Raw genomic sequence first — 288,358 nt, 5'->3', positions numbered from 1 at the left:
TCTGGAGCACTTGTATTGCAAATTCAAGAGGCTGTTCACTGGAGGTGCTGGGGGTCAAGCATGGATGGTGGTGGTGATGAGGCTCAGGTGTTAGTGGAGCAGGAGTGCTGCTTCTCCTCCTTTGACTGTTCTGAAATCACCAGCTGGTTGTGTTTTATGTATAGGTTAACCTATGATGTATCTGTAGTGCTAAGCAGAGGTCTGAACTCTAACATTCATTTGACGGAACTGTCTGGCATTACAAAATACAACAGAGATCATGATATTTTTCACTTTCTTTCACCAGTCTTGTTGCAACTGAACATTGTTCTTGTCTTTGGCAAATAAAAGTTCAATGGGGTCAAAGCTTCTTCTGTAAGATCTCACTGCTTACATGGATGTGCAAGTTCTTCCTCTCTAATAGAGTGAGTATACTTTAATTTGCTTTAAAAATATTGTATATACAGTATATTGGCAGAAATCTGTCTGCTATAAATACCAACTTAAATTCTCAGCCAGAATGGAGTCCCTGCACAAAGCATTCATATTCTGTCATAACAATGCTTCTGTTGAAACCATTCATGTGAGGAAATGATATCTGCGACAAAACTCACGTTTTTTATTACATGACCCAGATACCTGGGATTTAAACAGAATTCCTTTGGCAGTCACACAAAAGAGCCAGTAGGTACCTAGTACTAAACCAAACCTCAGTTTGCTTTTCCAGGAATTGCACTCCTGGTTTCTTCCCCACGTTTGGAAGAGAAACTGAAGTAGCTTGCCCAAAAATAGTGGTTCCACTAACTTTCCAGAATGTGGACGTTAATCTTATATTCATATATCCTGTTCAACAAGGGACCTTTACCATTGTGTAAGTAAGAGTACAATGTTTGGGTCTTCTCTAATGTATTTTCAAGGTATGGAAAAGTGTTATCCTGAAGTAAACCAAGTCATGTAATGAGAAGGAGCTTTCTATTTTCCTCTTTCTTTGGAGCTTAGACATAATGGCTTGCGAGTGCTGTTATTTTAATGTATGAATCAAAACCTTGCATAGGAGAAACATCAAAGGGCAGTATTTGATGGTAAGGAGCAAGGTATAGGAGGTAAGAAGTATCTAATTCTCAATAAAACTTTATACTTCTGACTAATTATGTATCATTATATAGCTTGCAAGTAATTCTATGACTGCTTATAACTGATAATACATTAGATGCTTTCCGAGCTCTTATCTCTTTAACAGTCTTGGTACTCTTGAAATGACCATTAGTCCTGTTAGGCCATGGGATGTGCAGGAACATTAACTAGATATCAGAAGAAAAAGCATTTTTCCTTTTTGGCATCCTGAGAGGATACATTCTCTCTGATTTTCAACAGAAAACCAGTCAGTTTTCACAGGAAGCCTAGAAACAGTGTCCTGGGTTCAGCAGCAGCAGTCAGTTTTTCTCCTTCTTAGTAGCTGGTGCAGCGCTGTGGTTTTGACTTTCGGCCTGAGGACAGTACTGATAAAGCCGATGTTTTCAGTTGCTGGTCAGAATGTTTACCCTGACCGAGGACTTTGTGAGTCTCATGCTCTGCCAGGGAGGAGGGGAAGCCGGGAGGAAGCAGAGACAGGACACCTGACCCAAACTAGCCAAAGAGGTATTCCATACCACAGCACGTCATGCTGGGGGATGTAACTGGGAGTTTCCTGAAAGGGCACCTCCTCTTCTCCGTCAGTCTCGTTTTCGGCAGGTGATATCGTATTCTCTTCCCTTGTTATTTCCCTTATCATTATTATTATTGGTGGTAGCAGTAGTGATTTGTGTTATACCTTAGTTACTGGACTGTTCTTATGTCAACCCGTGGGAGTTGCATTCTTTCGATTCTCCTCCCCGTCCCTCTGGGAGAAGTGGGGGGAGTAGAAACTGCGCAGCTGACCTGCTGACTGACTTAAACCATGACGAGACTGAGGGGTGACCTCATTAATGTTTATAAATATATAAAGGGTGGAGGATGGAGCCAGGCTCTTCTCGGTGGCAACCAATGGTAGGACGAGGGGTAATGGGCTCAAACTGGAACACAAGAGATTCCACTTAAACTTGAGAAGAAACTTCTTCTCGGTGAGGGTGACAGAACACTGGAACAGGCTGCCCAGGGGGGTTGTGGAGTCTCCTTCTCTGGAGACATTCAAAACTCTCCTGGACGCCTTCCTGCGTGACCTCATCTAGGTGTTCCTGCTACGGCAGGGGAGATTCGACTACATGATCTTTTGAGGTCCCTTCCAATTCCTGATGTTCTGTGATTCTGTGATTCTGTGAAACAGTAAGGGCAGAAGAAACCAGCATATCTAGGATAATCTAGCAGGTCTGCTATCGCAGTTTGCTAGGCTGGTCATTGGTCTGAGAAAATTCAGTTACCTGCTCCCACATCTGCTGAACCTTAGCAGTCTTCAATATCTTTATATTAAAAACTTCATAGGAGCCTATGGTACATAGTTTATAATAGCAACTGGCACCTGGAAACAATTATGTGGATTTAGCTGATGGAAGAATAATACCATGTTAAGATTATTCATGTTTTCAGTGATTTCCTCCTCCTGTGGTGTATTCTCTTAATCCAGGATTAAATTCTAATTGTGGCTAAGTCTTTGGAAAGCTCATTGATTTGAATGGAAGTTTTAGGAAGCCAACATATCTGAGACTTGAAGGGGAAGTTGAAGGGTGTGAATCTTACTACCTTGTAACTTCTTAATGTTTTGTGCAAGGCAAGCACAAATTAAATAAAAGGAATTAAGAGAGAATCCTTGAAGGCTCTGTTTTCAGACAAGGTGGTAAAGGCAATGAAATGAAAGCACAGTGCCTTGGGGTTTGCTCTCATTTATGCTGCCTGCACACAGTCCCTTATGAACAGGTTAAGATAAAAGTCTGTGTTGTTTTGCTAGTTTGGATGATGGAGCTAAGCATGGAAAGCAAAAGCATCATCAAAAAAGAAACCCATGCTTTTTTCAAAGCGGATAGAATCAATCTGTGCATAATTTGATACAGGACAAGAATAGAGGGAGTTAAGCAGGAGGCTTGCTTTGCACTGCAAGTTTTATATGGATGAACAAAAGTTCACTGAAGCCAAGGCAGCTCTACTTAGCTACTGCCTGATCTGTGCAACCTGTAGCCCCACAAATACAGTTATTGCTGTTGCTAGTTATACACCACAGGCTGTGTGCTAACATTGCAGTATTAAGGCATGTCAGGCTTGCTGTGCTTCAGATTGCAAAGCCTGAAACTTTGTTTTAGCTGGCTTAGCTGTGACAGTGATATTTTTTAATTATCAGATGACTGTTTCCTGATTTGCTTTACTTATTGGATTTTTATATATATATAATCCTGGGATATAACCACAATTGTACAGCTGGGAACAGCAAGTAGTTATTCTATGTAGAATGAAATATTTATGACACTGTCTTAAGGTTTCAGTGTAGGAGATTGTAGGCCTGCCCTGGGTGTGAAGGACCTGCCTGTGGCAACCCAGCGTGCTGGGGAGAGGACTGCAGACATGGGAGTATAAGAGAAGAGGGCAGTCAGTTCAGGGCTATGAACAGCTCAGCATTAAACAATTAAATGTCAAGCCAGGAGCAGGGCAAAACCAGCTTACAGGTAGAAGAGAAAAGAGAAAAGAACTATACAATATACCTAAGATATGTTTTACATAGGACATTCAGACATAATGTGGAGTTGCAGACCGAAAAAAAAGCAAGTTTTAAAGCATGAAAGAAAATGCACAACAATAGCCCCAGGTGGACCTTAGAAAGAAAAGGAAGAAATCAGCAGCTTCAACATCATGTTCCTCCTGGCAAAGAAGAGGGAGAAACCTCTACCACCTCCTCCCAGCCAAATCCTAGGGAAACTGATGACTCCCTGTAACCTTCCCCCTGAATGAAACCAACAATCCAGAGACTTTCAAGAGAAAGAGTGGAAAGGTAAGTATAATACCAGGGAGAAGGGTAGATGCCAGAAGTGTGTGTTTTATTGAATTATTTTTGACACTTTTTCCCATGCTGCTTGTTTTTGTTTTGTTTTTTTTTTATCTGTATAATTCTGTATTTTCGCAAGTTTGCAAGAGCTTGCTTAGTCCCTAGAATGCAACTTTGAGATTCTCCTGTCATTGAAGCCCTGCTGATACATGAAATGCTGTGGGGTTTTTTCTGCCTTTTCTACAGAGAGTGCTATCTTCACTTGAGTCAAAGTGACAGCTCATCTGCCTCTTATAGCATACATCAGAATTTGGTAAGCAGAAAAAGACCTTTTTTTTTTTTTGTCTTTTGAACCAACACCTAAGGAATTAATTTCACATCCTTTGTTCACAATAATTCATAATAAAATGCCCTTTTCTATTAGCAACCATCAGGCATGCTCCGTACCGAACATTTGACACTGTCCCGCATGACACCCTTGTCTCTAAATTGGAGAGACATCAATTTGATGGGTGGACCACTCGGTGGATAAAGAACTGGCTGGATGGCCGCACGCAAACAGTTGTGGTCAATGGCTCGATGTCCAGCTGGAGATCGGTAACGAGTGGTGTCCCTCAGGGATTGGTGTTGGGACTGGTCTTGTTCAACATCTTTGTCGGTGACATGGACAGTGGGATTGAGTGCGCCCTCAGCAAGTTTGCCGATGACACCAAGCTGTGTGGTTCGGTTGATACGCTGGAGGGAAGGGATGCCATCCAGAGGGACCTCGACACGCTTGTGAGGTGGGCTGATGCCAACCTTATGAAGTTTAACCATGCCAAGTGCAAGGTCCTACACCTGGGTTGGAGCAATCCGAGGCACAGCTACAGGTTGGGCAGAGAAGAGATTCAGAGCAGCCCTGCAGAGAAGGACTTGGGGGTGTTGGTCGATGAGAAAATGAACATGAGCCGGCTTCAGTGTGTACTCGCAGCCCAGAAAGCCAACCGTATCCTGGGCTGCATCAAGAGGAGCGTGACCAGCAGGTCGAAGGAGGTGATCCTGCCCCTCTACTCTGCTCTCGTGAGACCTCACTTGGAGTATTGTGTGCAGTTCTGGTGTCCTCAACATAAAAAGGACATGGAACTGTTGGAACAAGTCCAGAGGAGGACCACGAGGATGATCAGGGGACTAGAGCACCTCCCATATGGAGACAGGCTGAGAAAGTTGGGGCTGTTCAGCCTGGAGAAGAGAAGGCTGCGTGGAGACCTCAGAGCAGCCTTCCAGTATCTGAAGGGGGCCTATGAGGATGTTGCGGATGGACTATTCATTAGGAACTGTAGTGACAGGACAAGGGGTAACAGGTTTAAACTTAAACAGAGGAAGTTTAGATTGGATATAAGGAAGAAATTCTTTACTGTAAGGGTGGTGAGGCACTGGAATGGGTTGCCCAAGGAAATTGTGAATGCTCCATCCTTGGCAGTGTTCATGAACAGGTTGGACATAGCCTTGGGTGGCATGGTTTAGTGTGGGGTGTCCCTGGCCATGGCAGGGGGGTTGGAACTAGATGATCTTAAGGTCCTTTCCAACCCTAACTATTCTATGATTCTATATCTGACTGTGAAGGGTTGCTTGGAGTTTTGGGGTTTGATCCTGTTTGTAAGGATCGGTTTCCATGTTTCACGATATTTGCAATGCCCTTAAATTCTGTATGAGATTGCAGGCATATTATATGATGCAAGCCCATATTTGGGCAAAAATGATACTGTGGCTTGGATCCCCTTTCAGTTGGAGAGCACTGAAGTGCTGCTGCATCACAGGCAGTAAAATTGCCCCAGTGACAGTCAGCGACTGCTTTGAAGTAGGTTTGTCTGAATGTGCTGCTATAATGAGCTCACCAAGGATGACTGGAAGGCTTTTAAAGCAAAAAATACAAGTTTTGCTACAGCAGGAACTATGATAACGGGTTTGGTGTTTGTGTGGGCCTTTTTAAATTCAAAAAAAAACCAGTGCCACTCATGAAGACAGGTTGGAAATAAAAATGCTCAAATCTTGAACTCCCCTGTGAAACAGAGAGGATCCTGCCTTCCAGCCAAATTTCTACTCTTCCTTATTAGCTATTGAGAGTTCCTGGTCTCCTCTCTTCCCTTGGATACTGTCCTCTCAGAAGCAGGTCTTCCCACCCTTCACTGCTCTCTCTCATGAGCTGATTCAGCTGCCCAGAAGGTTTTAGTTTTCTTTAGCATCACCTAACCTACCCAGTTTAAGTTCAGGTCAGAACAGAGAGTTTAAATAATACAAAGCATCAGACACCTAACCTGCACAAGGAATTATCTTTGAATATGAAAATAGCATACATATGAAGCTGCAAAATAGTCTGTTTTCATACTGCCATCAACTTAAACACAGTGTTCCCTGAGAAATTGTTAATTTCAAGCTATATACTGCAGTAATAGGTGCTAACCAAACATTTTTTCTGACAGGTAATTTTCTAGATCTGACAGAAGCTACAGAACACAATCCCTCAGAGAAGCATTAGCTTTCAGGATTGATGAGAATGAGAGTAAGGTATGAAAGGGAGTAGGCTAAACTCCATTAAAATCATGGCAGAAGCATGGATTTTACAATATATTAATTACATGGTGTAATCATTTCTTTAACTGAAGTTGGCAAGTAACGTAACACGGGAGCTGAAATGCTGTTTAGATATTCAGCTAGAGAATGCATTGAGTCCATCTGTTTTTCTGCTAAAATGTCACAGCAAATGAACAGCCCAGGGTCAAACAGACACGATTTGAAACCTTAATGGTTGTGCACATTTCACATTATGATCACTCTTCAATTAAAATATTCCAGACGTGGTTTTCTGCTGTAAAATTGGAGGCTGCTTTATTACCACCAGGTGAACATTTGCAACGAAAGAGTTGATTCAGGTCTGCTTTCTTACAGGTGAACTATTCTAAGTGTTATGCACCTAGAATAGTCAATCTCACTCATCCATTGAATCATAGAATCATAGAATAGTTAGGGTTGGAAAGGACTTTAAGATCATCTAGTTCCAACCCCCTGCCATGGGCAGGGACACCCCTCATTAAACCATGTTCCTCAAGGCTCTGTCCAACCTGTTCATGAACACTGCCAGGGATGGAGCATTCACAACTTCCTTGGGCAACCCATTCCAGTGCCTCACCACCCTCACAGTTAACGAACATCCTCCTTATATCCAATCTAAACTTCCCCCATTTGTTTTAACCTATTACCCCTTGTCCTGTCACTACAGTCCCTGATGAATAGTCCCTACCCAGCATCCTCACAGGCCCCCTTCAGATACTGGAAGGCTGCTATGGGGTCTCCACACGGCCCGCTCTTCTCCAGGCTGACATGTTTTAAGCATTACTGACCTGATCTGTTTACAGGAGTTTTTTCTTTTAATTCAGTGAGTGTTAGGAAAGCCACTGTGCAAATCATTTGAACAAATCTATTTTCTTGGAAGCAGTGAACAAATATGTGATCTGATTTTGGAAAAAATCACCTGTTACTATTATGAAATGCATTTTCTGACTACCTCAATGAAATCTACAGGCATAACTGATCATTGCATGATTATTCTTTGCAAGACTAAGTGATGCCTTGTTGGATATTGACAGCTTTTTTATTATAGTGAATAGTCTAATGAAAAATGTGAAGTAGAAATGAAAATAATTAAAAAAGAGTGTATCTATTTAGAGATGTTCCTACTAATTTACTGTTGGATTTGCCTTGAAATCCCCATTCATATTTCTGCAAAATTTCACAAAATTTTATACCTTCCAGTGACAAAAATGTATTTTTATTCCACAAAATAGATTTCTGTTTGCCTATGGTTTATTGTAACCCATGCCTTCTGCAAGTTTTTCATTTTACCTCCTGTCGTGGTTTAAGCCCGTAAATTAGAACCACGCAGTCTACTTCCTTCCCACACCCTTTCTTCCCCCCGCTCCTGGAGGGACAGGGAGGAGAATCGAAAGAATGCAACTCCCACGGGTTGAGATAAGAACAGGTTAATAACTAAGGTATAACACAAATCACTGCTGCTACCACCAATAATAATAATGATAAAGGAAATAACAAGGGAAGAGAATACAACACCTCACCAAACGATACCTCGCCCCCCACCCAGCAGCGGGCTAGCCCTTCGGGGTAACTTTCAGTTGCCTCCTGGCTATGACGTGCTGTGGTATGGAATACCTCTTTGGCTAGTTTGGGTCAGGTGTCCTGTCTCTGCTTCCTCCCGGCTTCCCCTCCTCTCTGGCAGAGCATGAGACTCACAAAGTCCTCGGTCAGGGTAAACATTCTGACCAGCAACTGAAAACATCGGCTTTATCGGTATTATTCCCAGGCCGAAAGGCAAAAGCACAGCACTGCACCAGCTACTAAGAAGGAGAAAAACTGACTGCTGCAGCTGAACCCAGGACACCTCCTCTCTCTTTTGCCCCTTTCTTAATCCATGCATGACAGGTATCATGCAAAAATAGCACTGTGAGAACTTACACTAGCTTTCTGACAAAATCATTTCTTTGGCAACTGCCACATTCTCAGTTGTCCTCAGGAAAAGCAGGTCCTTGTTATAAACATAAATCATATGTTTCCCGTCACACACAAATGTTAATTCTTGGGATTTTTCTGTTATGATGTAATGGGAGCAGTTGGTAAACTGAGCTCTGATATAACTCTACTGTATCAGTTATCTCAGGCCAGGTAATGCTGCTGTGATACTTGCCTTGCTGTGCTGGTATATATGTCACTTTGAAAGTGTTTAGAGGGTTGGATAGGGATTAACAGGCTGCTGCACATTTTTAGCAGCCCAAATAGGAGCTACCTGCTGGCTTATATCCGCTCTAAATTGGCTTTGCCTGTAGCCTCAGAGACTATTTGTGGGTTTGCAGTGTTCATAAAATGGGCTTTATTAACCTGTTGTGTCATAACCTAGTCATTTCATCACTCACTTTAATCAGGTATGCTGACGTATTGGTGGCTTCGGAGGGTTTCTTCCTTTATTAACCTTCCAGTAACAGCTGCAATAAAGCCTCAAGTGCAGCCACAAGTATTAATTTCTTATATTCTCCTATACATAGCATAGAAGTTTCAGCTTCTGTTGAACTTGAAAATGTGGCTTACTGATGGTATTAAAATCCACATTCTACCTTGTGAGTGAGGTCAGATTTCAGCCAGCAAGATAGTGTGCAGAGTTGACCCTAGTCCACTTGTGCTGGCTGGCTTCTTCACAGGTCTATGGAGAGCAGTTCACAGAAGGACTGAAACACTCAGCTCAGATGGGCACTGGTGTGCATGAACATGGCTCACTCCAGCTCCCAGACCTGTGTGCCCTCTGCCTGACTCGGCATGGGATAGGATCATTGGCTGACATATGCCCTTATGGGCAGGTGTTGGGCACTACAGCAACTTATTTCCTGAAGCTGATGGGTCTCACGGCTCTGCTATACCTGGCGGGCAGGTTGCACTGGGGAGAAAATCACCCATGAGAGGTTAGGGCAAGCAGGGGGAGCAGACAGCAGGATCACTGGACCAGTCTCCCAAGGCGTGTTTGCACAGCTCGTGTCCCTTCTGTGGAGCCAACCTGTAGCTCCTACAGATTTAGGAAAGGGACACTTCAGGGTCCTTTCATGTCCAAATAATTTTTTCACTTGCCCTCCCACAGCTGTGTTGAACACAGTAATTTTTCCCTATCACCACAGTGGTTTAGTTTTCTTCTCCTTTTTATAAAACTGCCTGCAGCATATACTGCTCTATTCTTTCCAAAGCACTTCACAAAGATGATAGAGGCACTCAGGGATAACCTCTGTGGGCCAGTGAATTGGTCAACACCAAAGCGCCAAGAGACATGAAATGAAGTGACTGTACTCTGCAGAGGGAGCTTTTGTCTCATCTGGAAGCACAGTGACCTGTGGGAACATGAAACAAATCACAGGAGTTTGCAAAGTGTCTGTCCCTTATTGAAGGATGCCGCAGAAGGGAGTGGATTAAGGAGAAAACTGCAAGCAGGCCAAGATATTAGTCAGTGTAGTGTGTGAAGAAGGGGGTAGGGGAGAAATCATCAAAAGGGTTGCTTGACTAAGGAGAACATTTCACCTTGATTTGTTTTTTCTTTCCTTGATATCTGAAGTCTCTGTTTGTTTGTTTTCATCTCATTATTATTGCAATGCACAAAGCTTGGCAGAAGGCTTTCTCATTTAAATGGAAAGATGAAGTGTCCATGAAGCTGCAGTGTTTATATGAAAGAAACATGTACCTGGGAAAAGTCAAAAAAATTCAGGAGTTCAAGGCAAATTATATGATTTGTCTTTTATTGTAGCAAAAAGTAAATAATTATCGTTGTTACTTTATTATCATTTGAAGTGCTTGTGCCTAAAGGTCACATGTGTGTAAATCATGGTTTCCTTGAACGGCTTGCATGAAAAATACTCTTTGCTGCTTGTCTCTGTCCCTGCTTAATCAAAGCCATGAGCACTGGCATTTGTGTGACAACAGATGCCAAACTCAGAGTCTGAAGTCCAGACCTGTGCTAAATGAAATGGAGAAACTGCTTGTGCATAAAGGGGATGCTCTACCACCTCAGCACTGCCTGTGGTGTAGGAGACCAGCACTCCCTGTATCTGCCACAAGGTAAGTCCCAGGTTTCTCTGTCACAGTCTGTTAAGCAGTGTGGTTTAGGAGGCTTGTCAGGGTGAAACTCCAGCTGCCTGTAGACAGACATAGGAAGAGGTCTCTACAGAAAGTCAGCAAGAGGTGGGCTGTGGCTAGCGAGTGGGAAAATCAGGCCATTTGTCTGCTTAAATGGGATCTATGGAAGCTGCCAGCCCCATGCTGCAGACTTTAGGTTGGAGAAAGAGAGTGCAGTGTTCCAGTGACTGGTACAAGAGCAAGATAGTCAGGGACTAGTCAAGCCTAGCACCCTTGCAAGAGACTTCAGTGAAGTGAGTCCCTGCCCTCACCATTAGCTGGAAGGTTAATGTCTTTCACTACAATGAGGTTATTTCTCCTCCTTCTCGCTGTAAAAAATTGCTCTTCTCTTTCATTCTTGTCACATCACCTTTATTTCCCTGTCTCATGTAGAGGCTATCATAACAGACACAGGGAAAGCTTGATGGGAGGGGATCAATCTGCCTCAGGAGGGACAAAACCAGCCCAGTGGAGGTTCCCAGTGGGGTGCTTTGCTTCCTTCAGCTGGGTGCCACCACAGGGGCCGATTTGCTGCCCTGGGGTGGGAAAGTACAAGCTGGTTGGGCATAAAAAGGCATACAGGGACTTCAGCGCAGCCAAGAGTGTGTTGCTCACCAGGAATACTTTGCTGCCTCAGTTGAATTAATTCAGTCTCAAATGTTCTAATGATGACTACAACCTGATTGATGACAGAGGCCATATCTGAAATACAATCATGAATGCCTCTGCAAAAACTACAAATAGTCCAAACTGACTCACTTAAATCACATGTGATATGTCTCTTCAACAATAGGACGTCCCATTTTTTTAAACAGTATAGTTAAATCCAACTTTACCTGGAGCACGCTAGATTGGAGGGTGCTTAGCAGGCTAAAAATACAATTCAAAAAACTTACTTTATTTTCTTTCAAGCTGTAATGGAAATTACCTTCCCTTCTTTTTAAATTAGCAACTATCCTGCTGGTAAAGTAACTTCATAGCTGATTCCTTCTGCTACATTAAAGTCACTTTATCAGGCAGTGATCCCTCCCTGTGGGTTTTTACTGTGCCACTTTTTCTTTTTAGTTTTAGTTTTTTTTTAATCAGTGTAAGATTTTTCATTAATTTCATTTGAACTAAACCCCTACCGGTCTTCTGTGAAAACACAGACAAAAGTACTGCTTTTTGGCAATATATCAATATGCTTCCTGTTTGTGGGTGTGCCTGTGAGCCTGTAGTTTATGTGGCATCACCCTGTTTTAAAGCAAGTTTTCTTTTTGTCAGATACACGCTCATCATTAAAGTTTTCTGCATGTAGCAGTAATAAGGATATAAGGAAATCTGCTTCTTGGGATGGCCACAGATTCACAGACTGTATTAATAGATAGGATTAGTGAAGAGCAGGTCAGAAGGCTGCAAAGCTCCTGTCCCTTGAGATTTCCTTCTTTAAATCATTAGTCTCATTGAAGAGCTCTCTTCAATACGGGGAGCAGAAACTGAGGAAAAGGCTGGAACCATTTTGTTTCACCAGGACACACTGAAGAAAGGGCAATTTCTGGGTCACAATCTCCACTGAAAATGTCTGTCCAGTTGTCTTCACAGGCACCCTGGAGGAACAACAACGTCAGTTTTCTGAGCAGAGAGGCAGCTGTAACAGAGCAAGGAGAGACTATCATAGGTTTCTACCTACTGGCTTTAGGTATGTGCTCAGCTTGGGTGTGGAAGGAAGCTCCTAAGTAGAGTTTGGTGTCAAGTTCAAAGTGATTCATTTGGGTTTCATCCCTAATGGAACAGAATGTTAGAAAATGCAACTCGTCAGCTAACAGAAGACCACAGAGGTACAGCTTTCTTTTGCTAAAAGGAGATTAGTAACCAATGCAGAAATCTTGAGGAGAAAAAAAGAGTAGTCAAGCCTGTAAACTTTAATGTTCACTAAACTTAATATGTAGGAAGATTTTAAAACTACTTTATCAAAAGTATGTGATACTTCTGTGTCTTCTTGTGTCTTGGTAGCACGGAATTAATGTTCCGTGATTTCCAGTTTTGACTGCTGAAGGTTAGTTGGCATTCTACAATTACCTCCTGCAGAGACAGAAAGTATGGTTCTGTATTTTCAACTTCTTTTTTACTCTTTTCAGCTTCTTTTTTAACTATTTGTACTGCTCTCACTTTAACATTTGATGCACATAGAAATTAACTTCTTCAAACAGGATCTGTGAAAGATCCAAATACTAGAACATTATCCTGTGTTAGCAGCCACAATACTGTGTGTTTACTTAGGTCCTGCTACAAGGCAGCTATTGTAAGTGTATAATAAGGATTTGAAAATGGCACCCAATATGAACTCACTTTCATCCCAATGCAATTTTGATTTGTTTGTTTAGATATTGTCTATATGGGGCTGACTCATTGTAGGGTACAAGGAAGCTTTATGAAATTCCAAAGAATGCATGGTTGCTAGCTAATCAAAATTTCCAGCCATTTTTCCTCCCAGGAAAATACAAGAAAACGTAAGAATTATTAAATTTGTTCTTCTAAGGAGCATATATAAAAATATTTCTGTTTTTAAATGATTGCTCTAAACAGGTTTTTTCTAAGCTTATTACATATTTCAAGTAGCTTACTAGCTCTCAGTTTGTCCTTGAGAAAGGTCTATGTAAGTTACAATATGAAATGCTAAGTATTCTAATACGTTTACGTGAGACTCTTTTTACCTATAAGAACTAGTGAGGAAAAGGTTGTGTTTAGAATAAAAACAGAGATTCTAGTAGAAAAATATATGGCTTCTATCTTAGGAGACTTAATTAGAAGAGTGGCCATAAGATAAACCAGACTTGTTCCAATTTATCCCCAATCTGTTCACATCTGCGTATCCCTTCATGAATGGCTGGGAAATGGCTGCAGCATCAGCTAAAGAATTAATCAGTTGCACTTAAGACTAGAAGGAACATCTTAGGTCAGCAAGGCCAGTCGCCTGCTGTGACAATGTATAATCTCATTTACGAACCTATTATGCTCTGTCATATAACCAGCTAGGGTTTTTTGATGTTGCTACCACTTTTCTGATTAACAGCCTGTTCCTGATTTTGTTTCTCTGTTGAGCAGGACCCTTTACATATACACTTAGCTAAAGTGATCACATCAAATTTACACTGGTTTTGTCACTCCATTCATTTTTTTTCCCTTTTTTTTTTTTTTTTTTGCCTGCAGTTAACATCCTACAGCCAATTTGGTTTTCCGAAGGAGCAATCATACCCTGCAATCAACCTTTGCATTCCTATAGTAAGCAAGGGTTGCTGGTTTTTAGTTTGGTTGTTTAGGGGTTTTTTTAATTATAATTTATTTATATATGATTATACATATTTACTATACATATAATTTATTTAGCTCCTGCCATAATATTGATATCTTTTCCCCTGTCATCCCAGTCTATCACCTTTTACATTGTCTGTTATCACAGTATCACAGTATGTTAGAGATTGGAAGGGACCTCAAAAGATCATCTAGTCCAATCCCCCTGCCGTAGCAGGAACACCTAGATGAGGTTACATAGGAATGTGTCCAGGCGGGTTTTGAATGTCTCCAGAGAAGGAGACTCCACAACCCCCCTGGGCAGCCTGTTCCAGTGTTCTGTCACCCTCACTGAGAAGAAGTTTCTTCTCAAGTTTAAGTGGAACCTCTTGTGTTCCAGTTTGAGCCCATTACCCCTTGTCCTATCATAGTTTGCCACTGAGAAGAGCCTGACTCCATCCTCGTGACACTCCCCCTTTGTATATTTATATACACTAATAAGGTCCCCCCTCAGTCTCCTCTTCTCCAAACTATAGAGACCCAGCTCCCTCAGCCTTTCCTCATAAGGGAGATGCTCCACTCCCTTAATCATCTTAGTTGCCCTGCACTGGACTCTCTCCAGCAGGTCCCTGTCCTTCTTGAACTGAGGGGCCCAGAACTGGACACAATATTCCAGATGTGGTCTCACCAGGGCAGAGTAGAGGGGAAGGAGGACCTCTCTCGACCTACTGACCACCCCCCTTCTAATACACCCCAGGATGCCATTGGCCTTCTTGGCCACAAGGGCACAGTGTTGGCTCATGGTCATCCTGCCATCCACTAGGACCCCCAGGTCCCTCTTCCCTACACTGCTCTCTAACAGGTCGTTCCCCAACCTATACTGGAACCTGGGGTTGTTCCTGCCCAGATGCAGGACTCTACACTTTCCCTTGTTATATTTCATCAAGTTTCTCCCTGCCCAACTCTCCAGCCTGTCCAGGTCTCGCTGGATGGCAGCACAGCCTTCTGGCGTGTCAGCCACTCCTCCCAGCTTAGTGTCATCAGCAAACTTGCTGACAGTACACTCAATTCCCTCATCTAAATCATTGATGAATATATTAAATAATACTGGTCCCAGTACTGACCCTTGAGGCACTCCACTAGATACAGGCCTCCAACTAGACTCCGCCCCATAGACTACAACTCTCTGGCTTCTCTCCTTCAGCCAGTTTGCAATCCACCTCACTACCTGATCATCCAGGCCACACTTCCTCAATTTAGCTATGAGGATGCTGTGGGAGACTGTGTCAAATGCTTTGCTGAAGTCAAGGTAGACCACATCCACCGCTCTGCCATCATCCATCCACAATGTTATTTCCTCATAAAAGGCTAGGAGGTTGGTCAAGCATGACTTCCCCTTGGTAAAGCCATGTTGACTGCCCCTCATAACCCTCTTATCCTTGACATGCCTTAAGATGGCACCAAGGATAAGGTGTTCCATCACTTTCCCAGGGATGGAGGTGAGGCTGACCGGTCTATAGTTACCCGGGTCCTCCTTCTTGCCCTTTTTGAAGACTGGAGTGACATTTGCTTTCCTCCAGTCCTCAGGCACCTCTCCCGATTCCCAAGACTTGGTAAAGATGATGGAGAGTGGTCTAGCAATGACTTCCACCAGTTCCCTCAGCACCCGGGGGTGCATCCCATCTGGACCCATGGATTTATGGATGTCCAGATTGCTCAACCGGTCTCTAACCCATTCCTCATCGACTAAGGCAAACTGCTCCAGTGACCTGACTTCATCTGAGGTCTCAGGAGTACAGGGCTCTTCAGGACTGCCTCCGGCAGAGTAGACAGAGACAAAGAAGGCATTCAATAACTCTGCCATCTCTGTATCTTCTGTCACCAGGGCACCCATCCCGTTCACCAGTGGGCCAACCTTGCCTCTGGTGTTAGTTTTATCAGCCATGTATTTGAAAAAGCTCTTTCTGCTGTCCTTGACCCCTCTGGCCAGATTTAATTCTAAGGAGGCCTTAGCCATCCTAGCTGCCTTCCTACATCCTCTAGCAACAGCCTTATATTCCTCCCGAGTGGCCAGCCCCTCCTTCCATGACCTGTAAACTCTCCTCTTCCACTTGAGCATACCCAGTTATGTCCTGGACACTTTATTTTTTTTCAACTTATAAGCAGGGCTGAATGCTGCATCCAAGCAAGGTCTTGCCATCACCATTCACAGTATTTACACTTCCCCAGCTCTACTGATCCCTCTTAGTGTTGCCTCTTGTCGTGGTTTAAACCCAGCTGGTAACTCAGAACCATGCAGCTGCTTGCTCACTCCCCACCTTATTCATTCCCCCACTCCCGGAGGGATGAGGAGGAGAATCAAAAGAATGCAACTCCCACAGGTTGAGATAAGAACAGTCCAGTAACTAAGGTATAACACAAATCACTACTGCTACCACCAATAATAATAATGATAAGGGAAATAACAAGGGAAGAGAATACAACCACTCACTACTCGCCGGCTGATACCCAGCCCTATTGAAGCAGTGATGTAGCCCTTCCGGGTAACTGCCCCCAGTTTATATACCAGGCATGACGTGCTGTGGTATGGAATACCTCTTTGGCTAGTTTGGGTCAGGTGTCCTGCTTCTGCTTCCTTCCGTCTTCCCCTCCCCCCTGACAGAGCATGAGACTCAGAAAGTCCTTGGTCAGACAAAACATTACTGAGCAGCAACTAAAAACATCGGTGTTATCAGCGCTGTTGCCAGGCTGAAAGTCAAAAGCACAGCACTGCACCAGCTACTAAGAAGGAGAAAAATGACTGCTACTGCTAAACCCAGGACACCTCTGCATCACACTGGTAGTTCAATATCCTTCTATCAATTGACCAACAAAGGTGTTTGCTGCTTCCTAATGGTTCCACATCTGGCAAATACATTTTAAAGTACCTATGTGCCTGAGCTTTTAGGTTGTCTATTAGGCTTTGATTGTTACAGATCCTTCTGCCAAGCTTACAAGTGCTTGGCATGTCATAGCCGCTATTCTTGAAACTTATCTCTAGATGCAAGACTCAAGTTGCACTTCTTGTGCAGTATATGTAACCACTCCTCATGTCTTTTACTCCTCAAAGGTCTACTGCCGCACTTCTGCAAGCATCAACCATAACAATTTCCAGCTATTAGTTTTATGTACACCAATATCTCAGTCTATCTGGGGAGCAGAGATGTAGCAGAACAAAGTGCTCTGTTACACAGACAACCTTTTGCCCTGCTAGCAGCAGAGGCCAAAGGCCACTCCGTGTGTTACTTTCCCATACCTGCATTTCCTTAGGGATGTGGAAAGACAATCTGCATTTGCAGTATTTGATGGGTACTTCCTTACACAAAGTCCCAAAGATGTTCATATTTATTGCTTTTGGTTTTTTGTTGCCTTGGAAAACAGCTTCAGTGGTTGCACTTCTGACACTGCTGCATGTTTTCTTCTCTTTTGAATCTAAGTACACGAGTGCAGTTTTCTGCGAATTTCGCTGTGCATTTCCAGCACCAAAGGGATGTATGTGGTTGGTGTTAACACTTACCCAGAAGATGGGGCTCCTCTGAATCTCTTCACCTTCTCAGGATAAAGTCCAAGCAAATTTTTGGGTTTTGGCCAAGTCTTCTCACAGTCGCACATCTTGACAGTGGACATGAATATCCAAGAACCATGACCTTTGGCTGAGATGAGGCCTCTTTACATGTCCCGTTCTGGAAATTCTCATGTCACAGGTAGGGCAGATGTCCTATGTGACAAACAAGACACTGATGTATGTGGCATACAACATACTCCAGCCAGGCTATAACAGATCCAAACAGGAGGGTCCTCAGCATACTGTATGGAAACCTGAGCTCAAAGCCTGTGCTGGAATAGATATCACACGCTAATGTCACAAGCAAACCAGCATCAAAGTGCACAAGTGCATTTTCCAAATGCTGATGGATTTTGAAATCTCTGCAATACTTCTTGGCACACAACTCACCATTTCATTGTTCTCCTTGCTAATGCTTTGGCCAGGGGATCAGCAAAGTGGGGGAAAAATGCAGTGCCAATCCCAAAGCAGTGAGCATCATAGTGCTCTTAGAGGAGCTATCTGCAGATTGCAGCTGGTTCAGGTCAGCTGCCTCGGAATCCCCTTTCTGAAGGCAACGCTCTGTTTTCATCCTTCCCTTCCATGAGCTCAGAACTGTCTTTGATAGACAAGTGAGAGCTTCTCCTCCTGCTAGCATTTCATCTTTTTGCCTAAGCCCTGAGTGCCCTGGTACCATGGAAAATCCTTGTATAGTTTAAATTATTAGGTGTGACTTAAAAGTTCTGTCTACAGCTGCTAGCTAAGTCAAACATAGACCTAGGGGAAAAAGTTAAACATTTGTTCTTCATAATTATTAATTGGAATTCTCAAGTAAATCATTCCTTTCTGCATTTATATGCAATTTGTTCTGTGCTCATTTTCTTTATTTTCACAGTTAACTGGAACTGTTGGAGTGAATGCTTGGCATAAAAGGAAACTTTAAATCAGTAGGAGATAATTTATTAGAGAACAGATTTTGACTTTTTGTGAGTGCTTATATCAGCAAACAACACTAAGACTATTACTAATCCCATTAGAAAACTGGAAGAGACCACAAGACCCAAAAATGCTTTTAAATTGCACATTTTCGCATTGTAATAGTAAACTGTTATTTGACAAGTGACAGAATGAGTGTTATTTTGGGACATTGTTTGCCAGATAAATCTGAGAAGGTGGGAAAGGAAACAAACTAGTCACAAAACATTCATCTCCCCAAAATATTGCATTTTATCTCTCCACACTTTGTCAAGTCTAAAACATGATGACTCTTCTCCTTCTTGCCAAAATGGGCAATATGCCATGGATAAGATAATGTGTATGTATAACTAGCAGTGAAGACTAAAAATGGAGCAGGTTCACTTCACAGTTGCAGTAGTTAATGACAGCTTTGCAAATTCCCTAGATTTTATCCCTGCTTTAAATAAAGCTTTCTAGTCAGAAAATCATTTACAACAGGCCTCTTCAGATAGACATTAATGCTTGTGTGTAGGTAGTTAAATCAGTAATTCACTTCATTCATGCCTGCTCTATATATAGATGCTCAATCCAATTTCTGTCCTAGAGATAAAGTTCTTTGCTGAAGGGAAAGCATAGCTTGTCGTGTGACATTGAGCCTTCACCTTTTGCCCTCATTTATTGAGATTGTCCACTTAAAGGTCCCTGTATATTTTAAACTGCTGATGGTTGTGTCATAACACCCATTTTTCTAATTCATTCTTGCTAGGCTTTACAAGTAAAGGCCGTGCAACACTGTCTAATAAGAACAAGTCTAAGTACAAAGCATGATAACCTATCATCTTATCTGGGCACAGACGCAGTCATCTATTGGATGACTGGCTTGGAGCTATCAGTTCCCTTGTATCAAATTTAACTCTGCAAAACATAAATTGAATGTTAACAGCAAAGTTGCATGCATCCTTGGGTGCTCATTTTTTGTCCAAAGACCATCTCAGGTACATGAGAGAAAAATAGGGGAATGGATGCTCAGTCTGGATTGATTTGGCAGAAACCTTTGTAAAACTGTTGTACTCCCGCTTAGCTATTCCTAAAGTTAAACCATCTCTGTTCTCAGTCACTTCCATCAGAAAGATTTTTAATATCCCCGGACGCTCTTGCTGGCTACTTTGTCAGTGCTTTCTTTGCACAGGCTGGCAGACAGCATATAGGACTTTGATAGGGTTTTGGTTCCTGACTACCACCAGCTTGTTTGGCAGGCTTCCTGTGCCTCACCTAAAAAGCATGGATAACAACACCAGCTTCCTTTGTGGAGCACTTGCATCATCTGTTGGTTTAAATGCTTTATTAGGGGGTATTATTCTAGGACAAGGATTACTACTGAATTATATAAGGGCAATACAACTTTTTTAATATTGCTGTCCATCCTGTTCCTTCTACCTCCCTATGTCTGAAATGTGATACCAAGTACTTTTCTGTGGGTGTCAAAGGAGTAAGGTGATTCCTTAGATGTTCAATGTTTAGCATTTATCAACACTCATTTAATTGGTGGTTGGAGGGCTGGAGCACCTCTCCTGTGAAGACAAGCTGAGAGAGCTGGGCTTCTTCAGCCTGGAGAAGAGAAGGTTCAGGGGGTATCTTAGAGTAGCCTTTCAACACCTGATGAGGACCTATAAAAAATCTGGAGAGGGACTTTTTACAAGGGCATGTAGGGATAGGACAAGGGTGAATGGCTTTAAACTGAAAGAGAGGAGGTTTAGATTAGCTATTAGAAAAAGATTCTTCACTGTGAGGGTGGTGAGACACTGAACTTCTTGCCCAGAGAAGTGGTTGGTGCTCCATCCCTGGCAGTGCTGAAGGCCAGGATCGACAGGGCTTTGAGCAACCTGGCCTAGTGGAAGGTGTCCCTCCCCATGGCAGGGAGTTGGAACTGGATAACCTTTTAAGGTCCCTTCCAACCCACACCATTCTATGATTCTATGATACTGCCACTCCCATAGTAGCTATTCTCAGTCCTGTCCTGTGTTAAAAAACTTCAGTAATTATACATTATCTGTGTGTTTTGCCACTTCAGAAGGGCCAGCATCTCTTTATGAGCAGCCAATATCAGACAGTGTTACAGCTTATGAAGGAAATATGGTCATTCCTCTCTGAACCTTATGTCGGGTGAAAGTGTTCAGTTTCTTCCTATCTGATATATTTTCTCTCTCAGAGACATTTTGACCTCTGTTGGAACCTGTCCTTTCTCACCAGGATTGCCTTAGGATGCTGGGGTTAGATTTGGGGTTTGGGTTTTATTTTTTTGTTGTGTACTCTTGTAAATGAATATTGCTGGCAGCTTGCAAATAAGAATGAAACGAGGTCCCTCAGCTGTTTCTTTTCTACCTGCTGTTTCTTTGAGATGCCACCTGATGGTAGCAAGGCCTTACAGCACTTCAAAATCCAGAGGCTTCTCTCTGGGCTCTTGATCTGCCTCTGATCTACTCAGAGGCACATAACGCCTGCAAAGCAGTTGAAGAGATCCCTGCCCTCGCTGACAGCGTCAGAGCTATTGCTGGGCTTCCCCTGCACTGCATTTTCAAATTTTTCCCTGTTGTGATGTTAAGGTTTGGGGGAGGGAAGATGTTTGGTTCTTTCGGTCGGGCCACTGGTTTTGTTACTCTGCAGTTTACTGAGGATTGAGTTCCTTCAGGTTTCTTATCACAGTATTAGTATGGTTTTCTACCCAGACAGATCTGACATTTTAGGGACTGGATATGCCAGTGCCGGTTCTCCACCTGCTTTGGTTGAAAATATTGTGCCTACCTGCAGAAATCATACTTGCTCTGTAAACTTATCTCCCTCAATGCTTCTGTCATCCCCAACGTCAGTGTGTGAACATAGTTCCAAAAACTTTTCACGAATACTGTGTCTCTGTAGCCTCCATCTAAAAAATATATTGTGGGTTTACATGATGTTTTGCTTAATTTCTTCCTTAAGAAACTTTAAGTGAAAACTCCCTTACCCTCCAGGCTGGGGGAATTGGCTCTGGAAGTTCCCAGGAGGTGCAGGTGTCTTACACTGTAAGAGTAGCCCTCTTATCCAATACACTGTGTTGACAAAATTTTGCTATTTCCAAAGGAGATGCCATTTTATTTCGTCTGCCATTTTAAAAGCACAGTGTCTTCATATTGACAGGGAAAATACTTCCATGCCTACTGCCTTGAAAACTGTCTTACTTTACAGAAGATAGAGCTGACATACACAAGCAATGCAACCACCATGTTTGCACCGCGGACTACCTTAATGCATTCTCAAACCTGCCATCCTGCAGTTCCCTGCTCTGCTTATTTATAATACCTAGACTCAGACAGAAGTCAGAAACAATTCCTGACTTAAAGTGCACACAGCCATTCGAAACGAGACTTGATTAAGAAACATTGTCACCTAGTGGCCAGAATAAGTTGTATTTATTATTGTTGATCTTATCCTTATAACGAGATATATATAAAATATATGTATGTATTTCAATGTATCATTGCACCAGAGACTATTTCTGACTAATGCCATACACCAACACATCATCTCTTCCCAGTTCAAAAGCTCTTTAGCAAATTATGTTTCCTCCCCTCCCTTCCAAGGTGAGGCAGCCCAGCAGCAAACCACTGGGTTCTTGACATATGGGGTTGTTGATGCTTCCTGAAGTAAGACAGCTGCCCTCTTGCTACATCAAACCTATCAGCCATCTTTCATCTCGTGAATTCCTTTGAATGTCCAGAGATGCTGTGCAATGCCATCATGCTGCAGGCACTCAAAGGAGGTGGTGTTTTGCTCTGAATTACCAAGGTAAAGTGAGGCCACCTATGTCAGCAGTGGCAGATAAGAGACAATGGAGAGCCAGTGCTGCCCAACCTGCTGCCCCACTCCAGGAGCTGCCCTGGAACCATCTCCTTAAATGGCTAAACCGCATTTTCAATACTGAGCCTGATGCTTATGAGTGAACATTTTGTTGGAAGTCATTTGATTCTGCAAGTCTACATCATTCCAGAAAGTGGGATGCATACCACCAAGGTCTTGCACTGATGGGTGGGACAATAGCCATGCACATTTGGAAACTCTAGGTCTCTCCAACAAGAAATTGGCTGACTGTACCAGATTTACAGTTAGCTCCCTTTCATTTTCTTCGTGTAATTAGATATGTACATGTCAGACATCTCTCTTACTGGACAGTAAGAGAAAACACAACTTTCTTTAAAAACAAATAAGAACTTCAAAGCTTTCCAAAGGTCTGTTCTAAATGTCTTCTTTGTATAAACTGCCAGGTGTATAACTGAAAAATATTCCTATCAGCTTTGCTGCAAGGAGATCGTAGAGTGTTCTAAGAGAAGAAACTTAATTGTATTAAGCTGCACTTTCAGAGAGAGCGGTAAAGCAGCTATCTGGCTATGTGTATGAACTTTCCATGTTCCTTATCACATACAATGCATCTAAACAACTGCAGCTTTTTGCAGATTGTTTGTAGCCCCTGCTCTACTCTGCCCATCTTTCCTCCTTCCTTCTTTTCCCAGCTGTTATGTTTCATGAGTTTCATCTATCTAGTTAAGAAAAAACCCCACTTCTCTAGGCCCTTAAATGATGGATCTTTGACAAATGCAGCAGCAGCTCTTCATGTTTATTCTGGTTTTTACCAGATTTATTCACTCATTTCTGCTTCTGAAATGTGCCCAGCTACTTAAAAAGGCTTCATGCATAGGTTTTCCAATGGATAATCTGGTTTAATATGTTTCTAATGGAACAAAAAGAAGGGACATCACACGTTTACATATGGAATTGTTTCTCGCTTTATTTGCTTTTTGATTCATGGATTTCTTTTTTTTTTTTCCCCAGGTTGGCTGTCCTGGTTTGGAAATAGCATTGTGATTTTTGTTCTATATAAACAAAGACATCTTCTGCAGCCCACTGACTACCTCACATTTAACTTGGCAGTGTCAGATGCTAGTATCTCTGTGTTCGGTTATTCACGAGGAATAGTTGAAATCTTTAATGTCTTCAGAGATGATGGCTTCATTATCACATCGATATGGACTTGCCAGGTAAGACAGGATTACACTTAATTAGACAAAATAGGTGTAGCTATTTGTGTGTATATGCTGTATATATATGTATATGCTGCTTATTACCAGACACGTCCAAAAGATTGAAAGAAAGTACTAACTGACCTTCCAAAAGGACAGTATTCTTTTCTGTTGCACCCATAAATCCATGCATTTGATCCATGTTTGACCAATTTTCAGTGTTTTTTTCGTTATTTATTTGCAGTAGTTCCTATTAGTTTGGGAATTTACTTCATGACATAGCTCCCGCTCATGTTGGAAAGCTAAGGTGTAGGCTGTGTTTATTTTCAGCCCCTCTGAAGTCAACCTGGTTGTTTGCCCTTTAACATTTGACTTAAAGCAATGTAGACTCCTCCTTGACAAGGCATGTAGAGTAAAACTTCCATGCAGTATGTGGGTATACCTACATATTTTAGCATACACCATCTTGTACTAAATCAGTTGTCAGTCTTCAATCTTACCCCTAATCCTTGGTTTGTTTGTTACCTGTGGTAGGATGAGTGACTTAACTCTATTGCACAGTCATCTCTGAACTTGGAGGCAGCTTTTTGTTGGAGAACTCAGAAAATGTGATTGGTGTTAATTCTGAAACACACCTGCATAGTCAGAAGATAAATACATCCCATGGATAGATAGGCACAAGTCTGGCTCCCTGGTGCTTTCAGTAACAACCGCGAGAAAGATTATGATTATACTTCGTGTGTCTGGTTCACGAGGGGATCAAAATCTGAAAATGACAGGATAGCCTACAGCAGCAGCCTTACAGCTTTCTTCCATGGTGCCTCTGCCTGGGAATCCCTCTTTGGCTGACCAAGCTATTTAGCTTTGTTAAAATGATCTGGCTTTTTTTTTTTTTTTTAGATGTAGAGAGACTGTAATAGAAGTGTGCTTGAATTTAATGTGATGGAGGTGAGCTTAATCTTGCTGTGCTTGAGGTGCCTTTGCAAGGAGAGCAGTCAGTAATATTTTTGGGGTACCAGGTAGTTTGCTGGTCAGGGTGCATTAAGTAATCTTATTTGAATCTCCCAGTTTTAAACATAATTCATTTGTAAAATATGGACATCAAGAAAAGTTTTAAGGTACTGGGATCCAAATATTTTGTTCAAGACATTAATAATGCATTGGCTTTTCTAAAGATTCTGATTTGCAAAATGTTAAAGTTTCTCCTTTGGTAATCCTCTGTAAAAGTTAACATTTATCATTCAAACAGGAACCTGGAAAAGCCATTTTGTATTCTGAATTAATAGTTTGAACTGGTTGTGACTTGTTGAGTGGTTGAGCTGGTTGTGGCTTGTTGAGAGAAAATAATGTAGGATTCCTGTTTCCATCAAGATTTTGTTCAGTGCTGAAGTGGGAGGGATGTCTCAAAAGCATGTTTAAACCGTGACATCCATCTTCTTGATTATTAAGATTGACAGGGATTAAAGAAGCCAGGGATGAAAAAGTAACTTATGGAAGTAGAGTGGTTTGGGGTTTAGGAAGAATATTGTGCAGAAATAGTAGGAAGATTCTGTGCATAAAAAAGATGTGAATGTTTCTCTGTGTGTGTGGACAGCCAGCACAAAGGTCATTCTAAAAATGTTCAATGTTGAACAGCAGTAGGGTTTTGATCGCTTGGGTTTTAGCATTTATAAAATGTAACACATTTGTAATCCTACCAGAATGGGTCTCGCATCTGGAACATGAGTGAGGAGCATGGTGCCACATTTCTCTGAAGTCAGTGTCTCTTGTTCACCTCACCACACTGAAGCTCCTCTGCAAGTAGCTGGGGTGACAATCTGAGCTGTTGCACACACGAACACGGCTCTTTCCTTAGCATGACCCATGTGTTTCCCCTTACTCAGTTTGTTTTGCTGAGTCCAGAGGATGAACTTACTTGTCTTTCTGTCGTTGTCCATTTCACTACACATTTGCTCTTATTTGATCAGTCAGCTTCTGCTGTCAGGTATGCTTAGGGAGACTTTATTTTCCCAAGCTAGCCTGTCATTTCTGTTTATGAAGAAATTTCATGAGCTCACCTTACTTAATCCACCTAACTATTTTCCTTTTCTCTGACTCTGGCATCCTTTTGTACCCTCGGGTAATATTTTTCAAAATTAAGGTTCACCATTCTTGGCTGCCCCAGTTAGAGGCAGAGGGGAGAAAATAGGCAGAGACTACTTCTCTTTCAAAACAGCTTAGTCTGTGAAAACGCTCTGTAACAAAAGATGCATCTCCAGCTAAAAGGACCATCTCACAGCATATTTGATGAATAGCGTAGAATATGCGCTCCTGTTCTCCTCCTCTGAATGAAAGAAACACCACTATTCTTCCCCATGCCAAACATTATTTTTCTCTTTGGAGGTCTGACAGAGCTCTGCTCTCACGAATGAGGTCACGGGTAGATCTGTATACAAATGCTGCCCCTGCTGAATGCTGTGTACGGATTTAGTTTTCCAAAGGTGGCTTTTGGACTCTGCTTTCGCCTCTTGTTTATCCCTTCTCTGCTTTACCACTGTGTTTTAGTCCTGATCTGGACAGTCAGTCTCAACATATAATTGACCTATCAACATATAATTGATTTAACCTCTGGTAATATTATCAGTAAGTAAACTAGTTTATATGGTAAAGTTCAAGTTAGGGAATTCAAGCTAGTGACCAACTGCCATCTGTTCCCCTACTGACCATATTTCCAGTGAAAAGCTACCTCAGGATATATTTTTGTCCTTCTCATATGCTTTTTATTCTCATGTTCTGCTGAATTAGAATTTTCACTGAAACCTGCAAATAACATTATGTACAAATGTTCTTACATGTAGAGAAACATTCACACTCTGCAGGTAAACACCACAATTTCTTCTAAATCTTCTTAATCAACCAACAGAATGTTGGGTTGGAAAGGACCTTAGAGATCATCTAGTTTCAACCCCCCTGTCACAGGAAGGGATACCTTATACTAGACCAGGTTGCTCAAAGCCCTATCCAGCTTGGCTTTCATGTGGTAAATACAAAAGATACAGGCTTCAGGAAGGCTCTAAATATAGGGGAAGGATTATAACCTCTCTGATCCCCACAGGTGCATTGCAGTCATGTCAGAAACCCAAAGGTGGGCTGTGGGATGCCTTAGAATTTGAAATCTTTCATAATCCTGGTACTTCAGTTTAAGCTTTGTTGCACTAATTTACATTTTTTTCCTTTATTTTTTTTTTTTTTTGGTGGTTATTTTGACATTAATTTTACAAAGAAATAAGAATTTTAAAAATTATGAGGGCCAAGAATATTGACTGCTCTTATGTACTCTGTTGGTATAAGCTTCTTTCTTTTAAAAAAATTGCTTATTTCTGAACTGTTTCTTATCAATAAGATGTAAATCATCTGTGCTCAGCAGAGGAAGATGTAGTTAGTCTCCATGTCACGGTACCATCACAGACGTACCCACTGCCACTGACATGCTGACTGACGCCATTATCACAGATGCAGTCACCTCACTAACAGTGTGGGTATCCCCAGTCCATCTGGCCAGGCAGATGGTGACAGAGCATCCCCAGCCAGATTGAGCTCTGAACAAACAGCCTCAGGAGGAACAAAAAAAAACCCAACAATGTTCAGCTTCGAGGTATTAGTGAGCACCACAGTAGCCTGCCTGGCAGGATTCAGCCCACGTTACCTCTGCTCCTGCAGCCTGGCCTCACCATCCCACTAAAGGCCAGGCTGGAAGAACCTGCCTTCACCCTCTTTGGCTGAAGCTGCTTTGTGCTGTGCAGAATAATAGAGCCACCAAGGGGAGCAGAAGAGAGACTGAGAAATTACTGTCTCTCCGTGTGGTTTGGTTTGCTACACAGCAGTGGGAAAGCCTGATTTTGAATCCTCCAATGCTTAATGCTTTGATTCTTTATACAGCACTTCTATATTTCTGTCTGGCATATCCTGGACAGGAACAACTGGCAATGCAGTGATCAGCCGTAAGCCCCACACTGCATGCACGTATTGTTTTCCTGGTTATGCCTAACACATCTGTGCATGGTATGCTTGAGAGCACCAGATCTGCGGCAAATGTGCATCCTGAAAGGGCACGGAGTGGCCAAGAAGTCCAAAATTCCCTAGATGTGCCAGGCTTGGTGTGTGCTCATTGAGGAGTACATGACCCATGGAAATGTCTGGGATTTCTTGCACTTTAGCAGACTTTTCCAGATCATGGTGATGCAGCTGACCAAGTTGCCAGCTGAAATCCCAGATAAATGAGGACCTTTAAGAAAAGCTACGCCAGATGTGCAATAGCCCTGCTTTAACAATGCTGCTGTTGGTCAAGGAAGATTGCCCTCCTTCCAGTTGATGTCTGACCATTCATGTAGGGAGTTTCTCTTTGCCTCTGGCCCTGGTATTTGCTCTAAAGACAGTGGAGCATCCCCATATAATGAATAGTGTTGGGGCTTATGTTCCTAGGCAGGGGATGTGGATCTGAACACTTTTGATGGAGAAGAGCATATCCAGCTCTCCCACAGTGACTCTGCTTAATTTTCTAAAGGTCTTCCACAGGTAAGGGAAGGATATGGCTGTGACTACTAAGAAATGAGACTCTTTTGTGGCCTGGAATAAGGCATTAAAAACCAAAAGGGAGTTGAGATATGCCCCTCACCTTGTTCTGTTGGCTACTTTAGGAGCCTCATTTGCTCAGCCACTTTTCCATGTTTGATCTAGGAGCCAAACTTGGAGCCACAACTTTCCTTGCACCAGGAGAGAGACCTGCAAAACTGAGCAAGGTGGCCCTTACCCCCTTCTGTAGATTCAGTTTCCAGTCTCTGCTTCTCACTAGTACATAAAAAAATACAGCATTTTTTGATGTTATTAAATGTTTAGAGGTTTTGTTGTAACAAAATGTTCTGTAAATTGTCTGATAAATCAAAAACCCTAAAGGCATTTATGTTGTTTTATAAATAGAGTAGATTTGAAGGACATCAATTTCTGTCTATCTAATATAACTGGCAAACCCAAGCAATTGTTGGCTTAGCTAGAATGCTGACTCTTTTGACTCAGTTTGTGATTTTATGCATTTGGAAATGCCAAAACAGTGTCTAGGTATTACTGCCTGTACTACAGTATTCCCTCACATTCTGGGTGAGATGACTGACCAGTGGTAACTCATCAGTAAGTGTGAGCAAGTAATAAAAGCAATGTCAGATGGAAAGGACCAAAATGAAACCTCACAGGCTTCATTTCTTCTACCTTCCTGGTATTTGGGAGATTATTGAAGAAAATTGCAGACAGCATCGCTGCTGCCCAGTATCTGTGTGCAGCAGATAACCACCTATTCATGTTGCTCTGCCATCCATCCATTTTTTTTCTTCACCAAACCATTCTGCTTTCAACTCACTCGATATATAACAAGCACCCTTTCCGTCTATGTCTCACCTCCACCTCCGCCTCTCATTCTCCCCCAGCAGCCATCCTTGTGAGCAACCCCACTCACCACAGAGCTCCCACGCATAAAACCCAAGCAAATCCACAAGCTGTTCATCTTTAACCCTAGCAACATTCATTGACACAGATAGAGGTTTGGTCCCACTCTTCCTCCCTTGCAGCTAGCTAGGAGGAGATGTAGTGATGGTTACTGTAAGTGTCTTTGCCTGCATCTGGGAGTACTTGACTGTTCTTCCACTTTTTTCCTGCTCTCTCTCCCTGTTGGAACAGTTTGTGCAGACACACCTTGAGTTCACTAGTACTCAGATGCAGTAGAGCCAGAGCACATGCTACAGGAGTACCTTTGTCTTCAGCATGGCTTTCAGTGGCAGGCTAACTTTGGGCAGAGGTTACCAACCCAAAGACTAAGCTAGATCAAAGAAGCTAGCTCAGACTTGGCATGATGTAACAAGACTTGCGGTATCCCTGTGTCCAAGCATGTAGTTCTAACATTGAGGCTTTGCTGGAAGAAAACAGATTATTTTTTTTTTGTCTCAAATTGTAATAGTGCAGATACATCTACTTAGTTGAAAAATGCTTAGCTATCTACCTATAGGATGCCAAAAGAAATAAAATTGAATGTAACAACTGGGTGAACTAGTAGTTATTGACTATCCTAGCACAGTACTATGGTGTGATATTGCTGGGATTTTACTTATATATAGCTTATAATTTCTGACATTTCAGCAAGATGAAAATAACCCAAAGTCATACCATGGAACTGGCACTAAGAGCATTAACAGATAAAACAGGTGTTAAAGGTGCTGAAGAAAAGCTGTGCAATGTTAGCTTTGTTTTCAGCTCACTTTAGCATACTGATTCGCTGTGAAAGGTAGGATATGGAGACTGATCTATAAAACAAAATTAAATAAAAAGAGTGCCTGTGCTGTGCTGAAAAAATCTTCCTCTCCCAGATATGTTTTTCTGGGAAAAAATAATATATCTCGAATATGAACCCTAGGATGTATTCTCATTCTTGTTTCCTTGCGTAGCTGAGATTTGGATACTGAAAAAAGGTACAGAGATATTAATCTTCTCTATTTCTTTATTTCTGGTCCACCTTGTTATAATCTTGAAAAGCTCATTGCAGTAAAAGAGGTAAAAGAAACTCACATAGACATCTGCGAGCTAAATTTTAATGAGAACAATACTTTTTCTGCAGGGAAGGGAGGAAAAACCATGCCTTTGCACAAACAGAGTCATTAGCAACATAGAAGATCATTTCAGTGTAACTAATATGACTGAAGGGAAGTTATGCCGGTTTTCATTAGCAATGAATTCTCTCTCATTTTCCTGTAAATTATTATTTCTGCAGCCAATTGAGACAAATTAGGGAAATTGCGTATTTGGTACTTGAAAAACTATGAATGCTTAAACCATTCGTTTCCTTGTATAACAAGTCTGACTTAGCTCCTCCCATGCCACCCAAGCACTGCGTCAAACCACACACTGCTGCCTGGAAAAGGCATTCATTGCCTGATAGTGCTCCTGCAGAACCAGGAATTTCCAAAGACTAAGCTTTGATTCCTGCAGTAGCTTTTCCTCTAAGAGCACTTTGAAATATCCTTTTCTCGCTTCCTTATGTGGAAAGTAGTAGTCTTCCTCCATCTTCTGTGCTGATGTGTGTTTCTAAGAGATGAAAAGTTTTCTCTCAAAAAATGTTGTCAGTCACTTGCCTTCATAATTCAAGATCTTCTCACCACAAGGTTGAACAATTCATGTTCTACTGGCTCCTCCCTGTGTGCCACATCCTCTCACTGACTTTTAACCTAAATTTGATAGGAAACTTAAATATCACCCTGATAATATCTGTAAGTATCTTAAATACTCCTACCTCACATTTACTCATCTTCTATTTCACATATATTAAGTCAGTATTCTTCTAGTGTGTAGGAAGCAATTTGTGTCCTGACTCGGATCCTGTGCTTACTGAATGACAAGATGACTGTTGCTTGCAGTGTGCTGTACATGACATGATATCCAGGATTTCCACACCACTGTCCCTGCAGAAAGGACATTGCACTTAGTGACTTTCCAGATAGCTTTTTTAATACCAATAACTTCTATCTTTTACACTTCCTCCTGAGCTCTCGCTGGGTTACTAAGACTCCTTGGCAAAGTGTGAGCCTCTCCTGTTAGGAGCTGGGAGGTCCAGCTTACCGTACACAGTAGTGATGTGAAAGTCCTTACAGCTCATTCTCAGTTTAGGACTATAAAATATTTCTTGGGATTAATCAGTTATCTTCTGTTTCTCTGGGGATTTCGGTACAGGATACAAAGGAGCCATGAGGATCAGCCTAAGAGGAGATATACTAGTAGCCATGCAGTTTTTCTGGCTTTCAGGAACATAACATGTTCTTGTCTTGGCCCCTTAATGGCTGAGCTGTCACCAACCTGCTCTGCATTGTGCTTAGGAGCTTTGTGAGCAGAAGAATAAGTTCAGCAGTAGGCACTCAGCCAGCAGTTAGAGATGACCTTGTATTAACATGATAGTGGCTACGTAAGCAGATTCTTTCTTCCTGGGAAACAACACAGATGATTGTACTTTGGAGAACGTGGAGGGTCACTTGTAATCTCTAGGCTGTCCTGACAGAGCCTGTGAACAGCCTCTGCTTCCCCTGGGACATGCGTAAGCCTTCAGAAACATTTATGATGATATTTTGAAAAGGCAAAGATAGTAGTTCTTTAAAAAGCATGACTTTAATCTGGTGTTAATGGATCTCAGTTATTGGGGTAGGATCACCACACCCCACAGAGCCAAGCTTTGCTTTCTGTGGAAATGTAAATATGAGACAGGTGACTCATGAGGCTGCTTTCTTCTTTTGTCTGTCTGTTTGTTTATATTAATGGGGCTGCTAGCAATAAACAAGTAAGCTCTGAACTAACATCATCCAAATGGAGGGAAGTTTTGGCTCAGTTTGGCACACTGAAAAGTGTTTTACAAAGCATAGCATGAGTGTTTCCAGAGGGCAATGCTAGAGTTTCCCATCTAGTGCTTCTGAATTTCCCTGTGCAGTAATTTACAGAAAGGCAATGGCAATACAGCATTTAACCTGAAGATGGGAATCTTTCCACTGTGTCTGGATCATTGAGTGGTACAAGCTACATGGTTGGTTACTTCCTCCAGGTTCATTCTGCATGTGTGAGCTGGAGAGATCCAAAGCCTTCCACGGTCCCACAGTACCAACCCAGAGCTAGAGATCAGGTGCTCCCAAGCATGTGAAGGTGGGGTACTTGAAGTAAGGTTATAATCTAATGAGGCTATGTAAGGAAATTCTGAATGAAATTTCTATCTATTTGTTAAATTATGTGCACTTGGTGGAGTTGTTACATTCATAACCATGGTGATTGATAAGGGTATGTTCTACTATGTGTATAAATTGTGACCTGAGAGGGCTACAACTCTAATAGCTAAAAGTCAGCCCAAAGTAAGTATACATTGAATTCCATTCAATTCACCCAATATATAAACCTAAAATAACTGCAAGTAAACTTAAATAACTACAAGGAAACAAGTAAATTTTTCCTGGATTTCCTAACATTACTAAAGACAAAACCTGTATATATTAATAGCTGGCACTAAATGTATATTTAAATATATAGTTAGTATAATTACATATCTGCACATAATTGTATAGTGTAAACATTGCATTCATATTCTTCTTATCTTTAAAAATATATGCCATCAACAGAAAGGTTTAGTCACTTGGTGAATACAAAATAGTGAGTGTCTGATGCTCTCACTTAATGTTTTAAACTAATCCTGTAGCATATCGGTTCTCATTGTTTATTAGTAAATGAAGTGCCATCTGTCTCAGAGACCTATAATGGCTTGGGTTAATGTCATCACCTCTAAGAAGAGCTGCCCTTGAAGCCTGCTGAGACATCTTAAAAGGCAGAATGCAATCATAGCAGAGCAATGTCACATGAGCAAAATCTTAAGGAAAAATTTGAGTGCTTTAGGAACATTACTTCACTCTTTAAGTGTTGTGAAGACTGACTTTGATTACAAATCTTGGTAGTTCTTCCATTTAACAGAAGAGTTACTATAGTCTGACATATTATTGATATATTGGAGGATGGCAGAATTACGTTGTCATCAGATTTGAGTGCAATATTACTGCAAAATTTAAGAACTTGTTAAATTTTAAAACATACTCTATTCAAAGGCACCCACAAGTGTTTTTCCAAATGTATTTCTTAAAGACTGATTTAAGCAATCTTTCATGTCTTGAGGTTGAAGGAGGTTTATTGCTATTATCTATTTCCATTCTGATCTTGGACTAATCTGATCTGTATGCAAAGAAATATTCTGAGAGAATTTATTGTGATGAGTTTAAATAATCCCTGTTTAGAGTTTAGCTTTTTCTTTACATATACATTATCACATATTTTATAGAAGAGAAAAACAGGACGTTGTGGTTCCGAAGGGAAACAAAAGGACTTCAAGAAATTGTAACAGATGCACCAATTGGCCAGAGGAGGGAGCAATGCATCCTTTCTGGCTGGTGAGATCAATGCTTCAACCTGAATTGAAATGTAGTAGCTATTTTGGCAATGTGCTTTTGTGCCATTAAACCTTGATTAATCCAATAATAAGAACAATAGGTTATATTTTACTCTGTCTGCTTTAAATGAAGACAACCCTTATGTAGTCAATAGGGATGCATAAGTATTAAAGGTAGTAAAAATGGGGCACACCCAAGCTCATAGCTAAAAATTTGATAGTGTACTGGGGATTCCTGACTCTCCCTCTGTTGAAGCAAAGCTTAAGAAATGAATTTGCATGCAGTGGAAACTTTAGATATTGCGGGTTGTAAATAGTACACCAAGAACATTAGCGAGATTTAAAATCAGGCACAAGTACAAAGCAGAAAAAAACATCTCTTTTTCTTCAGTTGTATCTTAGCTTCCAGGCAACATAAAGATAATGAGCGAGTTCTGTGAGTATCTATATAGCCAAGGGAGTAATACTGGCATAGTGCTGACAGAAAAGCTTTTAAAACTGCTAATCTACTCCTGTTTCTTAATGGATAAAAGGAAAAGCTGGTGGATCAAAATTACCACACAACCAATTTTGTCTTTATGACAGAATTCACTATTGCCAATTAACACTGCTGATATTTGATTGTAATTAACAATAGGAAGGCCAAAATTACATTACACAAAAATGGAGGAAATACTATGCCTGTGGAAGGAAAGAGCTGGATGGAGGGGGGGGGGAGGGAGGGTAGGATAAAAGAAAAGGAAAACCAGAACCAGGAAGAGGAAGAGAATCAATCTTCCAAAGTAATTAAATGTTATCTACTATTCTAGTATTTCCTTGGCTGTCATTCCACATATCTTTAAAGAGGCAGAAGACTGAGAATGTATTTTTGTTACCTACACATATTAATATCTATGCCTATAGAAGTCAGAACTATGCTAAAGCAATTTTTTTTCTGTTGCAAACTACTTTGGGTTCCAAATAGTCACTTTGGTTGCTAGCTACAGTCACTGTTGTCTGTTCAGGAGCAGAAAAAGCAGCAGAGATCTTGCTTCTATATCCAGTAGGTGTATGCTTGAAGTAGGTTGGCTACAGCTAGAGTTAAGATCACTCATTTTCCTCTGAAGACATATGTCTAAGTGACACCAGTATAAATGTACTGCAGAATTGATAGACTTGCTGGGAAATGGCACATGCATAAGCAAGCTCAAGAGCTAACTCGTTGCTGTTAGAAGTTTGGCAGGGATGATACTGGTTTGAGGATCCTACTCCCAAAGCAGCACTAACCCTGTTGGATGCATTCTCATGTTTTAATGTTCCAGATGCCATGGCCTCTGCGTGGGCTGTTCTACAGCTTGAGAGCCACCTCATTTACCTCCTTTATTTATTTCATCCTAACACTCTTGTCATCCCCAGATCTCCCTCTCCTTGGCATTTCACCCCATCAGCTGTCCCTAAACCACTGAGCCTGTGCCTAGCACAGGGACAGGTAGCAAAGCTGTCCCCAGGAGACTGCTGCCACTTCATCCACTTGCTAACCACATGGCCCTGGTCAATCTCTGATGATAGCCCCACACTAGCAGAAGCAACAGTATGTTGATTTGCTGAAATGCTGTTATGAAATACTACATAAACAAGACATGGCACTGACAATGGCTTGGTCCTATGAACTACGTTGACTTAGGTAAAACTGCTTCTTCTTTTTTATTATTTCCTTTTCTTTAACAAGGTACCACTCCAAAGAAAACATTTTGGCTTGTTTTTCTTATGGTGGCAGAGTTTCATCTTAAATGGTAAAGGGCAAGAGTGTACTTTTAGACCCACTTTCCTCCGTTGTAAGTGTGCTCAAGGGCTGTTTGAACTAATCACAATATAATTATTCAATATATTATTCAATATAATTGTTCCTCAACAGGGAAGGGGGCTGGAAAAATAATGGTCACATCTGCAGGTGATACACCACCGAGTACGAGAAAAAATGTGGGTTTTGTAGGAGGGCTATGAGACACACTGAGAAGCTTGTCCTACTTCTTCAGTGTTCAGTCTCATAGCTCTTTAGACTTAATTTCAAAGTGTTCATTTGCATAATTGCTGAAATACTGCTTCCTTTCTAATCTAATCTAACTAATGCAATTGCTTAAGCTTATGCAGCCTGGCTTCTCAGTAGTCCTTGGCCTCACTGTTTTCCTCATCTATGAAACGTTGTTGTTAGAGCAAATGGAGAAGTGGCAGCTGTTTGCATCAATAAGGCTAATGAAATGCAAGTATTTCACCAATCTCCACAGCACGCAGCAGGCCAAGGTTAGCCAAGTGTAGCTTCTAGCAAGTAGCTGAGACATCCAAGGAAATCTTTTTTTCTGGTGTAAACATGGTTGCATTTATACCCAAAGCATGAGCTGGTTGCAAATAAGTGGAGCATGGGTGGGTGTAGGTTGCTGTAGTAGCAAGTCTTGCACAAATTTAAACTGTGGTCAGTCAGTAAAAGTTGACATTAAGAAGTGTATAGAGTCAATGTAAGAGCATTGGTAGCAAAAAAACAGCCACCAGTGAAAGAAATGATGAGGCAGCCCATTCCTAACCCTTCACCCAATTTAATTTATACAATCTGCCATGGTCTCAGCTTTAAGCCTGGATTAAAGCCCCAGATTCAGTGCTGGGATAAACTGAATTCTGTGGGAGTTGTGCCCATTCGCACAAACACAGAGGTTGTTCCTGTAGAATAATGATGTGCCTTTTTGCTGGTAATTTTACCACTTGAATGCCAAGTTACAGTCCAGATATGCTTGCTTAAGATTCCTGCTTCCCTCAGTGTAAAACTGGCACCTCCAAGTGCTCCTCTGCTCTGGCTGGTTTGATGTATCACATCACAAGCTTTCAAAAGAAATAAATGACTGCCTTCAGTGTTTTGCCTGGATCATTTCCCAGTCATATAGTGCTCCTTAGCAGATGGCTACACCATCTCCACTAGAGTCAGCAGCAATTTCCTTCCTATACCCATAAGTGAGGCTATCAGTGTTGTAACTATCCTGTGCGTCTATCACTGAGATACTGATGTCAGTGGAAGCCTACACAGCTGTATAGGTCTGCCTGTGTCAGTCAGAAGTGATGGGGACCAGGGATTAACATATAGAAGCCAAGCAATAGCACCAACATTGAGACTCAATCTATTGGAATGATTTACCTTTGGATGGTTTTATTTAGTTATTTAAAAAGCTTCTCTCACTCAGCCAAGGCCATTACCTCCTATGTTCTTTCCTGTGTGGTTTAGGTTTCATGGGTTCAGCTTGCATGTTTGTTTTGCCTACATGGGACAGCTGCATCCAGTACATTTTTGCCTGCTCAGGGCTTTTCTTGCTTTCAGTTCAACCTTTTTCTCCTTCACTTGGCAAGTCATTTCGGGGAAGCATATAGATGTAAGGATGCATTTGCTTGTTTATTTTATGTACATGTCAGAGCACTTATATAATTTTTGAACATTTACTTGCTCACTGATCCTATAGATGATAACAGCACCTGACATTTCATATTTTCCTGCTAGCTGGGTTTCTGAAAAACTTTCAAGAGCATTAACATGAAAATGACAGGAACAATCCCTGTAGTTCTTTTCATTTTCCACTCTCTGCAGTAAAGGAACATCCTGCACTGCTTTGTTTTTCAGATTGATGGCTTCCTGACACTTCTGTTTGGCCTTGCTAGCATTAATACCCTTACAGTAATCAGTGTGACTCGCTACATCAAGGGCTGCCATCCTGAGAAAGGTAAGGAATAACCTGCCAGAAGTAACTGGCAGGCCCAGTTCTGCTTTGTGCCTTGTGTAAATCTGTGTTTCTTTCAGTCACAAGCTATATCAAATACAAATTGCCTGCATTGGAAACCAGAACATAACACAGTCATTTATATTACAAATATGTCAGCATTGAATCTTTCAGAATCAACCCCAGAAAAAGCCGTATTACTACTACTACACTTTGGTCACCATGGGCTAAATCCACCCTTGTGATAGAGGAAACCACACATCCTGCTGACCCTCTGTAGTCTTCAAAATGCAACCTAAGTAACTTCTAAGTGATCATTGTCTGGATCTTACTGTAAGCAATTAATTTCATCTTCTATGAGATGATGTTTGGGAAGAAGTTTCCACTTGTTGATAAGATCCTTGGTTCGGGAAGGTGCTACACATACAAACATTTTCAGTCTTTAGGATGTTTTACCAGGATTTGTGCACAGTAGGCATCATGGCTTTAGATGGTGCTGGGATCTTTCAATCTGCACATCTTCCCTCCAGCTTCTGTAGCAATCTTCCATCCCCACATGCCACTAACCAGTATAACTTTACAGAAATGTTGAGGAATGAAGTGGTAAATGCTTCATCCTTGTCAGTGTTTAAGGCCAAGTTGGGCAGAGCCTTGGGCAATATGTTATAGTGTGAGGCATCCCTGCCCATGCCAAGGGGGTTGAAACTAGATGATCTTGAGGTCCTTTCCATTCATAACCATTCTATGATTCTATGATGCATAAGTATTTCACACATAAGCAAAGAAATGACCACAATGTATGGCAAGAGTAGGACAGATTAAATATTGTGTACCAAATGATATTCTAGCTTAACCTCAGCCTGCAACTCAATACCATGCAGCCATTTGCTCACAACACCCACCTCTCCTCTGGTAGGATGAGGAGAATCGGAAGAAGCCAAAACTTGTGGGTTGAGATTGAACAGTTTAATAATAATAATAGGAAACAGAGAGAAAGCAATAAACCCCAAGAAACACAAGTGATGCACCATACAATTGCTCAACCACACACTGATGCCCAGCCCATTCCTGAGCAATGATCGGTGGCTCCTGGCCAACTCCCACAGTTCATATGCGGAGCATAATGTTCTGTGGTATGGAATATCCCCTTTGCATTTGGGTCAGCTGTCCTGGCTGTGTCTCCTTCCAAATTCCTGTGCACCCCCAGATTACTCACTCACTGGTGGGGTGGGGTGAGAAACAGAAAAGGCCTTGAGTCTGTGTAAGCACTGCTCAACAATAATGAAAAGATCCCTTAGTTATCAACACTGTTTCTAGCACGAATCATAAACGTAGATTCATGCTAGCCACTATGAAGAGAATTAATTCCACCCCAGGCAAAACCAGCACAAATGGCTAATGTGGTCTGAGCATCTAGTATATTTTATCTTTTCAACAGGCAAAAGAAAATTCTCTGAATTTAGACCTAGCTTGTTTGTTTCTATGTAAAATTTGACGTACAACTGTTTCCTGCTTTTTACAAAATGGCAAAACATAAGTCTGACGTAGAATTTGCTAATTCTGCACTGCACAACAAGCATATTGTCTCATGCTTTAAAGCCATTCACTTCCAGTGTTCACAAATGGGCTTGAGAGCTAGCCTGACAGATGCCTTCAAATTTAAGCTTTCCTTATGAATATGCTTTATTTTAATTTTTTTTTTTTTTGTCTCATTTTTAAATGGCTGTATTTCCCTTATTAGCCGTTGGTATAGGAAAACATTTTGATTTCAGAGATATGTTTGCCTTTCTAAGTACTATTTTCTAACCAAACCATGCCATTGCAGGTCACTGCATCAGCAACAACAGCATGACGGTGTCTTTGGTTCTCATTTGGGTAGCAGCTTTCTTCTGGTCAGGAGCTCCATTACTTGGCTGGGGCAGTTACACAGGTAACAGGTATCTTTCAGTTGTAACTATTCGGCACCTATCCACTTAACTGGACAAAGGTTCTTACCTTTCTTTCTTGCTGTTCATGATAAACCAGACCAATTATCAGTGGAACTGAGAGAATCATTCATCATGCATGACGTATGTGCAGAGTGTTGCCTGCTTTGGTATCAGCTATAAAGAGATTTTTTTTTCTTCAAAGGTATTACCTGAAATACTTGGACCAAGTGCATATATTACCTGTGAAAAAAAGAGAGGCCAGAAATATTTGGCATGGTAAAGCAATGAGATAAAGGAAACTATCAAAAGACATCCTTCAAAAACTATCAAGATTAGGAAGCTAGAAAAGAACACAGGTTCCAGCAAGTTAAACTTGAAACTGTAGTGAGACAGGTCGGAAAGATCTGGTGGAACTACTTGTTAAAAATATGAAAATTATAACAAAACAGCAGAAGAAAAAGATGTCAGAAAGTCTGTCAGTCCAACAAGTGATTAGTGTGCAAGATAAGGCCATAGTAAAAAAGAAGGGGGGGAAGGAAAAATTTTGAATAGTGACCACTGTGGTAATTCAATGGCTAAGACATATTCCCACACCAGAAAATTTCTTCACAAGAAAAAGCTGGAGAAATTGCTTCACATTAAGTCTGAAAAAATTCAAGAAAACAAATATCTAGGAACAAATGGTAATGATACAGGAGTCCTAACAACTTAAATTTTGTGAATGAAATTGTCCAGTTTTTCAGTAGTTACATGCTTGGATCCTGCAGGCATCTGCATCCTTTGAGAAGTCATGAAATCTGTGAAGACTTATTAAAGCAGCTATATGAATATACCCTCTTATCAAACGTGAAGGTTTGAGGCATCTCAAGACTTAAAGTGTGGGTGTGAGAAAAGCATGCATTTCTGTGATTGATTGGCTAAATCATCAATCCTAACCAAACCAAAATGTTAGGAGGATATTAGGCTCAATGGATTTTTTGTTTGAAACCAAATCAATCTGTTTGTTAGATATTTATTATGTTCTTTATGTTACATATACGCTTTTGCACTATGGATATGTCAAACTTTGGGGTGTTGGACTGAACATTTTCTGTGCATCTTCTAGCAATCTGTGTTTTCTTTTTACATTAATCTCATTAGCTCTTCATTTGTTGAAGCATTTCAGGATTTCTGATATGCCTTTTTTGCCTTACACTACAGCCAAGGACTTCTTGTGCATCACTGCCTTATCAGGGTATCCAACTACTCCCATGGATCCTGTTTGTACTTTGTGTTCAATTCCTTGACAGTGGTCTTTAAGACCACTTCTAGCAACACTTTTTTCTACCAATCATAGCAGTTTCAGGTTCCTGGGCTGACACTAAACTCATTCCACAGAAGGCATCCATGGAGATGTGGGTGCTGAGCAATGGTAAGTCCAACAGCAGGCAGCGGGTGCAGGCAGACCAGGACCTCGCTGATATTTGGAAATGCCACTTGCCAGTATCCCTGCAGAGGGAGGAAACAGAGCTCCAAATTCTGGCTCATGGAAAATTTGCAGGATTTTCTCTTCATGTCCTCTGGAGGCTGTTTTCATTTTTCAGTCAAAAAGCTTTGGAAACCAGAAACCTGGAATTAAGCCAGATTTTACAGTTATCTTTTTTAATATTGAAGTCTACTGATGAAAAAAGCAAAGGAGACGAAAATCTATTTCTGTTACTGAGCACATCCAGACAGCAGCACCTAGAGCTTTTGGTGATAAAAATACCAAGCTCTTTTTGATGAGAATCATAAAAAAGATTTTAATCTTTGCTGCTTTAATTCATCCTGTCTAAACCTATCACCTGTGAAGAATTAAGGGATTCTTTAAGGTTGTGGGGTTTTTTTTTTGATTCAGAATTATCCCTGGGTGTCAGTGATTTCTCATATCTCCAGGACTTGTTAATACTCGACTTACATAATTTTGGTTCATGCTTCATTTATTTGTAATTTCATTTGCTGTGATAGCTGCCTGAAAAAAAACACCAAACAGTTTTTTCCACTTAAAAAGAAAAATTAAAAATTCACAACCTATAGAAAATCTCTGATGCTATTGAACTAAAGTTTTCTGTTAGGAGATATTTGCAAACACATTAGAGGATCTAAAGAAGCCATAAAAGTACTTAAGCAGAGACTGCACCTTATTCCTTCTTCCTTTCCCTGATGTACCTGATCAGCTAGTGTCCTTTTGTAAATCCCGTTAGCTGCAGATCCTCCAATATGCCCAATTTCTTTGCCAAAAGTCTGCAATTCCTTTGTAGTTGCAGAACTGTATGCTTCCCATTTGATAAAAGGTCTCATATCTTTCTAAGTATTCATATTTCATTTTCCCGTAATCTTTATCACTAGCTGTAGCAATTTGCTTTCATGGCTCTCACAGATTTCACTGCTTTTTTGTATCTATTAAAAGGCCTTCAATATGTTTGTTTCCTACATTGCTATGCAAGTAGTGATTTTTTACATTTGGCATATTGTGTCTTCCTAATTGCTTGTTATGCTATTACAGTGCTCATGTTAGGAAGTTACTATGTAGACAATTATGACAAGTAAGAGTAGATAACACACAAGTATATCAAACCTACTGAATTATTATCTTTTTTTTTTCTAGTTATGTATCACAATTTCCTATCCAGAAACAACAGTTTGTACATTATGTATTTACACTGGAATACTAAACTGGACAGAACAATAATAGGCATTAAAACTTCTTACAGTCTTGCTGGTCTTGAAAAATTGTTTATGTAGGAAATTATGTCACAGCACATCAAATCATACAGATCAATTCATTCTTTAGTGCTCAAAAGAAGAAAAATACAGTATTTGAACTGATAAATTAATCACTTGAAAGCAGATAAAAGTTCTGAAAATGCTAACCAACTTATTTTTTTCTTTCCAGATCGAATGTACGGCACATGTGAGATAGACTGGGCAAAAGCCAACTTCTCTACGATCTACAAGTCCTACATTATCTCCATTTTTATCTGCTGTTTTTTCCTACCTGTCACAGTCATGGTCTTCTCATATGTGTCAATTATCAATACTGTCAAGCTAAGCCATGCATTAACAGGACTGGGTGATCCTACAGACAGACAGAGGAGAGTAGAGCGGGACGTCACCAGGGTGAGTTTGGGTTTCATGTTGGGTGGGTCTTTTTTCAGTGAAATCTATCTCCCCAAAAACTGGTCGCAGAACAGGAAAGGGCAAAAAGCCAAAACGGCTGCGTTGCATTTCTCTATAATCTCTAGCAACAGAGTCTGAACTCAGTGAGGAATATGAGATTTGTTGAAAACTTCTGCCCTGTCACTTGGCTCATATTGGTGCTACATCATGTGAAAAATAATCTAAATATAATTGGAGTGTGTTGTTCAGCACAAAACAAAAATTTGTTTTGGCGTATGTTCTTTTCTGTCAGAAGTTCCAATACTTCTGAGCACACACAGAAGTTACAGTGGAGCTTTCAATTTACTCATCATTGACACTAGTCTACCCAAAACCTTCTGAATTCATATAAATAAGCAGGAGACTGTAATTATTTTCATTTCATTATATGACACATTGCTTAAGCACATCACCATGCCAAAATTTGATATACAGCTTTTAGGTCTGCCTGGCTCCATCAAATCCAACCTTTTGCTTGCCTGTATTCTGTTGTGAGCCATGCATTCAGGACAATCTGAACATTTCCCTTCCAGCCAAGTGTCCAAGCTACTATTCCCAGTGTATCACTTCCCCGATGTAGTCTTCCAGAACAGATTTAAGACAGTTTTTCTTCTGTTTTTTAGGTTTCTATTGTGATTTGCACAGCCTTCATTATTGCATGGTCACCATATGCTGTCATCTCTATATGGTCTGCCTATGGTCACCCTGTGCCCAATCTTACCAGCATCCTTGCCAGTTTGTTTGCTAAGTCTGCCAGCTTCTACAATCCCATTATCTACTTTGGAATGAGCTCCAAATTTCGGAGGGACATTTTCATCTTGTTCCATTGTGCCAAGGAAGTCAAGGACCCTGTGAAGCTCAAACGTTTCAAAAACCTCAAGCAGAAACAACAAGAGCCCTCTCAGAAGGAAGAGAAGTATGCAGGAGAAATGCACCTGGCACCAAGCCCTGATTCTGGGGTGGGAAGTCCAACCAACACCCCCCCTCCAGCAAACAGGGAGGTGGATATTGGTGTTTTCGATACACCATCTAATAACCCTGATATTGAATGTGATAGACTGTAAGTTTTGCAGCCACTTCACACACGCGTTCACTTTATGTTCAGGAAGACCCTCTTCAGATCCGTGCTAGAGTGATTTCCTAATTCCCAGTCTGTCTGTTTCTTGCGATAGTACTGATGACTCTACGACCCGAGCAAATCAGACAATAAAGTGATACTTTCCTTCTATGTAGGTACAAAATGCCACAAAGCACATTACAATGTGTTGCAGCATACTCAGTGCCAGAAACATTTGATTTTTTCAAGTGTGCAGGAAAAGGAAAAAAGGAAAACTGACTTGCAGAAATCAGGCATAAGCGAGCAAAAATAACTTAAATTGCTACCTAAATATGAAAATAACTATCTTGTTGGTCTGCAGTATTATTTCCATCTTCCCTGGCCTTCCCAGTGAGCATGGCCTGGCTGTAGCATTCAGAGTCAGGAAAGCTGGCCTTTAATTTTACTGATCTGCCTCCAAAGTGGTTGGTTTTTTACCAGACTATTAAGGTAGAGCAAGAGATGTTGTACAAGCAATGAAACCGAAAATCACACGAAGTTCCTAAGAGTACTGCCGAATTATGGCACCAGAGCTATTTACAAAATATAATCCAGCACTTCACTGCTACTTCTAAAGAAAGATTTTGTACCTGCCTGTGGGTAAAAAATGACTTTTAGGTAAATGTAACTAAGTGACAAGTAACAATACTGATTTAAATAGCTAAGATGTAGGCTTAAATCTGTAGCAAGTCTATCAGATGTTATAATAGCCAATTATTCCACCAAGTTTATTTTACAGAATCAAAGTTAGGAGTGAATCTTCACAATTCCCCATTTTGGAAATTAACTGCATACTCAAGAGTCTTCTGTAAAAATGTCTCTGCTTTAGCTGTGGAAATTGTGGATTCATTTAGTGCTGTTTGCAAGTTAAACAAGGGAAAAAAGAAGGAAAAAAAACCCACAAAAAGAAAAATAACAAACAAACCAACAACATTAGTTGCTAACCTCACTGCTATTTATGACTTCCTGGAATCTCCCTGTCTGAGTGTGCTAAAACATTGGGTTTTTTGCAAAAGTATGTTTTTCCAGATGTGTCTTTTGGGAAAGGTACAAAGAGTCCACCTTCATTTCCCCCATTACTCTATTTGTTTTAAGAAAATCACCTGTGTTTTGAAGTTAAAAACAAATAAACATTATAAGCAACAGTGGGGAACTGTTTTCTTTCTTGGCCACAGATTTGAACTACAAGAGTATTAATTTTTGTGGAAAATTTCAAGATATGGGTGCTATTTCATTACCATAAATAATTAAAAGCAAATAAGTAAACAGTTTTCTTTCAGATAAAAGTGCATGCTGTAGCTGCAGAAATTTATTAAATCCTGTCACAGATGGATGAAGCCAGGCTTGCCTAGCCAAAGCTAATGCCCAGTTTTGAAAGCTCCTATGTGTAGCACAAAATCTACCTTCGTAACCCTGCTGGACTGTGCCTTCTCACTGCAGAAAGTGCTTTGGTTTCCCTTCAAAGAAAGAGAAGTGACAGGCATCCCCATCATATATAGGTTCTCAGAAGTAACTTCAGGTGCAACAGAAACCTGTCCGTACAGCCTTGATAGCCATAGATGCAGGCTAGCTTTTAATCTGTTTTCACTAATTCACAGATAACTAGGGAGAATGCTTGCCCTGCTGCACTGTAGCAATGCTGTTGATCTGCAGGGTTCAGACTGTGACACAGAAAGATGTGGAAAGGGCAAGAGGGAAGGCAGAGCAACGAGGCCGTTTCTAAGAGTGTCCCCCTAAAAGTGCCAGCTGAAAACAGTTCACTTAGCATGCATAGTAAGGTTAGACTGGAGAAGACAAGGAGTTGGTAAAAATGACCTAAAATAGAAGCAGACCTGAGGAAAATATAAGAGGGGGAGAACCGGATAAACTGAGAACCAGATAAGCAAGAGAGCAAGGAGCCAGGAACCACGGGATACATACCTGCCGAAAGACAACTAGAAACAGCCGACACAGAAAAAGCCGTGACTGGACCATGACAGACCTCTCTTCTGCAAGGCATATGGCTACAGTCCTTTGTGGATATATGGCAACACCATGGGACTGCAGAACTGTAAAGCAGAGTATCTGGGTTTGCAGGTTACAAAGAGGACGGATGCCTTTGTAGGTACCAGCCTGTGCTCCTGGTTCAGTAACAGCAGGAGTACATTTGCCGCTCCACCTTGTGTGAAGGCACACAGCAGGCAGGCAGCATAGGCTTGCTAATAGGACCTGGTTATTCTATGAACTCTACAAGAGGCCTTTTACAATGTGTTTTGTATTGAATGGATTAGTGTCAGCACAAATGAGATCTCTTGACTTTTGCTAGTATCCAAATGGTCTCTTATCATGAAGTAAGAGAACAATATTTATGAAGATCTTTCTCCCATTGGCATAGAAATTCTGTCACATAGGCATCTTCCATCTCTCTTGCTCAGCCTTGGATATTATTGTGAGATTTCAATTGTTGGGGCTGGTTTCGTGTATGACACGCTAAAACTACATAGCATCATCTGGCAGAAGGCAGCAGGCCGGGCAATTTTACCATTTCCAAAGGATGCTTGCCAGCATTTGCTGACTTGTTCCAGCAGGATCTGAGATAGAGGTTAGCCCTCTTTTACCCTAGATGCAAGAAACCTATCCAAAGAAACCTTACTAGTGTTCATTATCCATTTCTGTATTCACAGCCCTGCTGGTATCATTAAAGCTCTCCAGAAAAAATGACATGCCTGAGTACAGTAGCTCTGCATAAAGCTTAAAGCCCTTAAGCCACCATTTAAAATACTCCATTAGCTATTCTACATATTCATTTCCAAACATTTCTTGACTGTTTTGATTAGCTATTGATTAGTACACTTAGCAGGTGTGTTCCTAATGGCTATGCAGTTCATGTATTTACAAATGTATAAAAATCTCATCAGCTCTTTTTTCTTATTATTGATATTATTCATAATTATTGACATATCAGTATTATACCATAATCACTGCAGTTATTAATACTCACATGTGCAACTTGGCCGTGCAGGTGAATTACTACCATCCCTGTCACTGAGACACCCTTTCACTTGGGCTAAGCAGTTTGAACAATCATGTTAACCCAGGATTACTTCTGTTTGATGTCCACATTTAAAAACAGCCACCTCTGGTTTGGGGGAAAGGCGAAGTTATAGTAATCAATTCATTAATTTATGCCAAGAAAACCTTTTGGTCCCACATTTCCCCTCCTGGCATATCTGCCAAGTTGAAAATTCTTTAGGGTGTCAGCACATTGAAATACATAATTTGACATTTCAAATAGTAACATGAATAACTTGAGTGTGTAGTTAGAGGGAGTGGGACAATTTCTGCAGTCCAGTCCCTGTTCTCAGTGCTATTATGCCTTTTTATCTTATGACTCATGTAAAAGTATTTCTTGGAGCAGAGACCAGAAAACAAGAAATCCTCCTCCACAACCCCTCAAGACAGTGATTTTATCACAGTGTGAACTACTCAGGCTTGCAACGCCTTGCAGGCTCTCTCTTCACCCCTATTCATTCTATTCACCCTTCATTTTTTGCTACACAGACTGGCAGGATAAGAACAGTGCAAAGTGTACACATCCAAGCAGGGCCTATGGTTTGGCATTTTCCTCAGGAGAGAGAGATGAAGAAAAATCCCTTCCCTCAGGTAAGGCTGAACCTTGTTCTCCTGCTTCCTTGGTGAATGCTCTCACCCCAAGCAATAATGAAAAATATGGGTAATGCTACCAGGTCTGTGTTTTCAACTGTCCTGGAGATAAGACAGCCTGGCCAGCCAGGCTCTCACACAATGCTGCGTGTGTCCCTCTGCCTACCTCTCAGACTGCTAAAGGCTTGGAGTCTGAACCTTCTCAGTACATCAACAAACACAAACAGTTTTTGCAAGCACTTTGGGAACTCTGCAGATCAAAGTGAACGTGCCTGCAGGGTCAAATGGGTCTTTATCTAGTATGTGGTCTGAAATGCCCAGTTCCTGTCTGCAGCAAAGCCTCCACAGTAGCTTGCCCCTAATCCTTTCATGTATTGATGATTTATGAATGTGGAAAGCTAGAATACTGTGCAATTGAGAAAAAGAACCAAAACCAAAACAAAATTAAACAAAAAAATAAAAATAATAAAAAAACCCCACCAAAACCCAAAACAAACCTCCAAGGTCCTCATGAATTAGGTGATTCCAGATGAAGCTGCCTAAAAATGAAAACAGGATCTTCTCCAGAAGAACAGAGTGAAGGTACTACTGGATACACATATACACAGATCATACAAGAAGCGTCCGAGTGCCTGGAAGACTCTCACAAAACTTCATGTACCCACATTCAGATTAAGACAAGTAGTTAAATGAATTGCACTGACTGCAGGAGAGAAAAGGAGCCTGTCATCTGGGCCTATGTTTCATCTGCAGCTTTGGGTACACAGATACGTATTTAATGCATACTTCCAAAAGTCCATTTTCTGGGTTGGAAATGATTTTTTTTAATAATCTGTCTATATTACAACAGCTCTTCATAAAAGAGAAGCAAGACTGCATCATTCTTGATGTGCAGAAGTACAGGAATAAATTTCAGGTTCAGAGGATGTCCAAATAGTACTCCATTAAGAACACAGAACAGTAAGAAAATTACTAAATGGAAATAATCTGAATAATCCGATTGCTAATACAAAAATCAGAGCCACAATGAAAGATAAAAATTAAAATTTTAAAAAAAAAACAAACCCAAACCAACTACCAGCTGTCTGTGCTGATAACCATCATCTTTGATGCTCATTGACTGAGACAAAAGCCCTCTGGGGATAACAAACACACAGCATTTGATTATGCAATAGGATGTAACCTAGTAAAATGGGAGTGGGTGAGGATCACTGCAATAAATGTCCTCCCTCATATTTGACAGCCTCCGGTAGCCCTTGCACACAAGGCAGCCTGATTGCTGGAAAGAACCACCACCAAGGCAAAGTGGGGATGATGCTGGAAAGTGCACATGTGGCTGGAGGCAAATCTGCTGGGGCTAGGACAAGTTCAGTGCAGACTGCCCAAGCAGGAGGCACCAGTGTGTGTCGTATCCCCTGCAACATCATAGAATCATAGAATAGTTTGTATTGGAAGGGACCTTCAAAACTCATCTAGTCCAATATTTGAAAAGGAAGTATGAAGTCAAGAATAATGCTTGGCAGCACAAAGCATGTCTTGGTGGTGACCTGGCAAAGCCTTACCATGCAAAGATAAATTTCAAATGAATTCATATCATATAATGTTCATACAGAGAAATGGGAAAAAGTGAACTCAGGGCATGCTTCATATCACTGGTAAACTGCTGTATAAAATGAACAAAACTAATTTTTCTGAAAACAAGCTAGTCAATCCCTTGGATAACATGTGGATATACATGGATTTAAAGTGAATGAAAGAATGGGCTTTGGCTCATCCTTCACTGATACTGTATTACCTGACAATCCATCTCTCAGCTTCCTTTTCTGAAAAGCATTCAAGTACAACAGTTATCATGTGTCCTATCAGAAAAAAAATGATCCTGGGCAAATGACCAGTTCAAGAATTGAAAAGTTTAATTCCAAACTCCAGAGATGACACCCATATCTCCCCACAGTTTGGAGGAGGTATTACCAGACCATTCCCCATCCTTGGAGCCATGGCAAGTGAAAACACTCACTTACAGAAAGCTGATACACCTTATTCTTTGAAAGATGCTATACACATTCTTAGAAAGACAGCACACCTTAAATGTGATGGCATGGAAAAGGAGTCCAAAGGAGAGAAGGTAGAGCTTTGTGAAAAGTCACTGATCATGGTCTGACTATGAAAGCACAACACCACCTTGGCAAGTCGAGGAAAACTCAGATCACAGTATCACAGTATCACAGTATGTTAGAGATTGGAAGGGACCTCAAAAGATCATCTAGTCCAATCCCCCTGCCAGAGCAGGAACACCTAGATAAGGTTACACAGGAATGTGTCCAGGCGGGTTTTGAATGTCTCCAGAGAAGGAGACTCCACAACCTCCCTGGGCAGCCTGTTCCAATGTTCTGTCACCCTCACTGAGAAGAAGTTTCTTCTCAAGTTTAAGTGGAACCTCTTGTGTTCCAGTTTATACCCATTACCCCTTGTCTTATCATTGTTTGCCATTGAGAAGAGCCTGGCTCCATCCTCATGACACTCCCCCTTTATATATTTATATACACTAATAAGGTCACCCCTCAGTCTCCTCTTCTCCAAACTATAGAGACCCAGCTCCCTCAGCCTTTCCTCATAAGGGAGATGCTCCACTCCCTTAATCATCTTAGTCGCCCTGCGCTGGACTCTCTCCAGCAGGTCCCTGTCCTTCTTGAACTGAGGGGCCCAGAACTGGACACAATATTCCAGATGCGGTCTCACCAGGGCAGAGTAGAGGGGAAGGAGGACCTCTCTCGACCTACTGACCACCCCCCTCCTAATACACCCCAGGATGCCATTGGCCATGCAACATATAAAAAGACAAAGAAAATGTGCTACCAGGACAGTAAAATTGCTGTGTTTTCCTCATATTCCACTTTTTCCCGGGATGACACAATCCGACAGATTCATGTTAGCATTTGCAAGGACCAGAGGTGTAGCACAGTATATTTGCCCTGGGGGTGCAGGTTAGATCTGTATCTGGACAGCTGTTGCCTACTAGGTGAGCTACAATACTGCTTGAACTGGCTGTCTTTTGTCTGGGAGACGTATGTCACTGCTAGACCTTGGCTAAAGTCACAAGAAGTTCTTCAGCATTTCAACTTCTGAAAGAAGTCAGAGCTTTAACAAGAGGTAGAGCACATGGGTTCAGAAAGTGTGGGAAAAGGTGACTCTCAAGGAGGCTGTGAGGAAAGACCAAGCTAGCACTAGGATAACTAGTCAGGTACGGCTGCAAATAAGGGAGCCGAAAACCTTAACATCACAACTTACAGCTGATAAGAGCAAGGTTTTATCAGCTTCTGGGCTGCAACAGTATTTAGCAGACTTGAGTCTTCCTCAAATTAGTTTAGACCTCCGGTTTTTTTATGCCCCGTTCACCGGCTCTGTGTAACGGCTGCTGGTGTCCACCCACATCCCTCTTGATTTACTGTGACCCTGAGGAGAAACAGCATCCTAGTTTCACATTTCCAATCTAACAAATCCTACATTTCAAGTTTCATGTTTGCATCGTGTTTTACTGCCACATCTCATATTATACCCAATACACAGTGTTGATAGGTGCTTTGGCAAGGGTAACGAAGAGCACAGCTAAAAGCCAGGGAGTTAGCACAGGTGAATACAACATCAAAACACTTCCTAATAAGAATTCTTACTGTGAAGCAGGCACAATTTTTCCCAATTGCTTTTCCTCATGCAACCTACTATTAATAAGGAGCATCACTATGGAATAGTGAAACCTGGGGAGTTCACAGAATGTTAGCTTTAATCTGTTCTGCCCATAAAGAGCCCTTTAAGCATTTACCACACTAGCAGCAAAAATTGGTCTAGCACACGCGTCAGAAAAGCCACTACCGAGAGCAATCTCTCTAAAGTCCTTCCCCAAAGTCAACATGCATTTGGGGGCATTCCCCCTTTATAACCATATGCATGATAAATTCTGTTAACAATTTTAGTTATATTGCCACAATCTATACCAGGGATGATACTTCTGGCCTCGTAAAATTATATTCTACAATTAAGACCCACTCAGTGAATCTGCTCAATAACCTAAAGTCTCTTCTCTGATGCCTCCATCTGCAAAATCTGGAATTATACTTCACCCAGCAAGTTCAGTTGCAGTTCAGTGGGCACAGTCAGGGCTAAGGATGCTCAACATACGGTGTCTCAGCTGTAGATTCCAAAGGCTTTTAATGAAGATGACATGCCTCAGCTGCCCCTAATCCTGAAGAATCTGACTGCTTTCTGAATAGCAGAACAAACCCAAAGCACTTCTGACATGAAAAAGTTAGGTTTATCTTATTTCTTAATATGGCATCTTGCACTGTAAGTAAAGTAAAAGTTAGCTGCAGTTTGGGCAGTGGCAGTCACTAGCAGTGTTGAAATTATTTTCTCTACTTTATCACAACAGCAGGTTTGCCTCCTCTGTTGGTCTCATGGATTTGCAGCATCTCACTGACCTACCTAATCTTCAAAGAACAGTAGTATCCTGCCATCCTAACCTATGACTGACCATAGGAAACCCCATTTTGAACGGACCATTTTTATTCCTTAGGATAAGGATGGGACAGCAAAGAAAATTTCTCCAGACTCCTCACAAGAAAATTAGCTCATCTCTATCTACAAATCCCTGTATTAGCCCAGGATACATACAGAGGACTAAAATACCAGATCATCAGGCAGCAAGGGGGCATACTCCCAGCCTCTGGCTGCTATTTAAGTGCTTCCTTGACACCTGGATAAATCTAACAAGGATTAAGTATGCCCAGCAGGGCCAGAAACTAGCCTGGTCTCTGCGGCTGTTATCCCCCTTCAGCACTGCTTTGACTGAAGGCACAACTATTTCAGGCTTTGTGAACCAGGCGTGGGTCAATTTGGCTTGCTCAGCAACAGGCTTAAAAAACAAATAATCCAATTAATGAAAGAAGCAGAGTATAGAAGTATCTGGAAAGGGTTGAGAAAGCCAGAAAGATCAGCCAGCACATCCCTGGTGGGATGTTTCCCTCCAAACAAGGATGCACAGAGGCTGCTTGTTAGTTTGGTGGGAACAGCAGCATGGCTGCTCTTTGAACACCGCAGTCTTTGGGACCATGACGTTCCACTGGGACTCAGGAAACCAAGGCAGGGGGACAAAGACCCATATGCCATGCAGACATGTTTTGCAGTTAAATAAACTCCAGAGACAAATGGTAACATTTGCAACTGCTGCCCACTTCCAATCCTACGGAAACATCTCAGCAAGGGCTTATATAAAATATCCCTCTCACCCACCAACCCAGCCTTCATTAGGCAACAACAATGAAATGTCAAAAGTGATTTAAGAGTATATCTTTAGCCCTGAAATAAGTGTTTGTGCTTATGCTGAGGGGAGGGGATAAAGGAGTGGGAAGAGGAAGATTGAGGAGTGTTCATAATTATTCACATTGCAGCCACAGAATATATGTGTAGAGCTATTCATTCAAAAAATTGTTACTGGTAATGGTGTTCAGCTGCAGAAATCCCTATATATCCTTTAGAGAGAGAAGCAACTCTTCTGCCTGCCTGGAGTGATGAAAATTCAGGGCCTTGGTCCTAATTCCTTGTACCACTGCTGCAGTCCTGATCCTTGCTGTGTAAAACCATACGATTAACAAGCCATGTGACTGCAACAAACCCTACCATTGATGATCTCTTTCAGAAAGGCTCATCACAAACATTTTCCCTTGCAAATGCAGGGCAAAATTCCCCCACCCCTGAGTAATGGCTTAGCTTTGGTGTTTATGGCCGTGCAGTTTTGGGACATGATTACATCTGTAAGATCAGCTGTTGAGGCAGGGAGGAAAGCCCAAAGTTTTCCCCAACAGGTATGTTTGCTCCTGCCAGACCCATGCAGCCAGGATCATGCCTGCATCCTCCTTACAGCTTATACCCACAAGTACTGAGGGAAGGAGAAACAGAGGGCATCAGAGGGCAAACGTCCCCTCTTCCTTCTGCACCATGCTCTTCCTTACATTTCCCTATATCCCTTAGAGCAGGAGCAGAAAAAGTCATACTTTTTTACCCTAGATATATGGGACAGAAATCATATTCCCTTGCAAGCAACAGCAACCTGATTAATTGTAACTCGCAAAGATTTCATCCACAGCACCTCAAGTTGAGGCCAAGCCACTGAACAAGTGAAATGTTTAGGGACAGGAAGACAACAAGGCCAAGTCCTCAGGCACTGCAGGATGGGGTTAGACCTTCTCATTGAAATCCTTGTGCTCTCTACACACTCTCCAACAACCATTTATGGCATAGAAACTCAAGAAACATGAACACGCCAGTTCTGCAATCCCACTGATGGTGCCCTCTGAGACTGCTCTTGGTCCAACCTGTTGACTTTCATTCTGTACCACAGTTGGTGGCAAAAGTGAAAAAGCACAAGTGCTAACATCTAGTTTCTAGGAACCATCTTTTTCATAGCAACTGACTGCATAGAGATTCACTTGCACTGTCACAGGGTCCTACAGATGAAACACCAAAGACATCACACAAAGTCTTCAAAAACTCTTCAGAAAGAATAAAATAGAGAAAGGTAAACGAAAGCCAGCATTTTCACTAGTTTCTTCAGCTCAAGAGGCTGTGAAGTTCTTGATCACCCATTTTCTGAATGCTGCTTGTTTGCATGCACCACTCTTGTAGAAAAGCAGAAGTGGTGATGGCAAAAGCTGGTGAGCAGAGAGCTGAACTCAGTTTTCCTTTTAACTCCATTTATCCATTGTCTTTCATTTCTTGGATCTCTTAGTGGGAATCCGCCTGATTTTATGCCCCTAGCTCTGAAACTGTCACAAAGTCCAGCCTTGGAAATGTGAAACCACCTAAATGGAGTTTACTCAAAACTTCCTATATCTAAGCAGAGATGTTTGGCAAACTGCATCCCTCACAGTAATACCAATCCCTTCCCTTTCTTCCTCATGTGAAAAGAAACAGAGCAACAGATCGAAAGCAAACAACTACTTACAAGCTTTACCATGCCACAAAGTGAGCTTCTGATGGCATCCTGTCAAGCATCTGAGCTCCTTTAAGTATTGATGCAAAGTGTCTATACAAACTCTCCCAATCCACAGCAAAGACAGCTCGATGGCTGAAAGCCGATGAGGAGGACATGGTAAGAGGGGAGCTCAGCAAACACAACGGGAGCTGAATGCAGAACCACTGTGTGAGATGTACCATGGGCCTCAACAGTCACTGTTTACAGCTCATTTGGGCTGGCAGCAGCAGCTCCACCACTCCACACCAGAGCAAACAGCGAAGGCAATCAGTGAGCTGTAACACACAGTAGTGTGTCATATTTAACATCACAGCTTAGTTACATTCTTTATTAGCTCACTCAGGAGGGGAATGCATCATTTTACATGGCTCTTCTGGCCTGACATCTTCTCTTACACTGGTGTGAACCAGGACCATCTCTCCTGTTCCCCCTGCAAGTACATTTTGCAAGCACAACACGCCAGACATAGAATCATAGAATAGTTAGGGCTTGAAAGGACCTCAAGATCATCTAGTTCCAACCCCCCTGCCATGGGCAGGGACACCTCACACTAAACCATGCCACCCAAGGCCTCATCCAACCTGGCCTTGAACACTGCCAGGGATGGAGCATTCACAACCTCCCTGGGCAACCCATTCCAGTGCCTCACCACCCTCTCAGTAAAGAATTTCTTCCTTATATCCAATCTAAACTTCACCTGTTGAAGTTTTAACTCGTTACCCCTTGTCCTGTCATTCAGGACATCATTCTCACTGATCATAAATGCCTTCCCTTTTGTGGTAAGGGACTTACAGAAACCACCACCAGCACTGAACAGCCTGAGATAGACTCCCCATGGAGAATTTAAAGCAGCTTTGGGCTGCTCTGCCTTGTTGAGCTGTCACTGGAGCCACAGAAACTGAACCAGGATCTGGACGCACCAAGGTATGGCTGTAGCTGTAAGTCACCAGAATGAATACAACAGCTACCTGGCTTAGCCTTTCCCTGACCTTAGTCATTCCTTAGTTTTCTGCCAGACCCATATTGGCACACCACAAAAAACAGTAGGATTTTGCAAACCAAAGTCCAGTAACCGACCTCATCACATGGCACAGCATTGCAGGGCAGTGGGTGAGCAGCAGGGAACGTTTCCATTTTGCCTGGTCCTGAGCAACTGCTTTCCCAGGATGTGCATCTTCACAGCATGTATCTGCAGAGCCCTGGATATTCCTGAGGGCTGTGCGAACCATGGGCTGGGAAACTCAGAACCTGTCTGCAGGCTTTGTTGTTGTCTTCTGACAGAAGATGCCAGTTTTCAAAGCTACTTGTTGAGCTGTTTGTAGAAGAACTCCCCTAATGCCATCTCAATCCAAAAGAAGCAGGGCTCTCCTACAACAGCTTACCTTACTCGGATTTGGGAAGGCAAGGGCTGGCTTAGGCCTGCTGGAGGTGGTAATCAGCAGCAATCAGCTGTGAAGGGTAATCATCTCTTATATGCCTTTGTGGAGCAAGCCCTGGGAGATAGGCTACTGGTCTTTCTACATATACATGTCTTCAGTAACCCAAGTACCTTTTCAAACTCAGTTCCAAAAGTGCTGTACTTTTCAGCTTTCTTTTCTGCAAAAGCTGCTTGCCTTTCTTTTCTTCTGATACTTCATAAGAGCATGTAATTTAACTTTCCTTCTCACAAAACTATTCTTCTCTTTCTTTCATTGTTTGCCTTTTGAAAGAGCTTTCAGAACCTTGGGTGAAAAGTGTCAATTATTTGGAAGCATTTACAGTATTTTCCATAGTATAAAACACCCTGCAAGCATAAAATGTAGAGGCTTTCCTCACAATTCTTATGGAGATTTAATGCTGACAATTATAACAATGCAAATGGTATTTCCAGCTTAACTGTGTTTGTGACTAAGCAATTCACTAGAAGTAATTTACTTAATTTGGGAATCAAAGCGCAGAGCTCATCTTGTAATATATGGTTGTGGCATTGGAGGCAAGAAACAGAGGATAGAGTTTATTCAGAGAGATTTATTTTTCTAATAAGATTTGAAGAGTTCTTTTTTTGCTTTTAAATGTAACAGGAAAGCAGTATTTCTTCTCAAGGCTTGATTTCAGAGAAGGATTTAAAATTGCATTGAATCTTCCTGTGGCCCTTAAAGGCATCATAGAGGATGGCTCTCCTTTGCTATTCTATTTCTACATTACTGAGTTTTTAGTTAATTGAATTGCTACAGCGTGGAGTAATATTTATGCATACTGTCTGTTTTCTGCTTTCTTTAAGTGGAAATGAATCATGAGAAATTACTGGCTTACAAAAAAGTGTAGACACAGGCTACTGCACTGCAAAAACTTGTGTCTACATCTTTTGTCCTCTAGGGTACACTTCATTGTTCTATACGGCTGGAAACGCTCCACACCACTTGATATTTGGATAAAATGGTGGAAATGAGAGGCAAAAAGGGTCATAGCAGCTCTTCAAAGCCTGCGCTCCCCAACCCACATTACAATAAAAGCTGAGGTACAAATATCCTGAGCAGAAGGAAGGGCTGTGAATTTCCTGCTTGAAGCCCTGCCCCACAGCCCCCACTGTGGCAGGGCTGTTGCCAGCTCAGCTGCCCTGGGATGACAACAGTGTTTCCAGTGTCAGGCTGGTCCACACACAGCACAGTAAATTTTTGAACATGTTTTAGTGGCTGACAGTAGTCTGGAGTTTCAATACCTTCACATGGCAATGAACAACTTGGTGGTAACTAGTTAAAGAAACACTGGAAACACCATCTCTCCAATCTGGCTGGAAGTGAGAGGAGCAGAGGGATGGGATAGGGATGGGGAGAAGGGCAAATGCTGACACTTCTAGTCCACTGGAGTCTGCATGGTTAAGGAAACCTTGCATCACTCCGCACTCTCATATCCACATCACAAGGCCCCTAGATGCATCCTCCAGCACTTTCCTTCTGCTCCATCCCTCCAGTGATACCCTGACTTTCTTCACCTACTTCCCCATTGCCTTTCCTTCTACAGCCTCCTGCACCAGGACCCTACAATCTTTCTCCATTCCTTCCCAACTAAATTCACCCTTGCTGAAATATAGGATGGACAGTCTCCACAAAGCAAACCAACCTCCAAGGAACGTGTTGCCAGCACCTGGATCCAAAGAGAGATCTATATGGGTGCAGCTCCTGTGTATTTCACCCCATGCTGAGATTCCCATTTGTACACAGGCACATGGACATGCAATGCCATTCTCCCCTCCACCAACAAGATCCCAGCTGGAAATTTTACCTCTCTGGAGGCAAATGGATCTCTACAAGAACAGTGGGCAGAGAGAACATAGAGGGGTAAGCCACTTGGCTGGGAGAGAGCTATGTAAGCCCTTACACAATGAGTCTGTGCACAGGGACACATGCAGAGAGGCTTTTCGTGAACCCTGGCAAATACCTTTGTGAAAGACATACCAGTAAAGAAAATCCATTAATCCACCCATTAAAAACACTGGCAGTTCTGGCCCCACTGCATGTTTGGACACTACTGCTTGCCAGAGCAGCACTCTAATTTCTGCATGTTGCCTCCAGAAATAACCTGCATTTTGAACAGCCTTCAGTGCCAAAAGCCAAAGCTAGAGAAGACAAGGATAAGGGCACCACAGAGGGGATGCATTCAGCTGCTGGGAGGCAGCCACGAGCTCTTTACTGTGAAGTGGCTTTTACTGGCATCATCTACTTGCTCTGACACCTGATGCCCTACAGAGCATAAACAGAAAACACATCAGCAAAATAGTCAGGAAGAACAGACAGAAGACTGTTACTGGGTTTATATTTTCCAGGCCTAATTTGCAGTGAATAGTTGAGCTTTACTGCCAAGGTAAGGGGTACTGGGATCCAGAGTGAGGCCTGGTATTCTTGGCAAACTGAATTAACTGTGGCAGTGATAGCACATGGCTTGCACTGGAAGTACGCAGATAGCACACTGAAAAAGCCATTTGTATTTTCTGAGGGCTGTGATCTTTAACTGCAAATTTCAGCTCTGAATCCGGCACTGCTGAAACTTTTGATCAACAAAGAGCAATCTCCTGAACAGATGACTTTACTTCTCATACAAGGAGCTTTATGCTGATGAATCAGATTTTATATGAGGTAGTAGAGCAATGAAATATATCCCATTTACCCTGGGAAGTCTCAATCCCCACCCACACTGGATTCAAGATGAACAAAACCCATATGCTGCACTTCCTACAGACCCAGTTCTGTTCAGTCACCATATATTTTTGTTTGCAATAACTGCAAATTCTGCCAAAAACAGTTCTTGAAATTGATTTCCGTATGGCAGCCTCTTGGTTTCTGATAGTGGACTGGTGAGATACAAACATCACAGTCCACCTTCATAATGTCACAGCTTTTAAAGCTGGTTACACCCCTTCAGATCCAAAGGCCTGTGGCCACAATCAGGGCAAACTCCTCCCGAGCAGCCACCCTTGGCATTTCCTGATCCCAAATGTGAAGAGGTTTGTTCCAGCCCCTGCATTTACTGTTCATTTTATTTATGTTTCAACACAGCATTTGAGGCAGCCTCTGTTCTAAACCTGGCTTTGGGAATATAGGGCATAGGAGGTACGTGTAGATTCAGCTACATGGCAAAAATAATGAAGATTATGTGATGCCCATGAGAGCTCCCTGTTGTATTTCAAGTACAAGTGTCTCCTCCATCTGTTTTTGTTTTTCCCACAGAGATACATACCTTGAAATAATTAAAGGAAAGCAATATCAGAATATCTTTCTGTTGCAATCCAAGATCTATAAGCAAACCCAGCTGACTTGCTCGTTCTAACTAGTATTTGTCTGCATGACTACAGCTAGCGCTAATGCACTGCACATTAAATCACTCTCAGAGTATACAAACACCCTTTACAGATAGTAGGTACTTCTGAGTTTCCTCAAATACCTCATTATATTCTCTTTCCAAGCCTGAGTTCACTTTTCTTTATGTCTTTTAATTATTATAGAGGCAGATGAGGTCAAAAGTTTCCAAAAGTGACAGCCCAGAACTTCAAAACACCAAACAATTCAAATACACAACAGTTAAAATGGTCGCTGTTTAACTGGAAAAACTCAAGCCTTCCATGCACCAGTTACAAAAAAGGATCCCTTTCCCATTTCCCACTATGAACCCTCATTTTTTGAGCCTGCCCAGCTGGGACAGAAGGCACTCAGGTAAACCCCATTCCCATGGCCTATGCTGCAGGAAATCCAGGTGACAGCATCTTATGAGCTCCTGCTTGAACATTGCCTCCTGGCAAACCTGAAAAGACTGCTTTTGTCACCTTTTGTCCCTCCCTTCCCTGTGGGGTGAACAAATGAACCAGGGACCTGGGTTTACTGACAGAGCCCAGCTTCTCTAGTCTCAGGAAACATGGCCATTGCCATCTTCTTTGAGAAACGCCCAGTGGTCAAATTTACACAGTGTAAGGTTTGTATCCATCCATTTAAGACAAGCATGCCAACATTATGCATTCATTTGGCCCATGAGGTCTCCTCATTCATAAAAAGTAAAAACAGATGCCTGGCTACCCAATTGCTCTAATTATTTAAAGAAGTTTCTGATGCTGGCAACAGCAACAGCATACATAATTCAGCCTCCGTACCTTTCTCAAACACAAGACAAACACATCAGTGTATTTTATATAAGCCTTCTAGGACATTGGTTATTTTATTTACCATCTATTTATTTATTTAGATGTAAGTGCTTTAAGCAGCTGAAGCCAAACAATATTAACTCCCTAGTTACCTTGACATCCCTACTATATTTTTAACTTTCTACTATGTTTTCCCATTGCCTTGTTTTCTTCATGTTTAAATGGGTTTCAAACACAGATTGCCTTATGCATGAGAATGTGTAAGTTAATGTTTTATTTCACAGAGTTTGAGAAATGTAGAAAAACTGCAGAATTTGAACTCCACTGCCTCTTGTTAGAAATTAAGGCTAACGTGCAACTTCATTGAGTAGAGTCAGCACTACTAGGCTGTGCATGTCATCTTGGGGTGTTATAACTTGGAGAAGATTCTGCTCTCTGATTCCTGTGGTAGTATTTGGTGGAAAAGGGTTGAGGGTAATTGTTCGAGAGCAGAAAACTTGTTCGTTTCTGTTTAAGCACTTGGATGTGATTAGAGGTGACATAGTTAGGTGTGATCTTGCAGAAATCATTTCATTTTTCTGTGCTTTCTGTTTTTATATGCAGAGTCAGGACTTTCTAGTACTGGCTGATTAAGCCTGCAGTGGTCAGCTGAGAAGATACATTCAGCAAATTTTGCATAATGATCAAAGGCCTGTTAGCTCAGCCCTGCATCACTTTGATTCCTTGTACATTTCCTACTTGTAACCTGGAAAGCAAATGATCTCTTGGAAGCAATTTATGGCCTTTAAAGATACCTGACTACCCTTTTACTCTCACTTAGATGTTGACTTACTATGTGAACCTACTACATAGTAAAACCTTCCTCTCTTCCTTTTTCTACAAAAGTTTGACTGTTCATGTAAATCACTGCAGAAAGGCCAGGTATCATCAAAATATTGTGGCCCAAGTCAGTAATGAACTTGAACTGAATTTGGACACCTGAGTGCAAAATTACATGTGTGTCTATGGTGCCCTAACAGTTGTATACAGTCATGCCATTGCCTGCCCTTAGCTCAGGGGCCATACCAGTTGGTGAATGTCAAACCCAACACATGAATTTATTTGCCATTTCCAAATAGGTGAGGTTTCCCCAATTTCATTTGCCTTTGCATCACTGCATGCAGAGGGAAGAAACATGGGGGATCTTACATTTTTGTCTTGATTGAAACATATAAGCCCAATAGTTTTATTAAAATATATTAAATAGTTATATTAAAAACAAAAACTTTGTTAAAAAAGCTGAAGTCAGATTTGTAATGAGGATTAGATTAAGTGTAGAGAGCTTCTGTTCAGTGAAGTCAGATTTGCAGCCGTTACCCAACATGGCCTTTACCCAGCTGTTACCCAAACCAATGTTTTTTGAACAAAAGCTGTGTAACTTGAAATTCTGCATGACAGATGATCTTAAAATGAAGATTTATTTAAGGGTCTGTGACTAAACTCCATCAGTGTGTGTCTGATCTTCCAGGTCTGCTGCTAACTGTGAAAACTCCTTTCTGAACCTTGGCTAGATTATCTCCTCTGTCTGCGCTGACATTGCTTACATATATCGTATCTCTCTCTTTCTGTTGTTTCATCTTCTAGAATGAAGGTAACATCTGAGTAGGTCATAACTCAATGCAGTCACTAAATTTTCCTCAAAAATGTAGAACCTTCTCAAACTCTCTTTGAAAGTTTTCTTTGAAAGTTACTTTGAAAGTATTTCAACTCTCTAGTCTTGTTCATTAGCTTCTTTGTTAAGATATCCAAGGGACAGGTTAGTGTTCTGTGTTCCTTTGTTTTCAGGCTTCATAGTACAGTAGAAATAAAGCTACTCTGCATGACATTGTTCCCACTTGGAAATTAATAGAACAGTGATTTTGCTAAATTTTACTGATAGGAATTACTGAGCTGCTGCAGCTATGGGAAAGAGAGGCTATAAAATGCATCAGCCTTACTTAGTAGGTATGTATGGATATGAGCATATCTGTCATGCATTAGTAAAGACTATATCCCTGAAATTTGTCACCTGTCCTTAATGTGCATTCATTCATGTAATAATATTATCAATGGATCCTGCTAAATCCTACTTTAACTAACAAGCAAATGAAAATTCAATACAGTAAAACTTAAAATCTACCACCACAAATAGTACTACCAGTTAACGTAAAACTAAGTGAAGGTTCCTGACTAGAAGTAGTGGTGGAAGACATGAACACACACAGATACACAGTATTTGTCCACCCCCTAGACAATAGTGTTCAATATCTATTGTCTTCAAACTAGTGGTTTCCTGACTGCAAAGTCACCTCTTTTGCAAACAGATCTTTCCCTGTGGCAAATTCCAGCACCAAAGTGAAGCCATACAACAGGGTTCACATCTTGCTCCTGCACTTTGTGTTTCTAGCTCTTGGGTGGCTGGAAATTGCTTCTGTCAGGAAAGAGCACAGCAGCAGCACTTGGAAATGTTGTGATAAAAAGAGACAGCCAGTGCCTTCCTCTGTGTTTTGTTTTTATACTCTTCAGCTCTCTATTACACACCATAAAGAGAGGCTAAATACCCTGGATAATGGCAAACCTAGATAGCTTTTCTTTTTCTGCCCACTCAGTGATTCTGTTCCACAGTTCCTGGGATGCTCATTTCCAGGGTGTCAGGATGCTCACGGGCAGTGATGCAGAAATGTGTCAACCCACTACCAGCGTCCTTGACCCAATGCCCCAGTTGGAGCCGGCCGGGCTGGAAGAGCTCAGGTGGGTGCAGCATGGACAAGGCTGCACCACTGTTGGGTTTCTAGAAGCAACACCACTGCCTTTGAGCTAAGTCCTGCCAGGTCCACGCTGGCTCTTTGCCCTTGATACAATTTACCCACGAATTAGATAATCGGTCCATGGAAAATGAGAAATGGATCTGTCAGCTGTTTCTTTTGCACCACTACAACCCTGCAGGAGCAACAGTCAAGCATACCCTCAGTGCAGGTGCTGTCACCGCTGCTTTGACACCTTGCTGACCACATTCCACATGCCAGCACGTACACCCCTCAAAGATGCAGGCACCAGAATCTGAACCTGAGGAGGAGTTTTTGCCTGTGCCAATTATCCTGATCATCCACTGCTTCTGACATCCCAGCTCCATCACTCAGCACTAGTCCAGTATTTGTATGCAATCCTATTGTGCGCTCTGTGGGCACAGCCTGAACTTTTGCCATCTGACCATGTCTTGGTTTGCCAGAATCTTGCTCTTCAGTACTCTCACACTGGTTTGAGATCAAGAAGCTTCATGGATAATCTGCTGACCTGAGACTTTAAAGCCATATACAGACAACTCAAGATGTACTCAGATGCCTGTGATTTCTGAAAATAATCTACTCAAGTGCAAAATAAGTGGCTGAATACCAGTGAAGGTCAGTACCCGACGTTTTTAGAGGATTTCTATCAGCACCTGCAGTGAAGGAGCTGTTGGGGGTACTTCAGCCTTCCACTAGCGCTGGGAAATGACACATAGCCACTTAGCTGCAAAACCCCAATATTTAGATGTTTGGTGCCAAGCACCTATGTACCTATGTATCTCTAAATGTACAGTCCTAAAGTGTCAGGTCTTTTGCCTGTGATTATCTGAATAAAACCTCCCAAAGCCCTATGAAAAGAATGATGATATTCTGAAAGTGTTAATTGAAATTAATATAACTTTTTTTTTTTTCTTTTTTCAAGAGAGCCTTTCTTTTTTGGAGAGCCTTTCTGTCAGTCCAGGGCATTCTGCCTCATGAGGGATTACCATGACAAACCTGAATTTCTGTATTAAGAGAATTATGAATTATGGATCATTACATCTTAGTAACACTAAGTTTCAGTAACACAAAAGAGTGGGCAGTTTTTTGTAAACATCTGATATTGTATTGTTTGTTTATATGCTGAGTTTCTCTAAGTACTGGAGTAGAGATTCACAAATAACAGCTTATCTTTCACTTAAACCCAGGTAATCATTTTCTCTTAAACCAAAGACATTTACAGGATTGTTAGATCAGAAGTAGCTGGGAACTGCATGTCTTTCTAATGTGTCTTTTGAAATCAATTTCTTATCTTTATACTAGATAATTTTTTTTCACCAGTAAGGACCTTCGATAAAACAGAGTATGTTCACTCATATACATGACCTATACACTTCTGAATACTTAGAAGGAATTGCAGTGATAATTTGCATTCCAGCACTCTCGAATATAATACCAGTACTTCTCATGATAATCTTGTAAATGCTGTGATCCTGATTATCTCAGTAAGATTAGGAGATCTGTGTACAGATACTTTAAAAGAAAATCAGTCCTTTTGTGTATCTCATCTTAATGACTGCCTCCTTAGAGGTCTCCGAGTGCATTTTATTAAATTCATGCACCCAACTTGATCAGGAAGAAGTCCATGCTAACCTCAAGTCATACTTCTGCCTCTCTGTGCTCAGACTCACAGACTTGCTGTCACTAATCCCCCAACTTCAGCGAAACTGTTGAGGGAATGCGATGCTATTCACGTGAGTAAAGGCATCGCAGCCTGTCTCTTCAAAAGCTAATTTTCCTTTAAAATTGGACTTGCACCTAACTAATCTGGTATTTGTAATCCTTAGAGCAGTGTATTTTACTCCTAGATATTAGTTGTAGTCCTTTTACTACAATGCTGAACTGCACAGAGAGACAAAAAATATCAGCCAAAACGTCAGCTGCGTAAAGCTTCACTTCCTAGAAGAGAAAAACTTGACAAATCTGACATGCTAGTGCAAAAGGAGCATAGAAATCCCTACCAAAAATATGTGGGAGGGAACATATATTTAAAATAGGACCGCCTAATTCGGCTGCTAAATCAATGTAAGGAGCTCTGTACGTCTGTGCGTGCAGGAGAGAGAGGGAGACACAGAGGGAGGGAGAGACAGAGGGAGAGAGGAGCAGAGGGAGGGAGGGAGGGAAAGCAATGTGCCTCTCACAGAGCTGGGAGCTTGATGGGAATGTTTGATTAGCTCCTCTCTGAAAGAGAAAAGGTGTCCAGGCCTCCCTCCGCTGCCTGCCTTTCCTTCTGTAGAATAATGTTAGCTGGAGTTTGGGGTACAGAGAGACTTGGAAAAAAAAGCACTTTCATACTGTGTGGAGAAAAGGAATAAAAAGTTGCACACCTCAAGCAAGGTAATTCTGATGTCATTTCTTTGCTATATTTATTTATGAGGGAGAGGGGGGAGTTGCTTTTTTGCCTGTTGATAAGTCAGATATTTTCACTGCTAAGTAACTGTAGGGATGTAATACTTTTTTTAGCATTCCAGCTGCGTGCATAGGATCAAAGACCTAAGAAGATGAAGACGTAGCTGTAGAATGAAACTGTACTTTAAGTTATACATACTTCATTACGCATTTGTAAAAGTATTAAACCCCTACTGTTGAAGTGGACACATATACTCACTGCACTGAACAGGGCTGAATTATTTGATGAAGAACAGTGTATATTAATCACAACTCAGTAGACATATATATGATTACTGTTCAAACAGTATGTAACAGGTAATGCAACTTGTTGCTAGGTGTAAAATGGTTTTGCTTTGAAGACTTCTTCTTTGTCTCTTTGATCAATAGGAAGGTGTGTGTTGTATCATTAATTAGCATTACCTGACACTGAGGACCACTAATCTCCAAGATATTGAATGGAAAACAGTATTATTGCAGTGATATATATTTATATGATGTAAACTCCCTTGCTAGATGGATAGATACTGATGTATAAATAGTACAGTAGCCTAGACACTATATATCCTTTTGTGCTGAGTGCTTCTCTTGCTAGTGGGGCTCCAAAAATGAATAGCATTGTCAAGCCTGCCACAGCCATTCAGCTCTCTGCAGAGAGATTAGAGTCTCTATGAGTCTCTATAAGTCTCTTCAAAATGCAATTTCTCTCAGACTAGTACTAACATGAACCAAATGCCCCAAGCAAACTTTCAACCCTAGTTAATATTTTGTTTCAAGAGTTACAGGAACTACGCCACATCCAGAGCAAAAAAAGAACTACAGATTATAGAAGCAGACCAGCCTTAGAGCGCACTTTTTTTCCTCTAACGTCTCCAAAATTTAACATGAAAAAACCCAAACCACACCACTCAAAAAAAGCAAGCACACACAGAGAAAAAGTAGTTTAGATGGCTTCTAAAATACATTTGATTGAAAACAGTGGACTTGTGTTTATAGCTTGTACTTTACTATATATATTCTAAAGCTAAAAACATCTTGCATTTGACTGCACTCAAATATCTATGTTTTTCTGTATCTTTAGTATCATGTTCTTCAGACTTTATTCAGTTTGTCACTTGAACGACAGTCATGGCTGTAAGACTGGTCTCTTTCAGAGATGCAAAGACAGCTCAAGCAAAAATAACTGCATTACACATGCACGCTTCGTTTTGAATATGAAATTAGTATCTTATTTTAAAGAAACTTTTTGCTTGCATATTTTACCTAATCCTTTGCGTTGCTATGGTTGTTCTCGCTGGGATGACAGGAAAGACTTGTCTCTTTAGTCTTATCTCAAGCCTTGACTGTCCTGCCGCTATAATTTAATATTGCTTTGTTTTTTCACCTGCAGTAAGAATGTTACGTCCTTAAGCTGTTCACTACATTATGCAAGACATTTCTTTCCCTAGAAGTGTTATTACACGACTTGCTTCTGGATGTTTGAACCAAATAGCTTTACTAGCTAAACCAGGTTTCCTTACATTTGGGGTGCAAAAAAGATACCCCACGTGGATTCTCTTGTGTCTAATAAGAATGAGATCTTACTGGTCTTTCCTTTAGTGGAGACATTAACAAAGTGCTCCTTCTTCACCCAGCTCCTTGCTACTTTCCCAGAAGAAATTAATTTTTACACTCTCTTTTGTCAACTTGATTGACTGGAATATTTCTAAAAGGGGACTGCCTGAGCCACCATGTGAACACAGAAGCTGGGAAATCAGGCTAAATACTTCATGTGAAGCAACAGAATTATTCAATATTTCTGGCTATTGCTTTATTGAAAGCAATACTAAAAATAAACCCGAAGACCACATAACAGTGGCATCAAAGACTCAACTGTACCTGGTCTGCCTGGATAATTTTTAACTTTTTATTTTCACCTCCAAGCCAGAAATGAAAGTCTAGACAGAAAATACTTCCCCATAGCTTTACATGCTAACCCAACGCTCAGAACAGGCATCTTCAAGTCTCTATTTTACAAGAAGTCTACTAAATATTTAATTTTGGGCACCTGGGTGAAATAAGCAATAGAAGAAATAGCTCAGTTTACTTTCTGCAGCTATTGCTGTACTCCTCCTCCAATGTCTTGAGGCTAAACACATAGAAAAAAATTGCTGTGGTGCTCATAGACATGAGCTCCTCATAGAGGGGGACTGGCATGGGCATGTGCTGGGGCAGTCAGATGTGTGTTGGCCCATTGCAAGGGGGTGGGCAGGCACCATCTTTTATGGATGGGTGGTGAAAAGCAGTAGTCCAGGATTTCCTGACAACCCTTAGGGGGATGTTCTGACCCCCTGAAGCTCCAAGTCCACCAGGACTCCTCCAGCATGCTGCAGCATCAGCTGAGATTTAGACCTAACCCGTTCAGGGCTCAGAAAGTAGACACTGAACAGAAAACTTGTTCTTCTTTCTGAAAGCCCATCCATCATATAGGTCTCATTGCTCTGTGTTGAAAAACAGAAACAGAAAAATTAAAAAAAAAGCAAAAAAAAAAAAAAAAAATCAAAACTGAGGTTTTGGGTTGGTTTTGGTTTGGTTAAAGAAGAGAAAAACAACAGTTCTTGTATGTGTTGTATACATAAAGCCAGGGAGGGTGCAGCTATAGTAATCACAGGTCTGCCTTCCTCACCTTTCTCGAGTGGAGTAGTTTTTAAGGCCAGAAGCAGAGAGAGAAATAGGTGCTTAACACCTACTTAGAGCACTTCAATTCCTCTTTTGAACTTGGCGGGGCACAAGGATACCCCTTGTCCCAGGGCTGGCCTGAGGTGCCTGTGCTAGAGCTCAGCTGGGACCTGCGACAATGCGGCCCCTGTTCCGGGCCTGGCTGTCACACTGAGACTATAATTATCTCTCTTCTAATGACCAGCCAAGCAAGATAGGAGTTTTTATGTTATGTTTAGAAAACAATGTCTTACTACAAATTGACTGTTCATTCGCCTGTAAAAGAGCTCTCTAACAGTCCTAGAGCAGCTGCCATTCTTTTGCATACCGGTTCCTTTATTTGCTGTGCATTTCCCACTTGGAAAACTTGGGTGAAGGCTGCGCAAGCGGCGCAGCCTCCCCGTACTATAGAAGAGGTTCGGGGAGGTGGAGACGTGACTAGAAAGCCCGTAGCCATTTGGATTTCATCTCAATTACTAAATTAAACTCTGTTTAATTAAACTTAGTTTACTTCAGAAGCAAAGAGGCTGCAGGCAGTGCCGTGAGCGCTGTGGCGGGATGAAGTAAGACTGCCTTTTAATGACTCCCGATAATGCCCTGCGGAAGCAAGCTGCAGCATAAAGTGGGATGTGAAGGGGCATGCTACAGATAAAACGGCAACATGTATTGCTGATGAGCTTTTGTTCCAGTGCTATGGCCCACCAACAAGTCGGGGATCTACTAAAATTATGTAGGCTCCTAAGGCATCTATGGGTAGTTATACTGGCCAGCAGAGATTGCAGGCTCTGTGGATGCGTCTGATCCTTGCAGACACTGGGAGGTATCAAAATGGGCAGTCCTGACAGCATGGCATTCATGGGTTAGCTGCCCAACTATTTGCTCTGGGCTCTGCAAACATTTCGCATCCTACTCTGTGCTGGGGCAGCTGCGTATTTAGTGTTGTCTGAGGGCTGCTCCCACATCCTCTGCCAGTGCCCTGCCAGCAAAAAGCAGAGTCCCCTCCCTCTTTCCGCAGCTGGCTCACCCTCACCTCTCTTGCCACCTTCTCAGAGCTGGCATCTCTGTTCTCCTCCACAGCAGGATGTGGCTGGGTCACCCTGGGCTGCCTCTCCTATTCAGGCCCGTTTTTCAGCAAGTAAACCCTGGGGAAAAACAAAAACCCACAAAAACAAAAGAGAAAATGTTGATCAGAAACAAAATTTCCCAGTGACTTGGAACCAGAAGTATCTCTCATGAAAACATACTTTAATTTAAAAAAAAAAAAAGAAACCAAACAAAAACTGAACCAAGCCACCATCTGCAGCTTTTGCTTTCGCTTTTGAAGCAGAGCACCCAGATCTACAGCTCATATCCCAAACTGGAAACACATTTGCATTTGTAAGGATATTTATAACCACCTCTGCTTCATTCAGATCATCTAGTTTTAAGCAGTTCTTAACCTGACAAGTCCTACTCATGACTGGTTTTCTAGCACCCATTGGGCCCATTCTACCTTCACTTTATCTCCAGAGCTTCCAGACCTCTTCCAGAGCTTCAGAGTGCATTAAGAGGTCCGTGGCACACTAGCAACACGATCCATGTCAGCTATCCTTAATGTGTCCCATTCTACAAGACAACTCATAGATACAGATATAAAAAATACTTTCAAGATCAACTTGCATTTGCAAACTGTTTTTCAGCCTGTCACCTTATAAAACAGCTTCGTAAATGTAACACAGCAGCCAACAGTCTCTCAGCTGGCAGCTGGTTTCATATGAAAAAAAGGCTCACAATTGCCAAGTGACAGTTTTACACGTGCCAGAATTTGAGGGGAAATCCTGAATGATTCCGTGTAGCTTCAAGCAGTCCTTTAATGTCCCCACTAGGATGAGCTGGGGATTTCCAGCACCTCCAGCTTGTACATAAAAATGCAGAAATTTTTACCTCTCCAAAATCACTTGTTTACAGGGAAGTTTGGACACGGCCACCTCTGTGCCTCTCAATCCCCCTGCCAGGTTCCTTTAGGGACTCAGAAGGCTCCATTCTTTATTTGCACCAAATATGTAGTTTACTGTCTAGTCTGCAGAAGAAGGGCGAGACATAGAGGAAAGCTGGCGGCAGCACTGTGTATACTGGCCTAGGTCACCTTCAGTGTGTCCATTATGAAAGGGTAATGGCTCCATGACTCCAGGGGCTATTTTCACAGCTGTCAGTTAGCTGTGGACAACGGGAGCCCATCCTGCTCTTCTTATTGGGGACCCAACTTTCTCACCTCTCTTGCAATCCATCTGCAGCACTCCAGCATTTTGTTCTCCAGGGATTTGTGGAAGAAGGTTTTTGGACGTGAAGCATATGAAGAAAGAGAGGCTCTTTGGAAATGAGGTTAAATGGGAAGGAGTGTCTCTCCTGCTTTGGGAACAGTCTTTCTACCAAACTATATCTCAAAATATGTGTTAATTTGGGATGTGAAGTCTCAGGCTTCCATGGTCTATATCTTCTATTCTCAATGGTGTAGAAAAGAAATACATAAGTTAAGCAATAATTAGATTTGAAGTGAAAGTTCATGTGGTAATCTTCTAAAGACAAAGTTCAGAACAGAATTCCTGAGCATGGAAGTGGATTGTGCAATATCAAGGTCTGCAGGAGTAGTTTTGTTTTAAAAACAAAAGACCACAAATTACAAGTTCCTGTTCCAGTCCATGTGCTACGCACAGTTTTCCTTTTTGATTTTGGGCTCTCTGAAACAGAATCCTGTGATTCATCTCTATGGCAAAACAGCAGGTTTTAAAAGGTTCTAATATGCAAAATTAATACATCAGTGCCAGTCTGGTCCTGAGACACATTTCTCAATGTTTCTGGCTGTACCTACACTGTCACAATATCCATGACCTGGCTCTGGAGACAACTTTCTCTGCCACTATATTTTCTAGCTCTTCAAGTCCCCTCCAGGGCACTCAGATATTGAAGGATTTAGTTTTGGAAGCATAGCCATCCCTCATGTTTTCTGCAAGAGCCATATGCTAGAAAGCCCACTCCTGCCAGTTGCAAATGGCTGCCAACACACATGCCATAAGGCTGCACAGCATGGCCCACATTATGTCAGGTCTCTCACCAGCACCTCCACCAACAGCATGTCTTCAGAAACCCAGCACTACCTATAATAGCCTCATTTATAATGCTGGCACCTGTGCAAACCCATAACTCACTTTCATCCCAAAAGCAGCATGGAGCACCAAGATGTCTTCTGTAGTCATTAAAGAATGGAAACAGTAGTCACAAGTCCTTATTTTTCAAATGGCTCCCCACAACAGCCACACCTGGTGAGAGACTTCAGCTTTAATGTGCCTCTTGCGTTATAGGTGGTCTACAGACCAGCACCAGGTGGGAAGGATGCCACTGATGCAGCCTGCAGCAAAGCCAAAGCAGCAATGACCACCAGCTGGAGAGGTCAACCTGATGCAGAGACAAGGCTTGCTGCAGCCTTTCACCATGAAACCTTGAGAAGCAGGACTCACCTTCAATCAAGGAGGAGAAGACAGGACAGACTTCCAAATCCAAACATCTTTCTGGAGATGCCAAAAGAAGCATCCAACTTACACACAGTAGTATCGGTAGATTCTGCCCAAAGATTAGACTAGACTGAAGAATATTCTTCGATATTCTCTGTTAGGGATATGAAAAAGCACAGATCTAGTAAGTGGCCCTAGGAGCCCCTCATGGCTCAGAACAGCAGGACATGAATGCCACCTCCAGTAAGAGAACCAGACATGCTTTTTGCACCTGGCTACCACAACAGCTCATGCACATCCTCTAAGCATCCAGGTGGCATGTAGGGTGGCCAAGTACAATGTTCTGGGAAGTGGGGTCAGGCATCCTGCCTCTCCACAATTGACTCTGCAAGAAGACAAAGAATTTCGAGGTCCCAGAAAAGTAGCACTTGAAGATGACTGAGGACCATAAAGTGTTTTGGGGTTGTTTTCCAATATGACTTTTGTAGCAAACTCCCTTGAGGCACAGGTTATTCTTTCCTAAACTAAAGGTATCATCTAAGAGAGCTGGAAGGAAAGGTTCCCATGCAGGAATAATGCAGTTAGTCAGGAAGAAATAGTATTTTTTTAAAAGTACAACATATATATGGGGAAAATGTTAAACAGTGCGAGGAGCATGAGTCTATCATTCTTACAGAGAACTACAATGCAAAATTTAAATCACTTTCTTAACTTCATTTCACTGATTTCCACCACAGAAGGATATTTAAGCTTAGCTTTCACAATGTTTTTTACAGCTTCCTGATTTACTGAAGGCATTTTGTTTAAGATGCTTCCTTGACCAAGTTGTCATCACTGGACATCGATGAGTTTCACCACTCACTGCCTTGTTTCAAAGCAGTGCCACATGGTAGGGTGGTTCCAGTTATTTCTTTTTTTTTCATATTTTTTTTTATATATTTTCTGAATCCTTATCAAACCAGTCCATGGCTTTCGCACAAGGCACCAGTAAGTCATACTGACTGCAGGAGATACTGAATTGATAAAGGTTTTCTGTGAGATGTTGCATACATTTAATAGCACGCTTAAGGATCAGTTTTGTTTTTGACTTAGACATATAACTCTCTTTTGTAGTAAAGGGATACATGTAGCTTTAATAAGCAGAGTGTAAACATTCTTGAGTTTCTCTACATTTCTAAGTTTCTACCAAAGAAAAGGTGTCAAGTTTTGTTTGAACATGCACAGAAATTCCAAAAACCATCCCCAGGGTGATGTACAGTTTCTTCAGTGCCTTTAACACAAATTCTTCACTTTTAGACTAAATATGTACCTTTGGGGGAATTCTGACACACTACAATTATTCTTAGTTTGCAGGCAGCTCAATTGCAAGATTAGTCAGGCTCTTTTCATTGTGCATCCAGTCTGAGAAACATACCACACTTTAAAAAGCCGCTTTGACTTCTTAAAACCATTTGTTGGAAATAGAACATGATGCTTTTTTTCCAAAAAGTGAAAGAAATATGGCCATATTTCACAAAGCTAGCACAGCCCTTGGGCGCTGCTGGATTGCTGGTACTTTCCTTTGCCCTCAGTTTCTTGGGGAATGGCAGTGCCAGGGATCGAAGGTACCTGGCTGGGGTCTGACTGAGGTAGCAGAAGTAGTTAAATTACAAAAGGGACAGAAGTTCTCTGCAACAGTGTGAGCCTGGGAGCAAGGGGTGCAGATACAGGAGCAGTCAAGAGCTTTGGTGGGAAGTAAGACAGAGGGAGGGAATTGTCTAGACAGGGATTCGCAGATTTGAGCTAACAGTGATTCCCAATAAGCCATAAAAGCTGGACATAAAAACTAAAATTAAATAATTTTAATATATTATATTAATATATTAATATATAATAAATAATTAAAATTAAATAATTTAAATAATTAATTAATAAAAATTAAATGAAATAAAAATTACTGTATAATACATTAACAGAAACTAGAAAAGTACAGTGTAATGACCCTCATCTGGATAGTCCAAATTATATTTATTCTGTGAGTGGGTGACATATTCTAAATGTATCTCTTCCTTTGCTGGAAAGAGGCAGGTCAGACCAGCATAATTGATGGTTATCTTGCTGAGACAGATGAAAAAATATAATCATTGCAGGTTTATTTAGGCTCTGAGAAAGGTCTGGCAAGTTGAATCACACTGTAGTTTTAAATAAATTACCTTCTTCTGAAAGAGGTCTGTGGAAAGTAGAGAAGTCATTCATCACTGTTACTTCAATCTTACGTTTGTCTAATTTCAGGGCATTGCATGAACTTAAAATGAGTTGTGTGTTTTTATTTGGCTCTAAATTGCTGGGTATAGCATCTCTTTGTTACACCTACCTGAGTCAAGCTATTCTGGACGAAATTCTTCTTGCAAATCTACATATAAACATTTCTTAAAGTAGCTCTGAAAAAAACTATTCCTGTTCCTGACTTACTGTTGCCTCGGGGCAAAGCAAAGCCAGAATCTTTCTCTTTGCTCCTGGAAGGAGCATGTGTTTCACAGTAGCTCACTACTACATAAAAAATAGTGTGCTCAGGGAGAGGGAAGGTCCCTATGTCCTCTTCCCCATCTGAATCTTCAAACCACAGGGCTGCAGCAAGGCTCTGTGGGCATCTTTTGTTTCAGTATGGAATAGAGAGCGTGCCCAGGTATCCTCAGAACACTTGGGAAGGGCAGTCTTGGGGATGGCACAATGTTTCAAAAAATCTCTTCAATCCCTTCGTAGAGGGCTTGCAAGGGACGAGGCCTCTGCCCTCTCCAGGGTCATTTTGAACTCTTGCGACTTCTCCAAGCAGAGACTATACCCTCTGACCACTCTGACCTAACACTGCTGTGCACGGGTAGCCAGAGTCCTTCAGGCCACACAGGAGAAGTTTCCATGTCTTGTTTGTGAGGGGCAATTTGACTACACCCATTTTTGGCAGATCACAGACCACCCAGTAGGCTAAACAGCCCAACCTGCCTGTAGCTACCACACACTGACACCGTTAAACCGAGACAGCTGAACCTCTTTGAGAAACAGGGCTGGCAGCTACCTCACCATAGCAGTATGGTGTAAACCAGAGCATGTTCAGGAAATGGAGCAATGTCCAAGCCCTCAGCACCCATCTCTGAAGCAAAAGGCAAGGAAAAACTGCAGCAGCCATCCTCCCGCTTTTGAAGGGGTCACTGCTATTGGGTACAGTACCAATGTTGACCACGTGTGGGATTCATGGGGCCACAGAACACAGCCGGCAAACAGCCTGTAGCTACTGCCTACATGGTAAAGGAAATTATTCAAAATGAATAGCCCTGACTGTAATCCTAATGCTAGCTTAATGAGCAAAGGCTCTTTAAGGCAAAAACACAAGCTGTCCCGAGGCTCAGAAATTCATTTAGCAGTGGTTTGGTTGCTCACTTTATTAAACACACAATTGCCTAATGTGTGACGTCCAATGCTCCTTACAACTCCTTCACCACAAAACCTGCAGCCATAATATCCTGAGCTTCCTTGCTGGCTTTTTCTGAGGCACTGGATAATTAAGCAGAGTGCACCATGGTGCTCTGAAGCCCAGCACTGCCTCCAGGAAGAATTTGAGGTTCTCAGTCCTAGTTCCACATACCTCTGGCTGTCTGGCCAAGATGTGGGGTTTGCAACCACAGCAGAGGTTGCTCTGAAAGCTGAAGAAGGTTGAAGAATACACATGGTACAAGAAACCTTCAGTTTCTTATTAACACTTCCCCCAAACAGTGTGGGCAATTAATTTCTTTTCTCCTCTTTCATATGATAAAGTATATCACATCCTACCTTTGCAGGTGGTGCTAGTACAGATATTAGCTTTCTTGTGCTTCAGTTACATCAAGCCCCTTGCAGTTTCCTTCATATATAATATGGGGACAGTTTATGAGCACGGATCAAAGAAAGGGTTAAACTATTTTTTTAAAAGAGACAAAAGAAAACAAAACAAGACATCTAAAAAGTTTTATTCTATAAGATGATGATCAGCTCTTGTTTACCCAAAGCAGTTTACTCACACCTACACCAAGCCCACTTGATTTTCCCATAAAGGGCGCATACTTAACTCAACCCACAGTGCTTAGAGATCATGTTGTTAACTCCACACTACTTGCTCAGATAGCTTCTAAACAAAGTCCACTTCTGTTTTTTTATGGTGCCAGTGCTGCTGCAATATTACAGCCCCTTGAGAAGGGGAACAATAACACACACTATTGTGGCACAAAGAGAGTACACAAATGAATTTCTGCAGCACAGGAGATTACAGGAGATAAACTGCTTACTCCTGCAGAGGCAAAGCACGTGGCACCAGCAAAGAATTTTGGTTTGCACGTGGAACAGGCAGCAGTGCCTGACACCAAAAATCAAGGACTTAAAACCTACACTTCCATCAGAAAATGTTATAGTTTGCCATACAGTGACAATTTATGTGGATTTAAACCATCTGTTTGTTTGTAGCATGTAGCAGATCTCTCTCAGATCTTTATAAATGTCAAGATGCTAATAAAAGGTCAGTGTAAAAATCTTACTTTATATGCAGAAAGAATAGTTTGCGAATTCTGTCTCTTCCCTAACTTCAAGCTTTTTCGAGTATTTGTGATAGGGAAAAAGTAATCAGCATTTGGAAATTTGATTTAAAAGGTAAAATAGGATCTGCTCTGGGAAACTCTGAAGGAAGTGCTTCTTACTACATTTGAACTTCACTGGGATTTAAGCACATGTTAATATAATGCATATACTTAGCTACTTTCCTGGCATAAGGGTAACTTCTGTTATGACAGTCTGAAGGATACAGATGGGAAAATGTACTCTGATAAACAAAGATACAGCACACAGTTCAGGAGATTTAATACTGGATGGTCATTGGTTACCAGTACAGACAGGGACTGCAAATACTGCATTAATGGAAAATTGATAACAAGAAATCTCAGGAAAGCTCATACTCCAGACTAACCCAAAGTAGAAACTTTTGGGTCTATTTTAATGAGATCTATTCATTTGGTAAAAAAAAAAAAAAAAAAAAAAAAAAAGGAACAAAAGCTTTGTGTTTAATATCAAAGTATAATTCTTGGTCTACAGATGAAACATTCCCAAGACTCCCAGCAGATCTACACAGACTAAAAAGCCTGCCATACGCATGGATTGGAGCTCTGCTTTCCCTTCCCTTCCCAGAGAAACAAAAAAAGTCACTGTTTTATTCCAGGCTGTTACTCCCTTTACCAGTTTGTACTAGCAGGTGCCATGCTAGTGCACAGTACAGGAGATCTCATACGGCTTGTATCAGGTGACTCCCTAAGCCCCAGATACAATGAATGCACACAGACTTCCCACAGCAGAAATCCTGGTGCCTCTAAGCTGGACACTATATGGTCAGCAGTGTAAATCCTCCTGCGCTTCCCTTTTCTGACAGCCCAAGGTCTGAAGGCTGGGACCTCCCTTGAGAGTGCTGTCACCAGAGGAGTGTCACGGGATGTCTGTGCTTTTTTCCTGGCGTGACAGTGCCTAATGCAGCAATCCATAGAGTGGCAAAATAAGTTTCCTTGCTATTTGAATTTACTGCTATCAGGATACTAATATAAACTGCACCAGCAAAAGTACAGAGCCAACCATAAGATACTTTTGTGTGTAGCTATGACAACAACTTTGTTAAGTAAATGTAACAGCCTGGTTCAAATGCTTGTGTTGATTCTCTTATTGACATAATATCTGTCATTGCAGGCTAAGGGGTCTGCTAAAGTTCTTTGCCCCCAGCAGGCTTTACATATGAACTCATTTCAGGTTTCTTGGCCACTTTCTGCAGAAAATTCATAATATGTTAGGAAAAAAAAAACCCCACACCCACCTTCTACGGCCTTGAAAAGCAGTGCCAACAGCAGACTAGGTAGAGATTGCAATAGCAGCCATGACTGGGGCACTGCCACCCAGGAGGACTGGGATCCTGGGGCAGCTGGCCTTAGCCTGCGGACAGCATAGATTGGGGCAGAGCCTTCAGAAATCCATGAGAAGTCTTGTGCAGCACTGATGCTACAGGTGGGTTTACATTTCATGAGGCACGACAATTTAAGTAGTATTGGACTTTCTGCACAACGCACCCATTGGCCCTTTGCTGTCTCAGACCTTTCCTACGCTAAAGAAACTGGAAGTGACAATACCTCAGCACTGAGCCAAACACTGTCAGGACAAACTCTCGCAGCTCTCTTTGGCTTTAAATAAAGATACTGATGATGAATTTATTCACCCATGCTCATATCAAGATGCCTTTTCGGAAGCCTAAGTCAGTGTGAGTATATTTTTTAGCGGTGCATGATGTTTCTGCAGATGACTTGCTACCCTTATTCTGCCTTTTCTCTTTCTGGGGTTGACCTGAAGTGAGAACCCATTGCAGGGGGACAATTTTTTGATACCTCTGATGTGGTGATAGGTTGAGACATATAAGTGAGGAGAAAAGCATCTGGGCTAAAACATTGTCCAGATGTTATGACAGTGTCCTCTTAATCTCAGGTGCTTATGTGTGCATGCACACACATCCTCAGCGAAGAAACCAGGAACTTGGCTCACAAACTATGGCACTATTACTTCATGCAACGTCCTTCAGGAATGAATGGACATATGTTTGCCACATCTTTATGAGATTACATGATGCAGTTTGATGTACAGACAATACAATTCTGTGATTATGTCTTAGAAGAGTAGCAAATGAACTTGTCAACCCATCTCAAGTCACATATAGCCATACAGTAGCATGTGGAATGAAATCTTGGTATCCTGAGGCAAAAGGCAAATCTTGGACAGAAGTGAAAAATTAGTCCATGAGAGGGACTGGTTTTTTGCCACAGTCCAAACACCATCTTCTCTGGGGACATCAGCTGCTCTACAAAGCTTGAGAAGAGGATACAGCGTGTGAGGACTGTGAAAGGTTGGAGAAGAATGCACAGTTCGTCTTCACCTACCTTTCCAGCATCATCTCCAATACCTCTAAACGCAGCCTGATGTTTTCTTTTCCTTTTCAGAGCTCCTTAGTGACACATCCAGATTTTGTTTTACTCACCATGAAGACCACAGTCATTGCAGTCTTCTTTGGTAAGTACAGTTGATGTGCTATAATTAGTAGTTCGTGGGTTTGTGTGTTTCTACCCTGGCTGATCAGTGTCCGCTGGCTTCTTCTCTTCCCTTCAGACTCCATGGCTGATGAAGCTCTCTCTCATAGCAGGTGGAGTAAGCCTTGGCACAACTTCTCAGAAATAGGCCACCCAAATTTCTTGACTTTGACATAGAAACAATATTAATTACTTGAAAAGATTTCTAAGTACGTGACCAGCTACATGCAGTCCATATCAGATGGCACAACGGGCCCTGAAAAATGTCTGTAATGTAAAGATTCCCTCCAAATAAAAGTCATCTGGTTTGGGGTTTTTTTTACATGGGAATATCCCTTTCCAATTTTAATGTGGTCTTGCTGTTTCCCTGAACAAGAAGATGCCAAAGGAAAAAGGCTATAAATGTCTCCTGTTTTCTTTACCTTGGCAGTCAGACAGGATCTTGCTTTTTGGGAACATGTAGAGACTCCAGAATTTGCAATTCATCTTACATGAACACTCTGGTTGATCAAGCATGATTTCTTAGTGTATATTACTTACATGTCTCCCTTTGATGGAGATTCAGCCACCACACAGCCTAACACTGCTGTATGACTTTAATTGTAATATTCCCAGGCAATATCCCCTTTAGCTTGGATCCTCAAGTCTAACAGGATAGCTATTCTTAGTGCAAATTCTTAGCTACCTGTGTAGTTTTTCTGTCTTTACTAAGAGATCAAATTATGTCCTCCACATTAAATTATGCCCTAACATTGCATGTAGCTAGGACTTTGCACTTTATTTTTCACTGATTTGCTCCTTTTTTCCTAACTACAATTTTGCCTTGGTTACTCAACTGCACCAGTGACAAAAGGCCCCAATACTGCATCTCTACACTGTCACTTCAGACACTCTGAGACTGATCTTTCTTTTGAGCAGGTTCTGGGAATGATTAAGTCTGCAAACCCTCTGCAGCAAGTCTAGAGGGAGAAGAACATAAAACAAAGAAAGAAGACTGTTATTGCATATTCTAGTAAGATTAAATGATGAGAGGATCAGCCAACACATCATAGAGAGTTTCAATTACCTTTTGAAAGCTCAGAGAAGGGAAAGGTGAATAGGAAAGTCAGGATATTTGTAATGAAGTTAGTAATTACCCATAATATAGTGCAAAATAAGTACAGAGAATGAAGAGTGAAGAGTTTTCCTTTGTTGTGTACTTAGCAAGTAAACCTAACAATGTAAGATGCATCCATATATTGTGTTGTATGTTTTAACATAACAGTTTATGTCTCTTTCACTTTTAAAATCATAATTCTACTTACCAAAGAAAATTAGTGCCTTTTCTGGGACAGGATATTGGGACACGCCACACTAGACCCTCCTGCAGCCTGTAATGCTGCCTATACCTGCTACCACCAGTGAATGGAACACCACAACATACGATTACAAGTTAACCTCCCTACCAGGCTGTTAAGAAGGATCTTTCTGTAGCTTCCCAGTTGCTTTATGTTCAGAGCATATTGTTTCACTGTCATCTCTATCACACTGATTACAAGGAGTTTCCATCACTTGTACTATGTTTTCTTTGTTTTAGGTGTGTTTCTCACCTGCACATATGCGGCTAAGGAAGCCACAAGGAAGATGAAAAAGGCTAAGCTATGTAAGTGGTCCCTGTAGAATTCTTGACTGCTTTGCAGGGGGCATGGCTGACGCATAACAAAAAAGTGCAAGGTGAGGTTAGTTATATTGGGGTAACTGTTCAATATTGTCTGCAGAGCCAGTGGAAGCATACGTTACCTAACAGGTTCTTTTACTGAAATCAAGCTACCTAGTAAAGTGTGTGCTGTTGAATGTGCGTAAAGGGAAAATTGTGTACTTCACTACTAAAATGTGTCTTCATAGGTCATTAGGGACCACTCAAGGATCTAAGCAAGCACAGAGAGACATAAATATGTGAAATGGATCTGCTGTAACACAAAGCATATGTAGCTAATTAGCATGAGGCAAACGGTGTGTCTCCTGTGCACTAGGATGTATAACTTTCAACTCTAATGCTGTAAAAGCATCACTGTAAAAGCATCTCTGTCCACAGATTATTTTACTCATCTAGTTGACAAACCAGCCCGCTGTGAGGTTGTGAAATCATGCTTTAACTCCTTGTTCGAAGTAAATTGTACCCATCAAACTTTTTTAAAAATCAAGACAAGATAATGGGCTGTGGCTGTAGCCTGGCATTACAGATGGAACAGAGCTATGTGAGCACAACGGGAGGTTTGGGAAGCATCCTGCCTCTTGTGTGCTCGGTCCTTCCCTGTCCTCACTCAGAGCCACCCCTTTCCCTAAACCCCCCTTCCCACACGTGAACCATGGCCTGGGTGACTACATTTCTTTCTCTTTCCAGCAAAGTGTCATAAAGGATATTTCCTTCAAAGAAGCGAATACTGAAGGTTAGAAATACCCTGAGGCTGCTTTATTCCATCCTTAGTTACAGCCACATCCCTCAGTACAGGGGAATTACGTGTTATTTTAGAGATGCAGAACACGTAGACATGTCTTGTAACCCAAAACCACTGATACAAAAGTACAAGAGGAGGGCATCCCTGACACTCAGTTACTCATTGTTTCACGACAAGATCTCTCAGCTATGGAAACAATCAGTCTGACTTTATGAAGATTTTGTACTCACAGATGTGCCCCAGATCGATTGTGATGTCAAGGCGGGGAAGATAATCAATCCAGAATTCATTGCAAAATGCCCTCCTGGGTGTCAAGATGTAAAATACCGTGTTTATGGCACAGACATTTATGCTTCCTTTTCAAGCGTGTGCAATGCTGCAATTCACAGGTGAGTGCATGTAAATGAGCAAGGGGCTCAGAAAAACCTGTCATTTCAGTGTAGGGAGTTCTCAGCTTTTCAAACCCTTTAAAGTTCCTACTGCCTTGTAGGTTTGATTGCAGACTGCTCTTCTAGTAGAAAACCTGTGAGAAAGACCATGTGTGATGCAAGGGATCCAATCTTAAAAAGTGCTGTCAACCCTGTACAATCCTTTATCCCTGTTCAAATCAGTCATGTTTGAACATGCTTCTCAACCTTTGGAGAAGTATCTTGAGAGCTGCAGATCTCTCATTCATGCATAGCAAATTGCTATTCTACTGTTATTATTCAAGCAGAAGATAGGATAGAGCTGCTGCTACTAATAAAGCTTCAGAAAATATAGGCAAATCACCAGGGATTAATACATACAACTCTTGTACTTCTGGAATTGGTTTTGATTCTCCAGATTTGAATTTAATTGTCCTTGACTTCAAGAGCTGTCCTGCTACAGAAAAGTCACTGAAGCAAATTTATAATATGAATTTTATGGTGCAAATTTTGCTGAGTTTGATTATCCATGCAAAAATGTGCATAAAATTTTAATGGAGAATAACTTCACCATCAAAACACGCCATAACTGTAGGCAGGATGCAGGGGCAGGATGCATTCAGCTGAAAATGCAGTAAGAATTTGTAAAGCCTGATTGACAACTTGGCTTCATACAGCGTTATTTGAGCTACTGCAGTGCTTCCAGTTCTGTGAAATAGCTGGGTTCACAGCTGAATACTTTGGGAATTTGTACCTCACCTCTGCGCTGTGCAGTGCGCAGGCTGATGTGCCTGTGTGCATAGGGCTGCCGTCTCCTGGTGTCCCCTCTGCTCGCTCAGCCCCTTGCTAGGGGGTGACTGGTAGGTGACTGGTTTGTGACTGGTTTTCAAACCAGATTCTTCCTTCAGATACTAGTGCGTAATAGAAATTGTTTGTCTCTACATGCAGAGCTTGTCCCAAAGGGGAAATACACAAAATACTGATAGCGACTGCAATTTCTCCCGTAGCTCAAATGCTGGCTGTTTGTGTTTTTGCAGTGAGGGTTTCCAGTTTCCTTCTTTGCCAGCTGGGTTTGGGTGGGTTTAACATATATGCTGCATTTCTGCAGACGGTAAATTTCCTTTCCTTACAGTTATATTACCAGCAGCTTCTTGTAATCATCAGAGAAAGCTACAGCTCTAACATATTCTTCACCATTGTTTGCTGCCCATTACTTATTTTCCTTCCAGTCCTACTGCCCCTTTCGTGCCACAGTCACTTCCTGGTTTGCCTGCTCTACTAATGATGCCACGGCAGGTTGTATGCACCGAAGGTTTACTGTATGAAATGCATTTTATGTCATATGTCAAACACCATTTAATGTGCCTCACGCATGAAGCCTGTCAGGTTTTCCACAGCTTCCAGCAATATTGTGTTCAGTTTACTCCAGGCTGAGGTCAGAACCAGGCTGAGTTTACTGCAGGTAACACGTAGGGGAACTCAAAGAAAATGCTAATTTTTTTTACAAAAGAAAAAATCAAGCGAGTGGGAGGTTTGCCTCAGATTTGTTTTTCTGTCGTCACGTGGTTGGCCCCAAAACTCCTCTGAGTACCTCTCCTTGTATCTCCAGTCATTCAATCAAGCTTGCAGGAATTTTAACAAAGGCAGTAGCTTGTTCTAGTGTGCAACTAGGTCAACCTTAAACACAGGACCAGTACATCAGTGAGAATAGCAAACACATTCTGACAGCACTTCGTAACAAACTGCTCTTCTCTGTGTGGAAGAAGCACAGAGCATAGAAGCACAGATATTCCTTAGCAGCAGACTTAGTCGTAGTGTCACAGCTCCACTACAGCCCCTGGTTTAAAGGTAAAAGCGAATACTTCATACCTCTTGTGTTGTTGAACGGTGTCTAAGTTTTCTTGGGGGGAATTTCTGCATTCAGACACCATGTTTTCCCGTTGCAGTGGTATAATCGACAATGCAGGCGGGAAGATCCTTGTCCAGAAAGTCGCTGGCCACTCTGGTTACCGAGGGAGCTTCTCCAATGGGGTCCGATCCCTGTCCTTGCCACGCTGGAGGGAGTCCTTCCTCGTGTCAGGTACCATGGTGGAGCACCAGAGCTGCCTGCCCTCCCCAGCTGCTCCCCACTGCCCAACCAGCAAGGCAACAGCAGGCAGAGTGGGCAGCAGCCTTCTTTAGAGACCTGTTTAGTCACCAGAGGCCCACCCCACCTAGCTTTAGCATCAGTAACACATTTGACACAGTTTTTATTATGGCCTTCCTATATAGCCTGCAGAGAGATATATACCCTGCCAGCGGGGTGCTTGGTTCAGCCCAGTGTAGGTCTGAGCCCACTGCAGGGGTGACAGGCAGTCTGAAGACATCTTCATTCCTGCTGCTGATGTGTAAAATCAGAGCCTTGGTGCTGACAGGGAGGACTTCCTATTTGCGCTCCTCTCCACCCTGGTAAGTACTGCAGCTAAGGGAACTAAAGGGCTTTTTGGCTATTGGAAGCATCCTCTGCCTGCACCTGATTTCCCACCTTCTAAAGTGACTTTTGACTTTTGTCAACCCACCTCAAGTTATATATAAGTTATATATATAAGCCATACTGTGTTTATGCAAACCCTGTATTAATTAATTTGATTGATGCATCCCAAGTATATTGTGAATTCTCCCCATCTCTGTTAGCCAAACAGTTTTGATATCAGTGCAGGGAAATCCATCTCAATTTAATGCTCATTCATTTCTTGCCCCCCATATTATATACAGCAGCTTACTTGCATTCACTGACAAAATTCACAGATTTTTTTTGCACCAGCTTTATATTATCTTCAACCTACCTGCACTCATTCTACCTGTGTGAAAGGAGGGTCTCATTTACATTATTTTACATGCAATTTCTAAATCTAACTTCCTGTTGCATCCATGCAGGGTCTCAGTTCTTGTTGGTCTACACTTAGGTGTAGGACAGATATGACCAATTGATATTAGTTAACTACATCATTCCTGGAAAAACACTTCGAGTGACTGTACAGTCACTAAAAGTAATGTTCTTTTCATGTGAAAAGGTGTGGACAGCAAAGGAAGCTTCAGAAACTGACCAAAAAGGACTGTCATCTGAAGTCTGCATTAATATATTTAGATGCATTTTTTACAGCATTCTTCTATGGGTACACCACATTATGAGGAGGATCTATTTTGGATAAGTAGGAATTTCCTGGAATAGCTGAATTGCTACTTGTACTTGTTGCTGGTTTTTCCCTGACAAACAGCACATTGTAATTCCGGTGCATAAATGGGAAATGAGCATTTTTACCTCAGCGGCTGCTCAGTTGTTATCCCATAAAACTGTAGGAATTTTTGATTTATAGTAACAAATCTTTATTATTAATTAATGTGACACTGTATAAGAAGATACAAGAGAAAGTTACAAGCACATGTAAGAGGAGGTGATAAGAAATTTGGGTATGTGTAGGCATGATGGGGTTTGTTCCTCATGTGTTTAATTTTACACATGCTGAGTGCTCTCACTGATATCAGTGGAACTACCTGGTTTATAAACTAGCTCAAGCAGAAATGCAACATAATACATCACATAACATATATAATATCATATTTCATATGGAAATAGGAAGAATACTCTCACTATACCTACTGAAAATGTAGAGATTCTAGAATTTTAGTGGAAAATTTAAAAGACTGCAATGCCAGGAAGGCTGTGTCATTCACCTCAGCAGCCTGAGGCTGAATGCAGATAGATCTCACTCACAAAAAGAGATGAGTGGGGTTTGGGTTGTTTGGGGGTTTTTTTACAATTTTACAATTATTAGTCATAAAAAGACAGAGTTGCTTAAAGCATTCCCCAGTAAAAACACAAAGTCACCTGTCCTGGGTTCACCAGCAGCAATCACTTTTTCTCCTTCTTAGTAGCTGGTGCAGCGCTATGTTTTTGACTTTTGGCCTGGGAATAATACTGATAAAGCCGATGTTTTCAGTTGCTGGTCAGAATGTTTACCCTGACCAAGGACTTTGTGAGTCTCATGCTCTGCCAGGGAGGAGGGGAAGCCGGGAGGAAGCAGGGACAGGACACCTGACCCAAACTAGCCAAAGAGGTATTCCATACCACAGCATGTCATGCCCAGTATATAAACTGGGGGCAGTTACCCAGAAGGGCATGCTCTGCTCAGTAGGACTCGTTTTCAGCAGGTAGTATTGTATTCTCTTCCCTTGTTATTTCCCTTATCATTATTATTATTGGTGGCAGCAGTAGTTATTTGTGTTATACCTTAGTTACTGGACTGTTCTTATCTCAACCTGTGGGAGTTACATTCTTTCGATTCTCCTCCCTGTCCCTCCGGGAGGGGGCGGGGGGAGTAGAAACTGCGTGGCTGACTTGCCGACTGGCTTAAACCACGACAGTCACCTAAGGCATTATTTTCAGGACAGCTTCAGAGCTTGAACTGAGTTCCCTATTCTCCAGCCAAATTCCTTTTTAAGAGGCCAAACCTGCGTATGATACTGAACCCTGGTAATGTGCCAAGAGTTTATTCCTACTTAGAATATCATCTCCAAGAGTTTGTGATGTTTAAACTGTGAATGAGCATCCACACAAAAGAACACAGAAGAGGAATCCTTGGGTGAAGAAGTGGCATGATTTAGGGGCAGTGGGGAAGGAGGTCTGTCCTCTGGGATTAAAGCAGCCGGCACACCAGGAGGTATGCAAATGCCCTGGTATTCACTTTCAAGCACTAAAATGCTTTGGTGCTCAGTTGAATGACTCCATTCACTTTAGTGGGAGTTTTGCAGCTAGTGGTTTAGGAAAATAGAGTCCTAGAAGTCTGAGTGTGCTAGTCACAAATAAGCGCGAGAGGGTCAGCAGCCACCACCCCATTGCTTGTACTTCAATGGCCAGAAGCTGAGGTTTTCAGCCCATATGTAAATCCATTTTTAAGTACATTCAGCAAACTCCAACCTAGATGTAACTTCTTCCAGACAGTGAAAAGGACATATTACCATTGCCCCAGAGAGCAGGGCCACATTCAGGCCAGGCCTCAGACCTACCTTGTGGTCACAGATGGAACGCAAGCTGCTGTTGATCAAAAACCCAGGAGTCCAGGAGCAGCCAGCCTCCCCACACTAGTTAGCTTATTCGCACAGCAGTGGGCTTCAGATTTGCATTAAAAATCAGATTACCACAGAAATACTTTAAATAAAGATCAGATTATTATGCTAGTGCTGCATCCAGGTACCAACCACTCATACCTGACAACTCTGCCTCTGTTGGGGATAAAGAAATGCATTTAGAAATCATCTGCAATCCTATACCTTTTCTATGTTTCTACCAAACTGGCAGAAGAGCTTCCTAGTCCTGCTTGGCTCCTGATCCCAGTTTTAGCTTCAGGAAAAGTGGATGTGAAAACCTGCTGCCCTTAGCTTAAGCCAGCTTGTGAGAGAGGCCTAACAGCAAGAAGGAAGCTCTTTCCAGCTTGTCCTTCCATGCTAACTGGCTTGCTCTGGTCTTTGGTAAATCTGTGTTGACTTCAGTGGAGCTGCTCTCATTTTATACCACTGCAAATGAGAAATGGAACAGCTCTTTACATCATTGCCTCTGCTATATACATCTTCCCAAAGAATCCACCATGTAACCAAGGGAATAAAGGAAAGCAAACCTAGCATCACCGTCACAACTCAGGTTTTGCAGGAGATGGAGGTAGGTCTCATCTGAGGTGGTCCAGACGCATGACGCAGCACAGCATCTTGTAGATACAATCACCACAGTCTGGAAATCCTACATCCACCAATTCCTAGAGTCCACGACTGTCTTCCCTATACTGCCACGCTTTTCATCAGTTATATGTGGGAATATAAAAACTGCCCCAAAAGATGAAATTGCATGTCTACATGTACCAATAGAGATGGCATCTGCTGCAGCACTAAAAAGATTTGTGGTTTAAAGTTTAACTGGGAAACGTGCCTCATTGTTTTAAGACAGGACCCTCATTTTAGATATAAATATAGGTGCCATATGTTCCCACACACAAGCACAGCCTTCTCTTACTGTTATTACTGCTGAAGACTATTGCCAGAAATGGCATCTTGCAAAAGTCAAGTCAGAGAAGAACGCTGTGTGCATGATGAAATGAATCCCACATCAAACGTGCTTTCTAAAGTCAATTGTATAGTTGGGCTCTGGAAAAGGTTGCCTAGGGAAGCCATGGGCTTAAGTACAGGTTAACAGATGCCCTTCAGGAATGGCCCTCTTATGCTTAACACCATTTGAGAGCAAAGGAATAAACTGACTGACCTCTTCAAATCCTTTCCAAGACTGTTTTCATGCTTTCTAACCTTTTTTTTTTATGATGCTGGATTTACTGGAGCACCTCCCGTATGAAGACAGGCTGAGAAAGTTGGGGCTGTTCAGCCTGGAGAAGAGAAGGCTGCGTGGAGACCTCATAGCAGCCTTCCAGTATCTGAAGGGGGCCTACAAGGATGCTGGGGAGGGACTATTCATCAGGGACTGTAGTGACAGGACAAGGGGTAACAGGTTCAAACTTAAACAGGGGAAGTTTAGATTAGATATAAGGAAGAAATTCTTTACTGTGAGGGTGGTGAGGCACTGGAATGGGTTGCCCAGGGAGGTTGTGAATGCTCCATCCTTGGCGGTGTTCAAGGCCAGGTTGGATGAGGCCTTGGGTGGCCTGATTTAGTGTGAGGTGTCCCTGCCCATGGCAGGGGGGTTGGAACTAGATGATCTTAAGGTCCTTGCAACCCTAACTATTCTATGATTCTATGATTCTATGGTTTAGGCACTTGCATTTTTAGTGACATGGTTTCGAGATTCTGCCATCAGAAAGAAAAATGAGTTGAGCAGTAAAGAAGTGGAGCCTGATTCTGAGCATATATGTTAGATGAGAATTTTATTGCAAGAAAACTTAGAATATTTTGTGATGCTTTCTAATTGTTGGTTGTTTTTTTTTAAGAGGGCAAGCCAAGAAAAGGTGTGACATATCCATCAACTCTTGAATATTCCTCTTCAAAAAGCACAGCTGTTAAATCAGGCAAGTAATTGTGACTATCGTGCCCTTACATCCATTCACAACTATCTGTTGCAGCTTCTCAGTTGTGTAACGCAATGATATAACTGTTCAGAGTAAGAAGATCATGCATCCGTTAGCATCTCATCCAAATCCGTCATGGTATTTTTTTATGTTAAGCACATGGAAATTATCCCAGACAATTTCTATTTTTTGGTCACACTGTATTTCAGAGACTTCTGTTTCCAAGTATTTTTCCCCTTGCTTTAAATCTGTTAGTGAGTATGATGTTGTACTGATTACTTGAAAGCATCTGAGGTTATACGTGTTGACTTTCTCTGATGTTAATAATGTTATCTCTTGATATACAGTGCTGAGAGTATAATAATAAAAAATGATTATATAATACTAATGACACAGATGGCAATGCACAGCAGCTTTAGCTAAGGATGGTACAATAAGCAACTAGTCTGTATAACCATTTTAGTCAGCATCCTACACTGTAAGACTCAGTTTAAATAATTCAGTTGTTTTCAGAGGTCTTTGATCAAGTCTCACACCAGGTGGTAGCTGATATTCAAGAGCACATGAAGTGACTCCGTCACTGAAATGACAATTGTTTGTGCCCCCTGTAACAACTGTTTGAAGTTCAGACTATTCCCATGGGTGTGTGAATGAAAACAAAATTAATGTCTTGCATTGCTACACACTTCCCTAACACAGCTGTTTGGCTGATTGCTGAGCCTGAGCCTCCCTGAGCTTATCCAGTAAGCTGTGGTGTAACAAAACGTGCCTTATCTTCTCCATGAACTCACATGCCTGTCAGTGGGTGCATCCATTCAAGGCCACACAGAGGTTACTTAGAGTCCTTCTCCTGTACATTATTGTTTGGTCCTTGGAAGCAAAGTAGAGAGCTTTTTCCTCATCTTTAGGTTTTTATTTACACAAAGGCAAATCTGAAAGCTGTAGTTGTTCAGACTGACTATGCGTCACTCAAAGCCATGCCCTTAGTTAGCAATACCTTTGCCATCAGTAGGTACAAATTTGATTATATCTTGATTTTGTACACAGAAATCACTGATCCAAATATTATGCACCGCTAGAAGGGAGGCAATACCTTAGAAATCTTGGCTTTTTCTATGAAACATTTACTAAAACCACATCTCATCATTCCTAAATATACCCAAACAATTTAAGTATCAGCCCAAACATCTCAGACTAGACCAGGGACAATCACAGCCAGAGCTGAGGTCAGCAGGCTGAAAGCAATCATTTCTTCCACCAGTGCTAAACCCACACTATGTGAGAATCAGCACAGACACAGGGAGTATCATCAAGTCACAGCTCAGTCATTCAAAAAAAAAATATCAAGAACATGCTCCTCCAGCAAACCAAAGACTCAAGCAGCTTCCCTTCACTTTGTTCTTGAATCAGAGTGAATGAAAATGTTAGGATCCTAGCAACAGAGACTGTGCATTCAAGCAGAGAAAACCCAGAATGATCAAAGGCACAAATAATCACTGTTACATGAAATCTAGTGCTTGCCATTGCCTTGCTTTTCCCAGCCCTGTGCCATAGGTAGTAAAGAAATCTGATGGTCACAATCCCTCTTCCCAAGCCCTGCTTGTTCCTGTCAGCACTCCTTAGCCCTGACACCTAAGCCCAGTCATCTCAGCTGTTAGAAACAGCTTTTTCTTAAGGTAAAGATCTCTGGTGCTAGTGCCATTTTGTGATAGAGGATTTCCTACTTCTTTTACCATTTTAAAAAAGCTACCATTTTCTTCTGATCTAAATTACAGAGACCACATTGTTCACTTGGATACTCAAACCAATTATCAGTAGGACACAAAGGCAGTCCTTTGAGGATTACTCTCACTTGCTGCCAGATTAGCAAAAAGACCTCATCAGCTGTCAGAGATGCAGTTTAGGTCCTCATCCCAGGGGCACCAGAGATTCAGAGTGCCTGAGATTTCTTTAAATGCTACTAGTGGTTACAGTGCTTCCCAAATGCTGGGCACAGCAAGAAGAAACCTTCACAAAATTGTAACTATTCACAGCTGGTAGAAACAATAAAAAAATGCCGCTTTAAAAAATAACACAAATTTTTAGGAAACCATTATCTCTGGGCTAATTTCTTTAATAGGTCAAAGCTGCCACAATAACTACAGAAGAGAAAAAAAAAAAAAAAGATCAAAATCCTCCAGTACTCAGTCAGACATAAAAGCAGAGGCAGATTCTTTTGCAGGGTAGCAGTAAATGAACTGCAATAAATTTTCCAAGTACTTTGATGACTTTGGGTCTTAGAAGAAGAAAAAAGGACAAGAAATCTCCCTTTTCCTTCTGAGTCAGTCTGTGGCATTCGGGATTTGGCCGCATGATGATGTGACAGTGTCAAGCAAGAAAGAACTAGATTGGAACGTGAATTAGTGACTGAAATACTGCATGATAACTTGTGTTCCCCAAATGCCCTACATATACTGTGACCCTGATTCTGAGGACACGCTGCTACTCAGAAGAAAAATCAACAACATGATGCATTATTCCCATGAGTACTGGTTTATTACTGGTAAAAACCTGTATTTATTGCTCGCCTCAGAAATTCTATTGATATTGGCAGGAAGTTTTGGGCAATAAAAATGCCTAAATTAAGCACCAGAAATAGGGGTTGGCTACCCTCTAGAGGCACCCAGCCACCACTTTTTCTTTCTTTGTGAGAAAGCTGTGGTTGGACTGACTAACATACCTTGTGCCAGGTAACAGGATGCCTTCCATGGGGACTGATAATCTCTAAATACGAGAGCAAAAAGCATTTTCTGTCAGAGCTGCCTTTCCTAACATACTTCATTTTGTTTCAGAGCCTAAAAAGCCAGAGCAAGACCTTAAAGCTATGAAGAGTGCAGATACCACTAACACATCAGAAAAATCATCAGAACAAGGTATGTGTTGGGGATCTTGGTGCTTTTTTACAGTATCTGTCCCAGTTTAAACTGCCTTCAGATGCTTATGGGAAGCAGTTTGACGCTGGTAATACATACAGCTTTACCTCCCTCATTCAACCTCCTCTCTGCAGCCTCTTTCAGACCAAACCAGTGCCATTGTATGAGCACCTGCAGTGGTGCTTGGAAGGCATGTACCAATTCAGAGAAGAGAGGGCACTCTTGCAGTTTAATTTCTGCCTGTGCCTTGGGTGTTGTGAACTTCAGAAGCCTGCAATAAGGCTCTCAGCAATTTCCTATGCAGGCCACATGCTCTGTGAAGATGCTGTGATGGAGATGGGCACCCTGCCCACAGGAGCACTGGGAACAGCTAGCCCTGGAAAGCCCTTCTCTTGTGTTAAAGGCTCTACCAGACACCCAGCCAACAAGTACCAAAGCAACATCATTTCTGCAAACCCTTTGAAGATACTGTGAGGGAGATGGGCACCCTGCCCACAGAAGCACTGGGAACAGCTAACTCTGTTAAGCCCTTCTCTTGTGTTAAAGGTTCCACCAGAAACCCAGCCAAAAAGCACCAAAACATCTTTTCTCTGCTCTTACTGTGCTGCTTCCTTGGATTTTCTGCTAATGCTGTTAGCTCCTATCTTCTTTGCTCCTTGCAGCCTGGGGTATAAAGCCCTGTTGCTTGCTCCTTGCTTCAGCAGCACCAGATCGCAGGGAAGACTAACTGTGCCCTCTGTCTTCTTTCTTTTAGAGCAGCAGTGTGGAGCAGGGCATTGCTCAGCCCAACGAGAGTCATTCATACTGATTTTTTCAGCTGAGTTGTTTTGTTTTTCTTCTGAGGTCCCTTTCAGCATTATCCCATTAAAACTGTCTGAGATCTGAGTTCTTCACTGCCTAGCATTAGGTGGCAATTAATCCACCAGAGAATTTCATGACGATGCTTTGCAAAAGGAGAACATCCAGCAATAAAACACAAGCTTGTGGTGTGCAGCAGTTCAGGCAGCACACTATTGCCTTTCAGTGTACACAGTGTGTCAGGCCATCCCCACTGCTATGGGCGAGAGGGAGGAGAGGAATAAGACTGAGGTGAACAGATGGAGAAGATAATGGTGAAGGATCTTTTTTGAGATGATGACTTGAAAGAACTGTAAGCATTTTAACAGTTCATATAAGAACATTTAGGATGCAGATTTTGCAACTAGGATTGTCTCTGTTCTCACAACAGATGATACATTTTAAAAGTAGTAGCAACTGTGAGATGAGTCAAAGTTAGACAAAACTGGCATCTCCCAGGTGGTGTGCTTCCCCACTGTCCTCACCCACAGCCCTAACACTCCCTGCTCTGGATCTGACCCGCTCCCTGAATCACCCTTACCTAAAAATTGTGTTTCTGCCAAAAGCATTTCAGTTCTGTGGTGGGCAATGCATATTTTATTCTGGTCTATGAGTCAGAATGGCCATCTCTTATTGCCAGATGCCAGCAGATTTCTATTTATATGGACTAATATGGACTTTTAACTGCTTAATTATGCTGAGAAAAGATCATGGCAAAACAGAAACTGCAACTGGCTGGATGAACCATTTCATAGCTCTGAGACATCTGTCAGGTCGATTGGTGTTCCTGGCCAAAGAAAAAAGTGTAGGGAAATCACTAAGGCTGCAACAGGCTGTTGTCAGCACCCTCCGAAGAGTGTTGTAATACTGTGTCACACAGGCACTTGTGCTACATATCCACACAGCAACAAAGGCACTAATGGCTCTACAGGTGAGGATGCTAGTAGACATCTGAGAAGAACACCAGTGTCTGGGTTGCCTTAAATAGTGAGCATGGTTAATGATGCTTTCATGTATGTCACACATCCATCGATTTTCTTACAGGGGACACAGTCCACAAAGAATATCTAACATCTCCCGTGCCGACACCAGCTACACAAATGGCCACCACAACCCCAACACCAACAACCACTACAATGGATCCTTCTACCACAACGCCAAAGCCAACCACAACACTTGCAACAACCAGAACCACAACAGTTGCAGCTGCAGCGAAGACTAGACCGGGACTGCATAGGGTCAGAGATATAGGTCAGTAGCAGGCATGTTTGCATTGCTTTCCTCCTGGCCTACAGCTTCCCTAAAATTTAAAGGACAAGACATGCAGCTGAATATGCCACGATTTAGTGGATCATGAATTCAGTAATTCAATGTAGAAATATTAGGAGTGGATATAAAAAATATTTCCAGATGGGCTGGAGTTGTGCCTTTGAGATACACACAAAATTACTGTGTCTCACATACACACAAGCAAGTGTAGATTTGCTGAGATGAGAGTTCATCTGCAGTAAAATTATGGCTAGTCTTTACCTTTACATAAAATATATTAGCCTATAAGCTCTTCATCCTCAAATGCTGTCATAATTTTCAGGTATAGGGGTCAACAGAGAGTTCTTTGATTCACACATCTGGACTGAGAGTTCAACAAATAGGTCAACTCATTTTAGAATTAATTTTGTGGTAACTTTCAATAAATGAAAGTTTTAATATATTTTTGTAACAGCCTTTGGATTATAAAGATTAAAACACTGTGAAAGAATTCTCATGTGATTTTTGAACACCAGGTTTTCCTTAATATTTCCTTCTCCATTTATTCTTATTCATTAACATTGGGCTTTTTTTTAAATAGCTGAAAATTAAAATCTCTTATTTTTAGGTTCTAGCAGTGTTCACCCAGCATACTCATCTGTGGTAGCTGCAGCATCAAGTAAGTATGGTGAAGTAAGTATGCCACAAGACATGCAGTACAGCGTATTCTAAGGCAGCAATGAGTCAATAACCTTTCCAGCTTCAGCAAACTCAGTGACTGAATCCAAGTCTGGATTTAAACAGAAAAATAGATGCTTGGCCTAGATGCCTGGCCTGAATGTCAGAGATGCTGATTGCCTACAGCTCTGGGGAAGTCTTTCTAGTGAATATCTGCATTTCAGCCTTGACAAATGGTTTGCAACACTTGAGACAAGCCTTGTGCTGTTTGAATCATGTTTTCCTATTACTTCCTTCTTATGCTCTCAAAGGGAGACTTGATTGAGTTGTAAGATAAATCATGCAAAGTGCTGCATAGCCATCTAAATTTAGAGCTAAGGGCTCTGAAATGCCGACTTATGTTAAACCAGTGCTCTTTCAAAAACCTCAGGCTGTGGTTCTGAGCCTGGCATAAATGTGATGTTATTCCTGGCACACCACTTGTGTTATTGACAGCAGAGTTGTGGCTGCTCAGGGCTCTGCATCTCAATCCAGAAGCCCGCTCCCATTCCAACTCACAGCCTGCAATGCAAGTATTCCCCAAGCACAAATACAAGCTAGGTGAAAAATGGATTGAGAGCAGCCCTGAGGAGAAGGACTTGGGGGTATTGGTTAACAAGAAGCTCAACATGATCCAGCAGCATGTACTTGCAGCTCAGAAAGCCAAATGTATGCTGGGCTGCATCAAAAAGAATGTGACCAGCAGGTCAAGGAAGATGATGCTGCCCCTCTACTCTGCTCTCATTAGCCCCCAGCTTGAGTTCAGCTCTGGGGCCCCCAACGTAAGGACATGCATCTGCTGGAGCGAGTCCAGAGGAGAGCAACAAAGATGGTCAGAGGGCTGGCACACCTCTACCAGGAAGACAGGCTGAGAGAGCTGGGGTTGTTCAGCCTGGAGAAGAGAAGGCTGTGGGGAGATCTTATATTAGCCTTCTAGTACCTAAAGGGGCCTACAAGAAACGTGGAGAGGGACTTTTTACAAGGGCATGTAGGGATAGGACAAGGGTGAATCGCTTTAAACTGAAAGAGGGAGATTCAGATTAGCTATTAGTAAAAGATTCTTCACTATGAGGGTGGTGAGACACTGAACTTCTTGCCCAGAGAATCTGTGGCTGCCCCATCCCTGGCAGTGTTCAGGGCCAGGCTGGACAGAGCTTGGAGCAACCTGCTCTAGTGGGAGGTGTCCCTGCCCATGGCAGGGGAGTTGGATCATGATCTTTTATTGCCTTTTCCAACCCAGACCATTCTATAATTCCTTGACTCTATTTAGAGTTGTTTTCCCATAGTGTGTAATTGGTTGGCTGTGCGCTCAAGTAAAGGAGAATATTTTTAACTGTTTACAAGTTTCTGGGCATGGGGATATGATCACTTTTGAATGAAAAGGTAGCTGGACCACCATTAAGTTTAATACTCTGTCGCTGTTGCTGAGTGCCTTGAGCTCAGCTTTGCTTTCACATACATAACTGTGGATGTCTCTGCCGCCAAGTAATTCAGAGCCAAGCACATGGTAGAGCACAGAATAGGCCATTATTGTTTTTACTAGCAATTAGGAAACCCTGTTTGAGGTTCCCCAGTCAGAGATACATGTTGAGGGTAGAGTTCTGGCAACACTGAAATCAGTGGGAATAAGACCAAACCTTTGGTCAAAAAATTAAAACTAAAAAAAAAAATAAACACCCTCCCCCCCAAACCAACAAAAACCACAACCCCAAAGCACTCCCTTTTCCAAGTTTTGCAGCGCTCACTTCATTGCAATTTGGATCCATCTCTCTTCAAAATTTTAAGTTCTAAACAAAAATTACCACCCAAAAGATTAAGGTGGTCAGACTTACGGACATGTTACTGTGAGCTGGAGGAATGGTGGAGACCTACTTCTGATTTTCTGGTTTCACAGACTTCATTTCTAGGACCACATCCAGCATGCCTGCACTCATAATACAGCTTCTTGAATTCGCCTGATCCCTTCTTGATTCTAAAGGAGAAGAACTGCCTTAAAAAACAAACAAACAAACAAGCCAGAAATGACAATTAGAGTTTTGAAGTGATGACCAGACACAAAGCAGTTTATCAGCTTTCTCTACCTGAGAAGCCTTTGGGATTCACTGCTATTGTTCAGACCTGGGTTTCTGATGATGCCATTGGCCTCAACTGGAGTATGGCTTAACCGAGCAGAATCAAACGTTTTCGTGTCCATCTCATCTCACAGGGACACACAGGGCACTGGGTAGTTTGTCTGCAAAAGCCACTTCAAAAGTAAAAAACCTTGAAATAGAGCACAGTCAGAATAAGCACAGCTGTGACTGCTTTAAGCTCCTGCATTTCCATTTCCATCCACTGATACTGGCAAAAGTTCACAGTGGCAAAGGAAAAGCAAGACTTGCAGATTATAGCACTAGAGCAGGGCAAAACTCCTCCATCCTAGCTCTTGCTAGGGTTCTTTCCCCTCTATCTTCAGTTTATCAAAGATACAGAAACAGGAAAAATACCTGAGGCTCTGCTCCACCACAGGACCCCTGCTTAAAAGGCTTGATGTGGCAAAACTGCTAAAGGAAATACCACTGATGTGACTAGCATGACATTTGACAGCTTATTCCTATCTGCCCTGCTAGCAAGTGCATCACTTCACCAATGCATCATGCACTCCTGAGGGGGAAGCAGCAATGGAAGTGGGCTTTGAAAGTGAATGCAAACTCTCCTGCTCTGGGAGCAACTTTAAGTTCAGTCATGCTGTGGTATAATGACAGCTTCTGCCTCTTTCCAACAGCAGTTAACCAAGCAGACTCCCAAGGGTCACAGACTCACTTGCTCTCTCTCATCCCAGCTTTTCAAGCAATCCTTTCTCACACAGCTGCTTGGTCCCTAGCTGAGGACTGGGAACAAATCACTGCTGCTGTGAACGTTGCAATCAAAAGTCATGTCACACAGGCATGCTTTGTGCACAGAGTAGCTGCTTGCCTTCTCAAATGAGGTCCCATCATTTGCAAGGTCCACTCCAAATTGCATTTCTCTCCACTGTCCCTATGCTTTACTGCCTCCACTCTTCCATGCTTGCTACAGGACCAGCTCCCAACCAAGAGCTGCTTACTCCACTGCTCTCATTTCTGACCCAGTTCTATGGATTCACAGAGTGACTGCCCAACTCCAGTTTGTCACAAAATTCTAGTCCTGCCTCGATCTCCAGCTTGCACAGAGTTCTGCTTTAACGAATACACATTCACGTGCTGCAGGCTCAATGGCATCTCAGAGTTGAAGACCACAGAAGTGCAATCCCAACCTCTCCCCCTCTAAGACCACCATGTTTGCTCCAGCCAGCCAAAACATGACAGAAACCAGCTTACTGTGGGGAAGCAGAGCAAGTGGGAAAGGCAAGGCCCAGCACATAGGAACATAGGAACATAGAGAGAAATCCATGTTGCTAACATGGGTGTGGAGGGTAGGGTTAATTCATTTTAAAAGTGGCATAATATACTTCTGAAACAAAGCTGATCTCTCCCTTACCCTCCTGTACGTTGTTTCCACTGACCTTGTAGAGTGTTATATTCACACAAGGGCATGGTTGTGGCAAACAAGGCAAATTCTCAGGATCAGAGCTAATTTTCTTCCATCTCTTTGGTACATCCTGACCTCCTGTGTGGAAGGCATGTCACACACAGCCCCATACAACTCTGCTGGACAGACAGACTTGTCCCTCCACAGCCTGAAAACAGCCTGGGCTAGCTGCGGTCCATCTGGAGCCAGAGCTACAAGCTGATAGAGTTTAAAAGCATTGCCAGTTCTGGCAGATGAGCCTGTTACTTCCTCAAACAGGATCTCTTTGGCATCTGGAGTTTACAAGGTCTCTCAGGACAGCTCCTAGAAATCCCATCAAAAGGCTCTCAGCAGCCTGTGAAGGTTCAAGTTTGGGCCGAACACAGACTATTTGCTGTTACCTAATTTCGCAATATCAAGTTCCCAAGGAGCAGCAATTCCTGTTTTCTGAGACAACTGTTCAAAATGGTCCCATTTATGATATCTTACGGATAAAAATATCTCATGGGCCTCTATCCAGTGTTCACAGGAGCCAGCTAGAACATTCCTATTGACTTCACCAGGCTTTGGAATTAATCTTTCTGAAAAAACTAATGCATAAAGGCTTGTTAAGGGATAAGTTTGTTCACAAGCCTCTTAAGGATAATTAAGAAAAAGAGAGGCAAGATTAAAGACATGGTTTTCATCTGCAAATGCTTTGAGCCTTTAGTAGTTTTGAACAATGGGAATTTAATAACCCAATCACCTTTAAAAAAGCCTTTTGTGTAGACACTGGTGAAGACATTTCAGACACATGAATTCTCCCACATTATTTTTGTCATCGTCTCATTATTTACAGTCTGCCTGCTTGCTTGTATTTCTCATTCTCTGCAGAAAGGGTAGTATCTGTTCAGGGGAAAGGGAGTATTTTGGGTTTGGGGTGCTTTTCTAACCTCTCTCACACAACTGGTACAACTGGATGGTACTGAAAATAGAAATAAACATAGATAACCAGTATTAGTGAGAGAAGGAAAGTCATAAGGGAAAGCAAATCATAGAAGTAACTACAAACCTTTTAAATGCAGACCTGTACATGTAATAGTCATAACTGAAGGTGATGTTAAGTTGGCTAATCTACATGAGAGACAGAGCAAGGCAATCCTTCTTCAAGTGGGCTCAAAATACATAGTTAACATCTAAGAAAGTAGATTATTAAAACTGTCTTTATATGAACCATTAACTCTGACAGCTATAAAATAAGACTGAGTGAAAAAGCTGGGTAGCAGTAGCACTGAATCAAACATGGCCTAAATCACACTTTTCCATTTTGATGTCTACTTAGGACAGGTTCAGGCTGCACAAGGAAGAGGACAGAACACAGGTATGTCTTAAATTAATAATGACTAGCAGACTTGTATTGTGAGAATATTAAATTTGTGTTTAAGTTACATGTACTAACCAATGTAATATTTTCAAAGCATTCAGGGGCACGTCCATCTCTGCAAGTAACAGGAATATTTTAAGACCCAGTACAGGTAAAGACATTACAATCCCTCCTCTGATTCCTCCCTGTAGCTAGTCCCACCATTCACATCTACTGAGTCATGTAGTAATGCACTGGTTTTCAGTTTTAACCATGTTCATAGCAGGACATAGTTAGAACAGATATCACACTGGTTATTGTGTGACAATAGTGGAATTTTTAAGAAAAAAAATGAAACAAGAATTATTAAACTTGGAATTGTTCTCAAATTAATATTCTAAACACATTTATAAATGTCTTTTCTATAACATCAGCTGTTGCAAAATTAGAGGGATATTTTGTGTAAGTCTGGAGAATGAAGGACTGACCCCGAGAGGAGACACATGTTTTCAGTTTCCTGGCTCTGAGCACGAGCTGCATCTCAGTATCCACCACCCCTTTTTCCAGTGCACCGGTGAATAGCTGCACTGTGCAGCACATACTAACATTAAACTCTTTTGCATTTGCCAAACTCTTTCAGCTTTCAAATTCTTTCTTTTCTATTTGGTTCGAAATCATGTGCAGAAAGACAGTTCAGGGCCACAGCATGCCTTGTGATCATGCTTCTCTGTCCTCGCATGCTGGCATCTGACCTCTTGCCTCTTTGTTGGATCACACAGGTATTCAGCGCCAAGAGCCTGTTGCTGCTTTCCGGAGGGCTGACGGCTCCCCATCCCACTTGGGTGAGCAAGATTGCTAGCAGCAGATTTTCTGCTCTCTTTTGTAGTTTTAGCTTCCCCAAATTAGCCCTCAGGCAGTACTGCAGAGCGGTTCTGTGTGTCCCGTGCTAGCTGCCACCTAGCAGCTTCCTGAATGTGAAAGGCAAACAACAGCTCAGTCACTGGCAGGCTGTCGTTTCAGGTCATGGGAATCAAAATCTACTACAGTGTTCACAGTTTTCCTTATTTGTTAGTCAAAACAAGAAACAAAAAACCAGCTCTGTGCAGCCTATGAGGTCTGCGATTTTTGCTAAATCTTCTCTTCCTGTTGTTGTCAGGAGCCTCCAGGCTCATTGGAACAGTAGAGATTGCCTTTAGTGCCGATGGTAGAAACATCACCTGTACTTCCCTTCCTCACTGGCTGTGCAATTCACCATCCTTCATCAGCAAGCAGCCGCATCAACAGGTGCTCTGCAAGGCCACTGACAGCTTCCCAGGGCTATTGAGTGCTCAGCGCGCTTAGAAACGCTAAATCTCCCTTGACGGAACAGCAAAGTTTCTCAGAGACAGATTTTGAACCAGGAGCATCCAGTGTGGAGTTGAGGGATGGGATCTGAGGTGGCAGCAAGACAGGCAGGGCTGCCCCTCACCAACAAGGGTCACAGACGCAGAAAGCCCCAACAAGAAGAGCAGCGAGTCTGGTGGTGGCACCCAGGGCCAGCCAGCAGCCCAGGCAAGTCGCCAGCGATGAGACAGGTTTGACCAACTGAGGCAGGACACCAGCAAGAAAAGGTCAGGATCAGAATAGCAAGGTACAAAACTAGGCACAGGTACAAGGAGCAAAGGTGAGGGTGTGTTCACTTCCATGGGGTCCCAAAGCAGAGCAGGGGGAGGGTCCCATGAATGCTTCCCACAGCTCTTTCTCACACACAGCTCTTCTCACAGCTCCACCATGGTGCCCAAGCCTGAGCCAAGGCAACAGAGCTGACCTCCAGCATGGGCTACCAAACTCCCTGGGGAGGGCAGGGGATACGGCACATGAGGATGCCCCTGGGGCCCTGAGAGCTCTGGTGAGGGCTGGAAACAAAGAAGGGGCATTGCAGCAGCAGAGAGCAAAGTGGTTGTTGATACTGAGGTTAGAGGACATTATTATGCAGTAGGGCTTTCTGGATAATACTGGCCAAGTAAGTTTTCCCAGCGATCTCCCCATCAAAAGACAGTTTGTAGTTTACCTAGCTGCAGCATATTTAAAATGGATACACTTCTTCCTAAGATTTACTGTGTTTGCTCACTTTTCTACTTTTCTTCCTTGTTTCAGCCACCTTCTTTTCCTTCTGGTTTCCCTCCATGTTTATCTTTCTCATGTTTTTTGGCCATACTGATGTCACAGCCACTTCTTTTTTTCCAATCTCACTTTTTTCTGTGCTCTCCCAATTCACTTTGCCCTGAAAAATCCAGCACCCACCTTTGGAGGGGAGACGGGGGGCAATATTTTCCTGAACTGAACAGCAGAGCAAATACATTGCCTGTAATCATGCCAGTCATGACAATGCTGTTATTATGTGACACCATATATAGGGTGGGAATACCCTGGAATGTCAGACCTGCCTTCCTGGCAGGCTGAAATGAGAAGAGCCCTAACACCTGGATTGAAGAATGTGCCGGCTACTCCTTAGGCTAGCTGCATCTTTGCCAGAGAAACAGGGGAACATAGTGCTGAGTCTTGTTTAAATCAAAATCTGAGTTTGATCCCACCTAATTGCTTAAGGCACCTTAAAGTCTCCCCAAAAGAGATTACAAAGCACAAATTTCCCATCATGAATGATTCTTTTTCCTTCATCACAGAACAAGAAGGAAAATACCCACAAACACATACTTGCCATATTCCCAATGAATCCTTATCTTTTTTTCAGCCGAGGTTTTGGCAGCTCAGATGTGCTGCTTCCAAGCAGTCAATTTTTAACGATCAAAGGGAAACTCCTGAGCGAGTCCTTGCTTTCTTGGAAAGGAGAATTGTGTTTCTTGATCCTACCAAGCACACATGCTGCTCTGCAAACAGCAGCAATCAGTTCTGCGGGTTTGGCGGGGCTGTCGAGGAACTTCCTCTCATCAGCTCAGGTTAGCAAAAGGGTGTGCTGGGAAAACACCTTCCTCACCACATCAGTTGCCTGTGCAGCTTCTCACAGCACGCTCTTCAGAAGGTCCCAACTCTTCCAAGCTCTTGACAATGCACATTAACTCTCTTGAAATCCCATAGTCACTTAGCCCAGAATGTTTTGCAAGACAATTACACTGAAGAGTTACTGTGGCAGTGTCTATTTTTTAAGACTGCAACAGCTTTATCTGGCTGTAACCCAGAGCAAAACATCACTTCTTAGGAAAACTCTTCAGCAGGCTCAAAACAAACACACTTTGGGGGTTATTCATGAAAGCAGCAATTCTGATGAAGTTTTCCATGTCTGATGAGCTGCAAGGAAAATATAGACAACCTCTTTGTGTTTGGATGGGATGAGGGGATAGAGGAATCTGTAGATGAGAGGTTCTTGCAGATTTTCAGTGGAAAACAATCCAAGCCAAGCAAAAGTATACTCAAGTCAGTATATTTGCCTCAGTATCAATGCAATTTAAAGGAACAAGACCAAATCAGATCTAAAGACATATATTTAAAATCATAAAAAACGATTAGTGCTCTGGAGGCAGTGATAAGAGGTTCCTAAATATGGCTTGAAATGTGTGCATAAAGGTTTCCAGGTTTCCTTAGCTCCTGGTTGTTAATGATATTCACTGTAAGAAATGACTTTTCTAAATTGAGTCAGAACTTTGTAGTCTCTAGTAATTCCATTATTTTAAGTAATATTGTTTCTTCTCTTTCATGTGTGAAAGCAATGGAAACAGACTTGTGGAAACCTGGATTGAGCCTTTTTGACACAGGTAAATATTTAAAACATCCAGTAACTAGCCTGGGAATAACTGGTTTCCATCGCACATGGGAAAAGTTTAATCTATCCATCAGACCCATGACACTGCTGATAATAATCTCATTTTAAGGAGTAATTACAGTATTCAAAATTATGATCAAAGTATGTCATTTACATCTTAGTAGCTAAAATTATTTTGTTCTTGCATCAGTCTCGAATTCCTGCCTAAAGCAGGAGCAGAACAGATGAGCTCTGGAAAGAGTTGGCAGCTACACTGCAGCAAAATGGTTCTAGCTACTGAAATCCATTTGTAAATAATAAGGTATTTTGGGAATGCCACGGCTGAGATCACAGTCCAGAGCTGCAATCAGTGAAGATGATAACAGATTTTTCTGATGTCAATGTACTTAGGAAAGATTTTCAGATAAGAACAGGAGGATTTAAGACGAGCTCAAAGAATAATAAGCATCATTGAAATTTTCTGACATTTTAGACTTAAAATTGACAATATGGAGATGACATCATTTTTAGAATTACTGATAAATGAGGGGGGGGAAAACCCCTACATTTGTAGCAGGCTCAAATAGCAACAAGACCATGACTTGCACAACCGTTAATCGGGAGCAATTACCAACTGCAGATTCTATGTGTTCAATATAGAACACATAGATGCCTTTGCCTGGAAAATTTCAAAGCAGACTGCATGAACTACAGGCCAGGTCATGACAGGATACTCTCTCTTATGAGGGGCTGGACCATCCAATGTAAGATGTCTTTTCCATCACCAGTTTTATTACTGAAGAGGGCTTTGCTGGTGGTCCTTACAAAGACCATTCCCTTGAACACCCTGCTTACTTCAAAGCTGAGGCATGACTAATCCTTGTAGTGGCTGTGATGAGCAGCATAGCCCATATGCATTAGCTTGCAAACACAGTGTCGGCAGCAGTGGCTGTTGAGTCAAAATTTGCATCGTCCCAGATAGGAACAGAGATCTCTTCTACAGCCTGAGCCAAAGGGAAGAAGCTTTTCTGCCCTCTGTAGCTTAAGCCAGCAGTGTGCTTATTTAGAAAAAGCTACAGCACTAGGCCCAGGAGTGGAGAGGGGTATTTTAAGGCAGAAAATGACAGATTGCATTAAATGCAATGAGAGGTTGTGCATGGGGGAAGGGATGTTGTATTAATAGTTTCTCAACAACTAAACTGCCTGCATAGACTACTGTGATAAAGTCTGATGAATTCAGATTGTCACTTCAAAGGAATGCTTTCTGGCATGGATGTAGTCACTGTTGCCTTACTTAAATGAATGGGAAGTTTAATCAGCATGGGCAGCTGTGACAATCAGTGAAGGGAACTTTAATTAGCATGGAGTAGACTGCCCATGCAGTGAGTTGAAATTCCCATGGCAATAACAACATTAAATTGGACTGGCAGGACAGGGAGGCCCACAGAGACTGACCACCTCCCCAATTAGTTGAGGAAGATTATTTGGTGGGTGACCTTATTGTTACACTAAGCACAAATCAGGCAGCTGACCCACAACCTTCAAGAACTGGTAATTGCACTGGCAAATAACAATGAAAAGTGCTGCATTGCCTACACTTGGGGTTTCCATTGTGGCAAAGCTAATGTCAGCTGTAGGCCTGGGTAAGGAATATGGATTTGATAGGATGCAGAGGAATGCATGAGGTATATATCTATGAATTAGTTTCCTTATACAATTTAGTTGCTAAAATGAATAGCACATGTTAATATCTAATTTCACCGCAGTGTTAAATCCACCTACTTTCTGTTCTGCAAGTAAGGCAAGCAGGGGGGAACTGCGCATATGGAACACCAAACCAGCATATGTGAGGTGTGTGGTGCACAGGCTGCAGGATAAAGCATGGCTTTGGTCTATTACTGAGAAACTGTTATGTGCACATGTAATTAAAGCCTATACTTGAACAGTCAGGAGGGCAACCTGCGGGCCGTTTCAGGCTGTAAAAAAAAAAAACCACAACCATTCTCATCTGTATGGCAGACCAAGGGAGACTACGTACAAGTCTAGCTCATTGCTTCCTTTCTCTCTCTCATGTCACCCATAACTTCTGCACTAGATAAACCCTTCAGAAGGCAGCACTGCCAGCAGAAAGAGCCAGCTTGCCACCAGACACCCTCTGCCCATGCACCAGGGGGTGAGCCTCATCAGGGAGCTGGTCAAGCCTATCATTTTCTTCTTCTCAGTTTAATTTGGCCTTTTGCCCTTCCCCTTGAATTCCACCAACACCAGGCAGGCAGAAGGGCAAGATGGCAGGACAGGAGCAGGAGGGATGCCACCCTGTGAAAGGAGGGCTCAGCCTTGGGTAGTGGGGCTAGTCTGCACCACCTGAAAGCATTCATAGGACTGCGCCTACAGGCATTCATACACAGGCAAAGTAAGGGCAAAGAGGGAGCACTGGCAAATCATACAGTCACACTATTGCTCTCCCCGGTTTGGGAACTGTGGCTGCTGGTGAAAGAGCCAGAAGGGTTGGCAGATGTAAGTGCACAGTCCAACCTCAGGCTGCAAGAAACACTTGGCCCTGTGGCCACTTCCTTCAAAGTATTCTTTCCATCATATTTAGGTGATCTCTGCTGATGTCCCTTTGCCGCTTGCTCACTTTACATACACCAATGCCCTCATGGCTGGCTGCTGTGGAGAGATAAACTATTTCTATATTAATCTCACATTTTTTAAAGTTACCTTTTTACTGTCTCTCTGAAATCCACAGTCTTTCCTTGGTGTATTTGGTGATGAAGCTTTAAGGAAGTTTTCCATCTTTGTTTCATAAAAATGAATAAGCAATTTACAAAAACAGTAACCCATTCTGCCGTTCTTTTGACCATCATTTCCTTAGTGAGCATGCAGTCTGGGGCTTGTCTGATCATTGCCGTCTCTTCTGAGGATTATCCCTGCTAAACTCCCTTAATCTTGTCATGCTGTAGTGAAAAGAAACAGCTCATTGCCATTGCTCAGGAGGGAGATGCTGTACTGTAGGAGACTTTCACCAGACATTCAAGCCATGAGTGAAGTTCAGCCACCAGCCTGATGATGCCCTGTGAGTCAGTGCATCTCACAAGGACATAAACTCCTGTTCCCAAGGCTGCTACCATCTAAATATCTTAGCTGGGGTCCCAGCTGCAACCCACTAGTGACCCATGAGACTGTTTCCCACAACTTGACTGTAGCTGTCTGTCACCATTTTCCCTGTTTCTTTTGTGCTTTCCAAAGTAGCCCAGTCCTCCACGAGTACCTGAGGAGCTGTGGCTTGCATTGCTTTCCCGGCTGTAACAGGGTGGGGTGAGTCGCTGCCAGTACCTTCCCCTCCAGACAGAAAAGCAACATGTTAAATCTGTCACTCATCTGCTTCGGGTGTTGTGCAGCTCATTGTAAAGCACAGGGGCAAAGTGCTAAATGCCACCACCCCACAGCATGGCCACCAGCCTCTGCACCTGATTGTACTTGTGCATGCTGCTTTCAAGCCCTTGTATTGAGGGTATTGAGGGCACTGACTCACAAAGGGAAGTTGAAGTTGGTGCTTGGAGAGATTTTGGTGGCACTTCTAGAAGTGCCTGTGCTCTTGTTTTATCCTAGAGGAGATGTAGGTGGAAAAAGGTAAGCACTATGGATGTGCTCTCCATCCTTGCTTCCTTCCCACATCAATCCTCAGGCCAGGGGGACTCTGCAGCTAACCCATTGCTTGCTTCCTTCCAGAGCAAGGGCAGTCACCAAGCATATATTGATGGAGCCTTTCTTTCCTCTCTCTAGGCTTCAGTTCAAAGGAAGAATTGAATCCGAAGCCACTGGAGTCCATCTCCCAGGGGAATCCAAGTATGTACTTCAGAATTAATTTCATAATTAAGCAATACCATTTTATTAATTACACATTGCTAGAATGCATTTAAATTAAAATGGCAAAAGGTTTTCAAGCAAGCCTAAGAAACTTGAGGAACGCATTTTTTCCTTGCAGAGGAACAGTGAGCGCTCTACACCGACCCCTCTCATACACATAGTTGGGTTTTGCTTCTATAGGAAAGAAAATAATAGCCAAGATTTAGCTTACCTGCACAGGGAGATGGTGGCTGCTCACCGCTACCTCTTCTGGGCAGTATCAGCTCCACCTTCCTTGGGCACAGAGCTTCTTTCAGGGACTTTGATGGTAGAGGACAACAAACCCATGTGTTGCGGCCAGTGTTAGATCTGCAATTTGTCCATTAACTCATCTTTAGAGTGGAAGGAGAAAGAGGGAGCAAGCTCTGAGTGAAGACGTGGGGTTGTCTGCCACCTCCTCATGGGAAACCGCCCTGAGAGGGGGCTTCACCCTCCCACCAGTGCCTGGGTCCTCTCTTGCCCATCTTCCAGTGGCTGAACGCCATCTCCTGCAGAACTGTCATTTCAAGGACTCTTTACATTAACTACTACTAACCGCTGAACCAAATGTCTATATATTCCCAGGCACTTCTAATAGTAGCATTTTTTTCCTTATAAAAAAAGTCAAATACACATAAAACTGATACAGAAATATGGGAAAGAAGAAGAAAAGGGGAAGGATCTGCCCTGCAGACCCAATTGCACTGCAGGAAAGCAGAACTCCATGTAGCAGAGACACAGGCAAGCACAGCTGTTTCCAGCAGTCAAACTAAGATAAGTCACACCAAAACCGAAACACTCATCCCGTTCTAGGACCATAAAAGCTGTAATTCAGATATTGCCTCCCTGCAAATCAGAAAGCTCTCAGCTCCCTACAGAGCACCTTTAGCCGGTGCTCTTGCAGAGTCCTGCTAATGTTCCAGCATCAAAATATTCCTGTTGTCTGACTCCTCCCCAGAAATTAAGTCTATATGTAAGTGTATGTAAATCTTTGCATGCCTGGACCCTGCTGGCTAACAAACCCCCCACTTTCCACATATAGAGCATGGTGTAGCTCCCGCGGAAGGACAGGAAATTGAAGAAAGCTTGGCTGTTAATTAAGGCATTATTTGTTTTGGGTTCCCGGCCTTGCGTCACGATCTGCTGCGAACAAACGCTGTTCTCAGTCACGCTTCTATAACTCAGCATTATTAAACCTAGAAAAACAGACAGCTACAGGAGAAGAAATTGAAGGTAATGAGATGGGAGGCAGTTGCATAACCCAGTAAGAACAATCAGCACTTTGTGGCATTTGGGCTACCTAATGATTAAAATACACTATTTTGGACAGTCTGATTTCTATCACCAGACAAAAATCAAGAGATGGGGATGACCCGGACACCGGAGGGAGAAAATGTTAATTAGCGCTCTGGTTAAGCCAAATTTTGCTCCTGCTCCTGGTTGCAGTCTAACCAGTGAATGTTTTACCATTAACTTGCAGATACGTAAAAGTAGGCTGGCAGTGATGAAGACAGCTTTCACAGAAGCACAAAGATGAGGTTTATCTATGTCATTAGAGGGAAGAAGTTGTCTGGGTGCAGGCATAGCTTTTCTAGAATATTGTTTTCAGCCCAGAGAGGCAACACAAAACTGCTGCTGCTGCACGCACAGGTACAAGCCCAGGGCTACATGCAAAGAGTCCCCACTCAGTCTGAACACAGCAAGTGAATCATCCCCCCCATTAGCTCCAGCCCAGAATGAAGTTGTTGAATGATTTTCATGCAGAAGTGCAGAGTTGCCAGGATTGTTGTCAGCAGTTCCTTGAAGAGACCCCACAATGTCCTTTGCCCTGAGGCATCCAAGGCATCACGCATTTTAGGAACTGAGTGGGTCTTCACTCCCTTCTGAGCAGCATTAACACAGCATGTAAGGAACTTACTGCTCCTGTTACATCTAGTATACCAATCAAGTCCACAAAAGCATAACCAAGGAAATCCCTGTAGTCTGCAGGTGTCCAGACCACAAAATCCAAGTGTCACACCTGGCTTTACAAACTCTCGCCACTTCTGGGCTGTGAATAAAGGGGGCCGAGCCCAAGCCATGGCTTTGAGGGAACAGGATATGAGCCAGCTTGCTCCTGCATGGCTGACCTTTCCTCCCTAGCCTCCAAACACGGTGCTCCCAAAGCTCATCCTTGGGAATAGCTTCTTGCCCTTTTGTCACACAGACACGCTTGGATGTTGTATGGGAGAAAATCATGCCAAGGACTTCACTTACCAAAGAGCAGGGCAGACTTGAGCCCCCAGCTGTGACTTGTCCTTGTCAAAGGCCTTTTAGTAGAGCTTGCACAGCAGTACAAGTCACTGGATGCAGGCTTTTTAAGCCTTTGCTCCTCACAAGAAGCACAGCTAACAGAAAGGACTAAAAGTATTCTCTGTGTTTCTCCTCAGATTGCAAGGTTGACTTGTCCTTCTTGATGGATGGGAGCTGGAGCATTGGTAAACGCCGCTTTCAGCTCCAGAAGCGGTTCCTTGGTAATGTAGCTCAAGCCCTTGGCATCGGCAGTGCTGGTCCTCTGATGGGCATTGTTCAGTACGGGTAAGAGCTTCCCCCTTTGCCACATGGCACAACCACACACTGGCAGCTGTAGCTCTGCAGCTGACACATGCGAAAGGTCTCACTCCAGCTCAAACTCAGGAGCCAGGTAGCACAGACAGGTCCTACAGCTTTTGCATTGTTACATGTGAACCAGAAAACTGACAGTTGCTTTCATTTCTTCTTTCAGCGATGACCCTTCCACAGAGTTTAACTTAAAAACTCATACCAACTCCAAGGACCTAAGAAACGCCATTGAGAAAATCCCACAGAGAGGTGGACTTTCCAACGCTGGTAGGTGATGGGGCTGCTTGCACATCCTCAGCTCAGGGAGGGCTCCAGAGCCTGAGCTGTAGAGAGCCCACACCTCACTGGGTGTGGAGGCTGTGACTGAACAGTGCTCAGCCCTCGGGCAGCGCTGGAGAGCAAGTACCACTCTCTCCATGACCTTCCTGTGCTTGTCCAGGGCACTGTGAGTACATCACAAGTGGACAGGATTCACCTTTCTCCTCAAGAGCAGGACATGTCAGGGATCCTTGCTAACCCAGCTTGTCACTCTAGCCCCTGTGGGACACAGGGAAGGGATGGATGGGCTTCAGCATAGGACAGCACAGGAGGCATTTGGCACTGACACCAGCAACCTTCCCTCCTGCTTGCACAGCCACTGAAACCACTTTCCCCAGCTGCTGGCAGGGCTCCAGAACTTGAATCAGCTCTCTGCCCACCATTTCCTGAGGTATTATCAGGCAGAGTGCTTCCAGATCTGTAACTCATCCTCATCTCCTCTTTTATTCCAGGGAAGGCACTTTCATTTGTTAACAAAAACTTCTTTTTGGATGCTAATGGAAACCGAGGTGGAGCACCAAATGTGGTTGTAGTGGTGGTGGATGGGTGGCCAACGGACCAAGTGGAGGAGGCCTCCAGGCTAGCCAGAGAATCAGGGATCAACATTTTCTTTGTCACTGTTGAAGCAGCTACTGAAATTGAGAAGCAGAACGTTATCGAACCAAGCTTTGTGGACAAGGTACTTACTGGGCTGGGCTCTGGAAAGAAGTTTGGCTCTGACTGCATTTTCCAAGCTGTTTCCTTCAGGGCATCTCCCTTTCCTTCTTACCACTTATGGTTATTTCTTGTCCTGCTTATGCTGCATTGAGGGCTGTAGTATGAAGAGCCAAACAGCAGTACTGGGATGTCAGAACTGGGATGAAGTCAGTGAAGTTCTGGTTTGAGGTGCATCATGGACCAAATGGCTTTTTCGTGACTAAACATTGGCACAAACCTGCAGCCATACTGAGGTGAGAGTTTTTCCAAATACACAGTGCCATGACAAAGCACGGTTGCAGCCTGAGCTTTCCACAAGCCGCCTGCTGTGCATCTCTCACCCGGCAAAGGCTGAGGAGCCCTGTCAACCTAATGCCAGTGTTGCATTTACAAACATCCCATACGTGCAAACGTTGGGACGCTCCCAACACAGGCACACCCCAGTTGTTCGGCTGTGCTGGATAACTCAAACATTTTGTTTCCACTGTTGATCTGATGCAGGTTATTTTTCAGTTACCTGTTTCTGCTGCAGTGTACTTCATGGTAGCACTTGGAGAAAAGAGTAAATCCCTGCCATGTGCAGCAAAAAAAAAGAGAACACAAGCCTTGTACGATTTATATTTGGCACCAGTGGTTGCTGTCTGCTCGACAGTGCTTCAGGGCAAGCTGGCACCCGGTTATAGCAGGAGGTATCTACCAAGTGCCAGACAAGGCTGGGCTCAGGAAGCAGGGTCGAGTTATCTGGTATTTTCAGAAAACAGATGCCCATCTGAGCTGTGTTGCTGTGCCATGAAATAAATCTTCCATGAGTTCCAGAGCTGCTCCAGTGAGCCGTGCTGTCTCTGGGCAGCATTTAATTGGATTGTAGTCTTATTTGCATTTAATGTATTTAAAAGAGCAAAGCCACAGTGAGTATCTGCAAACCTGCCAAAGACGCAGCAGAAGTGGGATTAGGGTGGGCTCAGAACAGGAAGGTGAAGAGGGAATGGTGACCTGATATTGCTGTTATCGTAACACTAAAACAACAGCGACACAGTAAAAACAAGAGGAGGACATAGTGAGGAGCCCAGATTGGTGAGAATCTTAACTCCCTTGGATCTGTTAGGCAACATGTACGTCAAGACCAGGCACCAAGAAAACAGTGCCCCTGTCTTGAAACACTCACACAGAGAGAAAGTTGATAGATAAAGCCTACCTTAACAAAATACTCTTACCCAGAGACACAAGCATTAGCATTTCAAAGGTGCTAAAGCTAAGGATAATGTGATCCAGCTTGTCTCCCACTACCCCACAGTGGACTTCTCCCACTCCCTCTTGTGTCACCCCTAATTCCTACCCCTGCTCCCCTAATTCCCACCCCTGCTCCCCTAATTCCCACTAACCCTACAGAAGACTCCTGCAGATCTGCTCCCTACAAATACTGAGTTGTAAAAATTAAAGACTTGTTTTACTACGTAGCAGTGCCAGCATAATCTTTATGGGCTTTTTGCATTTTTACCAAAATTGCCTGTTTTTTTTCTGTTAAGAAGAGTATGGACCCAAGAGTAACCTAACTTCAGTCCCAGGTTTCAGTTCAAGGTGGTAGGCCTTGTCAGCAGGCAGCGTTTTCCTTGTTGCCCTGAAAAACAGGAGCTGAAGTTGCCCACTGACAAACATACAGGTTCCCAAAATGCCCGCAGGAGCCACACTAGGCAGATCTGTGATCTGGATGCCTTTTCTGTGAATAATATAACTCCTGTAAAAAATCCTGACAGGTGGCAAACTCTCTTACTACATTTCTTTTGCTACTAGAATATGAGCTCCATCCCACAGCTTTAAAAAAAGGCAGGAAAAACTGCCCCCTTACACAAGTACGTTTGATGTTACATTGACATAATTTCCCAGGGAAGCAGATGGTGACTGGAGGAGAGGCCATTTCAGACTCCAGCATTCCTCTTTCCAGGAGCCTGTATTTACAGTTTAGCTGCATACCCCAGCTGAAACAGGCAAACCGAACTTCCACGGCATTCATCTTTGTGTTGCCTTGCAGGCAGTGTGCAGGACAAATGGTTTCTACTCCATCAACGTGCCCAGCTGGTTCAGCCTACACAAGGTGGTCCAGCCCCTGGTGAAGCGGGTCTGTGACACCGACCGGCTGGCCTGCAGCAAGACGTGCCTCAATTCGGCTGACATTGGTTTTGTAATCGACGGCTCCAGCAGCGTCGGCACCGGCAACTTTCGCACAGTGCTGCAGTTTGTAGCCAACATCAGCAAGGAGTTTGAGATTTCGGACACCGACACCCGCATCGGGGCTGTTCAGTACACCTATGAGCAAAGGCTTGAGTTCAGCTTCGACAAGTACAGCACAAAGCAGGACGTGTTGAGTGCTATTAAAAGGATCAGTTACTGGAGTGGTGGGACCAGCACAGGAGCAGCCATCAGCTATGCCACAGAGCAGCTGTTCAGCAAATCCAAACCCAACAAACGGAAGATCATGATTCTCATCACAGATGGCAGGTCTTACGATGATGTCAGCGTGCCGGCCATGGCAGCTCACCAAAATGGTAAGCTATTCTCTGCTACCTGCTCTCCCCAGGTGCCTCAGCATTTATCCAGGCCAGAGAAATGCAGTTTGATACAATTTGAAGACACAGGATGAAACTTTGTGAAGGAAAAGTAGCATCTTACCCTGGGGCCATTGAGCTCTAGTAAGACCAGCATCTGTTTAACAACTTAATGAGAAACTTCAGGAGAAACAAAAAGCAACAAACAACCAAACAAAACCAACCCAGCAACAAACCCAACACAAATAAGTCTAGCAAAAACCAGCTATGTCTAGTAGATGTCAAGGGATTTCTACTGTCTTAGTTAGACAAGAAGCCTCCTTTAGCTTTCCAGTCAGGACAGTCACACATCTTCCAACACAACTGTAAGGTATTTGCATCAGAACAAGAACCTTTTGCTCAGGAGCCTGTTGTTCAGACCCAGAGCAGAAGCTTGACTGCTGCTTAAACCTTTCTGCTCTTGCAAAACGTAATCCCAAAGTACAAACTAGACCCCTCCTCCAATTGAAAATATTTGCATGGAGACAGTGAGCACCGAACTCACTGCCCACATTTTTGTGGCAAGGCAGCTATGTCTTATTGTAATTGCCTTTGTACCAGTATTGGTCTTAAAATCAAATTTAACACAATGACAACTTTTTTGCTCATTCTAAACTGTTTCTTTTCAGGAGTTATAGCTTACTCCATTGGAGTTGCTTGGGCAGCCCAAGATGAACTGGAAGCCATTGCAACGGACCCCGATAAGGAGCATTCCTTCTTCGTGGATGAATTTGACAACCTCTACCGCTTCGTTAATCAGCTCATCCAAAATATTTGCACAGAATTTAATTCCCAGCCACGGAACTGATGGACTCAGGCAAGGCAGGACCCTTGGGCACCAAGCTGAATGCACACCAGGAGCCACAGGAGTAATGCCAGCCCTCAGTTCAAGAAATACTGGAGGTGTTTTTCTCTGGCACTTTCTAGTCAGCAAGGTTCATGGCAGCTCTGTCCCTGTGCACAATAGCGCTCTGTGTAGACTGTTGATTATATTTTTCTTTCCTTGCAGGCTTCAGAAATTCTGATTTGGATGGATAGCGAAAGAGGCAGTAAACAGCAGAAATAACTGGAGCTGTTTGAAAAGCTGCTTCCAGTCTAGAGCCTTGGCTTATCCAATTCCCACCTTTGGGCACACACAATCTCCTTTAAAAGCACCACTTCCCTCCTGAAGTGGCCAGGTTCCTTCAGAGAGCAGCCTCAGCTGCTGCAGCAGAAGCACATCTGTGTGGCACTGCCCATCAGGTGACACCCAGGTCAGGGATGAAATACCAGACACTTTTTTTGGGGGAAGGAGGGAACACAACTCAAATTTGAGTACCTTCTGAAAAGCAGGCGCACTCTCCATACAGCTGTCTTGACAGTAGGTTAAGCTTCAGCTAGTGTAAACTCAAGCATTGAGATTTATCCAAACCCAGAGGCTGGAAAGCAAGTGAGAGAAACAAGACAAGCTGTGGGACCCTGCAGTCGTTTGTCAACCCCAATAAGGCCCAAAACCCACAAAGCAGACAACACGCAGAAACTGCAATCTAGTCTCCTACAGCACTGTATTAGTATTTGATTTTGAGAAGTGCCTTTTCCCTTTAGCTCTGTTGCTCCACTCTTATACATCCCAAGGCCTGCAAGACCACAGGACAGCTGCCAGGACAGAGGATACGCTTTGAGAAAAATTGTGGGTTTAAGTTGCTTGCAATCAGAAAAGCATTTGAGGCCCACTGCTCAATCGTTAAAACCACAGCTCAGAACAGCTTACAGCAGTCTGTAGTGTGAGGAGAGCTATTCAAAACCTATGACATCCCTGGACTGTTCAAAACATACAGTTGTTTCTGAAGGGATGAACTAGCCGTATCACTAGTCAGTAAGGGAGGAGTGACACATTAAGAGGGTCAAAAGAACTGCACTTTAATTAGGAAGCAGCAGTTACTGGTAATGTTTCCACCCAATATAATTTAAGAAAATACGTTCATTGAGCAGTTATCGAAGTAAAGGGATGGAGTTCCAGAGCCAATAGAAATGTGCATGTTCATGTACCTTATAGAAGTCAGCCACACCACATCAGGCTTGTGGAAGTAAACACAAACTGGAAAGGAATTAAAACTCAAATTTCACATCTTACTCACAAAGCAAGCTTTTAATAGCATTTATAGTTTTAATAGCCATGACCCAGGATGTTTATTATTAACGTAAAAACGTTAATTGGAGTGAATTGCCATAAGGGAGACTCCTTTCTAACAATAAAAGTAGCAGAATTGTTACGTTTGGAAATATAACTGAAGTAGCCCAAAAATGACCCGTTAAGTAAGCACAACGCAAACTAATGAGAACCTTAGGAGTCTACATGGTCTCTCTGGTGAGGTAACATAAGCCAGGCTATGGTCCCTTCTAGAGGGCCCTTCAAACCAATCCTGGATGAAACAGTGGTTTTACACAGGACAAGTTCAGATCTTCCCCTCAGAAGAAAAATTCAGTTCCAGCTTTTACTGATCATCATCAACACAACAATGCTACCCAGACAGAAGACACAGGGCTCTTCCAAAACAAAGACATAAAATATATTTGTACACAGAGTTTCTAATGCTAATCTGTGCTGCTGCACTTCCCCAGTGATAGCTTCTTGGCTTCAAAAAACTAAAGATAAAGGATAGACAGCAATGTAGAAGCAGAGCAGCCCTGATACCTCCCATCTCCTGACCCACCTCCCTCACTACCATTCTATTGGAAGCATCTTTCTCTGTCAAGAAGGGACAACACATGGTCTGGACAAAACTCGGAACGCATAAACTATATTTCCTGAGGACTTCAGTTCAGACACAAGATTTGTTGTCTGAAAACCTGTTTGCTTGGGGTTGAACTTGGGGCTAGCTGAGAAAAAGGCCGAAGTCTTAACTTTTAGCTACTCTTAACACTGTGTTTTAATTTTTAATGCAACATTATTTTTTTCATACTGGCTGTACTCATGGAGCATGGAAGATCGGTTACTCTGCAGACGCTGACCTGTGTTTTGCTTGTGCTCTGCTGAAAGAGCAGCACAGAAAGCTGAGGGATTAGAACAGTTAGAGCCACACACGTGCTTTAGGATACACAATTTAATTTCTTCTGAAAGCTTATATTTCAAGCAATGATAGTCAGCTTTCAAAAGCTCTTTCACAGGGAAGTTGTACAGCTATCTTCTGTGTCAAGCATTTATAAAGGGCACTTCAGGGTTTGTTGTTGTTTCAAATTTAAATTTAAAGAACTATGGCGCTTGGTTGCCAAAGTGCATTTTTATTAACTTCTCAGGATGACCTTGGAATTGTTAGATCTAAGTGTCAAAGTGGTTTAATGTTTAATCCAACTCTCATCTACACTTAGATGTCATAAACACTGTAAATTTAAGCGTAAGCCTCAAAACTTGTAAGAATACACCCTTCCATTAACAAAAGCAAGCACAGAACACTCCTCTCAACCTTCACCTTTCATAGTAATCAAAATACTTTCCATCTTCTAAAGTCCCTAAATACTGTTTTATTAAAAAAAACCAAGATAACTTACATATAAATATTCATAAATATTCAAAGGGGTGTATTTGTTTGAAGAATGCAGCAGAACTCCTCCTGTAATATAAACAAGCTGTTCCAAACTTATCAATACAAATTGCTGTATCTTTTGAAATAAAATTGTCCCAAAGGCATTTGCAGTACATGTCATTTTGTACATGCTAAAAAAATAAGCACCAAGTATGGTCCATGCCATTTTCGTTTCCGAAATACAGCTAAGGTTCTTACTAGATTATGGAAGACCTAGAAAGGTTGGTAACGCCCCAAGTGTTTCAATGTCCTCCTTTTACATGCTCAACTGAGAAAAAAGCCTAAAGTGAGCTAGCAGAAGGGCCACTAAATTACCTACCAGAGGAAGCAGTCACTGAAGCAACGTAATGGCTGAAAGGCACTTAATCATATATTTTCCCAAGTCTGCATGTCTGCTAGTCTGCGGATAAGATCACATCTTATTTGGAACCAGACTTTGTTTAGAAGCTGAAAAAACCCAAACCCCAAACCCAAACCATAGTCTCTACACAATTTCTAGATGCAGGGATGAATCAAAAGAGGATCTATATGCCCAGACACTTGATACTGGGCCAATCAGTTTCAGATGCCCGACCAGTGTGGTGGAACCTGCCTCCTGGCTGAGGCACCCAGAAAAGAAGGGCACCAAAGGGTTGGACTTCCAGCCAGGGCTGGAAGCTGTCTGAACTACTCTCCAGACACATGGCCAAAGTGGGTCATCTAGGCACTGTCTCCTCAGGAAATACGCATCTTTGCATTCAGGAGCTGGACAGGTGGCTTATCACTGCTCAGCAATCAGTGCATAACACCCACCTGGAAATAAATACTGACATCCACGGATGTTCTGGAAGATTCTGGAAGCTCTATGACACCACCTCTTACCTCTAACCCCAGCATTAGCTACTCACATTCTGCATGAATGACTCAATTAAATTCAAAGTTCAACCATCTCTTCAGAGAGAGGTAACTCAGAGTCCTGTTTCCCAGCAGTATCTTCCCTTGCTGTCTCAGAAGTGGGACACTCAGCACCCCTGCTGTCGCTGTGCCACCCGGCACAGAAGGTATCACCTGCTGTGTGTCCCCTCCTGCTCCTCATCTGCTGCCACTTTGCTGGTTCACCAAGAGGAAGGTTTTCCCATGGCCACTGTTGAATTTTTCTTTTCTGACAGGTGGGCAGATGAGCTTCCCCTCCCTCCTCACATTCCTCCCTCCACAACACATCAGGGAAACTGTTCCACTAACTAGGAAAAGCTCTGGAGCTAAGCATCCAGACAGGAATGACTCAATCTAAGCATTCCTTAATAAATTTAACATCCTACCTGAACACCTAAACTCCACAGAAAATTATCAAAGTTATCTACTTGGCAAGTCAAAACAAGCAGTAAATACCAGGAATATTACCTAGACACCAAACACAAAGTCAGTTTTCTGTGGTATGCATACCTTACATTGACTTCACGGTTGAACAAAGTAACTCTATCATCCTTCCAGTTATTTTTCTCTACCCATCAGCAACATTATGAAAACAACTTGATCCCTATTCTTTTCCATTCCCATCTCAGTTTAAGAAGTCTTAGACAGTTCCAGGCCATCTCCATTTGCTAAATCACCTATATATCAAAAACACTGCAAGTTCATCTATATAGCTGAGTGCCTCAAATTCCTCAAAGTAGTCTCCTTTTTTCCCTTGTTAAAAACGTAAACTGGGGGGTGTCACAGGTTTTAGCACTGCATCAGCTAAATCACTCAGAGTCAGCTGTCAGTCATACTGAGCATCAAGAGACAAAAGTAGTATTTTTAACACCAATTTAACCCCTTCTCTGAGTTCTAATAAAACTCAATTCCTCCTTTCCTGGGAGTGGGGATGAGTAGGACTAAATCAGACAGGTTATTTTATCCACCATCAAGAAGAGATGAGAACTTTGCCTATCCCACCTACAAGCCTAGAAAAAATGGGATGGACCCACTAACAAGTCGTTCTGCTCAGTTCTGTGTAGGTTCCCATACCACCCCCTCAGCAGTGCTGTTCTGAGCAGCTTCCTATAGCAATGCAACTACCATCTGTGATGTGTGGTTTGCTCTCCCTCATCCTCTCCCCAAGGGCAAAACCATGCACTTATTTTTATGTTACATGAATGTTATCCCCAGGAAGGGCTCTGTGTCCTGCTGCAATCCCTGCACCGCCAACAGACCAGCTCCTGCACAACTGCACCGTACCTGCTCCACATCTGTTCACCCCATGAAGCCACTGGAGACTGTGTGCCTAAGGGCATGGAAAGATGAAGAATGCCAACATGGCAGAGCAGTACAAAACAGAGACGTATGGAGAACACAAAAACTGAGACACTACTGTGAACAGTAACACGCTGCACAGTGCAAAAGGAAGTTCACATAAAGTTATGCCATGCCCCTCCAAACTTGTCCTAGTCTAAGTGTACTTCTCCCTCCTAGTGTACCCTCTGGGATCACATTTTGTGATAAAATATAATACTATGAACACAATACAAAATGTTGAAAAATAGTATTTATTAGCACCCAATTTACATAATTACATGGTACAAATGACACTTAACTGCTGCTGTAACATTAAATAAAGCTGCTTTTAAAAACCATTGCTTATTTCTGGAAGTCCATGTGATTTTGCTCAGCGCAGAATGCGGGTACAGTATACAACTACCCCACTTCACTACTGTCATACCAAATACAAATACCTGCATGGTTACCTCAATGTGGTCTCATTTTAAACAGCACACTAACATAAGCAGATATATATAATTTTAATGACAAAATATTTACTTGATTTATTCAAGCAAGTGAATGTAGCTTTAAATATAACCTATCCAAGAAGTTTCACAGAATATGAATTGCAGTGAAAAAGAGAAAATTCAGGGCTGCAATTGAGAGCTCAGAAATATACTGGTGTAGTTAAAAATAATCTCCCACTGAATTTTCAATCTTTGCCATTTTAGATATTTCTCCAGGATTTTAAACTACTGAACTTTAGTAAGAAGTTTAACATTAAGTGTCTGAAGAAGCACTTTCATTTAAAGCAAAACCTTACACTTTTTCTAACAAGTGCTTATCAAATCTTTGGAGAACAAATCACTTTTTCATGTCCCATGATTAAGAAGCCTTTCTGAAATCATGAAATACATTAAGTTCACAGATGTTCACTCTCGAGAAAACTATTTCATTCACAAATTAGAAAACAGAATTTCTCACTTAAAATAACATTCACTTTTGTACGACAGTAGCATTTAAATATGGTAATTTGGTGGTACTGAAATTCTGGCACAAGACACAGCCTCGTACTGAGCCACACAAAAACTGACAAGCAGTCTTGTTACTTAATGAGTAAGTATTTCTCATTTGGACCCACCACTCTGCTAAGACACTTGAAGCCCAACATTGTTTCGAAATCATAACCTCCACGTAATTCTGAAGGGGTGTCTTAATTTCCTTTAGCTCTTTATACACCAGTCACAGTAGCCTTTACAGATCAACTATCTGTCATGGAAGTGACCCAAAACACAAGAGGAACAACTCTAATTACTAACATTTAAGTGGTTATGACCTGTAGCATCTTCTCCAAAAGAGAACTGTCAGGTTCAATAGTTATTCTTGTAAAGAGGAAAAAAAGCATATTAATATAAGCAAAAAAATAAAACCAAACTACGGTCCATAAGGCAAATAAATTTGTATTTTTAACCTGACAGTTTCTTTTAGAAGAACTGAAGATATTTATATAAAATACAATGCAGGTAGTTGATATGCCGACAAATGTCAACAGAAAAATCTTATAGCGACAAGAGTCTTCTCATCATGGATTTTCTTCTACAGGTTTTTTTCAGATGTGTGATTCAAGGAAAACATAGCACAAGACAACTTTTCAGTCTGCTTGGGCTATAAAGGTAGAAGAAATTATAAGCTAACATGCTCAGTTTGCATTTCCAGAAAAAGTGCTAACAACTACGAGACAATTTTCAAAACCTATGCATGTTTGTAACGTCTGACTGCAAGGAAACAATTCTAGGAGCCATATATCTGAAAACAAGCTACATTCAAAAAGCACTGTATCTTGATGACTTGAAGAATAAAAAAATAAATTCTTGATGGAAAAATATTACCTTGAAGTCCATTGTTTATCCCTTATACAATGTATTTGGCTGCTTTTAGTAAGTAATCAAAAAATAATGAAAATATTTGGCTTGGCAACAAGTCATCCCTTCCCTTTCAGCACAGTGCAAATCCAGCCACAGAAATCTTTTTGCAACATCCCAGTCTAATATTCTGGTATGAGGACCAAGGGTTTCTTGAAATAGCAGGGAAGTAATTTTGAGAGCCAGCAATTCAAATTGAGGAAACACAAGCAGACCGGGCTTGAGGACCTTGTCAACACAAGGCTTTCAGCAGCTTAAAAACGCATGCGCAGACATGGTTTTAAACATGGGTGTGATCTCCCAGGATCACAGCATGGCGTGGCAGCACAAGCAGGGCAGAACTAGTTTAACACACAACATCACAAACCAGACATAATTAGGAAAGAAGCTGGGCTAAAAAGTATATACTTTATATATATATATTTTTAGTTCTTCCGTAGTTTGGAATTTGTCATCAAGCAACAAATGTCTCCTGACGATGAGCCAGCTGAGACCCAATGAACTGAACTATTCAACAGGCTTTTACACTTTCTGTAGTGGAACAGAAATTCTCAAAAATATCTTAAATGATACAGCACTTCATACGCTTTCACAACAGACTACAGAGCAGCAAAATTAAGTCAGCAGGCGGGGTAAGAGATAACTCAGTAGAATTAAATGAACTGGTAATAAGGTGGTACAAATAAGCCTTTTGGTGGTGGGAGGGGTAGGGCGGATGCTGAAACTCCATCACCCTTCAAAAAAACACTAAAAGAAAATCAGTAGTCCCTTATGAAATTTACCCTGCAATGAGACTCCACTGCAGATGAGATTTTAAGATTCTCAGAAATATAGTCTAAAGGAGGTTTTAAGCGGGAAGATAAAAATCAGGTTATCAGAAGGATAGGTAGCCTGTGTTACAGATACGTTAATTAGAACAGGCAGAGATGTCCTTTTAAAGGTCTATTTCCGACCATCCCCCCTCCTGGGATTAGTCCCACCGACTGAACAAGAGCACTTACCAGAGCAAGGACTATTTACACAGAGGTCATCCCAGTCCCCTGTGTCCCCCCAGGTATTTGTTCATTTGCTCTGCTGTATGTAATACTATCTTTTACAACGTGGGTAATTTCTTGTAAAATACCCCCTATATAACTGGATGGATTAACACTGTGGTTTTCACCAGTTTCTCAGCTGCTCATTGTGGAGGTTTGGACTAGCACCTGACAGACCATTTGTTTCAGTAACTGTGATGGTCTCTAAGCTTAAAGACACTGATGATTAAAGAGCCAAAGTTGTTCACCTATTGTAACCCTCTTCAACTAAACACATTATCAGATTTAGATAAAATATCCTCAATGTCTTCATGTCCTTATGGAAAAAGGGAGCTTCTTGAAACATCTGAGTAGTTATTTCAGGGAAATCTTTGCTTCCTCTTTGTCACTCAATGCTAATAGCTTCACTGAGCATCTCCATGATGCTCACCAACAGCAGATGCCCAAAAACTAGTTGCTATGTCAAAGACTGCAATTTCTTATATAAAACAATTTTACCATGTAAGTGGTTTACTATCATATTCTGCTTTCTTCATTCTTAACAGTGTAGTCCAAAACAATTTCCACTAAACAGCCACAAATTTCAGAGTATTTTGAATGCTGTATTATAAGCAGCCTCATGCTTTCACAGTTAATTTCATTAATCTTATCAGCTCACCCATTAGAAAATGGAGACATACATGCTAAGTGAGTCACAGATTACCTGGAACCACTGGTCCCATTCACATCCTGTTTGTATGAGGAAGTACTGAAGCAGTAGTTTTTTGACAGAATAGGTTATTTAATGTGAAGTGAGTCATACAGAGGACACTGTATGTAATATATATTTAATTTGTAGATTGTGACCGAAGGAAAAAAAAGAAAAAAATGAGAAGCCTAAATTGTACTCTGCTTCACAAAATTTGTGGCTTTGGTTCAATAATAGTGGACATCATGAGACAAAGTCTTAGTCACACAATTTTGGTTTTATATAAACGTTTATCCAGAATCAAAAGAGTAGTCCCATTACAGTGCCTGAGGACTGGTCCCCAACATGAAGCATGTTAGCAGAAGAGTAAGTTCTGTTCTTAGAATTTAAGAAATAAGCTGTTACAAATCTCTTGCCATCTCATCTGAAGTGAGATATATATCAGATTTTTATCCTTCATAAAACCTGCAGCCAGCAGACAAAATAATCCTTAAGAATCATTATGGGAAAGCTCACTAAACCTGTCACTCCTACCTTTTGTAGTTTTCCTCTGTGATACCATCAGGGTAAACTCTGCACTGCTCCTCAGCTGAATTCTCCTCCGACGACACCAGTCACATGGAGGGCACACCAGTTGTGGCCATTTCACCTATCATCTACTCCCTAGAGAGTTCAGCAAATGGTCTGCTTCCTTTGCTGCTCAGCACACAATCCAAATGACCGCTGCCTACAGATCTTCAAAGTAAAAATACAAATAATATCATTTGCAGATACTCCCACGCTGCAGAATTTACTCATGTTAGATTGCAAACGTGATGCTTCAGGAAAGAGGACTTCAAGGAAAACGCTGCTACAGTCTCTTGTACAGGCAGAGGGACAACCAAAATGGCTGCATTTTCTTCCTTAACTCAATTTACCAGGTTTACTGGGTACTTCACAAAGGTGTCAATTAGGCTCCCTAGGATAGCCTGCAAAGACGTGACAAACCACAGCCTGCGAAGGCTTCCAAATACACATCTTGAAAGGAATTGAAAAAAAACCTCAAAAACCCAACAAACAACAATTTTTGTTTTCTTTTGGAATAAACTTTCCACATCAGTTTATGGAAATTGCTGCTCCCCAAAATTACATTGTTAAAACATGAGGAAGGAGGTGGGGAAAGGGGACACATCTGTGATCAAACAGATGTACTGAAAAAGGTGGTGTAACTAAGATCTTTATTTCCTACACATTTACTCAAAAGGACAAGTTTCTGGCTACTTTAAATTCACAACTGCAAAATGGTGTTGTCTGAGCTAATCACAAAGCTGTATGGTAAACATCCCACAGCAAGTCAAACACATTACATATGGGACTGCTTTAATGTAGCATTATTCAAAACTGTACAGCCTCAAAAATAGCCTACAGTATGTGACACATAGTTCCACAGGCTTCTAGCTAAAGAATGTATTTTATCAAAATAAAGATGAATGAGATCCCAAAACACTCATCAGGTGATTTTCTTATAAGTAATAAAATCTGTTACGTGGCATGTCAAAAGCTTTCTCTTTGAGGAACAAAAATAAATGCAGAAACTAGGACTTGTTAAGAGTGAAGAAAATGTTTTCCACAATATAATTATATCTAGAGCTTCTTCCAGGCCAAATCATTTTGTGTAAGCATTTTGGTAACTGAATCAAACATGTGAAAGCAAACAGCACAATGAAATAAATTAGAAATAAAGAGCAGAGTATTTAAAAATAGCGGAACAGTTTTCAACATATACGAGGATTGAAAATTATCCCATTAAATTTCTTAGTAAAACCAAAATGAGTAGCACAGGCCAAACCAAAAAATTACACGAGTTAACCATTAAAAAAATGTACCATGCAAATTAGATATGGGAAAAATAGTAATGGTAAAATGCCATATACTGATGTTGCACAAAAATGCTTTTTTTGCAAGAATAAGCCTTAGGTCCAGGTTTGTTTACATCTTCAACAGACGTATGCATCACATTCATGAAAGTTACCAATTACATTGAACCAGAAAGAACTGCACATAAAAGGGGGAAAAAAAAAAAAGAAATAATGTACTGCCTTCAAAGCTTCAGGATAATAATGAAAGAGGAATGAAGTACCTAGCTTCTAAAGAATCGTAACAACATAGTGAAAGTAAAGAAGAAACTTGAGAAACAACAATGCTCAAAGTTACTTAAAACAGTTGTCAGAAACAAAGAAATACAATCTGGGTTTGTGAGACACTAGTTTGAAGACCAAAAGTTTGGTATTCCTACACAAAACCATCATGTTTGAGAGGAAAAAAACAACCAAACAAAACCCACACTTAACAGATGACCTTTATGCCAAGTCCAACAAACCATGCACATGGAATGGTGGTGTGGGCAAAAAGATATGGAGAACTGAACTAAAAAGCTGAAAACAAGAAAAGGTTGTGTAAAAAGAACAGGCTAAAAAATAGCTTGAAGAAAGTGGAAAGCAATGGAAATACACAGCTAGAACCAGTGCACGCATGCAAGTTCCAAATTACAAAGACAAGGAAGAATACGTAAAATGGCACAAAACATGGCTTGGAATACTGCCATGAGGTTACAAAAAAGAACTACTAAACATCATGTAAATCCTCCTGTCAATGAGACGTAATTAATCCTTGAAAGGAAGCCTAATTGTTTAGAACACATATAAAACCTCACTGGCTAAGACAGTATTAAAATGCACAAGTTTACAACCCTGCTTTAGCAAGCAGATGGACCAGATAACCTAAGTAATTTTTTGATCCCTAAGTCCTATGATGATGTTCAAAAGATCTGACAGGCTCATGCACAGTACCCTGCAGTCCTACAAGTATGTGAGAGCAAGTACAGTAAAAAGACACTGACATCAACTATGAAGACTAGCACAAAAATATATATACTCCACAACCTCTTTGTAAGGCTACATTTGTTTTGTTGTTTTTTTAAAGGCACCTCATTCCCTAGCTATTGCCAGCTTTAAAAAAAAAATCACTTTTCAGGTTGAGCAAGCGCTCAATAGTGAGAAGGAAATATCTTTCAATTCACATTTGAACAGCCACTTCTTACATTCCAATTGTAATCAGAATGACAGTCTTTAAAAACAAGCATGCTGGCCTATTAGTTTTATGTACAGCAATTTAAACAACTGTAACTACGTATCATATTGTGTAAGCAAAAGCACAACATTCATTTCATACTCACACCATTGTCCTTTGTATACACAAACTCAATAACTCTTAATACCAAAACATTAAAATGCACCCATGGAGTCTTCCCTTACTAGACACATTTAATACATGTTTACAATATATATACACATATATAATATACATAACTTTTAGAACTTTTCAAATAAATCTTTGTAATTTCCTCTTCAAAAAGAAATAAAATAATGACACTGAAAGAATATGAGTCAAGTACACAGAACTCTCAAAGTCGAATGCTCAGTTTTGCAGCCAAGTTTCCCCTTTCCATCATAACCAAAACACTTTATAAAAACTAAATAATCTGAATTACTATTGTAGTCATTTGTTTCACGGTGAAAGTTCTAATCTTATCTATGGAAATATATTGCATATCAATATCATGAACTGACATATCTGAATATTCTGAGCAAATAAAGGTATTCCAGGATATTTTAGCAGTAAATATAATGTGTTGCAGGCTCAAACAGCACAGGTCACCCTTATATTCTAAATAATACAGTTGATTTAAACTCTGAGATCAGCTTTAAATATGGTCCCATTTCCAAATGCCACTCTAAAAACACCACAGTCAAGCTATATGTTGGTATCTTTCAATGATTCAATGATTCCTTTTTAAAAAGTGTCAGTTTAAAGGTAAAGATTTATTCATCAGTTTCCAGTCTTAACCTTAGGCTGGTATGTGGAAGACTTGCACTGGGTTCTTTTCTACTCACATCAGCATCAGAAACCATCTGCAGCAGAAATTCTGCTTTCCACTCCCACTAGGAAAACACCAGCTTCAGGCTTATGAGCAGCAGTAAATCTGATGATGACACAGAAAAGAACCCACTCACCTTCCTTTAAGAAGGGATAAAAGACTAAAAGATTGCATTAGAAGTTATCGTTCAAATCAACAGAGAAGCTCTGAATACATAAACAAATCACATCTGTTGAGTAATTACAAGAAGCACTCATTCTTCAGGCTGTGAAATGGCTCTGTGAACGGCACAGAGTATTGTAAATCACGTCCCCCCCGACACCTGCCGAGCAGGACAAGACATGAACACTGGCATAGTCAGCAGGATACTCTGTGAGAAGCAGTTCAGAGGTTGTTTTTTTAAGGGGATAACGGTCAGAGTGTCAGATAAAGAAGAACTGATTTTTGGTTGAAGCCAAAATCTCCAGCTGAGGGTCATGGCAACCCATGAAATGCCTGACTTTGACTGCTCCCCATTACTGGATTTGTTGAAGAGTTATAAGGCTTGCCTGACCCTGAGGAGGGTAAGCAGGTCTGAGGAACACTGGCAGTTCCCAGCAACTGTGGCAGGAAGAACAAAGGACTTGGCAAAAGAAAATCGAACAAAACCTGGAAAGGGAAAAGATGTGATTTGTGCTATGTTAGGGGCAACCTAACAGTAGATGATATTAGGAAACCATGGTCCCTGGCCCTGTGAGTGGCATACTGGGGAGAACAACTAGATCCACAGAACAGGAAAACCCCATATCCATACCTACCCCTGGTCTGGGTCAGTTGCTGGAAGTATACAGAAAGCAGTTTTTCTTCAGTTAATGCATGACAGATTGCTTATACCTCAGCAACCTTCCCCGATGTTGCTTATGGCTAATCCTGATGACTCTTCTGATTAGAGGACTAGCCGATTCTTTAAAACTTTATGCTGTGGCCTTTGTAGCAGATATGGGAGTCCAAATGTCAGCTCTAAATGCTGAGACAGCAAAGCAGAGTGGTGGTGTGACAAAAAACAAATACAAGTTTCTGATGTGTTAAGATACTCTAAACACCAATCCACAGCTTGGGTAAAATGTTAGTTACTTGGTGACTCCACTCCTCCAGAGACTATCCTGATACTGGGCATGTTCCCCACCAGTATACTGGGGCTAGATCTATCAAAAGGAAAAGCTCGGATGAATTCAAAGGGGAACAAATGGAGATTTTTTTTGCAATTCTCTCCTGAACTTCCCTCATCCAAGACTGTAAATGTAAAGCTGCACCACTTATCACTGGGTCCAAGAACAGGGATCCCGCCAGTCATGTCATCTAAACCCACTCAACTTTACAATTCTCCCGTATGGCCAGTTCGTAAACCAAATGGAAAATGGCTGCCTGAACGCAAACACCGGCCCCCTCACTGCTGAATCTACAATACAGGAGCAAAGTAAAAAGGAATTGCAATACACTTTGGGACTTCAGGTTTTCTGGAGACTAAGACCCCAAGACCCAGCGTGGTCTGTTTGACTCTGGGATGTGGTGACAAAAGTGAACAATAGGTGGCATGTCCTTGACTTACAGCACTTTGCCATAAGGCTCCCCACATCCTTCCCAAGAACAGAGAACCAGATGATCCTAAGAAACCCTCATACGATCCAGGCCAACCAGTACTGGTGGATGTGCCACCAGTTGGAGAAGTTCCCTTGGTTCTGAAAGGACCCAGTTCTTCCTTCTTTTCTATTGTAGGTAGAGGAATCTACTGAATTACAAAGTCCACGTCAAGCATCTGTGTTACTGTTAGGATCCTATCGATTGTATAGTTCTTAGTTTAAAAACTACTTTACAGTATGTATATAGGTTTGTTGCAATCACTATTTTGGGTGATTTGTCTTGTGTACATAGGAATCGCAACGAGAGGAGAGGATTCTCCCACTCAGTGTGGAATTAGTACGAATATGGAATAGGACCAATCAAAGTACCTGTGTAACTCTTCCAACCTCCTCTGAGCAGGGCTTGAGATTTTTTGTAACACCAATCATTATGTCTTTAAATCTGACTCATAACTAACAAATAGACAGGCCTCATGTCCTTCTTCCTCCAGTTTGGAAATTCAAGAACTACACATATATTCAATTGAGGGCTGACCATCTATTGGTCAAGGACAAGGTGGAAACAGCTGAATGCTCTGGAGAAAATTTTTCTCTAGGATTACCTGACACCCATTTTGCCTATTATGAGAAAATTGATAATGATTTTGGGGGACAAAACCTTCCCTCCCTGACATTCACACAGAACACATGTAACACCTCACTTCGTTCTTGGGCATCTTGTGATTGGCAAACTGTCACGGAGGCAGGACAAAGTCACGCTCTACAAAGGTGGGGGTATTTTCCTGTGTTGGCTGGCCTAAGGCTGTGGATATCAACTGCTTAGGCAACAAACAGCCCAGAGACAGTGCTACAAAGCACTAAGGCTGCACCCATCAAAGCACAGACTTAACTGGATGTGGGGGCTTACCACATACCCCTACCACCATCAGGAACTTTCCAGAATAGCTCACAACGAAGGGGCAAGCATGCAGATGAATCTGTGGGAGGATTCCAAGGAACCTGATCCTATAAAAAGGCAATCATTCTTCAGTCGTGTGGTGTGCTCCTCCATCCTGGACTTCAGCGGACTCACTGACTAAAAGCATTTCAACTCACTGACCGAGAAGACATCACTGGATCTATGGGGTGGTGAACCTATCTCTCTGTTTTGTTTCCTCCTTTCCTTTCTCCTTTTCTCCCTCTACTTTGGATCTTTTATAAGGATAAGAACTTGCCAAGACTTTTGTTCCTCCTGACACAGTTTGGGGAAGTTTTACAATAAAATGAGTTCTTTCATTTTCAACCTCTGGAGCACCTGTGGTTTCTCCCGCGAACCACACAGGGTATTGTAAAAGGTCACCTCCCCCACACACCCGCTAAGTAGGACGGGACACAGATAACTTAATCAATGGCATGATACGCCTAGTGAAGCAGACAGGTTAAAAAGTTGCAGAAATGGTGAAGCTGGGAAATACTTCTAGAAGTAGCAAAATATCTCAACTTGATGGAACTTTGTATAGTTCCCACCTACTGCACTAGTAGGACTCATACAAAGCATCAGGTATAGGCTTAATCTTCAAAAGAAGTATTTCACTGTTACCCTTAATGCCCAGAATGATACCCTTTTTTAACAGGAACAGAAAGAGGAGATGAATGTTTGATAGTTAAGTTGTAGGACAGCCTTTTCAGAAAGCTTTGTGATAATTTCTTGTGCCAGATCTCCAAGAATAAACAGCATTATAAATCTGAATAAGTTAAATCTGCTACTACAGTATATACAGACTGCTTCAGTCTGTTGTTAATTGGGAATAGACTAAAGGCTCAGCTTCTAGCCACATGCTAATACAGTTTTTTAAAAAAATTATATATTTTTTTGGCAAACTAAATAATTCCTGTATAATACAGAAGATGCAACATAAACTTTACTGCATTTTAATTTATGTTAGTAATTTGCTTTCCTTTAACTGCATTTATCTTAGGCTAGCAGCCACGTGGCTGAAGTTAACTATCCATTATTGGTGTTTCATTAATACCAAAGGGATGACAAAATGCCTCTCACACGACACAGAAATGAGCATGTGAAATGACACTTTTTCCAGGTGATTTAAGTACATTAAGATTCCTCAATGAGCAGCATCCTAGGAAGTTTCCCTCTTTTCCTACTCCCTGATGCAATTTAGACCCCTTTTTTCCAGTACTCCATTTTATTAATAAGATAATACATAGACCTAGTTTCACCCAAGGCCTGCCTGGACGAAAATTCACACCCTCTGAAATAAAAGCATTTCTTTTGATTTTAACTAGTTGAAACTGAGAGTTTCCAAGCTCTCAGCACCAGCTGAGCTCACAGAAACCAGAACAAACTTCAATTTAGAAAACAGCACCCTGCAAAACTAAACACTTACAAACATTCTCTGAATTACAGGGCAGGGTAAGAGACTCACGCCCTCCTCTTCTCTTTTGTGCAGCTGGTTAAATATATACAAAGCTATTGTTGAAAGGGAAGCACTCTGTCATACAAACACTTTAGCCAGGGCATCTGCTCCTGCACTGGCAATATAACATTTGGAGGGGTGGAATGCCACATCATGAATGGACTCATCAAATTTTTTACGATGAGCAGTAAATTCCTGGATGCAGGTCTTGCTTTCAAGATTCCACAAGCGAATCGAACAGTCATGACCTAAAGAAAGGGTAAACAGTTTTCTTTACAATTGTCATATCTGCCAACATTATGAGAAAAAGAAAATGAAATCTGAATGTACTTACTGCCAGACATCAAATACAAGCCATTAGGATCAACGGCTAAACTTGTAACTGCATCTAAGTGAGCTACCATGGAGTGGATCAGTTTCCCTTTGGAAAAAAAAAAAAAAAAAAAGAAAAAGGAAAAATTTTTTTGGTTATTTTAGATTATTTTCTGAAATCCACTCTGTTATCTGTATTCACTGTTTAAACCCTAACATGGATCATATTATAAATACAAGATCTTGTCCCATTACTGAATCATTAAAATTATGCAATAAATCATTCTTGTAATTATTTACAGGCCCAGGAGAGCCACAGTACCAATATCACTAGTTCTGTTAGGTCTTTGTTTTATGTCTGCAAAACCACCATGAAGCTGCAATCACTGTGCATTTTAAATATTTGCCTCTTAAATAAATTAAAAGAATTCAAGAGTAAGATCTTGACTGGGAAGGAGGGCAGGGGCTGAGTGTACTAATAAGCAATGGGTATAAGAATATAGGAAAATTTAGTCAACTCATAATGAATGTTTTATTCCAACTTATTACAATTACAGTAATGAGCTCACGTTGAAAATATTAAATCATGGGTCAAATGTGAGGGTTTCATTGCAGGAGATAATTAAACAGGAAAAAAAAAAAAAAAGAGAGCACCCATTTCTTCTACTATTTTTTTCCAAAAATACATCATCAAACAAATCAGCTATTTCAGTTTTTTTCTCAGCTTTTATTGGTTCCTTATTTTAAAATACAAACTTAAAATCAACAAGAATATTGAAAGAGCTAAACTTAAGATAGCGTGATCTGTCACAAATTAAAGATTATTATGATTTGATACCTGATTATACCATTTCTACCGAAAAGTCTTTTAAAGCCCAAGAAATTTATAACTAGACATCTCAGTGTGACTCTCACTACAAAAGCAAAAACTGTTCTAAGCTGTCCAGCTGTGTCTGCAGAAGTGAGAGAATTGAAGAAACACAGCGCATCAAAGTGAGAATGATGCCTAAAAGGGAACTTCTACCTCCAAGGTATCAGGCAGAGTTCTTGGAAGCACTAAATGAGTGCCAGAGCTTCCTGCCCTCAGATCAAACTAACACAGATAACACAACAAAATAAACATGAACATAAAAACATTAAGATTTTGAAAAAGCTGCCATTTATGTTAAAAAATGATAATCCCCATATATAAGGCATTTTAAAAGAACAGAGAATGACACAGATTCCTTATCACTGTGCCAATAAAGTTTTAAGTAGGCTGACAGTCTTTGGGCTCTACTGGTGATAAGAGTGATCCTATTTGAGACTAGCGAATTCTTAACATCCCTCAGCATTTATGTAAATAATATTAATCATAATGAAATTCTGTTTACATTTTATGTTATGCAGCCACTATGACTAGAACCTGCTGAAGAGATGCATACCTGTATTGTTGTCGTAGAATTTGATGTGTCTGTCTTCATGGGCAGTGATACTAATTGGAAGAGTTGGATGGCTGATGACTCTGTTTATCTGACAGGAGGAACTGACTGCTAAGAAAAAACCCACACATCCCAATACATGTAAATTGCTAAGTTCTTTGAAATATTGCTACTAAGAAATAATTATGCAATCAAACTTATTTTACCTTTATGTAACGGAAACTCTCAGCTAACACCTTCTGTAATGTACTTTACTCTAAAATACTTTCCAAATGACACACACACAGAGGCATACATAAACCATATCTATGAGTGTAAATACAAACAAGTAAGGTCCATCTTTTGGCCATGGTGTTAGATGGCTGCACCAGGCAAGAACATGAAGCCAAAAACTGAGTAAAAATACCTTATGGGCACTTCCCTACATCCACATCCCTCTTGTCAAGCCCAACTTTTTTCATAACACACAGCCAATAAAATAAAATCAACACTGCAGGCAGTATGTTTCCAAGCAAACAAGATCCCATGCCCTCATTCTCATAAACCAAAACCTACTTACTATTATCCAATACACATGGATCAAAATTCTTGTTGAAGAAAAGGATGCTAGACTATTCATATGACAGCAATTTTTGCTAGCTTTCAAGAATCCTGAAATATCATATATATATATACACACACACGCCACACGAAAATTACAGGAGTTTTTTGATTAGAAATCTAGGCATTGCTGTGATGCAGAGAGTAGTGCAAGAATGGTCTTAAGAGGCACAGATTACCACAAAACCACATATAGCCACACTGCAGAAAATATGATGACCTTCCTTCATGTGGGAGTTGACTATATTTAGTTAAACTGCTGCCAAAGAACACTCATATTGTCTAATTTAAATTCTTACTAAAATAAACAAAATACTACTGTACAATCACTTGCAGTAAGGTAGTAAAGACTTAAATTTACATCCTTCTATAAAAATCTGAACCATCAAGTAGTGTCAGCATCCAAAGGACACTTAATTATGAAAGTGTAAATTAAGGAAAAACCGCATTCATATTAAGAAACCCATCTAAAATTACTAAGAGGAAATGAGACTGCATTACAACCTGCTATCCTCACAGTTTTAACATGTCAAGCACAGTGAAGCTTATATACAGTGGAGGAGGAATGGGGAAGAACAAAGGTAACTTCTTTCCACTGAACAGAGATAACGGATTTAGGGCTGTTCTTTCAGATGGGGACAAAGATGTGGATTAAAATAAAAGAAATCCTATACAGTAACGAGTTACATAACAAAGGGAGATGGCACTTTCCATTACCTTTCATAAAATGAGAGTCAGTTAACTATTTTAAAACAGACAAACAAAGCCAACATGAAAGGCTTACTCCCTTTAAAAAAAATAATTTAATAGTGGAACTGAGTGACATAAAACTTTTAGATGGAAGAATTATCAAAATTTTAAAAAAGACTGAAATCTTTTATTGTTACCAGGTTACCATTTTGGCCTGAAAATGAAACTTCATGTTTCAGCTCATTCTGGTCTCTACCATAATGCCACTTTCCTCTAAAACTTCTGATATTGGCCTCTGCCCTGATCCAAAGCATTATACAGGTGAATAGTCTTCCACTGAAGCTTTGATTTTCTCATACAGTGAAAACTTCAACTAAAGCCCAACTGCAAATGAGCTAAAAGTGTATATATAATTCAGAAGAGGGATACATCTGAGGAAAATTAAAACAGAATACGTGCACACACTTTCACATTTTTAATAAATTCAGCTTTAGCTTTTCCTGATATTACCTCTACCTTGCAATTCTGGACTAAAGAGAGAATGGAAATCTTGAAGCTGCTAAGATCACTGGGCTGTATTAGAGACCTGTACTTTTTCTTGTGCTACTGTTCCTGGAAGAGGAATTCAGATAGTGTGGGTTTGTTTCTTCTACCTTCTTTCAAAAGTATGTGCACTCTTCTGAGAGTAGTAATTTACTATTACATCTCAAATACAGCCTGTAACATAATTCATGTTATGATTTACCACGACACTGCCTATTTGCTTGGTAACACCAAAAATACTACCAACAGTATCAAACTTAAACAAGCAATTTTTTTGGGGATTGGTTTTTAATTCGATACATACTAGTATCCATATTGGACTCCAGGGTAAGAATTCGTTGCCGTGTCTCCATGTTAAAAATGCAAGTGTGTCCACTGTTAAATGATGCTACCATGAGACTCGAGTCACTGCTGACAAGATCTACTGATGAAGGGATTCCCATTTCTGGAAAAAAATGTAGAGAATTTTTTCATAATAATTACTTGGTGTAGAGAAAACAAAAGAAAAGCCCAGCAAAACAAACAAAAAACACCCCACCCAGTAAGCACTTTAATATCAAAAGGTCTACAGCAAATATCTATGAGAAGAAATGTTGCATTTTAAAATCTACATTATGCCAATCTAAATAGACTGCCCACTATAATCACTATTGTAATTCTATTTCTCTGACACGCATATCAACATTTTTCACTAAGGTGCTGTATCTGGAACTGCTGCTGGACAAAAATCTATTTTGAAACTAAGAAAGTAAGAACTCTCTGCCTCCTTTTCCTTCCTTTAACTGTAAGGGCAATTCTCAAACACAGCTCCACTGCATCAAGTAAAAGGGTGTGAAACTGAAGTAGTAAAACTACTGGCAGGACAGATGATTAACATTATTGTTAACCTAGGCAAACTCAGAGCTTAAAAAAACCCCAAAGCTTTCCAGGTGCAAAGTTTATAAGCTGATACGGTCAGCATAGAAAGTTACATAAATATAAAATAAACTCATAAAGCCTCATCCATCCTGCCTGTTACGGCATACATCCAATCTCTTTACACTCTAGCTATCGGAACAGAACAGAACAGGACAGAAGGCCAAATCAGCAGAGCTTGGGTATAGGAAATACCACTTAGAACTTTTCTCCTCGATTGTCCTGTTCACCACCTGCTATGTGAAAGAGCAGTGGTTGCAACAGATGCCAGAAGAAAGAGGAGGAAGAGGTGGAGGAGAGACACTGAAAGTTAAGCAAGTTAATGTCCATAGATCCAGGTAACACAAGAATATCATCACCTCTCTCTAAACCTAAGATTCATGGGAGAAATATCTCTCTTGTACACACAGCCTCAGCAATGTTGCAAAGGAATGGTGGTACATATCTACAGTACTTCAGAAACAGCCCAAAGGATTTGTGTGACATAAGAAGAAAATACGTATATTTTGAAGTGACTTTTTCTACCACTACCATGCCTGCTTACCTGCAACTTCCTGGTAAGCTTACAGTGGTTAATCCAAAGGACTTAAGTGACAACTGCTAGCTTTTTTAGAGTTTCAAAGTTCTCAATAAGCCATAGGAAAGCTTAGTTTTAAAGGAGGATCCCTGAATTTCAACAACTGGGTTTCATTCCAGTTGAACGACAGGCAAGATTGCTTCCCCTGCCCTCTTAAGTTAATATTAACAAACAAATAAAAAAGAAACAAATAAATAAACACAAACCCAGAAAAAACAGACAAAACCGACTACCAGTGAGTTTTCAAAGTAGACAGCTAGACAATCTAGCAGCAAAACGGCTGTGTTTTTCACAGACCCTGAAAACCTTTGAAAACACAGTTCTGCAAGAACTAAAATGCATGAAACGTTTCTATTTTGTTTAGTCTATTTCAACACACGGCACATGTAATGGCACATCTGACCAGGTTTACACCATAATTCAGTAAGATAGTTCAGTTATGCCAAAGTTTATTTTGAACAAAGTTGTTCTGAAGGGCCAAGGAACTGACTCCATTCATGGGTTGCCTTTAGGACCATCAGCTCTAAGACAGCCTGGCAATGTCAATGGGCTCATTCTAGAACACTTACTCAAGACAGTGACTTAAAGAAAAAAGGCTCTAAACAATAAAGTTTTGATTTGTGCATGACATTTCAGTAACTAAATCCAAAGGAGTAAGTTTTTTTCAATTAGTAGTGTTTAAGATGACTAGGTTATTGCAATTTAGTTAACACATAAACTCAGAAATTCAACTGGAATCCCTCTGTTAGAGGCACAAGGAAGGAATCTGGAAGGTACAATGACAGTGGCCAGAGTTGAAGCATTGGCTACTCCAAACCTCTTTCGGGGGAAGAGAGGGCTTTTTATTCTGAACTAATCAAAAGCAAGAGCTTAATGGAAACTCAGTTTGAATCAGACCTACAGAGTTAATATAATATACTCCATGGTTCTACTAACATCAGCAGATCATCTGCAATTGCCTTTTAGATCTATGTGACCATTTCACTGCATGTAGGTATCCATTCCACTGGTGTCAAAGAAGGGACCCAAATTTACTCTTCCCCCAAAACAATTATAAAGATATAAAATCCAGCAAAACAAGCAAGAAGGATTTCTATTCCGTAGCAAAAAACTATGGCAGTCTGCACAGTGACGCTCATGAACTTCAAGGTAGGGCAATTTTCTGTACCTTGATTATCATTAAATATATTGAGAGCTGGAGCAATTTCTGTAGCTTTCCATAGACGTATAGTGCCGTCTGCTGAACAGGACAGCAGACGCTGGTGTGCTCCACTGTAAACCAGACCCCACACTGCATCTGTATGGCCTACAAAAGCACCTCTTAGAACAGAAGGATCTGTGAAAAAACCACAACAGAACACATTTCAAAACAAGATTTAAATTAAATCAATAATTGTACCTTGCTGTTGTTCATGGATCAACCTTAAAAAGCCAACCATAAAAAAAACCGAAACAAAAGAAAACAAAAAACCCAAGACCAATATCAGTATAGAAGTAGTATCATAACGATACAGAACTCTCAGTTATGAATTTCATCATCATACATGGCATTTACTTATCCAATTCAAAACTAATGGAACAAACCAATGTTTCAGCAGAAGGGACAGTAACAAGCTTGGCAAAACACTCTTGGATTTTAAAGTTCACTTTCAAACAACCATTAATGGCACATCAGTTCCTTTTTTCCAAAAGCCAGCTTTAAGGCCAACTGCATCTGAAGCAACAAGGAGTGAACATTAAAATACACATTTGCTGTTCTGCCAAGTAACAAGTTTAGTCCTGTACTTTTTCAACCCAGCATCAGTATTAAAACAAAAATTCACTTAATTGAAGCCAACATTAAATTTTCAAAGAAGCATTACCTTCAAGTTATACTGTTTTAGCCACTGTTAAAGCCACTAAATGTATCATTTCATTGGTGTGTGTGACAGCAACGTACCGTAAGAGTCATAGGGGTCAATGTTTGGGTTAGTTGTATTCCAGCCATGGATGAGGCCATCTGTTCCCCCACTGTAACACTGTTCTCCATTACTGCTCATCACCACACAGAGTACTGGTCCACTGGAAGAAAGCCCGGCAAAAGAAACATTGACTATTAATGTTTTCATTATGTGTAAAGCAATGTCAATGAACTCTTAAAATTTCCCTGTTAGATACAATTCACTTCCTGCACGGACTGCAACAAAAATTCTGCACAGTTAGATCATACGCTACAACACTTCCCACGAAAAAACCTTTGTGATATTTGATAACATATCTACAACTAGGACAATTTAATCATTGTGCACATGAAATATGGTAAGTGTCACACTTTCAAATACAGGCTGTGTTATTTTGCATAAACAGGGGTTTTTTTCCCTTTTTTAAAGATCTAAGGCTCCTTCATGAAATGAGTTCAGTAGATTCACTGCAAACAGCTTTCTACAAATGCACATATCTGACAAAAAGAACACCTAATCAAATTTGAGCTGTATAATTTGTAGGCTTTTCTTTTTAAAACTGTGGTGTACCTAGCTCCAGATATAAGTAATTATGCAAAAAGGAGATGAACATCTGCAGATATTTTAAATAACATGGGAACTAAAAGTTCCACATAAAATCACCAGTTGATAAGGTGGGAATTACATAAAAAAAAAATACATCTGTGTTTAAAAATCATGTATTTCTCAAAATATGACAAGGTTGCTGAGGAAATACTCACTTATGTGCTCTGAAGGTATATATTGGTTCTACATCAAGAGACGCACTCCTAAATGAAGTACAACAAAGTGTTAACATGTATATGATCTGACACAATGCGTTACAAAAATATGCCAGAACAGCTAAGTTCTTAAAATCACTGCTATGTTGAAGTGTTTCTCCCACAACTTCCTCTCCCAACATGATTCCTCATGTGTCTGAGAATTCTTTACATTCTTTCAAAATATTATAGGATTTGTTTGGTTGGTTTGGCTTTTTGTTTAAAGACCTTAAAGGTAGACAGTCTACAAACCCTCAAGACCAATCAAACCAGTAGGTAAGTAAGCCAATGGGGGAGAAGCCCATATGCTTTGTCCAGTCCTCCTAAAAGGTATATCCCTTACTATATTAGAGCTGCTGCAAATTTGCTCTCATTTCTGCAAATCCCCACCAACACACAAGAGACAGTGTACAACAGAACCTAGCAATATCTCAGTCAAAGTTGAAAGCTGTACACATATATATGCATATATATGTATATACATATACACGCATATATATAAAAAAGCATTGTTACACATTTATATACACATGCAAGCACACTAACAAGCCACATCCAAATATTTTCATTAGTAAATTAATTTTCCATGTTATCAACAAGGAAAATCTTTTAAAAAGTGAATGGTTTTAATTTTTACAAACAAAACACATTCACAAATACGTATGGATTTCTTCTGGCACTCTTTAAAAGTCTCAATTCTCTATAAGAGCTTGTTTTCCTACTTTTTACATTCAAGGAACAATTTCCATTAACTCCAAGAGCCATTCAGTGAAGTGGAATCTACAATATTTTTTCTTCTTCATAAACGAAAATGATTTTTGAAACAAAGTAAAAACAATCTTACTTTTTTGCTGGGGCTGTTTTTTGTAAATTCCACATTTTTAATGTATGGTCCTCTGAAGCTGTTATTAAGACTGGTTCAACCGGATGAAAAGCGAGACCTCTTATTCCATCAAAGTGACTTCTTAATGTGAATTTGGGGTTCCAAGTCTTTCTCAGTGCATCCTTATTGTTTGCTATCTAATAAAAAAAAATATGCCAAACTTGTAATTAATCTGGAAGGCACAAGGAAAGGGAGAAATGAGAAATTTAGTTTGGCATTTTCAGAAGATGTCAAATTACTTCACCCACTTTTCGTAACAACCGGCTCTTGAGCAACGGTCCATTTGTAACACTGATCAGGCAATTCAAAATGAGAACAAACACAGATGTATTCCACAAAGGCAACAAGTAATGTCAAGTCCACAGCAACACATTCTGTGCAAATCTGAAATACTCCACATGCCTGTTAAGTTACATAATTTAAAAGCTGAGAAGTACCTTTCTGACCAATACTGCTGTGAACTCAGTTTGGTATCTGAAATTTGTCTATACATACTGGCTCATTCGTTAACATTGGGCCTGACTTAACCAAGCTCTGGTCCCTGAATATCCAAAGTACCACTGACAGAGCATCTCTGAAATAAAGATCTAATAGAAACAGAGGAGTGTCAAGCAGCACAAAAAGGAATACAACCTAACTTACACACCTAATGCAACACAAGCTCTGTAATAATGCAAGACGAGTAAAGCTTGCCAGAAAAAAAAAAAAAGAAAAAAAAGACTTTTGGCTACACACTATAACTGGAAAGCAGTAAGTTATCATATACGCAGACACAATTATTTGGCAATAAATGCATTTTAGCAGATCCAAAAAAAAAGATCATATAAAAGAAAAAATAAAAAGAAATAGTTTTTTCAACATTGCTCCTCTGAACAAATGTTGACTTGAAATGCTGAACAGAGTTTTATTGCTCTGACAGTCAACACTGCCGTAGTTGAATTTACCGTCTCGTAACCACTCTGAATAGTGGTTATGGAAAACCAGGAAAACAAACAATTGTTTTCAAATATTGATGATTTCATTGTGTTGAAAGCCACAGATAATCCCAAATAATTTTGTATCATTAACTGCAAGTAACAGACAACTGTTTTGAGCCACTTCAGCACTCTACATTTTTTTTCTGGAATGTGGGGCAGGGTGATGTTGGTTAAGAACATAAGTTCTGTTACTTTCATATTTAGTAGTAACAACATAATTCAATTAAGAGGTTTGATTGATTTTAAACAATGAGAAAGGAGTCGTAACAAACAGCACATTTAGCCTCATCATATTTCTTAGTAATTATGCACTGTCTTGCTCAGGGAGACAAGTCAATTTCTTTGCCGAGCTGAGCTGGCTCAATGAGGGAACAGACAAATGCCTGAGCTGGTGTGAGGATGCGGCAGGACTGCAAAGTCAGCAGCTCTGGCAGCTTTTCTGGAGACTGGCCAAGAATGTCTCAGCTAAAAGGGTACAAGACATACAGAGTATTAACAGATACCTGGAGAGGAATTTGGCAACACAGACATCTAATGCCCATTAGGTAATGGAGGGAACCCTTCCTGCCCTCCAGCTCCCATACCAGTGGCATAGGTCCTGTGTCACATCTGCGAAAGCCACAAAGACACCTCAGATGGCCTAACAGTGCATGCCAGTGCTGGCAGTGTAATATTCTCCAATTGCTTCAAAGATGTTCTTCCAAAGAAGTCCAAGATTATTAGTTTATAAATCAGGAAGTAGATGGAGGGCAGTAACAGTCAGCAGCAGGCCAGGAGCAGAGCTGAAACAGATCCCAGCTCTGACGCACCGCCTGCCTAGCTGCACCACCATCACTTCTCTTCACCCACCAGTCTCTCACAAGCTGCGAGAGGCTGGGTTACTAACGCAGCAGCCAGCCTCATTTTCTCTCTCCCTACTAAAATACAACAGTGGGGTAATCTGAGACTTGAAAAGCTGTTGCTGGGGGTGGTGTGTGCTCAACCCCAAAATTAGCACCTGATGGGATTTACCACTAATAGTAATATTTGTGTCTATACAGACAACTTGAAAACTCCAGAGACAGCAATGATATGCAAGTAGGGTTACAGATACATGTCTTGTTCAGTTGCAGGAAATCAAGAAACAACCTACCGCAAAGTCCCAAAACTCCAACTCAATATATTATATTAAATGAATGATTCTGTCATTCTTATGTACACTACTCAGCCCATTATAACCTTATGAAGCTTCTTAATCTACCCAGAAGACTAGGCAGAAAACCAGAACCAACCAAAGCGAACATTTGTTAAGACAACAATATGTAAAAGAAGGAAAAAGAAAAGATGAACTTGAGAGTACTGGCTAGCAAGCTGGGAAATTTAATCTTGTGAGACATTGTGAAAACTTACCCACCAGATGAAAACAATTATTTTTAAGTAATAAATTCATAATCTCCCTTACCAGGTGAAAACCATTCTTTAATTTACAGACAGCCACAGCAACATGCAAAAAACTTAAGCCATTAAATGAGGCTGCCATGGTTTAGAAGAAAAGAATCCAGTAATAGTGTCAGTGGGACGAAAGGGACTGAAAATAGGAAAGTATCTGCGACTCTTGAGAGCAAACACATTTAAAGACCAATTCACATTAATCTTTCAACTTCACTCTCCGTATGATTCAAAATTGCCACTTGAAAGAAAATACTAAATTTCCACTAATCCTATCTGATTCACATTTGGCAGCTGGAAGAAAGTATTAAGCAGTCCAAAATAAAACCACATCATGTTATTTGTAAGCTAGCTACACATACAGTGAAATTTGAAATGGAAAAACTAGCCTTTCATTTTGTTTCAATAAAGAGCACAGTGACAGAAGTGAGAAGCTTCGTAAATAACTCTTTTTAAAACTGTCAGCACTAGAAAAAAGTAAGAGTTGAGGTAAGCATGACAATGAATTCCTGACCACACGACTTCATAAAGGCGTTTAACAAGTGAACAAACAGAAGTCAATATTCTCAAGTGTGGGCAGCAAGCACACATTGCTGGGTCATGAGCTTTTTGTCAACCAACACCTCTCAAGTCCTTCTCCTCAGGGCTGCCCTCAATCCACCTTCCACTCAGCCTGTATTTGTGCTTGGGACTGCCCTGACCCACGTGCAGAACCTTGCACTCAGCCTTGTTAAACTTCACAAGGTTTGCACTGACTCACCTCTCCAGCCTGTCAAATTCCCTCTGAATGGCATCCCTTCCCTCCAGCATGTCTACTGCACCATACGGCTTGGTGTCACCAGCAAACTTGCTGAGGGCGCACTCAATCCTACTATCCATGTCACCAACAAAGACATTAACTTGCTTCAGTACCACCTCCTATGCAGTACTTTTTCCCCCAGTGTCCAACCTGAACTTCCCAAGCCATAACTTGCTACTGTTTCCTCTTAACACCTGGCACTATGGAGAAGCTGGGCTCTGTATGCCTTGTAAGCATCCTTCCAGTACCTCTAGGTTGCTACTCAAGCACCCATAAGCCTCCTAACAACTGAACAAGACTAGCTCCCTTAACATCTCCTCATCAGGAAAATGCTACTGGACTCTCTCCAATTTCTCTACAACCCTCTTGAGTGGAAGATCCCAAAACTGCATTCACTTATGGCCTCACCAGCCCCTTGTAGAGGGGACATTAACTTCCCTTAATCTGGTGGCCATGCTACTTCTAATTTTGCTCAGCACCACTGTGGTTACAAGTACATAGCTGTATCTCTATCAGAGAGCTTTAAGGCTGTTATGTATGGGAAGAACAGGTATGTCAAGTAAAAATTTGTGACATCCTCTGGCAGCATAATTTTATCAGGGAAATGTCTTCTGCTGAGTCTACACACACATAACCTGTGTCTGCCTTCAGCAAACAGACAGTAGAACCTTGAGTTTCCACTAATAACCACTTACATCGTAAGTCAGTGAATCTGCCTCATTGGCTACTGTAAGGCCTGCCAGTTCTCCAAGACCCAGCTCATTTTCAAGGGCTTCATCTGTTCCCATAATGAAAGATTTCCCTGAAGAAGGAGGGAATGTTAAAGCTTCCACTGCAAGAAAACAAAACAAAAAAATTCTGAAACACGGGTTTATAAAAGACTGATTAATAAAATCATATTTTCCACTTCCCAAATACTAAACATTTCAAGTAGCTGAGGGCAAAAACATATAAAAAAAATGCATAAAAAAATAACCATCCTAGAGATAATCACTGTACTTACCAATAAACAATATCCTCTGAACATAATACTTACACTTGAGGTGTGCATGACTCAAGACATTAAGTGTAATTAACTACAGGAGGGAAGAGTACACTACCATTCACCTGTATATAATGCAAAAGGAACACAGAAAAGTTCAGGCCCTTCCCTAACTCTGCTATAAAATATGCAAATAGGCTCTGGAGAAGTAGCAAACATGTAGACAGGAATAGCTGGTGAGAGCAGCTGGACTCTTCTTCCTAGCACCATGTCCACACATATCAAAAAGCATGTCTACAATGCAATCTTCTGGACATGAGAGACTTCATTCAATCTTATACATCTTTTGTCTCAAATTAGAATGGTTTTTAGTAAATTTAATTTTTTTTTCTCCTTTAGCTCCATTCTAAATACAAGCCTAGGCAAATAACATTGTTACCAAGGAGAGAGAAAAGGAAACACCATCTCATTCTATGTCTTATTTAGTTTAACAGCACCAATACTAAGTTCAAACCAATCAAACTAATGGTTTACAATGAATAGCCTGATGGAGTCTCCTTCTCTGGAGACATTCAAAACCCGCCTGGACACATTCCTATGTAACCTTATCTAGGTGTTCCTGCTCTGGCAGGGGGATTGGACTAGATGATCTTTTGAGGTCCCTTCCAATCTCTAACATACTGTGATACTGTGATCTGTTCAGGCTGCTTCCCCACCTTGCCCAAAGACATCAGGTTCAGATGCTATTCAGTTCTCCACCCATCAGATTAAATAACTTAATCTTTCCATGGTCTTTCCATTCCACACTTACACTACTATTGAGTGTCCTGTTTGCTTTCTATTATTTTTTAGAATCAAATAAAAACCCTTAACCTCTGTGTTTAACTCTCTCAGTTATCACCGTTTAATCACAAACACCTCTTACTTTCTTTACCCTCAAGTCTAAACCACAATTCTCTTTTTCTATCTTTTGAACCTACTATGGAATATTCCACTTAACACACAATACATACAGGAGATCATATTTGTAGTTACTAGAATAAAAAAACCTGTATGCCAAAAATATAGAGCCTCAGATTTATAAAGGAACGCATAGCTAGTAGTTTCTAATACTGAACTCAGACTGAACAATCAGCTGTCCTCTTCCCATTTCATGAGAGTCCATCTGAGTCTGTCAATTAAAAACCCGCTCTTGAAAGGACACAAAACTAGAGGTCTGCTAATATGGCTCTCACTACATGTGAGACAAGTTGGGAAGGAAACATTCAACAAAAATTCCTCCACTTCTCAAAGCGTTGCTAAGTTACCCCCTTCTTTCATAAAGAAATCACTGAGCGTGTAGGAAATAGAACTACTGAGATCTTTGGTAACTATGCCACATGCCGGGGCTTTTTATGCATCTTAATTATAACTTGGCCAACCTACTTTTGCACACACACTGAAAGACTGCTCAGTGAAACCTGTATTTTTGCTCATTTTCAAAAGACTTATTTACCATTTAAATAAAGACCATATACGATCTTCTACAAATTAATATAGCCTCATACATTTATTTTATTATGCTGCATATATAGCAATTCAAACACTGAATTAAATAGATGATTAGCAGCTTTTGGACATAATACTAATAAAGGTAACCATATGATCATTGCAAAGATGCATGGTTTTTCATACTTGGACTAGCCTGTAGGAGTAATTTTTAATTTTTGGAACACACTATGGAAATTAATACACTGGCAAGCTGTAAATTATTCTGTATGATTCACTACACAATTACCATGTGCATTTAAAAGCTATACCTAGCCACCTGCATTCAGCTCCAGAGCCTCTAACTTTGCACTTAAGAAAAAAAAAAAAAGAACACATACACATGAAGAACACATATATGCCCCATGCCTGGAAGTGTTCATGGGCAGGCTGGATGGGGCTTTGAGCAACCTGGTCTAGTGGAAGGTGTCCCTGTCTGGGGCACGGGGATTGGAACTAGATGATCTTTAAGGTCCCTTCCAACCCAAACCATTCTGTGATTCTATGATATGTGTGTGCATATGTATATATACATAATGTAAAGTTATGTTGATGTAAAAAAAACCCCACAGATGTTCTTGCATCACGAGACTTATGTTCCACACTTCACCATCAGGCCTGAGCACAAACAAAAGCAAGTGACTTAAGATCCTCATACTACAAAGCTACCAAGTGCCAAATGAGTTTTTTCCATCATGTTCGAAGGCACTCAGTGAAGATTTTAAGTAGGTAGGTGTCTTGACCTCACTAACAGTGACTAGAAGGGGAGGAATAGGAATGACATTTATTGCACTTAGGACTCACAATGCTGAATCAGTATTTGTAAAGTGCTAGGAAAGTCTTAAAGGATAATCTTTAAAAAGTAACTATAAACATCTGCCCTTTGCAAACGTGTATGCACATTTTTAATGCTTACCTTCATCCGTCCTGTTTATCTCATGTTCAATGAGCCTTGAGCTACTGGGCCTAGAAGAAGGTGCAACAGATGGCTGTAATGAAGGGAGATCATCAACATCTCTCAAGTTTGCAAGCATATCCTGTAGCTTTGACCTGTTGGGCCCTAACCAGAAAAAAAACACAAAAATTAAACGGTTTATGCATAGCTCATGTTGGCATTACTTGTATCAGATATGCTACAGCAGCACATGCAACAATGAATCCTACCTTGCATAGAAACGTTACCACAGAAAAACTAATGAGCACCTAGTTTAAGCAGTTACTAATCATCCAGCATGAAATGAATTTCTTGAAAAGAAAGCGACAGAAGCAACTGAGACTTGTGAACGCATTATTCTCCCCACATTTATAAATTCATACTGCTACTTGCATAGGATGCTGAAGAATGCCTCCAACTGAGTCACACTGATTATTAGAATATTTACTTTTCAGAAACAATAGCTGACATTTGTGAATATTTTAAAATTTATGCATCAGGTACTTTGTGCATCATATTCTTATGACAACATGATTATTTTAAATTTATTTGTGCAGTAGTGTAGTATCGTGAACTACATAGTCCAAAAAGTTATATTAAAATATAAATGCAACTGGCTTCACTGGCCTGCTTCCTGAAGCTATGTATGGTGAAGACCCATGCCCTTCTGGACACTTACCTGTGCTTTGCTCCATCATTTTCCCACATCCCTGTTTTGACTGTTTTATATAGGATTGAGGCTGAAACATATCTTCGGTAGTTTTTCCTGTTGTAAGTTTAATTAAGAATGGGAAAATGTCTTACCCATAGTCCATTATGTTTTTTCCTAGACCAGTAAATAATACAGCTATTTTCAAGCAGCTTTAACACAGAAGTGTACTCTAATATATGTATTCTCTCATAAAACCATTCTATGATTCTATGATTTTATTCTCTTATTACTTCACAGGAGTGTTTACTACAGCCTTGCAAAATCGAAAGCTTACTAATGCAGTTACAAACTCTACTTTGTCCACCCTAATTATGACAGATAACAAGCTAAATTGCATTTAATTTGTCTGTCACAAAAATATTACTTGATTCATGAAAGCAGTAAGTAGGATTTTGCAAGATTGTTTTACCATATCTGATTAATAAAAACAATATTTTACTTAGTGGCAGCTCAGTGTTTAAGCACCATTTATGACAAGATTATTTTATGACACAGAAACAAACTTTGTACAATTTAACGTCAAGATATTTAGTCCCTTCTCTTGCCCCCAGATTTCTTTCCTCACATTCTTCTTCACTATGTGCAATATCATGAATAGCTGAAAACAGGCTGTGATTATTCCTGATTTTTCTGTACTGATGCCCTTCCAAGGATGGTTTGTCCATGGAAAGATGCTTAATTTCTGTACTGCAGTAAACCATTTGGTCTCTCAAGATCAAACCAATCAAATCAATCCAAAAGGTACTATAAATGCACTGAGCAGTATCTTCATGAAGGAGCACTGGATGTCCAAGTGCTGCCTTATTATCAAAAATAAAAAGCACAGCAGCTGTTCAAGAATATAATTTCAACAGTTTGGTTAAATAATTTCTGCTAAGTTAACCCTGTAACTATTCACCCTGAACTACATGGCATGTCTGTGTACTTTAAAAATTACAGACAAGCTACAAAAATCGATTTTGCTCAAGTCATACGTTGATATGCCCTCTCTAGCTTAACTACAAAGAAATTTAGAATCAATTTTGTGAAACATGAACACTTTAGTTGGCCAGCTCAGGTTCTTGTCAGACTTGCAATTAATTTCCAAATGGTTCCAAAGATGACAAAAATATCACTTCAGAAATTTAGAGTATGGTAATGATTTACTTTTTTTCCATTAGAAACAGGAGAGTTAGTTTGTGTATTTGATAGCATTATTTCAGCAACATAACCAACTGCTGAGCAGCAGCTTATCACAGTACTAATACAAAAAGTAACAAAACAAGTCAGCCTCAGTGTGAGGATCTGACACCTTTTGCAGTATTATGTACGTCTCTTTGGAAGTGAGAATTTCCTTAGTATTCATAAGCATCTTCCCACAAAGGGAGAAACATCCCTCAAATTTCTTACTGGGCTACAGGCAATATTATTAATTTACATTATGCACACATGACTTCTCAATATGGCTAGATGTTTGAAATATAGCTGTGAATACAGTGTTTCATTTTAAGCATTTCATTTGAATTCAAAAAGTTTTTAAGGCTCACTTTTCAAAAAACAGATTTTACAAAACAGAGATTTGTATTTCAAGAAATGTAACAAAAATATAATACAGGGCTAGAAACTGTATTTCAGATACTGATCACAGTTTTTTGTTTAAATAACAACACCCAACATTTTTACAGGCTAGTCCCACAGGTCTGAACATCAATAAATAAATCCTGTGATTTACAAATAAACTGATGTTCAGAGTTACCTCCTATTTCGAGCCCTGCATAACAAATTATGATGACAGCATGGCTTTCATGTTGTGAATGTTAAGTATAAACAGGGGTAGAAATTAACCTGTTTTCTCCCTCTGTCATCTAGTAGGATATTCAAGACAGTTTCTGGTTTTGGTTTATTTTTGGGTTGTTTATTTACATATCAGACTTTAACTCTTCCTGTGAAACTGGCATTTTTCAGCTAAGAAAGGGTTCTGAAGTCTTCTATATCAAAGTGTGAAGTATTAAACCAATGCATTTTCAAATTTACGTTTCTGAGTAACAGAAGTATAATCCATGCTCAAAGTAAGGGTTTTTAATTAATCCAACACGTGGTTGGAAGAAGTCATATCTAATCCAACTATTTATCAGGTAACCTGATAGACTGTCATTAATTTCAACCCCCGAGAACTGGTGAACAGGAAAGCAGTCAGGAGCAGCAAAGTAAAAGAGTAAGTAATTTTAGGAAAACATTGAAAGAGAGATAGAATTAAGGGTGTGAAAGATGTGAGATTTATGATTTTAAGGTGCAATGTTTTCCACTTACTCTTCACCCCCTTTTTCCCCTTGCGCTCCTTTTTGTATTGTTCCTTGAGTTTGGTTATTACTCCCTGGTCGACATTCCAAGCTTCAGGCATGAGACACTGGTCTTCCTTTTCTAAACAAAGTGAAACAAATGAAACATCCTTTTTCAATAATGTCACCAAGTGATCTCCACTGAAGGAGGTAACAGCTGCTGTCAATGGCATTTGTCTTATTTTAAACAGACAAAAATAGCACCAAGCTTGTGAAAGCTGTAAAACTGCTACTCACATTCCGTTTCTATTCGCTCAGAATTTTCTTAAGAAAAAATTGAGGTAAAATTTCACATGCCTAATTTCTACAACCAAGCACACAGCTGTTCACAAATATAAGCAATATTTCCTTTTTATAAAGTCAGGATATGCTTTTCAGCTTTTTCTTTCCTCCAGGGAAAGAATTACTATACCTAGAAGCAGCAGCAGCTATGTTACTGGTCAACATAACTTCATGAATCAGATGTTACATCATTTCAAATCCTCATTTAATTGTCTTTGTGCTATGTTGTCATTTAAACAAAGTAGCAGCACATTTAAATAATTTTGGAACATAGTATACATGTCACCAAGGTTTTTTTGAATAAAATCTTAAAGCACTAAAGCCATGAAATTTCACAGAAAGGAAAAGGCCCGAGTTATTAGTCTTTGGAAAAAATACCAAAAAAAATTCAATGCGCCTAATGAAAAATAAGAATCCCCCCCTTTTTTATTTTTAAATCTCTCTCAAATTGCTTCCCCTGTGACATGATACAGAGAAGAAGTATTCTTCAAGTGTATGGTAGCTGGAGATTTTGAACAACACCTTATATGAGTTCACATACAAAAAAGTAATTTTTACCATCTATGGAAGGACTGCATTGAGGCAGCTTAGAAAAAGTAATTTGTGAGAGAAGGGAGGTAATACAGCTTTCCCTCAAATATATTTATTTTCATGACCATTACAGCTATAAAATCCTTTTAAATGCACTTTTTGTTCTGTTTTCTTCATTAAAATCTCAACTTTATTATTTAAAAATTAATTCCTTTCAGACTAAGTTCGCTTTGTACATCAATAAACTATTCTAGACCTTTTAGAATATTAACAATAATAAACTATCCTCAGAATAACATGCAGAAACTAATTGTCTGTAGAGGAAGCACAACACTAACAATCACAACCTGAAGGAGCCACTATCATTGGACAGAAAATACACAGCCGGATATGTGTTATTATGGGGACTGATTTGTTAGAAATTAACTATATTGAAAAGACCTAGGGGGTCTTTCTTCAACATCAAATTGAAGAGGATCAGCAGCATACTCTTGCAGTGAAGTTCACTGACCATATCCTGGGCTCTATTAACAAAAATGTAGCCAGTAGTGTGAGGGAAGTGATTATTTCCTCGTTTGGCATTTGTGAGAGAACACCTTTTATACTACAGTATAGTATTTCTTACACTGGGAAGCCTTGTAAGTATAATGCTAAGTATCTAGTATTGACATAGTACAGCAAGTCCAGTGGAGCCACTAAGATGGTTAAGGCAACTGGAGCAGATGAGCTAAAACGACAGGCTGAAACTACTGTGAGCATTCAGCAAGAGCAAAAGAGGTATCCTACCGCTGTCTACAACTGCCCAATGGGATAGACAGACTCTGCTCAGACTTGCATCACAAAAGGACAAAATACTTCTTAACACAGAGACAGTCAAATATCAGAATACAGGAGACATTCAAGGCCAGGATGGATGTGGTTCTGGGCAACCTGATGTAGTTGATAATGTCCCTGCTCACAGTAGGGGGTTTGGACTAGATGAGCTTTGAAGGTCCCTTCCAACCCAAACTATTCTATGATTCTACTGCCCCTGAAGAGTTTATGGGAACTCCCTTCTTGGAAGATACTCAAAACTTGACCAGAAAGCAGCCACAGTAACCTGCTGCAAATGGAAATGAGCAGAAGGTTGGACTAGATGAACTCTCACTCCTCTGAATTCTTCAGTCACGATACTATATTCATGAGTGACAGATTAATTCAAGACCCAAAGTCTTGAGGCATTAGTCTTTTTGCAGCAGCTATGAAAAGACAGAGATATTAATAAGCTGAAGAAACACTAAAAATGATGGTCTGTGGGCTAAGTCATGTCTTTGTAATATATATGCCCAATTAAGTACTACTAATAATAAAAACTTGCATGAAGAACATTAATGATCAAAACTTACATTAAGAAAAGGTATGAAAAAATATGATTGAGAGAAAACAAGTATATATTCTTTCTGGGACCACACTGTAAGTTTTAATCATGCTTTTCCTCCCTGGCTAAACAAGATCTTTTACTCTCCTCCAACCAAAAAAAAAAAAAATTAATGGATTTATGTTAGACTGTACTGTTGCCAGGAAAATACTTCATACATTAATTTTCTACCGACTGTCCCAGGATGCTTCCTGCATCCCACAGGTCCACAAGTGGATCCTGAACTAATATTGAGCAAGTCCTTTATAGTTCAAAAATTACCTGAACACTTCTGAGGACCTTTTAAGCCAAATGGGTTCAACAGATTACTGTAACTGATGAGTAACACTTCGGATCCAAAAACAAAGCAAGGACTTTCTCTGTTTGCTTCTATCTTCTTTTTACAACATCACTATTATATGCTACATTTAACAGTTTTGCTTAAATCAAATTAATGTAAATGATTCATAATGGCAGCTCCTTGAAGAAGCTTTCATATGCAGTTACTATAAAAGACAGGTTGTGAAACAAGTAACTGAAAAACATGGACATCTATAACTCAAAAAAACCCTTAATATTTCTAGAAATGAGAGTACTACTTTCGTGACAATTTATTTTTGACGTTAGACTCTTGCTCATTTGTACTCAGCTGTCATCAATGAAAGTAAAAATAAACCAGAAGTGTGAATTTGAGAACAAAAAAGTTCCTGTTGGCATACTAACTTCAGTGACACAACAACAGCTACACTTACGAAGTGTAAACGGATAAAATTTTAATATTGAAGAAAATACTGAACAGTCTCATAATTTTTTTTTTTTTTGTAAAAGAGAATAACATTCCTAAATTTGTTTGGTGAACAGAATACTGACTGCTGTATATAATTATAGTGAGACACATCCTCTTAAGCAGAGAGACTACACCATACTGAACAGTAATTTGGAGTCCAACCACAAGTTAAACACGGTTCAGCAAAACACAGCATCTCAGAGCTGTTAGCTCATGTGAGAGCACAGCTATGATGGCTTGTCTGTCAAAGTTGCAGTTCCATTATAAAGATAAATTATTTCCCATTCACCTTCCACAGCTCCCTCTGTGTCCACTTACTCTTAAAACCTTCCAGAGCAGCTTAAGGAGAAAATAACTCCCTATCAAGATATTTAACCAGTTTGCTCCCTTCCCTATGAAGTATATTTATGCATAATAATAATGACAAAGTAAAGCATGCTGGCATTCTGGGCTGCAGGACATGAACCTCAAAGAACAGAGAACAGTTTATGAAATGTCTCTCCTTCTCTGACTAGAGGGCTTAAAGATATATTATTCTGATAAATTGTGAAAGAAATTTTGAACAAGTGAGCAGTACATATTGCCCAAATTGCTAACACACAATGAAAGTACAAGAATTCAGTATTTATGACTCACATTTTACTCTCTGTATCAAAGTGGGAGAAATCAAAGACAAACTAGCTTTCATGTCGAAACTGTAAAATACAGCTTTATCAGAGCCCTTCATTAGCATGGGTCACTGGAAAAACACATTAACTCCACTCATAAAATTCAAATTCTATCTGCCTTATTATTAAAGAAAAGGAAGAAGACAATGACAAGAAGCATAACCCCTGAAGAATCCTTATATTAAAGCAGTATGCATAAAAAGGAGAATATTATGTGACGAGGACTTCAGTCTGCCAATTATTTACTGCAGGAATACTCAAAAGAAGCTATGATCATGACAGAGACCTCAATCAAACCCAAGTATTCTTAGCACATTTTTTTTTTCCCTCTTTGTACACCTGGTACAATCCATTACATTTCCTTACCCCAGTCTGTTCCATCTCCTGAACTTCTCGATTCCCCATCACCTTCATCTGAGGTAACTAAAAAGTCAAACTCTTTCAAAGCTTCTTCTGTATCTCTGTCTTCACTGCTGTCAGATAGCACTCTTTTCCTTACAATCTGAAAGGTCAGGATGGAGAATAAAAAAAGTGAATTACATTACACACACACCTTTATACTGAGCAGTACTGTTTTGTCTTCTATGCAAAATCCTAAGAAGAAGTTGTTGAAGAAGCAGAAAAGTATTTCTTAATAAGCAAATCTGGAATAAGCATTCAGGCTTTGTTCAAACTTTTAAGTCAAAATGAAATTTTTCTGTAGATCTTTCTTCTTGTGACAAAACAATTCATAATGACTCTACACTGACCTACACCACTACTATTTTAATACCATAAAAGTACAAACATTCTTAATACAGATTTAAAAAAAACCAACAAAACCAACAAAAAACTCACAAAACCCACAAATAAAACTCCCAGAATGCTGTAGAAAGGACTGCAGCAAAGCCAAACTCACTCTGCTTCTCTGAAAATAGCCACCTTAACTCTCACCTCTGAAACCACTCTACATTTGGACCAAAAGACAAGTTTAGGAAAAAAAAATAACCCAAAACCCAACAAACCACAACACAACTGAGAAGACTTCATTCGCTCAGATTGGCAAAATCAGTCCATCCTGGATAGCTCCTCAGATATTACGGGTACTTGAACATGACACCCCATGTTTAAACAGCAATTCCCTTTCAAATTCAAAAGTAAGCTAGCTTTTAAAAAAATTACCACATTTTGGCAAAAGACAAAATACATGTATTAATGAAGGACCTCACTGTATGCGTTCTGCAATAAATTTACTTTTCTCTCAATAACCAAAATGGACTAGATGCTTTACAGTTATGATACATTAAATCTGTAGCGTAAATTTTACTTCTACAGAAAAGAAGAATTTCATTCATCACAATATTTTGACTTGGAACCTCACTAACGGTCAGTCTGTAAAGACTTCAATACATAGACCAACAACCCATAGTTCATGAAGATGAATGACTGTTTCCGCTAAATACAATGAACCCATTTCAAAACCTGAAGGAATTATGAACTTTAAGCTTCATTCCTTCAGCAGACTTATTAAACACACTCTATTACAGATGATTTTACAGAAGAGTCTCAGACATTAGTTCACAGCCCATGGATGATAGGAACAAGTTTACAAAATTCTCTTCAAAACTGATGAGTTTTTTTAAGTGTTCATTCTTAAAACTCATCATAGAAACAATCACATCCATCTTAACTCAAAACTTCAATTGCTAAGAAACAGAACTCACTGAATAATGACCAAATCTTGTAGCAAAGTATAGCTCAAGAGGGAGTTTCAGGTATTTGACTGAATATACAAACAAAAAAGTTTATTAACTGCATGGTAGAGTTTTTCCAGTTATACTTTTTCTTCCTTCCACAAATTATTTAAAGAAAAATATTTCTTTATATTTTATTTCAGTGATATTGCAGTTCTGTAACCTACAAGGATAAATTTCTACAAGTAATTTTACATGTCACTACATTTATATAAATATTCAAGAAACAACACATTTTTGACATGCAACGTTACAAACACTACCTTCAAACTTAGCTGAAAATTGTAAAAAACGACACCTGTTACCTTAAAAAATGTATTCAATATATATAAAAAATATTAGGCAATATGGAATAGTAGGAAGACAATTTTAAAAAAATTAATCTGTCACTGAAAACTTAAAAGCAATAAAGATGGCAAAGCTTAACTTGTATGCACAAACGCAGAAATGCATACATAATCCCTCTTATGCACACATGCTTGGACAGACCATCATAAAGATGCATTAATGATTTGCACGTGTACATACACAGTCAAATACTTTTGCATATAGGCATCTCATTAATCTCACTTTTTCTGTTCTTCGTAACTTTTTCAATTATTTTTTCCACTCACTGTTGCAGTATCAATGACTGTTTTCTCTCTTCCTTCAATATCGTCTTCATCTTCTTCATCACTAAAGTCTGCAGCTGCATTTTCAAGAAACTTGAAGGTCTCTAGCAGAGAGGCAGAGTCAGTCAATTCAGGTTTCCTAAACAACAACAACAACCACCATCATAAGTCAAAAGAAATCGTAACAGTCACTTTTGCAATTACCAGTCTGTTCTGTATTATGATGTCTAACAACACGACACTAAAATAAGCCTATAGGTAAAACTGTTTGCGGATTAAAAAATAAACAATTATTCTTCATCCAGCTGCAATTACCAAAACAGACACTTCGATTTTTTTTTATTTGAAAAGCATTTTAAAGCAAGATTCATCTGGTATGTGCTCAAAAAGCAACTTCAATACTGACAAAACTTCCAATGCTGAAAGCCTCAGCTGTGACATAAGTCACAGCTACTAAAGTTGGCCTCCCATATGTACACCAGGGTACAGGAAAACTTTGCTGCTGCAACGTGATGTTTCTCATGTGGCTGGGAAACATCAAACTCTAGCTCTAACAATGCCTAACTTTTAAGACATGGTAAATCTGCCACTATAAAACAATATAATGGGAAAATATCACTGATGACTAACTAACGTTTACGTAGATGTTAGGATTAAACAAGTAAGGAAACGGATGAAGACTGGGTAAATTATGTCTGCACTGGCACAAATTCAGATAGTGCCTCAGAACGGGAAGTGTAAGGGTTGTTATACTAACAACTGAAGAGGAAGAATACAAGAAGCACGACTTTAACTGTTATTAAAACGCTGATGAAAGTACAATTAAAGCAATCCTACAATGAACACCAGGTACCATGTTTTCGATGCAGAAGACACACTTCTCCATCAGTCCCTCAAAGATTAAGTGGTGAACAAAATTACTGTTTGAATTACAATGATTACTTCCAGTAAAAGCTTGTCCATGCTTTATATAACTTCACACCAGTAAAGACAAGCTTTATGGTTTTTCTTACCTTTAATCAGTAGTCTGTTTTTCATAGTTCATCACTAAATGCACGTCATCTTGATTTTCACAACCACTGAAACAATAGAGGTCTCTCTTTCTTCTTAGAGTTGTCGCTCTAAATTGTCATGTACAGTCACCCTTATGATCAGCAAGTGTGCTGCTAATGCTACATTTTGGTTTTGCTATGACACGTTTCAAAAGGTTCAATTAACTAACAAGCCTATATAGTATGGCCTTTTAAACTCCCTGCAGTGTAAACGTCTGATCGTCCATCACCTGTTTATCCCAGTGTTTCTTCGTAACATTTTTCAAAGGTTTATTGCAGCAAACATCTAAGGGCAAAAGCTCTGATGGGTAATGAGGCATGATAAGCAACACATTTTCTTCTTTACACAGTCTCTATTCAGGCACTTCTATGCTTACATGACAATTAGCAGGAGTGGCTTCTTGATAGCCCCAGTACGTCTGCATCTCATTAAGACAATTTGCTATTCTACCCTTTTCTCATTTACTCATCTTCACTGCCAAAAAATACCAATAAAGATTTCACTTGCCATTAGAAATTCCACATACACAGCCCCATAACATACTGTGTTGTACAGTATGTTTTTATGGTCACTGGTTTTACTGAGAATATTCCTTCCACTTTTCCCTATCTCAAACAATCTCAAACACGCTTCCCCAAGTATTTTGAGCCTCTTGTTTCTATGGCAAATCTGAAAGCAGTCTGTAATATTTTAATTTTTCCTTAAGTAATCACTACCTTGGGAGACTATAATACCTCATGAATCTGTAGCAATAATGTACATTTTCACAGAAATCGTATGGTACTCTTATTTTGATGTTCCAACACAAAAATCTTGGCAAGACAAAATTTGTAATGTGCTTCACTTGACTAACTTCTTGATTTTCAGCAAATTTTGTGTTTCCTAGTCAGCTTTTAGGTGATTAAAACATTGGTTTTTCCCTCTATATTTTGCCATGTAAAAATCTACCATGTAAAAATGTCACGGCTGCTAATCTACATTAGCAACTATCAGACATCTTACACTAAACAGCAATGTATAAACTAGTAACAAACAGAATATAAAATGTTAATCAACAGAACTGTCTTTAAAGAGACAGATACCCTTCTACAGGTACAAGTATATGCAGTAATTCACATCTAGATTTGGTTTTGTACTCATCTGACCTTAAATCAGGCCCACTCACACTGAGGTTCAAAATGACTATCGAAAGAGAATGTTATAACTTTAAGTACCTGATCTGAATTCAACTGTCTCATTAATTATTGCATACTCGAGAGGGCAGGATATATACATAATTGTATATTTCCATTTACATAGGGGGTGTGGTGGGGGGTGGGGTAGAAGGCATCTCAGGCATTGGAAAACACAGTAGTTTATCATGTATTTCAAAACTCCTGCACAGTACAAAAATGTACAAAGTCAGCACAGTCCCACAAGAGACTATTTGTACTACAGCAGAACTTCCAAGAAAGAATTCAAAAGAACCAAAAAAGTAAACAGAAGTGCAGCAGAATATTTAAAATATTTAAATGTTCTATAGGGAAAAGAAGCTTCAAGCTGACAGACAGGTTGATTTGCTATACTGTATCTCAATAAATTTTAGCAATCAAATGAAAAATAACTCAGTATTTTAGCATCCTTTAGCAGCACATAAACATAATGCATTTAAATATTACTGAAAGCATAAACACTTAGGAATACTATAAAATTTATCCAAGAAAATGTCTGGCCTTAGCTGATTTATATAATGTACTTTGATGGCTATTTGAAGCTTGCCTGTTTCATTATTTTCCATTTGTTTAGTTTGTTTCTCTTTATGGGATCATTGATAAAGCAACATAAAGCAGAAGTGGCAAAAAAATACTCAGAGATAGTGTAGATAAATTACTTTAAATTCCATTTTAGAAAAAGACACACAACTCAACATTTCCAGGGTTTCTGAAGTCTAGAATACTTCTTAAAATATTAATGGGTGAAAACAACAGAATGGATCTCCCAAGGCAAGGCCTAATACACGAATTAGCATTAGATACACTAATACACTAATCAGTATTATAGACATGAGTGAAGCAAGACTACGGCAAGGTTCAGGACCTTCTGCAAATAAAGGGAGACAAAAAAAAAAAACCACAAAAGGTCTCAGAAGAAAAGCCAAAACCACAAAGGTCTCAGAAAGGATGATTCCTCTTTATTGGGTTGTTCTAGATCAAAACATGTGTTAAGGGAGAACACAATTTTCAAAGTACAAGAACTTAGGCATTGCTTTTTCCTTCTTCCGCAGCCATATTGACTAAAGAAAAACTGCTAGGGAAGAACAAGCCAAAAAGCCCAGACAGCAGGAGCAGCTACAGAAGCTGCCAAAGTAGAGTGCATACAACAACCAGATTTTGGCAGGACTTTCTCAGCCCTGCGCTCCTCAGCTGCTTGTCCTGAATCTCCTTCCCACTACTCCTTCCTCAGTCGTACCCTACAACCACAGCACCCTTGCATGGTTTTCTCGCCAGCACCTAACCTTGCCTTCCCTCCTTGAGGGTTCATCCCAGTTGACTTACCAATTCCTAAGTGAACCTTAAAAAGAAAGTTAGTAAATAAATAAATAAATAATTGAACCAATATAACCTTTTCTATCAGATACTGTTAACTCTACATTATATCCTCCTCTCCAGTAGTGTTATTCAATTAGACAGCAAAGGTTTTGGGGCAGAGAGACTACCTGATACTTGTATCTGCACATGATTAAGTACAACAGGACTAACTACTTATCACAAGCACAGCCAGTAAGTAGCGCTACGAAGTAAAGTATAGCTACACTAATGCTGCTGAGTTTTCTATCTTAGTACTAACAGATGGGCAGCACACAGATTTTGTGAGTATTATACAGGGAACTTCTGATCTCCAAAGATAAGACACTTCTTGCTGCTTAAAATGGAAAATTCTTGTTACAAATGGGCTCGTAACTGAAGTATTTACCTCCCTTAAAGCAACATAAACCTGAAATAACATCACTGCTTTTCTCCTTAGGAGAAGTTGCCAGAACTTTCTGCCACTGAAAATCCCATCATCTCATCCCAACTTGTATTTTACAAGCTGTTCAGTTCAGATTTGTCTTAACCCCTTGGCCCCTCAAGACTAAACCCAATAATAGTATCTCCCATGAAATCTGAGAAACACGATTTGTGGATATTCCACATGTACTATTTCTGCCCTACAGTGACACAGCTCAGGACAACTATTTCATGTAAAAATCTAGCCGGCCCTGACATCAAATTACTCGCAGTCTTACAGAACGTACAGTATTCAATTTGCTCTCAACATTTAATATTCAGGATCTTAACACAAATCCTGTTTCTTCCTGAGTGAAAAGTAGAAACCACAACCTAAGGGAAAGGTGAAGCTGCTATGTGGAAACTAAACCAGCACGTTGATCATACCTTTCCTGCTCCTAGCACGATCCAGAATGTTTCATATTGCAAAGTCAAGTTTAACTTACACTAAAGCCACATGACAGACACATACTCTCTTTGTAATCAACACATTTAATATTTCTCTCATTATCTTCTCCTTTGCTGATAACAATTCTTGTGGGTCTGTGGGCATGTCCAGGGAGACACTCAGACTGCTCCCATGAACAGCCCAGCCACAAGGCCATATTGCCTTGGTCCTACTCACTCCCCTAGATGAAAAAGTAGAGTTGTTGGTTTGCTTGTTTTATCCAAGACAAACAAAAGTTATCTTAAATAAAACCAGATTTTATTGATAAATTCAGAAGCAGGAAGACCACAGTAAATCTAAAAAAACCCCACAAGTTCAGCTCAGGCTGAGAAATGTTTCTGGGGGCCTATAACAGGCAAAAGCCTGTTATGACCCAGCATTCAAAGAGCTACCCTAGCAGTCTCTTTCTCGAGCCATTTTCTTTGGCTCAGTTCTTCTTAGTGTCAAAATGTTCTACTGCAAGGTCATAAGTTTTATTAATTCCCCACAGAATCTAGTTATTTCATGTTTTAACACAGTCTTTTCAATGTGGCTAGTTGAGCTCTTTTGAAATGGATGAAATAAATAAATACATGCAAATTCAACTGTATTCCTTTCTATCAGGGCTGTCTTTAAGAACAGTTTGTTAAATCTTCCATACCATGCAAAAGCTTTCATAATGCAGCACAAAAAATGTCAAACTAATAGTTTATAAAACTATGGAACACTTACAATCAGCAAAATTTACAAACAAGGAATATGGGACAGGCTAGACAGTCTGTCACAACCTTTGAAACCTGTTATAAATTCACAGCACACAATGCAAGAAACAGCGCAACGCATACTACAACTGGTAAGCAACACTTACAAAATGGTTTGGATATAAATTGAAATCATGAAGAAATGCAATCTAAAAAGGCCATTTCTCCTGCCAAATCTAGTCAGATAACTACATGTCAAATAAACAAGTTTTTTGAAGACTAAAAATTAAAAATAAATTCAGTGTCTGAAGAACTGAAGTAACCTCTTATAAGGTATTTCTCCATCCACAACCCCTCTCTTTGCTTTTCTCTCACCCACTGCAAACCATCTCTGTCTCTTTGTCCCCATTCCTTCTGTACCATGACTCTTTTGTGACATTTCCAAGAAGCATCCCTCCACTCTTTAAAGTCATAGATCTGTGCCAATGAAATTAAAAGAGTGGTCCACTGGTACTGCTTTCTTCACATAACACCCAAATTTATCTTCTTTTTCACCTCTGCCCACTTCAATGTATCTGTTCGAAGTATCCAGGTCTGGCCTAAATCAGGTACCTTTGAAATGCCTATTAGGTCACTGCAAGGTGGAAGGAGGGACAAACAGGAAAAAAGTGTAAAAAAAAAAAAAAACCCACCAGTAAAAAGAATATGGCAAACAGATTTTGGATATTTTTCTTTTTGTAATTCAGTATTAAATTCTCACATACTATTTTGGAAATCTTTTTCATGGCAGATGTTACCTCGAGTTTTTAAATTCAGAGATATTTTATCAAATAAACCATTTTATAAGCTAGTCAACACACAACATTCATCAGCCAGTATGTAGCATTTTCATTACATGGGTCAGTGTTAATAGAATTTAGAGATGCAAAAAAGCTATTCAATGCCTTCTGGTACAGAAAGGCATTAATTCGCTGAAGTGCCAGTTGGAATGATTTGTTGCACATCATAAAGGTAAGGTTTTCAGAATGTTTAGTTTTAATCTTTGGAAAGGTCTCTGGATTTGCTGAAGTGTTGAGTTTTGACGCCTTTTTGACCAAGTAAAGTATAGGCAGTGGAAGCCGTATGTGGTTCAATAGAATAAAAAAGGCATTACATCAGTTTCAGAGAGAGACTGATATATCACTCAGGACTATTTTTCTTTAAAAAGTTCCTACTGGCAATTTAAACATAGTTCTAATGATCAAAGCCTTAGCAAGAACTCAGATAATGTACTTATAGTATATTTTTTATATATATATATAATTATATATATAATTATATATATATATACACACACACATCCATACATACGTGTGTAAAAGCACACATATGTTTGGTATACCCTCATTCCCTTCTAGTTCTATTCCTTTATTCTGTTTGCTTCCACTCATATCAAATGGTATCCAAATATACACCCTTCAAGAAAGTAAACTGATTTGACTGTTTAGGTTTCAGTCAGTAAGACAAAGCCATTAAAAAATGAGGTCATAAGTGAACTGAAGATACTTAAATACTCTCATGTTTTCAAGGCTACAAGTGACATTTGCAGGCAGCTTTCATTTCTCTTTCAGTTTGTTGGGGGAAAGCACCCATTTCCCTGCACTTAACACTGCAGGTGTTAAGAATTTCAACCACTATTATAAAGTTATTATTTTAGTATGTATTTTTGAGTCCAGTCATGCCAAGTGGTACTTATCTTTTGTAATGCAAGTGAGCTGATCGAAGAAACTGAAAACAGATTCCCTTTTAAAATCCGTGAAATAACTGGGAACAGGACTATGTCTATCTCAGGTTATCATAGCAACATTTCATCTATGGAATCAAAATCTTGCAGGGTGCATTCAAAATCCACAGGATGTCTTGAGTGCTAAAGTTTTCAAGAGGATCTGTACATTAGCAAATAAATAGGCAATGTAAGAATACAAGTTTGGCCACAGATGTAGCAGCTAGTTACACATAAAGACTAAGGCTACTTCGCCTAATAGTAAGAAGAGAAACTGATTTGGCTTTAAAAAGAACTTTCAGACAACAGCAGTTTGTTCATCACTATAACAAAAGGATTAAAAAAACCCAAAGAGGTGGGGGCAGGTCTGTGTTGTAACTGCAACCTTCTAAGACATACAAAATTAAGCTGAGAGACATGAAGGATCAGATGTCAATTTTCTAATATAACTGGAGCCTATCAGAATTCAAGTCACAATTTCTGCTGCAAATAAATATTATTTTCTTGAGTGTTTGCACTACAGTATCTACTGTACTGGTATAACAGGCAGGATGATATAACTAGTGTAACAGACAATTCATAAAAATCTGTAAAAGATACAGTGAGCTGAGCAGAGCAGGAACATCCTCCCTACTCACCACAAAGTACACACTTCACTCATCCCTGGAGTCAGAAAAAATGCCAGAGCTTACCCTTACAACAAAGGCATTTCCAAAAAAAAAGTACAAGTGTCTGCTGTTGTCAGAAGTGCAGTGAGAGGTAGATCAGACGTATTGCTGAAGAAGGCTGAGCAGCAGCACCAAGCACTATACATAGATTAACGGACTTATACAAAAACCATGCTAAAATCAGACTGTGTTGTGAAGTATGCCAGCTTTTCTGTTCTTTACTGGAATTTCTCTCAGTACCAATTTGTTTTGTTCTCCAGCATTTTCATTTCACTGAGAAAGTATTGGTTGATTACCAACAGACAAAAGTCAAAACATAAAGGAAGTTTTGTTTCCTGTTTCCATTACCTCCTCTCTCCTCCAAGACAGGTAACCATACAGAAGCATAAAAACATCAAAAACCTTTTTTTTTTTTTAACTTTCTTTGGGATTCATCACGAGTGTTCAGTTGTACAGAAGGCAGTTTAGCCAACCTGCTCTTTCTGCAATTTACATTACTATATGGAAAAATCTTTTAAGGAAAATCTTTTAAAGCTAGTGTGCCTGTTCCTGAAACACATCATTGTATCCATATTCCTTCTGGTTTTCACTGTGCCGTTTTCTCCTCTATTGTATGTTATCTTCGTCACATTCACCCGCATTCGTTACAAACTCTTAATGATTTGTCTTCACTGTTTCTAACTCATAAGGTTTCTCTTTATTCAATCGCTACACTCCGCTTCAATCTGAGTCTCATCTGGGCCTACAATATTATGCAGTTCTTCTGACATCAAACAATTGAAATGTTCCAAGAGCTGCATTTTTTCACTTTAACAGAGGTATTCCTCTTTAGACTCGATTTGTTTCCATGCACTACATTTTCTCCAGCACTCTGCTCTTTAAATGTAACCAAAGCATCTTCAGGTTGACCACTAGCCTCAGACTTGCTAGCAGACATTTGACATCTATGTTCATTAAATGTCTTGAACCACAAAATTTGCTAAATTGCATCGGCTTAAGCAGTTAACAGGCTTCTGTGGTGACAGCAAAGCATTCTACAAAGAGTTTCACTATATCCCTACAGCTACATACAGCCACAGAGCATCTTCCATCTGCATTTTAATTTGCAACTCTCCCAATGTCTGGTGGTTCTGGCAACATACACATATGTCTTTAAATTTCCTGAGACTGCACTAAGGCTTTGGTTGGTTTCTTGATCTTCCAATCTCTCACGGTAACTTTCCTCTTCTACCACTACCAAACTGCAGGCACTTGTTCATCGCACTCCTTCCAACCATACAGGCTTGGTGTGGCCCAAATCCTCTTCTCACTTTACATTCACACTAGGAATAACAAGAGGCTGCTAAAAGAACTGTCAATCTTTTTGCCTTCTCCATAAGCAGTCTAGCACTGGTGAAGTCGCTGCAAAGAGTGCCCCTACCTCAGCTGTGACCTAGAATTTAGCTGAGCCACTCAAATTTTTCTCAGTTCTGCCAACCAGGTAGAAAAACATCAAATTAAGTTTTCAAACACTCAGTAAGAATTCCAATTGGGATCAGGAGCAAGATCCATGTGCCTTAAATTTTAGTCACACATTCAATGCTAAAACTCTTTAAAAAACCCCCTGTTCTACACATGTTTAATGCTGACAACAGATGAGGCAGGTAACAGGTAAGTATGAGCTACTTGAGAACACCATCTCATCTCATTTCTGATTTTCCATCTGCCATAAAGCTGCACTTTGAAATCTGAAACAAGCGATGATGCAGTTGAGAGGAGGTGAACAGTGCCACATGCCACGGAAACAGTGAGGTGTAACATTTTACAGTACCTAGTAGCACAAGATGAAATAGTTGTCAAATAACAGGCAGTCTCTGCCAGGAAGAAAGCCACAGAATGCTTCCTGCATGGAAAACTGAAAGAAGTGGTCTGAAAGTGTACTTGAAACAGCCAGAAGAATCACAGTCTTGAAAGCTAGTACAGAGGCTGACCAAGGAATTTCAGTAAAATCCCTACTTTTTTCTCTCGGTGAGGGAGATCTCAGCAGATATCCACAAACTCAAAATCACCATAGTCACATCAATCTTCACAAGTGAATGAGATCCCTGGAAAATTCTTCCACTGTAAAACCCTGGAGTCACTCTTCACACAACACGTATCAAAATGTTCCCCATAGCTTTCTAACACTGTCTGTCATCTTATGCATCACAAGTGAGATGAAAAGAGTTTCTCTAAGCATGCAGCCTGACCAACCTTGCAGCTGACAAGCTTGCAGAGCCACAATAGAAGAGAAGCCGCTTTTCTCCACCAGTGAATATCCTCAGCCATAGGATAGACTAGAGTGTTAAATCTCAGATCTACCCAGAAAGCAAATAGATAGAGAAGAAATGCAAATGCATCCAAAACTGTGGTCCAACCATTTAATCTATCATATAACCACCTTATAAATATACTCATGTCAAAACTGAAGACATTTCAATAAACTTTAAAGTGTAAAAGCTTTATTTACCCACTGTCCCCTGAGAAGAAGTGACCCCTTCACCAGAAATCAAACTAAAATCGTTCCTGTAATATACAAGCATTCCTTGTTCTTCTAAAGCTGCTGTACATAAATGACATGGCTTGTCAGTTACGTAGGGGCACAATGTATTTTAGTAGCTTGCAGGTGTTCAAATTTTCCACCTCACAGCACTGAATTTAATTACATAACAATGAACTTCTGCCCTTATGTAACTTGTTGGCCTGAAGTTGCTGCAGCTATCTGCTGGGTATAACGAAATTTTACAAATGGTTTTTAAAAGTCAGAATGTGTCATATAACAGCATCAGACTTTAGAAAATAGAGGTCTTGAATTTCGCCACATCAGTATGGAAAAGGAAAAAAGAAAACGAGGGAAAAGAGGGAGAATCTTTGAGGAAAGCTGTGCTTGCTGATGCAGTCCAAACTACTGGGAACAGCTACCTCATGTACTGTTGAGATAAACAGTCCATTTTCATTATTTTCCAAGTTTTGCAGTACCTGAAACAAGAACAGACTGTTTTCCTGAAGCCTGTACAGTTCAGTTTCAGATTTAACTTACTCTTTTTTTTTTTTTTAAATCTGCATGAAAATGCGAATAAAATGGAAAAAAGCCTCTTATGTTTTCAATATTACTTACAAGCAAAAGTATGCATAACAAGTTTTTACTCTCCTTGACTAACTTGTCATAGTATTAGAAATACTAAAAGACCAAAATGAGTACCTTACCTTTTGGTCATATTTACATGTGTATATGCATCAGTGGAAAATCAAAAATACAGGAATCAGAATGTAACATGCGACTTTTTCAGACCCGCTCAGGAAAATCCTGTAACTCATATAATTTATGATGTCACAGACCAGGAGAGCAAAGCCTGTAATTGATAAAGTCTGCAGCAATGAAAATATGTGATTAACCTGAAACAACGCTGACATTTAAGCACTTAGCAATCATATCTCAAAAGAGGCTTGATTTGACTTTGTGTTGCCATCCAACTGAAAAAGAAAAGCCAAAACCAACTTATGGTGCTTTTAAGCTGTGAATCCAGAGTTATTTCCATGCTTATTGCTTAATGTAATAAAATTAGCTAGAATTGCTCTAATCTCCAACTAAGTTAAAAAATCCTGAAATCTTCTCAGGAAAAAAAATTTGTTCTGCACCATTAAGTCATTTATGCAGAAACATAACAATATCATCTTGATGCTTACCCAATCATTGTGTTTTCTTTAATCTGGCCCTCTGTTCCATTTACCATAGGCTCTTGATTTCTGTTATCCTTCTCTGAAGCATCACTTGAGAGGCCCAATAAAGCTCGTACTCGTTTTGATTTCACATCCAATATCGTGTCGGTGTAGCCCACTTCTTGTAGGTATCTGTAGGAACAGAACTCATGCTAATCTTCCACGCACATCTCTTATTCAAAACAGTAAATGAAAACTTCTCCCTAAACTCATCTTCAACCCTTCTGCTAAGCGAAGTATGGTGCTGTGCTAATGAAACATGCTTATAAATCATCCTGTACCAGCTGCAGAGGGATCGCCTCTTGCAGTACCAGCCTCTACAGTCACTGAGAAAAAAAAAAAAAAACCACAAAAATAATCAAAGAGCCTAGCAGTCAGAGGTTATACAATACGTTATTCATTCATTTACTAAAATGGGTGGAAAAGCACTTTCTATTAAAATATTTACAACTGGCTTATAAAAATCATCACAGTTGCATGTACAACATGGCCATTTTATTCAACACATGGAAACTACACATGAAGCCTGACAAGAAGTATCAGATACATTCCTTATGTAAGCATTATTAAAAGCCTAGAAAACAGAGGGAATCAACAAATGCTTTAGCTGTAACTACTACTAAAAGTTGTTATTTATACATACTGCGTTTGATAAAATCTTTTGTCTTGCCTTTTCCATATTCTGCAATGGATCTGCAAAATACTGTTGTGCATGTAAGGGCTGGAATCCTGGAAAGAGGTCTCTGTCCTTTCTCCTTTCCTCTAGAATACAGAGCTAATAGCACTGCCTTCTCAGGAGCACTGGATTGATTAAATGCTCGATATTCCAAAGGACTTGAAAGAGGGGAAATGCTATTTTACAATAACAGCTGTTACAGATCAAGGACATGCACTTTTCCTGCAAGAACATTCTCCTCCAATTATTTAACAATATCCTCTACATAACCACATTAGGAGAGAAATACTGACTGTTGGCAATATAAAAATCAAACAAGCCACCTATGCAAAACAAAATCCGTCAGCAGTATGCATGCTGTATTCATTACTGTATCACTTATTAATTGTGCTGAGAAGGAATGACTTGTCTTCAAAATAACTGATCAAAGTCAAGTTCAGTATATTTAGATAATATTTTATATTAATAAAATATTTAAACATTAATAGTTTTATTTATTTGTATTTCAACATACATGCAAAAATTTGGGCTCTTGAAAAAGAAAAGCATGTACAAGCCATCCAACAGACAAATTCAACTTCTGCATAATTCCTTGGGAAAAGGTCCTTTAATATAAGCTCCAGACTGTCCTTACTGTCTCACCTCCCTCTCATTTAACCCTCTATACCACACACACACACACAAAAAAAAAAAAAAAAAAAAAAAGCAAAAGCTTTCCTAGATGATTAGAAGACCTTAGAATCTAACTATAAGCATAGGGGATGAGGCAAATCCATGAAAAAACAGTTCGAGATATTCTGATGAGAAGTCTTCAAGGAATCTTATCAATTTAAACCACAGGTTATAACCCAGGCAAAAAATCCACATAAAAATGTGACCAAATATCTTGCAAATTGACCAAATATCTTGGAAATTGACTCATTATGACCACAATTCAAAAACTAATTTAGGTTAACGGACATTTGCTTCATTGAGATGAACTGAGAGTTAGAAAACTTCTAATCAAATCTTCTTTTCTGAACCTGAAGCAGGCCAAAATAAAAATTATTCCTCTCCAACACCAGGCTGTATTTTACACTGCTCTTAAAGAATTATTTGTGCTGGGTGGTTTATTGCAAAGTGTCATGACCCATTGTTCACTCAAGCAGATTGTTTTATTGTACTGTGTAAAGGAAAAGCAAAGGAGATCAAGTGTTTGTGATTTGGCAAGGCTTCTCTGAAGTTCTGAAATATTAAAATTTTCAAAACCTAGGAAAAGTAGGCAGAAGCTGAATGAACCTCATCACACACACTAACCTTTCTTGAAAGAAAATCTGAGAGAAAAAAAGTCAAATACCACCTTCGTCACATTTCATTACCAGATTCTTTCCCTTGCATTTGTTATCCGAGTCACTTTTTCAACACTTACTGTCTTAGCAGCTGTCGTCCTTGTTTCCATATTAGCTGACTGTTCTGTTGTGGCTGAATCTCTGTCTCATTCCCTTCATCTGGAAAAGATTATTTTATTATGAACATTTTTTTCCTTGTCCTACTTCTTAAAAGGATGCCCATCCACTTGAAAAGCCAAAAGTGATTTTTACTAAAATGGTTATGAATGGTTTAATAACAAAATAAAAGATTCAAAGTACCAATAATCAACCAATCAAGAGACAAAAAATGCATATAGCACATAATTATGGTACTATGTACACATAAAGATTGTCAGGTACATCCTACTGTGCAAGTGAGAGTTCCACTATTCATCAGTTGCTTCCCTTCTGCCTCACATCCAAAAGTCCCATCTTACTCCTTTCTCTACAAGGGCACATAATCACATAGACAATCTGGAGTTCCATTTTTGCATTAACCTTCCAATATAACTGCTGCTCATAATTTCAGTTTGAATACAAACATCTTTAACGGCTCACAATATCAAATGCAACTGCATCATTATATCCATTTACAACTCACTGTCCTACTGATTTCCTTAACATTTGACAGGTTAACATAAAACCAACCTACCTACTCGCTTTAAATTTGCCCATATTTGTATTAATAAGCTTTGTGGTCGTGGAAAAAAATACAACAGTGGTTGTTTGCTTAATTTTTATCCTGAAAAACTGTTGAAAAATTTTCACCACGTTTTCCACAACCATATATTTGTATCCAAACAGTAATACTCCAGGAGAATCCACAAAAAAATTATGTGGTTGTTCTGGTGAGAAACCTATCTGAATGCTGGCAACCAACAGCTACATATTTATTCTGTATATAGCTTCATACTACATGATGGTTGGGGTTTTTCCTCTCCTCCAGGAAACACATAAGTATATACTTCCCAAGATAAAAGATCTTGGTTTATTACCTATGAAAGCGTCTACGCAACTTGAAACCCTTGTGGTCCAAACACTGAATGATGAACAATCTTCTTATGTAAACAAAGATTAAGAACCAGAAAAACCTGTAGTATAATCCTATGAGTAACTTTGTATGTGATGTGGGAAAGCTACTGTCCTTACTGGGAAGTCATTTACCTTTGTACAACTGTACTAACACCAAACACACAAAAAAAACACCACCCACCCAAAGATCAAAGACTAATCAGAATTCACATGCAAGGAGAGCCGTATGAATTTAATTTGTTTCAAACTGACAAAATTCGTTTAACAGCAGCCATAGGAAATAATCAATTGTGCCGTGATTTGCTGATGACAACTGAACACAGCTAGACCCAATGGACAACTACCAAAGCTCAGTCATGATTTAATTGTTATAGACTGAGGTAAATCTGCCTGAAATTTCCTTTTGAAAGCAAAACCCCTTCTTCCAAAGGCACAATTAAGTATATATACAAGCAAGAACTCTCTTTCATTTAGTGTCCTCAAAACTGACCACTGCTAGCAGTAGCAGTTTACAGATGAGAAGGTATTTGTATTATGAGCAAATAACAACAGAAGATACCAGAAGCAGTTTAAAAAAAAAAAAAAAAAAAAGGCATACCTTTATCAAGAGATTGAACTCTCTTCTAAACTGTACTACTGATCAAGTCAGATCTCCCCAAGAGATCACAAAGAAAACAAACAACAAGGACCCATTTGGAAGAACTACTAGAAATAGTTCCACTTTTTTTCCTGACTGGGCAGGAAAAACAGAAGGGTTTGGGTGGTGGAGAGGTTAGACACAAACATACAAGTAAGTATCTACCAAAGGCAACTCTAAAAGGAGCATTAACAGATCTTCTGTTTTAAGTGTGTAACTTTAATCAGTCCAGATTTGATACAGAATTGTACATTTCTAACAGCAACATATACAGAATGCAATGGGATACCAATGGGATACATCAGGATAATGGATTTTTAACACACCTAATTCCACTAATGTCCGCTTTGAAGCACTGGCTATGGCTCTTTTGGGCAAGTCATCCATTGCACTACATTCCTCAGCTGGAAACTGGAGCAACATGCTACAGCTGCATCCTGAAAAATTACAACACCCAAGGATGTCTAGGATCTTGGTATGACCAGGACAAAGTTTTCTAGTGGTCAAGATACAGACCAGAGTCTTCCACTTAGTAACACCAATTTAAACTATTACTTCAGTTAAGGAAATAACCTTGATAATGTGAAATAAAATTTCTTAAAACCTCCTTCCATCTTGGACAAGAAAAGCCTAGTGTAAAGTTCCATCAGTTAGCATAGGGTTGGATTTTTTTATTTGCATTTTAATGACCTTCTGAATCCAATAAGGTAAGAATTAACCATAAGAGTAAACAAGACCATCCCTTTCACAAACCAAGTGACAGAGCTGAGGTCTGCAGACTTTCTATATTCTTCCTTTATGTACAGGTGGTTCTAGTTTTGTTGCTGTAGTAGGAGCATCAGGAGACTGAGATACAAAAATCGTCACCTATTACTTTTCTTTTCAAGGCCTTGACCTATAAGCTGATCTCTCTACTCCTTTTTCTTTTTTTTTTCCCTGAGGGAAGGATAGGGACATAGAGAGAGGGATAAAAGGAAGTAATTTTAATTCTTAATTCCTCAAGTTAAGTGCTTAAAACTATTTGTGTGAAGTAGGAGAAGCAACCTCTAAGGAGATGTAACCTCCAGAAAAACCAATCAGCTTTCCAGGGACCAAGGTGTAAAACTGTCCTCTCACAGCATGGCACTTCAGTTAGTTGAAAGCATTTCCAACTATCACTGGAATTTTGTAAGCAAATCCCCACTCTCAAACTCTCATGTCTAATATGCACTTCCTTTACTTTTCGCCTGGAATACCATTCAAGCAATTGAAAATATTGTGTGCTATACATTCCACATCCTTTGACATTAACTTCTTGTTTAGAAGAATTATTCAAAGACAAAAGGATTCTATAGCTAAAAATCCAGTATTTCCCCATTCCGAAACACCCATATGCATTACTAAGGAAGAGAAAAAATTATTCTCCCAAGTAGCAGTTTGTTGGTTTGGGTTTTGAGGGGTTTTTTTAATCTAAACTCATTTATTAATAAGACTCTTTCAGAGCATTAGCATATATTTTTAATTTTACACGGATAAAATAGAGTCTTTATTAATTATCTCTATTCCCACCAGCAAATTTTATTAACGCTGTCACTTCAGCATTTACACAAACCACACTCAAGCTTTTACGCCAGTAATGAGCTCATTCTTAATAAATTCTTACCAGAATCATAGTTCGGTGGCTTCATATCTCCCTGATTCAATTCTGTGCCATATTTTAATTTGTGGTATTTAGCCCTGAAAGAAAAAAAAATAAAACAAAGAAACTATTAGTACATGTAAAGGGTATCTCTGAACATATAAATGTCACCTGTCTTGAGAAGCCACTCCTTTCTTCCAGGCTAGCAACAAAACAAAGTAAGCAATTTCAGCAGGACTTCAGATACGTAATTTTTCTTAATCATTTTTTCCAAGGTTGGCACATAATTGCAAAGTGAATACTGATGAAATACAGGGATCAGTGGACTGCAGATTTTACAAAACGTTCTTGCAACAGGTTTCCTCCCTGTGGACAGGCGCTACTCTGTTTCCCTCCCCACCCCTTTTTTTTTTTAGCGATCACTATGAAATTTTTTTTTTCCAGTTCAATGCCATCTACTTCATATTCCATATTGTCACCTCAATTAAGCAAACATTAGTTTTATTCTTTGAAATGCTGTGCCTTCCAACAGCAGTAGGCATTGGTTGGAGCTATTCTACATCAAATCTAGCACTGACAGCATCCCATGCAATACAATGGCAGTAAGAATAGCTAGAAGAAAAATGAAAATGCTTTTTAATTTTAAAAGCTTCATCCTACAGAGTCACTGTCTATAGACTTTTTAAACACACAAAAGAATGCTTACAAAAGCATTATAATGCACAAGTAAGTTATTAAAAATTCATTAGTCTTATAACACAATAACACAGAAACAGAGGTAAAGAGAGCCTTAATCAGTTTCACAATCTGTTCCCCCCTTCTCTTGCACTCACTGTAACTTTTGTCTCTATGATTGTTTTCTCTCAAACATGAAAACTTAGACCACTCAGAAAAAACTAATTCCCTACAAAGTTTTGTAAACATTCATAAAGGGATAGAAAAGCAGCATTCATATTAGCTCCTACACTGAACAAAAAGCAGGTAAGAATTCAGGCAATGCTGGGCATGCAGCCTGTCTGTAGTGGGACAACACAAGCACACACACATATACAGCTCCAATGCACATGTATGGAGCTAGGTATAAAGCAACAAGATACAGGCCACAAAAGATAAAAAGAAAAAAAGGAGCAAACCAAAACCCATCAAAAACCCCCACATACACCAACATGAAAATGGGCTTCATTAGCTCCACTACGCACAAGGGAACTCTTCGACTTAAGATGGGTTTTTTAAAAAATTAATGGGTGTGACACTTCATAATTGTATAGGACAAGTCACACTAAGCTCAAATGACTGTATCAAGAATGACTGTAGGTAATGTTTTCAAATTACCTGCACCTCTTGATTGCTTCTCAGACATTTTTACTACATTACTGGGGGATTTTTTTGCCTTTTCCCATTTCATTAAGAAAACTCATTACTTCTGACAAAACGGTGCTGAGGGAAGCAATGCTTGGTAGCTATTATGCTTTGGTATAGACAGTACTTGTTTCCTACTAATCCAACTGCCTTTTAATTATAATAAACATTTAATTCTGGATGGGAAGGGTAAAAAAAAAAAAAAAAAAGCCAATATCAAGCTCAAACCTGCAACAAGAATCAGTAAGTATAAATTCAGGTATCTGAGCAAGACACCAGTCAGATGTGAAACAGAAACATGAATACCATGTCAGAGAACCTGACCTGCTGAACTCACCTTCAGCTACAGTCAGCTTCTGAAGTTCAGAGCAATATTAAAAGAAGAAAAAAAAATAAAAGGAAATCAATACAGACAGCAGCTAGCAGTCCATCAAGGAAGTATTTTCCATCCTTCTTCAGCCAGCTTCTATGAGATTTATTATTAGAACTTTCTTACGGTGCAGCTGGAAATGCTGCAGGTTTGAAAGACAAACAATCTTCTTTCTAAAGCACACTAAAGAAAGGGCTCAACACAAGTCAGACTCCAAGACTAGAAAAGAGTGTCTTGACTACTTAGTTATGCATACTGCAATCAAAGGCTACATAACTTCTCATAAAAGAAGCTAATTCTTTTCTATACAAATTCTGAATACATCTTATTCCATTAGCATGTTTATATTTTATCTATTTCTACAGTAACAGTGTCTCCTGACCACTTGTCATGCTTAATTTCTCTGCTTTTTCAGAAATCACACAGTCCACTTATTAATAGTTTTGAACTGGTCCTTTGCATTTCACATTGAACTCCAGCTCATACACCACAGCAGTGAGATACTATTATCACAAAAAAGAGCATACGTAATTTTTCCTGTAAATAAGTTTAAGAAAAATCAAGACTTCTCCAACCATTGTATCATCTGGTGAAAAACAAGGACAGAGGATTTGAAGTAGGGGAAGAAGAAGGAAAACAAATCACAAAAGATGAGCCTTTATTATCTGAAACTTGTTCAACTCAGCTCATTTGCCCTCAATTTCCAAATATCATTAATAGTATGCAGGGACTGAAAAATTACTTTAGAATAACCAGCTGAAATATACAACTTTATAGAAGGTAATTTTTCATCAGAAAACTAGCCCTCAATTTGTTTGGAAGAAAGCTATTTTGGAGCGGTGAAACTTCATTACTGGGTAGATGCCCTTAACTCAGATAAATATGAAAATTACCACTGCTTTGGCTTTTGCACTTCATTACACAATTCTGCTTTTATGATTGGCAATATTTTCTTTAAACTATGTGTCTTCTATACAAACAGTGCTTGGAGACATCCAACATGGCTGCCATAACACTTCAAGAGTTGCTTGGGAAAATGTTTAAAGCTTTCATGCATCTAAGTTTCCCAAAACTAAGAGCAGTGAAACTTTTTTGAATACTTCACACAGAAACAAGTTTGATCCTGATCAAAAAAGGCCACTATTTCTTGGAAATATCTGTCGCCAGACCTGAAGCATCTGATCCAGCTGTGCTGAGGGAGCCTGCCAAAACATCCGTAGAAGATCTAGGAGCTGCCGCCAAACCAAGAGACATAAACAAGAACGATTGCCAGGAACAGCACAGCGAGATATTCTGCCCAGGGAAGAAGGCGCCAGCCTTACGGTGATCAGACACACCAGTGCTGAAAACAACATAAAATTAAATCAAGGGTTTCTAGAGACATGGCTCAGGAGTCCAGTTCTTTGTTCAAAATACGTTAAAACAGGAAATGAGCTAGACTAGATGAAACAGGACATGTACTTGAGAGAAGCAGTACTACATTACAGCTAGCTCCTAAAAAATCCAGAGGAAACAATGCCATTTACTGGTGGTGGAGAAAGCATTGATAAAGTAATAAAAAGTAACCCTCAACTGTGAACAGCTTCACATTGCAGTCTACCGGATGTTGGCAAAACTACATCAAAACTGCTGTTGGAAAGTGATATTGCTTAACTATTAAGCTACCTCCTCCTAAGCTTTTTGCTACTTAGTGTATTAAGACTATTCAGCAGAAAAAATTGGGCTTCCTATACACACAAGGAAAAGGTAATCCTTAAAGATCATCTAGTTCCAAACCCCCCACTGTGGGCAGGGGCACCTTCCACTAGACCAGGTTGCTCAAGGCCCCGCATGACCTGCCCTTGAACACTTCCAGGGATGGGGCAGCCACAACTTCTCTGGGTAACCTGTTCCACTGTCTCATCACCCTCAAAGTAAGTAAATCCATAAGTAAAACTCATGTTCCACCTTACTCAAGACATAATTACATTAAGTGCCACAAACTGAGAACAATGGCAATGCTTCCAAAGTTTTTTATTTATAGCAAACTTTGAAAACATTTGGTTGATAAAAGAAATACTGAACACCTATTATATAGAACAGCAGCTCATAAAAACATGTATCTGAGAAAGCCAATGTCACTCATTTCTCGTGTGTGGTTTCCTGAGAGCACTGTGAACACGAACTACTCTGAGCCAAAATTTCATACTCTGTCCCATTACTCATAACTTAATTCATCTAGCTAAGAAAGATTTGGTATGCTGCAAGGCCAGGGCAAAAATGAAGAAACACAGGAATGCTTCCCTGCCCCCTCCCACCCACACCAACATTCTCCTAACTTGACCAGAGCTCCTCCTACCTTGTAGGATTTCATTTTCCAGCTCCAAGATCCCAGTGGAAAAAGTCAGCACTCCAATTGACTATTGCCTGACTCAGCCAATGACTGATTGAAGAAAATACTGGGAAAGGGAGCAGGGCTTACAAGCTCACTATGTTGCCATTCTTTTACGCATCAAGCTAGAACATTTGAGAGACACTTCCAGCAGAAATACAAAATTTTTTTCAGAAACTGGTGAATAATAATGCTGTTCAAAACCACAAACTCATAAATAGCTGTCCCTAGCACACACCATTCACAAGAATCACATTTACTTTATAAACTATTGCACATCCATACTGAAGCTGCCAAACTGGATCAGATGAGCTGACTGTAGCCTACTGACCTCAGAAACCAAAGATAATACCATACACTGTATGTAAAACTGTGTAAAAACTGCTAATATGAAACCACAATATTTTTTCTTAATCCTGACAGTGACTGCTGCATTAGGATTTAAATGTCATAATTTAGACAGATTCTACTGAATTCAACAGAGGGACCATTTCACAATTCACAGAAGTTTGGTATTTTATTTATATTTTTTTAATCTTACAAAGCTTTTCTGATAACATACAGAAATGTATTGATATTGTCTGATAATTTTAGATACATTGCTAATGTATCTAAATTTATGCGGGTTATGAACATGAAGCACTAGAGATATCCCTAAGTAATGAGGAATAGCTCCCCCAGTTTTGAAATACTTAAATCTTACTGAATTTACACACCTTAGAGCATATCTTTCAACTGCGCAAGAACATACTTCATTGCCTCTGTCTTTTTTAATTGACTCCAATCTTCATAATTATGTGTCAAATGTATACATAATGGAGACTGCTGTTTACAGCTATACAAAGGCTTACATTTCTTTCTGTGCTGTTTGATATACAATCACTACCATAGCAAGGCATGGGCAAAAAGGTTCTCTACCTTAAGCATTCCTCTAAAAAGTCCATAAAGGTGAAGCAAGCATGCTGCAGCCCTGAGGCTACTGCTGGCCAAGAAACCTGGCTGCAACTCCATGCTAGCAGATAAATTGGTTGCTACGGGCAAGAGCTAAACTGGATAGTGGAAGGTACATCTCATGTCCCAAAGCAGCCCATGTAAGATGAACAAATCTAAATGCAATCCAGGGATATAAAACTATTAGTACCCCTTTAAAGTCACCTAGCAGCAATATCCTACTCCTCATTTGTGTATGTGTATATTTCTAATCTTATTTTCACTAATACAAACTATTTAAAAAAGGTTTATTTACTAATATCCCATTAAAGAGAAGTACGAATTATCTGGTAGGAAAATGGTATGTATGCAATGACTGCTTTGCAGTAGTACCGTAAATATACTGCTTCATCAAAAAATTTTAAGACATTTTACTGATAAAATTTTTTAAAATTAAACTTGTTCAAAAAAAAAAAAAAAATCAGTTGAACAGAAAGAATTCTGGAAACATGGTAAACAATACAGTTCATTTATCTCAAAGTTTAGAACAACAGGAAAGCATACATAAGAATAAAATGGTAAAGTAGACTGGGGACTTCTTCTTAAATCCCCGTGAACAAAGAAACAGACATCTGATTAACCAGTAAACATGAACATTTTTTTACCCCTCAAACAATAGCCTCTAGAAGATACTCCTGTAAAGTCTATTGAAAAGATTAAAAATGCAGCCAGATTAAAAACTAGCAATCACTAGACTGAAGACAGTTACTCAAGATTTCAGTTATCAAGAGATTGTTAAACAAAGCTAGTACTTTGAACAAAAAGAGAATACACTGTAGTTCTGGAGTATGATCTGTACAAGTAAGTGTAATTTTACCAAGGAAAAAGTATTCATCATTGATCAATCAAGGGTTTTATTTGCATATTTTTTTAGCCATGCTGTGCTAGCTATTGGTTTTACCATAATGTAGACATTTATATCAAAATGTTTATTTAGTATAACAAGATTTATCAACTTCAGAACTGAACATATACAGAAGAAACACATCTTATTTTTGTCAAGTACAAAGGCAAAAGAAGTATCTGTGTTCAGAACTCTTCACCATGTACCCATCACTAAAGCAGCATACCTTTCCTGTTTAAGCGCATATTCCAGCATTTTGATCCTTCGCACTAGATCCTTCTTCAGATTTTCTTGTCCTTTCCTTTCACCTTGAAGAAAGGCAATCTGGGCCTGCAAAAGGAAGTTTGCAGTTTAGTATCTGCTTCCTCAAAACCATCCAGCATAACTCTTGAGTGTGTGTCTCCCCAAGTTATTTTAATGAATTTTAAAATTAATTTGTACTGTTTAAAAGAAATTGGCTTACTGTGCTTCAGAAACAGTAAACACACAAAGCACTGCACACATAACCCTTCTAAACTGCATGTGCATTACAGACAAAAAGGAATAAAAAAATAAATAAAGCAATTTTAGTTTGTTTTAGTTTGCTTGACATGGTTTATTTCCTCTCTTGACTAAACATTTAATAGAGGATAAGGAACAGACAAGTGTACAAAAAGCGCTCAGCAGATAAAAAGCATTTACCAACAATAAGCAGAAGACAATAAAATATTTCTGCTCACTAACTGAAGTAGTATATAATTAGTGTACTGTTGTATAGATAGATGTTATATACATGATACTAGTGAAAGAACTGAAGTACAGCATGTTCAGCTGAAAGAAAAATAAAACCCTGCTTATAACAGAGTGCCAAGTGCTATTAGTAATTCTAAAATAGGTGAAAGAAAGCTCTCAAGAAATATTGCAATTAAGAGGGAGAAAAAAATGGAAAACAGGAAAAGGTATTTTGGTGAGAGAGATGAGGAGGGAAATTGTATAGAAGTAAATAAAAGTGGAAAACAGACACCTAACCTTTATCAACTCACAGCAGAGTATTTAGTTGCCTGTGAAAAATCTCCCTCAAATAGAAAATTATTATATATAAAAGACACCTATTCCTAGTCATAAAGGCAGAACTACGTGCTTTTGTATCTCATGCTCAAATCATGTCCACTATAAGAGGTAGGTTCTTGTGATCTCTCTACTCCTGAACACACTCAGAGATAAGACAAAGTGAATTTTACTCCAAAAGGCCATTTGCTGGTGGCCAGCTATAGCAGCTGCTCTAGAATATGACACAAGCTGACATAATTCCATTGCTCAAGTACAGCCAGTAAACAGCCTGACAGACACCTGAAGAATCCTTAACCACCAGTCAGCAACTAGAGCAGCCAGATTATGACGCGTGAAAAACACTGGCTACTTTCCAGTGAAGCTGGTCTTCACCTTCAATCAGTGAAATGCATTTGCCAAAAAACTCTCCGCTGAATCAAAAGGTCTCTGTCACTGGCATCAAGCTTCTCCTCCCTTAACACTTGAACAGGGATCAACAAAGAACTACAACGAAATCTAACGTTCATCTGCTTAGATTTAGAGAAAGGCACAGAAGAAAAGACATGCTGGTACTGGGAGTCAGCACTTCCTGCCCTGAAGAATGTAACTGCAAGAAGCATGTCAACTCAACAAGGTCACCATCCCTCCCAGTAATAAGAGGAACACCTCAACTACATAAAACTTAGTTTGCAGTAACTGTACAGACACAAAGATTAGAATGCATATATAACTAGTGCACTGTGGTAGTGATTCCTGTCTCCCTGCTTCCGAATAAGTTCAGCAGAAATAAATCAGTAGCCTTCTAGCCAAAAAGTGAGAGAACATCAAAGCAGACTATTAAAAATAGTAGAACATGATGCAAATATGCATTTGGCTGGAACAAAAAAGATCACCCAATGCCATCAGGTCACAAGCTGAAGTGATCTATGAGGTGATCTGCTGTCTGCAAGCACAGTTCTATGAGGTGACCTGCTGTCTGTCTCACTAAGAACAAACTGACTGAACAGGCTGGAATGAAGCATGTTTACCCATCAGATTGGCAAAGGACAGCCAGTAATGGACTGGCTTACGCACTGCTCTACCTCAGAGGTTAAATCAGCATTACCATGCTAACAACTGAGGTTAAAGTCATCTTCCGCTGGTAGCAGCCTAAACAAAGAAAAAAAATTGCAACTACTCAGTAGTTTTCACAGCTTACTTTTGTGAAAAGACAGACACGAATGGATTTGATTAAGAAGTATCATATGACACCACCTTTATGTGAAAATGAGGAGAGTCAGCTTTCAATACAAAGCAGGCCTCGCTTTGTGACTTGTCTGACTAACCATTTGAGAACCAAAATGCAAACTGTCACCAGAAGCTTCTTAAGCACGTAAAACAACATAAATTATGTTCTTAACTCTACCTGCGGAGCTGAAACACCTTATGATTCAACATGAAGGAAAAGGGGCCACCAAAAGGCTGTATGTATCACACACATATTGCACAGGAAGGAGAGCACTGGAAGAAATATTGATTCTTTGGACATCTTTTATTGTCAGTGGTATGCCAGTGCTCTTACTGATGCTGTATAACTTTTTCCTGGACTTTCAAGAAATCCTTGTGTTTCTTACTCCAAAAGCATGCAGCAACAACAGAGTGGAATCCACAGCCCAAGAGCCATCTCTGCAGCCCTATACAAGCTTATTGCCAGGATATTTCAAGGTTACTATATGATTCATAGATCAGTAGTTTTACTGGCAAATCAAGAAACAGACAAGTGCACCAGAGGGCTTGTGAGTAATATTGCTCTTTCCTTGGAGGCTGTGCAGTTTCTAGCATAGCTTGTTCATGCTTTTCTTCTGAGTAGTATCCTTATGTAATAAGGACGCAAAAAATACTCCTCACTGGTTTTGAGAAATTCTGGCTCTGAAAATGAGAATACTTACATTTTCATAACAAAAAGAGAATATTCCCCCTCTTTCCCACAGGATGTTAGTAACCCTTATTCCTCATTTATATAAATACTGGGTAATTAGAACTAACTCTGCATCAGTTATACAGGTAAGCTCAAACTCTATTTAAAAAAAAATTAATTATAATATTCAGGGTTATTTGTAATGCACATTAGGATAACATTAAAATTGTAACTGAAATTTTATACTAACGCGGATACTGTAACAGTCTATATGTCATAAGCAGATTTCATTCTTTACAATGTTTGGCATTTAACTGAAAATATGCAGAGAAACCTAAATGTTCATACCATAAGTGGGAAAAAAAAAAAAAAAAAAAAGTAGTATAAATGAAAACTGAATAAATGAATACACTGAGTTTAAATATTTAAAATGACAGATTATGATGGTCACTATAATGACCATCATACGGTTGTAACTCCAGGATCACTGTTTAGCCAACACCTGTCTAAATGTTTGGGCAAACACTTAAAGTTTAAGAGGTCTGGGTTTAAATACAATGAAAAGCAAAACTAACTGTACACCTACAGTCTTCGTACAATTCGGACATAAATGGAAGAATTTTATCAACAGATTGAGACCCACAGGCCATTTTCCATAGTTGCAGCTTTGGTACAAGTCAAATCTGAAGCCTGCGCTACCTGAGGGAGTAAGATAGCAGAGGAAGACTGCTTCTGGTTGGAACAATCTGCAGCACTGTTCTATCTCTGTGCTTTGGCCACTCATGGGTAGGTTTGCTAAAAATTTCAAGAATTCACAAACAGGTTCGGCCACAACTGACCTCCTAACTAATAAGGTTAAAATGCATCCAGCTGTAAGCTAGTCATCTCAACCCTCTAAACTGCCTACAGGGGATCACACAAAAACTCATATTGTTCCTGGCCTTATGGGTGGGGCACTTCAAGTGCCCGGCCCCACTGGCACTGCAGCGAGGAATCAAGGCAGCATCCACCTTGAGTTTATTCCAGGCTAAGTGCTACAAGATACTGTATAACAGCTCAACTGTGAGATTAAAATCAAGAGTCAGGAGAGAAAATAAATATACAAAAAAACCCCAGAGAGTAGTGGGAAGAGATGCCTGTAACAGTCTGTTGTAGCTACAATTGGATTGTCCAGGATTTTCTCCTCCCCCCCCCCCCATCTTATTAAAGTTTTTTAACTGCAACAAAAACTTTTTTTGCCAACAGAATCCTGGGCTGCGTCAAAAGGAGCGTGACCAGCAGGTTGAAGAAGATGATCCTGCCCCTCTGCTCTGCTCTCATGAGACTCCACTTGGAGTATTGTGTACAGTTCTGGTGTCCTCAACATAAGAAAGACATGGAGCAAGTCCTGAGGAGGGCCATGAGGAGACCTCATAGCAGCCTTCCAGTATCTGAAGGGGGCCTACAACAATGCTGGAGAGGGACTCTTCAATAGGGACTGTAGTGATAGGACAAGGGATAATGGGTTAAAACTTAAACATAGAAAGTTTAGGTAAGATATAAGGAAGAAGTTCTTTACTGTGAGGATGCTGAGGCACTGGAACAGGTTGCCCAAGGAAGCTGTGAATGCTTCATCCCTGGCAGCATTCAAGGCCAGGCTGGACAGAGCCTTGAGTGACATGCTCTAGCGTGTGGTATCCCTGCCCATGGCAGGAGGGTTGGGACTAGATGATCTTAAGGTCTTTTCCAACCCCAGCTATTCTATAATTCTATGATTTATGAACTTAGGAATTTCATGCACATCCAGTCTAAATTTACAGCGCTGTAGCTGTCTTAATTATTCCACTTCTTTACCAGGAGATTTTAAAAATAACATTCATTCTTATGTTAAAAGTATTATCACAGGCAACAACATTTTTGTTTCAAGAAATTCCCCAAAAGACTCTAAGGTCACATTAGGGTGAAGTGGATGGAACAGTGAGGAAACTTTTAGGTAGCACCTAAATATTAACCCTGAACAGAAAATGTTTAGAAAGAAACAACACCATGTCTCCTAAACAAATGATGCATGTTTAGTATCAACTTCGAGCAGTTCCTGAATTTTACAGCCATTTTAAGTTAAAAGGTGATTTATTCTTAAGACTCAAGAACTTTCCATTCTCTTCTTTAAAATATTTATCTTAATATTTTAAAGGAAACCTCACTTCAAATTTATGAGCTCTTGAAGGTCCACAGGTACCATTCGACAAAGTAAGAGCTGTTAAGATGCACAATTCTGTATATTCTGCTTCTGATTCAACAAGGTCTTTACAGGCTGAGAGAAAAAGAATAAGGGAGGAGAAAAACTGAAAAAAAAAAAAAAGTATTGCAAAAAACATGCAGATAGCTAAAATAACTAAATACATTATACAGACGAATCAGCCTGGAACAGTCGTACTAATCGGTCTACCAAGATCTGCCAGAGGATTCTGCAGGCTGCCAGGATGCTCAGTATTTTAGATTCTACTTGGTTCACCAAAGTGCAACATATTTTAGTATATTTGTAAATAAGTGTAGGTATGCCTAGGGTTGAGAGGACAAGAGATAAAAAACAGGTACAGGGGAGGGGGGAAGGAAATTATCAGTGGTCTAGTACAACTGGCAAACAATATTTCAGGCACCATATTTAACATTGCAACACACACCTACTAGCACTCCATGCCAAGAGAGGCTAGGAAGCTTCTCTAAGTGCCTGCAGCCATTTAAGATAACACAAAACTGAAGTGAGGCCACAGCCTGAAACAAGTGGCAAGCACCGAGGTGTATTTAGCTTCACCCCGCAGAGCAGTACTTCATCCCATTTATCACCTGCATACTCACACTGGATGATAGCGCCTCGTGGGACTGATGAACAGCACTATCTGCTCCTGGCAAAGTATTTTTGCTGGACTTCTCAGAGGTGTCCTAAAACTAGCGTTAGAGCTAAGCCCTGAGAAAACTGAACCATCTAAAAGAAATCAAAGATCTAGCTTATGGTAAAAAAAGACAGTTCAGGAAGCCATTTACTTACACTCTTTATCCATCTGTAAAGATTCCTTGAAAAACAATTTTTTATCAGTGAATTAAAAACTCAAAAAGATCATCCAGAATCAAAAATTATTTAGTAATTCATTCCTGGTAATACCTTGATTACTAATTTAAGCATCTCAACCAAAAGGAAGACTCCTCTTTACTAGGCAGATCTCTGTTCAGAGAGAGTCTTTCTTTTCCACACTCTTCAGTGCTGCATTTCACTGTGCTAACAACTGCAAACTCAGCAAAATTACTGAGTTGACCAAACAATACACATTCATCATATTTAATACTTCTTCATAAGCTAAATTTTTCTCTAAATTTTTGTAGCATACTTAAGTGGAGAGTGTTAACCTTTCTTTTCCTTTCAAAAAAAACATCCAGGAGCATGCTCAATGCAGACTGATGCAAGGACAAAAAAAGGGCAAATTTTAAACGCGATGTAACTCTACAGGCAACACTGCAATGACATGTCTCAAAATAATCACATATTATGAATTGGAGTCCAAATTGCAAACCCTCAAATATAATTGCCTTCCACGTGCTATACAGGAAAGGAGAAATGCAGCAATAGCAGTCAATACCAGGACTGATAAATAGACTTATGGCCCACATTTCAACTGAGACAATGGAAGTTCACAGGCTGAATGAATCACTGGGGGTATAGCAGGACAAGGGAAAAGAAATCTGGAGGAGATTTTTAGATTTGGCTTTGGTAACAAAGAGCAGACTGAACCAGACTTGACCACACAAGCATTTGCAGAGGCAATGAGCAGACTCCTATTTCTCGCTCCTTCAGCCAGGAGCAGCTTCAAGCATGCTCGACCAACCTGAACTTCCTGGAGCACCAAGTGAAACAGGTACAAAAGTAACTGAATTTGTTCTCACCTCCTCTTCACAATCCTGGCTGTATCGTGCATGTCATTTTTTTTCCCCCCAATGCTTTTGCAGTCCTGCCCTATGTGACTGCCCTAAAGGGAAACATATTCCTGGCTAAGAGCAGAAAAAAATGCAGTCTTTCCACACTGCAATCTTAAATTAACTTGTCACTCGGTTATTTTCAAAATATTTAATATTAGTTAGCACACAGCAAACTTCAAATAGGAAAAGAATCCATCTACAGGCTAATACAGAACCAGTCATATGTTAAAGTTTACAGTTCAGAGTATTGTCACAGTTCAGAGTATTTTTATTTCTAGTGCACTGTCTGCAAAGCTTGGATCCTGAGCACTCCAAAGTGATTCAGAAAAGCTGTTTCAAGTATCTAAGCATTTCTCAGCATTTAAAAATAAAACATAACAATTCTTCATCAGCATCTAAGTCAGCTCTTGCCACTTTTTAGCTAAGGAACTTAGAAAGGAGGACCTGACAAGGCCTGGCATTCTTGTGAAACCAAATATGCAAGTAGGTTGCTGACCAATACCTATATTCTTGGAAAACTGTTATAGATATCAATTTTAGTTGAGGCTTGGCATTTGTATAGCCTTACTTCTTTCAGCACAAATTAAGATGGAGCAAAAGTCTCTGGAGAGGCGTGTGATCTTCCTTGGGGAATTTTACACAGTCTGCTCTAGAATTAGTAAATAAAGTTTCAGTGTCTACTGAAATGTCAAAAAAGGCTGAGTTGCATTTGCACCTTTTTGTTCTAACAGTGCAAAGTTACTTACGCCCAATGCAATAAAACTTGACACAAGCCAAGACCTTCAGCAGAAAAAGGAGGACTACAGTTGGAGTAGGACACAGAGATACTGATTTGAATTAACTGCGTACTAGTAAAGATACATCGGGTGTTTCACCATATGCTAACCTGACACTGAAAAACAGTTTTCTGCCTAGAACGTAACAACTTACTCCATTTTTGCTTAATTCAACAATCCTATAGAAAACCATGAAAATCTGAAAATCCGCTTCTTTTTTAAAGTACAACTTTCAGTGAAAATGTTTGAGAGCTTAAAGACCACTTGGAGACAATGTAACATTGCAAAAGTCTGTCCTATCATGCCACACCAGTATTTACAGCACCTAGAGTTAGGCCCATTTAAAAAACACATTTTCATTACATTTAAAGTAAATTACCGGTTTAACGGATTGGAGAAGAATGGGAAAATTTGATGCTGGGAAATGCTTGGATTATTTATGCAATTAAAAAAAAAAATTAATCAAATTACTTCAAAAACCAGGTACAGACCTGGAAAGCACCAGTCCCATCAGTTTGTTTCTACATTCTACTTCTCTACAGAAGCTACAAATTTCTGTAACATAGCGCTTTCCTCACTGAATATTACTCCCACTAGTCCTCCTGGCTTAAATAAAACAAGCCATGACTGCTTATCAATGAGTATATTGGGATTAGCTGGCAGACATGCATATAAGCAAACAGGAAAAAAAGAGTACAGAAGCTTCTCTTCTTTGCTTCACATGAATTTGGCAACTAGAAAGTCTGCTCAAAGAACTCAAAAGAAAGGATATCTGGCAGTCACCCTGTTAGCATCATCCTTCCCAACTACACATGTCACAGTATTGTGACCATGGCTTATTGTCTTCTACCCTTCTTCTGATTTACCCGACACAGTTGAAACAATAAAGTTGAAAATATTGTCCTTCTGGGGTGGAGAGCAATTTAGCATTAATCACTGTTTTCTTTGTAATATCTGCCCTGTGAGAAAAATATTTTATTGAAGATTTGCACAGTACTTCTGTCAATTCATATTTCACAGAGAATCCCAGAGATTCAACCCACATCATCAGATTTTACAATCTTACACAAACCTTCTTCAAATTGTATTTTATCTTCTACTCTATTGGCCAACCCAAATACTTAGTTTTCCACAAACTAACTAACTAACTGATTTCATCAACTCCCCATTCATTGCTTTTTCTCTGAACAGTATTTTTGGATTATCCAGCTACCAGAATGATTTTTAAGTAGAAACTTAATCCAACACGAGTACCGTTATCTACAAGTCAACAAACTGTAAATATCAACTATTTCTGAATCAAGTAACGAATGTCCTAAACCATACTATAAATAGCCACAGCCATCTGTCTGATTTGCCCCTTCTCCTCATTACTTTAACTTGTCTGTCTCCAAGGACACAATCTTACCATGTAGCATGCCTGGTTTCAACGCCTGCCTCTTGCCTCAGAAGAGCAGCAGCAAGGATCATCATCTGTGACCCCTTCCCCCCCACCGAGAGCTAACATTACTAAATCTGACTTCCATAACCAGCCCCAAGTGCTTATCTATTCTTTCCATCACATCCCTTCTTTTACAGTTGTTTGCTATCATTCGACCACATTTTATCTCATTTCATTAACTCTTTCCTATGTTGTTTGGGTTTTTTGTTCTGGTTTGTTTGGGGTTTTTTTTTTCCTTTTGGCACTGTATTACAAGGAATATTTTTAACAAAGCTGTGGCAAGACAAGCACATTGTATTCACCCATTCTCCATGATCTCCCTGCAAATCTTTCCAAAAGAAGGTTTACCCAGGAAAAATAATTTTAATCCTACCAGATCCCACTACTCCAAAGCAGTCTACTATTCTAAAGAAACAGTTATCAGTTAGAAGAAATAAAAACTTTATTAATGAAGAGGACAACAGCTACAAAATTCCTTAGGAGGATAGAGGGTGTCTATACATGCAGTTACATAGAGCATAGTAGTTTGATGCAATTTAGAACATCTGTGAAATGCAGAGAAATGCCAAAGTGTGCAAATCAGCATTTTTGCCAGAAAAATGTTTGTCAGAAGCAAAACTTTCCACAGCAACATATACACTGCTTGCAGAGACAAAATTTCTAGTCAAAACAAAATCCATAAACACACATATAGAAGACTTCCAAGCTCATCCAGCAGCAGCAGAGCTCAACAGCTTTGTCACTTGCTGGGACAAGGACACACATCGGCAGCACTGCAGGGGTCACTGCCACAGGGCAGAGTCCCCATTGCGCTCTCTCTCAGGGCTGGCAGATGGTTAATTAAAACGGAAATAACATCTGCAACAGAGAATCATTCCCAAACAGTCAGAACACGTATGGTTAAGGCAAGTCACCAAGATGGGAGGCAGATCAAACCCTGCTTGCCTCCAGCAAAGATACAAATTTCAGAGCCCTGTACATGCATTTGATCAAAATCTTTGCTATTTTAGGATGGGCTTACCCAATACAACTCTGAAATGTCTTGGAAATATAGTCCAGAAAAATATAGAACAAAAAAAACCCCTGAAGTTTAAAACTCTTGGAGAACAGGAAATCCCTCCTTGTCAACCCTCCCAAGCAGCTGGTAGAAGAGCATAAGAAAAGGAAAATTACTCATTTCTCAAAAGACACAAAAATAAATGATAATGCTATAAAACACAGTTTGTGAATACTAAAATAAGGATGAATAATGTTAGTATTTATTCTAGTGAATTACCTCACAAGGCACCATCATGAAAGTTTATTATTAAAATAATTTCTCAATCTGCAGATGACAGAAAGCAAGCATTACAAGCAAAATATGTAATAAGCATATCAGCATCTAGGGAAATCCCATATGAATCTATTCTCATTCTTATTTGAAATACACAGATTATGAATAATATTTGCACAGAGGTAAATACTGAAGTCCTCTTTCACCCCGAATGAGGAAGACTATATAACAGCAGCAATAATAATTTCAAAAGGTTTAAGAAGAGTGATCAGAAAATCAGAGTAAACATGAATATTTGCCAGGGAAAGGAACACATAGGCACTTGATAGCAAGAAAAACCTTGGAAAGGCAATATTGATCAGTAACTAAGAACACAGTGAGCTGCCCAACCTGCCAACTCACATATGTTATAAACTTGGGTGTGCATCACCTGAACAAGCATCACATAACACAACACAAAGGTACTCAACCTGAATATCACATTTAGTTCCACATAATTAATTACAAGGAAAAGAAAAAGAGAAAATAAAAAGAAGCCCAGAGGGGAAAGAAAGAAACATGGGAAATCACAGGAGGACTGAATTACAAGGTGCTTGGGAGAGAGGGTATAGCTTAACTAACCAACAACGACAGAGCAAAAACCAAGCATAGTAATAGTAGGGCATAAAGTATCCAAAGTATTTAAAGATCATGGCAGGTAAGAAACTTCAGACAAAAAAAAAAAAAAAATCTACCTTTTAGAAACAAGAATTGCAAAAAAAAATCTCTGGCATACTAAGATGACCATACAAAGTAAGCCCTCTGCGACACAGCCTCCCAAGAAAGTGGACAACCTAACCCTGAAATTTACGTTGGGTAGAAACCTTGGAGAGAAGATTATACTAAAGTATAATCAGAAGCGCTGCATCTTTATCTCAGGAGAGAGGAATGGCCAGACCTCAAATTTCCATTATTTTATTAAACGTTTCCAAACATGCAGGCCAACAAAAGGCTTCAGAAGGAGCACGGAACCAGTTTTTAATTAACGCTGCTCATCCTTCAGCTGTACACAATTTCTAAAAGCCATCCTGCAGTTGCAGAACCCCTAACACAAACCTCTCACACAGACCTAAGAACATTCAACTGCAAATGGTCACAGCAGACCTTAATGCCTGATGTCTACAGAGACAGCCAAGAATTTTGCACCTTTCTGAATATGACTCCGCAGCACATACATGCTGTTACAGCTCACGGCAATGCCAGCCACAGCTAATTATAACTTTATTGAGATGCTCTGGCAAGAGTCAAAGGCATTCAAGCAAACAATTTGTAATCGGGTTATATTCCCAGTTCTGTCACTGATAACACGTGACTTCAGCAAATAGTTTAAATACTCAGCTTCTTTCCTGTCTCATCCATGACACTTACCAAGCTTTTGAGGCATACTTATGGGAGGAGAAATGGCACGCTAGCCTCTGTTGAAGGGCACTGTAAATATGCGAAGTGTTACTACCATTAACACACTAGCAGAACTTCTTAGGTCCCTGTAAAACACTTTTTTTTTTTCTCCAAATTAATTTTTTGTATTTTTATCAGCTACGAAAAAAATGTCAAGGTATTTATGAGACCCTACTACATATATGACACGTGATGTTCTTATACATAGCTAAGCTAGTTACTTTCTACATAGTGTTTATTGAATGAAGCAAATAGAAACACGATTCAGTTACTAATGAAACTGTCATTGAACCATCGACTTTAAAATAAAAATTACTCTCATCCTCATGACCACTTCCTTTAAATTCCTACAAAGGAACACTCAGCAAAGAGTGTCACATCTGCCACTCTTCTGAGAGTGGTTGTTTGATGCTACCATAGAAAGTAAAATTAAAAAGATTACATCCTTACTAATTAAAAAAAAAAACAAAACAAAACCAAGGAGAGAAATGGTCTGATTGCTCAGCAGGCTCAAGACTCTCGTGATAAAGATGGTACTTTCAAGGAAAGACATAGAAAGCAAAGAGGTGATGGGAAGCAAGAGACAAATAAAGGAAACATAAATAGTAAGACAAGTAGGCACTTTTCCGTCTCCACTATAGCCGAATGAGAACCAAACTGTGGGCTGCTGGCCATGTGGCCAGCGTTAAGGTTTACAATAGATTTTTCTTGTAAACAAAGCCAAAGAGGAACGAAGGCTGCATTATCGACTGTTACTAATGTAACATGCCCACCACTGAAGTATCTGACAGCAATGGCTCCAGGCCAGCAGTTCACAAGTTCTTTAACCACGAGATCCCTATCTATCAGTCCATTAATGCATTAATGAGAGTATCAACCCCACAGCTTTCCAACTGAAAACACTACATAACGTGTCCCACAACACCACAAGAGCTGCAGCCGGTCCCACAGGCCCGACCAGGGGTCCGAGAGCCCGACGCAGCACCGCGGGCGGGGTGGGGGGGAGTCAGAGGCAGTTTTTAACAGTGGGTTATGAAACCGGTGACAAGTTTAGGCGGGCGGCCCTAGAGGGGCACCCAGAAAACTCCGGCGAGGTGGCAAGAGCAGCGCGGCAGGCACCCGCTCCCCTCAGGGCCGGCCGCCATGTCACACCTCTCCGCCCGGCGGCGGGGGGCAGCTGCCCTCTGAGGGAGGGAAATGGCCCCCGGTGGAGCCGGGCAGCCGCTCCCTCACGGGGGAAGGGACACGGGGGAAGCCAGGGCAACGTGTAGGGCGGGCGCTGCCCTCCGGTTGCGCAGGGCCGGGATAGCCCGGCCCTGCGCAACCGGAGGGGAGCGCCCACCCGCACCGGGGTTGGGAGGGTTGGAGAGGGGGGTGTTGAGGGAGGTCGCGAGTGTTACCTGCAGCTCCGCCCGCTCCGCCTCCCACTCGGCGCGCTCCGCCTCGAAGCGGCCCCACTCGTGCTGCAGGAAATGCAGGATGCCCGGTACGCTGTACTGAGCCCGGGACGCCGACACCGGAGCCGCGGCTCCGGAGGCTGAGACCCCTGCGCCGCCTCCTGCTCCTGCTGCCGCCGCCTCTCCCGGCTCCAACCCTGGCCCGCCCGCCGGTGGCGGCAAAAGCAGGGCATTGTTATTGTTGTTGTTGCTGAAGAAAACGCCGGGTCCCGCTTGCTCGTCCATGGCCGGGCCGGGTCTGCTGCGCTCCCCGCCGCCGCCCGCACCCAGCCGCGTCCCGGCAGCAGCAACAACCTGGGCGCGTCCCGCCCGCCGTCACCGCCTGACAGCCGCCCCCGCCGGCTGCTACGGCGGCCCGGAGGAGACAATGCCAGAAAGCGATTCGCCCCAGCCCCTCCCCTGGTGTTCTGGGAAATGTAGTCCCGCTGGGTGGCCGGGCGCGCCTCGGAGGCAGGGCGGCAATATATTCTTAATCGCCTTTTTCTCCTCCGTGCTGCCCGTATTTTGAAGAATGGCGTTAATAGCGAGTGAGTCTCATCGCCATGATGTGTAATCCTGCCGGAGAGACACGCAAGCTGTGGCAGGGGGCGGCTGGCAACGCAGCCCCGGGCCCGGTCGGCGGGGAAGGGTGAGGGAGCCGCGGCAAGACGGGCAGGGCACGGGTTGATCGAAATCGCCAAGAGCTGGGTTTAAATGGCTTGGGCACACTCGCAGCCCGCGCTGGGGACGTGAGAAGGCAGGTGTATAGCAGCAGTCATACGAGGTTTGGACAGCCCTGCCCTCTCAGCCCTGAGCAGCACTCGCTCTGACAGTGCTGAAAACTAAATCCATCCCAAGGCTGCAGGTGTTTCTTGAAAATACGTGTAACGGCTGAGAATGAGAGCAAGACAGCATTTTTCAGGAATTGCCACACTGCCTGTTCTGCAAGGAAAGGAAAACACAGTACTGTGAGAGTGATGGCAAGGCCCTCAGCTGGGAGCACGAGCTGCCAGCAGCACTACCCTCTCCTACTCTCCCAAAGACACAAACCCACTCAGATAGGCTCACGTTCCGTGCTACACACACATTAACACCCGAGGGTTGCTGAAGACAGACAAACACACCACTACCAGCAGCCTTTATTGTAGGGACAAGTGCTAGCAGTGCACCAGAGATGGTGCACGGGCACTGAGGCTGCTGCGGGTGCTGAGAACAAGCCTCAGTGCTGCTCGCTGTGCCCGGTGCGCACCCGCTGCTTGCTCAAGCAGCGCTTCCTGTTTCCTTCTGGCTGTTCTGAAACAGTACTTGCCTGCTTCATAACCCTGCCCGCAGAGACTGGAGCTGTGGCTGGTGGATGAACTGTTGGCACTTTAAAAAAATGGGAGAGACAACGAAGGAAGCTTAAAGAGGGCATCACAGAGCAGAGGGGGGCGGACAGGAGTGAAAGCACAGGAGGAGTGTGCTTTGGGGGACCTGGGAAGGGAACTGGGGCAGAACAACAAGGCTCACCCAGAAAGGAAGGAAATGGCAGGGAGAAAGGAAAGACATGAAGGGGAAACCGAGCAAACGAGCTCTGAAAAAGAGGGTGACAAAAATGAACACTACGGGCATTTCAAGTTATTTAGGTTTTTTAATCAATTGATGCCAAAATATTATGTAAAACCACATAGTAATACCTTTAGTATCAGAAGCAAGCATAGAAGTAAATGAGGACTAAACTGGGGAAGGCTATATACAAATTAAAGTTGTGCATGTTGTATACACAGTAACACCGTATAGAAAGAAAAACCTCTCCCTTCTCCATTCCTCTACACCTATCTAGTGCCATGTCCTCTTCCACTAACTTTTCTCTGCTTTTCTACCTTCTTAGTTATGCTTGATTGCTGCACTTCCCCCCTCCACTTTACTGAATTTTCAGACATCTTGTAAACTAGAGTCTAACCAAAACATAAAAGCACTGAGATAATAATTCAGGTAAATAAAACCTGATTATACAGAAAAAGCTTCACAAACTAGTTATTAATGACTAGACAACCACGCGGAGGGGGGGGGGGAGGGAATCCAGAACAGGTTACAACAATGATTTTCTTAGTTTTACTTGCAAAATTTCTGTGCTCGATTTTGCAGTGAGTTTCCTGAATACTTTCTCTCAAATGTTACACATGTTCAGAACTTCTACAAAATACAGCTTTGTAATGCTGGAAACACTTATTAGAAAAAGATATATTGTAATCAATCTAATTCCCACTACTCATACAAAGATGAGAAAAGTTGTAAAGAGGAAATCACTTTCCTCCTTATTTACGGCATATCAGTTTTACTTCTGTGTGTATCTTCTTTAGAAGAACAAGACTTGGATTAGAGTATGCACTACTTGTGTCTTCACTTTAATACTTAAATATTTACTGTGAAAGAAAAACTTTTCTGGTTTTATGTTAAATATTTTTCACACACCAAATACAATAGGGCAAAAGAGCAATTTCTTGTCCTCCATTTTGCATAGATACTCAAAGGTTTATATAAGGTCTTATATGAAAAGAGACTAGACGAAAATGACTTTGCAAAAATATTGATCTACAGGTATTTCAGTCAACTATTAATCATATTCAATTCTCTTTACTAGCCTTTGTCACATTTGGGTTGATGTAGAAGTCTTGTAACACATGGAATTTACAAAGTATTAAGAAAAACATCAGAAAAGAAACTCAACAGGCCTAGCCAAAGCTTCTAGTTACATGGCTTCTCTCTATAAAGCAAAATGTATAGAAGGATCCTATTGAAGCCCATAAATTCAAGAGCAGTGTCAAAAAAATCATATAAGTCAGTCTTGTACACACAAGAAAAGACACGGTTCTGCACTTCTGCCAATAGGAAAGGTGAGGTCTGGCAGCAGACAGACACTGGGAGTCACTGGCTCTGCACTGTAAGGTTAGCACAGCCCTTGAGCTCTAAGCTCCAAAATCTGCAGATCAGACTCACACAGATGTGAGTGGAAGCCACGTACTTTTCAAGTAAGAAAAGCCTCATAAGGGAAGAAAAAAAAAATTATGGTGGAGCCTGGCTCTTGCTTGTGTGCTGTTCCCTTAGTACAGGTGCAAAGTGCTGAAGTAATTTGGCCCTGCAGACTTCATAGAGGACTACAGATGAGATATATCCACTAAGTCTAAAATCTTGCAGGAAGGTTACACACCTAGGAGACTGGACAAAGGGCAGCACATTGCATCATCGTATTCAACCCCTGTCTGTCAGAACAGGAAGAGTGCCAACACACAGCACCCTTCGAGGTGCCCTACACCTACAAAAATGCAGTTAGCAGGCAGTTCTCTTTATAAACTCAATTTCCAATGCATTCTTTAAAATTTGTCTTAGAAGAGATAGGGGATTAGATTCTTTGCAACCTTTATTAATTTCAAGCATGGAAATCAATCTGAAATAATGTACACCACAAATAAGGACAACTCATTAAGACAGCATGCTTGGTCAATCACCTTGAGAAAGGCTGAAAATTTTCAGCTGGTTTTTTTCATGCAAGCTGAAATGATCTACGACTTCTGACAATCCCCTTCCCTACTTCATTTTTAGAAGGAAAAAGTGCATATGCAACACTTGAAATTCCCCATGGTGCATGGTATTTTGTAACAGTTTCCCCTCTTCCCTCTGTCTCCACTGTGTGTGTTGGCACAACGGTAGGATAACAATCACCAGATCTAAGAAAAAAAAACAAACCAAAAAACCCCCAAAAAACAAAACCAAAACACTCAAAGGTTTGGAGTAGCTTTTAAAAATAAATAGAACTAGTCAGATAATAGGGTTGGGGTTTTTTTGTGGAAAATTTATAACACAAATTCATAAATATGATCACATTCAATTTCCTAAAAATCAATACAAATACACCACTTCCCTTTAATGTGTGGATTTCAAGTAATTACACAAAGTTCTATTAGACAGCCTTTCACATACAAATTACACAAAATTACAGACAGATACGCAGTAACACATCAGGGATAATTTAATGCTTCTGACTACTTAATGGTCCAAAAATAATAAAAGTAATTCAAAAAAAGCTAGTTTTCAGTTTAATTGTTGGGGTGGAATGTACTGTGGGTGGTGGTTGCCTAGCAGCTGCTTTTGCTTTGCTGGCCTGACTTGCTCGGACTGCAGTTTCTAGACGTGTTTTTAATTCAGGAGCAGCTCCCATTACTGTCTTGAAAGCATGTGGGTAAAGTGGACCAATGTGCATTAGATTCTGAAGTGCAAATTCATGAAGATCCTTAGATGCTGTAGATGCAGAAGCAAAGGCATTTTCATTCAGTAAATAGGAGATCAGAGTGGGAACCAGAAGGGCAAGTAACTGGACTCCTAAAAGGGAAAGAAAAAAAATGTAGTAACTGTATCATTAAAGAAAACAAAAAATTAATTTTATCAGTTACTAGACTGATGAGGGTAATTTTTTTTTCAGAATTGACAAGAAACACTGTAATTAAAAAATGACCAAACAGAAAAACCACCCTGAAATTTAGATGGTTTCCTGTCCTTTGGACACTCAAATCTTTCTTACCAGTATTGTGCTTCAGAATTCTATTACTGTTCATCACAGTTGCTTTGTTCCTGACACTTCTTTAGAGATACCTTTGCACCTTCTCATTGCAGATCATTGATAAGAGATTGTAAGATGTACAGTGCCGATCATATTAAAGGATTTCAGAACACTTTCCAGGCAGACAGAAACATTATTCAATTGAATCAGAATATCAGCCTCCCCAGTGAGTGTAAGAGAACTGTGCAAGTGTTCATGAAAAAGTACCTGCTATATTACTCCATTCTGGAAGATTCCAGTCCAAAAAATAGCACCACAGCTGCAGTCAGCTAGCATGACCTAATGAGGCTGACCAGTAAAATTCAATTTCTTGGGCTTTTTAGATAAACCTTGTTGAGCTGGTAGAAGCAACATGATAAAACTGACAAGTCCAACAGTGAGAAAAGGTAAATTTAAATGGTGTGAACTAGTCATTCCAGAAGAAAACATTGCTCACTATTACAGTTCATGTTTAGGATTTTTTCCTGCGATCACCAGAAATGCAAAGGCTACAGCATATGTACTGTTTGTGCTATACAAGTCCATGTATACAAAAGTTCTAGTACTGGAATTAGAAATGCACGTTCCATACACATGCTCTATTTGTGACTATGCCATCAAGTTCTTAACTGCAAGATTTCTAATGTTCAATAGTCTGCTTTAGCATTACACATTTCTTTAGAAAACAGAAATACTTACTATTCTGCTCTTCACCAAGGGCTACCAGCGTTTCAAGGACTTTAATTCCTTCCTGGATTGCTAGCAGCTCCAGGCTGTTGTTCGGGCGGCTTCTTTCCACAGCTTTCAATTTCTCAACCATGATAGGGGCCAATGAATGAATATATGGAGTTGACAGGGCACGATTGGTGTGTTGAAACACAGAAAGCAGAAGCTGATAACACTTGGCTTGAACCTAAACAAATCAAGATAAATATATTGTCCTGAAAGTTATTTGTTAACTTGGAATTCTAACAAACTCTGTTACCTATCTATGCAAGAGACACCTGATACCACAAAAACCCCAACTACTACTAAAAGGGAAGGAAACTTCCTGAATAAGAGGAAAGCAGCAACACAGGCATCTGCTAAAATAATATTAGCCCAGTTTTCAATAAAAGGCAGGCCAGTTAGAAAGAACATGCAGCTACTAAATAGCAGTTACAATATGAACTCAGAGACAATAAAGGAATAGTTAATGTCATACAAGTCAGTCACACAGGCCCACAGAGAACTACATCTTTAAGTCTCAGAACCACCAGCACTAATAGAAGACATATCTGCAAAATCATGAAATACTATTCCAGTCTCAGAAGGGTAAAACAGTCCATAAAATGACTCAGCTCAAACTGATCTAATTAACTTGACTATTATTCTAACACTGTAAGATCACAGTAAGTGGTCTTATTAAACTAACATCACTCTAAGGCCGTAGCCAGAAGTGGCAGGCTTATTCATCCTTCTAGGTTTCCATCTCGTGCTGACAGTACCATAAGAGTATACACGTAGCCATACTGTAAGACAGATCACAGAACCCTCTCCTTGTCTTCTTTCTATTCTCTTTTCTCCTTCTCTCTCTCTTATCTGGAAAACGTGGTTTATAAAGTCAACAGTTGGGAAAATGGTGATGTTGTTTAGATGAACTTACAAATTTTATTTAGGTGTACAAAGATCTCCCTCCAAAATCCCACACAAATAATCCTTTTGGAAATGTAAAGCTCCACAACAAATACGAGGATAAAATATTCCACATGCTTTCAAACTGCACTGGAGGCCCAATAACTGGTGTTATTAAGCACATGCTGGACAGAAACATTCTAGAGGAATTGTTAGTGAGCACAATGATCTGTGAGGACAATCTGGGGGTGACTGGAAACATAGATCTATAAATAAAAATACAGAGTAAAAATGATAGCTAATAAAAACTAACGGTAAGAAAACAGATGTTACGCAACTCAGATTACTGTTAATTCACTACTATATGGCAGCAAGTTTTCTATGCAATTCGATTTTTAAGGCCTGAAGTAATAACACTTCTTCTAATACCATGTGTATACTAACAGAGCTCCACAGAACATTTTCTTTCAATGCCTTGCTCAGCATCATCTTTGACCTGTTTCAAAAAATTATTACTCTCTGTCCCCCAATATCACTCCATTTAATTCCCTTCCCTTTCTGTCTACATTCTTTAAACTTTACTCCTTATTAGATGCTAATATTATTAGCCTTTGAAATAATAAATAAAACTCTCCCTTCTTACATGCATGCATAATTCAAATAAAAGTTTTACAACTGCACCTGATGGCAAAAATTCATCCAAGCTTCTTTTATCCCATCTATATAAAACTTTGGCATTCACAGAAGCCTACAAAAACTCCCGTGAGGTAAAATCAGGGCCTCTTCAAAGTGTGTAAGGCACACTCTCATGTAAGACTTACGCATCAGCATCAAGAGACAAGGGTCTCTCAACCAAGTTTCCTTGTGGGAGAAAATGAAGTTGAGCTCACCAGCCTTCTGGTTATTACCATATGTGATACCTGACCTTTCAGACTTTTGCAGTTGGTAATGGTTTAAAAAAATATTTCTGTATTCCTTATGAGGTAGCGGTCTTTCTTTAGAAGAGTTTTTCCCCCTAATCAGTTTAATGCTTTTAGTACAAACAGTGTAATGCTTCTATTACAAACAGGTGTCTAGTTACCGGCTGCAGTAGTTCATATTTACAGAAAAACTAGAACACACACACACATACACACACACACACCCCCCCCCAAGTATTACAGGGTGTGTGTTTTGCACATCAGCAAAGAGAGGACAAAATCTGGCTGCTGTCAAGGCACTCTCTGTGAATTACAAAAAAGTGGCAAGTTTCAGCCCATTGACAGCTTTCCAACAGGGTGGTGGGCAAAAATGGACCTCTCTCGCTGTTCATGTGTTTATACAGAGCTGTAAGTATGACATAAAAAGCTTCTGCTTAATACAACTGACACTTCCATGTATACATTAGAATTTTAAGTAGCTTTCCACCCCAAGTCAGGCTGTGGATCCAACTGAGTTTCATGTTCACACTGGGAAACAGCAGCCCTGCTGCAAAGAATAATTATCAGTCTAAACAGGATTTTACATGCCTCACAGTAACACTAAACACATCAGCATTTTTTGCGTGTTTTTCTTCTCAGGAATCTCTGCAGCACCCACTTGCGGAAACACTACTGATTTTTCTCCTTAGCTCCCATCTGCAGATTTGTATACCCACTCAAACAAACTGACGTGTATTCCATGGCTGGAAGAGTTAAGCTTAACTATATTGTGCATTAGCCTGCTTGAACATCAGTCTACAGCTACTTAGTCCCCGTCTTCAGTGAGAAAACAGTTTAGAAGACAATTCATAAAGACAAACCAAAAGGCAGAAGTGAAATCAGAAGACAGATGATTCACAACCTGTAGATGCTCTGATGATGACCACAAAATTACTTTTTTGCATTCAAACTGAGTTTTTTTATGAACATGTAAAATAAGCACAGGTTTGCACAAACAAATGTAAAATTTGTGGGCTGTAATTTTATCTACAGAAAAAGTGGTTTAATTTGTATTATAAGAGATCAGCAATAATGTAGAAATGTCACCATGCTGGTAACTAACCTCTGAGTTTGCTAAAATTTCATATATCAAAGATCTTTTTCCTTCTGAAAAGCTGCAAGTCAAGAACCTGGCACAAGGCCATGAACACACATTATCTAGAAGCACTTGGGCTGTTTTGCTCACTAAAGATTTTCTATGATGCACTGTTGAAAATTCTACTTATTTTGACAAGCAGTATCTGTCTCTGCAGTAGAGGCATCACAAAGCATTCAGGAAATACGTAACTTTATCACAATTAGTTTTTCTCAACTATATATCATTCACATTCCTATAACATGATCTTACCCAAGGATCACAGGAATTTAATGCACTTTTAAATCTGTTCATACATCCATTTTGTAAACACTGCACTCCGATTATTTCAGTGCTTGCTGACCAAAGGAAGAGAGTGATAGCTGTAAGTATGCTTACTTCATCAAGAACAGGCTTAGAGGCTTCTGAAAAAGAAACACACTGTTAGCTTACTCCCAAAAGGGTTTAAAATTATTTAAAAGCCAGTGAACACAGAAACATGCAAAGAGGAAATAAATGTACATGAAAATATTTGCAACTGCATGCAAATATGCATCTACTTATTATAAAATCACTTTATTATTATATTGACTGACAAAAAGCTGAGCAACTCTTAATAGCCATTTTAATAAATTCAAACTTTCTGAAACTTGAAAATCAAGGAAAAAACATCACCCACACTTTCTCTAAGCAAGTTATATTTTTTTGTTTTCAGTATGTACACAAGAGGCAAAATGTCTGTCTTAGATCCTTTCCCCATTATTTTTTATTCTTTTCAGCTGATACAGCACAGTAAGAAACAAATACCTACCATGGCAACAACTTTTACTTAATATGAGGTTTCACACAAGGGACTAGCTGACCTGACAGTCATCTGTTACCAGTAAGGAGTAAGGACAGTCCTACTTTAACCCTTCCCTGCTTTTCAAACAGTCTGTATTTGCTATTGTAAGCTTTTTCTCCTTGCACAAACTCTGTCTTCACCAACCTCATTCATGAATTTACATCAACAAGAAGAAAAATATATTTATATAATTATTATTTTATATATATGAAGTACTGTTTTTCTGGTTTTGTTGGCCAGATTGGTTACAGATATATAGTCAGCAAAAAGAAAACCAGCATGACTGCCCCTTCCACATGTCAGCTGGTCACACTCAGTTGGTTTACACCTATAATGTGAAGACTCACTTCAAAAAATTTCAAGCATTTTAAGTGACCTTCAAAATTATTTTTTAAATTTTAAATTTGTTTAAATTATATTGAATTATGAGACAAAACCATATGCAGCAGACCTTGCTTAGATTCTTGTGTCCCACTCCACAGAAGTTTAGAAAGGAAAAGCAAAACATATACTCTTGCAAGGAACTGAGAAAGATTTCTGAATTCTGAAAAAACACCTCAAGCAGGTAATGTTTCTGGAAAGAGGGACTGGGAAATCTGTACTGAAACAAAAGGCTGGAAGACAAGGGCTGATGTGACAAATCACATTAGAAGTTTGACTTGGTTAACAAATCTACTGATCCTTCCCCTTCAGACATTTTCAGGATCATTTGCAATTACCTACTCGCTCCCTCTGTCTCACATGAGTAACTCCATTCAAGCCTCTCTTCAGTCTCTCTAAAGGGCTCCTTGGGGATGTAATGGGATGTTTTTTGGCTGAACTACCATTATGCAAATGACAAATTGTTGTGTCTCTCTTTTGCTAACTATGCAGCTGAGACTGTACATCTCTTTTGCTTTTTGAAGGGCAAGGCAAAGCATGAATGTGAACCAAGAGAAGTAGTCTGCAGTTCTCTGAAGAGACACAGTAGACATCCTGCTGGTGGGTAACAGATTTTTTTGGCAGGGGCAGGATTTTTTTCTCACCACTGAAAGGCTGTAACAGTATTGTGAATATTCTGCTCCAGTATGAACCTTGCCACGATTATCCCTTGCTGTCTTCACATTCATTCACTTCAACACTCAGTCTCTCTCATTAAGACCATATGAATCTTTTCAACAAACACTTAAAAGATACACTGATTGCTGTTTTTCCTGAGGCTTAATGCAAGGTGTCAAGTCCATGTATAGTACTGAACGATTACAGTTCAGTAGAGATCAGTTCCTCTACAAACACTGTTTCGGCAACTACAATCTCCTTTCCTTTAAGCTAGCAGGTATTCTGAGGAAAAAGGAAAGGAGGGGTGGAAATGATGGTTTGCTCAAGCCTTGCCAACCTGTCTAGACTTGCCAATCATCACAGAAATAGAAGCACAGTCCCAGAAGTGAAGTGAATTCAGCTTGTAACTACTTTAGATTTTACTTGCAAGACATTCAGCAGATTTCAGAAAACCAACCAGTATCAAAAGGAAGATTTCCAAGTTCCAGAAAAAAAGTTACTACCTAAAACTCTGAAGATTAGTAAGGTCAGCCTGAAGAAAATCTAAAGCAAGAAATAATCACATCATAGTGGGATTCAAAATGGAAAAGCCTGAACTGTTACATAAAAATACCCTAAGGAAAGGATCAGGCTGCAGGATGAGTTGCAAAAGGGAAGATTTCTAACAGGATGTTAGGATCAACATTACCAAACAGATCAACAAGGACAAAACACGGGTGTGAACTCGTGAGATGTAACTGTATTAGCTGAAAGCCAGTACTGTGCTTGTCTTCAACAAGTTATGCTCTGTGCACTCAGGTCTTTCTCCCATTTCAATTTTATAAGCAAGTCATCACCACTTTTTAATGCATCACCCAACCCTCAGACATGAAGCCTATTAAATATAGGCAGATACAGTAGCTGCCTTTTCATCACAGCAAAATCCAGTTCTCTTTAATTTTAACTCTCCTGCACTGGGATACCACTTACCAGGTTGAGAGTACTCCAAGATAGATGCCAGAGTGCTGCGGATAAGACCTGTCCATTGTTTCTGAGTTTCATCAGTCTTGACTGTTGGAAGAGTAACAATAGTTTTTATCCCTTGAAGGGCTGCACTGACAGGAGGTGGGACCTGATTATCTGCTGATTTTACTGCTGTTTCTTTCAATACTCTTGTAATCAGAAAGAGGATAGTGGGTAAGATGGTCATACATCCTGAAACAAAACAAAAGACAAAAGAGAATATCTGAAGTTAATTCCAATGAGTGTGACAGACAACCTCTTTAGCTTTCCCAATATGGATACATAGTTAGGAGACAAGGTCTGGAAACAGGTATCTAAATCAATTTACAGCACTTTCCAAGGTACCTGATGCATGCTACAAGCCCCAGAAGCAAAGGAAGGAAGTTATCATAGAATCACAGAATGGTTTGGGTTAGAAAGGACCTTAAATATCATCCAGTTCCAATCTCTCTGCCACAAGCAAGGACACCTTCCATTAGACCAGGTTGCTCAAAGCCCCATCCAACCTGGCCTTGAACACTGCCATGCATGGGGCATCCACAGCTTCTTTGGGCAACCTGTGCCAGTGCCTCACCACTCCCACAGCAAAGAACTTCTTCCAGTAAAGAATTTCTTCCTAATATTTAATCTACATCTGTCCTCTTTCAGTTTAAAGCCATTACCCCTTGTCCTATCACTAGACAGATATGGAGAGGGACTGTAAAAAGCCCGTCTCCATATTTCTTGTAGGCTCCTTTTAGGTACCAGAAGGCTGCTTGCCATAACGTCTCCCTGGAGCCTTTTTCTTCTCTGGGTGTTTTACATCCTGTGCAAAAGCTGTAGCCATCTGGCTCTACAAAGGAGACAAAATTATCCTCCAACCTACTGCTTTTCTGAAGAAATCAACACCTATCCATACAGTTTGTGCAGGCAGTTCTGCAGATGCAAGTTAGGCATACTCAAGAAATACTGGTCAAGTAATACATAACCTCACTTTAGACACATGTGAACCTTATTACAAGGAGTTTCAATAACAGATGTAGACTTTAAACCCCTGTATGACTGAAACTGGTGTTACTGAGTTTAGGCATGTAATATCAATCTACTGGTCACTTCAGACATTCAAGTCTTTTTCAATATTTTTTCGACACCTCATTTTCCCACATCTGTGGAAGCACAAATCCCACCATTTTCCTACTTCTGGGAATGTTATGACAATAAATACACTAAACAGTAATTATGACTGGAAGGACTGCCAGAGGTCATCTAGTCCAATGCTCTCTTGGCAACAGATCAGATTGCCCATGATCTTGTCCAATGGAGACTGCAAGATGCTCATATTTTAAACAAAAAGGAAGAAATAATAACAATAAAAAAACCCTCTATCACACAAAGTGATAAATTCTCTTCGTTCACAGTTTCCCTTACATCCAAAGGCTCAACTGACACAAATGTTTGTGCATGTATTATCCCCTGCTCACATCAGCTCTTGTGGATGAGAGGAAAGAAACGCAAGCAACCAACAACTCAGCAATCTCTCTAGACTGACAGTAGTTTCTGAGCTACTTTCACTGGCCACTTGCCAAATGCTGGGAGTCATGTCTCCAGTCAACACAGAAGTAGGACTGTTTTAGTCTTTTTACCCTTCTTCCTTCTCAACACACACTCCATTCCTCTCCCCCAGAAAAAGCGGAGCAGAGCAGGAAAGGAAAAGGAAACAGGAATCAAATAAAACCCGTGCAGGATCCAAATCAGCTCAAAATCTACTTTTTTTTTTTTTTTTTTTTTTTTAAGAGAAACTGTAAGACACAAATTGTTTGCAGACAGTCCGTGTTGTGTTCTGAGCATGACTTCGTCCAAATGTTACTTATCTTGTATCTTATTAAATCATAGAAAGAGATCAACCTGCATGTCATTAAGGGGCCAACCTAGATGTTTTGTCTGTATCAGTGTGTGAAACTTCCCAGAGATCCCACAAGACAAATCTTAAGCAATTTGTCTTCTGAAAAGCAAAACTCAAAGAGCACAGCTTCCCATGCAGTTGTGTCCTTTACCACTAAACTCCACTCAGTGCAATTACCCTAGTTCACACATATCCTTTGTGGCAGTCTCCAGGCAGAAGAAAAATCCATTTAGTTTAGAGTCACATTTGGGAAGACTGACAGCCAGCGGCTGCAAAACCAAGTGTACCACAGCTGAATTGTGCTGGTTTTTCCTCAGTAGGATTTTCTTTTCATCCAGCTGCTGCTTTTCATGAACTTCTCAGGAATTTAATTGTCTCCAAGATATCTATGTTCTTTTACAATACTAAAATTGTAATTTTATTCAATTACATTTAATAAAAATTAAAATTGGCCAAAAGGTTTCACAAAATTGTGAAAGAAGAAGGGGAAAAAGAAATAATAAAATCATAGTGAAATAGAGCTCATTTCCTCAGCAAACTTGCAGCACACATGCAAATTTAAAATCAAATAACTTCCTTTATGCTGCTCACTGGAAAAGTCTGAATTCTTAATTTACTTTTAGAACCTAAACATACTTTTCATTCAGGTAATCCTTAAAGTATCCTGTAAAAAAAAAAAATATAGATATATTTACAGTTTGCTTTTAGCATCACGTGCTCACTATGCTTCCCCAGATTAACCACTCACATGTATTTTGTTACAATACCTTACCTGCTGGAGAACACAGAGAAGGCAGGTCAGATAATATAGTAACCGTGGCAGCCACGAGACGAGCACTTTCCTCAGAGAGGTGGGATTTAGCAGCAATGTGACTTGGAGAATCTGACACTTTTGAACTCAGATGGGGCATGTGCCGTACTAGGATAAACATCAGCAACTCCATGGCTGCAAAGACTAGAGATTTTCCAGGCACAAGACCACCACTCTCACCTCCCTCTCCTAAAGCAAGAGGATTTTCTTTTTCCTCAATATCATCTTCATCTGAAAAAAAGGAAAGAAACATCTGAGCAGGCAGTTAAGAAAGATCCCATACCAAAGATAACACCAAATACTCTTTTGTTCAAAAAAGTTAAAAATCAAGAAGTTGCTTCACAGTAATATACAACAAACATGACTGAGGTCAAACTAAATGTTAGGTTAGACTGACTTAAAGGGGTTATTGTGATTGCAACAATACTTATTAAAAATCCAACCAGAACTAGAAAAGTAACTAGTAATATTTACACAAAATAAAATGCAGTGATTATTTTGCTTCTTTTAAAACTGATAGTAAAATTGACAGCAATGACTGCCAAATAAATAGGCATGGCAGTATTTTTTAATTTGATAGCTATTAAATGTTCCACCCTGACAAAAATCTTATTTCAGCATAAGCTGATTATGAAATAAGAGAACAGAAAAGCATTGTAGGATTCTATGTCCAAGTTCATGATTTCACTGCATTCAGTTCAAAAAGTCTCTTTTGAATGGCAGCTTGGCCAGCTGCAGTCTTTCCTTCTCCCATTAAACAGCAACAGAGATTCAGTAAGTCAAAGCTGGCCTGAGCTACCCCTATGGACCTCCTATGAATTTAAATGATTGCTGGTGTTATCACATTCACCGATTTGAAAAATGCATCTTACTAGGCCTACAGTAAACAATTCCATTAATTCACATGAAGGAACAGAGCTTGTATTTTCAGCTGTGCTGGTTTCACAAGTTCCAGCAAAATCCTCCCTCTGTTTTTATGTGAAAAACAGGCAAAAGCTAACAGTTGGTTTTTTTTCCCACAACAGTACGTTGTGCCAGACTATGACAGTATTTTGCCTTAGTAAGAGAATACTCTTTGGATTTTACTTAATTTCTTTCAGGTAATAAAAACCCATGGCACACTTAACCAGGTATCAGTGAACTACTTGTCAGGTTGCCACTTGGAAACTTATTTACCTGGCAGAGATGGAAACAATGCACCCAATGTGAGATTTTTAAAGAAATGGTAAAGGGATGACTGAACAGGGAGATGCTCCATTAAAAGGATGAAGTTACTGAAAGTACCTCAGAAAGCAGCTTTCAGACTGATGCCAATACCCTTATATCAATGATATTCTTACATAAAGTAGAAATAAGGTAACAGAATACGCTGATGGAAAGCCTAAGCAAAACATCAGAAGCTCAAATATCATACAAGAAGAAGCAGGGATAAAAAGAATGAATTTTACTAAAGCTCAATGAAGGCCAAGTAACGGAACAGGATTTAGGTACATCAACTCATCAGAGAATCTCAGAAAAATTTAAATTGAAAGGGACCTCCATAAGTCTTCCAAGTCCAGTCTCCTGTTCAAAATGCGGTCAACTCGAAAGCTAGTGCAGGTTGCTCAGGGCTGGTCCAGTTTTGAGTATCTCCAAGGAGGGAGATGCCACAACATCCCTGGGCACCTGTTCTACTGCTTCACCACTCCTGTGGTGACAAATTTTCTCCTTGTATCCCATCTGGATTTCCATTGCTGCAGCTTGTATCTGTTGCCTCTTGTAATTCTACTGTATGCCTTTCAGAAGAGTCTGGACTGGTATTTCTCTTTAAATCCCCTTTAAGAAGGGGGATTGTTATTCTATTGCGTATTAACTCTCTCTTCTGCAGACTAAACAAGTTCTGCTCTCTCAGCCTCTCCTCACATGTCACACACTTCACCTCCTTAAGCAGCACAGTGGATCTCCACTGGACTTCCTTCAGTTTATTAACATTTGTATTACTCCAGATGAGGGAGAACGACAAAGAAAACTAGACACTGCTCCAGATGCATCCTAACAAACCGAAAGGACAATCGTATCCCTTAATCTACCACTCATGCTTTTCTAACGCAGCCCAGTAACAGTCTGCAGCATTGCACAGGCACATCACAGATTCACATTCAACTCGTTATTTGGCAAATCTGTTATACAGTCTGTCAGCCCCCACCAGCCTATATGAATGCACAGGGTTATTCCCTCCCAAATGCAGAATTTTGCATTTGTCTTTGCTAAACTTCAGCAGGTTCTCAATTCTGCAGCTCGAGATTCTCCTGAAAGGGAACACTGCTCTCCAGTGTTTCCACCACTTGCACAATTTGGTATCATCCACAAATTTGCTGAGGATATGTTCTGTCCTATCATCCAGGTTGTTAATGATGACATTTAACAGTAGCAGACTCAATACTGAACTGTTCTAAGGAACACCAACTTCAACCAGCCGCCAGTTAGTCATGAATCACCAGACTCCATTCAAGCACAGCTGTCCAGCCAGTTAACTCTCCTATGTTTCAGTCCACATTTCTCCAATCTGCCAATGATAGTATGGGGTAGTGGGTCAAAACCCTTGCAAAAGTCAAGGTTAACAATATTCACCACTCCCCCTTCATCCAAAGCCACTTATTTAATCACAGAAGGTGATGAGGCATTATTTGTCCTTGGCAAGTCTGTGCTCACTCCTTCAAATCACATTCTTCTCCTTCATATACCCAGAAGTGGTTTCCAAGAGAATTTACCCAAAAAAAAAAAAAATTTTTCAACATATTCAGCAGGCTTACCGGCAGATGGTATCCCAAACCCTGCCTCACGCCTTTCATTACTCAAAGTCAGACACAGCATCTAATTTTTGCCATTCACTGGAAAGCTTTCTTGAGCACCACAGCTTTTCAGATATGACTGAAGCAGCCTTTGCATGTCATCAGCCAGCTCCCTCAGATGTATCCCATCTGGTCGCATGGTATGTCCAGCTTTTACCTAAGCAGTCCCTAGCCTGATGCTCATCTACCCTAGGTCACAACTCTCTCTCCTAAACTTGCTCACTAGACACAGAGATACCAGAGCATTAAGCAATGAAGATGTGCCCTCAGATTTTTCCTCCCCTATGTGTTTTGTCATTAGATCACCCAGTCCATTCAGCAGCAGGTCCAAATTTCCTTGATCTTTTTGCTGCCAATGGATCTACAGAAGCCCTTCTTGCTACACTTAACATTTATCACCAGTCTCAGCTCCAGCCAAATTATAGCTTTCCTAATTCCACTCCTCCATACCTGAGCAGATGTCTTCAGTAGTCTCCCTGGGCAGTTTGCCCCCGCTTCCACCATCCATACAACTCCCTGTCACACATTTGAGTTCAGTCAGAAGTTCCCATTCAGCCAAATCAGCTTCCTGCCATGCCTGTTTGGCATCCTGCACTTTTGAACCCCTTTCCTTTGCCCTTCTGAGAAGCTTGCCACTAGAACTTGGGCTTGTGCAAGGAGATTGCAGACAAGTCTGCTAAGTCAGGCCAAAGCCTTTGCTCTGCTACTGGCTTTCTTCATTTCTGTCAGGATCAGGAACTCCACTATCTCATGATTGCTACAGCCACAACTACCACTAACCTTCAAATAATTTCTTCTGTATTTGTGAGGAGCACATCAACTGAGCACATCCATTATTTGGACTGCCCAACATCTGGAATGAAAAAAAAAATCTGTGTCTCGTATGCTTCTGAAGGCTTCAGATTGTTAGCATCCTGCAGTGTTGTCCTTCCAGCACATGTCTGGAAGGCTTCTTCCAGTTGACTTAATATGGCTTTGCCCACCTTTTCTTGATTAAGCAGCCTGTGGCAAACAAGACTGAGTTTGCCACAGAATTGTACCACCTTCCACTTCCTATTAGTGGTATCAGTTCTGACCTGTCAAAGTGGGAAGGCTGGCCCAGATGCCTACTCTGACAGCTTGTTCCTCTCCTCTTGCCAGATCACTCTAATGTTCTCCAGCTGGATGTATGGAGATTAAGCCTTTTATTGCTGAAATCACAACCTTGCAGCCTCCACCTCTGTGCAAGTCTCATCCTCCAGGGACACATTGCAGCGTAACTTATGGCTGTCCCTCCTTCTATGACACATAGGCTCCTGCACCTGCAGGATCTCTGTGAAGAACACATCATTCTTCCATTTGCCCTTCCTGACACTACCAAATCTGCTCACCTTCACAGGCATTTCCTTCCCATCTCACAGGTGAGACCAATGTCACCTCCAGCCCTAGCTGCATAGACAAGCACCTGGAGGACAGCCACATCAGGACTTCTATCTGAATTTCTAGGCATGTCATTAGACCTCTGATGTGCCAGGGGTGATTGTTCCAGTCAGCAGACTCTGTTTTGCTGTATGTCACTGCCATCATTATGCTGATTCTAGCAGTCTTGTAATGCCTTGAGCAGTGCTTCTGGGCTGCATGAGCATGCCTTTCCATGCCAACTACTGTGCTCCTGTTTGCACACCCTGTTCCCAGAGCTCCTGGTTGCTGACACACCCTGAATGTCAGTGAAGTAAGAACCTAGATGCAAGTCTGTTCTGCTTCCTGGCAAGATCTCCTAGGCAGGCAACTTTTTCACACTGGTTCCAGTAGCAGTTCACTCACCTCATGAACCAGTTGTGCCAGGGATGCACCACAAGACTCTACACTGGGACCTGAACCATTAAACTTCAGAAAAAGGTAAATGAAATGCTAGGGAGGCAGTCAATAGAGAAACATCAATGAAACTGAGCAACGTATTAGTAAGACCTAAACTGGTGTGCTGGGTATAATTTTTATCATTCATTCAAGAAAAAGGAACTAAAACTATGACATGAAAAGAGTAACCACTAGAATGATCAGAAGAGGAAAAATATCCTGCAAGAGTTAAGAAATCAGCAGGTAAGATTACGAATACATCAGAAGTATCTGTGGCATACACAGCACTTTCCTCAGTGTAACCATACTCTAAATGTATCTGAGTTCCTTTCCCAGTACGAAAACCTGTTGCTTATTTACTCTGCAAAGTAAGCCGTGTTTTCAAAATCTTACTTAGGGTGTTCCTTTTTTCCTGCAAATAATCTTGAGCTGCTCTTACTATCTGCTGGACAACTCCTGTAACCAGTAGCTGGACTGAAGGAGGATCCCAGGTCAGGAGGAGTCGGTGAAGTACACTCAAGAGTTCAACACCAAGGAGCTACAGTAGAACAAAACACAAATAAAATTAATTAGGACTTCAAACAAAAATAATTACAGCTTTTGTAATCATCTCAGATGACAGACAAAGACCTAGAAAAGCCAACTGTTTCAACATGCTTATACAGTACCTGATCCTCTGCAATATGGATCCTGGCACAAGGGGAATCCAATAACGTATGAAGTGCTTGTAAACAAGATGTAACATGCTCAACAGGCTCTTCAGGTCGTGGAGAACACAGAAACTGTATACTAACACCTGAAAGGAGCAATAATTAAAAAGAAATTTCATATCATCATAAAATCAAGTTTGTTTTCTTAAATTTCTTTGTAAGTACAGCAGGTTCTTAACAACTTTAGAAAGACGCATGGTTTTTCTCAATTCTTCTTCCTTTAAAAAAAGGAGAGTTTATATATTAGAAACAGCAGAATTGTATTAGACTTCTCTTATGCATCATGTCTTCCCCAAAACTTGGCAGGAAAATTAATAAACAGTGACAGCAAGCAACTTAGACTACTGAATGGAAATCCATACTTTGTTCTGAAGATCTTTAAAAGTCAGATTTCTGAATCCTTCAATTGTAAATTGAGTTTTATTTTATTGAACTCTTTTAAATGTAAATATAACTGAGATTAAGTTAAACCTCAAAAATTATGCAATATTCATATTATACATATGCCGCTTCATTCTGCTTTTACATAGCTGTATATCTCAGCAAACTGTTGGCATTCCTCAAAATAAGTGATCACATCCACCTCTTACAGCTGTTAGATAACAGCAAAGGGAAATAGTGAGTGTTACTCACAGATGAAAAACTGATGCAAAAGCTACGCTATGCAACTTGCCAAATAAGTCTCTACTGAACTCTGGTTTTATGAGGGTGTGTATTTTAATTAACCTTACAGCTTTTGTTTCTTTGAAGCATAACATTTTTTACTGTCTGAATTATAGTACAGTATAGAACATTTCCTACTCATTTGATTCAATTACATAAATAAACTAGATATAAAACTTGTCTATAAAAAAAACCCAGAATAATCACACAATAAGATGCAATTCTGTTAAAGCTATAAAGACAGGAGGCAGAGAAATATGGAGAGGAGGAGGCAGATATTTCAAAACATTACTGTCTGCACACATGACGCATTTTAAGCTTTCCAGATTTCAAATAAGCTATCTTTTCTTATTCCCATAGCATTTTGTACCACAATGTGCTGCTATTGAACCCCAAACTTGTCACACTTACCCAAAATTAAGTGCATTCGATCTTTGTTTATCTCTGGCAAAGATTTTGTGGTAGGTGGAGTTCCAGGTGTCTGGTTTAACATGATGGATGTAGCACGTTTCTGTGAATTGGGCATTGCTGCAGCAGTCTCTTCTGTTGACTCTGAAGCATTAAATCCTGTACTGTTTAGCCACAGCGCCACTGCATGTAATATGGGAGCCCAGGAGTTTCGGTAATGCAGTCTAGCTGTATCAATTGTTTCTGGAGTGTAAAATGCTCCCCCTGTTAAATTAGCAAAGCAAAGGTAAATTCTGAAATTGTACGCAAATAATAGACAAAACCCACTTTCTCTAAACTTATTTACTCTGGGTGTGTTTGATCATGCACATATTCAGATGCAATCCTGGTTAGTGACAGTGCATTACAATTCTCCTTGTGAAGGAACAACATTAGTTGCTCCTAAGTGCAATGGCCATGACAGAACAGTAATCGGAGAGCAAGAAAGGCAGGCAAAGTCATCAGGTCTTGCAGCATTTTTTATATATTTTACTCAGTTAAGAATGAGTGTTCTATAAAACACAGATACACTCTGATTTCAAGGGCTATGTTTTTCTTATAGTAAACAACTTTTTGCATTTGGTATCAAGGAGGTGTAGAATTTTTAATTCTAAAAAGACATGATTTTAATGATCTCTGTGATTCAGATAAAGCTATTATTATTCAGATAAAGCTATAAAGATATTCATTTCAAATTGAAGGAAAAAAGCACACTCACACTTCAAACACACATTCCTATTCCACAGATGCAGAAATTTATCACTTGCATAAAAAGCACTCATATCATATAATTTAGATAGTAATTTTGCAGTCCCTATTTGGGATTTCTTTCTGGTTTTCACAACAGAGTAATTCCAGTGCTTACCATCTGGTGGAAGCTGGGTAGCAAATTCAGCTGGTAAAGTTAGAAGAGCATAATCTTTAAGTGCAGCTAACCAGAGACGGCTAAGTGCAGGCAGCTCAGGTTGTACAAGTGTTATCAAACTGTCTGGTGGCAACTCATCTACAGTACCAAAGTCATCTTCATCTTCCTCTGTGCTCTTTAAAACACGTTTTGGCTTGGTCTCTGCTTCCTTCTTAATTTTCATAGCAACAACGTACACCTAGAAGGAAAATAGATGTTAAAGCACATGCTGTGAGATCCTAAAAAGAAAATAAACAGCAGCCTTTCCCATGTGAAAGTAATAGATTCCAGACAGAAGACTCACCAGAAAATGACTGGGGAAAAGACACTTGAAATACAACTACATTTTACTTAAATATTTTTTCTTTTATTTCTAGCAGTATATAACATTTAGGGGCATAAATGGCATTTCCCTAGAACAATCTGTCTACATGTTCTTTTTTCCCTAAAAAAGTGTCAATTATTGCTGCTCTACACAAACATATTGATTTAAATAATTGATTTCATTAAATCAGTGCATCCTTATTGCAAAAGATTTCTTTGACCTACATAAAGAGCTACTACATAAATTAGAGTAATTGGCACTTTCTGGGAGCAGATTAAGTATCATAAGGAAATGAAAATGGCTTTAAGTGTATTACATGATTACAAGAACATGTGTATGTTCATCTTTGATAGATGCTATGAGAGGATAAAAGGATTTTCAAAACCTTGCATAAATATGGCAATAAGCAGAAATATCAGAAAAATACAGTAAAAATACGCATTTTTTTTATAAGAGAAATAGAAGTGTCTTCACACAGCAGATGCTCCACATGAAAGTTGAAAATTACAGTATGAAATGTTAATACTTTCCTCTGTAATTTCAAAAGTAACTTTCATAAAAATGTAATGGAAAAAACCCCCTAAATCTTTAAGTACTGTACTGAAAGAAACCAAAATACCATTTTGTGTAATTATACGTAGAGCTCTGCAGCATGCGAGTAACATTTTAGGAATGTAAATAGAAATTTCAGGCAATGTAAATAGTGCTAACTCTGTCTTTTGTAAATAGATTGCTAGTATTCCAGCGATTCACCAACAGTATCTACATTAAGCCTGTAATTTATTATGAACACTTTGAGAAATAATGTTTATAATAATCCTAGTTAATTAACTACAATATTTTTACAGAATATATTTTAAAGTTCTTTGGTTTGGGGATTTTTAAGTTTAAAAGCAGTAAGATGGGAGGAGAATCAAAATCTGATGCATGGGTGTGAATGCATACTTTGATACAGAAAAGTGCAGTAAAACAAAGAACAATCAAGCCATACTGCAAGTATGGATTGACAGAATGGCAGAAAAAGGAACAGAGAAAGATAAAAAGATGAAAACATCCCAGGAGTAGAATTGCAACACAAGGAGGAGGGCAGGCTTACTGGTAGAACAGCCAGTGAGGTGTGAGGCTGCTGTTATGCTGCAGGACTTTTTCAATCTTTTAAGGACTTCACAGTCAACATTTACCTCAGCCCATGCTTTCAGAACTGCAAGTTTTTCCATAGTAGTTGCACTCTCTCGGTAAAGCTGGCTAGAAGATCCCTTTCCTGCTTGCACTTTATCCAGGGAAGAGACAAGAAGGTTGTGAACTCGGCGAAGATCATTCAGGTCACTTACAACCCCACTTCCTATCCAAGCACTACATACCTGAACAACAAAATTCAGAATTAACAGAAAACCCAAACAACATAATAAATAATAAAAATAATCATCCCCCCAAAAACTGTAAGAAAACAAACCCCCAAACACCCATCACAAAAAACTGAGAAGCTCTCTTCCTGCTTAATATAAAAATATCCAAAGTTTTCTTTTTTCTCTCCCCATCAATGATAACAGAATCACTCAGGTGAGTGGTTACAGAGGCTGTATTTGTAAAGCATATTACAATGGAACTTCAATCGATAAAGGTACATCTTTAAAAATCCACACTCCTCAAATTAAGTATTAAGTCTCCATACTTATAAAAGCTTTCAAGATCATTAATGTCAAGGGAAAACCTAGAAACGAGTGAAATGAAATTTTATAAACAACTGGGTTTTGACCTGGAACCAGCAGCTCTAGATCTGGAACAATCAATATGAGATTTGGTGGACAGGCATTTTTCATTTGAATTAAATGGACACAAACAGGTGCTTAAAATACAAACATCATACAGATCAGCTGCTCCTGTCTAGTGCTATATATTGGCATTCATTCTCTGAAACACATTTATATCCAGACATAATGCAGGCAATAGAAGAATTCTGGTGCAGCTGCTTTTCTACAAAAAGAAGGAGAAATTTTTTCAGAAGAGCTGCTTTGACTGTGGTGGTGATTCTACATGGATGAGGGATGGAACCAAACCAAAGAACTCAAGCAGTTCAAGTTTGACACACTCTTTTTATAGCATTTTAGGTCTATCTCAGATTTATTTATTTTGCTTTTAGAGAACCAGTTCCATGAAAGCCCTTGGGAAGGGGCCTCTCATGATCTGGAATGATAGATATATTTAAAGTAACCTTTAAAAAAAAAAACTGTCACAAGACCCTAATTCATTCACAGCAGGACTAAGACCAGCTTCACTCCGACTGCTGGGCAAGTCAACAGCTGTTTCAGTAATAACATAAAACTGTAACATCAAACTCATTCAGTGCAACTCATCTCTGTCCATGTAACTTCTAGAGAGAGTTAAATATCCAAATGAAACCTCCATCCATTTGATCCTGTAAGTGGATCGAACCCACACATCCACTTTCAAACCAGTAGGAACAGGGAAGATTTTGACAAATTATAAGGAATGTTACATGTTTTCACACAAGCTGCCTCTTCATCTAGCTTTAATCACACAAATGTTTTAAGGCAAAATGTCTATATTCTTTCCTATGTATAGATACCAAATTATGCCTTATTTGATGTATCCTTACAAGTTTCAGTAGAAATTAAGAGTATAAAACAAAACCACAATCACAGTCCTGCTGAACCAAGATTTGCTAAACAGAACTCATGAAGTTATCATTTTAAAATTGACGTTTGCACAGCTAATTAAACTGCTGCTTCAAACTACAGTATTAACTTATCTGCCACATACCAGATACTACTGCAATGATGTTGCCAATAGCCAATTTAAGCTACAGTAGCACAAGACTATACACAAGAAAAAACACACACATACAAAAACCTTTCACTGAATTTTCACTGAGGTTTTTACTATGACTGTAATGAGAATGCTCAGATCTTCTAAAATCCAAAATAGGGTACCGATTCAAATGGAAGTTTCATACTTAAAGGTAAATCATCAGTAATCCAAATATTTGATCAGACCGAAAGTCATTTCAATGAATACACTGCTACTGGCCTCAGTAAGCCAGAATTACTTTTTTTTTTCTTTTAGAAACAAATGTAGAATTGACATGCAGACATAATTACTTTCAGAAAGACTAAATATTTTCTGATACCCCTCCCTAAAAGGACTTCTGAGGAACAACATATATTACTAGGAGACTCAACAGATGTTGCAAATACATCACAGCTTAGGTTTACAAAATTTTCTAGTCATTTGCTACATTTCTTTTCTGCATACTTCTTCCAAAAAGGGAAAAAAAAAAAAGCTTGGCTTATGCTATCTGAACACTTCTCTCTGTACCTGGCAGGCCTTTGCAGTTATATCAGATGGTGTATCTTGGGAAAAAGCTGGCCTCAGAGCAGCTCCAACCTGTTGATAGAAGAAAAGTTTAGAAATCCAACTACAACAGTGATGCAACATCCTTTATCTCACCTTGTGTAAGGCTCAGCACATATATAGAACAAGCAAGATAAGATTGCTAATTTTAGCATTACAGTTACACCCTAAACCTACCCTTGCTGTCTCACAGACATTTGCAATGGTATTTAAGTAATAACAAAGTCCTAAACCAGTTTTTTCCTGCTTGCCCACTGCCTTTTTAAGCCTCAGCTACCTTTGTCCAATCTGTGGTATTATCTTCCTTTTGTTAATGAGTATTCTTTTAATCATTCAACTATTACAGGTGTAATTTATGCTAAGGCTCAAGACGCTGTTGACTTTTTGATGTCCAAAGAATAATAGTGATGCAGATCCAACCATAAACATCTGATTTCACAAACTGCCAAAATGACAAATACTGACAGGAAAAGCCTTTTTGGCAGCAATTATACGGCAGAATTTTTTGGAAACAAAAGGAACCATGTCAAAAATGCAGAAGCTACAGCACTGAAGAAGAAAAAGGCAGGAAGTAAAAAGGATGAAAGCCTGCATTTAGAAAGTATTTGGAAAGATCCCAAAGACAAAGTGACAACAAAAGAAATTAATCTATGCAACAAACTAAAGCAATAATACCCCAAAATAGATCTTCAGCTGTGCACCTCCCATTCCTATACTTTTGTAGCTTTCATTTAAACAGAAGTGTATTCATTAATTCCCAGATTATGAAACAGATAGATTCAATCTCCAACTGAATCAGTGTTAATTTTCCGATTCCTAGTTCTACAAATGAAACGCCACACTTGAAAAAAAAAAATTAAATGTAACTTGTAATATTTGGCTTTCAAGAATCAATAGCTACCAAATTTTTACTTTTGTCAGCTCTAAATTACAATACATAGGAAGGGATATACCAAATAAATTTTGAAGACGTAAATAGAAGCATCTCTTCAGTACATTTTCACACACACAAAAATCTCTTCATAGGTCTTGTGAAGTTACAAAAAGTTCACAAAGCTAACACTGGCATACTGGCATAAACAGACAATTTCCTGAATGTATAAAGGAGGTCTCACATTAGCCTGATACTGCTCCAGTATCACATGGCCTGGAAACTCTGGCTCAGGAACTGATGCAAATTTCTTGATAATATCTTCAAGAGCTTGAAGACCCGCCATTCGTAACTGGTTGCTGTGATCAGTCGCAGCCATGAATGCCATTCGAATAAGGTCAGAGAGATGGAGTACCAGGAAGTCATCTTAGGAACAAAACAGAAAGAACTACTTGATAACTTAAAAGATATCTGACATGTTGGCTATTTGTAATATTTTCCTCATTGACATGTACAAATTTTATGTATTCTTTTTCAAAGGTCCACATTTAGGTTATGGGAAAAGGCAGGAAAGAATGCAACTTATTTTTCCTCCCTCCCTCCTCCCAATCACACCTTAAAAATGATAGAATTTTAACTCCTAAGATAATCTTAAACACAAATTTGAAACGAAATATATACAGGAATTAGAGCATCTTAGTACATGGAATACAGTATCTTAGCAGAGAGTAGAATATTTAAGTAAAGCTTATTTTAGTGATCTCTCCATCCTGCAGAAAATCTTCAAGGCAATTCCTGTTCCAGCCCGATGCTTACAGCGACCCCTGCTGATTGTGGAAAACGTCACCAAGTTTAAACACCTAAAAACGGAGCACGCCTCTAGTTCTGCTCTTAAAAGCCACATCCAAGGCTGTATGCAAGCAGCACACAACATACAGAAACGAACAATACATAACTCAGTAACATTTCTGAAAGGGTTATTTTTCTCAATTTATTCATTTTATTTCTTTCCTTAGCCTCAATTTGAAAATATCTGTACAACTGTACAGGTATTTTCAGATGCTATACAACTAATAAAAAAATATGTATTTAAAAACATAATATCCAGGATGACTAACAAAACCCACAAATTATAAAAGCTCTACCTATTTTCAAGTATTTTTTCATTTTTTTTCAAGAAAAGTTTATTTTGTGGCTGAAAGTTTTCAGAGGCATGACTGACAACCACATTCTAGGACATTCACGATATTCATCCTACATACATGAAGTCCTCATGAGCATTACGAGTGAAAGCAAAAAACCACTAGGCACTAGAAACAACACACACAGACAACTCAAGGACAGAAACCTCCCACTATCTGCTAGAAAAAACATTTCTTCACAAAACTGTGTAACTTCTGACCTCTCAATTCTGATCCTCTAACTCATAAACGCATCTTCAAAATGTGAGCTTGAAAAGTGAATATTCTTCACGCTTATTAGATACCCAAAGAATTAATTTTATAAAGCAGCTATGTCCCTGCGTTATTCTAACTCCCTCCCACGTCTCTCTCTCTGCAACCACAGCAATAATTACCTGGCCTTATCTCTGTTTTTTTTCCTAGCATCTCTTTGGTCTGGGGATGCTAAATCATCTCTGAAGTCTAATTCATTGCTGTCATTACATTATACTCAGAAACTGTTCCCAGCTCACCCTTAGCTAGACATTTACTGCTTCCATTTCAGACTGCAGAAAAGGTTTGCATATCTAAGGGCTTCATTTTTTTTCCAAGCAGATCAGTCTGTGAGAATTTATATTCTCCAGCAAACCTCATTCCTTGTGTTCATAGTATGGTTAACTACTATGTGGTTATGCAACTACAGGTTTTATGACTTTTGCTAGCCATTTCCTTTGGTTTTAACCATTTGAATGAAAGGACAAATTTCATTTTTTTTTTCTTGGTTATGTAAACTTAAAGAAATGTCAAAAATAAAATAAAATAAAAAATTAAAACCAAACCCAAGACATGCACATTCTGTAATTACTTTTGGGGTTTTTAAGTCTGGCTGAACGAGCCAGTGCCAGATCAAAGTGCGCCTTGTTCGCATTCTCACACAGCATGATAACTCGACACAGACAATCTGCTGCAAACACACGAGTCGCCCAGCGAGGTGCTACAGAAGGCTTAGATTTATCCTCTTCACCCAATGTGGTAAACATTGTATCATCATCCATCTCATCCTTCTTCTCTGATTCTTCATCCTTCCCTCCTCCCAAAGGAGCTGCAGTGCTCATGTCTACAACAGACAACAATTAAAAAAGAAAAATCCCACTCTTACAATCCACAGAAGACAGTTAAAGACATATTCAAGATTTCCTTACAAGACTAATTCTTCTGTTGAAACAACAACATTTGCAAAAGTCTCAAAGGCATAGGAAAATCAGTAAATGTTTTTCACCTTTAATCTGGGCTATCTTATCTTTTATTTGGCTTAAATGGTATGAAATAAATTCCTGTAATGTTAATTCGCCAGATACCAACTACAGCTGAATCCCATATCTAAACATTTCAGCTTTGAAAATGAACTTATTAAATTGCCAATAAACAGAATAATGACATTACCAGGCTCAGAATCAAAGCTTGGCTTTGAACTATTCAGCTCCTGTTTTGTTTCAAGTGAAAGCTAGAGTGCATGTTAAACTGAATCAAAACTACAAAATTCTATACCATGGGATGGATATCCAGCCAAGCAGGCAGTTTATGGCACCCATAAATGTGTTTAACATTCAAAAAACTCTCTTCTCTAAGTGTAGCTGGGAGACTTCATTTCAGAAAATGAAATTACCTCAGGGATCACTTTTAAAAAGACAAATCAAAATACCACAGAAAAAACCCAACTCACCAAACACACATTTCTACTATTCAGAAATGAGAACATAAAATCTCAATGACAAAGTCTAAATTAGCAAAACGCCAAGATACTGACAAAAATTACTCTGGCAATAATTAGAGGAGGACAAGTACAAACCACTGCAAGAGTAACCAACCACAACTATGGGGTCTAAATTTAAGCAGCTGAAGAGCAAAGACATTCAATAAAGAGAGAAAGAGGCTATGGCAAATCAAACACAAATCAAAAGTGTTTTCAGAAGGCATCTAGAACCTTCTGTGTCTGATCTGTAAACCTCTGTTTAAAAAGCAAATCAGATTTTGTGCGTATACCAGTTAGCTGGATCAAAGGAGTTCACTATGAAGCTGCTTGCTCAAAGTACAGCTGACAAGTTTATTTATATACAGTTATCTCTGAAATTATTTCAGCTATTAATAAATAATAGACTGAATACCATGTTAAAAACTTTAAAACCCACCCCACATGAAATAAGAAAAGGATTGTCAAATTCAAACTTGAGAAATGAGGTCCTTCTCACTGGGTCGATACACGGAAACTACATTACATAAAGAAATCATTGGTAGCGTTACTCATCAGTTAACATAAAGCTGGCAACATTGAGAAAGAGTTTCACAATGAACTCACAGTATGGCAATAACAAGTATAAATGCAAAGGAAATGAGCAGAATCTGCGTCACAATCATCCCCCAAGCAGAAAAACAGGAATAAGGTCTCAGAGGACAAGATCTATGCGAAGAAATCTGCAAAGCTGAACAACAAGCAAAAGTTTCATCACCATGGTAACCCATCATCGCACAAGTAACTCATAAAACCTCACCAAATAAAGCTCAGAGCTTATACAGCACTCTTCTTTCTGTATGGTCCTGATACATAAAAGGCTAAAAAGAGTATGTCTGCTAGGATACTGAAATGTCAGAGTAATAATCACACTGCTTCCACATTGGAAATCCTGCTTCAAGGCAGTTAACTTTTTAACCTTGAGAGCAATGATCTAAAACTTAAAATAACATCGATAATTTCTTCTAAGAAAGTTTCAATGAACTATAATCAAAGTTCTATTCACAAGTTACATCTTAACTAAGATAAAAGAGAAGCACCACACAAATATTGCCAGAAGATGCTAACATTAAGGACATACTGTCCTTTATGTGAATAGAGAACATAAAATACTTACCACTGGAAGCTGCAAGGACATCCTTACAAAGCATTAGCCAGTGAGAAAGGTTTTCTACTGCCAGTGATGAAAGCATATGTCCCAGAGTATCATGGATATCTGAGCACAGCTTCCGATCAGTCTCCCGATCCAACATTCCAAAAAGGACACCTTCAAGGCCTGTTTCTGTTATATTAATCCCCTGATGCCGGGAATGAGCATCTCGCCGAGAACCAGCTCCTGGTGCAAAAGGATTGATATCTGCAAAATGATAATGAGAAATCTTTTCTGAAATCAGTAACTCGGTTTTAAAATTTGGTATAACAGACTAGAATCAGGCATTGTGTATTTGTGTGTGTGTAGTTCAGACAATGATACACCAAGATGTTACTGAATTTCTTCTGTACAAACACTACAAAGATTTTAATACAGCAATTCATTTAATTTCCTTTCTGCAAGGCAAATAACACCTCCTAGTATTACTTCAGAAAAAACCAAACAAGAAAAAAAAAAACCCAATACCATGCAAAAAACTTTCGAATATAAATTTTTAAAAAAAAAAAAAAAGATGAAGTTATAAGTGAAATTCAAGAAGTAAGCATGAGTGTAGCCAGAAGTTATTTGAGCTGGAAGGGACAGTTTTAGGGTTTTTTTCTGTTGTTGGGGTTTTTTTTTCCCCCTCACACACATGTACACATACGTGCACTTAACTGTTACAAAAAGGCCACATGAAAGAAATACTTACTGATGCTACTGTTTTCCTTTTCACCAGCATTTTGCACTAAGCTCATGGCATATTCACAAACCTCTGCTGCCTCCCTCTGAGCAAGCTGTCGTAAACATGCAACTGCAGCCCGGCGAAGCAGCAAGTGGGAGCTGCACAAATGAACCTACAAATCAGAACCATCACAGGCGAGTGAACAGCTGCACCCCAATATCAATAAATCAGCACTGTTAAGGACAAGCGGCATTCTATTTTTCAATCATATGCCCATGTGAGAGCTGCGGGGTGCCAAGCTCTTTACAAGATATTGAAAGTTCAGAAGTAAGCATTTTTTATAATGCACAAATACGAATATAAAGCTGGCATATACAGAGCTGACAGCTGGTATCTGGTTAAAGAGATAAGAGCTCAAATATGGGAACTGCTGCACCAGTGATTTTGACTAATTATACCTGCCAATCTGTTACACTCCCCATATTCTGCTATAGCTTTAAATAATATTCTTTTAAACAAAAAGCCATAATCAGGTGCACCACACATGATAACTATCAAAAACTTCTATTTCAAACTTGTAGCGATTTATGACATACGTTTTTATAGGTGCCTCTCAATGAGACAGCTTCATATTTCCTTACTAACCAGTACTGGCTTCTAATTCCTTTTGAATCACCTCAAGTACAAGCAAATACTTTTCTTAGAGAAGAATTGTGCATGGTCCCTATTTTCCCAAGAGGAAGTAGCTGCACAGAGAACTCTATGTTTTTCCACAGTGGAAGAGAGTGCACTTTAAGAAACTTTAATTCTTTATTTACCCCAGGGAATTTGTTTTTAATAAACCAAATACACATTTGCTTTCTCGGTATTAGGTTATTATGCAGATGGAAATTGCTTTCCTAAATGAAAGGGTTGTATAGTTTATAAAAAAATTTTAACAGTAGAACTTTATTCCACATGTGAATATACAAGATTTTAGTCCTGAAAAAACAAGCAGACTTTAAAGAACCTCTAAATATCACACTGAGTTTATTTTAATGGAACTAAATCCCCAAAATGTTCTGTGGTTTAATTAATGGAAAGAGTATTCCCCATTTTAAGTTACGAAACAAACAACTGGTGGCTATAGAGCCAATGCAGGAAGAAGAAATGAAACTAGATTGTGGAACTGTGTGGTTTAATTTTGACACCTGGCATTAACTCAATTTAAAAATGAGTTAGAAAACAATGAACAGTTTCCTAATGGGGCAGGTAAGGCAAACCTTGCCTACATATCTATGTATCTGCAGTAAATAAATGTGCAAGACAATTCAGAGGAAAACTTACCACACTAAGCATGACTTGGAAGTAAGGAATATGAGAGAAGAAAAATAGCTTTTGTTTAGCAGAGGACCATAAAGGAACAGTAAAAAGACATCAGAAAACCACCGGAAAAATTTTCAAGACAGCACTAGTCATTCCTGTATGAACATCATTGTAATATTACCCATGGGTATTTACAGAGTAAACGGTTATAGGGATCGCTTGTCGTGTTGTACATATTATTTGTACAAAACGGCATACTACTTTTGGGTACACTGCACTCCATGCAAAATTCTGTGAAACGACAAGTGACACGTTCTAGGAACACACTTCACTCCCAGGAGTGCTCCAGAGTAGGGGGTGCAGGAAGCAAGGGTCAGTGATTGCTGATGAGCAGGCTGACTAAGGTGTCAGACTAAGAAAAAGGTCCAATGTTGAGCTGAGTAGGACGACACTCCTTCAGGTAACACAGACCCACAAGTTCCACAAAGAATGATATGAAGAACTGTCAAAAAAAGGTCACAAAATGGCCAACAGACATTGGACTGCTGAACCCTCTAAAAAATTTTCAAATAGTAGTAACAAGGACAACAAAAAAATCATACCAAAAGGCACACCCACACACAGCACCTTTCCTCTTACAGTCATACTGGGTGTTTTGGGTTCCAGCCTCAAGCCAAGACTTGCTGACAGAACATTAATAGACAAAGAAAGAAACACTAACAGCAGGAGCACAGGAATCTGAATGTCAGCATCTCCTATACTGAGTGGTAAAATAACTCCAAAACCACCTGCTTTTCTCCAGGTCATCCACTTCCCTTTGTGGAATGCAATGAGTTAGAGGAAACAGCGTTTTGGCATCTTTTCACTCAGTCATATAAATGCTTGCTATCTTGTGCTATCAAGGGTGAAAGAGAATCAGAACCTATGATTTCAATTTGGGCAGCATTCTAGAAAGATCTAAAATTGACTGGGGACACAAATCCTTTATTGCACCCTAGTGTTTTTGCAAATGTGACTTGCTTATAACGTATAGGCACACTTGACATCTTGCTAAGTACTTCTGTCCTCTGCTAAGCATGTACATAAAACTGAGGAACAAAAAGGATGCATTTTGTACTCACGCAAAGGCTGGGAACCAGACTGGACAGGTTGACATGCCGTGGCGCAAACATATGAAGCTGCTGAAGGCAGGATATGGCAGCTGCCTGAACAAGTGAGTCTGAATGGTCTTGTGTGATTGCACATCCGACCAAACAGGAAGAACGGATTGTTGAAATTGTAGCTCCGTTACCTAATGATGTAATACAATACCCTTAACACAGCGTAATTTTTGTATGGCAACTGTAGGCTTTAAACCTCTGAGAAACAAGAATTGTTAATGCTTCAAAGTTCACAGATTAACATACAACTTTTCTGGATTCCTACTGAAAACTAGTATCTACACAACTTCAAAGAAACACTATGGAGTACTTCAGTATCTTTTTTGTCCTGTCCAAATGAAACCTTGGATCAATTATCTTCAGTCAGAAACACTTTGAGAATACCTTCCCAGGACAAGAAACCTGAATTTGAATTCTGAAAGTCTCTTTCATTCTATACATATGGACAACATTTCATGCACTAAACCATTTCCTACAATATCGGATAACTTTTAAGCTAACATACCTATATGCAATTAATTTTAATTAGCTCAAACAGATGAGTTGCACTGCTATAACAGGACACGAACTCTAAAGAACAGTATTTAATTTAAAAAATAATCCCAGTCTGTATTTTGAGAATTAACCTGCATCAGGTTTATAAAAAATCTTGAATTACAGAAAAACGTAAACTGCAGAAGACATTCTACATAAGCCGTTGTTTAGTTAAAAAGTAAATGATGCTCCAGATCAAAAGGTTAACACACAGAAAACAGATACACAAGCTCAATTAGACCATCTAAAAACTCTTCATAGCTACAAATTTAAATCCAATTATTTAAAGTTTCCTAGGCACTGGCTCTCTGGCACTGCATCAAAGACCACCCTAAAAATATTCTAAAAAAATATCAGTTGGAGAAAGGTACAGCAATCTAAAAATATTAAGAATTAATGGAAATGAGTTATAGATCAAATATTATCAATTATGTCAAACTCTTGCTTGTGTTAAAAAAAGGAGGAAAAAATCTTGCTTCTTGCCCTACCTATACACAAAAATATCAACAGCAAAATATGCAGCAAGAGTCTTCTTCACCTTTCACCTACCATGCAGATTTGCCATTAGCCAGAACACCGTACACCACTGCAACTTCTTTACACAAACCTCAAACTGCAGTTAAAAAAGCCCCAAGTAGTCTCAGAAGTGAGATCAGAAGTGAGGTTGCTTGCACAACTGTAACAGACTTTGTCAACACCACCCCCTCCCCACCTGCAACTGCAACAAACAGAACTTTATTTTCTTTAAGACTGCAATATATTATCTTTATACAAGTTAGATCTTTAGTTTTCGCTTCAAATTCCTACTAACCTTGCAGCTCAGGCCCAACAGTAGTTATGATAGCTCCAAGACATCTGCCTAGGCATTGATGCACTTCCGTATGTGATGGTGGAACAGTTAAGAGTAGAGTAAGAACTAGGGACAGAGTTGGCTCCACATATCCACGGTACATTGGTCCACTAGAATCTACTATCAAAGCAAGTGAATGGAGAGACCAGGTCTAGCAAACAAAAAAACCAAAGGAATATTTTTCAGTAATACATTTAGGAAATTTAAATCATTTTGTATGCAGACTGTTATGTCCTTGCTTAAACATCTCTAGTTAGCTACTCTGACTTCAGATGTGTTTGAGAGGCCCCAATCTCGAGCAATCACCTGGGAGTTTAAATAACTGAGGAAAAGAAAAAGAAGATACTCTACTGTCATGGAATCATAGAATAGAATCATAAAATGGTTAGGGTTGGAAAGGACCTTAAGATCATCTAGTTCCAACCCCCCTGCCATGGGCAGGGACACCTCACACTAAACCATGCCACTCAAGGTTTTGTCCAACTTGGTCTTGAACACCGCCAGGGATGGAGCACTCACAACCTCCCTGGGCAACCCATTCCAGTGCCTCACCAGCCTAACAGTATATGTTCCATCAAGTAAACAATTTAAACCAAGGTGGAAGTATGATTCTGTACAGTTACCGGTGGCTTCAGCTTCTCAATCTGTGGGTATAAAGTGCCCCTGCTCAAAGGTGGCACACAACTTCCTACTGCTAAAGCGTAATAGTCACAATTTCAGATAATCGTTCTCTTGCAGAAATGTGTGAAATTACCTGTTATATCAGGCAATTACAACATAATCTCTGAGGAACAATAATTACAGGCAAGACACATGTTCTTATTCAAAAAAAAAGAAAACAAAACCAAAAAAACCAAAACCGAAGATGGTTGGGTTTTGGTTTTGTTTTGTTTTTCTCCTTCTGAAGTAATTCTTTTATTCTAGTGCTATGATAGATTTCATTACTGGAGGGGGGGGGAATAAAAAAAGTAATCAGTGCTTTTCCCTCTAATATTCAACTTCTTTAAAGACAAATGTACTGGTCCATCTAGCCCTCTCCTCCTCTTACAGCAGCAGCTACAAACAGATACTTAAGAGGGAGTAAAGACAGACCAAGACACTGACCCCTCAAGTTTCTCCTGGGAGACTAAAGACAATGTATTCTCCCAATCTCCAAGTATTTTTAACTTTGGAAACTTCATGAACTGCACAGTGTTTATAGTTAACTGGCAGCTCCAAAGGCACTGCTTTTTCAACATTATATTTAGTCCCCTTTGTACTCTACTGGCAACCTTTAGCAGTCAGTCTGTCCTCCTATGAGACTTCACATGTCTACAGTCCATCGTGGATAGAAACTCCTCCCCACTTTTGCCTTACCTTGGACTTGGCTCTTACTAGTCCCCTTTCTGTCCCCTGACTGCAGTAGGCTTCCAACAGATTTTGTTATCATAATATAACCCCCCAAAGATGATGTACTGCCATACTCTATTCACAGTGTCACAAATACGAAAATTGCTTGGCAAAGAAAACTACTGCTCATGACCCGAGACTCCAGTAACTCATGTTAACCATTAACCAGTCATTAAAACTTTAGTTTACAGCTAAGGTAAAACTAACACATTTTGCTTTGCAATTACGGTAAAGTTAGAAATATACCCACAGTGAATTACTCTGGTGCCACCGACAAGCACACACTTGTGAGTCTGAATTAACATGACCACTTGCAACTGCTTCCCTAACAAACAGAGAGGTTACGTTTTGATTGCAGTACATATTTGGGATTCTGTACTGTAGAAGTTTATAAGTAAAGTTCCACTTTCTTCATGCTCCCTGCCACACGCTACATCCGTATGAGTTGGCTTATATGTGACACTATTAAAGAGCATCTGAACATGTAATTTTTTATCTTTTTTTAATCCTGAACATTTTATAGTTTTGTGGCAATTGTGATTTTTACCTGGACTTCAGGAGAGGTTCCATCTTGTGCCAAAGCCAAAAGAATACTAACGCTTGTTTTCAAATGCTGTCCAGAACCTATTCCGCCAACATACCGATGGAGACAGCCCAGAGCCAAAGAATGGCCTGTTCTTGATACAACATCTCGAGCAGATTTTAACCTACCAATGATTAAATAAAAAGAAATCATGTAATTCACTCAGTTTGTTACAAAGAACCTTTCAAGTACCTTAACAGTGCAAATCACTAACAGTTCTGCAGGCCACCTTGCAAGATCTTGAAAAGCCTTTACAACAAAAGCAAAACTAATGTACTTAATCCATATTAAACTGGATTACATATAAGACAAGTGGGTAATTTCAGATGAAGAAGAGTTTTGGAAGTGAAAGACTATAGGAAAAGCATCTAGTGCTTACCAGTGTGTTTCATAGCAGACTAATTTAATAATCAGAAAAGTCATCAGACCACTACAGTGAAAAGGAATCAAGAATTGAAAAACACCACCACATATTGAGAAATGACAAAGAAATCCACAGCTACAACTTCCACTGAAAAGTCAACTGAGTAACTTTTAATACAGCTGTTTTCTTCTACAGCTGAGTTTTGTGACTTTCCCAAGACAGTTTTTTTTTTTCTTTTTTTTAGTATGTTTTATTAACGAAACTAAACTAGAATGAAGAGCATTCTGAATGATCTAGTTGTATGAAGTAGTGACTTGTTGAGTCTTTTCAATAACACTTCTGCTTCTGGAATCATATCACATACATAACTTCTTAAATAAAACCTTTTCAGGGGTTGTGGAAGAGAGACAAAAGGCAGCTATCCTAATTAGAATAAAGAAAGGTTTGAGGTTTTTTCCTGGTTGTCTGTATATGAGAGGCAAGTGTGCTCTTAACTGTCAGTGAACAACAAACTAAATGCAAATCTCAAATACAAAAAAATTATTTGATAGTGTCAACAGACTGGCAACCATTAGCAACCTGAATCCTAGATAAGAAACCAAGGAAATAGTCCTAGTAATAGAAATTCAAGGAAAGATGGTACAGGTGATGTACTTTATTACAAGATGATGGTAGAAGAGCTGAGCTGAGGCTATGTGCATACAGTCTGGCCAGCCAAAAACATGGGGTGCAGCCTTGAAGCAGGTGCATTCTGATTCACAGACAGGCTGATGTCTTAAGCCAAAAATTGGGAAACATGGTCTCGTCATATCTACCAGGTATCTTTCTAAAAGACCTGGGATAAACAACAGAATGGGGGGGGGAGGGGTGCCGGGCAGGGGGAAGGGAATTTTAGCCAGTAGATAAATTATATCAATATGTAAAGATGTTTTGATTAAACAGATCCACTATCACACAACTCGTGTTATAGATGTAATCAGCATAAGATGCATTTATCTATCTGAAGCAGTTTAGTCACTCTCAAGTAACTCATCAAAAATTATTCATTGGTAGAATTTCACATTCCAACTAGCTTTAACAACTCAGCTTTTATTCCTGGAAGAATCACATTAAATAAATCAAAAGAAGACCCTGTTTGAAGGTGTGTTAGATCTACATAATCATAGCAATCAAGCATGAAGAGAAGAAAATAATTAATATGGTATTTAGTAGAGGAATCTTCCAAACTACATTAAATGATATTTTTATTTCCTTTTCTGAATCAAAACCAACTTACTTATCAAAACTGTACTGAGCCATTCTAGCAATGAAAGATGCTTCTCCAACCACTTGAGCCATTCTGCCAAGAGCTTCGCCTGCTGCACATCTCAAAATAGGGTTAGGATTATCAAGGGCACCCATTACCAGTGTCAGAGCAGATCTGCGGACTTCTTCTGGTCCTAACGTGCTTTTATTCTCAGCTAAACCCTGAATGAAAAAGAAAATAAAAATTAAAAAAACATTCCAAAGCAGGGAAGAAAGGGAAAATGTACAAACAGTTTACTGTATATGAGATCTTCCATTAAAAATGATGCACTTTCACTTTTTGTTTAGATTTGTGGTCATTTATCCTAAAATATACTTGTTGAAAATTTTTAAAACTCAGGATCAAGAGCAGTCTTACATTTCCCAACACTCTGCCTATTTCATGTACCAGAAGACCTGTTGCACCAGTCTTTTTTACCAAATGCATTACAGTGCTATATGCACTCTACTGGTACTGAATCTGAGCTAGCTTTATACAGGATACCCCAGAAAAAGAGAAGCTGTAAAATCTAATTGCAACATCTCTCTCTGTGAAACAAGGAAACCACAGCTCAGTTATGTTTCTGCAAGAATCACTTAAATCAAGGACATTTTACGTACATTAAGGTATTTTTTTCTTAATGATCACATCTTTGCAAACTTTTATACAGCCTGTTATACAAACATTCTACAGAACAATAAAATTATTCACTGCTTCTGCAGCTTCTTCGGTTCCTGTATTTCATTAATACTACATCACCTCTCACTACAACTTTCACAAAGTCTTTTAATTTGGGAAAAATAATTAAACACATATAAAGTACAAACACTGCACACATTATAGAGGAAGAAACTGATTCTCATTTTCTCTTCTGAAATACTCATTTCACCCAAATTTTGACAATTCTTTGGCCATTTAGCATGGCATTGGAAATTCCAGGTATCTGTCTCAGAATCTAATTTTCAACTTGTAGCAACATTGTTCACGTTTCTAAGAACAAAGCAAGAGATGTGCTGTTTTGCCAGTGTATTTTGCCATCAACTAAAGATGTGCAGCCCCAGTAACAATCAGCTTAAACTAGGCAGCCAATTCTGTACAGCAAAAGTGAGACAAGAAGAAACTCATCCACTCTTCAGCTACAGGCTGGCACATCTACAAGGGTAGCTTTCTCAGTGCACAGGACTTAGTTGCTCTGAAGATGAACAAGTATGACAATGACAGATGTCCAACAGACTCATGAATTGGAAACTATATAAAATAGCATTAGGAAAAAAGGAAACTCTTTAAAAAAATTGCCTAGTAGAAAGAAAGTCTTACACTCTAAGACAGTGCTCCACAAAGCCTTGAGGCAATGCAACTCACTGAAAGCAAGTATTTCTGAGGGATATTATTTGTGACTTGCTGTCATCTAGCTTTCTAACATGATGGCATGAGGCTGGATTTCCAAGTGTAGATAGAGAACACAGACCTGTAACTGAAGTCAGTGGGACTAGGCATAAGCATCTACAATTCTATGCAATATTAGGGAGGTCTTAAGAAAAAATTAAGACATCCAAAATGGAAACCCAAATCCCCTTTTGTTTTTATTTCTATGAGCCTGATCTGCACAATACTCTATGACACGAGGGTGGTTTTGAGTACATATAACAATGTTTTTAAATCCACCAGTACAGTGCAAATAAAACTACAGGACTGAAAAATTAAGAAAGTTTAAATACTATAGAATATATAGAATATATATATATAGAATATATAGAATGCTGACTACATCTTTGCTCTGTACCGATAAATGCAGACAAGAGCTTATGCCAATATCTGAAAAAAAGTCAGTTTTGGCATTTTGAAACTTGAATGTTTAAGTGGTAACTTTAGTAATGTTCTTCTAACAACCTTTTGTATGGACTACAAATCAATGAATTGAACTGCTGAGCTTTGGCATCCATTACAAGTTCACAAGTTTTACCTTCAAGGCACTAAGAACAGCAGTAAAGATATTAAGCTGCACAGCTTGCTGGCGAACACCTTTAGCCTGCTTGACACATTCAGCAAAGTGATCCAACATCTGTAATCTAAAACAAAGGAAAGAACATAATTTTAAGTGATGTTCTTTCAAAACACAAACTAAAACACAGCTGGTAAAAAAACCCACACAGAAAAAGGCCTTCTAATTTCAGTCACAGAAGTTACACTTCAGGGACTGCAGAAGATAGAAAGGTACACTTTAGGTAGAAAGGGTGCTGTTATTCTGAACAGTCCCTTTGCTGGGTCTTTTAGCTCATCCACGGATGTTTACTGTTTCTATTGAAGAGAACACCACCAAGAGGAAGGGAACCTTCAGATATGTTTGGCTGTGTAACTAGAAAGCTATGAGTGCAAGAGTGGAAAAAAAGTTGCTTTTCCACTGCCACGCAAAACAGTGTTGCCCTCTGCATTCTAGTTATTGTTCCTATCAGTTTCCCTGTTTAACCTCAATTCTTCCCCATGTAACCATGCCAGAAGGTGTTACTGGGAGGAGGAGTACTCCCTAGAGGATACCAAGAACAGAAGTATAACGAATAATCTGCATTTTTAGCGACTCCACAGCTTCCCAGCCAAATCTTTCCAAAGCTAAGAACTGATACAGATCAAGTTGAAATACTGCAAGCTGGCCTCAAGCTTACTGCAAAATGAGATTGACTGCTAGGAAAATAACTGTTCCCATTAGGACTGCACTGAAGGATAATTTTACTTTGAAATGCATCTTAGAGCTGCTCTCACTCTGTGCTCAGTGACGAATTAGCTAAATAGGATGACAAAAGTAGTCCTGACAACTCGTAACTCTGCAAAGGTAATGCAAAACACAAAGGAAAATAAGCTGAATTCCATTTGCTCTTTTTCATCATGCATAAAATTGTTTGCTGAGTAGAAATCAAATGGTCTTACTCATAGAAGCCAAATTAAATTCAATGGATAGTGCTGCTATGTTCTCAAGGCTGATATGAAGTTAATTACAGTGGGTATTTTTTCAGGAAATTCTGGTTGCAGAGATATTACTACTGTTACATGGAGGAGAGAAGATTCTGGTCTCCACCTCTGAACCCTATCTTCAGAACTAATAAAACTGAGGAAATTGCCTTATCTCTAAACTGGGTAGACATACTCTGGAATCCTAAGACACAAGGAACATCAAATACTGAACCCTGAATTTAAACACAGTTGATATTAGATTCTTATTTTAAGAAAGAAAAAAAATATATTATTCAGAGAACAATGCATTAGATTCTGAAATTGAACACTGATGTAAACTGACCTATGTTTGTAAGAGACATGAGGAAAAACCACACCAAAGAGAGCCACAGATGCATCGATGACAGATACTCCTAACGGAAGGGGACCAGGTACAGCTTCACCAGCAGGGATGCGCAAGTAAATAGAAGATGGATCATGTTCCAAAGCACCACTTCCAGATGCACTATTTGGCTGAAGCTGCAAAATGCCACATGAATACCTCAGAATATACCTTTGCACATAATATTTATGAGATACTAGAGATAACAAAAACACACATGCAGTAGCTTACAAAATGAAAATGACTTACAGACACCTGAATGCAACTGCAGTGTCCCCGTACATATGAATGCTAGCATTTACAGGGTCAGCTAAATCCCAGAGGGTCAAAGCAGTTAACAGCTGGATAAATGCACAGACTATTACTCCTGGGAGTCAGAGATGGAAATTAGACAAAAGCAGATCAATTTTGGTACTAACAGTAGCTTCCAAATTGGCAACTACAATGTGACATTTTGTTACAAAGGCTATTCATTCACTCTGTTTGAGCATTGAGTTACAATACAGTATATTAAATTATCAATTTTGCTTGTAGCAATTCCTTGTACAGAAAGATTTAGAAACAGAACTAAAATGACTAGCATACCTATCATGAAAATACTTCTTAACCATGACTCTTTCAGGAAATACTACAGATAAAAACTTATCTTCATGATTTGTTGAATATTTAATCCTGAAACAAAATCGGAATCTAGTAGCTCTGCATTCTTCTTAAAGGTCAGAAAACAGAGCAAACATTTATAGAGACTTTCATATTGCTAAAAAATAAAACAAGAGAATCTGTGATGCACTACAGGGCTTCAGTTACCAACAGTAACTCTGTTTTACAGGTTAGAGGTAAAATAGAAGGGGGGGGAAAGGGAAGAGACGAGTAGAAATGCCCCAGAAAGCTCTGTGGATTGAGGACTGCACTGGTAGACTGGAAGTCTACTGAGTCCATCATGACAAGTGAGAGAATTCTATGAAAATTATTATTTTTTTCTTTGACAAATTTTGCTGATCTTTTCTCAGAAAGAGGTTCCCCTTGGTTTCTCACACTTGGTATCAGTCTCAGCTTTTGGATCTGCTCAATCCAGACACCTGTCTTCTGAGAAACCTTGCCATTACTAGATAGTCTGTGGCAGAAGAGGCGCTTTCAGCTCCCCCCTTCTTCCTATGCCAAGAAATTTCTGAGAAGCTGAGTTGCAAAGTTTATGATGGCACAGTTCAGCATTTGCTGAGAATAGTGAGTTGCCTAAGGAATACAGTTCACAGAGAAATCAAAAATCACAGCAGAACTATGAAGACAGAAATACAGTGGGTATATCCAGATAGACAAACATTTTCATTCTGTGTCATTAAATCCTGAAGTTTATGAGGCTAAAAGGCTCAAAAAGAGGCAGCCAGCCCCTCCCTAGTCATCACAAATCAGGAAAGCAATGAGAAGGATATTATCAGGTAGTTTCATAAAATACTTAACATTAACAAATTGTTCCTATGTTGCATTCCTTTTTCAAGGGCCATACAAAAAATGGTAACTGCATCAACATTACCAACTGATCCAAAAATTATTGAGACCCCCAATACTTGTTTCCTTTAAAAAAAACAAAAACACATAAAAAAAAACCCCACATCAAAACAATTATTGTGTTTCAAAGACTTTTTTCTTTTTTTTTTTTTAAGTGCAGCGAATTTCTTATGATGCCAACGAAACTGTGCCAGTACTCCCAAATTAAATGTAAGATTTCATACTACACCTCTAAAACCAGTTAAATCTTGTTTTGCTGTAACACTGTTTGGAATACTGATATTTTGACAGCAGTTTCATTATAAAATTTGTTAAGTGGAACTTTTTTTTTTTACCCCAGAATAAAATAACGGAACTGCCAGACTGGGAAGATCAGGGTGAGGAGTGCTGTTTTGTTTTAAAGAAGTTAGGTTACTTCACTAACCACAACCATATGAGTAGCATTGTGCAATTTATATCTCAGCTGTAGGCAGCTTTTAATCAAAACAGTAAACTGTAGATACTAGGACTTGCATCTAGCAAATCTCAGAAATAAGACTAAAAACAAGGCATGAAGTTTCAGTTCTAGAAGGCTTCCTTCACACACACATCACACAGACAAATACTGTAGATAACTCTATTATTATAGGGTTTTTATTACCTGATCTTCAATTGACTTATGATCCGTTTCCTGCAGCCAAGAGCCAAGAAGAACGCTATCATCATAATGACAAAGAGACCTTAGGAGTGATGTGGTTGTATTAGCAGAGTTGTCTGTCAAAGTAAATTCTGCTACCAACTCTCGAAGAAGTGCATTAAATGATCCTAAACAAATGGACATTAAAAAGAATTGGTGCTGCTTCTTATCCAAAACATTTCAGCTAGTGATTAGAAGTTCCAAATCAAAGCATGTATCATTACTTTGATTTCACAAGTAGCAAGTAGAGAAGTAAACCCAACAAGACCACAGTTGAGAGCAAGGCTTCAAACAGAACCCTGGGCTCCCAATTCCAAATTCAATGTTCTAAATAACAGATGAGGCCATTCCCTCCAGGATGACAATCCAGATTTTGTGGGAATTTGCTCATCAACATGATGATGTATATTTAACGAATTAAAAACAAACCAAAAAGCTAATCTGTCGGATCATGTGGCAAATCATGCCTGGCAATTTACTAATAATAACATAAAACTGTCTAACAGAGCAGATCAGGTTAAAAAAAAAAACAAACCAGAAACTCAAACTGAATCTTCATTCTCACATCTGTCCTTGAAGTATACTAATATATAGGGTTCTCTGGCTTCTAAGTAACAACAATATAAACACCTAAATTGGAGTTCAGAACATGACCCCTGTACTTCTCAACCCTATGAATAAGACTGTAACTTTTATACTGTTACTTCAATATTTTGCAATACTCATAACTCTGCAGTTATACAGTCAAAACAACATACAGAAGATGAAGAATATAGTACAAGACCCATGGAGATTCCTAGTATCTATTTTGAATCCTATTTCTGCTTCAAAAGCAAGGACCAAAAATACATCAAAAGGAGTAATAGAATTTTTACTTTAATAAAAATTATTAAAAATTTACATACCTTCATATGTCTTTGGAGGTAATAAAGCCAATATATCATAAAGTCTTAAACGGACCATAGCTGCACTAGCTTTGAGATGAGCTCCATGGGCTTTAATTACTGACGGAATACTAGAGAATCAAAACAGGAAAAGAGACAAAAAGAAAAATTGGAGTTACTGAAGAGAACATTTTCAGCTTTTCACAAGATAGATCTCCAGCCAAGACAAGAAAAGAGTGTTCAGAAAACCACTCTGAGTAACACTATTCAATTATATTTCCAAAGGTAATTGTGTGGAGCAGATTTTTCTTTTAATATAAAATGCATGCTGCTGTGTATTACACACGTGTACCTCCCCAGAAGAAGCTCCTAGCACTAGGTCGGAATATGAGTTAAAACAAATTAGTTCCAGTACTTCAGATCCAGGAAAAGACAAAAGTGAAAAGACAGCAAAAATTGCTACTTACTGCGACATCATCGTCATGGCACATTCTATGGGCGTCATTAATTTCCTGATCACATCCTCAGTAAGGAGCTCAGGACAGTGAGCAACAAAACTTCTCATGGCTAATAACAAAATAATTTAAATTAAAATTTTACTGAAACAAATATAAAGCATGAGCAAGATAACAGATCCTAAGAGAATATCCAAAAAGCAGCAACTAAATATGGTTATTCAAAGACTATGCAACATGTTCATAAAACTATGTGCCAAAACCAGGTCACATTGATGAAAATCTGACACATCTTCCTGCTTTCTTTGAAAATGAGTGAAGTTACAAGAGTTCTCTCTGTAATACTTAGGGTCGTGTTTCGGTTTACTGCACACTTGTGATCTTGCAGTTTGAAATCCTTACCGCAGAGAGCTCCAGCTCGGCCTTCCAGTGTTACTTGCCAGGTAAAAGAATCTCCTCTCACCTTCTCTGCCTCCAACTCCTTGAGAGAACGTGGAAATACATTTCGCCATAGCAGCAACATCTTAGGCAGATGATACCGAACAACAGAAGGACCTGTGCAAAAAAAATGAAGTAACAGTATAATAAAAAACCCTCTGTTTAACTAAGTGAAAAATCTGTCATGAAGGCTCTTGGTCTTTATTTTTCCTCTTATTTCACTTTTCTTTGTTTTCTCCTGCTTGAACAATGAAAAACCAAAAAACTTCTTTCTCATTTCTGGGTTGAAAACGAGGCAAATAAATACTATAGGTAAGCCTGTTTGTTGGTATCAGTACTGAAAATAGGAAATAGGCACTTCCATACCTGGTCATGTAATATGTAACCACTGCCAACTGTCTTTTTACAATCTTTTCATTCTGACTTCTATGGTTATTTATTATTAGTTTGAAGGCAAACTCTGTAGCCTGTCCAAACTTGTTCATAAAATGAATAGAAAAATAACTGACAGCTACTAATTACGTAACTATTTTAACCACCAAGTTTAAAGAAAACTTCTGAAAAAGCTCTGGAAGATTCAGTGCAAGTGCATTAAAAATATATTGGAGAAGGGCAACTAAAATAGCGATATGCTATTAGAAAAACATGACAGTAAGCTGGGAAGAAAAAAAAAATAATAAAAGAGGCAATTTAGAGAAACAAAATGAAACAAATGGTATTTGCTGAGAGATCAAAATACTGCAGAATGCATCAGAACTTTACTATACTTTCCAGTATTAAAAAAACGAAACAAGCAAACAAAATAAAAACCCCACTACTATTCCTGCAAAATCCAAGAGTATACTTAGAACCTCCAACATACATCTTCTGATATTTCTGTGATGGCAGATATGAACATAAGGTTGGCTTTTTTAAAAGACAGCTGAACAGCTTTTAAACTGATAGCACTTAAAAATCAGTACTGGTGCCTCTCCAGACACACACATGCAACTTGTTGGAATGCTCACTGTGTTTCATTTACATTCCACTTTTTCTGCACTGATTAAGGAAGGAAGATGAGGGGTTGCCCTTTCCACAGAATGACTAAAGACTGGGTTTCTAAAAACAGAGCAGAACTCTTTTTTTAGGTACCACACCTTCTACTATCCTTCAGCTTACATAAACACTAATATTTCACCTTTTCCCAGCATAAACAACAAGGCTAAGATAAATCCACTGTTTCCCTTGGTATGTGCTAGATACTGGACTGATTATATGTAGAGACCATTTGCCACAGTGGATATAAGAAACACTGGAGAAGCATTAAAACAAACCAAAAAACAACCATTTTTACAAACCTAAAGTCATAAGTGCTCCAAGTAAAAGCCATCCAGCTTGAGTCCGCTGCAAGGACAGCCTGCTGTTTTGTGCAGCAGTTCGTAACAGATCCTCAGCAATACTGACCACCATCTGCAGCAATGATGAAAATCAATGTATTTTAAATACATAAATTAAGCCACTGCAAGCTACTGCAACACATCCACCCTCACAGACTATATATAAAGATATTCTCAAATCATTTAAATTGACCTTCCATAAAGAATGAACGCAGATTACGTTTCATGCAGGTGACCAGTGTTTTGCATATGACAATGCAGAGAGGAATATTCTCTTCAGCAATTATTCATTAATATGCTAAACAAGAAAGCAAATTTGAAAGGGGTGGGTACAGAAAGCTGGTAAATATTACAACTGAAACTACAAACACATGCTCTGACCATTGCTCTCTTTCTAGGCACAAATTCAGTTTTGATAATGCTTTATATTGTTACCATGTCACACATTTTTGCAAAGCTATTATTTCTAGACAAAAACGTATCTTTTAGTACACTCACAGATGAAACACTCATCTCACCTTTCCTTTGGCATGAGGAATACCTAAGGGACACTGATGCACACCACCTAACAAAGCAGCCATTGCAAAACTGTAGCCACTAACAGCTTCAGGGGAGGTCTTCAGATTGTTGAGCCTTTCTGCACATCTATCTAAAAATGGAGTCAACTGAAAAGGCAATGCCACAGCTACACACCGCAAACACCATGCGGCAGCAAGCCGAGCAGCCATGCTGGGATGAAGAAGAACTGAAGTTACTGTCTCCAACAGACCTACAGAAAGAGAGTTTACAGTCTTAGAGGTATGATGAGCCTTTTAATATACAGACAACTAAATCGATACTAGACAGGCAACATGAAAGTTAAGAAAATCAGAATTAAAGTACTTTAATTCTACAACTTTGCCCTCTTCTTCCAGAGGGAAACATGATTAGCATTATGCTGCTCCAAATCAGGTTTTTACCAGCAAGGCCGGAGCTGCCAGAGCCATAGCACTGACTTCTACTACTTGAACAACTGAAAAGAAGCAGTAATCCTAAATAAGGGAACAGGCACTGGATGAGATGATTGCTACAATTTTGACTTCTTTTACACAGATTGCCAGTAACAGAACATTAAAACTGATCTTTGGTTTTGCTTCATATCGTAGACAAGCACATGCTACAGAAGTCACTCGCTGCTGTACTCTAGTTTTGACACAGTGCTGTCTCCCACTGCCACCCTGCATCCTTCTACACATTCCTAACCTCTATGCCTACTTAATCTTGCTTTCTAACTGTGAGCTCTTCAGTCCAGTCCATCTCCACACCAACACCTTCCTTAGTCCACATCTCTAACTTTGCAAACTCTTACTTCAAAGCCCCCACTGACACCTTATCTTTTGCTTTTTCTGTAGCTAGCTACTTCTGCTAGCTGCTATGAAGTAAGCAGGTAGAAATAACTCTGAGATAGTCCTCTCTGTTCTTACACAGCACAGCAGCCAGGAGGAATTAATATGAGCACAATCTTCCCCACACCACAGCTGGAGCAAAATCAGTATGAGAAGGATGTCATATGCATCAAGACAACAATCTATATAACGAAATATCTAAAGGAGCTTGCACTTCAATTGGAAAAAACCCTCAACATCTGCAAACTGAAAAAACCTGCAACACTATAATGTAAAGTTGAATTCGGATGTTAAAATAAACAAGAAGAAAATGCCATACAAACCCTTATCAACTTAAAATGGGACTATCCACAGCTTCATCCCAACTAAATACTCCTAACCTCCCCACAGAAATTTGATATCTAAGGGCAATACAGCTTTCAAGGAGCAAATATTTCAGACCTTCTATAGCAAAACCATTTATTTCCTATAAAACCATTATCAGAAACAAATTAATGCTAAAAATCAACTTTAATCACCCTAAAAAAGAGCTGCAAGCAAACTTTGATGAAAACAGTTCCTCAGTACTTTAATCAAACTTGACCTAAAGTTAGGGTACTAAACACTAAAAATGAGCTGGACAAATGTAGCTACCTGGAATACTAAAAGGAATGCCAGTTTCATCAACTTATTTATTACATACTGATTTATTATTTAACTAGACTGAATGATATTTCATATTCATTGCTCAAATGTTTCATCTATTTAAATTTATTTGCATACCAATAGAAGGTTCTTGAATAAGAGGAGATGCAGTGGCATTCAGACTCTGAACCAGACTACCCAGTTCCTGGAGGGCACACACCATTACATGCTGGCTTGCAGCTACATCAGCTGCTCCTGATTTATTTTCACTGTTAGCATCATTCACTACTGCTTCTGCAGAAAAGAAAAAAATATTTTCCTCAACTTCCACTTCAAATCACACCTCACCATACACAGGATAAATAGGGATAGCTTAGTTTTGACATTAAAACAAAGCCACAAGCTTGATCATAGCATGAACTTGCAAAGTAACTGTGTTCTGAAGAGAAACAGTTTTACAGCTGTGAGCCAAACACAATCATCAGAAGGCCATGAAAAACTTACGCCCATCATTTATTATGGAATGCAATGCACTAAGAGGTAGGATTAATAGTATAACATACCAAAGGCAAGTATACATGTATACAGCATGTGTATTGTATCTATAAGAGAGTAACCAAAATGATAATCTTGACATACCCAGGTTCTGCATACAAAATTGCATGCATATGTGTACAGAATAACATTAAAAAAGAAAAAAAAAAAAAACACACCACAAAAAAAAACTACAAGCCCCGAACACCAAAACTTGTAAATCATTAATCACAACCACTAACCCCTCTTAAAGTTATCCAATTAAGTTCTTAGATCTCACTGCAGGTTCTTTCTCCTACGAAATATCCCAGAAGCAGCAACGGTGACTTCAAAGAAAAGGGACTTCAATATCAACTTCATGTTTACGTGTCTACTACAGTACAAATTTAGAAAATGAGCCCCTTATATGAAGGGAAGTAATAAAAAAAAAAAAAAAAAAAAAAAGTTCTTCAGATCACCAAATACATAAAGCAATTGCCTGCAACTTTAACAAGGTGGCAGGAGGAACAACTTCCGCAACTGTTTCATCTCAGAAGAACAAAATTACTCCTCACAGTATAAGAAAGCTGAAAAATGGCTCAGCCAGTATAACAACGGTAACTTTTAACTGGTCTCAAAGAAAGAAAAATGGTTCTTACCCACTGCCTTCATTTGTTTACCAATGGCTTGACATATATCTTTGGCAGCTGCAATCTGTGCTTTCTCCCCAAGTAAGCTGCCCACAGTTGCTCTCAGGATAAAGGACACACATCTTCGAGAGTAAACTGCCTCCACATGAGTCTGAGTTGCGCGAGGATGGGAGACCAGATCAAGAACATGGGACAAAAATGTAGCGAAGTTGCGCTCCAACCACTGACCTCCCAACGTTGTGACAAAGACAACATAGGCCTGCAAATTCAGAAATTACAAACAGATCCAATTAAAACAGAAATGAAAGACTATATTCAGTCACCAAAGACTAAACACTATAGTTATACTCATGCATAATGCAGTACAGTAGCAATACCAGTTAGTAATAAGTAACCCTAATGAGGCTAAACAGGATGAATCAATCTATTAGCCAGGTCTTTGCTGCAGAAACTAAACTGTTTTCCAGTGCCAAGAGTAGCCCCTATACCGCTACACATTTTGTGAAACACTAAATACTCTTTGGATGACAGCAAGAAAACCCAGTCCATTGCTCTAAATATGTGCCTCTTTAGAATTTTTAAGAACATATGTTAATAACAGCAGCAACATTAATGTGTTCTAATTCACAATGAAGACCAGGCATTTTCATCAAGTTCACTTGAAAAGGGCTTAGAAAAATAACAAGGGTTTCACAAAATACCCCATGATCAAAAAAATCTGAATTCTGGCAAGTTACTGCAGCATACTGAAACGTATGTCGCAGCGAGAATGCCTGAACTTGAAGAGATGCTACGGCCACCTTTCTCTATCATACAAGTGGAGCTTCCACAGTCAGCAGATTTCAGCTACTCAAGACAGACATATGGAGTGAAGAAATGTAGTTTAACAAATTAGGGCTGTAAACTACCCAGCAGCTGAAAAAAGCACATACAAAAGGACAACAGTGTGTCCTCTCTGAAGAGAAATAAAATTGAAAAGTGGAACTAAAGTCTTCAACATACTAAGGTTTCCAGTATTTTTGTGAGTTAATCCCACCTCATACACACTGATCAAATAAGCTTTCCTTGGCACATATTCCAAACAATAGTTAATGCACATCAATAATAAAACAAAGTAGCTTAGATGAAAGACACTACATGTACATCTAACAAAAGAGGTGAGTCAAACCAGACTTGTAAGTAAACTTATAAACAAGGAACAAAAGTGTGCATTTTCCCTACTAAAAGGGTAAGTTATGTATAAATGTTACTTCACTTAAAAAAAAAAAAAGTTAAAAATATTACAGCTCATGACAAACCTGGGTAACACCAACTCGCACTTCCCTATTGACTGATCCTCCTACTTTTAACATCTCTCCACCACTCTTTAGGAAACCAGATCCTCCCCGCAGAAATCCTGTGGCCATAAGCTCCAAGACCTCCTCAAGCGTGGCTCTCTTCACATTCTGCCGCATCACTTTTGCAAAAAGAAAAGTTATTATTTAATCCCAAAGTTCTAAACATTACAAACAATGATCTTGAAACCAGACATCAATTCAAAACCGTCCTGCAAACACAAATCCAGCCAATATTTCAGAAAACAGCTTGTTTCCATGTTTAAGAAATAAGCTAATTTTCCCAGGTGATTTTTGTTAGTTTTCTCTTTCCTTCTATGACAACAGGGATTCTGCACTCCTTTATCTTTTTAACTTAGAGTCTGTAAAACCAAACAATCCACCTACAAGCTTTCATCTTCTGGAACAACAATGTATGATACAACACCGTCATGTAACATGGTACTGAAGGTGCATTTTGTCCACTTGGAAATGAAATCCAGAAAGATTTGTACCTGTTGCTTGTTTTGGTATCAGTGCTGTAGCCATGACCGTCCCCAAAAGCTTTGACACTGCAACTCGTACACCATAGTTTGAGTTTTCCAGAGCTTTGAAGCACAGCGTTGCAACATTCTCCAGCTCAGCTGTCCACATAAACACCGCTTCATTCTGTAATTCGAGCAGACACTGTAGGAAAAAAAGACTTGCTGAGCACCAGTGGAGACCATTCTTACCTTTTATCTAAGTGCCAGTGTAATTATCAGGTTTATTCAGCAAGTATTTTAATATGAATATTTTAAAAGTTAATTTCTACACACACACTCTCCCACTTACCATATAACTTTGCTGAGTAAACAGTCAGAAGCCTCACAGAATAAGTAAATACATAAATAAAAATTAAAAGAGAAAAGCACAACAAAAAACTGTTACCAAAAACTTCTCACATTGAGGCTCACAGCTAAGACATTTTATCTCATGTTTGTTTAAGAAGCAGGGAAAACAGTATTACAATACCTCTGTTTGCATGAAATAATTCAAATTATTAGTGTAAACTAGTAAGGACTTACCTTGCCCAAGTAATTATCAAATTTGCTATCACAAACAACAGTTGTTATTAAACTGCAGGTACTTTACAATTACAGAACAAGAATATATAGGACTAGTAATAAACAAACCCACCTTAGCCACTGCACATCGTACAGCCATAGATCTGTCTGTCAACAGAGATCTGGCATTCTTATAAATATCACGGTGACAAGAAGCTGCTGCTCCTCCAAGTCCATTCAGGACTTTCTGTAAACTCATCAGAATTTCACTGCGGCCCTGAGACTACACATACACACAAAAACATTTATGAAAAAACATGGACACAGTATTCATACTGAACCAGGTGCATAATTCTGCATTTTCCTGCTTCCATGCAGGAATATTTTTGGAAACATTTATAATACATTTCACTGCAGCCATACACAACTGACACCTTGCTGCTTTTAGACAGCAGTAAGCACTATACACAGCTTTACTCAAACTGCCTCAGTTGTCACATAGATTAAGATGATCCAACATATTACCCTAGACAAGATACTTCTGTCCTACCCACCTCCCCCAACTCCCCCTGGCTGCAGCCTTTGGAAAACAAGGGAAAAACAGCTGGGAGAACAGGAATCCCAAGTAGTCAACAGCTTTCTACTACACCAGCACACAGGCAAGTAATGACAGTTGGAAGGTAAAAAAACCCCAAACAACTCAAAACACACCAACCAAAGCATTAACCAAAAGCACACCCAACAGCACAGGACACATTCTCCCAGTATCATGACACTCTCTCTCTTTTGGGGGGCAATGTATCCTGCTCACATGCAGAGCAACATCTTTGTTGCAAAACTCAAGTATTTATTATTCATTTTTAAATAACTGAAGGTTTACTCAGCATACATGAGCAGAAATCCTAATGCAGTGATTAGTAATGCTACATACAACCATTTTACAATTTGAATTAATGATGTCACTATGAAGCAACTACTATAATCGTATGACAAAACTCTAAAAACTCTTCTGCAGTAAAAAGACATGCCCATGTTTCACTTGATACTAACCATGTAAGTGATTTGCATTTTTCTAGGTAGATAAACAATCCAGGCGTTCTGGCAAACTCTTTTGGGGGAAGCAAATTTCAGTCTAAATGGCATCAAGACCACATATATAAATAATCTGAAACTTACCTCTGCGCTTTTCAGAGACTTTAAAAGATTATTCACTGTTTCTGGGAAAGAACTACCCAGCATTCTGCCCATTTTTTCATAGAATGCTCCAACACATGCCACAGCAGCCCTATGAAAAAAGACATTAGTTGGTGTACTCATTTTCTGTATCATATAAGTGAAGACAAAATGCTCAAAAATGTATGTTTTAATCATCATTGATGAATAAAAAACTATTTATTATCCTCCACTACTTATACTGTAATGAAAAACTTAATTAGCTTCTAAGAACGTAAATGTATTTGAGTGGCTATTACTAGAGGATCTACACATAGATTCTGGAGAAGGCAAGTATATGCTTAAATGTCAGCAAGATTAGGGTTTTGTGTTTCAATAAACTGTCTCTTTTCCAAGCACCTGCAAGATAACCCCTACTCTTTAATATACGCTCACATTTCTGTAGATACTGAATGATGGGTTTTTTCCAAGCCTAAACTTAGAATATAGAAATTATTGCATAACACAAGAATATTTATAGGAACTGTAAAAATCACTGGATCCATAAAAAGAGTTTTATACACATTTTCCTTGCCCTGCCATTTGAGATTAGGATTTTTTTTAAGTAACACTGTACCGCAGTTACATAATGAATTACTTCAGGCCCATCAAGAAGCAGCTCCTGAAAACATGCACCTTTTCATCATGAAGGAACAAGCCTTGTTTTTAAACCTGAAATTCTTGGGTAGATTACCCTTTAGTAAACCTAATTATTACCAACTCATTATAGCCCACCCCTATCAGTGAGACAGCTCCTCTGAGTAAAAAGGAACTGGATCACACATACATACACACACACATCCAAGTATACAGACTCTGAGAGACATATGCAGTATATCATGGTAGGGGAAACGTTTGATAGGGGAAAAAGAAAAAAAAGCATTGAACATCTGCTTACAATTCTCTGAGCACAGATAACACTCTTGTTTGACAATCTGCAGGTTTCATCTTAAATAGGGTACCTGCGTGCAATCAGCAATAATTCCACTAGCAGGATCTCTTCATTGCATCACTTCATCAACTGATATCCTCTCCATGACACAAGCATATGAAGGGACATAAGACAGTCCCTTGCTTAAAGGAAAGCATCTCACTTTCAACTAGCCATGTACGTGTCACCTTTGAGTCCTGCCCTCCACAATCCAAATCCTGCTCTTTTCCTCTGCTATACCAAGCACGTTAGCTACAAATGAGCATGCAAAAGGTAAGTAAACGTAACGCGCACATATACAATCATATTCTTCTTTAATATCCAGGACCACTTAAAAATAATTCCCTCTTCCCTGATTATATTAAACATACAGTTTTGTAGGCAGGTAGGCTGCAGTATCATCTTTGCTCTTGATGATGTCATTACACTTGTCAAGTGTCTGAAAAACAGTAAATGTGTCTCCAATGCTGTAAAGAGCAGCAAGATTTTTTGCTAGTAGTTTTCGCGTAGGTGGCCCAGGAGAACTGCTGATGAGTCCTGTTAGTTGTTCTACAAGTTTCTTCTGTTTTTCCTTGACATCCGTCTGTTAATGGACCAAAAATAAGTAAGAAAAGTAACTTAATCCTTTGTCTTGCCTCCAACACCCAGCAAAACCTACAAGAGATTGAAGTAAACCTTACACCAATCCCCCTTTTATGTACTTCAGCAAACTGCTTGTCTCAGAGATTTAAGGTACATTCAATAATAGCAAAGACAGATGCTAAATGCTCAGAATTAGCACTGTTACTCCATTTGTCTTTTGCTTTTTTAAAATACTTACTAAAAATACAGCAATGCCTGCCTAGAACATCTTTTAATCCTGTTTACCATCAAGAATCCCTACTCTGGAAGGGAAGGTTTTGCCTTCCAAATACTTACGACGATGAAGAACTCAAACCAAGCCACGTGTTATATAACAGAGTCTGACTGCCTACAGCTACAAACTAGTACAGAGGCTCTTCAGGCTGAATCTGAAATCTGGCTATTACCTGTCAACTTTCTCTAGCATGAAATCAATACAAATGTTTTAGAAAGAAGGAGGGGGGGACACTGTAAAATTACCTTGTTTGCAGCTACCAGCACTTTATCCAAAAATCTTAACCATTCAAAGATAAAGACGGGTCTCTTTGCTTCTGTGATTTGAGCTAATGCTTCCTCATTCAGCAGCAAACTGTGAGCCAGCTCCATAACTGGTTAAATTCCAGTTTTATTGTAAATTTGCGTAGCAATTCTAAAATAAAAAATGTCAACATTAGCATAAAGTATAACCGTACAAAGCTTTGAAAATGAAAAAAATTCAATTATGAAATCCAGATTACAGTATCATGGATCCACCCTGTTTAGACTTGTCTTAGCTACGCAGTCCCACTGAAATATTACTCACATATTTACAACTGAGTATATCCATTAGTATTTCAGGAAACAGAGTCGTTAATTGTATAAAGAGCACTTACAGGCATCTTCAGGGTGCTAACTCTTACCTAAGAAAAGAATATACTGAAGTCCCTGTTTAAAGAAGAGAAGGGAAAAAAAAAAAAAAGCCAAACAAATCCACACACAAAAGAGGTAAAGGAGTCATCTCTCTGTCTCCTCTTACATGAAACAGAATAGGGATTGTCCCTAATCAAGACCCTTGACTGCATTCCCAAAGCTTGTGCATGAACCTAGACACCTTCTCAACACCTTCAAAAAACAAAGTGAGAAGGTGATGAATCCACCACAAATTTGAGAGAGGCAAGAACAGTGCCCTAAAAGAGACAAGAACTGACCTAAGGCTTCCCAAATCCCACTAGCATTGCTTTAAGCGCTGGACAAATAAGCCCTTTGAAATGCAGAAGGAATTACAAGCAGCAGCCAAATGACCACAGGTCTCCCCAACAGGCAAATTACTAACACCAGAAATCCTCCTCAAACAGTGAATGGAGGGAGGGCAGCAACAAAGCACTACCTGAAGCACACTACCAGTGCAAGCAAACACTCTGCAGACAACTTAACCATAGCAAACCACATTTCAACAAATTGTAACTGTTTAAGGCTGAACAGAGTGAAAAAAGAAAACTTACATATAAAAAAAAAAAATCAAAAAATCAAAAAATCACGAAATGCCATCAACCTTCTTCAGCAAAAAGAAACCCAAAAAGCAAAAAACCCCACTCAACCACAAAACCTGCAATTACTATTGCTGAAACTAGTGTCTCTGGTAAATCAAAACCAGCATAGCAACTAAGGAGTATTATGTAAGGCACGTCTTTCAACAGCTGCATCATTCCACTTGTGCTTTCAAGTGCTCACAGCTGCTTCCTCATTCAGTGATCAAACCCAACAAATTCTTAAAAGTCAAATTCAAATGAAGTGATTTAAAATTAAATATTTTTTTAAACAATCCCCACATTAGACAGTACTAAAGGGCAACATATTAGTATTATAACTGCATTACATTTCTAAATTCACCTTATGGTTTGGTGCTGATGAAACTAAAGCAGCCTGATGTCTGCAATACTAAGCCTCTGCTCTTTGGTACTTTGCATTACAGTGTATTTGCATTATAGTATTTTTCACTGCATACATCTCCAGCGACAGATGAGGAAAGGTGGAAGAGCAACACAGGGAACTACATATAGCCCTCCCCAGCGCCTCCAAATTTATGAAGAACTGAGGAGGTGTTGCCTGTCAATAAAGCACAGACACATCACTTCAAAACACTTTTACATGAGACTAGGGAGAAACACAGTGAATAACAGCACTAAGATTCTTCACATACCATCCCGGAGGCCCACACTGCTCATCACACCCGCACAACACAGGGATACCATATGACAGGTGCTACCCTTTTCCTCCCCTATTTGGGGAGTGTTTTAGTGTTTTATTTTTTCTCCTGGCCTTTAGAGCCATGAACATATTCTGCTTCCACACACTCTTCTACCTCTTCACCTAAACTTACGAAACGTAAGCCCTCAACAAACAAATCTGCATGTACATTCAGCTGTGCCATTGAAGCACAAGGGATTGAACACAAGAACCCGCTTCTACTCTATTATGGTGAGACCCCACCTGCAGTACTGCATTCAGCTCTGGGGCCCCCAACACAGAGGGACATGTGGCTGCTCAAGCGAGTCCAGACGAGGCCATGAAGATGACCAGAGGGCTGGAGCACCTCTCCTATGAAGACAGCCTGGAGAAGAGAAAGCTGCATGGAGGCCTTAGACCAGCTCCCACTGCCTGAAGGGAGGCTACAAAAAATCTGGAGAGAGACTTTTTACAAGAGCAGCCAGTGACAGGGCAAGGGGGAATGGCTTTAACATAAAAGAGGGAGATCTAAGTTAAATATAAGGGAAGAAATTCTTCACTGTGAGAACGTTGAGGCACTGGAACAAGTTGCTCAGAGGAGCTGTGGCTGCCCCGTCCCTGGCAGTGTTCAAGGCCAGCCTGGATGGGGCTTTGAGCAACCTGGTCTAGTGGAAGATGTTCTTGCCTGCGGCAGGGGGTTGTAACTGGATGATATTTAAGGTCACCTTCGAATGCAAACCATTCTAGGATTGAACACATACACACATACTGAGCTAACTGAAGACTCGGAGCCTACATACAGCTGTTGTTGGTCGGCAATCCAAAGCTCACCTACACTAGCCAGAGGTTTGCTCCAAAACTCAGCCAAAAATGCCCACCAAGTTCTGATTCTGAAGAGGGCTGGGCCTTGTTGTGCATGCTACAAGTAATAAATACACTGTTACCTCCCACAGGATCCCCCACAGGCAAAGTCAACGAGCAAGCTATGCTGAACCATTATAGGGACTACAAAACATTCAGGTGTACTACAGTTTCTTTCTATTCTCCAGCCAACGTTTCATAGCCTAACTGAACCCTTAAGATTTTCATCACATACGAACTTCAGTCAGCTAAGCCAGAATGCAAAAAACTGGGCACATTCAGGAGACGCAACATCCTCCCGAAGCACCACATCGGATGAATACGCTTCTGTGCCTGGGTCCCGCTGCCTGTATCGGCGACTGTCACAGGCTGTAGCACCTCCCCAGGTCCAAAACTCCTTCGAGGTAATGCCTCAGGACGGCACTACAGCGCTGGCTCCGTCACGTTCAGCAGCACGCACAGACACACACATAGAGCCCATTTCGAGCACCGCGGACGCGTTTCGCTCCTACCGTGCAGCTGCCGCGTTCTGCCAGCTCCGGGCTGCGTAAGGCGGTGACAGCGCGGCCGCGGCCCCCGGGGAGGTGGAAGGGGACGGGAGAACACGGCCCCGGCCGGACTGCGCCACACGAGTCCCCTCACCCGCCGCGCCCGCACCGCCACGGCCCACGCAGCGATGCACCCCCCACCGCGGGGCCACTACCAGTGGGCTTGGCCGCTTCCACCCGCACCGTGCCCCGGCCGGGCTAGAGGGGAGGGAACCGGCGACAACAAGACACCCGAGCGGCTGCGCCCCTCAGCCCAGCACCAGCCTCGCTATCACCCGGCAGCGCTGAGCTACCTGCTGCCGTGCAGCAGGAAGCGGCAAGTGCGCAGGCGCTGGCTGATAGGGGTGGCCGCACGCAGGCGCCGGGGCTGACGGAGGTGGGTGAGTGTGCGCGGTCCGCTAGCTGTCCTGGGGCTGCGGAGAGAGCGCGCCGTGGGCGAGGGACCTGGTACGGGTACCCCGAGGTGGGAGGGAAGGGAGAGAAGGTGGTCACGGTTCGGTTTCCCCCTCGGTCTCCCCCGTTGGTCCGTCAGCCCCTCCCACCTCCGGCGGCGCACGGAGCGCAGCAGGCCTGAGCGGCAAGTGCTTCTCCCTTCGAAAGGAGGTTCTGCCTCTGAGGTAACGTGCAGAGAAATAAAATAGGTGATAAAACGTGTTGACGGTGTTTATAGGAAAGGGGTTGGAACAGGGCATGCGTGCTAAACATGGAGGAAGAAGAGGAAGACTACATGTCTGATTTATTTATTAAGTAGGTGGCTTCTTTTTTTCCCTTTCTAAGCGGTTGTAACCATGTTTTTAAGAGTGCTAATATTTGCTAGAATTACTCTTAGACAGGATGTAAGGCCAGGTTTGCCCATGGTGAGACGGGTGAAGGAAGCTATTCAGAAAGAAGAAAAGCAAAAAGAAGCCAACGAGAAGAACAGACAAAAGAGTATAAAAGAAGAAGAAAAAGAGAGACGTGACTTGGTACTGAAAAGCGCGTTGGGCAGTGAGAACAAAGGCTTTGCTTTGCTCCAGAAGATGGGCTACAAGAGCGGCCAGGCCCTTGGCAAAAGCGGTAAGCTGCCACTGGAAGTGTGTGCCTATATTCAGGTGTACCTTTATGTTTTACAGACTGTAGTTGCCACTTTATATTTAGGCAGGGTGGATAAATGCCTCTCCAGGAACCCTAGTGTTGCTGAACTGTGAATGTGTTGTGGCAGAACAAAAGAGTAAATCTCTTAAAAGATGGTGTAGATTGAGAGATGCAAGGGAAACAGCAGTACTTGCTGTTCAGTAAAAGCACTTCCATATGTGCATGCCTACAGGAATTGCTTTAAGGATGTTTTCATGGTCTTGCAAAGCTAATAGTGTTCCACAAAAAGTCTGCCCTTCCCTTTGAATTTATAGTTGATTTCTGAAGAAATGGTGCACACTGGCCTACCCTTATGAAGCTTTATTAGATGAAGTAAAATGGTGCATCAGTAACTGCTCTGCCAGTTCAGTGTGTCTTTAGCAGACAATTGGCAAATTAAATGGCCTGAATAGATCCTTTTTGTTCTTCATCTTAGTCAAGTTGAGAGAGTCTCAAATGAAAAATGCTACAGAAGCCTGTAACAAAGCAGTCTTCACCACAGGTATGTTATACCTGTCAAGTCAAGGCCATTTTCTTTCAGTTGGGTAGTGTCCTGGAAAAGATTTATAGCAATCCGGCAGACAAGCCAAAAGAGGGAGGCAGTTCCAGGTCAGCTGGGGGTGATTTGTAGTGCACTGAACGTGCATTGATTTGGCTTTTTTCAATTTCCAAGCAAAAAAAAAAAAAAAAAAAAAAAAAAAAAAAAAAAAAAGAGGAAAAACCACCACAGGAAAATGTGCATATTTAGTGGTGAAAGCTGTTTGCCTGCTTGAATATACTGCACAAGTCATAGTTTGAGAAAGACTTGATTTCTTAAATTAACCTATTTTTTCCTTCACAGGAGAAGGCATTGTTGAACCTATTCCTCTGAACATAAAAACAGGTTTGTGATATTTCTTAATTTACTTAGTTAAGTATCATTGCTTCTCAACTGCTTACATTAATGTTTTGAATTCACATAGGCAGAAGTGGGATTGGTCATGAGGAATTAAAAAAGAGAAAAGCTGAAGAAAAACTGGAAAACTATAGACAAAAACTCCATATGAAAAAGCAAGCAAATGAACAAGCTGAAGATCAGTTTAGGTAACATGATGTAACTGATACTCCAAGCAGTGCCTGAACTGCAATTCTTTCTATGCTTCAAGTTAGGTTATTCTTATAATGTGTTACTATTTTTTAATGTTTTGAATGAGAAGTAAGAGTAGAAGTATATAGTATGTTTCTTAGTTCTAAAGCAAAAGCAGATGCACACTAAAAGCATGTGCTGCATCATTTATTTCTGTAGATGTTAATAATGCAAACAATATACATAGTAATTTAAGTCAACTTTTCAAATCGGAGAACCATGTAATTTTTATTAATAGAAGGGCCATAGCTAATCCTGAGCAGTGTTGCTACAGCAGTTTTTAAAATTAGAATAAATTTTTTGGGGTTTTATTGTTTTTATTCTCCCGATTTCCTTGTTATATGTGGAGAAAGAAAGCCTAGGGAAGGCTGTATATTCTGCGGAAGTTTAGTGGACCACCTAGGAAAACCTCATGAAGAAATAGTGTTCAATATAGTGTGATCCAAAAAAAGCCAAGACATTCCCAAGAAATACTTGTGTGCTCCCACAAAAACAATGTCAGAGGGACTTCTTAACTTCACTGTTGTCCTGGTCTGAGAGAATTAGTAGGGCTAGAATCTTAGATTTTCTATTTTAGAAAAGCTATCAACTGTAATGTGTCTCAGTTTCTCTAACTGCTTATTTTATCCATCTACTTTTTCTTAACAGAATAAGATTTAAAAACAAACAAGAAGAACGTAAGATGGAAGGGGACCTCCGAAAAAGCCAGAGGGCCTGCCAGCAATTAGACATGCAAAAAGTGAGACTCTGGGCTTTTTAGGTTGGAAGGAAGGCTTATAGGTTAGACATACAGGCTGCAAACAAAATAGTGAGTCAGTTCTTGGAAGTTCTCTAAAACTGTGGGGTAACTAGCCCAAAGTCTTCATGATTGGCAACACTTCAGTCCTCTTAAAATATTTCAAAATACATGTTTGCACCATTAAGATACCTGAAGGTGTACACCAACCTCGTGGTGAGTTATGTGAGGACCTATGTTAATTTGCATCGTCAGAGCTCACCTGGTTTTGCTCCCACATCCTTGTGGTTACTTCTGAGCTGTTAACGTATCTTCCAGTAGCAAGTGTCAGGCCTCCCTAAATGACAGTGCTGTTTGCCTCAAGTGAGGGAACATCATCGTCACAGAGCTTTTGACATTGGAAGGGAGAGACTCTAGAGATCACCTTGTCCAACCTTCCTGCTCAAGCAGGGTCACCTAAAGCATGTTGTCCAGGGCAATGTCCAGACAGCTCTTGAGTATATCCAAGGATGGGGATCATCATTGAAAGAATCAGTAGATTCACCAAAGAAGAGTCTAAACAAAGAACAAATCCAAACCAAAGTACCTTTCACCTGTAAGGAGTCACACGTAAACTACTATAAATTTCTGACCATTGAAAACTTCAAGCACTTTTTTTTTTTTTTTGTCAGTTAACCTGTTAATACCACCCCACCTTTTTTTTTTTTTTTAAAAAAAAGGATAAAGGTAAATAATCCTTCCTGTGGACTGTTCTGCTTAGTTTCCCCACTAGAGTTTTAGTGATTCTTGGTTATATTATACAGGAAAGTTAAAATCTAACATCTTGCCTATAAAAACTGGTTTTATCTAGCATCTAACAAGAAAACCCGCAAAGGCAAATAATTTTCATTTAAATCTTTCATTATTTAAGGATATTGGTGTTCCTAAGGAGACTTGGTATTGGCTAGAACCCGAAGAGGAAGACAAAAACGATGAGGAAGACAAGGAAGATGAATGCACAAGCTCAGACTTAAGTGTAAGCTCTGCAACTAAATTAATGTCTTGATTCAGACTTAAGTTAAATATTCCTTTAAAAAGTGTGTATGTATACGTATGAGTATGAAGGACATACATATACAGATCACTTTCCAAGCTGTAGTGAATGGCCTCTTTGCAATCTTAGAGCAGAATTTTTTATAGCAGTTACAGGATATAATACAAAATGCTAAGCCACTGATCTATTGCTCATTGGTTTTGAAGCTGGTCTTTGGAAAAAATAGCCTAGAATTTAAATTCTAAACATTTTTGTGTCTTTGCCAAGATATGCAAGACCATGTATATGATAAAGTTATTCTCTTTTGAGTTTTCATTTTGGATGCCTCATGTCTTAGGCTGAATTTTAGAATCACTAAGGAATTTCTGAAAATGCTTCAGATGATCTCAGGAGGGACACTGGAAATTCACATCTTTTGAGAACGAGATTACACAGCTGCTGTTAGCTGTATGTGTTTTATTTGCAGAGATTAGGTGTGAAAAATTACACCAAAAACATCATATACTTGAAATAAGGTAGCTAGGTAATATTTTTAGCTCTTCAGTGCAGGTTTCATAGCTAGAAAGAAGGATGAGCAAACAACAGCCATTAACTTTTCAGAGATTGTGAATTCCTGTGCAGTGTACTACAAATATGGGGAACTTCATGCCTTACTGAGCTACAGTATTGTGTAGCTTTTCCGTAGAAAAGGCTTAAACAGTGTATTTTAGTAAAGGTGGTAGCTCGAGCTGTTTGTGTCAGACCCAGATCATTGCATACCTGTACATATCCCTAGGTATCAGAAAAGCTACACATCCTGACTTCCTATTTGAGAGAACACCACTTTTACTGCATTTGGTGTGGCACAACCTATGAAGGTGAGAGTAAACCTGTTGTGTGTTTTACTTTGCTTATGCAGCTGGATTCAAATAGTAAAATATATCCTTCATGTTTCTCTTACTGGATGCTTTAAGCTTTACATAGCTAGTTTTCCTGCTGTTTTTTTGCACAAAGCTTTGTACATTTTGATTATAAATCAATTTTTAGGTGTTCATGTGCACAAAAAGACCTTTGAACAACCAACCACACAGGCTGTTATTTTATTTGGTATTCATAATAATTTGAGAAAAAAAAAAAAAAAAGATTAAAACCAGTACCATGCAAAGCTGTGAAAGTTTGCAGGTGTTTCTGAAAGAGTTAGAGCTCTATCCCAATTCACTGCACCAAAGAGGGTAGAATTTGTGTTCACTTGTTTTAGCAACTTTCCCCCATACCCTATCCTGCTCTGAGCTGGAATTACTCACTTTTTCTCTGCTTATCCTGTAGACTCTGAAGATTTATCTTCAAACTGCCCTGGAGACAGTGCTGCAGATCATGACTAACGCCCTTCTAAAGAAAGAACCCCTAGATAAATATGTATAGTTCATAATATCTTTTAGAAGGTATGGAGCTGTGCCATACTGAAGAATTTATATGGAAGTATGCAGAAGGATAGTTGGCAATTAAACTCACATTTCTGAAGCATCTTACAGATTCTCTACTTGATGCATGAATTAATAGGTATTAAAACTTTGCATTTCTAATTGAACTACAATATTAGAGGCAGGTTAAGCCTTCCATAGTCTTTGTTTATGCCCCACCCAACTGAACAAGACCAGCTGATAATAAAATTCAGGTTTGAGTAAGGAATAAATATTGGCTAGTTACTCTGTTGTATAGTGTGTTAAACAGGATTTATTTTTCATCTTTACAAAGATAACTAAACATCACTTTCTTTTCTTTACAATCTTAGACCTGCTGGGGAAAAAAAAGTTGTGAAACATTACAGAGACGTTATTTGAACCAACATTCTGTGGCACATAAAGGTGCATATTTTGTGCAACTAAACAGAATCATAGAATAGTTAGGGTTGGAAAGGACCTTAAGATCATCAAGTTCCAGCCCCCATGCCATGGGCAGGGACACCTCACACTAAACCATGTCACCCAAGGCCTTATCCAACCTGGCCTTGAACACTGCCAGGGATGGAGCATTCACAACTTCCTTGGGCAACCCATTCCAGTGCCTCACCACCCTCACAGTAAAGAGCTTCTTCCTTATATCTAATCTAAACTTCCCCTTTCTAAGTTTGAACCCATCACCCTTTGTCCTACCACTACAATCCCTAAAACAGTGTTAGATCATGTTGTTGGAGGGTTTTTGTATATAAAATATATAAAAATATATTTTAATAGACCTTTTATTTTTAGGGAACAGTTGCTACTGTAAACAGTCACTAATAGAAATGTACTGCTGAAATACACAAATACTAGAAAAAAGTATCAAAAAAATACTGGGACAGGGTCAGGATTACTTAACAGTAAAAAGGTAATGGTATTATGGATGCTCTGTCCAAGAACTATAAAGTTTGTCATATACTGGTTTTCATATTGTAAAAGTAGTTGTATAGGAGTCTAGAATCATTAAGGTTTGATGAGATATTTAAGACTGAATACAACTGTATGTCAGTTAGATCCCAGTGGGTGGAAAGGGAAGAGGCAGTGGAACTCCCAGATCTTGACCACAACAAAGAAATAGTAGTTGGTACAGAATAGTAAAATGCTGTATGCATCCCAGCCAGGGATCAGGCTAGGGAAGCTAAGGCCCTGATAGAATTAAATCTGGCCAGGAACATCAACAGCAACAAGAAAAGCTTCTGTAGGTATGTTGGTGATAAAATGAAGACTAGGGGAAATGTGGGCCTTCTCTGGAAGAAAACAGGAGACCTGGCTACCTGAGACGTGGAGAAGGCTGAGGTGGGCGATGAAGTTTTTTGCTCAGTCTTCACCAGCAAGTGCTTCATCCACAGCACTCAAGTTGTAGAAGGCAAAGGCAGGGATGCCTTTGGGAAGAATGAAGAACCTGCTGTATGCGATCAGGCTTGAGGCCATCTAAAGAACCTGAAGATGCATGAGTCCATGGGACCTGATGGGATGCATCCACAGGTCCTGAGGGAACTGGCAGATGAAGTTGCTAAGCCACTTGAGTTGGGGTTGTTCAGCCTGGAGAAGGGTTTGTCAGGACCTCAGAGCAGCCTTCCAGTACCCAAAGGAAGCTTACAGGAATTCTGGAGAGGGACTTTTTAGAAGGGCACCTACTGACAGAACAAGGAATGGCTTTGAGTGAAAGAGGGTAAATTCTGATTAGACATTAGGAAAAATTTCTTTACTATGAGTGCAGCAAGAAACTGTTAACAGGTTGCCCAGAGGAGCTGTGGCTGCCCCATCCCTGGCAGTGTTGAAGACCAGGTTGGATGGGGTTTGGAGCAACCTGGTCTAGTGGAAGATTTCCCTGCCTCTGTTGTAGGGGAGTTGGAACTAGATGATCGTTAAGGTCCCTTCCAACCCAAACCATTCTGTGATTGGGTATTTGTGATTCATGATAAGGCAAAAAACAAAAACCACTTCAAGCTTTAGAAAAGGATGTAAATCAGATTCTTACTTAGTAGTAAACACTGGTAGACCATCAATAATTTCCATAAGAATATAAAAATTACTGTGCTTTCATTTATATTCTTCCTCTTAAGCAAGCACCCACTCAAAATCTAAGGTTTTCAGAAGTTTAAAGCAAATCTAAACTCTATTACTGTATTTTTAAGTTCTAGAGCACTGAAGGAAGTAGGTGTTCAACAGGAATGTAGAGCTGCTGTAAAGAACTGTTGTAAAAAAAAAAAAAAAAAAAAAACAACCATAAAGAACTGAAATTCAGTGAATAATCCAACACCATTTCCTAGTATTTTCTGTACAAAATCAGTCTTTGTATTAATGGGAGTATTCTAGTAATTATTAAAAACATCACTGAACAAATCAGAAAGGTTTGAGTCACCATACCACAAGACAGCACTTCTTCAATGGCAGTAGATAACCTCAACTGATAATGGATACAACATGTGTTAAGAGTATGCATACAGTAATTTGTCACAGGCCGGTTAGCACCACCACAACTTAATCTTCTAGGAGATGAGGACTAGGTTACTTTATGTACTGTAGAATATAGTTCAGCTCATCCACAACCTGTGTTTCCAGGTAAAATCGCAAGTGATTGCTTGCAAAAGCATGCTGCCCTGGTCTGCAGCTGATGAGTGTGAATGGTGATACGACCCTGATGAGCTTCTCAATGGCACGAAAGCAAAACACCAAGGAAAAGACATAACCCAAGTCTTGCTGTTGCTTCTGATGTGTACCAGCATTTCATCAGTTTTAAGAGACATCAAACTGGATTTAAACACAGTCTAAAAGCTTTTTCAAAGGGCATTTACTGAGTATTTCGCCTGTCTTTATCAACAGACTCTAAAAGTTCAAGTATTTGAGATGCAGAGTATCTTTGTGAAGGGTCTCTTGAAAGCATCTTTTTGATTATGGGTTCCTGTATAAAGAAGTAAATGTCAGTAAATTATTTTTAATCAGTAAATAAACTAATTGAAATAATGTATTAAAATCCCATACCTTTGTTAGAAATCGGTTGGTGAAGCTCTTTGGAAGTTTACCATCTCTAACCTTACCCCATACCTGAGATTCATAAAAAAGAACAGGTTTAGGATGTTTTCATTTATTATATTTTGCATCTCACTTTATGACTCATATAGGTTACTGAAGTAATTAGGAAAATGCAACTGTACAAAAAAGGTAGGGCTTCAGAAAGCCCTTTCTTTTCAAAAAGAAAGTAACTGAAAAGTTTGAAAGGTTTTTTACATCTAATTCTACCTTGGTTTTATGTTTGTCCCTTTTTAAGTTCAAAGTTTCACATGCTACAACGTGTTTCTTCCAGCAATCCTCTACCTCAGAAGTATTATCCTTCTTAATTTAAAAGTAGTGGGTTTATAGCCTCTTACCACATAAAAAAAAAAAACAAAACAAAATGCACAAACCAGTTTTTCTTTACTTTGGATTTTTCCTTAGGTTTCCTACTTTAGATGTTACCATTAGCTAAGTAGGTTTGTTTCCTCCCTTTTACCTTCAGTACCACTTAGTGCTTTAGTTCAAAGCAGCTAACATTGAAAGCATTGCTAATTACATGCTTTCAACTTTTGCGGTTTCTATCCACATGATGTAGCTTTCTAGGTAAACAGAGCAGTCCACATCATCCATTTGCTGTTAACTGGTGTAATTTTTGCCTAAAGAAGATGACAGTCCTGTTGTAGCACACAGCTATGCATCCTGAATCATTAGCCAGTTTTATGGATGCTACAGCCTGGCTTAGCAAGCCCTTATAACCAGTATCCAATAAAACAAGAACTCTCATGAACTTAGAGCTTTACCCCTACTCTTCAGCTTTAGGCCTGTGAGCCTACCTGCTGGTGAGCATCAGCTGAACCAGTTACTTAGCTCATAATCATTAGCTTTGCTTTTGCATGATGTTCTTTGATCAGGGATTGCCAGCAACATACAACAGAATTTATCATGCTCCATTAAGGGAAATTGTTTCCTAAACTGATGGAGCAGTTGAAGACCATCCTAGGACTTCCCATCCACATGACTTCCCCATCTACTTATAGACACAAGATTTTTATGCTTCAAAGAAACAAGACTAAATAATTGGTCTTGCCCTTTCACCTATAACACCATGGAACTGTGAATACATTAGCACAGTCAGCTGTTAGCAGGAGCAAGATGGCTTAGAAAATGCTATAAGGTAGCTGAAGAGACCCAGGTTGAACCTGTGAGTCAAGCAGACACATTGGTATGGTTTTCTCATGATGGCAAAAGGACCAAGCTAACTGTCAAGAGCTTCTGGGTCCAACCATGTACATATATCTTGCAATTACTTTTGATAACATCCTCAGCAGCTACATCACTGTCCTACAAATATGAAGGTTTGAGCATACAAGCCATTACACTCATAATGTGCAAAGTACCATGAAAGCGCAAGAGACACATAAAAGATCCCTTTTCAAAAAAAGCTTAAGTAACACTGGTTTTCTTTTTGAAGTAGCAATTTTTTTTTGCGAGACATTCTTTAGCATGCTCAGGCTTTAATGTGTATGTCAATAACACATAAGTGAAATAAAACCAGTAGTATTTCTTTACTTTGGTTATTACATTTCAACAGAGGTGTGAGGACTTATGTGCCTTACAGAAATTAATCAAGGGGAAAATGTAAATAAAAACAGTGTTGTAGATACACAGATTGCTTCTAGCGAGCCGTTAGCATGTGATACCAGCAGCAAGGCAAACCAATGACAGTGAGAGTTCTTTTAAAGATTACATACCTCAGCTTTCTCATGATGACTGAATGCCGAAAGAATCTCAAACCAAATTAACCCCAGTGCATAAATATCTACTTCCTTTCCGTATCTGGCCCCCACCTACAAAGATCAGAACAAGAATAACGCAGTCAAATCCAACTGGACAGCACTCTTAAAACAATTTTTGAAGACAGCAAGAAATTCCCACCCCAAGACTTCAGGACTGGCCCTACTTGATCTCCTCATCAGTCAGTACCCCTTTCTCCTACAACTATTTTATCACATCAATGCAAGAGCATTCCTTACAGCATGCAGTGTCAGCACAGCAACAAAAAATCACCACACTTGCAGACAGCTTTCTCCAGAATGCTGTTACTCTCACATACAGTTATACCAGGGAACTTCAGGCAACCTTGTTTAATACCAAGATTAGGATCAAGAACATCCAATGCTGACTTTATAATGCAAATCTAGTTACAGAGACACTAATATAGCAGGATAATTACCTGTTCTGGTGCCATATATGATTTTGTTCCTGTGTTCTCAGTCAGATTCTCATATGTCACAGAAGTCACAAGACCAAAGTCGCCTATTTTTATTTTATCTTCATCTGATATGAATATATTCTGAGGCTATATGTAAAAAATGAAAAATCACTATATGACCAAGGTTTATTGTCAAGCATAATCAGCCACAGAAGTGCTCCCCATAAAATGTGACAATTGTTCACAGAAATTAGCATTAAGAAATTGATGGGGTAGGAAGCAGGGAAAAAATGCAATTAATTTTTAAAAACAGAAACTCAATTTAAAATAGTACATGACGCAGTAACTGCAATGGGTTGTTTTTTTTTCCACTAGCTCAGTCATAACTATGCCGTGCTTTAATGTTCTTCAAGTACATTGTGCATATAACATTTCATATCCAGAAATGTTTCTTAGTCTCCAGTCCTAGCCCTGGAATTTGATGGAATGGCAAAGCATTTAGGGTCACATTGAATTCCACTCAAATCCCAGTTTCTTCTAGGCACAGCAGCATTATCTGTACACAGACAATCGCAGTGTTGGAGCTTACTACAGGCATCTCACGGTATCCCTTCTAAGTTTCCATTGAACTTATTTTATTTCAATATAAAGACTGTGCACTTGTAGAGACTGAAGTCCTATCCAAAAAGGCAGCATTGAAATGTTTGCATATGTAATGAAAGAGCAACTAGAATATGTTGTTATCAAACACATTTATTAGGATAGATAAACTATCCCTTTACAATATGGCAAGAGCAAACTTCCTAGACTCAACTTTTTCACTTTCTTACTTTTAATTATTTTATCAGTAAAGCTAGTATTTATTTTTCCAGTAGGCAATCTGGTGACCCAGTAACACATAATATATAATACACTGAAAATGCCTGTTAACTGATGGCTGCAGATTTTTTTAACTACTGCATTCTGAGATCCTCCAGTTTGCCTTCCGATTTGAGGATGAAGTCAAGCCAGTTGCTGAAAAAACCAATTCCTAGCAATATCAGAAGCAGCACACTACTAGGGTACATAACACGCTAAAAGACTAGAACTATTTAACATTTTAGGAAATTCCAAAGAGTACTATTTTTATATTTTACTACCTATCCTACTTACCTTGAGGTCTCGATGAATTAAGCCTTTAGAATGAATATATTCTACTCCTTCCAGTATTTGTAAAAATTTGGTTTGTGCCATCTCATGATACTTTCGGTCTTCTCTGTTCTTTTGAATCCAGTTTTCCAATGGCCCTTGTTCACATAATTCCATTTGAATGAAAAGACAGAGAATTTCTTTGTCTGACTTCTGTCTGCAAAAGGAAATTTTACACCATATTGAATCTGGCAAGATACAATTCCTCTCAAGCCATCAATGATTCTCAGGTTCCTCTTCTTTAAGAAGTTTTGTTAATTACTGGTTTTGGAGTTCTCCAAACCAAGGTCTGCAAGCCTCTTGCTTTTGAAAAAAATTCTAGACCAATTTGTACTAGATACAAATAAATAGAACTGCAAACCAAATGGTCCCTGGCTCAGTTGCTCCATACCCCTGGAATATCCCTAATGTTTTGCTTACTTCCACTCACACCAAAAGGTTTCTGAATGTCCAAATTCTGGTTCACGTCTGTCTGTACAAGAAGAAGTAGCACTGTCCTTGGCACACATCGTGCCCTCTAGCAACTGCTGCAAGTCCCTGGCAGGTATTCTCTATTCTGCTCAACAAACACAGAATTAGCTTTCCTCTCCTACCCAAAATGTTCACATTCTTTCAAACTCTGTCCTTCTGAAAGCTGGAAATCTAGATGAAACATATTTGTCCACCTGACAGCCTCACAGTTTCCAGTAGACAACCCTCACCATCAGCCCATAGGATAGGCTGGGGCTGGAGATTGTGAGGGAAAGGAAAATATGAAGAGGAGACACCCCATTTTCCTACTTGCCCTATGTGATTCAAGAGTCCTGAAATAAAGCTGCCTGAGGTACTGAAAGAACAAACATTAAGTGGCTTGGGACTCTCCGCAGTTTTGAAGTCAAGTCACTAAGCAGAATTCCAGGCTGGGACCTCAGCTTTGAAGACTTTTTTCTGTCTTTTACCCAATAACTGTTCAATATAAAATGCATAACTGATACTGAGACTCCAATATATTAATTGTTAGGTTTTGATGAGACATTTCCCTCTCATTTTATTCTTTATTTACTGAGCACATTGGACAGATACCATGCCAACCATAATTTTGAATCCATTAGTATTTTATGGCTGTAGGTTGAGGCTAGGCCACCTACCTGAAAGGTACAAATTTACAGCTAGTGAAAAAAGCTTACCACAGAAGCTTTGAGAAGTTAATCATCTAATTTACAAGTAAAACTCACCGCTGTCTTCCCAGAAGTCTTAGTGTTGGAAGACTACCTCTAAATGAAAGACATTTCATTTTGTATTTCTGTTCTCAACAGCCAAACCATTTCAGGCATTATGGTTAAAATGCTAACTTAGAGAAATCATTAAATCTATGAGAGCTACTGGCTGACCAGTACTTACTCAAAAAAGGAAATTTCTGATCAAGAATTTGGCAGCCTGCTGCCAGGCAAATTTTAGTTTCTGTTCTTAATTCTAGCCCCAGATTTTGAGTTCTGCATTCTTATACTCTTCTATAGATTCAGCAAATTTTGTATGTTAAGAAAGAAGAGAAAGATAAAATTACATATCTTACTCATCAAGGAAAAGAAGATATAAATATGCTTAATTATATACAACTTGCTGCTGAAAAGGACTGTACCTTTTTCCTAGCAGGAAGTATGGAATTATGTGTATTCATTTATATTTGTGTAAGGATGTGTCCTGGGTTCAGCAGTAGCAGTCATTTTTTCTCCTTCTGGTGCAGCGCTGTGTTTTTGACTTTTGGCCTGGGAACAGCGCTGATAACACCGATGTTTTTAGTTACTGCTCAAATGTTTAGTCTGACCAAGGACTTTGTGAGTCTCATGGTCTGCCAGGGAGGAGGGGAAGCTGGGAGGAAGCAGAAACAGGATACCTGACCCAAACTAGCCAAACAGGTATTCCATACCACAGCACGTCATGCTCAGGATGTAACTGGGAGTAATCCGGATGCGCTGCTTCACTGCTGGGTGGGGGCAAGGTATTGGTCGACAGGTCATGAGGTATTGTATTCTCTTCCCTTGTTATCTCCCTTATCATTATTATTATTGATGGTAGCAGTAGTGATTTGTGTTATACCTTAGTTACTGGACTGTTCTTATCTCAACCTGTGGGAGTTACATTCTTTTGATTCTCCTTCCCATCCCTCTGGGAGTGGAGGGAGGAAGGAGGGGGAGTGAGTGAACAACCTGTGTGGCTGGGTTTAAACCATGACAGTTCTTTTTGGCGCCCAACGTGGAGCACGAAGGGTTGAGATAACGACAGACCTGACCGGAGTGTGTCTAATCGTATTTGTGATAAGCATTCATTGTCTTGGATTAATAGTCACGCGTCACAATGCTGATTTACTGGCTCTCAAAGTTGTTTCTCTTGATCTCACAGTTTCAGCATATCGTACCTTACTTAGAGCCAGTATTTGCTGTGTTAGTGTTTATCGGCTGGGGCCTTGGGCTAAGGTTCTTGTTTCATTCTACTTCATGGTAATGACTTGTAATATGAGCGGGCTCCAGCAGCAAGGCGGGATGGACGTGGCCGTGGACTTGTACCTGGCTGTCCCGCTGCTCTTCACTGTCCTGGCCCTCGTCCTCTCCTCCGTCCTCATGAGGCTGCGGGGAGCCAAGGGGGAGCGGCCCAGGGAGCCGGAACCAAGCGGCAGCAGGAGCGGGGCCGGAGGGCGGGAAGGAGGTGGCTGCCGAGCAACGGGAAGAGGTGGCGGAGGAGCCGAGCTCCGTGGCCGAGCCCAGCCCCACAGCGGCCAAGAGCATCCCCCAGCAGCTGCCCGCCAAGCCCAGCGAGCCTGAGCCCCAGGAGACTACGCAGCATTTCCCAGCAAGGCAGAGGAGGAAGATCGGGACTCAGAAAAACAGAAGCTGGAGGTGAGAGAGCCGGCAAGCATAGCAGCTACACCAGCCCCAGTGACAAGTACAGCAGCATCATTTGAGAGTTCTGAAGGTTTTGAATGGCCTTCGGGTACCCTTGGGACCTGCCTGCTGATTGTGATGGGGATCACCATGTTGGCACACACACAGAGTGTGTTTTACCCACAACCATTTTGTCTGATCTCAAAAATTAAGCAGAGTCGGGTTTGGGTCTTGTCTAGGGTTAGACGACGATATAGGAGGACCTAAGAGGTTCTCCCCAAGGCTGCACAGTCATGAGTGTAAGGGTGTGTGCGACAGTATGGGCAAGTATCTGGTCCACCTGGCCCCTCCAGTGCTTTGGAAGCGTCAGAGATGGAAGGCAGCTGTATGGAGTCCCCAACGACAAGTTGCAGAGACTGCTGAAGGGGAGGGTGAATTATTTTGAGCCTGGTGGGCCCGTGATAGTTCAGGCCATCAGGGTAGAGATGCAACATGGAGATGGACTCATGATCGAGGGGTGGACTTAGCAATAGACACTATTGCCCAGGTTATTCACAAGTGTGAACACTGCACACAGCCTCTCTTGCTCTGAAAGACTGTTACAAGAGATGGAGCCTGACATCATGGACCGGATGGACTCAGCAGCTTTATAAGGATTGATCCGTGTACTAAAATAAGAGTGCACTGAGATGAGAGTGAGGGTATATTGAAAATGTGGGATCTGAGCATAACATGAATGGTATGGAATAAGGGGTGGATACTGTCCTGGGTTCAGTAGTAGCAGTCATTTTTTCTCCTTCTGGTGCAGCGCTGTGTTTTTGACTTTTGGCCTGGGAACAGCGCTGATAACACCGATGTTTTTAGTTACTGCTCAAATGTTTAGTCTGACCAAGGACTTTGTGAGTCTCATGGTCTGCCAGGGAGGAGGGGAAGCCGGGAGGAAGCAGAGGCAGGACACCTGACCCAAACTAGCCAAACAGGTATTCCATACCACAGCACGTCATGCCCAGGATGTAGCTGAGAGTTATCTGGAAGGGCTAGTTCGCTGCTGGGTGGGGGCAAGGTATTGGTCTGCGGGTCGTGAGGTATTGTATTCTCTTCCCTTGTTATTTCCCTTATCATTATTACTATTGATGGTAGCAGTAGTGACTTGTGTTATACCTTAGTTACTGGACTGTTCTTACCTCAACCTGTGGGAGTTACATTCTTTTGATTCTCCTTCCCATCCCTCTGGGAGTGGAGGGAGGAAGGAGGGGGAGTGAGTGAACAACCTGTGTGGCTGGGTTTATACCACAACAGTTCTGTAACCAATCACCAGCCTTTCCTTTTACAACACAAGATTCACTATAGCAAACAAGTTTGTAAGTGCAAACTACTATTTTGTAGTTACCTTGGGGCTGGAGAAGTTACATGGTCGTACCCTTGCCAGCTATTGTAATACCGCACTATGTTTTTGTGGTCAAGTCTTGCAAGTTGTTTTACTTCACGCACATTCCTATTTGGAGTGAGGGAGGAATCATTTCGCAATAAAAATATTAAATGAAGTTAAAGACATGATGTAAAATAGCAGTATGCAAGTAGTTTTACATTCATTTAGAAAAAAACCACAAACAATAATATTCTCCTTCATTCAAATTCTAAATTATAATTACAAATTCTGTGGGGTTCCTTTCATCTGCTGAATTATTCAAAGTAAAAAAAGTGGCTTAACCATATTAGAAATGAAAGCCCCACTCAAAAAAAACCCCAAACAAACAAACAAAACCCCAAAAAAACAAAACCAAAAAACCTGAAAAAAAGCAGATTGCTGCAGTGCATAATTACATTATGTAGCCAAACACAATGTAGCAAACACCCATGTTTTCTCATCACCACTGTGAAGTTTGTTTACATATAGAGAAGTCAGTGGAAATACTCAGGAAGAATTCTTACTAAATTTGGCCTGTCCTTGTAACAGTGCCTACTGAAGTAAGTTCAAACCCATCAGCACACCAGTCTTTATCTGAAGAATCAGGAAAATGTTTGTTAGTGTAGTTCTCAGGATTGCAATACAAATGAAAAGAACAAGTATCTGTGAAGATCACAAGAATTTGATGGGCAGTTGAACAATGTAAGGGTCAAGTATCTCCAACTTGAAACCTTTTGTATAGATTACGTAAAAGAAAATCAAGTTTTTCAGCTGCTGACAAAATACTCCACTAGGGACAGGTTAAAGAAAACCACTTTAAAAAAAAATATTGGGATCATCACTAGTAAGTAACAAGTAACACAGCATGAGAATAATGACTACATGGGTCATATATAAAGCATTTTCCAAGTAGAAACCACAAAATGTATTACTTTCATTTTTCTCTATTTTCCCTAATCATAGTCATTATACATTACCAATATGTAAACTTTCCACGTAACCTGTCAAAAGTAACAGTGCTGCTTTCAATGTTTTATTAATCAGCAGATTTTCTTCAAACATATTTTGCAGTATTAATAACCAGAGCACTAGTGTGTTCAGGGAAGGTAGAACTTAACAAATCTACTTCCTTACAGTTGCAACTGAAATTACTCCGGTGAATGCAAAAACGAACATGCTGTTTTCAGCTTCACTTAGAAATAAAGGATAGGTTTATCAGAAAGAACATGCAACTAATAATGAAAATTGATTACACACATACAGTCTTATTAAAGAGACAAAACAAAGTACTAAAATCTTGATTAAGGTTATCCTAAAATAAAAACTAGACATAAATATACAGTACATACTTTGTGAATTGAACTCGTTTGACTGCATAGGTCCTCTCATCAAGCTTTGCTGTTGCTTTGAAAACATTCCCAAAGCCACCTTCACCAATAGGTTCTATATTTTTAAAACTCTCAAGAAATCTTAAAAAAATAAAGAATATATATATATATAAACACTTTAAAACTTCAGGCATACTTAATTTTAAATTTCCAAGATGTAAAAATGATCCTGACAGGTCTACTACATCAGCTGCAACATCATTCTACAGAGATCACTCAGCATTATACAGGTCTAAATCGCAGTCTTGAAGATTAAAAAAACAAATAAAAAGGGAACCTGACCCTTGAAAGCGTGTAGGGTAATCACTCTCACATCTTCACACAAATGACCTTTGGGTGTAACCATCAAAGGACATTGCATGTCAGTTGCTGTACTATAAACTGACATTTCCAGAGGAAAAAGAAAAAAATAGTATCTCAAATACCAATTAGCTTTGAAAGTTATTTTTACAGCCGTACTTTCCTACATTCTGTTATTAAAAAAACCCCCCAAATCTAGACCACTACATACTGTGATTGCCATACAAATCTTAAAAAAAAATAAAAGTCTTTCTTACCTTTTATTCACAGTGTATGGGCTTTCATTTTCCTCACCAGTATTTGTGTCCAAACCTGGCAAACTCTCATCTGACATCTTTTTTACCTCTTTGCTGTCTCTCACATTATCAAAATTTGCTGCCAATTTTCTGTAACAAGGATAAAAGCAGAACTTATAATGGCCATTTTCCTAATATCTGGCAAAAGAAATGTACCTCCCAATAGTGCCACTTCTTTACTAGATATAGAAACAAACAGTGGTTTGCAATACAGCTTATGGGAGCTAACAACCTAGAAACAGACACGTACCTTTGGGGTTTCAGAGCAGAACTTGGTGTGTTTCTCTAAATGAAAAAGAAAAAAAAAAAAAAAAACACTCTAACTGAAATATCCTGGATATTTTAACCATATTTAGTTTAAAATATGTCTGAGAATGTATCTAGGAATTGTCTATAAATGTGTTCATACCTTATATATGCAATGTAATATGAATTAAGCCATATCTTAGCTTCTAATTTTCACATATGCTATGTATGACATTATCATACTCTTCCTACAGAAGAATACAAGCTTAGTTTGGCTCCCTTTCTTGGGAGTACTGCCCATTTGGTCAACAGCACATAGATTGGGTCTGAAGTATAGAAGTAAGTGACTTAACGGCTAACAGCACAAATGTCCTGAATATTCTTAGGGAAAAATCGCACGTTTTCTAGTGATTAGTGGATAAAGGAACAAACTGATGCTACACTCTTTCAAGAAGCTTTCTCTATTCAGGGTCTAAAATGTAGTTATGAGGAAAACCATTTTCATACTATACCTGAGAAGGTGAAGGCTTTTCACATACTGCCATGTCTTTCATTTTTTCTGCCAAATTTGCAGCTGAGTCTTTAAAGCAAATACTGTTGCTACTGAAAAATAAGCAACTAGGTTTACATGAAGGTAAAACAAATAAAATCATTGCCACAATTAAAGAAAAAGGCATAAACCCCCCATAGATTCTAAAATCAAAACCTAGAAAATCATTAACAATTGTGATGGATTTAAAGTACAAAACTTGATGCTGGAAAGCTAATAAAACAATGACATTTTGTAATATAATCCTCTATTTCTATGATCTGATATCATATCTATATGATACATATTTTATGATCTCCTTTAATTGAATAGGTTAAACACAGATGTTTATGTCAAGACAGCACAGCCACCTCTAGCATTATACATACTGGCTTGCTTTAGAATCCCACAAAGAACATAAAAGAGGTGGTAGTGGCACTGCAGTTAAATTAACTGCTGAACTCATAGGGTTTCCAAATCACAAATGAAACTTTCTGCAGGTTCATTGTCTTTCACTAAGCAAATTTTCCCCCTTGTATACGGAGAATGGAAGAAAACAAGCAAAAACCCCATGTCTCACAAAAACTCACACAAAAACAGAGAAGAAAGCAGAATGTGAGGCACAGGAAAAGTACTTGAGTTGTATTATACTGAGTTGGCAAGAGTATCATAATAGGAAAATGAGTGTTAAAACTGGCATGCAATAATGCCATTATAAAAATGAAGTAGGTTATTCTGCTTACATCACTGTAAAATTGCTTCTGAAAAAACTCACAGCAAAAAGTAAATATATCAGAAAGCTCTGCAATTATAAGCTAACCCATAAGGACTCAAATTGCACAAGTATAACAAATTTTTCTCTGGCATGTAAGAAGTTCAAATCAAACAGCTTTATTCTGCAATAAAGAAACTAACACAGATTTTATTAATAGCTAGAACACATGACCCTCTAAGATTAGTAAATACATTTTGTTATCACACTATCAGTGAACCCCACTTACTCCAAGTCAGACTGAGTTGACACTTGATGGGAATTACTATGGTCTCTAAATGTAGAGTTCCTGTTAGATGATTCATTTCCCATCTGAAAAACAGAAACAAAACCACAAAAAAAAAAAAAAAAAAAAAAAAAAAAAAGTTTAACAAAACCATGTAAAAAATCCCCTTCAAAGAGGGAAGAGGGAAGATTGCAAGATCCTAAGTGGAAGCTGTTAGCTGCACTGAAGATTCAAAGCCCTGCAGAAGAAAGGCATCTGCCTAACTTCCACCCAGAGGAGTGGAACCCTGGGCCCTGTCACAGACAGCAATTTTCCTGCTCAGACTATATAGACACATTTGCAGGAGTTTTGGACACGTTAGGAATCAGGATAAAAGTAACAGTCATAAACAGCAAATGTTTTTACTGCACATGCAATTGCCTGCATGGAAAACAAGAATTATGAAGGCTTTAGTATGTGTAATCAGCAGAACAGAAAATATCTTTGGTGTGAAAACCCTGTAAAACCTGGATTACTAAATCAGGGTTCACTAAAAAAACCTAATTCTAAATACTTAGTAGAGGTTCTTTCTCTTCCCACCTCCATGTCTTAAGAGCATAAATGTAACATTAAAAGCAACACCTACCATTGTTACAGGCCATAAGCAAACAAAAAGGTTTATGTGTCAATGATACCAAACTTTCTTTTTTTTTTTTTTTTTTCCCCTTTAATTTGGGAGTACTGGGCATTTACTACTTTTTGCTGGTTACATTTTGTTTGTTAGACACACATCGCTGGGAATTAATAAAAATTCAAACCAAACCAAAACGACCAATACCCCAATTTTAGACTAACAGCTACAGAGGTTTTTTTTAAGTAGGAAATTTCAGACTTCAATGAAAATCCATAGACCCATGAGCTCACAACATAGGAAAACATTAAGAAAGCATCCTAGAGCTTTAATAGGCCATTAATTCCATGGTTAACTTAAAAGAGTTCTTTCCTCCACCATACTGCCTTCCTTCCCTTTAAACTACATTTAAGTTAGTTCCTATGTACTGTTCTGTGCATTTCAGAAGTGGGTTTAGATCACTATTAGGATTCTGATGATTTTTTGCACATACGAAAATACAACCATGAACACGAAGACAAGAGCTCTGCTCTCCAGAGGAAGGTGTTAGTAATTGTTTTACTAGGCTCTGCCTCGGAATACTACAGAAGGCAAGCCCTGTCGATTCCCACTCCCCGTTTTGCCTTTCTCACATTTCACAGTAGATTTTTGATCCAACAGAAGGCAGCAAGAGATTTATATTCTTAGCCAGTCAGCTCAACAGCAGTCCACACAGGAAACACCCAGTACATTAGAGCAGTCAGAATTCAGAATCTTTTCATACATGTGCATCCTTGACTGACAACATATCAGACCCTCTTCTGAAATGCACAGAGATACCAACTGTGAGATTTCTTTTTTTAATACAGCAATTGAATATAGAAACACAACAAAAATTTTACCTACAGAATCCTGTAGCCCAGAAAACCCACTAAAATATGGATAGTTTTCCCCTTAAGTGGAATCCATGGAATGTGATTTTAAATACAATGAGGAAATCTGTTCAAAGATTACAGATGCAAGAACTAAACTCTCATTTTAAGGTTAAATATAGCACATACTGTTATATCGCCTTGCTCAATTAGCTTCTCAAACGCTTGTTTTGCAGCAGCTTGTTTTGCAGCAGCTAGAGAAGGTCCAGTGCCATTTCCATACACGTAACCACTAATTGTACATCTACAAGAAAACCTGGAAAATACAACAGGGATTAACATCTTATATCCCATACAACAAGTCTTAGTTTAATAATTTTTAAGACTACGGTCAATTGACATCATGGAATGGAAATCCAAAACATAAATCTTCAGGACAGTATTTCCAATGTACATTTAATCTAATTAATAAAGGCAGGTAACTATTTTGACAAGCCTTCAAGTTAACCAATTTTCAGAGACTGAATATTTAGCACTTTTTAAGATTGAGCTCCTCAAAGCATCATCACATGCACCCACAATCACAAAGTATCACAGTTCAGGTTTTAAAATGGTTGATTTTGCAGGAGAATAGAGGAGAAATTTTCCAGCAGATATTGTCAAGAGTTAAAATACATAGATATTCTTTATCATCCCTCAGCTGTCATTAACTGGAATGTTTCTGTGACTCACTGACTGCTATACATATGGAAGGAGACACAAACAGGCTCTCCTTGGCACTTGGTTCCTACAGGTCTCCAAGATACATGCCAAGAGATACACAAAGGTGCCAGAGCTACAACCAAGAGAACTGACAATTTGTCTACACTGACTACCATTTTATCATCATGCCATCTCTTTCAGCAACTAAACAGACTCAGTCCTCCTAGCCTCTCATACCACGTCCTCCAACTCCTTGACTACCCTAATGGCCTTCAACTGGATTCTCTCCAGACTACCTCTGAATTATTATTGCATTTCTATAGATTCATCTAATGCTACTCAGGATAACTAATGGTAGTGTGTCATAGCGTTATACAATACAAAGAAATATTAAAAGCAATTACGAAGACAAAAGTACGTCTTACACAGGAGCATGGGCATCTCCATTACGCGTGTTAGTATAATTAACCTCTTCGAAGGTCCTTTGTGAATACATATTTAGTTGGCTAACATAGTCACCAGACAGTACAGGTAATAAGGTCATCCTAGTTGTTGATGATTCTGCAGCTTGGACATTTGAAGGATTCTCTCGCTTTAAAATAAACAAAATAGGTAACTTAAAAACTTAAGCTTAATAAATATCTTAAGATAAACAGTGCACAAGATCTAACATAGCTGCAAAGTTTGTCAGCATTTCGAAATACTTTCAAGGAATCCCAAGTTTGCATTAACTGAGTCCCTTGTGGCAAAGGGCAATTACCCCAACCCAGAATTACTACTTTGGGTTTACAAACAAATGTAAATCCAGTTTTTCTAATATTGCACCAAAAAAAAAAAAAAAAAAAAAAGCAGCCAATGCTGCCTTCTGAATTTTTTTCACATTTTTTAAACCCTGACTGAAAAAAAAAGGATGGCAGCAGGGTGCTGCTGCCATTAGCAAGGGCTGCAAATGCCTCTATGCATGTACAAGAGGGGAAAGCAGGACTTTTCAGCTGTCTCATGATCAGGCAGCATTAATAATGCATTAGCAAATATGCAGCAGTTGTGTTAAAGTAATGATGGTGACACAATAGAAAGCATATGGAAACAGGTAAGGAGAGATTTCAGTCAAAAGGTGCTAACAAGCATTCAGAGTCAAAAAGAAATGTAAAGAATGGCTAACAACAATACATGTGGTGGAAAATAAAGGAGCAAAATTCAAACCTAAACTAAATCAAGGAAGGATAAAGAGTATAGAATAAGCTATACCATAAAGAATATAATGACAAAGATGCATCAGGTTAAGTGAAAGTAAGCAATTTTATGAGTTTTATGAGACAGGCAACAGGCATACTGAACAATGCCCTGCAAATATTTTCAAGACATCAAATTACTGAACAGCTGTCAAGATGAAAAAGAAACACTGTCCATTCTGGATGTACCAAGGCAGCTTAAGAAAGGCAAATACATTTCCTTACCCTCCTATAACAGCAGAGAAGGAAACATTCTCGATATTATGTACCAACACTGTAGTAGAACAGTAAGAAAAATAGTTCCCTTTAAAGTAAAGCACTGAATAAGACAGAACAACTTAAATAATTAGAAACTCTCCAATGGCTAATATCAGAGATTAATCTTCAATTTTTACTGGGGAAAAAAGAAAAATCTTACAGTTTACTCACCTGTTTCTCAATCACTTCCCAGGCCTTTTTTGCTGCAATTGCTTTTGCTTCCTTCTTATTTTTACCAGTGCCTGTACCATATTTTTCACCATTTATCTTAACCGCAACTGTGAACCTGCAATGAAGGAAACTTTTCTAAAACATTGTAACGTTTTCTCTCATACATACATTATAACATTCTCAAATTCAACTTTCTTATTGGCTACAAAGATAACTGTGAAAGTCTTTCACAGACCTTATAGCAGCTTTCCAGTATCTGAAGGGGGCCTATAAGGATGCTGGGGAGGGACTATTCATCAGGGACTGTAGTGATAGGACAAGGGGTAACGGGTTAGAACTTAGAAAGGGGAAGTTTAGATTGGATATAAGGAGGAAATTCTTTACTGTTAGGGTGGTGAGGCACTGGAATGGGTTGCCCAAGTAAATTGTGAATGCTCCATCCTTGGCAGTGTTCAAGGCCAGGTTGGACAAAGCCTTGGGTGGCATGGTTTAGTGTGGGGTGTCCCTGCCCATGGCAGGGGGTTGGAACTAGATGATCTTAAAGTCCTTTCCAACCCTAACTATTCTATGATTCTATGATTTAAGTATTCATGTGTGTGGCCAGCAGTGGCCAGTGCGTCCCGTTAGCCAACCAAGCACTAGGAAAGAGCACCATAAGGGCACTGGAGGAGGTTTACAGCACTCATTGCTGTAGCCTGACACTGTACGTTGTACTACTTGGAACAGCCCAAGTTATCCAGCATGTTCCTGGACACCACCGTCCCACTTCACATCATTTACAGGTACAAAGAGAGTGGATGGAACTGTACTTGTGAATGTAGCAGAGTACACTGAAAAAAATGAAAAAGTGCAATAATTGGGAAAAACCAGTAAATTTGAAATGTGTGTGAATTCTCTTAGTTCCATGCCATCACTTTTGAAGCATGCAGATGTAGCTGTGTAACCACAGCTGTGGCCATTACTATGATGAGGATTTTCCCCGTGCAGCTCATGTAACTCAAAAAAAGAAAAATTAAGATAACCAACATGTGACACCCAGATAATAATTTATTTTGGGACTATGGTCAGGTCTAAGAATAAGTCAGCACAAACAGCGCTGACTGGCAAGAAGGAAGACACTGGAAGAAACAATTATTAGCATAAGGCATGTCTACATGCAAACTAGCAAAAACAAAAATAAAGAAATCACACAAGGAAACATGATAGATCTTGAGTATCTGTGATCTCTGGCAAGGGAAGAAGTAGCAAAACACTATATCTGTGTTAAAAAAATAAAACTCATTCCGTCACCTGTAATTGTCTCTTCAAGTAAAAGCAAAGCAACTTAAGCAAAAGACCCTTTTCTTGTAATAGGTGTTCAAAACCTAACTACACATAAAACATGCTGGTACCCAATCAATTGATATAGGCCCGACTTTACAGTTAGAAACCAGCAACATAACTCACAAATAATTTCTCAGCTTTGTAAAACTAAATAAACAAAGCATTTAAGTTAGCATAGATCATAAACTGAAACATTTACTGCCAGCTATCCCACCTCCTGACAGATTTCATGGCAGATGCGTAACATACCTATAGTATAGTTACTTACATTATAGATACAGGTGTATTGCTGTTGCTTTCCAAAAAACAGAGAATCAGTTTTCTCCTCAAACTCTATCACAACACTCTCTTCACCCACCTACCACTCACTTTATGGTTCCAATCAGCTCTCCCACCACACTTCCATTAAGTTAACTTCTATGACTTTGTGTTTTATCTACCTAATTTATTGCAGGAAGAGTCCTGATGGTTACTGAGGTGCATAGTGAACTTACACAGGATCATGAGATGGGCCATCCATGTTGATATCAGCATAAACCAGGGTAAATTTGTGCTTTTGACAGTAATGGTTGATCTTCTCCATACACTCACGTTCCATTTTGACACGATCTCCGACAGGTTCTGCAAAGCAACATTCAAAAGTATGTCTGTGCCTCCTGGCATAGCAGGGAGACCATCCTTAACCCTGCAAGACCACTGCTGTGATATCAAATAGAAAACTGGTACCAGTAACATAAAAGTCACAGAAAATTAATTCCAATTTCTAATTCAAGTGATTGATCAGCAACTGGTTTTGAAGACACATTGCTTGGAAAAACAGTTTTAGAAAGCAGAGAAAAGAACCTGGAGACTTCTTAGCCTATTTGTCAGCAGGAAAATCCTGAATTATTCACTAAATACTGTGAAAAAATCCCAGTCAGTAAAGTTTCTCCAGACAGAATTAGGACCGATTCCTTCAGAGGGCTAACCAAGAGGCGTTTGAACATACCCTTTGAACCCGAGATGAGTGCCAGGCCCAGTGACACGCACTACCGATGAAGCCGCGCTCCCGGCGGCGACGCAGCTCACGGGCAGTCCGCTCGAACCATGGCGCGGGCAGCCTGCCTCTCCAGTGCGGCCGGATTCTCTTTTTCCCGATCCGCTACTCGCAAGCAGCAGCAGCCGCCCCGGAGCCGGCGCGATGCGATGAGATGCGGTGCGGTGCGATGCAGTGCGGTGCGATGTGATGCGGCGAGGTGCGGTGCGATGCAGTGCGGTGCGATGCGGCAGGACCGTCGGCTGGCACGCACTGCCGCGGTTTCGTTTCCGGCAGCAGCTCCCGCCCAGGTGAAACGAAACCGAAAGCTCGGGAAGCGGTCCCGGAGCCCTGGTGCTGTACGTGGGGAGGCGGCTTCTCCAAGATATGTCACACCCTGGTAGCACCTCCACTTCCTCGTTGCTCCCCGACTGTTACCTCCTTCTGTTACACAGAGTACAAGGCAGCTGCAGTAATAGCACATATGGTATATATTTCCCTGCCCATGGCAGGGTGGTGGAACTAGATGCTCTTTAAGGTCCGTTCCAACCCAAACCACTCTATGATTCTATATAGCTCAGCTATATGGACAGAGGAGAGTCACACTGCACCCAGCTTTTCACAAATACGTCCAAACATTTGTTTAATTTCTTTTTTTAAAGTAGCCTTCTTCCTTCATGGACTAGATAGTCAACACTCACATCCCTTACAGAGTGTTCAGTAGCTTCCCAAAGAAATGAGTTTCAAACCACAGATAAGGCACGTAGCAGAAAGTATTTCCTTTTATAAATTTTAAATTTTCAATTTACAGAATCATCATAGTATTATAGAATGGTTTGGGTTGGAAGGGATCTTAAAAGATCATCCTGTTGCAACCCCTCTGCAAAGGGCAGGGACACGTTCCACTAGACCAGGTTGTTCGAAGCCTTGTCCAACCTGGCCTTGAACACTACCAGGGATGGAGCAGCCACAGCTGCTCTGAGCAACTTGTTCCAATGTCTCACCACCCTCACATTAAAGATTTTTTTCCTAATATCTAATCTAAATCTCCCCTCTTTCAGTTTAAAACCATTCCCTCTTACCTTGTCACTACACACCCTTGCAAAAAGTCCCTCTCCAGATTTCTTGAAGTCTTTGAGCAACCTGGCCTGGTGCAAGATGCCCCTACCCATAGCAGGGGGCTTGCAACTATATGATCTTTAAGGTATCTTCCAACCCAAACCATTCTATGATTCTATGATGATCCTATGACTTCTTTCTTGTTAAAACACACCTAGAGCAATTCCATAATTCTGTGTATGGACCTCACTTAAAGATACCAAATGCCATTCTTACATTATCATTTCTAGATTACACCTCATGTTGTAACTCGGCTCCTACTTCCATTTCTGATCACCATTCTTTTCCTGGCATTTTTGGCCTCTAGTGAGCCTGCAGAAAGAACAGTTAGAAAGTACTGTGCATGTCAAGTGTAAGATTGCACACAGACCACGCCGAGAGAAAAAGCTGCCAGGAGTGGCCTTGTTTGCTAGCCATGGGGTTCATTCAAATACAGCATGGCAAACGGCTGGCTGAAGTTAAACAGCCTGGCAGTAACATCTACAAGTATACAGGAAAGCATATTTTATAACTCCAGTCCTACTCTGAAGTGAACGTAAGTTTTCTGTGTACTGTCAGTTAATGAAGTGAAAATAAAATCATAAAAATAAGTTTTAAATATAATTATAAATCACGGCTTAACTACTTAAATACTGTAGCTGAAAGCGTCTAGTAAACTTAGGTATACATAACATAAATAAATGTTTTAAGACATTTATTTTCAAATTATGATATCTGACAAACTGTCAAAAAAAGCACGAAGATTACATTTATGGAAGTGTAGCTTTTCTGGAGTGCACACACAGGATCCACTGCTCAGGAATGCAGGGCTTCTGTCTGAAACAGACATCATCTTAAGTGAAAAGAGCCCTAGAAATTCAGCTATTTTTTAGTCATTCTTCTGTGTAAAGTCTGAAAACCAGTAATTCAGCAGAGGAGCATGAAATCCACACGCTAAACACCTTTTCCATGTTATCAAGCAGCACATTCTACTACAAGTCAGGTAGAACAATTTTATTAAAATCCCCGTTTCCTCCACTAGCGATTATCCAGGCGTTTCTTCTCTGAATCCCTCCCTCTCCTTAAATACCCGCCTTCTCTAGTTCTACTTGCCACACATCAATCTCTTTGTCATGATTTTTTTGCCCTTAGGTGTGACCCAACATCTTTTATCACAGAAAGAGATTACTATCAAAGGTGCAGTTTTCAGAACTGGAAGTGGCCTGGAGTGAACTTCCAGTTTCTCTGACAAGATAGTTTCCTCCAGCTTTGCGAATTGCATTTAATTATTAATGTTCAATTGCCATTAGCAGTATTGAGCAGAAACCAAATCAACTAAACAAAACATACCGCCAAAGAACAACAGGAATACTACTTGAGCAATCAAGCTTGCTGTTTAGCTTCACTTTGGGAAAAACGATCTGTCACGTAGCAGCAGCTGATCCGCACACCTGTAACATTGGCTCTGCGGCGCCTTCCAGCCCGTTGCCCCAGTGAACGCCCTCGCACGGCGCTGGGGGCGGCAGAAACGGGAAAAAAAAGACCAAACCCTAAACAACCCCAAACCGCCTCCACACACCACAGAACCGGCACCAGAGGGGCGGCCCGCACACCGCCGCGTTCCACACACCCGCTGCTGCTCACTCCCCTCCTCCAAAAGGGGCCGCCTCTTCCTGCCCGCAGCAGCCGCCGCACGCCGCCCCACGGCCGGAGGCGCACCCGGCACTGCGGTTCCCGGAGCGCGGGAGCGCACCCTTGGCCCTCCTCCCGAGCCCAACACACAACCCGGCCAACAGCAGCGCCCCGGGCGCCCAGCTTAGCGGAGCCGGGCGGGCCAACCACCACCCCGCCCCCAGCCTCATGGGCCGAGGCTCAGTGCCAGCGTGAGGGGCGGGGCAGGGCTGGGACATGGGCGGGACCTGGTGTCCCCGCCCCGCTGTGCGGCGGCGCTGGCGGCTGTGGAGAAGGTCGGGCTCGGCCGGTAGAGCGGGGCTCTCGCGGGAGGCGACGCCGCCGCCATGGGGGTGCACGGCGTCAAAGCGGTGTTCTTCGACTTGGACAACACGCTGGTCGACACGGCGGCTGCCGGGCGGCGCGCCATTGAGGAGGTACTGCCCTTGTCCCCTTGCTGCCCCCTTGCTGCCCTCCGACACAGAGGCTGCGGGCACCTCTGGCCCAGCGGCCGCGGTGCGGCGCGTATCCCCCTCCGTCGCACCCGCCCCGCCGGCCGCAGTGCCTCCTGACCGGAGGCCCCTCGGGGGACGCGCTGACGAGAGCCTCTTGTGTGTTGCAGGTGATCAATGCCCTACAGTCGAAGCACCACTACGGGGAGGGGGAGGCCCGTATCATCTGCGACAAGGTCCAGGCCAAGCTGCTGAAGGAGTGCCACGACCCCGCCAAGATGTGCATCACCGACCTGCGGATTTCGCACTGGGAGGAGGCGATCCAGGAGACCATTGGCGGGGAGGTGAACCGAAACCTGGCCGCCGAGTGCTACTTCCTGTGGAAAAGGACCCGCCTGCAGCACCTCACCCTGGCCGAGGACACGCGGGGCATGCTCACCGAGCTGCGGAAGGCGGTCCGCCTGCTGCTGTTGACGAACGGCGACAAGCAGACGCAGAGGGAGAAGATCGAAGCGTGCGCCTGTCAGCCCTACTTCGATGCCATCGTTGTGGGGGGAGAGCAGAAAGAAGAGAAACCGGCGCCATCCATATTTCATTACTGTTGCGATCTCCTGGGGGTGCAGCCTGCGGAGTGTGTTATGGTTGGTGACTCTCTGGATACAGATATTCAAGGAGGCCTGAATGCTGGCTTGAAAGCAACGGTGTGGTTAAACAAAGCAATGACTACCCCAGGAGATACCTCCCCAGTACCTCATTACATTATTTCTTCTGTTCTGGATCTTCCAGCAGTTTTACAGAAGATGGAGCACAAAGTGAATGCTAAGTTAGGAACTGACCACGTGGCTGGTAGTAACGCAGCACATTGATGGTTCCAGCATACGATCAGAGACGTGCTGAGCTGTTAGGTGACTCATGCACTTTCAACAGGTCTGACCCCCTAGGATTTTGAACGCATGTATGGTATGTTTTCTTAGACAGCAGATGGGTGAATAAGAGCACAGTTGTCAGTGAAAACAGAATAGAATCAAAGATTTATTTAAAAGATACAAGTGAGGTTAACTTAAAACAATTGCCTCTAAGTTACTTTGACAGACTGGCTAAAGTCTATCTGTCTCTGACCTAAGTTGCCAGTCTCTTGTTTTTATAGTGGAAAGAAAAATTTGAATGTTTTGATCTTTCATATGCTTTCTGACTTGTAAGCTTACCAGAAGCTTCAGTTCAAACCTTGTTTGCAGTGTGCAAAAGAAGGTGAGAAAAAGGGTGTGGTATAGTCTGGTAAATCTTCACAATTCATCTGCAGTTTATCTCAGGAACTGGAGTGAATTTTGCTGTTTCTAAAACCAGAATTTATTGACAGAATTTACATAGCAGACCATTAGAAAATGCTCTACCTTTGGTCTTTTTCAAAGTTTTCAAGTTTTAGAATTTTTTCAGACTTTGCAGTGACTTTTCTTTTATGGAATCTGTACCTCTTGCCAAAAGTACTTAAATGTACCTTTAAAATTTGCATTTATAGAGGGGACCATTTGTCAGAGAAACTTGATGGATAAGTTTTTATTTTATATTATTTTGGTGCTTATGAAGATATGCAGTATACTTGTAATTCAGATTATGATATTTGTTGGAATGTAATTGATAAAACAGGGATATTTTCAATGGTCTTAATGTATTGTCAGACTCCTTAAAAGGTAATTTTATTGTCCTGTCTGATTTTATTAGTGAATTTTGATCAGATCTTTTTGAGAAACTGTTTTTGCTCTTGCTCAGGTGTAAGACTACTCAGATTCAACTGCAGGATCAGAGCCTTTTTTTGACTGTTTTAATGGCAGTGCTATACAATCCCTCCTTACTTCAGTTTCTGCATGTATTTCATGTGATTTACTCTGGAGAAAATATGAGCTGTTTGTGAACAGCTTTCATGATTCTCTTTGAGGAAACTGGAAAATGATGGCATATGTATTACAGTATGGTATGCAACTTTATAATGTATATGTGCTATTTCTGTTAGATGCAGTAGGTCACTCTCTAAAACACTAAGATTTCTTCTTCCCAGATCATTATCTTAATAATTTAATGTTTCTGTACTTCATATTCTTACTTTATAATGGGAAAGTATTCACAGATTAAATGGAAATGTAAACACTTGCTGGAAAAGCTGTGTATTTCAAAACGTATTTGCTATATATACATTGGGCTGAATATCTGACCATATCCAAACAATCAAATTATATGTTTTAGAATAAATCCATGACAAATCTTCTGAGAAGAGGGATATTGAGGTGCTAGCAGAAGTGTGTTTGGTGAGAAAAATTGCAAGAGAAGATCAGCAAAAAGCACAAAAACCTACCAGGAAATGTGTGTGTAGAAAGAATCCTGTATACAAGAAAGGTTCCTTTGTTTAACTTGACATGAATTTAAGTTAATGCAGTTAAATCTTGCATAGGATGTCAGATTCAGTGTAGAGGAGGCTATTGCTGATCTGAGTTAAATTATTTGGCAGAAAGTTTAGGTTGCATCAAAATATGTTCCTCCTACACTGGGGAGTGACAGGGGAAAGGAACCCCTTTCGTCTAGTTGTCCCTTTAAAAACGTAAAGCAGTCCAGGTTCCTCATGCTACCTAGGCAAAATGTTTGAGCCCGGAGCACCTTTGAGGAAGTGGGCGTATGCTAACAGTGATCCAGTTACACTGATGTAGGAAGCTGCCACATGTAACCTGAGCCAGTGAGACTGACTTGACACACCTACTGAAGTTAGAGGCCTAAATTAAGATTTTAATTCCCACTTGGAAGAGCATGAAAACGGTCACTGGTTTGCCGAGTGAGCAAAGCATTGCGAACAACATTCAATAAAGATGATTGGGCCAATGAGGAAGAATGTGTAAAAATAGAAAGGTCTCCAAAAGGTTAGATGGATCCCTGTAAAGATAATGTATTTGAAGTAACTTGTTTTAACTACTATCTGATAGAAAAGCAAAAACTTCACTTACAACACTATCCAAAAAACCTGCATTGTTTACCCAGCATCAGGGTAATAGAACTTGGGTAAGAATGAGGTTTCTGATATAGCTGAGATTTAAAATAACAAATGGTAATAATTCACAATTCTGTCTGTGGGCTTGATACGTGCCAGATTGCCATTCTTTAATATACATTGGGGCTTGTATTCTCTTGCCACTGCATCATTCTGAAATGGGATGCTGAGCCTGCTTATTATAAAGGGTCTCTTGTTTTAGAAGAGACTGCTCTTTGTCTTGCGCTTGGGCAGCCATCTTCTTAAATCCATGAATTTATGACAAACTACTGTAACTGCACACTCAGGTGATAGCGTGGTCTGTGGAGGCCACAGTCAAGTATATTTTTGCCATTGCTGAGTACTGTACCAGGCTGGATGTGACTGCAACAGTGTTACTATGGTTCTATAAAACAACAAGAAACAGTAGAAGATATTTCTCTGTCTAGGAGTCTTCTTAGAAGCTGTTACCCAATAAGCTGGATTAAGTTTCTGGAGCATCTCTAAATACTAAGAATGTTTTTCCATGGATTGGGTTCTTACAGAAAGCTTAATGAAAAAGAATTACATTTAACAAAATGGAAACATAAATGTACTGATGAGATAACTTTCACATCAGAAGCAGGAAAAAATCGTTAAAACAGTCAATATTCAGTTCCAGTTAAGTTCTGGTTTTGCTTAGTGTTATGCTTTATTAGCTGTCTAGTTTAAATTATATTGCCAAAACACACTAAATAAAAAGGAAAAAGAAATTCCATCTACTTTTTATTGTACTTTTTTAGATAAATACTGCCTCCTGAGGGTAATTTACAGTAACTTTGACTTTAGTGAAACTATATTTTAATACCAACTGTATTTTAATTCTTGATTTTAAAATAACCCATGTACTAGTGTAATAAAAGTATTTTGTTTAAAAAACATTTCTTTAAAATCTGTATTACTGTGGATAACTGTGTTTGTGACCAGGTTTACAACAAAGGGCAAGAGTTCTGTTTGTTAGGTTTTTAAAATAGCAAACAATTAGGCTTCAGAATCTGTCACCTGGGTGTATTTTCCATCATTTCAAACAGATATGGGAATGTAATTAGTATTTGTGAGGCTTCTTGGCCTGTGTGTATTGAATTCCTAACTGCAGTTCACTGCTAGCTGAACCAGACTTGCCATGCTGAATGCCAGCTCAGAAATGCCTGCACATCCTGCCGTCAGGGCCCTGGCTGCTGCAGCAGCACAAGAACAGACTGCAAAGCAGATAAGATAGATAAATACTGTAATCTCAAGTCCAGGGGACTCATTTCAGCAGGTGACAGGTGCATATCTGAGCTATTGCTATGCTCACCTCTGTGTGACTTAGAGGTGGGGAGAGCGGGAGGTTGCTCCCCTTTTGGTGCTCTTGGCTGCAGAAAAGGAAGCTGTTCCCTGATGATTTTCCAGTGGTAATGGAACAAATTGTCCATCTCCTGGACCTGTGAAGATAGATTGAGAGAGGTGGAAAGATTCTTAAAGGTACTCTAGATGAGGGTAGGGTGTTAAACTGAGTAAAGAGGGGCTTGGCCTCTTGCATGCACTGGGCTGTGCCAGGTAGCTGTCTGAAGTATCACAGGTCTGCATGGCATCCCTTCTTGTTGAGGAAACTTTACATGTGTAGGGCATTAAGCTGGACTGTGACAGCCTTAGAAATGAGGACATTTTCTTACTTGAAAAAGTTTAGCACAAAGTTAGAGTTCTTTGTAGTGACCCAAATGGTTTATACTGGAGATAAGTACCTTTCATTAGAACATTAAGTTAATGCAAAGTGATGAGATATTTGGATTGGGTAACAGCTAAAGGTTAAATTGTCTAAAATACAGAAAATGGACAACTTCGTATGCCCAAGCTAACCTGACCCAGTTCTATTTGTGTTTTACTCTGAAGCTTCTGTCACTTGACAACACCAGCAACAGGGCTTTGAACTAAATTGGAGTAGTCTGATCCACCACAGCAATTTCTCCTGGTCACATATGTAGTGATTATTTTTTCATCTTTAGCTCTAAAATGTGGGGATTTTTACTCCCAGGTTATCTTGAGGCTTTTAAATGAAATTTAAAACCTACCTTAATCCTATACTAATAAACTTCAGCATCTGGAAATCATTTGAACATATTGAGAAGTACAACAAATAGAAACACAATGTATCTCTGCTGTATGTAGTGGTATACTGTTCTTTTGTGCATGGCTTTTACTATCAGCCTTGCAGTGGGATTGTCTCCATTATAACTCGCTTTCTAGAACATGCTGTGCACATACAAGAGACATAACAATGCAGAGATGATGTCAGCTGTGTCTAAAGCAAAACCTGCAACTTTCTGCCTATGTTGCAAGGGACCTAAATACAGAAAATCACGTTGCCTGCTCCCTATAGCATATTTTGATCTTTTATTCCACCTATTGAAAACTAACTTGCATGAGAGGCTTCTGCTAAACAGCCCTCACATGCCAGAAAAATTCTTAATTAAATGATGGTGTTAATATATATGAAATTTCAGTCCTTTAGAATTGCAAGTAATGTCACTCAACACCTAACCAAAGACTGGATGATAACTCTGCATAAGGTCCAGCTTAACACAGGAAAACGATTCCATGAACATCAGTGGAACTTCACAAGGTTTAAGTAAGAGTTGTATGATCATTTCTGTAAAACCACCTTCAAGTGATTTCTGCCTTCCACTTCTCCTTCAGCTAACTGATCTTTATCATAGAACCATAGAGTCATAGAATAGTTAGGGTTGGAAAGGACCTTAAGATCATCTAGTTCCAACCCCCATGCCATGGGCAGGGACATCTCACACTAAACCATGCCACCCAAGGCTTCGTCCAACCTGGCCTTGAACATCACCAGGGATGCAGCATTCACTTTCTTCGGTTGCATTTTTAGGGCTTTATGAATCACAGATATCTACCGTTTGGGAGGAAATCTGCAGAAGACTGCAGTAAAAAGTAATGGGAGACAGACAGCTTTTGTAGCAAGATCATGTTAAGTACATAGATTTAGTACCAGCTCCTTGGCAGTTGTGTGCTGCAAGCATGTGTTCGAGTTGTGTTTGATTTAAATGGCTTTCTTTCAAAAGAACTTCCATTCATATCACACAGACTAGACAAAAAAAACCCCAAACCCACCAAAATGTAAAACAGAGGGAGGGGGATGTGGGGGGGTGGGGGTAGGGGTAAGCCTCCAAACAGAATCCTTTGTTAGTCACCTATAGGTATCAAGGTTTATAAGGCAAGTGTAAAATACCAAATCTGAGATACTTTTCTTCCAGGTTTAAAAATAAGTGTTGATGATTAATTGACTTAAGTGAATATTGTGAGGAAAACAAAGCACTACTCATTATTTGAGCAGTTTCCCAGCGTCTGTTCAGTCTGTTCATCAATGGCTGCAGTCATATTTCTGTTAATTATGTTCAAGAACAACTTTGTCACACAGAGAAAGAACCCAACTTCTTTATATCTCACAAATAACATTACTAGGCAACGAGGAAGAAACACTGAATGTAGCTCCAACTACATATTAATATAGATTTTATTTAAAGTATTTAATGAATTTATACATATTTATGTTATGTTCTTTTTTGTATATTCCTGGAAATGTTAATTTTGCTACACCATTGATAGTGCAAAAATGCAATAAAACACAGGTCCAGGAGGGTACAGAGATGTATCTGAGTATATAGGACTGTGGTCATCTAAGAGCTATGCTTTAGATCAAGAATTCAGGTTCCCAGTGATTGTAGGAAGTCACTTAGAATCGTTATGGCTCCATTTCCCCAGAAACAAAGAATGTGGAAATCATAAAGATGAAGTGGAAAGCATTTCTCTTCCTTTCAAGTCAAAATCCATCCTGGCAAGCATCAGATGAGCAAGTTTTTATTTATTGTGTTGTTGCTGATTCTGCTCAATGATCTCCATTCAGGCAGATGTGGGAAGACCATTTTCCCAAGCAGTGATCAGTGTAACAGAAAGGTCTAACTGGAAGTAAAACCATTATATGTCAAAATACATCAACTGCTCAAATACATATTTTATTGGTTCTTCAGCTACACAAGCATTCAGAATCTCAGTGACATATTCTCTTTTATTTGTTCCATGAATTAGGCCAAGTATCTTCAAAGTTATCATGCTGTTTCCATCGGAGCACAAGTGTGTTGCAGGTCTGTCTGTCTGATAAACTCAGGCTCAACTGTTCTTATTTGTGCTACTGGTTGAGTGGCCTTTGCTGTTACTGGGGTGGCCTGTTAAATCTCACTGGGGTTAGGATTTATCAGGAAGTCTGCAGTGGATGGACTGACAGCCTTTGTTTTCCAAACTGTTGATGCCTTCCATTGTGTTTTGTTTCAGACATTTAAATGAGAAGGGTCCTGAATGTTCTAAGTCCTTTTTTCCTTTTAGGAAGAAAATGCATGAATGACACAAACGGCTTGTTTATTTTTCTTTCAGTAAATGTAACTGGGTAAAAATACTTTTTTGCTTCCATCCCTCTTGTCTGAAAGTATTTTAAAAGGTACCTAATGACTTAATGTTTAAACTACTTTGATACATTTGTTATCTTTATCCTGTTACTTTGTGAAACATTATATGCCTGTTTTTAAAACTGCTATTGCTGCAGTCACAGGTTCATCTTCAGACTGTATTTCTATGCTGTATCTCAAAATGAAAACAAGCCCCTACCTTAGAGATATTTTACTTTGATATGAATCTACCTAGTTAACAATACCTTTTTGTTCTACTTCGAATACAGTACTCCCTGTTTTATGATGTTCTGTCCACCCAAACCACTTCCCATTTGTTTTTCTCTTTGTTGTGGCATAGCAGTGTTTCTGCATATTTGCAGGATGAGCAACATGCAATAGATGTATGTAAAATGCAGGCAAAAAACCCTCTTGGCTTCTAATAGCCTCCGTGTTAGGATTTGTGTTCCCAGCATTTTACAGGACGTGGCAGTTTTGGGGTTGACTTACGAGCCTCTTTTGCAGCTTATATTCTCTCACCAGTGAGTGATAAGCAAAGATGCTTTTGAATACTGCATGATAATTTCATAATACACTGCCAGGGAGATATATAATTGGCCTAGATTCTCCGTTTTAGTGCCACGGTACAGCTGTTCCGGTATCAGCAGGTTTATCCTGGCATAAAACATTTTAAGGATATTAAAAAATAACCCTCACTATTTTTCTACTGCTATTTTCTGTTACAAAGGACCAGTGCTGTATTTAGGGTTGCATGCACTTGCTCTATAATGGGATTTGAGTTAAGAAATGGCTTTTTATTTTTCTGTACTGCTGAGCACTAAAGCCATGTCCTTGAGGAATCAGAGTGCTGCTAATAAGCTATCATTTCCATATTAAAACATGCAAAAGTATTTTAGGATAATTTCGGGGTGGCTAATTTCGGAGAGTAGAAAGAGAAATTTAAAATTGAAAATAGGACCATTTCTTGATTACGAGGAGTTGCTGCCTGGAGAAGTGTTGAAAAGAAACTCGTATCATTTGGGTATTTAAAAGTACACCCAGTTTATTACACTCAGTGTTGCCCATCTGAGTTTCTTAAAATCCCGTCGGTATTTTTATACAATACAAATTTTTAAAGAAATCAATAGAAATAGTGCGATTAAGCTGCTGGAGACTTCATTTTGTGTTGTCTCAGCAGGGGGCACTAGAGGCCTGTTAGATGCACGTACAAGCACAGATTTTGGTTTGGTTGGTTGGTTTGGTTTAGGTTTTTTGTTTGGGTTTTTTGTTTGTTTGTTTGTTTTGGTTTTGTTTTGTTTTGTTTTGTTTTTGTTTTTGTTCCCCCCTCCCCTTCTTATTTTTTTTCCATCACTGTTTTAAAAATAAAACATACCCGGTACCCATAAATGAGCTCAGAGCACTCTTCATTTCACACTACCCTCCATACATCACAAATTATGATGAGATCCTATTTTACTAGGCACTGTAAACAAAGATGGCAAAATAGCCCTCTTAGAAGAGGTTTTGATCTAGGTGGATAAGTATCATTATTTTAAGTATGAGGATCTGTGGCATATTTTACAAACTGTACAACAGTCAGTTGAAAAAGAGCATGACTGAGAGGATCAGCAACAAGTTTGTCATAACATCGTGACTGCAAACAAAATGTAGCCTTCTAAGGTACTGGTGTACTGCGCCTGAGGTTAATTTGATTTACATCATGCAGGTATTGGATTTGTTTAAGAAAAAGGAACTTTTTTTCCCTGCAGCTGGCAGGAAAATGATGTGGCATCTTTACGATTTCAGAATTCTCCTAGTGACCTCTTTCTATAATCAGACAACACACTAGCACTTTATTTTTATGACCTCATGCACAGGATTACTACTACATCGTATTTTTCTCACTCTGGGGTGTTCTTGGGTGCATCCCCAGACTAGCAATTCAGGCCACAGTTCTAAACTCAGCACCTCCGTTCCCATCTGGGCACCTCAAAACACGTGCTGGTGTTCATTCAGAAACCCAGTGACACTGTGTTTAGCATCTCCTGGCTACTGACCGGAATTTTGGCACTCGGTAACAACTTTAGGTCGCCATCCTGTGAACGACGGCAGGCAGGAATCTCTGCTGCGTTTTTCCTCCATGTACAGCAGGTGGCAATTGAGGATCGGTTTTCAGTGGAACCAGTCCACAGGACACAACCACCCTGCAGCCCATCAAAATGTACTTCACCCAGCAATCACACTCACGTTAAAAGCGTAGAAACGCTGACCAACACTTCCAGTGTGCTTCTGCATTTCGGAAACTTATACCACAATGTTTAGGGCTTGCCCACTGCATTTTACAGAGTACACACTTGGCACTGTGTGGAGGTGTGGAGGCAGGATAGCTGCCCAACCCGCGTGTCGTGGGCCTCAGTGTTTGCTGAGATTGAGCCATCTGCAGCTCCAGGGCTTCCAGATCACCAGCACCACAGCTGCATCTGCTGCTGCTGCTCCATTCAACCAGAGTAGGAAAATGTATAAAAATCCCCACGTTTTGTGCTGACAGAATGTGTAAGATGACAAAGAGAACACGCCCAGAGAGATAAAGGATGCTCCCACTGTGAGGTACAGAAAAACTGCTGTCTCCATCTCAGCAGAGATGGAATGAGCTCAGAAAACCAGAGTGACTGGCTGGCAGTTCCACAGCAAGGCTGGGGTGGAGACAGAGCTCATAACCAGATATATCTGGCCTTGGCCATTGAACATGAAGCAAAGCCTCCCCTGAAGCTCTCTGAGGGCAAGGACAACAGCATGGTGGCAGGGTCTGTCCATGTAATGAGAATAAACAGTGCAGCATTGGAGTGGTTCACAGTGTTCATTTTCACTCAGCAGCTCTTCTCACCTGAAAGCACAGATGTGCTGGAGAAGTACTGCTAC

At 40.0% G+C, this 288,358-nt stretch overlaps 7 protein-coding genes across 27 annotated transcripts; 4 read left to right on the top strand and 3 right to left on the bottom strand.

Annotated features, from left to right (window-relative positions):
- Positions 1–12,178: 12,178 nt before the first annotated feature.
- LOC308219476 (visual pigment-like receptor peropsin) lies at positions 12,179–43,367 on the top strand (the record flags this gene model as incomplete). Its single annotated transcript, XM_080614496.1, has 6 exons — positions 12,179–12,299; positions 23,295–23,500; positions 37,102–37,201; positions 39,024–39,128; positions 42,041–42,264; positions 42,927–43,367. 6 exons carry the CDS (start codon positions 12,179–12,181, stop codon positions 43,365–43,367), a joined length of 1,197 nt encoding a protein of 398 aa, XP_080470622.1.
- A 34,786-nt stretch (positions 43,368–78,153) lies between these two features.
- VIT (vitrin) lies at positions 78,154–113,302 on the top strand (the record flags this gene model as incomplete). The annotated part of the gene is made up of 18 exons (XM_080615500.1): positions 78,154–78,184; positions 79,778–79,843; positions 80,872–81,028; positions 82,993–83,126; positions 88,012–88,089; positions 90,921–91,001; positions 92,883–93,089; positions 93,715–93,765; positions 98,653–98,691; positions 98,789–98,845; positions 99,453–99,515; positions 102,375–102,422; positions 106,196–106,258; positions 108,727–108,874; positions 109,062–109,165; positions 109,669–109,895; positions 111,942–112,455; positions 113,124–113,302. 18 exons carry the CDS (start codon positions 78,154–78,156, stop codon positions 113,300–113,302), a joined length of 2,247 nt encoding a protein of 748 aa, XP_080471626.1.
- Positions 113,303–118,619: 5,317 nt separating this feature from the next.
- STRN (striatin) lies at positions 118,620–190,377 on the bottom strand. 3 transcript variants are annotated; one of them, XM_080614718.1, is made up of 19 exons: positions 190,059–190,377; positions 177,081–177,184; positions 170,945–171,018; positions 167,693–167,771; positions 165,576–165,740; positions 154,237–154,372; positions 152,256–152,391; positions 148,197–148,307; positions 145,875–145,961; positions 145,178–145,321; positions 142,448–142,584; positions 138,510–138,685; positions 137,627–137,674; positions 136,865–136,986; positions 136,094–136,261; positions 133,738–133,878; positions 131,604–131,711; positions 130,202–130,288; positions 118,620–130,115 (listed from the first exon to the last, which is right to left on the bottom strand). In XM_080614718.1, the coding sequence occupies exons 1-19, from the start codon at positions 190,338–190,340 to the stop codon at positions 129,946–129,948; spliced, it is 2,475 nt and encodes an 824-aa protein (XP_080470844.1). In that variant the 5' UTR covers positions 190,341–190,377; the 3' UTR covers positions 118,620–129,945. The 3 variants fall into 3 exon arrangements, with proteins under 3 accessions (XP_080470844.1, XP_080470845.1, XP_080470846.1); XM_080614719.1 differs by having other exon boundaries at positions 131,604–131,708; XM_080614720.1 differs by lacking the exon at positions 145,875–145,961.
- Positions 190,378–191,710: 1,333 nt separating this feature from the next.
- On the bottom strand, positions 191,711–248,949 carry HEATR5B (HEAT repeat containing 5B). Of its 7 annotated transcripts, XM_080614678.1 has the most exons (37): positions 248,624–248,947; positions 246,915–247,130; positions 245,526–245,694; positions 244,796–245,007; positions 243,458–243,566; positions 242,415–242,564; positions 241,751–241,922; positions 241,221–241,378; positions 239,932–240,181; positions 238,898–239,053; positions 237,269–237,519; positions 236,712–236,823; positions 235,339–235,491; positions 234,949–235,048; positions 234,503–234,612; positions 233,562–233,725; positions 231,377–231,552; positions 230,051–230,156; positions 228,079–228,269; positions 226,403–226,562; positions 224,428–224,617; positions 223,044–223,213; positions 220,645–220,789; positions 219,921–220,160; positions 217,880–218,131; positions 216,099–216,280; positions 214,948–215,016; positions 212,793–212,972; positions 211,248–211,485; positions 210,347–210,607; positions 209,231–209,358; positions 208,956–209,100; positions 203,857–204,126; positions 201,170–201,394; positions 198,592–198,743; positions 195,370–195,583; positions 191,711–194,453 (listed from the first exon to the last, which is right to left on the bottom strand). In XM_080614678.1, the coding sequence occupies exons 3-37, from the start codon at positions 245,649–245,651 to the stop codon at positions 194,149–194,151; spliced, it is 6,222 nt and encodes a 2,073-aa protein (XP_080470804.1). In that variant the 5' UTR covers positions 245,652–245,694; positions 246,915–247,130; positions 248,624–248,947; the 3' UTR covers positions 191,711–194,148. The 7 variants fall into 7 exon arrangements, with proteins under 7 accessions (XP_080470804.1, XP_080470803.1, XP_080470805.1 ...); XM_080614677.1 differs by lacking the exon at positions 246,915–247,130; XM_080614679.1 differs by lacking the exon at positions 246,915–247,130 and having other exon boundaries at positions 198,592–198,740.
- A 49-nt stretch (positions 248,950–248,998) lies between these two features.
- GPATCH11 (G-patch domain containing 11) lies at positions 248,999–256,925 on the top strand. 11 transcript variants are annotated; one of them, XM_080614693.1, is made up of 10 exons: positions 249,006–249,035; positions 249,330–249,406; positions 249,489–249,715; positions 250,614–250,655; positions 250,735–250,855; positions 251,547–251,637; positions 252,545–252,649; positions 253,443–253,524; positions 253,973–254,206; positions 256,711–256,850. In XM_080614693.1, exons 2-9 carry the CDS (start codon positions 249,363–249,365, stop codon positions 254,026–254,028), a joined length of 768 nt encoding a protein of 255 aa, XP_080470819.1. In that variant the 5' UTR covers positions 249,006–249,035; positions 249,330–249,362; the 3' UTR covers positions 254,029–254,206; positions 256,711–256,850. The 11 variants fall into 11 exon arrangements, with proteins under 11 accessions (XP_080470815.1, XP_080470819.1, XP_080470816.1 ...); XM_080614690.1 differs by having other exon boundaries at positions 249,023–249,236; positions 249,477–249,715; positions 256,711–256,858; XM_080614692.1 differs by having other exon boundaries at positions 249,023–249,236.
- EIF2AK2 (eukaryotic translation initiation factor 2 alpha kinase 2) lies at positions 256,913–274,796 on the bottom strand. Of its 3 annotated transcripts, none has more exons than XM_080614684.1 (16): positions 274,701–274,796; positions 274,207–274,333; positions 272,390–272,504; positions 271,154–271,320; positions 270,216–270,342; positions 268,569–268,651; positions 267,551–267,641; positions 267,043–267,077; positions 266,754–266,882; positions 266,158–266,277; positions 264,791–264,895; positions 260,507–260,699; positions 259,376–259,501; positions 258,894–258,989; positions 257,131–257,193; positions 256,913–257,050 (listed from the first exon to the last, which is right to left on the bottom strand). In XM_080614684.1, the coding sequence occupies exons 2-16, from the start codon at positions 274,308–274,310 to the stop codon at positions 256,940–256,942; spliced, it is 1,665 nt and encodes a 554-aa protein (XP_080470810.1). In that variant the 5' UTR covers positions 274,311–274,333; positions 274,701–274,796; the 3' UTR covers positions 256,913–256,939. The 3 variants fall into 3 exon arrangements, with proteins under 3 accessions (XP_080470810.1, XP_080470811.1, XP_080470812.1); XM_080614685.1 differs by having other exon boundaries at positions 267,551–267,638; XM_080614686.1 differs by lacking the exons at positions 270,216–270,342; positions 271,154–271,320.
- Positions 274,797–277,771: 2,975 nt separating this feature from the next.
- Positions 277,772–282,242, top strand: NANP (N-acetylneuraminic acid phosphatase). Its single transcript, XM_080615816.1, has 2 exons — positions 277,772–277,933; positions 278,119–282,242. The coding sequence occupies exons 1-2, from the start codon at positions 277,844–277,846 to the stop codon at positions 278,812–278,814; spliced, it is 786 nt and encodes a 261-aa protein (XP_080471942.1). The 5' UTR covers positions 277,772–277,843; the 3' UTR covers positions 278,815–282,242.
- Positions 282,243–288,358: the final 6,116 nt, after the last annotated feature.

Source organism: Psittacula echo (genome assembly GCF_963264785.1).
Source record: "Psittacula echo genome assembly, chromosome: 4".
NCBI lineage: Eukaryota > Metazoa > Chordata > Aves > Psittaciformes > Psittacidae > Psittacula > Psittacula echo.
This window is presented reverse-complemented; position numbering and strand designations above follow the sequence as displayed.

Coding starts and splice junctions, on each gene's coding strand:
- EIF2AK2 (XM_080614684.1), bottom strand. CDS start 274,310: ATGGAACGTGAGTGTATGGAGAAGATCAACCATTACTGTCAAAAGCAC. Junction 272,505..274,206: donor GGCCCATCTCATGATCCTGT/GTAAGTTCACTA, acceptor CCTTCATTGCAG/GTTCACAGTTGCGGTTAAGA. Junction 267,642..268,568: donor TCAACTCAGTCTGACTTGGA/GTAAGTGGGGTT, acceptor CTTATTTTTCAG/TAGCAACAGTATTTGCTTTA.
- STRN (XM_080614718.1), bottom strand. CDS start 190,340: ATGGACGAGCAAGCGGGACCCGGCGTTTTCTTCAGCAACAACAACAAT. Junction 165,741..167,692: donor GGACGACAGCTGCTAAGACA/GTAAGTGTTGAA, acceptor CTGTTCCTACAG/ATACCTACAAGAAGTGGGCT. Junction 138,686..142,447: donor CAGATTCACTGACTTACGAT/GTAAGTGGTTAT, acceptor TTTTTTTATTAG/ATAGCAAACAATAAGGATGC.
- NANP (XM_080615816.1), top strand. CDS start 277,844: ATGGGGGTGCACGGCGTCAAAGCGGTGTTCTTCGACTTGGACAACACG. Junction 277,934..278,118: donor GGCGGCGCGCCATTGAGGAG/GTACTGCCCTTG, acceptor TGTGTGTTGCAG/GTGATCAATGCCCTACAGTC.
- GPATCH11 (XM_080614687.1), top strand. CDS start 249,363: ATGGAGGAAGAAGAGGAAGACTACATGTCTGATTTATTTATTAA. Junction 250,856..251,546: donor CAAGCTGAAGATCAGTTTAG/GTAACATGATGT, acceptor TTTTCTTAACAG/AATAAGATTTAAAAACAAAC. Junction 252,650..253,442: donor GCACAAGCTCAGACTTAAGT/GTAAGCTCTGCA, acceptor ACATATCCCTAG/GTATCAGAAAAGCTACACAT.
- HEATR5B (XM_080614678.1), bottom strand. CDS start 245,651: ATGGAGCTGGCTCACAGTTTGCTGCTGAATGAGGAAGCATTAGCTCAA. Junction 243,567..244,795: donor GCCTACCTGCCTACAAAACT/GTATGTTTAATA, acceptor CTTTTTTCATAG/GGCTGCTGTGGCATGTGTTG. Junction 201,395..203,856: donor TTCTCTGTGTTCTCCAGCAG/GTAAGGTATTGT, acceptor GTTTTGTTTCAG/GATGTATGACCATCTTACCC.